The sequence below is a fragment of the Pongo pygmaeus genome, chromosome 6 (assembly GCF_028885625.2).
Source record: "Pongo pygmaeus isolate AG05252 chromosome 6, NHGRI_mPonPyg2-v2.0_pri, whole genome shotgun sequence".
In the NCBI taxonomy this organism is placed as follows: domain Eukaryota; kingdom Metazoa; phylum Chordata; class Mammalia; order Primates; family Hominidae; genus Pongo; species Pongo pygmaeus.
In genome coordinates, this window is record NC_072379.2 from 120,760,637 (window position 1) to 121,048,994 (window position 288,358).

Consider the following 288,358-nt stretch of genomic DNA (forward strand, 5'->3'; position numbering starts at 1 on the left):
GGTCGGGAGTTTGAGACCAGCCTGGCCAACATGGTGAAACCCCGTCTCTACTAAAAATGTAAAAATTAGCTGGGCATGGTGGCATGCACCTGTAATGCCAGCTACTCGGGAGGCTGAGGCAGGAGAATTGCTTAAACCCAGAAGGCGGAGATTGCAGTGAGCCGAGATCATGCCATAGCATTCCAGCCTGGGCAACAGGGTGAGATTCCATCTTGAAAATAAATAAATAGGCCGGGAGCGGTGGCTCACGCCTGTAATCCCAGCACTTTGGGAGGCCAAGGCGGGTGGATCACAAGGTCAGGAGATGGAGACCATCCTGGCTAACACAGTGAAACCCCATCGCTACTAAAAGTACAACAAATTAGCCGGGCATGGTGGCGGGTGCCTGTAGTCCCAGCTACTTGGGAGGCTGAGGCAGGAGAATGGGGTGAACCTGGGAGGCGGAGCTTTGTGAGCCAAGGTGTGCCACTGCACTCCAGCCTGGGTGACAGAGCGAGACTCCGCCTCAAAAATAAATAAATAAATAAATACATAAATAGAGAAAAGAAAAGAAAGAACTGATGGACTATTGCCTCCAGAAGAGTCAGGGAGTTCAGATCAAGCTTGGAAGAATTAGAATTTAGCAAGAGAAAAAAATTACAACATCTGGAATTAGAAGGAAAGTTCTCTTTACAAATAGAGGGGAAAGATTTATTCTAGGTCCCTAAAGTTAAATGGATGTCAGGAATAGAGAGAAAAATACTTTGGCTAAATATAAATGTGAATGGTTTTTAATATGGTCAAAACTATAATGGATCATCTAGGGTGATTGTGAATTATTTTTGCTTGGAGATAGGCCAAAAAACAAAAACAAAAAACAAAACAGCAAAATGACCATTTATCAGAAATGTCTGTAAATCTGAAATAGAGCAACTCATTCCAGTGACCCCATCCAGTGCTGATTCTTTAATTTATAGATCTTGATTTATACATTTGCTTTCTAATCTAAAATATCCTGGACATTTTTCAAAGGCCTAGTGAGCAGGCGGATATTGATGTTTAAATTAAGCTTGTAGAAAGACTTTAAATCTCATGTTTGTCTCTGATATAATAGGCAGAAGGGTGGTTTTTTTAATCTTTAAATGGCAAATAAATGAAATTAGCAATAAACCTATATTTGGTCATATGGATCTTTGTAATTTCATACAAATTTGAGGACACATTGCCTTGCAAGTTATTTCAATAATGAAGTTAAGATCACGGGTGTTCGGAGAGAAGAAAAATATGATTCTTCCATCATGATCTGTAATAAAGGTACTGGTGGGGCAAAGAGAAGGGAGCAAGTTGTGCCCGTGTTGAAATATCATTACTAGCTCAGGACCAGCATAATGTAGAAGAGGAATCACCTCTCCTATTCTAAAATACACAATTCTATCAGTACGATGAATACTTATCTTAACACAACCAATAATGAATAATATAGAACACTGCTGACTTACATAATCTCCTCAAATAAAAGCTCCCACTATAGAATCAGATTAATTCTCCTTGGGTAATACTTTTGGATCTTTGGAAACAATCACTAATGCTGGTCCCTATTTACTGGTGTATACTCCATATTAGATATTCATTTTATAAAGATTACTCTGGTATTGAGCATGGACTAAAACATAAAAAGACTAATGGCAGCACATTCAGTAGGAAGGCAGGTGCAAAGTTTTATCCAAGAGGGACACAGCCAGAAACAAGATGAATGGGAGTTGGAAGAAAGGGATTTGTACCTGAGAATAAACATCTTCAAGATTAAGAGCAACTTTTCTAAGGAAGCAACATGACTCTAGTAAGGCTTATGCTTAAATAACCCAAGATGGTTCCTAATGATAATTAATTCCTCTTCTAAGTGATTATAAATTGGGTTTTCAATAAACATTCTAGAATCAACAAAAGCTTCTTTGATAAGATCAAGAAGCCACCGAAGAACAACAGACGGAGGAGTGGTTGGTGAAAAAGGTCAAATGAATCCAATTACTTTGCCAAGAAGGTCTTTTAAGTTTATAGCTATAGATATAGATGGATGGATGGATAGACGGATGGATGGATAGATAGGTAGATAGATAGATAGATAGATAGATAGATAGATAGATAGATAGATAGATAGATAGATATGTGGTTAGAGAGATAGATATAGGTATAGACATACAGAATGAAGAAAGAACAGAGTAGAGAGAATAATAAAGGTAAAATATTAATTGGAGAGTATGGATAAAGGGTATACAGAATTTCTTTGTGCTAGTTCTACAACTTTTCAGTAAGTCTGAAATTATTTCAAAATGAAAAGTTAAAAAAAAAAAACCCAAAATATAAAACCCGATTTTAAAATGGGCAAAAAGCCTGAACAGACAACTCACTAAAGAAGACATACAGATGGCAAATAAGCATATGTAAAGATGCTTGAGATCATAATTCGTTAGCAAACTGCAAATCAAAACAATAATGAGATACTACTACAACATATCTATTAAAAGAGTCAAAATCCAAAACACTGACAATACCAAATACTGATGAAGATGTGGAGCAACAACAACCTTCGTTCATTGCTGGTGGGAATGCAAAATGGTGTGGCCACTTAAAAAAAATGGCAGTTTCTTATAATACTAAACAGATTCTTATCATATGATCCAGCAATCAAGCTCCTTGGTATTTCCCCAATGAGCTGAAAATTTATGCTCACACAAAAACCTGAATACAGATGTTTATAACAGTTTAATTCATCACAGCCAAAATTAGAAGCAACCAACATGTCCTTCAGTAGGTGAATAGACAAACTGTACTACATCTAGACAATGGAATATTATTCAGCATTGAAAAGAAATGAATTATCAAGCCATAAAAAGACATGGAGGAACCATAAATGCTTATTAAGAAAGAAGTTGATTTTAGCCGGGGGCGGTGGCTCACGCCTGTAATCGCAGCACTTTGGGAGGCCAAGGTGGGCAGATCACGAAGTCAGGAGATCGAGACTATCCTGGCTAAGGCGGTGAAACCCCATCTCTACTAAAAATACAAAAAATTAACCGGGCGTGGTGGCAGGCGCCTGTAGTCCTAGCTACTTGGGAGGCTGAGGCAGGAGAATGGTGTGAAGCCGGGAGGCGGGGCTTGCAGTGAGCCTAGACTGCACCACTGCACTCCAGCCTGGGTGACAGAGCAAGACTCCGTCTCAAAAAAAAAAAAAAAGAAGCTGATTTTAAAGGGCTGTATATTGTATGATTCTGACTAACATTCTGGAAAAGGCAAAACTAGGAAGATGGTAAGAAGATCAGTGGTTGTCAGGTAGGAGGGCAGGATGAATAGGCAAAGCAGAGAGGATTTTTAGGACACTATTCTGTGATAATGTAGTGATGGATACATGTCATGTACTTTTGTTAAAACTCATAGAATGCACAACACCAAGGTTGAATCCTAATGTGAACTATACATTTGGGGTAAGAATGATGTGTCCACGTAGCTTCATCGATGGTAAGAAATGTACCACTTTGATGTGGGATATTGATGATGGGGGAGGCCATGCATGTTATGCATGTCTTGGGGCAGGAGGTAACAGGAACTGTCTGTACTTTCCACTCAATTTTGCTGTGAACCAAAAACTCCTCTAAAAAATAAGTCTATTGAAAAGAATCAAAATATTTAAAAATGAGTCAATCAATTAAACAGTTTAGTTCAATATAGAGCCTCAAAAAGACCTTAATATCCTTAATTTTAAGAAATACACAAATGAGCTTATCCATACAACAAATGAAAATTTTCAACTCAAGATAGCATTTTAACAACTCCTGTGTTTGGGAGGGCTTCTACAGGCTGAATATTTGTCCTTCCTCCAAAATTCATATGTTGAAACCTAATCCCCATTGCAGTGGTATTTGGAAGTGGGCCCTTTGGGAGATAATTACGTCATAAGGGTGGGGCCCTCATGAATAGGGTTAATGTCTCATAGAAGGGGCTCCAGAAAACTGCCTTGCCCCTTGAACACGTGAGATTCTTGCAAGAAGATGGCCATCTATGATCCAGGAATTGGGCCCTCATCAGACACCAAATCTAACAATTCCTTGATCTTGTACTTCTCAGCCTCCAGAACAGTGAGAAATAGATTCCTAATTATAAGCCACTCAGACTAGTATTTTGTTTTAGCTGCCGGAATGAACTTAGAATAGACCCAGGATCCTTTCCATGATGATGTGTTTTCTTTTTAAGGGAGAAAAAACTGAAATCTAAGTAATATTCATCCAGAAGTAATTTTCAAAGTTTATGATTATCTTTTATAACCACTGTTTCATTGAAAATATACAAAATACAGAATAATATTATTCTACTGATACAATGAGAAAGAATTATCTTGAATCTCGTACTGTACCAAATATTCCTGAAATGGAAAAAGTGATTCCTACCTTTTTATGTTTTTTAATATAATGTTCTCACTGAATTATTGAATATAACAGGTTTAAATTACTTTACAGTCAATCCTGACAAGATACTAAAAGGCTAAGAATGTAACATGCTGTGGTTTTCCTCTCAAACACAATTCTGCCTCCTTCAGATGGACTCAGGGTGCCACATCACTCTTAGCTCTGGAGCGATCAGTGAGGACCCTCCTACTTGTTTCATGCCTGATACTGGAAAAATGCAATAACAGGCCATCTGGGCCACTAGGAACAAAGATGCAAAGCTCAGGCAGGTAGGAATGAACTGCTTTTTAAGCAGAAAGTTCTAGTAGGACAAATCCAAATAAAAGATTTGTCTATGCTACAGGAAGTAAAATTAGTCTGTAATGTTTTCAGAAATTTCACATTACAAGAATACTAAGTAGATGTCATTGTGCCAATCAGATGTGAACAAAATTTTTAAGGTGTAAAACACAAGATAAATCTAGCCTCATAGTCTAAAATACATTGTTCCATGTAAAATGAGATCTACTTCTGACAAACACCTTATAATTACCAAAATTGTATTTTACTTCATAAGAAATAACTGACTTTCTCAGTTTGTAAACATTTGATTCAATTCAGTGACTTCTGTTCATATTTAACATCTGTTCAAATAGATTTTTCAATGACAATGGATAAAAATGAGCAAAAATGTATGTGAGCCTAACATAAACAATTTATTGTTATAAGAAAAACAGATATTTCACTTCCCATTTAATTTCATAGTTTATTCAGTGACTATACAATATTCTATAGTCACTGTGTTATAACATGGAAGTGTTGTAAGAAGCACTTCCACCAAATTTAAAAGTCAAACAGGTTCTGCAAAGTAAACATCTCCTTTTCCCCATTTCCATCTACCTATATTTATGTTAGGGACACTTTGGAAATAATTTGTGGAGTAAGGAAACTTATGGAAAACTATGGACATTTTATAATCACAAGTGACCAACCCTGATATTAGAAAATTCTCAGACACAACAAAATAGATTGCCAGATTTTGCTAATAAAAATACAGAGCACCTAGTTAAACTTGGGTTGCAGATAAACATTAATTTTTTTAAATATAAGAATGTCCCAAATATTGCATGAGAGTACATAAAAATTATTTATTGTGTATCTGAAATTCAAATTTCGCTGGGCATCCTCTCTTTTATCAGGCAATACTATGCAGAGACATTTTAGTAGTGATGCCTTTCTCTCCTATTAGAATGTGAGTCCCTTTATGGCAGAGATGAAATAATTCATTATGTATCAGTGTGTGATACATAATGAACACACACAACAGAATTGTATTAAATGAAAAACTGAATGTAAAGGACAAATTTTAAAGATCCTCAAATTTGTTCTGTCTTAGAAAACTCTTGAGTTTTGAAATTTTTGTCAAATCTTCCATTATGCAACCATTATCTACCTCCAGAAATATTCCTTTTCCTTGTAGGTTCAACTAATATAATCTCTTCTCATCTCTTTGTTTAAACTGTTCATATTAAATAGTATATTATATTTATTGAGAGTGATAAGACTCCCAGAGCTTTGGCTTATACACGAGTTTGGATTTACAAAATGCTCCAGGATGGTACGTAGGTGAGGATAAAATGGATCTAGTTCACCAAGCTAATGTTTTAGATATAGGTTCTGTTTGTCTCTGTCTCTGCCTCTTTCTGTTCTGTCTCTGTTTTTCTACGTAGATTCTCTCTGAATACATGCATACATAAATTTATATATATGTATACTCTGAATGAAGGTGTGTGGTTTTGCAAGTTTATAACTTCAACTCACAATGGCTAATGCAAATTAATCAGGTACCATGTCTCAGAAATGACTATGACCCCAGTAACACTGTGAACTGTGAGATGCAGTACATTTTTGATGTTCCTGCTCTGCTGATGCCTTCTCTTCTCCCATGCCTTGGCTGTTACAGTGACCTATATTCCAAGGACCTCAACCTCCTACTCCATCATCCCTCCCAGGGATCATCAAAACCACATTCACTGGTCCTCCAGTCAGTTTCCCACAGCTGTCATTCAGTCTCACAGAATTGGCCTCTATCCTGAATCCCATACAAACCTCAATAGCAACGACTACTCCCTCAAGGTGGCTTTTGTGCCTTCCCAGGGAATGACAGTAATATTAACTATGAGAACAAAATTAGCAGAAATCACATATTCCCCTTCCCTTTTTACTAGGGAAACTTATTTCAACAGTGTTGTTGTTTGGTGATCTAATTCAAAAGATTGACAAGTGATGTGATTTTTTTGTCCAGTAAGAGAAAAGTCAGGGTTATGGTGGTTGTTGGATTATTCTTGCAGGCTAGTGGGGTATCCTTGATAATTGGAACCTACTGGAACACCATAATTCCCCTAAGCAAACCAAGCTTCCCCTAAATAGTGGAAGTTCTTAGGAGTTTCTTTTGTGGTCCCTCCTGTGTGGTATTTCATATATAAGCTGCTCCACTGGGAAATTAATGTTTGTCACAGTCTGACCCCACTCAATCTGCTCAAATGTAATTCACACTGTTTTTTTAATAGCATATGACATCTGCTTCTTTCCTTCCTGTCCTCACTGCCTTTGACATGATTTTTTTCCTGCTAGTCCTTCTTGTTTAACTACACATCTCTAGGAAACCTTTCCAGCCTACTCCAGTCAATATTAAATAAAACTTTCCCTGAACTCTCAGTGCACAGTCAGTTTATACATCTGCATACTTCTTGTAATGCTAACAAAAAAAATGGCCCAAAATTTTCTTCCTATATGGAAACTCATATGAGCAGCCATCAATCCCCATCATAATTCTTGTAAAAGTTGTAGCATTTCTGTTTCTGTTCATGGGAAGCATAAGATCAAGGATCAACTTCTTAATATTGATATGTGTTTCTGAATAAACACTAAATGGTTTCAAAATCTGTTATTACATGACTATAATCTATTCCTGAAGCAACGGCAAACTGCCATTAGCTTGCACATTTAGCCAAGTGTTCACAGGCTGGGATATTAGCAAGAACTCGTAGTAACACTTGAAATACATTCAGAACCCAATTTTATGTGCAGTAAGTTTTCTTTAAAATTTTTAAAGCTAGAATACTATTTTTGAGACAAGAACAAGACACAAGAGTACACACTGTACAGATACCTACTTGAAATTGTTACTAAGAATACATGGGATAATTCCACAACTTGGCTTTCTGTGCCTTAGATGGGACTCCTAAAAGGCTCTAAAGTGGGTCTCATATACGAAAAACATGTACTAATAGTTAAAGGATATCATATAAATGAAAATCTCATAAATTTTCAGTGTAGAGACTACCACCAATTACCTTCTCATTGTTTCCTTTTGGCTTCAAATTAATTCAACAAACATTCAGGGAACACCTATTGATTTTTTTTTAAGGCCATTTTGCTAGGATCTGGGGTTATAGTAATAAAGGCAAACTCCCTGCCATCAAGGCGCTCACAGTCTAGTTCCGAACACCACCAAAGAAAAGAGCACATGAGGGTGACATTTCCAGCTCTAAGGCAGCAGAAGGTATGTATTATACATTTTTTGCATACCCTTCAATCAAGCAATAAAAAATCTTCCCGTTCGACCCTGTGGGAGGAGGCACTTGTGTGGTTCGGTCTGGCAGGACCACCACCGTGTTGAAAGTTCTCCCAAACAGCTGTGCCCAGCACGGCAGTTTCGTTGGGGTCTAGGGAAAGGGCAGGGTCAGACTGGTCACAATCAGGGCTGGAGATTTTTTGGAGTCAACTCTCCCAAAGGCAATGGGGTCTACTACTTTATTAGGAAAATGGAAAGAAAAAAGGGAGGGAAACAATGTACCCAGGCGCCCCCACCACATTCTGATTGGACCCACTTAAGCATCTGCAGAAAACAATAAAATGAAAAAAACTCTTAGAGGTGAAACTCAAAGGTCAACCTCTGGCTGTGCGGGACAATGGGTGTCCGGCCTTCCCTTCCCTTCCCTTCCGAAGTGATGAAGGAGTTCCAATGTTCTGCGAACATTGGAAACCCCAGCGGATCCCTCTAACTCCAGGGCAGCGAAACCACTGGCAGCGGACAGGGGGAGGATTGTCGGTGTGTGAATTGCTACTCTGGGATCCGGACCCAGAGCGGCAGCCGCGCCCCTCCGCCCCCCGCGCGACCCCTGGTCCGCTGCACGCTCCCAGCGGCGCGGTCCTGCGCCCCCGCCCCCTCCAGAAGCCGCGGCGCGCACAGCCCGGCCAGAGCGCGCACCCGGCACTCAGGCTTCGCTGCGCTCGGAGCGCTCAGACCGCGGCCGCCGCAGCCGGCGAAAGAGGCAAAGTCCCGCACGCCGGAGGACATGCGCCTCGGCTAGCGGCCCCGGGCCCCACCACCGTGCGTCTTTCTCCAGATTATTCCTCTCTCGCTGTCTCTGGCTTTCTCTGTCTGTCTCTGTCTCTCTCTCTCTCTCTCTCTCTCACACACACACACACACACACACACACACACGCACGCACGATCTCACTTCGATCTATACACTGGAGGATTAAAAAAACAAAACAAAACAAAAAAACAACATTTCCTTCGCGCCCCTTCCCTCTCCACTCTGAGAAGCAGAGGAGCCACACGGCGAGGGGCTGCAGACCGTCTGGAAATGCGAATCCTAAAGCGTTTCCTCGCTTGCATTCAGCTCCTCTGTGTTTGCCGCCTGGGTGAGTGAGAAGAGCTCGGTGGGGTTTCAGCTCCGGGATCGGTGGGATGAGGGTGGGAGCATTTCAGCGTGTCCGCGACTTGCCGCCGCCGCCATCTAGCCAGGAGGAAAAAGGGACAGCCAACTGGGCTCCCACGGAGCGGGCGGCCGCGCGGTGCGGGCAGCTGCGTGGGATTTGCGCGCCCCCTCCCGCCCCGCGCCCTCGCCCTCGCGCCTTCCATGGACCCGCCGGCATTCGTTCCCCGAGCCCCAGGAGACCGAGCTGGGGCTACTCGGATCCCTGCCGCCACCGTTCTTCTCTCCTCTTTTGCAAAGTGTAGAAATCGCCTTTTAGATATACATAGGAAGATAAATAAATGACCAGAAATACAGCTGTGATGCGGGGCTGCGTACTGTACTGTCTTTTTTGCTGTTCATTTTTATGCTACAGGTATGATGGGCTTAAATGGAAAGTACACGTGTCTGATGTGAATTGCAGACACACAAACACACCTGAAAGGTAGTAACAGGCACAAGCACCAACCTGACTTTTCAGGGTTTTTTTTATTACTTTAAATTTAGTCATATTCAAGTCTGGGCAATTACTTACAAAAAAAAAAAAAGTTCAGTCAAAATCTCTAGGTTTTGCCAGTGCTGCCAAAATCGGAGGAGAGCTGCAGGTTGATATACTTATTGATAGATTTCATTTTTCATCCACACCCTCCAGGTTGCATTTAAAACCGAAATTGCATTCTGAAATAGCCAGTTTAAGCATTCCCTTTACCTGCGATACAGACTCAAGTTTTCCAGTCATTTTCGAAAAGTGCAAGATTGGACTTTTGCGTTTTATTAAAGAAATGCTTTTTTTTCCTTCATGATTTTCCATCGCTATAAAATATAATGGGTTTACGCATTAACCTAAAAGTTACAAAGTGTTGTACTTCGCTTTCTGAGTACACATATTTAATTCTTTTCAGAGGCTCCCAATTTTTAAATTTTAGATGGTTCATAATAGAGTAGATATTAAGTGTACATTTTCATCCAATAGATGGTGCTGCTCTTGGCACAGTAACCTTTACAAACAGAAATTATTTTTAAGTTCTAATAAATGAGAATTACATTGCAAATATGGTGATAATTGCCCATAGACCTCCACACACGGACATAATTTAAATTTCAAAGGCTTTATGAAAGTGCTCAGGGGTGGTGTGATGCACAGTTGACACATAAGACATGCAGGAGAATCTCTGGTCTCCATTGATTCTAAAACCTTACAGTCAGTTCTGGAGAGGGGAAGACATTTTTTAAAAGTACATGGTCATCAAACACACACCTGTTGAATTCACATTTCTATTATAGATCTATTTTAACAATGAAGTCAGGTCCTCTTAGTAATTGAATTATTTAAATAAATATCACAGTAGCAAGGAAATAAACCAGAGAGTATTGCTTTGTATGTCTTCAAAACCACATGCCCAGAGCATGTTGTGGATCCTTTTGAAAAAAAAAATAAATAAAATTCACACATTATACAATTCATCTTTTTAAAGTGGTCCAGTGGTTTTTAGTATATTCGTGAAGTTGTGCAGCTATCACCACTATCTAATTCCAGAATGTTTTAATAACCCCAAAAAGAAATCCCATGTTCCTTAGCAGCCATTCCCCATTCTCCATGACCCCAGCTCCTAGCAACCACTAATCTACGTTCTGTCTCTATAAATTTGCCTATCCTGGACATTTCATATAAATAGAATCATGCAACTTGTGGCCTTTTCTGTCTGTCTTTGTTCACTTGGCATAATGTTTTCAGTTTCATCCGTGTTATAGTACGTATAAGTACTTCATTCCTTTTTGTGGCTGAGTAATATTCCATTATGTCAGTATACTAAATATACCACATTTGCAAAGGTTTTTCTCTGTAAAGCATTATTTGTAGCCTATTTTTGGTTGTATAGTTTTCAGTTTGTTGGACATTTTCTTTAAGTCTTTGGTGATATAAAGTTTAAGTGTAAAGAATTTAATTAACTTTTAAAGACTATCACAAGCTTATGTAATGCTACTGAATGTAAGCTTGCATTGGAACTCCAAATAAGTTTTGTTGAGACTGGAAGGTGACTGCTTTTGTATTCCTCACCATTTTAACAAAGTTGGCCTTTTACACAGTTGCCAACAGGCTGACCTGGAGGCATTGGCAACATCAAGTAACATAAATATCTTGATCTTGGGGCAGCATGTTTTGAAAAAGTGAGGCACATTATCTTCAAATGGAAAAGTTAGGCTCCATTTCAATTATTTTTCACTCAGCAACTACTCCAGTGTTTGTGGATGCACTTACCCCTCATCTTCAGTGTTCTTAGAGCCAATGAGGTAGCCTGACATATGTAATAAGTGCTCAGTAAGAGTCTGTCAACTGACTAAGGCTTGCTGTACAGGAGAACAGCTCAATACAATTTGAGCATTAGGCTGTCGTTCTTACCATTATCCAAGAACAAGTTGTAGAGTTCACTAAGATGTTGATTATTGGCAATTAAGAATGTCTTAGTGATCAGATCATATCATTTTGTATCTAAAATGTCCTGATGTTTTGAACTGGACATAATAGACCAACTGCTTCTTTCAAATCACTTTCCAGACAAAAAATTTATCAGAATACATGAACCAAAACAAATTTTTCTTGACCCACTGAACAGGTATATCTTATGGGAAAAACTGAAGTGGCTTTCCTGTAAGGAGGCTTAACTATGAGTCATAGGGGAGAGGTAGATATTTTAAGAGCTTTTAAGGAATAATTTCTTCCAATTAATGGGAGAATTCAGGATCTTTGAATTAAGTGAATTATAGTGCTGAAAGGTACACTAAGTTCAAATGTATAAGTATTATTATTAAATATGTAATGAATCAGATTCTGAACTTTTCAGTCACGTCTTACTGCTTTAAGAGCCTCATTAACAATAAATTCTACCCAACTCCACTGCAAGAATTAACTTCTTAATTTATGCTGGTTATAAAGTCTGTGAAATTCAATATGTTGTGACTCTCAGTTTGGTCTATTTATCCTCTGAAAACAAATTGTAACCACATATAAAAAATATTCATGCCTTTTTCCCAAATAATAACTAGCCTCTATTCAGAAAATTAATTCCTTTTGATTGCAGAGTTGCAATTTTCTTTAATTCATTTCTCTCTCCTGTTTACATATACTGTGGTTGCTTCCAGTCAGGGAAGTTTGCCAGGAGAAATCATTTCACTGATGAATTCATTTCTACTCTCATGTCTGCACTAGAGATTCAAGATCTTGCTTAAAATTTTATGTTGTGGGAATTTTGCTTCTGGCAAAAATTCAGGTTTTTCTGGAAGCATAAACTGCGTTTTCTCATTCCCTTTAACTCCGAAAAGATTTGAGTACTGTCTAAAGTGAGAGATTTGCTTGACCACCCATTTGCTGACCGTTCAGACTGTTGCATGGAAATGGAACCCCCTCAGTCAGGACGAGAAGATCTCAAAGGAAGGCATAATTAAGAAGATGAGCCTGTGTTTCATTTTCAGTTACCATCTACTCAAGTGTCTACTAGGTGCAGTTTCAGCACTGAGCATTTTATGTTCATTTTCTCATTTCATTCTCCTCAAAACCCTTTGATATTGGTGTTTTCATCTTACACCTTTTACAAATGAGGGAACCCAGCACAGAGAACTCAGATAACTTGCCTAACATCACACATCCTGATTCAGCCTGTGTATTCCTTCCCGCTCCAGAGCCTGAGGCTTTTCCTCTTTTCATTCCCAGTATCAATTTGCTGTTTGGCATTCACTAGCTTGCTTACATGTGACGTGATGGTACATTTCACAGTCCCATTTGCTTTTCTGAGAATCCCTTTCATGATTTTGCCCATGTACTCTTGTATTACTTTTTTATCCTTTTTTGAAAATTAAGGCATAATTTACATTTTTACCATCTTGAAAGTTTTCACAGATGCATATGGTCATGTAGCAATCACTGTAATCCAGATACAGAATCGTTCCAGCTATGCTACTTTAACTACTCATTCACTAGATATTCACTAAGTGCCCGACATCTGCAAGGCACCATGCTAGGCGCTAATAATTCAGCCATGCATCAACATAGACTTAAAACTCATGATGCTCACAACCCAGCTAATCTGATTCAATCCCACAATGAAAACTGTCTTTAAGTCTTGTTTTAAAGATACCTTTTCTGTTCACAACTAGTTGAAAATAAGTCTTTTCCAAATATCTCTTAATGTGTTGAATATGTTAACTCTCAAATATTTTAAAATGCTTCCTACTCCATTAAGAATTCCAATGGTAAAAGTCAGAGCCAATTTAAATAAGAGAGAGATATGTGTGTGTATACATATATAAATGTATATATATGCATATACATAAAAGTGTATATATATATTTATGTGTTTGTGTGTGTGTATATATATATATATATATAAAATTGTATTTCAACTTTTAATGTCTGATTGAGATTAATTCCTAGAAGTAACTTCAGGTTACAAAAGGAAACCAATTTTTCTCTGTGTTTGCAATTTGTCAGAGACATGTATAGCATAATGTATAGAAATTAAAGAAAGAAAAAGTATCATATAGCACAATCTTAAAACACTTATATTTTAGAAATGTCCTGTTTAATACCATAGCCACTAGGCAGATGTAGCTATGTAATTTAAAATTTATTAAAATAAAACAATTCAGTTCCCTAATCACACTATCCACATTTCAAGTGCTCAGTAGTCTGTGTGGCTAGTGGCAACCACATGGGACAGTGCAGACATGGAACATCTCCATCTGGGCAGTGTTGTTTTGGAAAAACAACAAAAAACGCTAGTAAAATAATGATTGATAGAACTCATGAGGAGTCATCAACTCAACTAGAAAAATTTCTAAAGTCCTTGAAATTGTTTGAAGTGTTCATGCTTGTGAGTTAGTTATGGTTTGTATTGTGTTAGCCTGCAAACATTCTAGAAACACGATGGGGCCTTTGGTAGAGCAGCAATAGGTGAAAAGAGTTCAATGGCCACTTTGTAGCCTTTATGGACTGAAGTTGAACAGAAGAGATTAACCGCTGGTTCGGGAGTGAGTGCTCTGCTCCCATAGTACATTTTCCATAATTTGTTCTGTTATCCACTGTATTGTTTTTCAATTTATCTGTCTCCTCGACTCGACTACATTATTTGAGGGTAAAGAATCCATTCTTACATTCTTCATTCATTCATTGTTAAATTCATTCATTGAAGAATTCAATGAAAAGTTCAATCAACATTGCATTCTTGAACTTAGCACTTACTGTAGGTGCCAATAAATCTTTAATGTATAAGGTTATAGAAAGATTGTACAATGAAGCTTCTTAGAAAAAAAATAGTTTGTTGTTGAGACTGGCCAATTTTCACTGGTCTTTCCCTCTTTTGATTATGATCTCAGTCTGGGAGTAAGGTCAGCATTCACCTTGACCTATCCATCTTTAATGTCACTTCTGGTACGCAAACTTCAATTTCATTGATTCTCCCAGAAATACACATAAGCATATAAGCATCCTCTATGAGGCTGGAGCTGTCATGAATGTGATTAATGCCTGTACAAGCATCACATAGATCCAGACACTATCTGTACATGGAAAATAAAGCTCCTGTGATTGATACTGAATGTGTACTTACAGAAGCAGTCTTGAGCGAGCTTTTAATTCTAGATGAGTTGGCACCAATGAGTTTTGGATACATCCCAGGGGGCTGGAACATCAAGTCAGCTAGTGTGCCACTTTGTATGTGTACAAGTGCATGTGCCTGTGCTGCTTTGCTGTTGGGGAGGCGAGGGCAATGGGAGATGCAGGATGGTCAGTAATGAGTAAATAAAGTATCTTGAGCCCATGAACACTGTATTTTCAGTCAGCCAAAAGCTATCATATTGGTTTAAGTCTTCTCTAGCCAAGAAGGCCATAAGAGATAGTGGCACAAAACAGTTTTGAAAACCAGGCAAATGATGGGAAGTGCAGTTTCATCATGTGGATGTACGTGCTTTTGGAGTTTGTCAGTAGTTTTATCATTAATCCTAGAGAGGATGTGCTACACAAGTTTAACTCTGCACGTAGCAAATATTTAAACTGAGTTGAATTCAAATGGAATGGGGCATGGGATCAGTTAAAAATCTTCATAGGAGTCAAAAGCAGAAAAAAAGGAGGTGATCTTTTGTTAGGATATTTGCTTTATTTTCTTCTGACCTACCTTCCTCCCTTCCTTTTTTCTTTCCTTCCTTCCTTCTATTTTTCCTTCCTTCCCCTTTCCTCCCTTCTTCCCTCCCTTCCTCTTTTATCCTTCATTCCTTTAATACCTCCTTCTTTTCTTTTTCTTTTTTTGTTGCTATTTCCTCTTCAGCTTCATTTTAGCATGAGTTTAAGATAATTAAATAAACTTAAGTTTGCTCAGCACCTTGATGAAAAGTTTGGTAGGGAAGAGATTAATGCTATTTGAAATCATTAGTTAAAAATATTTTTACTGTGTTAATATCATTTGGGGGTCTTTGTAGTTAACATAATTTTTAAAGTATGAGTTGACAGATGTTTCTGCCTAAATATACCAGTGTGGTAAAATGGGCTGATTGTCTTTGTTTTCCCCTTCTGATATTTGCCCACAGATATTAAAGTAAACTCAGTTATGTTGGATACTGATTAATGTGAAGTTTTTGGCCTTATTCAATAAGTACAAGTCAATTTATGTGCACGCTAACAGGGGATAGTTTTTTTACAAGTTTCCTTGGAAATGTAGTACTTGGGTATTTGGAAATAATTTATTCATTAGTAAGAAAGAAGGATTTTCTGTTAGAATATCCGTAACTATGATGAGAATACAGATATCTTCCTGCTCTTGGAGAAACGTTCTACCCTTTCCCTCTGCCTTCCCCTTTAGCACTTACTGTATAAATTTTCTACTTTTTCACTGTCACTGACTGAACTGCCTATTTCTTGAATCTAAAGCTCTAATGTATTTACGTAAGGATGGGTCTCACTATGAGCTCTTTTCTCTGAACTGATTAACTCAGTACCTTCAGTAGGAATAAAAAAAAAACTTGATTTTTAAAATGACCCCTTTAAGCAGAGATCATAGTAATAACCAGAGTCTTGATTACATGCTTAGAACATGCTGGCCATATATAAGGAAGTTTTTAGATGTTCTAATGGTTTTTATTCATATTGTCATCAGATTAAAAATGATTTCTATTATTAAATTTTTACCCACTTGCATTCTGACACATTTTCTTGAATAGGATATGTCAAGGTGGTGTTGTCTCAGCTGCCACACAGAGTTGTGCAAAATCATGATCTGCCCAAAGGAGCATAAAAATATCCTTGAGGAGCATGTGGGATATTATTGTCATGTGTGTTTTAGTGCACAAAAACGCTGACAACCATTTATCTAGGTCGATAATTCTCAATCCTGGCTGCATTTTGAACTTACTTGGTGTTATGGACTGAATGTTTGTGTCCTCTCCAAAATTCATGTTGAAGGCCTAACCTGCCGTTATGATTGTATTTGGGGATAGGGCCTTTGCAGGGTAATTAGGTCATGAGGGTGAAGCTGTCATTGATGGGTTTAGTGTCTGTATAAGAAGAGAAAGAGACCAGAATCCTCTCTCTATTCACCATGTAAAGACACAGCAAGAAGGCAGCCATCTGCAATCCAGAAAGAGAGCCCTCACCAGTAATCAAATCTGCTGGCCTTTTGATCTTAAACTTCCCAGCCTCCAGATCTGTGAGAAATAAATGTCTGTTATGTTAGCCACCCAGTAAATGGTATTTTGTTATAGTAGCCCAAGCTGACTATGCACCTGGGAGACTTTTAAATCATACTGATGCCTGGGCATCAAATCAAGTACTTCATAATGTATGGGTGCTGAGCCCAGACGTGGACATTTTCTTAAAACTCTCCAGGTGATCATAGAGCACAGCCTGGGATTAAAACCACAGATCTAGGCCAACTTCATGACACTACTAATCTTAGTTCATTTTTCTTAAGGTGGAGATATTGGCAGGTTTTATGCTGTCCTAAAACAAAGCTAGTGCCCCAAGACAAATGTCCTGGAAATTTTCCCGTCTCTCTCTCTTCTTAAGGCAGTTTCAGTTTCAGAGTAACCCTAGAAGGAGGAGTATGCTCTATGGTGGTTGACCTCATAGTCTTTGAAAGCCAGGGAAACTTCAGGCCAGGCAGTCTTGGAGTGGGTCCAAAGATTCAAGTCTATCAGCTGGTAGGAGGATAAATGAACCAGCTTCTGAGATGGGGACTCCAAGTGACATTTATCCAGACACAGGCACATAGTATCATTCATTTCATCAATGATACATATTCTTGTTCTCTATTATTTATTTTCTTTCTCCATGCATAGTTTGTTAGAACTTGGCTTTTTGTTTACTGTTATGAAACAGATATTAAGATTTAGCTATTGCTTTTTCATTTTAGCAATTTGTGTTTTTTGTGAAATTATTAATCGGGTATAGTCTATTTCTTTTTACTGTATTTGAAAAGCACCAATAGCTCCATTTAAAAATTAACAATGAACTTTTCTAGGTGTTTCAAATAACTCCTTTAATATACTTATTAGTGACGATGCAAGTACAAATTAATTTAATGAATTGTTTTCGAGCATCTTCTTTGGGATAAATATTCCTCCAGAGAGACTATTCTTCTCATGGCCAGCTGAACTTTTACAAGATAGAAAGATGCATACATAAGTAGGTCTCATGCATGATGGAGTTTCTGGTGAATGAGAGTGTGAGCTGTGTGGAGATATATTTAGTCTTAAATTCACCTCTTGGAAGGTTTCTAGTAGGAGATGGGATTGGATATAGACCATTCAGGATAAATGGATAGAGCTTCAGGGGTCACCATGGGAGCAAAAGGCATCAGAGGCATTAAGGTTGGCATGCAGAGAAACATGGACTGAAAGTGAGAACATGGTAATTGGAGGGAGGGGACAGTGGGGAGAGGAGTATAACAGAAAAAGGTCTCAAATGGTAGGTAGGATTTACAATGGCCAGTCGAAGAGTTTTGAGTTTGAAATCTATTCATTGTACTATGGGAAATTACTAAAGGGTTTTGAGCAGTGAAATGGCTGGAATAGATCTCTTTATTTTAGGAAGATAACTCAGGTATCGGAGCATAGGATGGATTGAAGCCGAGGGAGACAGGGAATCAGGAAGCTTGGTTAAAAGCCTCTTACATGGTGGCAGTCACAGTGGAAATTTATAGATCATTTGGGATATAATAATGTCATCCTCTTTATAGAATTCTTTAATGTTTAACAAGCACTTTCAGATACATTATCTCACTTGATATGAATGTAATTGGTATAATTGGTAGGACATTGTGCCATTCTCTGGAGTGAGTCACTGGTGATCCCTAAGGGAGTGTCTTCTCTGGGAAGGTGAAGATGTAGCATGGAACACATGGAATCAGAGAAATATCCAGGAAGGAAACGAGAAGGTAGCAAATACATACAAGTCCACAGAAGTTGATAACTTGGAGGGAAGAAAGAAGAGAGAGAAATAGAGGATGGTTGCTTGAAACCTGATTATTTGTTGAATGGTGAAACTCTTAAATGGGTTAAGACAAGGCAGTAAATGACTCTAGACATTTTCTCTGAACGGATTAACTCAGTGCCTTGAGTAGAAAGAAGAGGAAATAGTGCTGCTAAAAATGATTATTTTTTTTAGAGATTAGAGTCACAACTTAACTAAAACAAGCAAACTTTTTTAAAGGATGGATTTTAGCATATTTATAGTTTTAGGTTAATCTTATCAAATGCCAGTCTGAAACTGCTTACTTCATTCACCTTTCAAACCCTTGTATTTGTCCTTTTTACAGTGAACACATGTACTATTGTGACATTTCAGCCAGCATTCTGCCAGTACACAGGCTTTCTTAACCACAAGTTCAGATTACTTGAAGGCCATCATATTTATGTCCATAAACTAGCATCTTTGTAAATTGCTTACAACTTGTATTTTATATAAAAATAGTGTAATGGAAAATAATGCGTAGAGTAGGCTTCTCAGAATTTGTTTAAAAATTGACTTTGGCAGTTTTCGTTGTTGCTGTTTCTGAGACGGAGTTTCACTCTTGTTGCCCAGGCTGGAGTGCAATGGCGCAATCTCGGCTCACTGCAACCTCCACCTCCCGGGTTCAAGTGATTCTCCTGCCTCAGCCTCCCAAGTATCTGGGATTACAGGCATGCGCCACCATGCCCAGCTAATTTTGTATTTTTAGTAGAGATGGGGTTTCTCCATATTGGTCAGGGTGGCCTCTAACTCCGAACCTCAGGTGGTCCACCCTCCTCGGCCTCCCAAAGTGCTGGGATTACAGGTGTGAGCCACTGTGCCTGGCCAGTTTTTTCTTTAATTCATGAAAAATACATAGGATTGTTTACTCTATGTCTCTTAAGATACATTAAGATACATGAATTGGTAAATTAATCAATCATTAAGTTCAGGAAAGAGAGAAGGCGGCAGCTGTCAAGACTGAAATGTAAGCATATTTTTTCCTTATGTAATGAAAAAATATAGACATGTTGTGCTATATATGAGTTGAATGCCAAACTTTTGTCTATTTTAAAAGTATGACTGAATCGATTTTCAATAGAAGTATTTGGTTACTGTAAAGTTTCCTTTGATGGCTTTCAGATGGGGAAATGACATGTAATGGTTTATATATATAAATACATTTATATAAGTATGTTATATGGAAACATATGTATATGTGCATATATGCATCTATATACACACCTAAATAAGGACACATATAAATGCATATATGTCAGTGCATATATATACACAAATGCACGTGTATATTTCATATATATGCATTTTTTTCCTGCTGCTAAAAACTGATACTGCTTTATTTTGAATGTTAAAAGATTACATCCTTTGGAAACATCATTATGTTTAATTGTAGCATATATCCTGGATATTTTGAGCCTGACATTTTCCTGCCTCCAACATAAAGGACAGAAAGAATGCTGCTTCTTCCTGTGACCTGAATACACTGTCGGCCCTCTCCAAAGGGTTTGGGCCCAGTTAGAGCAGTGAAACTCGGTTCAGCACATGGTTGTTGAATGTTTACTGTGTGCTCCGCACTCTCCTTGGTCTTTTTAAATAAATTCTTTTTGTCTTTGAAGAGTTAATCTGGTTACAGATATGAATTGTACCCTGGTGGGAGCATACCAGAAAAGAGAATAATAATGTAAATGCTAGACTATTTGGATGAGATTTTAAGTCTGTGGAAATTCAGAAAAAGGAAAGACAAAGATATGAATTCATTTTTTTTTAAAAAGTCTCTGAGCATGTGAGCAGCACTTCTTCCTTTTGAACATGGATGGACCATTTGCAGTTGCATTCAGTATTATGATCCTCCTTTGTGCCTCTCCCCGTCGTTTTTGCTACATTCAAGAAACATAACAATAAATAACAATAAGCCTGTATTACTCACTTTAGGTTATTTGCTTAAGGAGATGCTTGAATATGGAAGTTTGTTGGTTTTTGTCTCCAAAATGCATTTAGGGTTCCCCAGCATTCCACTTTATCACATTCAAAATAATTGGGTAAGTAGGAAAAGATATAAGCAAAATGTGTATGTTAAAACACTCTTCTTATATGTTCTGTTCAACACCTACCACTAGAAAAATGTCACATAATTTCCACAGTTAAGTCTATCCCGACTTGAGCCTTAATTTTTGGTGGTAGCAGCTGCTATTTTGCGACAAAGGTAAACTCTTGGTGCCAAAATTTCCAAGAATGATTTAGGATGCATATGATTTTTGGCCACTCTGGAGAATTTTGAACGTAGATGGCAATGCTGTCTGAAAAATGGATCCCTGTGAAAGATGCACAGAGAGTGAAATCACATTTAATTAGCCAAGAGTGGCTAGTGTATGTTGCCATTAAATCCTTTAAATTACAACACATCTGGACACCGTCCATTCCACAAGAAAGTATCCAATGATGCTTCTGTCTTATCTGTGAGTCCAGCTTATTTTCTCCTAACTTCTCATTACTTTTTAACTATTCAGCATTCTTGGCATAAGAAATCAAGAAAACACAAGATGCTTCCATGTTTCTCAATAAATTATTCAAAATGTTATACCAACCCCTCCCCACCCCCAAAATGGCAAAATGCCCATAAGAAAGTATTTCAATTCCCTATTTGGAAGGAGCTTTTCAAGACATCCTCTTTTACTTCACATTTTAAAATTAGAATTCTATAGCATCTGTCAATTTGGAGAGGGGAAAAAACACTTATAATTTTTACAAACATGACAAGAGTCTAAGTTGTATTAGACTTGATGGCATTCAGGCAAGCAAAGATCAAATATTCAGCCGAATAGTCTCTCTGCTAATGATAATGACATATAAACCCTTTTATGGTGACATGGGTTGGGTCTTCTACTGGCAGAGAAAGTGTATCTTTATGCGATGAGTTCTCACTCTTAAATACAAGGGGAGTGCTGGTTTTTAAAACGTGAGGCTTTGAGACTGTAGTACACAGTTTGCTGGAGATGTGTTTGGGTGATTGAGCTACTGGGGAAAACGCACTGAAAATAGGTCATCAAGAAAAGATTGATATAGACTTTTTTGTGTGGAAGTAATTATGCTTGATTATTGCAGTCTGTTACTATCTAATATGCCAGACTATGAAGTTTCAGTGAGAAAATATTAACATGTGCACATATAATCCTACCTAGGATCTGTAGACTGGAGTTTAAGTTCCTACTGATTAATCCTCACAGGGTCTTTATCTGGTATTCAGTAATAAAGAATGGAAAGTTTTTTGTATATCATATATGTTCTTGTTCATTCACTTAAAAATCCCAAACACATACGTTAGTTCATCAAAAACACAGCTGAAACATTCCACTCTATTAAATTTAACACACACACACACACACACACACACACACACACACATAGCCATAAAAATAACAACAAACTCATCTACTATCAAAGTAGGAAATCTTCACCAGCCTACTTTCTTGCCAAGATGTATACTGTTCAATAAACACTTTATAATTATTACTTATTTGACATAAATTATTGCCTAAGGCCAATGTTAAGAGACTTTTTGCAAGTTTGTAGCAATGACTATTGAAATGATTTAAGGAATCGGATTATTAGGACTTTCTTTTTACATAATGTGTTTCCGTAATTCTCAGAAAGCAATTCTACAACTGACTTTAATAACAAAACACAATACAGGTATGCCAGGGTCCCCATCCATGGAAACCTTTGAGAAAATAACGAACGAAATTTTGTGTTTTTTCTCCTCATCAGGGGAAAGGACCTATAGGTTCTTTTGAGTTTTGATGTCATGTGATACTCTTACCAGGGCATGCAAAGTGCTTCAAGACCTGAACTCAAGCTACCTGTCCAGCTTTACTTGAATCTCCACATGTGTGCTCCTTCCCTTTGGCTCAATCTTTTCCTTGTCTTGGGGCGGATTTGGGCCCCATGCATTCCTGTTGTCTTTTATTTTGTCTGTGAAACTTTCTCTAACACATCATTGTCCCCTTCCACAGGAAGGGAAACATCATCTCACCCATGATGGTACAGCACTCACATTGCGTGTCTGTTGTTTCCATGACTGTATCTTCGAGGAGTCTGGTCTCCTCATGGGATATAGCCACTCCTCATGGGATATAGCCATGGGATAGAGCTCATGGGATATGAGCTCTAAAGACTTCTTGCTCATGTAGTAGGTGCTCAGTAAATATTTGTGGTATAAATGAGTGAGTGAAATTACTTCAAAAGCGATCACTTGAAAAATAGAAAATACAATAATTTCTGCCCAGTCAAATGTTAAACGTTGCTACCGCCTCAACTAATTCTGTACCCCCATTTGGCAGAGTAAGCAAGTTGAGATCACATTTGCAGCATTTGGAATTAGAATTCAATTCACCCTCAAATTCACTCAATCCCTCTTAATTTTTTTATTTTAAAAAAAGGTAAATAGAAAGTAGGTCAATCAAATCACATTCTCATTTTAACAGGTCCAAGAGTCTATATAGATTTTGAACTGAATTGGCACACAATCATGGACAACTTCCTAAGGGCTTTTACTCATGGCATTCAGAGTTTTAAGAAAGAAAATTAAGTGATTGGAATAGAGTACAATAGTGAATGCAGAAGAAGGGAAGAAAGATGACTGTAGCCAGAAACACGAGAGAAAGAGAACTATAAGTTTCTTTATTCTAAGTAGTGGTGGGAGAATCTACTTTTTGGCCTGCACAGCGGATGCACCATTTCTATGGGTAAGTTTTCCCTATGTTTCCTGTCAAGCCAGGGTTTTAATGAAACAAAAAGATACCGGATCCCTCTCACTAACACCTCTTCATCCCTCCAACACCCCAGCCAGTGCCAGCCAAGGGCATTTCTCTCAGTTCCTTTTATCCCTTTCTACCAAGAACAAGATCTGAGATATGTGAGATCCTGTTTGATTCAAGCTTGGAGAAAGCACTGTATATTTTACAGCCATTGGTTACCTGTTGCTGTCAATAGCTGTATTGTCAACAATTTATCATGGATTGAATGCTTTAAAATTTTTGAGCAGCATAAAAGATTTGTAGAGGAAAAGCTATTTTCCTTAGAAACGAGAGACAGTGTTTTTTGATGCTTCAAAGTCTTAAAAAATGTAGGAATATTAGAGTTATGCCTTGCCCTGCTTGGTGGGTTTTGAGTGATATTCTGAGACCATACATTTTGTGTCAAGAATCAGTTTCTCTTCTTTGGGCTGCTGATATTGTTTAGAGTATAGATGAAGACTCCCCAGTAAGACATGTAAAACAGTAAGGGACTGTGAAAAAAATAGATCTTGAAAAATAAGTCTATCAAGATGGGGCAAACGTTTAGGGGAATACTATCAAAGGTAGTGTTATGTTCAATAAAAGATGGCTGAAATAGTTATGAGACTAATAGACAAATGGAAATTATTTACACAAACTTCTGTAACTGCCCAGTTCTGTGAAAAACAAGAGGAAAATCCAATTCAGAAAACACTCATACCTATCAGAATTAGAATTAGGATAATGGATCCACCAAAATATGTGATCACTTACACTGAAAGAATAGCCATTACTTTTAACTTAGGGTGAATTTGACTAATATTGAATAATAGGTGATTTAAGAAATTATTTTGAAATGTTTGTTTTAATATGCCAGGACAAAATGTAATTGTTATAATTTAAGAAATACATAATTAAGAGAAAACAACACATCTGAGGGAAGTAATTATAGTGCTTAGACATTAGTTAAGAGACACTAAAAAACAGACTACTTGTTGAAATAGTGACGTTTGATAGAATATTAGCTATGTTATTAAAAGTTTAAAATCCATTATTTTATTACATAATAGCTAAAAGCAGCAATATTTGGTCTAATGAAGAATTGGCAAATAGCTATAAGCAATGATTAAGGCTTCTGAGGGACTTAATTTGGATAAATCAGGTTTTAAAACACAATTATATAGGGAATGAATTAAATTATTGAAGTTTTAAAATTATGAGCACAGAAAGGAATTATATAAGTTTAAAATTAATTTTTAAGAATGAATACTTTCATCCCACTTTCAAAAGGCTTTGTTTTTTTTTAAAAAAAAGTATTTAAAATGAGGCCTGAGTCAAACATTTCAGTATGAGAAGCCTTGCACAAAATTTAGCTATTGTAGTTATGGTCCTTTGGAAGCAGTATTAGTCATAAAACTATGTTTAGTCTTTGTATTAGGATAAATTTACTTCGGCTTCTGAAGTTTTTGATAAGGATATATCTTCTTTGCAAAAGCAGAAAGGGCTGTAAAATACTAGAGAATGTAGAAAAAGGTACCATAAATTACTTTGGAAGGACTTCCTGCCATCCTGAAGCAAGGTTTTGTGTGAATGTTTACAGCTGACTGTCACATCTTTAGTTACAAAATTCAATTTTTTTGCATTATATCCATTCATAATTGAAACATTGGTGTTTTATTTCAAATTACTAGCTTAGCATATGATAAGCTAATCAGCAAATGTGGTTAAAATAATGGGTGTTTCTTAACATGCTATTATTTCTACCATTAGAGAAAAATAAAACAAAACAAAAACTCCTCTCTTGAGTTCTGCCACATTTCTCCCCTTCCATTGCCTGCTAAACTTTTGGGAAGAGTTTTCTATAGTCACTATCTATTTTCTGTCCTGTCCTTTGCTCCTGAACTCAGTTTAAACAGGGTTCTGCTCCCACCATTCCAAAAAAAAAAAAAACAAACAAAAAAAACCTTATCAGTCCCACCAGTGCCTTTGACGTTGGTGCATCCAATATTCAGTGTTCTTGGTCCTCACTTTATGGACCTACCAAGAGCTTTCGATTGTTATCATTGTGTCATTCTGGAGATGCTTTGTTCACCTGACTTCCAGGATGCCATACTTATCTGGCTTTCCTGCCATCTCACTAGCCACATACATTGTACTCCACTGTCTTCCTCAATCTCTTTTTCTAGTTCCTTCTCATCCCCCCAACTTCTAAACATTGTAGTCCTTAGAGTTCTTCCTTGGGCTACTTCTGTTTTGCGTCTACACTATTTGCATGGCTATCTCATCCCTGTATTCTCTACATTGGTAACTCCCAAATTTGTCTTTCTAGACCAGAAGTTGTACCTGAACCCCAGTGTCATAGATTCAACTATCCATTTAGATATGTAACATAGTTCTAAACTTGACATGTTCAAACTTGATCTCCTGATCTTCCTCCCGTCCCAACTCCTACTTCCGCTGTCTTCTTTATCCCAATAAATAACAACTGCACTCAGTTGTTTAGGACAAAAACCTTGGAGCCACTTTTAATTCTTCCATCTTACAGCCTACACATAATCTTCCATTGCAAATGTCAGTATTGCTCCTGGGTTACATTTTCTCATGGTCTCCATCCATTGCTACCTCCTATCCACACTTGCATCGTGTCTTCTTGGGTTATTTCACTGGCTTCCCAGCTGGTCTCCCTACTTTACCATACAAATCAGCCAGGGTGATTTTGTTCAAATGTAAGTCAGATTATGTCACTCTCCAATTTCTTGTTTAACTCAGAATAAAAGCCAAAATCTCTACTCATGAAGTGTCCATCAAGCCCCAAATGCTCTGGCCTCCTATTATTTCTCTTTTTATTTTTTTTTAAATTACTTTATTATTATTTAGAGACAGGTCTCCCTCTGTCACCCAGGCTGGAGTGCAGTGGTATGATCAGAGCTCACTGTAGCCCTGACCTTCTAAGCTGAAGCAATCCTCCTACCTCAGCCTCCTGAGTAACTGGGACTACAGACATGTGCTACCATGCCTGGCTTTTTTTTTTTTTTTTTCAAATTTATTGTAGAGACAGAATTTATCTATGTTGCCTGGGCTAGTCTTGACTTCCTGGACTCAAGTGAACCTCCTGCCTCAGCCTCCCAAAGTTTTGGGATTAAAAACTTGAGCCACCATGCTTAGCTCTCCTGTTACTTCTTCAGTGACCTCCTACTCCACTCTCCCCTCACTCCCCTCTTCTGGCCTCACTGTCCTCCTAGCCATTCTGAATCACCAAGGCACATTCTCTTCAAGGCCTTTGTTGTTGCTATTCTCTCCATTTGGAATGCCTTTCTTTCATAATTAATTATGATCCACTTCCTCACCTCCTTTAGTTTTTGTTCAATGATACTTTTTCATTGAGGACTTCCCTGGACACACTGCAGTGATATTGCAACCACCTCTCTTCTCAAATGTCCTCTGTCTTCCCCTCTTTATTTTTTTCCTTAGCTCTTATCACTCATGCATTTTTCTAAATTATTTTATTCTCTATCTCTTCCCATTGGAATGTAAGCCCCATGAAGGTTTTTGTGTTCGTTCACCATGGAGCCCCAGACCCTAGCATAATGCCTGGTGTATGCTGGGTGCTTAGTAAATATTTGTTGAATAAAATAACCTCTTTTTTTTTTTTTAGTTTGATTTTGCTTGAATCCTATTTTGGCTGATATCACTGCTTCTTTTTTTAGCTTGTGTTGCCATATATAACTTGCATTGTCATTTTATTTTTGACAGTTTATGTAACTTTTTATTAACGTTAAATGAACCTTGCAAACATCCTATAATTACATTTTTTGACCTTGTCTGAAATCTTAGTATACTTTTTCAACATTCTTTCTTCATCTTGTTTGATTTTTCATATTTATCCATACTAATTGTGTTACATACTCTCTAGTTTTTGCTTTTTGCACTGTCTAGTCTTTGCATTTATCATTTCTAGGTCACATTTTTAATTATTCTAGACATTAACTAGTAAAATGCCTTAAGTTTTTTTTCTGTCATTGTCAAAAGCGAAACTGTTTTCTGAGTCCTGCACTACAGCAGAGAAGAAATGCATTACCACCCACCACCAGCAGCCTTCTTCCAGCTCCCTCTAACTTCTCTGTCACTGTCATTTAGTATTGTAAATACAAATTTGTTATTTTAAATACAGAATGTTCTTAAGTTTTTTTGTTCTTTACATTTTCTTTGGATAGTCATACAGCAGCCAGCCTAACAAAAATTATTTGTATTTTTTATGTCTTAGAGCTTGTTGTTGGTTGCTTTATACCATAATTTTAGCATTTGGGGTTGGGCTGTTCCTTGAAGTAATTGTTTAAAGTGTTGTTAGATAACTTGTTTTCTGTGTAAGACATATATGTTATGTCTTTTTTCTCTTCACATGTGCAAGACAACCTGGATGCAAATAAAATTATTTGGTTACAACCTTTTTTCTTACAAAACATATGGTCCCTGCTTTTTTATGTTATGGCATTTAGTGTTACTGAGAAAAGAACGGAAAGTTCCACCTCAAGGTCACTTCTTTTATGCAAGATTTGGCATACTTAATGGCTGCAAGAGGAGGTGGGGTGGTGGGATAGGAAATCTTCAAAACTTAGTACCTGCCTGGTAAAAGGAAGAGACACAGAACTCTGATTAGTTGAGGTATTAGACCATAAGAGTATTTTAATTTTCTCTCCATCAACAAAATAATTAAATATATTAAAAATTATGTATTTGAATCTTTAATATTTAACAAGATTATTCACAAGTATTAAATTTGGCTTTTCAATTTCACCATTTAAAGGGCAAAGTCATTCCTGCCTGATATATCTTAGAGTTCTTCAAGCATCTCAGATATATATATATATATATATATATGTAATGTTTATATAAATGTCTTGCAGTGACTCTTAAGAAAATAATCAATTCTCCATAATAAGGCAGTTGGGATTTACCTGAAAATAAAGATAATATATCAAGACTTAGCAATATGCTAGCTTTTCAGCCATATATATCATTTTCTGCATGGTAGTGGGTATCTTTGTTTTTTTGAAAAATATTTTCATGATTAGAAAATTATACACAATCATTGCAAATATTCAGAAATAACATAAAATATATAAAAATAAAATTTATCCACAATTCCATCAGAGATACAAATTTTTAACATTTTATTTAACTTCTTTCCTGGCATTTTTCTACATGCACATACATACACACAGAGAGGCAGGAAGGAGAGAGGGGGAGAAAGAGGAAGAGAAAGGTGTACATTTTTAACAATGATTGCCCTATACAAATGGCTTGGTGATTTGCCTTTTGAATCTAAAATATACTGAAACTTTGTCATGTCGTTAAACATCATTTTTAGTCACTGTGTCAGTTAGAATATAGTTTGATTGCATGCCCAAAAAAACCCCAAATGGCTGTGTGGTTCAAACAAGAATAGGTTTGTTTCTTTTTTCTTTTCCTTGTCAGTCCAGACTGGTGGGCCTCTCTTTTACAAAGTCAGTCAAGATGGTTTGCACCGTGGTGTCGACATCCAAGCTTCTTTTATCTTGCTCCACTGTCTTGGAAGTATTACTCTCTTCCATATTTCCTGGTTAGTTCACAATCCTGTCAGTATTCTGTCAAATGAAATGGAGAAATGGGGAAATGGCAAAGCCTGCATATTCCCTTTACAGATACAATGCAGAAATTGCACTCTTCAGTTTGCCAGAACTTAGCCGCAAGTCCACAAAGAAGACCGGAAAATTTAGCATTTATTCTGGGTGGCCAGGTGCTCAGCTAAACAATTTGTGACTGTAGAAAAAGGGGGAAATGGTTATTGGGGAGCAATTAGCAATCACTGTCAAACTAGTATTTCATTAAAATATGTTTTGACATTTTTTTTCTGTTATTCACAATGCATTCATGAATATTCTTACATTTGGTTCCCCTGTAACAACAACTTCTTAATGATAGCCAAGGATTCCTAAGTATTTATAGGGTTCCAGATAGTATTTTAATTATCTTGTATATATTTTTTCAGCTGAATATAATAATATTATTAGGTAGCTACACTTCTTTATCCTCCTTCAGGGATATGACTGAGGAAGTCTAGACTTATAATAGGTTAAATGAGAAAGTGTTGAACAACCTGATCGTGTGCACAGGGCTAGTAAATGGTTGATTGACATGAGACTCAGATCTATGTCTGAATTCCAAGTCCTTAACTCCTACTATCTAATCATTTTTTAGAAAAAATTTTTAGAAGGAAAAGTTCTGCCACAAAGTTAGGCATATTTCTAAGACTGTTGATTCACATTGTCAAACTGCACTCTGAAAAGCAGGTGCCAGTTGGTGCTCCTGTCAGCAGTATATGGAAGGATTCCTTTGCCAAAACCCTTCCCAGCATTAAATGCTTAACATACCAAAAGAACAGAAACACCACTCTAATACACCACTAATACATTAGTTGACATTTATTTGATGAATAATATGGTTAAACATTTACATTGATATTTATTATTGTTTCCATTTCTTTTGTGAATTGCTTTTTGTATAAATCTTTTATTTAAATTGCTTTTTTTTTATTATTTGAGAAGGGATCTGCCTCTGTCACTCAGGCTGGAGTGCAGTGGCATAATCTTGGCTCACCACAACCTCCACCTCCCAGGCTCAAGTGATCCTCCCACCTCAGCCTCCCGTATAGCTGGGACTGCAGGCACGCACCTCCACACCTGGCTAATTTTTGTATTTTTTGTAGAGACATGATTTTGTTATGTTGCTTAGGCTCATCTCAAACTCTTGAGATCAAGCAATCTGCCCACTTGGGCCTCCCAAAATGTTGGCATTGCAGATGTGAGCCACCACACCTGGTCCTGAATTGCCTTTTATCCCATTCAATCATTGCTCTTTTGCTTATAGATTATTAGAATTCTTTGTCTTAAGGATATGTAGTTTGGATTCCCCCTGACCATTTCCTTGGATTTTGATAGACTTTATTGGGTTTGGGGGAAGGTGTATTATGTTCATTGTCTTTGTCATATATAACTTTTTAGGTAATTTTGGGATTTATAACTATGGAAGTGGATAGATTTTAAAAGTGAAAGATACGCTAAATGTCATCATAGTTAGTTCTTGCTTGAGAGTATCACCTTAATTTTAAAAATGATAATCCCTCTCTTAGTATAGAAGACAGAAGGAAAATGTGTCCTCTGAAGGCTTTTATTTGCATAAATTGTTTATATCTTTTATTCAACAATCTTTAGCTATTTTGATATCCAAATGCTTTAAAAGGGTGTATTATTTCTTTCTCTTCTAAAACAGAGGATGTACCCCTGGTTTTTGGAGCCCATAAAAATAGGCATTGACCTGAAAGTCTGGCTGTGACCCTAATGAGAAAAATAGCTATGACCTGTCTCTCCTGTCTGTTCTCTTCTAGTACTGTTTCCCCTACCCTCTTTAAGTCTTGCAGGTGTAGGATAATCATACTTATTTCTCTTTTTTGAGAGATAGATTACTGAATTGCAGGCTTTTAAGAAATAAGGGGACTTCCAGGAAGTTGATAGTGTTGGGTAGAATTGATCTCATAAGCTAATTAGAATTTTTGCAGACCATTTGCAACAAAAATAGCAATGCCCTTTTTCTTAGATTTTTATTGAGAGAGATGTAAAACAATATTTTAAAGGAAATGTGAACTACAGGAGAAAGTAAAGATTTTGTTTATTACAAGTTGTAAAGGCTTAGTTTATAAATTATTTTATTGTAAACATTGGTACAATTTTATGAATCTTCTAGTGTTACACACTAGAAATAAAGATATCTCGTTCTTAAAGGATCATTTGAGAGTCTTCAAGATGACTCAGATTGGCCTTATGTGGAAAGGATATAAAAGGCTTTGGCAGCCTACAGTCTGTACACTAAACAGGTTAAGAAAATAATTGTCAGTGAAATGCAAAAGACCAGATCCTTCAGATATTAGGCAGATCTCAAAGAAATAAAAGTTTGGCTTAGCATCTTTCCCCTTCCTTGATGTATTCTTCTCCTATCCTCCCCAGATACATATTATTTTGTTGCACTTGGAAGGTTAGAATCCCCCTTTCTGCCCCTTGTCTGGGTCCTCCTTCGTGCCAAGTGTTACCAGGCTCCCTAGTCAGTCATTCTGCCTATTTTCCCAATCAAATATCCATTTCTTTGAGTATCCATGTATATATATATTCACTGATTATCTGATCAACGTAATTTATACTGGACTTTGAATTTCCAACCTTAATAAGGACATATGTACATTTTTAAAAAGGAACACATTAACAGCAATGATTCTGTAATTGATATAGAGTAGATGTTTTAAAATTTTATTGTGATAAAAACACATAACTTGAAATCTACCTTCTTAAATTTTTGAGTGTACAGTATAGAATTGTTATATGCACATTGTACAGGATCTAACTAGAATGTCTTAATCTTGTATGACTGAAACTCTGTATCCATTGAACAACTTCTCATTTTTCCCTCTCCACCAGCCTTGGAAACTACCATTCTATTTTCTGTGTCTAAGAGTTTGCCTACTTTAGACACTACAGCATTATTCACAATAGCTGAGAGATGGAAACAACCTAAATATCCATTAATGGATGAATGGACACAGAAAATGTGATATATGTATCAATGAAATATTAATCACCCTTGAAAAAAGGAAGAAAACCTGTCATATGCTACAACATTAGATGAACCTTAAGAACAGTATGCACATCCTGGCTAACATGGTGAAACCCCGTCTCTACTAAAAATACAAAAAATTAGCCGGGCGTGGTGGTGGGTGCCTGTAGTCCCAGCTACTGGGGAGGCTGAGGCAGGAGAATGGCGTGAACCCAGGAGGCGGAGCTTGCAATAAGCCAAGATCGTGCCACTGCACTCTAGCCTGGGTGACAGAGTGAGACTCTGTCTCAAATAAAAAAAAAAAAAAAAAGAAAAGAAACAAGAACATTATGCTAAGTAAAATAAGCCAGTCACAGAAAAATAAATACTGTATGATTCCACTTATATAGATTAGATATTTTTGAGGGCTTGGGGTGAGATATTTCTGGGGTGAGATATTTTTCATTGCTCCATGCTTATGGCTTTAATCTATTTTTCCCTCAATTGGCAATTTACCTTAATCTCTAAATTGTCAGTGGGTTTATTTGATAATCAACATTTCTTGTATAAAGAAAGAGACTAGCTTGGTTTGTATTGTCCTTATTAATAATAACCATTTCTCAAGACAATCACAGTAACAGACACTTTGTATTTGTGTTCTCGTATAATCTTTATAATGCAATGATAGACACTATTGTTGTTTTTCTTGTTATTATTGGTCTTTTAGCTTCCTTAAAGTCATAAATGGAAGGTAGCAGAACTTGGATTTGAACCCAGGTCTGCTGATAGCAAAGCCTCTGTTTTTATCCTCATACCCTTCAGTGATAATGGGCTTTACTCATGATAATGGTGGAGATACAGTTTGAAATAGGTTTGACATAGATTTAGCATACACATTCCTAAGAACTAGTCTCTATGGAAAAAAAAAAATGTAACATGACTTCTTCAAAGCCAGAATCTCAAGTTTTTTACATTGATACTGTGGGTTCGAGGCTTTCTGCTGCCACGGTGCTTTCAGAGTATGGACATTTGTTCTTGTTTTTCTACCTTGTTTTATGCATTCCTGTATCCCCAAAGCCCATCAATGCATGATGCTATCTCGTTGGTTAGTCTGCACTCTCTGTCACTGCCCATCTTAATATACATATTTCACCAAAATCCCTCCATCTGCTAGCTAGAAGATCTTGTTCACTTTCTCCACTAAGAGGGAAACCTGACCCGTGGTCTTCCTGCCAGTCTCACAGCATCACTCTACCCAAAACTATGCACAGCAGCTTTCTCTGTCTCCTTTCCAAAGTTGCATGTAGTGAATATGTTTACGGCTCCATGGGCAGAGTGAGTGGTCAAGAAACACTAAGTGATTGTGGTGGCCAGAAATGCAGAGGACATCATGGTATATATAAGGCAAAATTATCCATTGATGACTTCATTACTTATTTGGCCATTCAACTAGAGTTTTTAAGCACTGATTCTTTTCCCTAAAACCTTATTATATCATAATGGATCCGTTAGATAATCTAGTTTAAATTAAAAGAAGGAAAAAAGAACTTTGCCCTCAGGAAGGAGGAAAATAACATCCTACCAAATGTAGAGTGTACCACTTCGGTGGTACATTTAAATACTACAGTAGCAGAAAATGATACCTGATAATGTATATAGAGCGTTATCAGTCCTCTCAGCACAAAAACAAAACAGTAAACCATGTAAGTACTTAGAGACATTCAGGAATATGTGCAGCTCTCATAAGTTTCATCCTACTCACTGAATTCACTTCAGAGAAGATTTCTTTTAATTGTAGAATAATGTGATGGGTTTTTTTTTTTCATGTTCTATGCATGATTCTATGCTGTGGAACAGCCTTCAATGAAGAAATTCAGAAGAAGCAGGATGTGATGTTTTCACAATCCAAAAATGCTGTTGTTGCATACACTCCAGAAAGTGGCTCTGTTGTTAAAGGAATTTCTTGGAAATCTTTTAGCTGCTGTTTTGAATGGCTGTAATATAAATGTAATAGATATTGTCTCCATTGTATTCAAATTGTATTTTCTAGAGAATGAGAAGATGGAGTCTGATGTCAGCCTTCATTTTTTTTAATATACTATTTTTCTTCCCTACCAGAATAATGCCAACTTCATGTATGTTGTCCACACTTCCTTCAGGTAGATGAGGGAATTATCTTGAATATGTTTCTTTTGAGGAAATGGAGAAGTCTGCTCAGGGAGTACTGCTGAATGCTTTGCTTGCTAACCTATACATCAGAACAAGGTGGTATATCTGCTGCTCTAAGAATAAGTACATTTTGCTACAAAGAGACGTATTTCATATACTTACTTAAAATCTACCAAAAAGTTCAGGGAAGCTCTTAGTAAGTAGTTGAGGTTACTTAGCTTCAGGGGAAAAAAGCTAAAACAGAGTGTGTGTTCAAGAAGTAAAATAGGGCATGGAATCACTAATGGTGGCAGTGCATGAGGAATTGATATGAGATGAGACTACAGAAATAACTCAGCAAGTCCAGTGTAAAATTTATTTATTCATATATAAAGCCTGATATTATTGCTATAATTTAAAGTATCTTAGATAAAATTTTTCCATCACTGCTTTCTTTTCCATCTCTCAGCTGGTCTTAATATTCAAGTCCCAGGACAGTAAATATTTTGTAGCTTCAAAAGCCCTTCAGTACTATTGGATTTTTTTTTAAACTAGTTGTTTTCAATGAAACTATGGTTAGGAGAACATATCTCTATTTTCTTCCTTTTGGCAAATTCCACTAGGCATTAAAGCTTATCACCCAGTTCAAATCGATTATATTTATTTTCAGTCATGACTCACAATGTTTCTACCTTCTAATACTTGGAAATATATTCATATGTGATTTCAAGATCTCTCAAGTATATTTTCTGTATCTTTCTTGCTTTGTCATATTTGTAATATTTTATATGTAACATAAAATATATGGAAGATAAATTCTGCTAACTGTACTAGTTCATATTTTTTTTAAGTTATCGGAAGTTTTGTTCTATCTATCGTTGAAGTTACTGAAAGCTCAGATTTCATTTGAACAGAATGGTAATGTAGGGACATTATCTAGTTTCTTTCAGGCTATTTCTCTCCTGAGAAAGCTTGAGTCCTGGAGCTCTTTGGAATTATGACTGAGCACAGAGAAGATGGGGACTTGGGACAGGTGAATACCCATGCCCTAGAGCTGGGGAAAGGACCGGATCTGATTGGAAGACCCTAGAGCTCTGTGCAAGTCAGACTGGGGCTATGGAGCAGCCTTCAATTGGAGGTTGACAAATCCCTTGAGAGAGTATTACATGGTGTTCATGTATTGAGAGTTCCTTTTATGGACTATTGGAGCCCAAGCTTGAGGCCTTGGACAAGAGAGAGTTTTTAAAGTACAGGGAAACTCTAGCAATAGTATTTGTGCTTAGGAACTAGTTCTCTAATAGCAGTGACCACTGTTCCCAGTGGCTAAACGTAGGGGCCTGCAAAGCTGTTGGAACAGACACAGATCAGTTTTCTGAAGAAAATTCTGGCCCAGTCAATAGATACTCTTATGGCCGAAGCCTGAGCAGATGTGAGAGGGTCAATTACTGAGACAGAACGGGGCATGAGAATAGGTTTTGAAACCTGAGAGACAGGTCGAGAGCCTGTATTTGGATTTCAGAGTGCAGAGGTCAAGTTTGGGAGCTGGAAGAAGGAAGAAACATGACCAGGGAGAAAGTAAGCAGAAGGGGTGAACTGAAACTAGATGCTGAAGACACGAGGTCATAAACGTGAACAAGGATCAAAGCCCTGGCAACTCAAGAAAACTGCTCAACCCGGGAGAGGCCACCACCCTTCACAACAGAATACAAACTTTGCCTCATCTCTGATACCTTTCTGTCTGTCCCAGGAAGGTCACTCCTTCTGTGAAATCACGCTGTTTTGATGTGCCTCTTTTATTTATTGGATTGGGTCCCATTGATGGTTTAGATCCCGTTATATGGTAATTGTTTATACATTTCTCTTCCCATTCTACTCCATGAAGTCCTCACCAGAGACTAACCTACCGCATGACATGTAAATGATGTGCAATTGGCAAAGAGATCTTGAGAGTCTCTGTATCTGTTTCTAGGGGGAACCCACCAACAAACAGCTTTGATATAGTGATTCACCTCTAGGATATAGATAAGGGTAAGTCATGCTGCCCAATTTATTCAGATGCCTCTTCCTGCCTGGCTCTAAATCTTTGCATTGGGAGGATGACATAGGACCATAAGGACGTACCTGAAGCCAGAATATGTTTATGTATTCTTTTAATAGGCACTGTATAAGGCACTGTGATCAGTGTTTGGGATGCAAAATGAAACAATGAAATCTCTACCTTCAAAGTCTAATAATAAGTATGATGACCACTGTTTCTTGTACGTGAACGATGTGCCAATCACTGCTGTTTGCCCTTTATCATGTAATTCAACATAACAACCCTGTAAGACTTATTATATCCATTTTACAAATGAAATAAGGCATAGAGAGGTCATATAACTTGTTCAAAATCATGTAGCTGCTAAGTAGGTGAGCTTGGATTAGTGTGTCTGAACTCAAAGAAAAAGAATTTTAGTAGTATGTGTCCTGATCTGTGTACCCCGTTTTCTCTTTCTGATATTTAACACCATGAATGCCCTTAGACTCTGAGTGATTCTTTGTTGAGAATGAAAGTAGTAACAGAGAGCAATGTTATAAAAAGCCCCTTCCATAATTCAAGCAAAAACATTATGCATGCCAGTAATTTCATTTTCGTCTTCACAACCTACTCAAAGTGAGAAAACAGAGCTAAAAATAGGGATGAGGCAATGTTATGTAAAGTTCAGGAAAAATGTAATAAAAGCCAAATTTAGGTAAATATTATTGCAGAAAAGATGTATTTTGTTAAAATGGCCTTAAAATCTTTTCTGTATGTTTGTTTCAGGATATAAAATATAGATCACTTTTTAAAGAAATTATTCAATGAATATTACACAATTACAGAGTTACCAAAAATGTCTTCACTGTTAGTATATTCTAAAATTTGATGAAGTAAGTATTGCACAAGTCAAATCAGAGTTTATTTATAATTAATCTCTTGATATTTTATTACAGATTAGTGTTTTTAGAACGTAACAATTACTTGGCTTTTGATGCTATTTACTGAAATAATTTTTCTAAGAGTTATTTCATAAATGCCTATCAGAGTGTAGAAGATTATTTTATTATCCTGAATAAAGTTTTATTTTGTTTTTAAATGACACATAACAATTGTACATATTTATGGGCTACAATATGATGTTTCAGTACGTATATACATTGTATAATGATCATATCAGGGTACTTAGCCTACCTACCACCTCAAACACTTGTCATTCCTTTGTGGCAAAAACATTAAAAATTCCCTATTCCAGCTAATTTGAAGAATACAATACATTATTGTTGGCTATAGTCACCCTACTGTGCAGTAGAACACCAGGTTTTATTTGTCCTATCTGACTGTAACTTTGTACTGTTGGCCAATCCCTCTCCATTCCTGACTGTCCCTGCTATTCTCACCAGCGTGTAGTCAATCTTCTACTCTCTACTTCTACGAGATCAATGTTTTTAGGTTCCAACATGTAAGTGAGATCATGTGGTATTTGTCTTTCTGTGCCTGGCTTATTTCACTTAACATAATATCCTCTAGGTTTATCTATGTTGTCACAATCACAGTATTTCATTCTTTTATGGCTGATGTTCTATGATGTATATATACCACATTTTAAAATTCATTTATCCATTGATGGACACTTAGATTGATTCCATATCTAGGCAACTGTGAATAGTGCTGCAATAATGGGAGTGCAGATATATCTTTGACATATTGATTACATTTCCTTTGGATTACATTTCCTTTGGATATATACCCAGCAGTGCGATGGTTGACACATATGGTAGTTCTAATTTTAATTTTTTGAGGAACATCATGCTTTCTTCCAAAATGGCTATACTAGTTTACATTCCCATTGATAGGGAATAAGAGTTCTCCTTTCTTTATATCCTCACCAGCATTTGTTATTTTTTGTGTTTTCGATAATAGCCATCCTAACTGAGATGAAATGAAATCTCATTGTGGTTTTGATTTGTATTTCTCTGATAATTAGTCATGTTAGCATTTTTTTCACATACCTATCTGCCGTTTGTATGTCTTCTTTTGAGAAATATCTATTCAGACCTTTTGCCTATTTTTTAATCAAATGATTACTATTACTATTATTTTTACTGCTGATTTGAGTTCCTGAACTTTCTTTTACCTATTATAATCCAGTGTCAAGAAGATAGTGTATTAATTTCTTTATTTAGTTTATTGATCAATGTTTATTGATAATATCTGCCTTCATGCCCACAATGAAGCAAAACCTTATAATACTGCTTTCTGTATTTCTTCAAGATTCCATAGCCATGCAGTGTAATGTTGAAAAATCAGCAGATATACTTTATGATGTAGGAGAAAGAAAAAAAATAATAAACAGAGATAACAGCTGTCTACCACAAATTTCCTATTTTGAAAGTTCTATGTATTTGTTTAATATGGAACATTTATGTGTCATGCACTGGGCTGACTGCTGGGAATATAGAGGAGAACAAGACTGTCCAGTCCCTTGCTTGCATAGAATACTGCTGTTGCACTTAGTACTAGAGCAATACCAATTATGATAGCATCACTTAATTAAGGTTGGGCAACTGTGTTATTATAGTTAGGTATCATGTAACATTGTGATTTTTAAAATGAATTTATCTCATTTGATAAAAATGCATATTTTTTTCTGGCAGGTATGAATTTGCTAGAAATTCTCTAGTTAGACTGTATCAACTACAATATCATTTATTCACTTAAAAAGCTGTTGTCATGTTCATTATTTGTACAATGAAAAAATGGGAGAGATGCATTTTATTACAGGCTGCTACTGTTGTTAAATCACTAGATTTTTCCACTTTGAATTGTTCAAAATTATTAGTTTATCAAACAAATTGAAAGAAAAGCCAGGGTTCTGTTGCTAACTTTTGAATGAAATTTTAAGCATTAAGGCACATCAAATCAATGGAATATAAATGTGAAGATTTTTATTTTTTACCCAGCCATTGTATCCAACCAGGCTAGGGTGAATTCTACTTTTCTATCCTGCAATGGCATTCTTTGTGCTTTCGGCTCACTTTGGTTTTTAAAAGTCCATTTCTTTCTAAAAGATTAATCTCCAGGTCAATTCAAACTTCTTCTTTTACTCATCCCTTAGCTCGAGTCCTAAAGCAAGAAGAAGAGAGTTAATCCTAGTAAGCCTTTTATTGTTGCTCATTCTTTGGTTGAGAAATGAAGAAAGATATGGCACATAGTATATATTCTCTAAATATCAACTGAAAGCGTGAATGAACAAAATAGCAGAATAAATTAAATTCGGTGATTTGCTAAAAGTTAATCTGAAATGTATGCAGGATTCTGTTCCAGTCTTTAAATCACACACACACACACACACACACACACACACTTAGACACACACACACAATAGTAGGTGTTTAGACTATAATAAAATTTGAACAAAAAGCTCAAATTACAGTGTAAGACTGCCTTTGAATATAAATTACTTTTTTCCGTGTTAGTCTGTGAAATAAGTAAGTATTGAAACCTTCACTGATAGATCTCCAAATAATTTCCCATTCTGGTTGGTTGGACCTGTGCTTAGCAAGAGTGCATGTACCTCCAATTCCTCCAAGTAGGGGAAAAGAGAATGGAGAGACAAGAGAGATTGAGCCATTTTTCAACTATCTCACTCAGGAGGCTGGCTGCCAATGGAGGACACCCCAGGAGGAAGACAGTGAAGGGCACATCACTGGTGAGGAGGACTAAGATGGATCGCAGATGGCAGCCTGGAACCAGGTCTCCCATATCAGGGAGCTGTGCAGTGGGGGTGCTCACAGCCTCACGCAAAGAAAGCAGACATAGGCCCCCAAAGATATTCACCTTGTGGACCTGAATCTTCCTGTTCTGGTTTCATGTTCTTAAATGATCATAATTACTATAACAATTATTTTGAGTTTTTAATTTTTGATCTTTTTTGTTTCAACACAGTAATAATCTCAACATTTTTTGCCATATTCATGAAGCAGGAAATGTACTTTAATTCCTTATTTATAAAAATGTTATGGGCCTTATAATCAGAAGAGACTCAGATGGTTTTATTTAGTAAGATTTGAAAGGATAGATTCCGGGGTTTCTAGAATTTAAATAATAACTTCTGTTGTTACTTCTGTAGTTTCCAGAGTTTTATTGTTTGGTTCCAAAAAATAAGGAGAACTTGACTTAGCATAGAAAACATAACCTTTCATGTCAGCGCTACTTTAATAAATGCAAGCACAATTTTGTTCAGCTACCTAGAAAAATAATGATATTAGGTAATCTACAATCTTTTAGCTTTTACATGAACCTAAGAATTCAAGCTGGGTCTTTAACTTGAGTTTGGTAGATTTAAAGTAATTACATTTTTGCTGTCTACGAAAGTTGTTTAGTTAAAGATACTGTAAATGAACTATAATTATGTAGATTTATGTCTGCTTTTAAAACACTTGTGCTCTTTTACTGATTTGAACCTTCGGCTATGCTTTCATATTTATTTTGCCAAAGAAACTATAGATAATTTGATTCCATAGCAGGATGTTGAGGAAGACTTTTTCTCTTGACTTGGAATCACTGCTATTGGTCCTTGGGAGAACACAATGGTGTCTAAGAATTCCATGTTTTATAGCAAACCACCAACCATAGTGAAAGGCAGCACCTTTTCCAGGTCTTACTAAAAGAACAGATCCTACTACTGTCAACTTTTACCCCAGCATCCCTCACACCTCTCCCTAGGCCTTATGAGAAGAGTTGTGGACAAAGGAGACGAGGAGAGTCATCAAGGACAGCTGCCTCACACAATGCTTTGGTAAAGGGTCTTGTCCCCAGTTTTCCACTTCAGCTCCAACAAGGCCATGCAGATATGAAATTGGAGCATGAGCACAAGAATCATTCAGAAAGATCTAAAATATCTGCAACAAGTGGAAATTGACATCTATAGGGAGATTCAAATCTAAGATTTTGCTGAAAGTTAATCTGAAGTACATGTAACACTTAACAGTGATTTCTGCACCTGGCCGATTTCTGGGTTCTATTCTTTACACACATACATACACACACACACAAGCATACACACCACACACACACACACACACACACAAATGGTGGGCATCCGTGCTTTAAAGGTGAAAGAAAAAGAAGGATCTGTGATATAAATTCAAATTTAGACCTGCTGTAAAAATACAGTATATTTTCTGTATGGTTGGGCCGCAAGTAAATCTGGAAGCATTTTTTTGATAGATCACCCAGTCATTTTACCACTTGCTCTTTCTTTTACAGTTTTGCTGAATCACCCTGTTGGTACCCCTTTCCTGGGTTTTTGGCATAATTTACAAGAGGTACTGATGTTAGTGAGTACAAGTAGGTTTATTTCTATTTCAACTGCCTCCACTACACAAAGGGCAAAAAAACCTTGACTGCGTGAGAGATTGCTTCTCAAATAAAAGCTGTGGTTTTCTGTGTATATGGTAATACTCTTACCTTCCCTGTAATGTTTCAGTGGTACTTTTTTTCTAGGAAACTGGAGAACTTAATTTTATACAGGAATCTCTGGTGTTAGAACTTAGCCTAGTGGTAACAGTTTTAAAAGGTCTCTACCTCCATTTAAAGGAAGCAATTATTCCAAAAGCACAGGATCTCTGGTTGACTAAAGACTGTATCAAGGATGAAAGATTATGTCTGGAATATTTCCTGCCTTATGAACTTTTGTGTTCAAAATATAAATTTTAGATTTAAGGAGGCATGTGGGTGTGTATTGCTCACTCTCTGATATACAACGTGGTTATTTTACTTTTATGTTTGGTAGTAGTTGTTAAAATAAAACTATATTAATTCTCTTCTTACTAATGTACTAAAGGCTAAATGAAAGAAATTTTTCATCAAATGTTATACATTTTGTTTGATTGTATCAATTTGAGATATGGTTCAGTATTTTAGAACCAATGTCATAAGGTAGGCTTCCATAGTTCCAATTAAGCTTCATAAGAAATATAATTAAGTGGAAGCCTGGCATTGTTTGGTGGGTGCCTGGCTGGCACCAAGTTTTCCAAAAATAAGATTTGTTTGAAGGGGCTTGGGTTTTTCCCTTAATTTCAAGGTTATGTCTTGGATGGGGCTTGGGAAAGGGCAGTGGGTTCTGACTACACGTCAAAGATGTTAAAGACATTCACTGGCTTGACGTCATGTGGACAGTGGCTTGCTTATTCTTCGTTTCCTAGTATCAATTAAAATAATAAATGGTCAGGTTTTGCTCACACTATTTTTAAAATGAAGTTTATGATCCATAATTTTGTAAAATAAACTTGAGTTGTATTCAGTACACATATGGAATAGTAAGTGATTACATTTTAAAGATGACAATGATGTAATGGTATACTTATATATTATGTTTGCAGATAGATTTTTCACAGAACAAGATTCCTCGGTTTTAATTCTACGATGTGATATTGGAATTAAAAACAAGTCTCTTATGTGTGAATATTTTATCTCTATTTGTTATTATCAAAATAAACACTATTCATAGGGTTCAATTTCATCAATAATTAATATTGTGACTAATGCATGATAAAAAAGAATAAGTTAAATTATGTTTTTTGCTCACAAATATCACATTAATTGAATAACTGGAGTAATATTATGTTGCTTTTATTAAATATGTAGTGACAAGTCTAGAAAATAACTTTAAACTGATTGGCACATTTGTTAAAATCCATGTTAGTTTTCCTGAAGAACTACATACCCTAATAAATAACTTACTTATGTTCAAAATGAATTAAATGTGGCAAATAATTCCAAGACATTTATTTTACCTAATTATATGTGGTTGAACAACTAGGAACAAATATTTTATAAGTGAAAACCATAAGACACATTTTTTTAGGACATATGTATATACTAATACTTTTTACCATTTATTATTTGCTGATAGCCCAGGACCATATATTAAAGAGTGATTTCAGTATCCATCTAAATTTTCACATGGTTTCATTTAATCATAGGATTAAGAGAATATTTTAAATGATTAGAAAATATCCTCGATTTTTATTGAGTATTTATATTTATACGTTAAAATCTTTGGAAAGGCCTAAACTCAGGGCGTTTTGAAATTATGTAAATTAATATATTTAGGATCTAATTTATTTTATGTCTACATTAGCTTTTCAATGTATAAGTTTCACAAATAAATAAACTTCACAAATAAAATTAATAAAAGCTAATTAAATATCAAACACCTTTCTTTTTCAAATATGTAATTTAATGAGGTTCTGAATTACCTTGATCATTTCTAAAAGTTACTGTTTTTTCAAATGAAAATAAAACTGAGCCACCATTTGAAGGCTATATGCTCTTGGCTTAAACTGATACACTTGCAAGTATAGCTATCCAACTGCAAAATAATAATCAAATTTAGATATTCAGACTTTGAGTAGAGAATGGAAGAAGTTATTTGGCTAATGTGAAAATTGAACCAATGATTTTAATCTTGAACATACTAAGCTCTAACCAAATGTGTCAAGTGTTGCCAAATAAATATAGAGGAAGAGGATACCATGTTTTATATTAAGAAGGGTTAATCATTTGTCTGTAGAATAATTTCTCTTCAAGGTGCCAGTGAAATGTATTAGTGATGGTTAGTTAACTATAACCCGACCACATAGTTACCTTATATGGTCAGGTTATACAACAGGTCACCTGTTGTCAACTTCATATCTTTCTAGTTCCACCACTCCTGTAGCAGCTATATGCATTGTAAGTAGCAGATTTTATAAAATGTGTAGATCAATCCCTTTGGAAAAGAATATCAACTATACATCATCTGTATTTCTTAATTTTATCCTATTTTTTCTCTCTTTTAAGAATACTAACGTATCCAACTTTTATATTCCTTTTTGTTTGTGTTATATTTTAGTTTCTGCATAAGATTTATTTTTTACCTAGCCTTTCTAATAGGGTTTCAGTTGTTCATACTCCAGTCTTACAGGTCCTCTCCTCTGGAATGGTATCTTTTGCGTCTGTAATGTTCTCTTTATTTCCATTACCCTTTAATTACAAGTAACCATACTTCAAGTAAGCAGCTTTTAAAAATTAAAAACTTGAATAAATTGCTATTTCAAAATGGGTTATTGAATAATTTTAAATCTAAAAATGTTTTCAATAAGTACATTTCAGGCTAGAATAACATTACTAATGACACTTTATTAATAGTGCTACTCATCTTTCTGGGATAAATGTGAGATACTCTTGGATAAGGATTGGGAAAGTCCAAATATAGTTTTGTATATGGAAATATATATAAAATATATAGTGTGGAATTTTTTATTGAATATTCATTAGTGCCTGAATATCTCATGGGAATTCATTTAGGATTTGCAGAATATTTAGCAGACATGTTAGACTTTAGTATTGTCACATTTTGGATTATTTCTGATTATTCGATGTATTAGATATATGTGCTAATGTAATTTTGGAATCAGTTTGCTTGCTCTCTTCTACCTTTAAATTAAACTTAAACTTAGAGTATAATGGCACAACACAATACATGCCTTAAAAAACTGGAGGACAAAGTTATTTTTAGCCTAGAATTGTGAAGATAGAACAAGACAATCTAAAAATTTTATCTTGTGACTCTTTTTTCAGAAGCTGCTGGAGTATATGCTCCAGTGCTCACCAAAATAAGGGAATAAACCAATAAAGGGGATTCATGAGATTCAGGAAACCAGAGTTGCAGCCAGTGAAACAGCCATCAGAATGACCTGAGCACACAAGCTAGGCAGCAGGCTCTGCTGCCCTCAGTCCAACTTGGAACGAGAGGATTTCAGGGAGGAAAGTGGAAATTCTATATTACTTATTCATCGACTGCATCAGACAATATATTGATCCATATGTGTTTTGAAAATCTAGAAGTGTTTTACAGCTTTGGAGAAAATTAGCAATTGGTCCTGAGAAAATAATCAAATTTAAAAGGCCTTAATTAACTGCAAGAAAAAGTTGAATAGAAAGTATAATCATAATACACTACTCTGCTCAACAGTCATGAATATTTACATAATGATAATGTTGAATACCTCTAAAATATGATATTTATACTCTAGGTTTGGAGAGAATAGAACTATTTCAGTTAGAGCATAAATACTTATCCAAGAAAGTAAAAAGGTAATATATAGTATCTAAAATTTAGGAGTCAAGAAATTGCAGTAAGAGTATGTTATCTGAAAATATGGAGTTAAATTACAGAAGAGATAGCTGAAAGAATTGAAAATGTGACCTGTGGGACACTGGACTAGAGAGGTGGAGTGAAATGAAGCAGGGTACAGCTGCTTTCCGTTATGAGTCTTGCAGTAGTCCTTGAAGTTTTAAACTACATGCATGCCTAACAAAAAAGTAAATATTTTTAAAAGGGCAAAAAATACTGTGATAACTCTTGACAGTTTGCAATGTAGAAAAGAATGGAAGAGGCTGTCTTCATCTTTTGAAGCTCATTTCCTGGTAATCTCCCCTGCCTGCTCTCAGCTTCAGCCCTTCTGGCCTCTTTGCTGTTTTTCCAACACATGGGGCTTGGTCTTGTCTTAGGAATTCTGCGCCTGTGCCAGCACTGCTCTTCCCTCAGGTGTCTGCAGACTTCTTCGCTGATCTCTTTCAAGGCTTTGCTTGAATGTCACTTCTCAGCAAGGTTCCCCTTGACCACTCAGTCTAAAATTGCACCTGCTCATGCATCTGCCTTATTCCGCTCTAATGCTTTTCTCCATAGTGTTTATCATCTTCTTAAATACTGCATGATTAAGTCATTTATTATGGTTTTTGTTAACTTTCTATCTCCCCTTACTACAATGTGAACAACACAAGGACAATATGTTTGTGGTATGGATGGCTGGGGGGTCCACCAGTGCACCTCAAGTGCCTATATATATGAAACATATATATGGAACACTTTTTATTTTAATGAGCTATTCAGTATTTCAGTAAGCTATTAAATGGTGCTTGGCATACAGTATGTAATCAGTATATATTAGTTGAAGGTATCAATTAACTAAATGAAGAAAGAAAAGACTAAAGAAAGGAAGGGAAGAAAAAAGAGAAGGTAGGACAGAACAAGGACACCAGTTAGGAGGCAAATGCATTATTTCATAAGATGGTGGTGGTTTGAGTTTGGGTAGAGGCACGATAAATGGAGAGAAGTGAATGAATTTGAAATAGGCTTGAACATAAAGTTGGCATTATAATGAAAAATATGATTATTTCTAAAACCAATATTTCATCTGTTTTATAAGCAGGAAATACCTGAAAATAAGGAATGTCAAGATTCTAGTATATGTTATTAGAAGTGAATGGCATTCATAGTTATGGAAAATAAAAAATTATTAAATGCTATTTAAACTCGCAGAAGTTCTAGACATGGAATAAAAATAAGAATGATACAATAACTTAGCTAATGACAACAATAAAAGCTTTTGTAGAGTTTTCCTACAAGTTTTACAGTTTAGCTTGCCTGTAAGTTACAAATATGAGGATTTTTGTGCTTTAAACTATAAAAGCTCATACCTAAGACTAATGAAAGGTTTAATAATGTACTTATTTAATAGTGTTTTCTTCTATTAAAAACATAGTATTCTATTCTTATTTATAATTTTATGGAAACCAATTTCACTAACATTTATAAAGTTTGATTTGAAAAGAAATTACATTTCTTAATAATTATATGCACAGTTATGACCTGCATGGATTTAGGCTTTCACATAATTTAAAAATCCATATCTTCATTTTGACTGTATATTTGAAAATACTGATGACAGAGTAATCTGATTGCACTGTAACTGGCCATTTTTGTGAAATAAAGTCCTTTTTTTCTTGTCTCAATAGTCATAACTAGTTACGCGTATATTGTGGTTTTCTTCCATATAAATGTTTCTAGATTGCATACATTTAAAATAACTTTTCACGTCTAATTCTGATGCACATCTTTAGCAAATATGAACAGCAACCTTGCCACTGTCTCTGATTCTTAACTTCTTCCTTTTCTTATCCTTTCCTTATCTTACCTTCTTTCCTTTTCTTATCCTTTCAGAGCCTCTTCCTTTTCTGAAACTTAGATGGGAGATAGGAAGGTATGGTTGTAAAAGCATTACATCTGTCATATAATCTATCACATATCATATAAGAAAATGCATTATATATTGGAAACTTTTTAATTTTATACACATATATATGAAATATGTTCATATGAAATACATTTCACTTTAATAAGCTATTCAATATCTCAATAAGCTATTCAATATTACAGGCACCTAGATAACTAAAAGGTCAGTCATTACATTTATTTCAGTGTAAGAACTTAATGGGGAAAAATTTAAGTTCTGTTAATGAGTTTCTAATAAAAGTAGACCTATTTTGAAAACAGAAGTGTCTGTTTCCATATTACATTTGAAATAAAAAATTATGATGAAGTATTTTCCAGTGTATGAAACTAAGATTCTTTTATCCATAAGGGGCTAATGTGTAGTTGACGATGTCCATAATTGAACAGCAGGAAGTATTAGATAAATTCAAGAAAGCCCAGTAAATCCTAGAGGGAATTAGAAATAAATTTCATGTATTTATTGTTAACTGCAACCATTTTATATGAAAATTATAACAAGGCAAAGTTTACATTTCATTATCAATATAGTGTCCCTATCCACTGTTCTTTGATAGCAGCCAAGTATGGGAAACACAATATAAGAGATGGTTATGAAGTTGATAATGTGTTTAGCCCTGCTTTGCACTCATTCTGTATCCAGGAATCTCTTTTTATTCATTGTGTTAAATATTCATGAGCACTTATTCTGTGCCTGATACTATGATATAGAGGATCTAAGGGTGTACTAGTTTCTGCTCTTAAAGTAATCCATAGACAGAAGAGAGACATACAGGTGTATGTTCATTGAAATATGACAGCTGCCATTTGAAAAATGTATGGAAATACAGATGCTTAGTTCATTTGGTAAAGAAGGGGGTGAGACTAAGGGAAGGGGAATTTTTAGGGTAGCAGTGCTTAAGTATGTTACAGGGGCTTAAAAGAACAGTTCAGTGAAGAAGGAGAGATTGAAGTCCAGAAAATCCTGGAGAAGGTAGGAGGATGGGAAAAGAGTGGTGGCATCTGTCTCTATGAGATGCAATGAGAAAGACGGTGATGAAAATAGAAGTTAGTTAAAAGGTGAAGAGGAGGGAACTTGCAAAATTTCCCGTTTTCTGTTTTCTTGGTGAGAACAGAATGTTCAGTCTGCTCCTGATCATAAAAGGAAGGATTTAGCAGTCACTGATCTGAAAAAGGTTGGGGAACAGAGACGGGTAAATGAATTATGGGTGGCAGGGAACATTCCTCTGAGATCATAAATCCTAAATTTGTCGTTTATTCATGTAATGAATATTTACAGAGCACGTTTGCCTAGGTTAGGTGTTGAATATGCAGCAGGGAGCAAGATAGGCACATTTTGAATTCTCAAGCAGTTCATGCCTTCATGACACAGTAAACAAATATAAAAAAAGTATTACTCAATTATAATTGTGAGAAAGACCGTAAAAGTTAAAGAAATGGTATTAAGATACCATATGATGCATGAGAAGTCTTGCGATTGAGTGAGGAGGCAGAGAAAGGAGAAAGTAGAGATACCCAGTTGGAGAAATGGCTGAGCAAAGGCCCTGAGACCAGGTGCTTGAGGGTGGCAAGGCTTCCCACACAGTGTGCTATGGTGCCAGTCGTGAATTACATGTGTGCCAAATATTCATCCGCTCAGCTCTTATGTGTTATTCCAAGGCACAAAAAACATTATCACTTTCTAATTGAGACATGATATGAAATAGTTTGAGAAGCTTTGCATTAGGGGAACTGACCTCAGAAAGTTTTCATCTGTAGCACCAGCAAGGTGCATGGAATAAATAAGGTATCCGGATGTTTTATTAATTTGGCCCTTCTTGTGTGTTTACAGTCATTGAATTAATTGGTTTATTCAGCAAATAGGTAGTTGATAAAATGACGCTGCATTTAACCTGTGCTAGTTTTATAAATATTACAAATTGACACAGAGACGGTCCACAATATGGAAGTTTATCTTGGGGTTTCTTATGAAAAGATTTAAAAAATTATCTTACCTTAGGAGGTATGGGAGAAAGTTTTCTCTCATTTCTTTTCCATTGAGTATTGACAGTAAAATAGAATAAGACTGAGTGAAATTTCAAATTATTATACAACCAAAAGAATTCTCAATTTATTCACACATATGTATTAAATAAAGAATTCAGAAAATCATTAATACAGTTCAGACAAAAACTGTCCAACTTAATTCCAGGAAAAAACTGGAACTGTAGCCTAGAATTATCCAGCTACACAGTCTGTATTCATTTTTTAATTGCATACCTTATCCTTTTTACCTCTGTGTATAGCACCTATTTAAAAGAAACAGAAACCTGGCCTGGAGTGGTGGCTCACGCCTCTGATCTGAGCACTTTTGGAAACCGAGGCGAGCGGATCCCTTGAACCCAGGAGTTCAAGAGCAGCCTGGGCAACATGGTGAAACCCTGTCTCTAAATAAATACATAAAAGAAAGAAACAGAAACCAGACATTTCTCTTTTTAGCTGTGGGTTGCTACACCTCTGTGAAATTATAGGTGTTTACCACTGTCTTAAATCACTGGTTTATGATTACTTGATATTTTCTGGATTTTTAAAACATTACTTCTTTTTTTAATTGGTGTGGAAGTAATGTTTTAGCCTACTATAAATTTCTGGTACTAATTTGTATTACAAAGGTGCATATTGTTTAAGGTCCCAAGTAAGCTTTATGTATAGAAAAGATTCCTCTGCTCTTTCTTTTTGTCCTGAAACATAAACTTCTGGAGACCTGGAGAGAATGAAAGGCGTCCGAGTGTGTGTCCATGGCAATCGCTAGCTGTGTGGAGGAAGTTACAGTGGCATTAAGCCATGAAAAGGATCAATTGTTTTTGTGAAAAATCCTTGGGACGTGCCTTGAATTTAAAGAATCAAGTTCATTAAAATCATAAATCATCTATTAATCTTATTTTGTTGAAATATCCTTGGTGGTCCATGGTATTTTAAAGACCAAAATTGTAAAAAATGTAGTTAAAGTAACATCATAATGGGATTGTTGAAGACCGTGAAATAATATCCTCAATGCCTTTTCTTCTTGAGGGTTTTTACTGGATACTTGCTCTACCTATACCTCTCCTAACTACAGAACTGAACATGATGTAAGATGTGTAACTTTCATTTATTCACTCATGTGCCAGGCACCATGCTGACATTACATGTGAAAAGTTTCCAAGGTTTTCTTGTTACGTCTACAATTACTGTTAAGTTTCCCGTAAGTAATTTGGGGGACTGGAAACGAGGGCAAAATTACATGAAGGGCTTAGAAAACTGCTTCAATTCTTTTTGGATGTGTCAGGGAGATGGGGGTAGTCTTTCTCCCTGATAATCAAGACCCACTAGAGCACCGCCATATACTGCACACATACTTCTGAATGACAGGAGCTTTGTGTGAGATGAGAAAGCTGTGTCAGGCTGATGGTATTATCATGATTCCTTGGAATGGATCGCCATCCCAAATCACCAGACACTCCCTGATCAGGAGGGAGCAGCACATTCTCCACCCACTGTATTACTTGGGAGGTTCAGGTAGGAAATGAGTGCATAGCCTCAAGGGGTCTGGTGGAGGTCCTCTTGGGAAATGCAGAACTTCTTTGCCTACTAATGCCCCTTGCTCTGAGACCGGAGAGGCTTCTGGGAATTTTATCCTCACAAGAAACATTCATTTCATTTAAATAGTATGTGAAGCAAGACATTTAAGTTAGTTAGAGGTGCATATCATTTAAAATGGTAGGAGTTGGCAGTTTCTGTAAGCCATTTCTGAAGTTAAAAAACAAAGTAGTTTAAAATAAATTGTATTTCAGCCATCACTATTTTCTTAATTTGCCAATGAACTTGAATGACGTATTAAAGAACTTTAGGCATTATACTCTAGTTTGTGATCCGCTTGAACACAAAATGCATATTATGTGATCTTATTTCCAAGGTTAAATCAGTGTATCCTTGGCTAGAGCTATAATAGCTTACCTGATAAACATCTGCTGTCAAAATAATATTTGCCATTAATGAAATTAATGGCAGAACTATAAACTTCAGAAAGGTATGATCACTTAGATGCTAAAAAATCTATTAAGGAAAACATAGGTTACATTTCAATATCTTTGTCTTTGTGTTATATGATATGTAAATTCCAAGGTGTAAATCCTTTCATAAAAACACTTTTTTCTTTTTCCTAAACTTAGAGAGAAACACTGACTTGCCCACAGAGCTAGCTCCTTTGATGTGCAATGATGCTACCTGTGGTCTGTTTTAAGATGCTCTTTTTTGGCCGGGCGCAGTGGCTCATGCCTGTAATCCCAGCACTTTGGGAGGCCGAGGCGGGCAGATCATGAAGTCAAGAGATCGAGACCATCCTGGCCAACATGGTAAAACCCCGTCTCTACTAAAAATACAAAAATTAACTGGGCGTCATGGTGTGCGCCTATAGTCCCAGCTACTTGGAAGTCCGAGGCAGGAGAATCACTTGAACCTGGGAGGCGGAGGTTGCAGTGAGCCGAGATCGCGCCACTGCACTCCAGCCTGGCAACAGAGTGAGACTCCATCTCAAAAAAAAAAAAATGTTCATTTTTATTTAACCGTTACCATTATCACATTAGACAGTACAGGAGTATGTTAATTATCTCTAGGTGTCCCAGTGGCCTAGTAAGTCCGGGGCAAAATGCCAGCAGAGTCCTGGCCAAAAACACTACATTAACTTGTTCAGTCTCTTGACATCCTCACAAACAGAACAGTAAACCTGGAGAGAAAACATGTTTGTTCCAAATGAGTTAACTATTCCAAAATAAATAATATCTGACCCCTGGCCAACAATTTGTAATTGTGTATAAAAAGTAACTAATGGGATGTATTCTCCAAGACTATTAATTATGTACTGAACAGGAATGCTTTTTAAATGTTGTTCCTCTGAGTGCAATAAACCTTTGTAATCTAGGCAACCTAATGAGCATCTTTGAGCATCTGCCACTGCAGAGTGCATTCAAATTTCAGGCAAAATTTGGGAAATGCTGTTGCAGCAGTGGGCCAGTAAGACCCAGTGCTGTCATTGGCCAACATAGGTCACCAATTACAAGACTTGAAGATAAGCATGTTGTGATTGGTGGTTGAAGTGAATCCCCTCTCCTTAAGGCCTGACTTTGGGGATTCACAGAATGGGCATTGTGGAGACACCAAGTTCCATGGAGAATACAACTATTAAAGTGAGAAAGAAAAGGAAGTACAAGTGAGATGTTAGGCAAAGAGTAGAGGCATGAGATGGGGACTAAAAGTATCCAGCAGAGGAATGTGAAGCCAATAAAATGATTCTGCTAGCCAGCTAGACCGTACTTAAGCTGTACTAATTGAGACAATGGGATTTGCACAGTTTCCGCTCACTTCAAATAAACTTTGCAATATAAGGAAATAAAATGATAACTAGTAATTATCACTTCATAGTCTACTGGCAATGAAAGATTTTTATGTACCGATAAAGCAGTAGATGTAATCTTTTTTGTACAGTTATGAGCAAAATCAGTGATGAATATAGCTAGGTGCTCATTAACAATTAAAAGCCTACTAATTAGAGATGTCATCAAAGTGTTTAATTTTTTTAAACTGCTAGTGGAGAAAGTGGTTCTAAAATGAAGAACTCTTCAAAATGTAAACAATGTAAGCTTTTAAATAAATAGTGATCTTAAGCTGCCTTAAGTCTTTTCTGAAACAAGGAAAGTATTCTGAAAAATTTTGCTTTAAAAAATGTATTCAATTTACAATACAGGCCGGGTGCAGTGGATCACTCCTGTAATCCCAGCACTTTGGGAAACTGAGGTGGGTGGATCACTTGAGGTCGCTTGAGGTCAGCCTGGCCAACATGGTGAAACGCCATCTCTACTAAAAATACAAAACTTAGACAGACTTGGTGGTGGGTGCCTGTAATCCCAGGTACTTGGGAGGCTGAGGCAGGATAATTGCTTGAACCAGGGTGGTAGAGGTTGCAGTGAGCGAAGATGGATCGCACCACTGCATTCCAGCCTAGGCGACAGAGCAAGACTTTGCCTCTGTACAATACAAAGACATAATTAGATTACATAAGGGTAGTTCCTTAAGTTTGATTTAAATTAAATATTTTGTTTTTCAGTGTTCACATTGTTCTCTAGGGAAACGGTTCACCCTCGAATATCAGGATTTGTATTTTCAATGCGCAGTGTGTCCATACTTACCCTTAAAACTAAAGAGCACTTCAGACTAAGAATCAGATAGCATCAGAAAACAAGTGAATAATTTATGACAACAAAAACATGCCATGCACATTGGATGAGATTAGATAAATGTCACATTGCTGTTGCATTTAAAACAAAATTGCTTCCCTATTGAAAGAAAAAACCCAAATGCCTGAAAAATAAAATTCAGGAAATGGTAAGTGTAGTTATAAGCACATTTTTTACAGAGTTCAAAATGGTTTTACACATGCCCTATCTCTTGTTACAGTATCATTGTAAGTAAACAGGAGATATATACCCCTATTTTTAAGTTGTGGAAATACAAGCAAAGAGATGTGACTTGTCCAAGGTCATCACTTAAAGAGATATATACCCCTATTTTTAAATTGTGGAAACACAAGCAAAGAGATGTGACTTGACCAAGGTCATCACTTAAAGAGATATATACCCCTATTTTTAAATTGTGGAAACACAAGCAAAGAGATGTGACTTGACCAAGGTCATCACTTAAAGAGATATATACCCCTATTTTTAAATTGTGGAAACACAAGCAAAGAGATGTGACTTGTCCAAGGTCATCACTTAAAGGCAGAATGTAAGATTCCGATCTTAAGAATAAAGTGAAAAGAGGCATAAAAAAATATGTGTTTATAATTAAGATTAGTCAGATCTCCCTTGCTCATCCTGATTTCTTTTTGCAATATTGCCCAAGCTTAAGTAGTTTTAATGAGCAATAGCAAGTGGCTTATAAAAGATACTGGCAAATTGGAAATGTCTTAAATCATTAAAGATCCATTGAAAAATTATCAATTTATTATAGTAAATATGCTTCTTGGGAATAAAGGTTTCTTATTTCTAGACCAGTTAAAAAAAAAAAAAAAGGAATTCATGCCAAAAATGAATTTTCAGTCAATACAGTGGGAAAGGAGTCAAGAAACTCTGCCTTGTCCAGACATAACCACACAGTGAATCAGTCAGCATCCTGGCAGCAACTTTAACATGACCCACACCTATTTCAGAACAGGTTGTTAACACATAAAGCTGCCAGATTGTCCTGCTTAATGGATAGACAGTGACATTTGGGTTTAATTTTATCTAAGCAAAATGTGCTGTTTTACAAATAAGATAAAAATTAAAATAAGACTATTTCAAGGTTTACCCACAAAATGCAGCAGACCCAGTGCATCTGATCATCATGGCCAATAAGATGATCTGTGAGTTTGTTCCATTTCCTGTTTTGCTGTGGTTCTTGTTTTTCATTATCTTGGTAGCTGAAGTACTTAACTTGCCTACTATGTGTCAACTTGGCTATTATTTCATAAGCTTAACTTTAAAATGCTGTTAATGCTGTCTCTATCATGCAGTCTCTTGGAAGAAGATTTTAAAATGGATTTCAAATGTTTTATTACAGCCTTAAAGCATATTTACATATTTATCTTTAATTTATCTAGTTATAGAATCAGAGACATTCTTTCAGACATTCTTTAAAGTGCATAGACACTTTAAATTATATTTTTTAAATATTTAACAAAAACTCATCAAATATTTGGAAAACATAAGAACATATGAAAAATAAAAATCACTCCCAATGGCACCACATAAATAAATTTACATTTCTGTATATATTACTATTTATAAAATCGTATCATAAGTGGTGATGTTTTATATCATGTATATTTAAAAAAATCAATAAATATGTTTGAAAATATAATGGCTTTGTGTCATTTCATATTAGGAACCTTATATAATTTATTTAAACTTCCCCCACTTTTTGTATATTAAAATATTTTATAATTATTTACCATTATTTTCAATGTTGTAAACATCTTGGTACATCATGTTAATCTCTGTTAATCTTTTAAAATATGTTCTTTGGAATAGAATTATTGTGTCCAAGATATGAAGAGTTTTAAGGATCTTGATAACCCTTGTCAACTCACTTCCCAGAAAGTTTATAGTAGTTCATTCTTCTACCTGTATATAAAGAAACATCTCAAGATTTCTGGATCATCACTGAATATTTAAAAAGTAATAATAAACCTTTGACAACTGGTTAGCTGGAAAACTGCTGTCTTCATGTTATTTTAGTTTCTGTTTCTTTGATACCAGTAAAGTCTCACAGTTCTTTATAAATGTATTAAATGTATTTGCATTCTTAAAACTTCTGTGCTCATATTTTGCCCTTATTGATTTGTAATAATTTTGTATGTGTGGAATATATTGTAATATTTGTTTAATGTATTTTAACATTTATCAATAGCTTAATTTTACAATTTGTATTTCATTATACATTTCTCTATACAAGTTTTAAATGCTATATAATCAAAGCTATAAATGTTTCTTCATAATATCATTTTCCTCATACATAGAAATGCATCCCCCATCTTATGATTAATTTAATGTTGACTTTGTAAATAGTTTTTATGCATCTTTTTAAAAACATTCTTTATTCCACTTGTAATTTATTTTTATGTATGTGTCAAGTACAATTTAATTTTTTTCACAAATAGTGTTCCCAACCTTTGAACCTTCATACTTTTCCTTATCTAATTGTGATGTTTCCTTTATCATATATTAAATTTGCATCTATAGTAGGTTCTATGTTAGTGCTGTTTGCTTTTTTCTATTGATCTGCCTATCAATTCATTTTTTTTGGTAATTGATTAACCAAGCCTTTATTAATTCACACTTTTTCTAAATGTTCTAGTCAATTATTACTCTCCATTTATTATTCTATATAAATTTTCAAAAAATTTCTCCAGTTAGAAACATCCTAGTGAGATTTGACCTATTTATTAATATGGAAAAAAAAAATCACAACTTCCCCAAATTCACTGTTTCCATTGAGGAATGTAGTAGATCTCTTCATTTATTCACATTTTCTTTTATATTAAAAATAGTTCATATTTTTGTTCCTTTATGAACTCACTTGGTGTTTTGTGCTTTTCATGGTTAATGTGAATGGAATCCCATTGTATCCTCTAATTGGTTATTTGAGTGTGCCAGTTGTCCAGAACTTCCTGAGCGACCCCAATCAGAAAGGGGCACGGCAGATGTTCTTGCTCTGCGTCAGATTTCAGTGAAAGTACGTGGGCATAAGATTTCAAAACAGCAATCTTATCACTGCTAAATAATACTATTATGATAAGATAATAGCATATAATAGCAATGCATAAATATAATAACACATTATTTTTGTCATTTGATGAGTTGTGTTTTCTACTCCCTTTTATATACTTTTTCTTACACAGATTGAGTTCTCATCTCACTTTTAATACTATTTTTAGCTCGTTCCTTTAATTGTTATTTGTACATAGGTTGATATTTCTGTCTCTGTTCCCATTATCACTGAGCAGTCAACATTGAGTTTTTCTCTTATGGTGGAGCAAATTCACTGTTAGTTATAGACATAAAACTAGGTAACTATAATGATTGTAGTACAGTAACAATGAGTTTGTGCTTAGTGTTTTGTTGATATTATAGAAGGTTGACAGGAAAAAAATGTGGTACTTCATCCACAGATTTTATTTTATACCCGAAGCTCAAGCAAAGCTAGTTTAATAGAAGCTATCCTCATGCATATCACTTAAGCTCAAGAAATAAATCTTCTGACATTGTCAACTTTTAATTTTAGTATCCAAAAAGTAGAGAATGCTTTAAGTGAACTGTTATGATGCTGTAAAATAATATTTATTAAATTGAGAATATGTCAGTGATTCATTATCATGTAAAGAAATAGGTTACCAGATAGTGTCATTGAATTTAAGTAAAGTCCAAATTTATTATATATAAATATATAACATCTAGAGAAACATACGTACATGTGCAAAACTGTTAATAGCAGTTATTTATAGGACATAGGATTACAAGTGATTTTTAAAGTATTTTTGCCTACCTGTATTTTTTCTAATTTATTTGAAATAGGCATGCATTATTATGTCATAAAGATCAAAATTATTAATATGTTTTAACAAAAATAACTCAACTTTAGAAATATAGATAAATTACATTAGCTTAAATGCATCTAAGTATAGGAAGATATACTAACTACTTATCAAGATTAGCCTGTGAATATTTTGAGCTTTCATTGAAAAGTTTGAATAGTAAACAAATTACCAACATAGAAATTCTCTCTCTGAAAGCATGTCCAGTGTCTAAGAAACAATAAAATCTAATTGCTCACCTTTGAGCCTCTCCTTGGTCCTGTGAGACATATGCATTTAATTGGATGTCTCACTACCAAAATAAGCATATGTAAGAAATGACTCCCTTTGTTCTTTTCCATTATCCTTATGTTCAAACTTTCCATCTCCTTTAATGATTTTACCATTTTGGTTATATAGTGCCTCAGGCATCTACTTTTTATCTCTTTAAACTTATTCTTAAATAAAGAGGTTACCTGGACTCTTATAACTCATGTTTTTCCAGAATTACCTCTTTTTAATGATATAAATTAAAATATCCTCTTATTTTGCATAAAGTTGCTATTTAAGTTTTGAGACATTCAAAAGTACTTTTATTTTGAAGCTTTTGAAGAGAGGAGGAAACCAAAACTGCTTCCTAACACTGGAAGGTAGTTGAAATTGGAAAACAAATGGCTTGATATATATACTATAAAAAGTGGTATTTTTTAGGTCTTTTGGTTACACCTGAAGTGGTTAACAGTAAGTGCAATGTTTGAACTGGTACTATAGCCTAAACAAACCATACTATCTGAATTACCATAATTAGCTAAATTAGGTTGCATAAATGTCGTTGCATGTATACTGAATAAAAGTTTAAATTCCAGATGGATAAAGATAGGCTGTATGATAATTTAACTTCACAGCAAGCCAATCCTTAACATTGAATGACAGGAAGATCCACAGAGAAAATTTGTCATGTATAATTTGGTAGACTCTGTACTCGTGGGCAAATTTAATTTTACTTGGAAAGTTTATCTTAGCAAATCAAGGTTTTGGGTTAGATCATTTGGGTCATAAACTCAGCTTTCTTATCAAATGGAGAAAGACAACAATAATAGAACATCTGAAGATACAAAGTATTTAATAACCAGGTGATGTGTTCATAGGTGTTCTTTAATCAAAAGTTGATTCTGGCTGGGCACGGTGGCTCATGCTTGTAATCCCAACATTTTGGGATGCCAAGGCGGGCAGATCACTTGAGGTCAGATGTTCGAGACCAGCCTGGCCAACATGGTGAAACCCTGTCTCTAATAAAAATAAAAAAATTAGCTGGGCATGGTAGTGCATGCCTGTAATCCCAGCTACTCGGGAGGCTGAGGCAGAAGAATTACTTGAACCCAGGGCGTAGGCGTGGGGTGAGGTACAGAGGTTGCAGTAAGCCAAGATCATGCCGCTGCACTCCAGCCTGGGTGACAGAGCGGGACTCCGCCTCAAAAAAAAAAAGTTGATTCTTTTCTTAAAGGATTCCTATTTTTTATTTTATTCTCAGAGAAAAGACTTATTTTGTTTCCAGTGACAGATGATTGTGACTGCTGTCACTATCAACCGTTTTTTATCAATGCCACTTCAGTCTTAAGCATGTCTTGCTTCAGATTCTTTAGTGGATGATAACCACTCTGATGACAGTGTACAATCTCCAGAAGGTTCTAAGTCCTTCAAGCCTTCACAAACCACCTATCTTTCTTCACAAGCACACATCCAACCCTTTCATTTCAGTTAAAACATTTTTTGGATTATTTCTTACTCTTCTTTGAAATATTTCCTCAAAATATATGCAACATATGAAATACATTCAATGCCATTCAGTCAACTCAGTAGACTACCTCCTCACTTTTAAAAGAAATCTAGGTAAGAAGAGAGAGTAGGATGAAAGTTAAAAGTGTGAAGATGGATTGTGATCTGTCAACAAAAATAAGTTCCTAGTGATCTATGAAGATCCTACATGAGCGCTCCCTGACCTCTCAAATCTTGAGTTCTGTGATTTCTCACTTCTTGATCCTCATGCCTTTTCTTCTACCTGGAACATTCAGTCCCTTTTCTCAGGTCTCTTCTTTGTCAGTCTTCTTCAAGGTCTTTAATGGTTCATCTCTAATTCTATCATTTCTTTGCCACATTTCTAGACTTCTGCTACCAACTGATCTCCTTTTTATGTCCTCGGAAATTCTTTAGTAACTTCTTTAAAGGATGTGAAATATGCAAGAAGTATCATCTACCTTGGACAAATTCACTTTAAGAGATATGAAATCCTAGAATTCAAACTTAGGTCTGTGATTATTTTCTATCTGAAAGTTATTTTTCTTAGAAGCACTGTATTTCTCCCTATTATAGTAATATTTTGGCCACTTATGGCAATAACGTGTATATGTGTTTGTGTGTGTATTTTGTCAGAGCACTGCTGACATTGTCAGCATTCTAGCGCTAATGCTGACGTCAGCATTAGCAGCACTGCTGCTGGAATTTTTAGTAGAATGCAGTTGATAAATTGTTAATCAACATGAAACAGATTTTCTTTAGGGTAAGGCCACAATCAGAAGCATTCTTAGAATTCAAAATATTTATAATGTTTTTTTTTTAGTAGAAAATGAGCACCCTGATTTTAACTTGGTGGGGGAGGTTAAAAATTTTGAGAAAAAATGGTTTCCTTGACAGAGAGTTATCAAGGAAAACAAAACTTTGATTTCTTTTACATAAGTGTAAACAGAAATGAAGAAATATGTCTTTATAATACATATACTAAATAAATATATGTATTTTTATATATGCTTGTGTATATACCTGTTTGCATATATGTAAGTGCTCAAGGTAAGTTCAAGGTGGAATGGGTTGAAAGGAGAATGTTTAGGTTATCTGAAATAATATAAACCAAATTTCTCTCAATTTTGTTAGGAGGTTAGAAAGCTACTTCATGAAGAATATTTTTAGGACAAATTTTAAGATAACCTTAAAAAAGATTTGCTAATACGTATTTTCTTGTATATCACGTGAACAATCACTTGCTGAAATTTCTTAGTTTTATCACTACAAAAGTCACACCATAACAGCCTTGTCAAAGATTTTAAATGGAAAGAAACAAAATATAAAAACTAAAAAGAAACTGAAATCCACAGAAACAGAAAAAAAAAATTGTATATTTCATTATTTTAATGGATCTTAAAATGCGTAAGCACTTTAATAGATTCTTTTTTATGTAGGATTTCCTGGTTTTCAAAGTATATAATGCAACAAAAAAGTGAACCCAGCTTCTTTTTTTCTTGTTCATTGGAGCTATCACATCTCATCTATCAGACCTCTAAGTAGAATTTTTAAAGTGGGGTACTCTCTCACGCCCAAGCACTATGTAATTAGCATATGAATGTGTAACGGATTGTTTGAAGTAACAATTAAGGGAACAATACATAAAGGAACTGAAGAGAGCTACCAACACCTGGGAATCTTGTATTGAAAAAGCTTTCTTAATGTAAGTAATTAAAAACCAAGGATAAATGTTCATTGTGTAGGGATAAAACTCTACAAGGAAAGCTAAAATTCTGCTGATGTTTTGCTGTTATCCTTTAGAAGGAATCATTAAAACAAGAGCTTACTGTTTTATTTCTTTCAATAAAATGCTTGTTAAATACAGGTTTTGCATGGTATCTGATCTCCTGAAGTCACCACAATGCGTAACAAAAATGTCTTACATTTCTAAAATATTTATATTTAAAATATATATAAAATGTCAAGGAATCTTTTTCCTATGGCCAGTGCAGTTTCAGAGAAAATTTCAATTGATTGCCAGGTTAAATCACATATATAGTCAATTCTTTATAATTTATTTGTCCAAGTAATTCCTGCTAATGAACCTGTAGCCTGCTGTATTGTTTTGCACTATTTTGTGTCTCTTGAAGGCAAGCATGCTATAGAGGCTCCTGCTGAGGCGGAGCACCTTAGGAGAGTAACCAGTAGCTCAGGATTCTTAGGAATCCTTGTTATTGAGGGAGGATAAATGAAGTGGAAGGCAGGGACCCCGCATTATGGTTTCCATTTTTTATCACTTGCTGCCTGTACAAACCACTTACATTTTTTGGCATAAATCTTCTTATCTCTAAAATAGGAATTACTTTTTTCTAGACTGTTAAAAGTCTCAGTCAGTAACCTTTTATGGCCCTTTCTAATATCTAGTTGTATATATTCATTTGTAATAAAGAAACTCTTGACCCTGGAATTTAACTTAAATCAGTTTAGTCTTAAATAAGTAGCATTTTATGGAACAACCCTATTTGAAAAATAAATTGTGAGCCTAAGATTTCATTTGTAAGTAGAAAGTGAAACAAAATTATGTATGAATATTCATAACAGCATTATTCATAATAGCCAAAAATTAGAAACAACACAAGTGTCTATTACTTGATGAATGGATGAATAAAATATGGTATATTCAATTGTCAAAACAAAAATTGCACCAAAGTTAAACAGGAAGGTAATACTTTATTCAAGGCTGTTGCAGTAGGGGAGAGAAGCTAGATCCGAGTCTGAACTCAACACACATGAAGCAAACTGGGTCAGGTTTTTAAGTGCTGGAGTGAGCTTGTGGAAAAGAACTGCAGGACATTCAGGGCCGTAAGCTATCTGTATTTGCTGATTGGCTTTATCTAAACTACCTCTTGTCATAAAGATAGGAGTTTATCTAAATAAATTTATCTAAATAAATCTAAATAAATTCATATATTTATGAAAAGAAGTAGCTTTTACAACTTGGAGCAAGGTGCCCCACTGAAGTTAGGCTCCTACCCTCCCACCTAAACTGGAAGATAAAGGTGCTGTCTCTCTTGTTGATTACTTTTCAAAGAGGTGGTTCCCAGGTCCTTGAGAGGTACATTTCTGGATTATAAAGTTACCAAGTGGCTATTAAAAAGATTTACGTCTCACAGGAATAGAGAAAGAATTACAAGCTGGGCACAGTGGCTCACACCTGTAATCCCAGCACTTTGGGAGGCCAAGGCAGGTGGATCACGAGGTCTGGAGTTCGAGACCAGCCTGACCAACATAGTGAAACCCTGTCTCTACTAAAAATTCAAAAAAAGTAGTCAGGCGTGGTGGCGTGCGCCTGTAATCGCAGTTACTCAGGAGGCTGAGGCAGAAGAATCACTTGAACCCGAGAGGTGGAGGTTGCAGTGAGCTGAGATCACACCATTGCACTCCAGCCTGGGCTACAGAGCGAGATTCTGTCAAAAAAAAAAAAAAAAGGATTACAATTACAATATTCCTCAAGTAAATTCTGTAATAAAGGGAAATCAAGGGCCTATGGTCAGGAACAACCCTTTCTAAAGTTTAGTCAAACCAAGGGGAACTTTCAGGCTGTCCTGTTCACCGTATGATAGAATATTCTTGGACAGTGAAGGAGGATGATGTATTGATACATGCTGTGCCCTGTATAAACCCCGAAAACATTATGTGACATGAAAGAAGGTGGTCGCAAAAGGCCATGTATTGTATCATTCTGTTTATATGGAAATGTCTAGAATAGTCAAATCTATATAGACAAAAATATTAGTGTTTTCCTAGGGCTGCGGGATGGGCGTGGGTGTGGGGTGGCAGCTAAGGGTATGGAATTTCTTTTTAGAGTGATGAAAATGTTCTAAAATTGTTTGCAGGAATGGTTACAAAACTTCATAAATATTCTAAAAGCCATTGACTTGTACACTTTAATGGATGAATTGTGTGATATGTAGATTATATTTTAATAAAACTATTGTAAAAAATAGATTTATGTTGAAATGTGTTATATAGCCAATAGAATATTTACTTAATATATAGATTTTTAAAAATTTAAACACAACCAAAACCTTTATTTTTCCAAAGTAGGTTTTGGCTTTGGATAACCCATGAATTTTAAGTGTGCATTTCTGATAGCTGGTCTGCCTTTTAGTTTTTATAAAATACTAATTTATTACCATGTTGTAATAATCAGATAGTATATAACATGGAAGAAAGAAAAATAAATTCTGAAATGTCCTTGAGATATTTGCATCCAATAGAGAAAACAAATGTATAAAAAGAATAAGAAGTAATTTCATACTATATAAACAGAGTGCTAATGTATGAATGAATAATGTTCTACAAGTACATTTGTAAACTAGCTATTTGTAGCTTTCTCTACAGAAACAGTTCTGCCATCCATAATCAGGTTCCAAACCTATCCTGCAAAGATGTATTTTACCCACAATGTAGCTGAAATGAAGTATGAATGTTAGTACAGTCAGGGATTAAGGGACAGTCGTACAGGAAGGAGGAGAATGAATCTGAACACTCCCATTTATTGGATGCAGGCATGGCTCCTGGCAAAATTTTGAATTATGGAGAGCAAGACTGGTTTTCACCCATCTTCTTTTGTCTATCCCTTGCCCCATGTTCTAGATCTAGAGACTCTCTCTCTGGGTCATGGGGCATTGACTATCTTTATGGCCGTAAGTTTCCCATTGTATTACCTAACTCAAGCATCTCTGTTCCTCCAAATGACAAATTCACTCACGCTATCTGACATAACATTTTTCCCAAACAACATATGCACATTTAAATTCTACTTTCTGACAGCAGCTAATTTTGTTTTGCATTAGGAAGGAAGCAAATTTTGAAAGCATGATAAACTCTGGGTACACTAGAAGCATTTTCAGATAAAACTTGGATTGTAAATGTAAAGGTATCTTTAATCAATAGGATTTCAGCCATTAGACTTACGGAATGGTAACAAAAATTTTGAGGCATGACAAGCTGTCCCTTCTGACTCCAGTCCCTCTTTGGGGCTGAACCCCTCTAAGCTGCTCTTTCATTACCTAAATATATACTTTGTTTCTGCCTGAATGTCAGCATCCTTTAAACACACCCTCTGAAATTTACACTAGCTACCAGAACAAGGGCATTGGAGTGTATAATATAATGGTGGTGGTTGAGGTTGAGAGAACACATTGAGAAGATGACATGGAAAGGAGTAATCAAGAACTATTTATGGTATGAATAATTTGGGCATCTTTTATTTTTGGACATATATTTTTCTGCATACTGATTACTTGGTTTTTCTTTTTTATAGATTGGGCTAATGGATACTACAGACAACAGAGAAAACTTGTTGAAGAGATTGGCTGGTCCTATACAGGTAAACATATTACTTATATAAGGAGATTTAGCAGAAACTTTTATTGTTTTGTATCTATTTTTATATATAAAAGGAAGCTTTGTAGCACAACACATCATGTCAACTTAGCTAAATGGATAGTTAGATTAATTAATAGATATATAAAATACAAAATGATATCTTATAGGCTTTCCATAAACAAATTTGGTAGTGTAGGGCTCATTGACATCCACCCAAACTGTATTTGAAGCTCAGGCCCAAGCTGTCTATATACCTTCAAGAAATAGCATAACCTGGGGCTCTGTTTTTTTCAATGGTGAAATGGGGGACTGTTCTGAGCATTAAATGAGATAAATAAAGCGTGAAGCACTTGTCACAGAGCCTGCTTCTAAACAGAAAGCTGTCAATAAACGTTAGCTGCTGGAGTTGTTATGATCATGCTAACGATTATTTTTGTTCATTTAACAAATATTGATGGGATTCTTGCTCTCAGAAGGGGCATTCTTCTGAATTACTGTTGTTAATTTATTGGTGTTAGAGTATAAAATGATTTTGTCACATTACTAGACTTTGCTTAGAACCTTATGAACATCTGAAGTTGGCTTGAAATAGTTACAACCAAAAATCATTATCAGAAACTCTGGGAGAGAAAGTTCTAGCCCTGAGTGGAAGAATATGAGTGGAATTTGGGTGAACCATGACATGCCTAGTAAACACGTGGGATGGAGTTGAGCATTAGAGTTGGGTACTCATTAGCAATAAACTTGGGGAGATAAGATAAAATCAGATTACAAGGGCTTTACCATGAGCCTGGCCAATGTACTTAATAGATGAAGTGCAGAAGCATGCTGAATTTTGTAGATAAGGATGTATTTTCTTTCTTCTTTTTAATTGCTATTTTAAAAGTAGTAAATGTTCATTGTAGAAAATTTAGAAATAGGTTCAAGTACAAAGAAGAACATAAAAATCATTATTTTATTTCCCTCAGGAATAGCCACTTAAAAAACTGCTATAATCCTTTTAGGACAGTTTTCATTATCCAAAATTTATATATTTTATTTATAGAGTTATGCATCCAGTTTACTCTTAAAATTATATTTATTTCCTCATTTTAATACCCCTGCTGATCATGATAGTTAATCTGCTTACTAATCCATTGAATAATTTTTTATTATTATGTAACCACTTCCTATTTTTGTATATTTAAGCTTCTATAAGCAATGGCAGATAGATGAATTGACAGATAGATATGTTTTTATTTTTATTACTTCCGTGCTATAGAATTATTGATATGCAATTACTGAGTAGGAAAAAAAAAACCTTTCAAGCCGGGTGTGGTGGCTCAAGCCTGTAATCCCAGCACTTTGGGAGGCTGAGGTGGATGGATCACGGGTCAGGAGTTCGAGATCAGCCTGGCCAACATGGTGAAAACCCATCTCTACTAAAAATACAAAAAAATTAGCCAGGCATGTTGGCGCATGCTTCTAATCCAAGCTACTTAGGAGGCTGAGGCAGGAGAATTGCTTGTACCCGGGAGGCGGAGGTTGCAGTGAGCCGAGATCACACCACAGCACTCCAGCCTGGGTGACAGAGCAAGACTCCGTCTCAAAAAAAAAAATATATATATATATAAATAAATGAATAAATAAATAAATAAATTTGTGATACACACTGCCTAAATGCTTCCTAGACGGGTTACACTCATGTGTCATATAAATGACTACCCCACTGTATACTACCCAAGATTGATGATTGTCATATTGAAAATCTTTATGAATTCAACAGATTTTAAAAACTCATGTTTTGTTACTTTAATTTGCTTTTTTTTTATTACCACTGAAGTCATGATTTTAATTTTTTATTAGCCATTTGCACTATACCTCTTCAGTGCAATAAGTTAAATTAGAACCTGGAAAATAATCAAGATGTCTGTCAGAGCAGGAAGAGTGAACAAATTAAGGCACATCTTGACTGTGGAGTACTCTGCAGATGGGTATGAGGTAGTCCTCTGTAATATTGTACAGAAAGACCTGCTATTAATTTACTCATTTACAATAAGGAGCCATACATCTATAAAATACTACTTTTGATGTTTTAAATCCTAAAAAATACACAAAAGCAAAAATTATTCATAATATGACCCCATTTTGAATTATTTACATGGAATTATTTTCTTTTTTATTTTGCTATGTAAACAAATTATACCCAATTTAATAAACATCAGCAAACTCTATTTACTTGAGGAATTTCTTTTTTCAGAAAACATGAAGTTTAATCAAAAGGGTTGTTGGACCAAAGGGCCTACCTATTTATAATATTAACAGATATGTTCAAATTAATTTCAGAAAATTGTGTTAAAATTATCTATTTCCCCACATTTTCACTAACACTAACTCTAAAAATCTAGTCAATTTGATTAATCAAAAATGGAATCTAACTTTTAATTTGTATTTCCCTGATTACCTACAAATTTTTCTATTATATTTTTGTATGTACTACCAATTTGGTATATGTTTATTAACTAATGTAGTATTGTCTTTTAAAAAACTTTATAATTTTATATACTTTATAAATTTACATCTGACAATTGTAACTCATTTTGTCTTTCTTTTCCTATGAAAGAGAAATCCTAGTATTTTATAAAAATCACGACTGTTTTTTAATGCCCCTAATAATTGTGAGAAACATGTTAGGAGGGACTAAGAATGCTTAGAGTGCATCTCTAACCATGGAAGATGACATTACAAGGGGAATCCTTAGTTTTCCTGGAAAATATCTGCCAGTGTCACCATCTGGGCAATATTTAATGCAGGACATCTTTTTAAATGATTCATTTAAATATTGCTAGTTGTGATTTGGGAATGCGACTTCCAGGATAAGCTTTTCCCCAAGAAGTTCTTCATGAGTATTAAAGCTCTACATGTTTGGGCCTTTTATGTTTATATTTTTATTTTTAATTCCTAAGAATATCACAAGCCATCTTTTAAAAATTCACTACTCTATTGTTTTTAAGATAATGTTTGCTCCATTAAGAGTAATATATAACTGTTTTTAAAACATGATACATAGAGATATTATCACAGAATAAAAGTCAGCCTGGTTTAGTTTTGTTAACAGCTTACTTTCTAGTTTCAGAAGCGAAACTAGAAGGAAGTTATTTTCCTCTAACCAATCAATTTTCAAACAGAGAACTCAGATATTTATCAAGTATGTATGAGTAAAATGAAAAACAAACTTTAATGCACCCTCCACTCTCCCTAAACCCAGAGTTAGAAAACGGAGGACCTACTGCCTAGGGAAAAAGAAAATTATAGTTCTCAGGCTCCAAGCAAGGGTGGATGTATGTTGACTAATGGAGTGATGGTGGTGTGTGTTTCCCAGCAGCCCAGGGACCCTATGCATCTTGGGTGTGCCTCATAAGGTGAGGAGAAGACAACAGTTTTACCAGGGTTTTAGCAGCTATGATAGCAACAGCACATACCATTGTGCAATATCTTATTATCTTAGGTGGCAACCACAGAGCTGCTCCTTTTAATGGGCTGAGTATAGACACGGCACCTATAGAGTGGCTAGGCTTTGACAGATGGGTCTTTGCAGAAACAATGTGTAGTTCTTTGCTTTAAAATCAAGTTGAATCATCTCGCTCATAACCTAAGGCCTATTGGCTTTAGCTTCTTTCAGGAAAGTCTAGTGATCAAAGGGATAGACTCATTAAAATGTGGAATTTGTTGTAGGGGGTGGGGTGGCAGATCTCAAAAAGGGATGTTCCAGAGTCAGGGTGAGGATGGAAGCTTACCAAAGTTTTTTAAAGAGTGAATTGCTTTATTTACATTAGTGCTTCCCATTGGTTTGGAAAAATATTCTCAGAATATTTGAGGATCCTAGGAAGAAACTAAAGATGAGTACATCTTACAGCTCTTTGTTTAGCTCAAAACTGAGATGACGTAATTATTTTGTCTGAATTACTAGACTATCAAAGAGAAAACAAATAAATGAAATTCTTTATCCAAATGAATGTATTTCACCCAAGCAAATTACATTAAAACCAAACCTTTAGCATGGATTATTCACTATAAAGTGAATTATCACTTTTTATTTTTAATACAAATATTTAAAGTTTGGTAGTAGTATTTAATTTCTATGCTATTATTCATTTAGAAAATAAACGATTATGCTAACTGCTTAAAATAACTATATGAAAATAATGAAATGTTAGTCTTATCATTCTTAAATGTAACTAATTTTGTGAATGGCTTGAGGAAATTGGACTTGACCACATTCAGTTGTAGTTTCATCTTAACAGTTTATCTTGTCGAGCTGTATGTTTGTGTTCCTTCCCATATTGTCTCATCATTTAAATTTATCAAATTAGTGGCAATCATGGAAGAAATGACTTGCCCTTGAGTGTCTGAAAATATAGGATTCTATTAATAAAAATTACTAAGTACATTATAAGGCTTGTCTGTAAAAGAACTAATAAGCCATTTAGAAATATTACATTACACATGAAACATTATTTAAATGGAATCACTTGAGCTAAAGTAGTTATGAAAAAAATTACACAATTATGATATATGAAGCAACAATGTAAATCCCCGCTGGCTACCAGATGGGTGGAGAAAGGGAGGAGAGGTAATACTCTTTTAGTTGTGTTTTATGCCTATGTTAAGAACAACTTTCCATTCAGGATGTATGCTACAATTATGCTAAGAAATGACAGGGTTGGTAAATACAGTTGACAGTCCCATTTTTAAAAGTTAATATAGGAGATTGAGCAAGGCTTGCTTGTCACTTTGTGATGAAAGAGTGAATTGTAAATCTGGGAATGTCAGCACTAAGAATCTGACTCTTTCTGTAACAACTTCATTTCATTTAAGAGTTTCAGAAAATAAATGTCACTCTTCCTAGTAACCTTAAATTTTCTATGACAATTCCTAAACAAAGACAGTTCAGTGAAAAAAAAAAAAAGATAAAGTGAAGTCATTTTATTTTTTTTTTAATCTCGTGAACACATAGCCCAAGATTATCCTAGGAGATGTTAAAAATCTTCTCTTCGAGTTGTTAGATCTTTGATTACAACCTCAAGCAATGATAAGATCATCAGAAATGGGAGTACTTTAACTGCTTTATTCTTAGAAGTAGTACCACAGAAATATAATCTTTATTTTCTGGACTTTAAAAATATTATATATTTTTTTTCACCAATCTTTAAAGCAACTTGAAATTGAAAATTTTATATTGATATATTCTCAGGTATTCTTAAAACCTAAACACCTTTAAAATTTTAGTTAAAGAATGCGTTCAATTCAAATAAGAAAGTGTGACTGTTCTGGCCACACACAAGTCTGTTAGACCTCGCTGGATACCCTAGAATGAGGGAGTCTTTAAATACCGAATTGATTCTATTTCTGTAAATAGAATGCCCTGTCTAAATAGTCTTTCCATTTTGATAACTGTATATAGAAAATGCTACTTATAGAAAACAAAAAGGCCATAATTTAAGGTTGCGTATAGTATAGTTTGGTGTTTGGCTTTTATTTTTGGTTTAGTGTTTTATTTCTTTTGACCCAGGAGAAAGTAAGCCAAATTTAACTCAGAAAGAAAATTTGAATCCATGTAGAATAACGACGGATTTTTGGCCTTTCTTTAACTTCTATAATCTGGAATATCCTTTTCACATATTATATTTTCCTCTTTGATTCACCACTTCTTATATAAACAGACTGTTCTTTTCTAATTTCCAATTGAGCAGTAGAAAAGAGAGTTCCAGGACTCTAACTATAGAATTATCTCATTTCTGTTAAAAAATATGTATTTATATGGACATAGATGAAAGACTGGAATGATATACTCTAACCTGTTGACCATGGTTACCCCTGGAGAGTGAGTCTCTAGATGTGGATGAAACCATAGGAGGCAGGAGCCTCACTTCTTACTGTATACTGTTTATACTGGGGGAAAAAATAATTTTTGACAAATATGTTGACACAAAATATTTTCAACTTAACGTGAATTAATTTTAGCAAGAAGGGCAAAAGTAGTTGGACAAGAATCACAGCTTTGTGTATTCACCTGTCAAAATGTAGGGCCTCTGCTTGGCTGAATCTCAGTGAGAGGCTATCACAGACCCTAATAAGAGCATGGACAGTGCTCAGTGCAGGTTTTCTGATCATCATTAACCTGCAGACTGACTAGGCTGATTAAGAGCTCTGCAGGTCAATTTTCCCGTTTGTAAAATACTTCTTAATAATGCCCAACTTAATTGTGTGCAGATCAAATAGATGCTTCACATTGTTGCAGGAGAGCTCTTTGAGCAAGTACATTATGAATCCAAGTAATTATTATTGAACAGTGTCTTAACTTGATCCCAAACAGATTGAACAAGCCTGGGCCTGTCTGATAATCTCACAAGAGGATTTAGAAGGGGTTGATTTGCTTGAATGGATATTATGGACAGATATTTCCTATCATCTGTAGATTTTTTTTTTAAAGTTTAGCTAAGATTTATATTCTGGTCAAACTTTTTCTATGCTAGATAATGATGACTAAAGCAAACCTTGTTGTGGAGGCTGAACAGGGTTCAGTTAAGTGATCTAAAACTCAGAACCTGTGTGTATTGACTCTATTCATGAAAATTGCTAAGAGTAGATTTTAGGTGTTCTCACCACACACACACAAAATGGATAAGGATGTGAGGTAACGTATATTTGAATTAGCTCAATTTAGTCATTCTACCATGTATCCATATTTCACAACCACATGTGTATACAATAAATATATACAATGTATATTTGTTGATTAAAGGATAAATAAATAAATATGCTTAACAGTTTTATTTGGTCGCAACTCTCATGTAGTATAGACTTGAAAAAATTAAGATGTGGCTGCAGAATAGCATCACAATTAGATAATCATTGTTTATTTTCTCTGCTAGTAAAACTAAATACTAATGTGTCTCCCCTATTAAAAAAAAAAAGTTAAAATTGCATAGATTCTTTATTGAGTCCAGCTTCACAAGTATCATTGCTGGTAGCATCTAGTAAAAGCTTCAATGGGATGAGCAAGTCTTAGCAGCTCAGAATGAGGAAACTTGGCCCCTTCTTCTTCTGTCTGAGCTGGAACTGTCTGGGCTTTGTGTAGGATGCATTGTGCTTCTTCCCCTTGCTGGGCCTCCTTTACTTCAGTCTCTGTGGGTTTTTTTTGTTTGTTTGTTTTTGTTTTTGTTTTGAGAAGGAGTCTCACTCAGTCACCCAGGCTGGAGTGCAGTGGCGCAATCTCAGCTTGCTGCTGTAATCTCCGCCTCTCAGGTTCAAGTGATTCTCCTGCCTCAGCCTCCGGAGTAGCTGGGACTACAGGCGCCCGCCACCACATACCGGCTAATTTTTTGTGTTTTTAGTAGAGATGGGGTTTCACCGTGTTAGCCAGGATGGTCTCAATCTCCTGACCTCGTGATCCGCCCACCTCAGCCTCCCAAAGTGCTGGGATTACAGGCGTGAGCCACCTTGCAGAGCCCACTCTCTGTATTCTTTACTCAGTAGGGCTCTAGTTCGTGAAATAGACACATTTCATAAAAGAAAAAGGGAAGAGAAAATTACATGGCTAATTAAAAGAAATCTAAGTCTAGGCTGCAGTTTGTATTGTCACACAAAATTCACTTAAATGTGTTACACTTTTAGGCAAAATGCCATTATAATAATTTTATGTTGACCTGTGTTGCCCTCCAATTTTATGCATCAGTACGGACCTAGTGGAAGGCTTATTTAGTTTCAATTTCCTTTGTTTTCTGTATGGTAGTTCTGACTCTTTAAACCAAGAATTTTCAAGGAGCAAAAAGATAAAAAATCATTATCAAGGAGCAAAAAGATAGAAAAATCATTTCTATTATTCAGACAAATTTTTATTAAGTGAAGCATATTTTAATGACTGAGGCACAGAATCACAAAAATTATTTTGAAATATAGTGAGACACATTTTGGACTTAGGGATTTTATTTCCTTTATCCCTTAGGAGGAATGTGTATATGGCTGTTTATCCTGTTATCTATGAATAGATAACATGTGACATGTGACAACTAAAGAATAAAAATATCAAACTTTTAAAGAATTAAAGTTAGTTTTATTCCGAAGCCTGACTGAGGACTATAGACTGAGGCCTATAGCCGGGAGCACTGCTGCTGCACACTGTTGCAGCCACGGCTTTCACACAGGTTGTGGAGGTTCAGTATGTGCAAAATCACATCAGATTCACTCAAAAGTTACGTTAAAGTAGAAACACTTCGAGGTTTGGGTGTGAGAGTCCATCTAACTACAGATTACTAAAGTACATTGGTTATAGATTATAGAAGCATAAACACTAACCCCATCAGATGTTATCTTATGTGTAAGAAAAGGCAAAGATTGGGGTCATTTGTCTTCTAGGGAATACAGTGACTTAGGCAAGAGACATGGGGGCTTTGTGCTGTATCTTTTATCTTCAAAGCATCCCTCCAGAGAGCTGCACATTGTCACAGAGTCAGGAGCTTGTGAAATTATGGTGGCAAACAGAAACGAGCAAACATGCCTTCCTACATTTACCACTTTGTCTCATACCTTTTTCTGCTTAAGCCACATAGTGTTTTGTTCAGATGAGATAACCCTTTGACTGGACCAGAGCTAGGCCTTCTCTTGGCTGGATGCAGAGGATCTTAGAGATCCTCTGTGGCCCTTAACCACCAGCATCCAAACTGTTATAGACTGTTATAGAGCTTCTAACTATCACAGAATATTCTGGTATGCTTACAACAGCTGCACGTATTCATTCTTCAATTGCACAAGCCTAAAGTTTCTTTGGAAGAGAGGGAAACTTGAACCCTATTGAGAGGTAGGGTCAAGACCAGAAGAGCCATGTTTGATAACCTCAGGACAGTGGGCCTGATGGAAGCCAGAATCAAGGGAGAGGCAAGGAGGAGCCCCTGAGAGACAGGAGACAGTTGGGGGACTGAGGAAGAAATATGGCAGCAGAGACTGAGTGCAGAGTGGAGCCTGGCACAGGAGGAGCAGGTTCCCAGTTCATTGTGATGCACCTGGCAGCTCTCCTGGGGCCTTCCCCACCCAGAGTGTTCCTCTTTCTCAAATGCCTACATGCTTTGTCCTGGAAACAACGGAGCCCCAGCAACTCCATAGTGGGGCTCCTCCTGAAAGAGGCAGAAATGAGAAGAGGAAGATGCTGGGGGTTCAGCAGCCGAGGTGCGTGTGGTGCAGGCATTCAGTCCAATTAAACAGGCACCCAGAGTCAGGGTGGAGACTGATGGTCTGGAGGAAGAAGCAGCAACCTTCAACAAAATCAGATTCTGGTCCATGCAAGCTAAACTTCATTCCCTTAGGGGATGCTATTCAGCTCCCTAATTTAGTAGAATAACTTCCGATGACCAATAAAAAGGAGCCTATATACACACAGGCTGAGGAGACTTAGTGTGATAAGATGGTAGATGCCTTCTGATCGGATTCCATTAATGCCGAGATCTGTAAAGTGTAGAGATCTGAGCCATTATCTTCACGAGTATTGTAAGTGCCAATCTGATATTTTTTTCCCCACAAGGAAAACACTTTTTTATTTATCATTATAAAAGCGTGTTCATCTGAGAAAATCATGTATGTATCATATATTTCATATTTAATATGTTTATATATATTTATCTACCTATCTATTAATATCTATCTATTTATCTATGTAATTTCACCTTCCAGAGATAACTACTCTTAATGTCTTCTGTTGGGGAAATATAATTAAAAACAAAATCTTCTCCCACCTCAGAAATCCTCTCCATAAATGTAATAACAACAACAAAAAAAGCAGTTTTATCAAACAAGCATTAAACCAGAATGTAATACACATCATAGGCAATCACTGAAAGATTGCCAAGATAGGAAGAAATCTCACCCCCTCATATAGCCAAACAGGTACAACCCATTACATGTTTTCAAGATAAACAATAACTTGTCTTTAAGTAGAAGGACTTGGCAGCAACTTTGTCACACATGGTTCAGCTAAACTTTAGTAATTGGAGTGACTATTTGTGTTACCCTATTGGCTTCATCCAGAGGGAAAATAAACTTCATATTTTTGAGACAAGAGATAGCTCTACAAGTTGGAGCCAGAAGCTCATGGAAGTTAAGCTCCTGCCTTCCCATAGAAATTGGGAGAGTGGGGCACTATCTTCCTTGATGTTTGCATTTCACAAGGATGGCCCCCGGGTCCTTGAGAAAAGCATCCTGGATCATAAAGCTGACAAAGGGCCTATCTAGCTTTCGAAAGGATTGATATACATTGCAAAACAAGGAGAAAATACTTACAACGATCTCTTTTCTAAAGTAAATGCTCTTTAAAAAAGGACAGGGTGGGGGTGGAGAGAAAAGTGTCTTCCTGGTTTTCAATGGGGAGAATTAAGCCTCTTAGTTTTAATTTTTATTTGTCCTTACACTTCCTAATTATGCATCCTGAATTCTGATGGCCTCTTACTGGATGTACTGCTTTGTAACCTGCTTTTATCTCAATAGTAGTTTGTGAATATCTTTCTAAGTAAATGTATTGTAACTAAATCAGTGTGAGGGCAACAGAAAAAATAAGCTACCAGGGCAAAACTTTGACTATCCCTGTGCCTGAAGCAGAGACTCACACATAGTAAGAGCCCAATATATATTTCATGGTTGTTACTTTATTTCCAGTCTCATGGGGGAACAGAAATAATTTTGCCTAAGAGGAATTGTGACTAGTAATAACATAATTTCAGGGGATCATCCCAAATACTTCTTGCAACAAATAGATTATAGAAAAAATAAATACTGTGGAGTGAGTTCAGAGCAAGGCTTAGCATATAAGAGGTAGCTAAAAATCTTAATGAATTGGAAAACAGGGAAGACTGCATTTTATAGCGCTTTGCTACCTGCAAATTGAAACAAAGGCAGAGCCACCTAGAACCAGTGCCCAAGCAAATCCAAAACTTGGCATATGCCAAAATATATTACCTCTAAACTCTGTAGTTTCCATTCTTTCATACTTCATGAGCATATCTAGGAAGTAAGATCTACTTGCAGCACTTTAAAAAAAATAAATAAATGACATATAGTTTTTCTTTTCCAAGACCCTAAAAGTTTGTTCTTGAAGATCAGTTGTATTTATGCATATAACGTACTCATATATCATTCAGATTTTTACGTTCAGTCAACTTGTGTTAGAATATGAAGGAGTAAACTTCTTACCACCTCCCTGGCTTGCCTTCTACCTTAATGATATTATAAACTTACTGACAAAGGAAAATTTAAAGTGTGGATATTATTAGTTTAATCAATACTCATTAGATTGTATAGCATAAGCCAGACACTGTGCTAGGCATCAGAGATGCAGTGATGAGTGTAAGCAATCACAAGTATGCAAACAATAGTGATCAAGTGTGATTTTTTTTTTTTTTTAAGCATGGTAAATACCTCATGGAGATTGTGTTAATGTAAGGTAGAGAACCCTAATTGGCCTAAGAGGTTCAGGGAAGGCTTGCCAGAGAAAGCAACTTTAGATTCAGATAAAGCATAAATAGGAGTTAAGTCAACATGGGTGAAAAATTGTGCCAGGCAAAGGGAGTGGCTATCTTAAGATCTGTAGGTGAAGGAGAAATCACTGTGCTCCAGCCTCTACCGCATTCTTCCTGCTTTTGGACAGAAAATTAGGAATGTGATGAGACAAGCTTCTTGGGGCCCACTGAATTAATTCTGGTACCCTTACCCTATTGAAAATTCTGGATAACAAGATTTATGCCATAGTTTGATTGGCAATGGCTTACATTTTAGCTGTTGACTTCTTTGCATTTAAGAGATGTTAGGCATGATTTTACATCAGCACACTAGTCAGGAAATGAAAGGGAAAGGAACTAGTAAAAGAGTCCAAAAGAGAGGGGTATGAGAAAAGGAGCTTTACATACTCCAAGAGGGGTACAGCTTCAAGAAGATAGGATTAATCAACATTGTCACACAGTTCTGGGAGTTCATAGTGAGATAAAGACTATGGACTTGGACGTATTTTAATGAAGCAGGTTGTAGTGGGGATTCTTTTGTTAGTTTGTCTGATGGGAATACAAGCTCCAGAGACAGTCCTACTCCTTCCTTCTAATCTGGACTCCATCTTACATGTCATCTTTTTTTGTCCCAAAGTTTTTCACCTGTAAAGAGAAGTAATGTTAGTACCAAGCTCAGCAGGTGCTGCAATGATTACATGTGTAAGTATATACAAAGCAGTTAGAATAGTGTCTGATGCATATAAAGTGCTCAATAAAATTATTATTTAAAGTCAGATAAATCTTCTGTCATATTCAGGACTTCTGACAGGTTTATGTCCATCATGCAATTATCTTTCAATAGTACAGATATAATTATATGATTCTCCCCATCACCTGCAAAATGAAAAAAAAAATGGGCTCTTTAGCTTGGCATATAATGGCTTTAATGAGCTGGCTCACCTATCCTGTTTCATTCCTCATCATTACCTTCCCCCTGCCTGCTTCTATACTAGCCTTTTCAAAAGCAGGTCTCTCTGATTCTTTTTATAATCCTGCCTGAATAGCAGACTATGCACCTTCTTCAAGTGAAGCCTTCTTTCTTTTTTTTTTTTCTTTTATTATTATTATTATTATTATTATTATACTTTAGGTTTTATGGTACATGTGCGCAATGTGCAGGTAAGTTACATATGTATACATGTGCCATGCTGGTGCGCTGCACCCACCAACTCGTCATCTAGCATTAGGTATATCTCTCAATGCTATCCCTACCCCCTCCCCCCACCCCACAACAGTCCCCGAAGTGTGATGTTCCCCTTCCTGTGTCCATGTGTTCCCATTGTTCAATTCCCACCTATGAGTGAGAATATGCAGTGTTTGGTTTTTTGTTCTTCTTTCTTGACTCTTCTTTTCTGCAGGCCAGGGCACAACCCTTGCTTTCATACACTGTCCCTGTCCCTCTCTCTTTGTTGCAGTGCAGTGACGTAACAGGTTGCATGTCTCAATCATCCTCCCTTGTTCAGAATGTAGTACCTCATGTGTGCTCAGGAAGTGTGTATGGCATGAATGGACAAAGCTACGTGGATTGAACTTTTGTTTTACAAATGGAGAAATAAAGAGATGTAGTCATTTGCCTAGAGTCACAAAGTAAGCGGAAGACTGGAAACTTGGACCTGGGTTTTGACTCTTAGGGCCCTGGCTTGAGAATTTCTGTGGCCACATCTGATTTTTTTGTTTGTTTGTTTTTGTTTTGTTTAAGTGATGCGGGAAATAATGTAAGATATAAAGCTGTTAGGCTTTGAGTTCTTGTGTAAATGTAAAAACTTCTGGTTCCAAAGCCTTGTGTATGGTCTTCTTAGCCTTTACGCATGTCTTCTTAGGAAATTTGTAAGAGCAGTCATTTCTGGAAAGTGGAATTGCGAGCGCCCTTTATTTTCATCTGTTTGCTTGTCCAACATCTTCTAGTTTTTCTAGACTAAACATATATTTGTTTTATAATCAGGTGTGGGAAAAGGGAGCTTAAATGTCTAAATTAATTTTTATACCAGGATGATTAAGAGATTGTTTTTGCATCATGGAATGTCTTCCGCCTTTTGATATTTCCTCATTTTATAATGGTCCTTTTATGTATCTGAGGGGCCTGTGTCTGGGCCTATTTCTACTTCACTGTACCAGGTGAACTTCTTTACCAAGCAATAAAGTCAGAAATGGTATATTAATCATCTGTATCCTTAAGGAGTGATAATAAATAGTAATTAGTGTGAAAATATATTATCTTAGGAAAATGGTCATATTATACATTTGCATTTTATCTGGACTTGATCTAGCCAGAATTCCACTGAGGGCACTTAAAGGATCACACAACTTGATTTTCTTCTCTGCTGTGACACAATAGCCTCACTTTGCATTCGTTTCACAATCTGGGATCATTATCCAAGCTCAGTGAGAATCAATTTCTCATAGATGATTGCCTGAATCACTGCCAGCTCAGCCACATTTTTTACATCATTTACCAGGAAGTATAGTTTTTAAAAAGTCAGAACAATTATGCAGGTAACCCATAACCCGAATATGCCCTCAAAATATTCTTCAGAGTGTTCACCCACCCCTGAAACTCAAAGTCTTCTGCAAATTGATTGACAGTGTTACTGACCTGTAAATCAAAGGATTCCCCATTTCAATTCACCATTTTCTAAGTGAGTCTCTATTGACATGAAAGAGTTCATTCTCTTTTGAAAGAACAGTTCATCTTTAGAGAGCAACCTCAATTGTTTGCTTTTTAGCAGAATAATTACATCTTTAATTTCTATGGAGATAATGAAGAAAGCCAGTTTAGGATATATTTATGAGGTTTCAGAGTATATTTGGGGAGAAAATGCTATAACTTTTAAATATGATTCTTTAGCTTCAAAATGTACATGTTTAGGTAAATTACAATAACTGTTTTACTTTGATTTATGGTGATTGCTTGTTCATGCTTAAGCACAAGAGAGAAAGCTTGATTTAAAACCTAAGTCTCATTGATGAGTTTTTATGCCACCATCATTTTTAAAAGTAAATTTAGTAGAAAGCTAATTTTGGCATATAATGCAAATTCCTCTAATTTACCTGGCCTTCGTTTAATAATTTTGGAGTTATCACTGCAAGATGTTTATATAGATTAGATACCACAGAGATCTAAGGAACTATATTTATTTGATCCTAATTAATATTTGGCCTTAAATAGATAGTCACACCACTTTCCAATTTCCTAATTTTAAGCAATTAAACAGCTAGCAGCTGTTGGCCAGATAAACATTAAACTTTGCCAAGTAAATATATGCAAGTTTTTTTAACCACATTTGGACTATCTTAGAATAGATTACAAAATGTGTTGACATCATATACTTTAGAAGATTGTATGTTACAGGTTCTTACTGAACAATTATTTATTATCTGTTTGGTATTGTTAAAACTCATGCTAAAATATCATGGCTAGTTGTATACTATCTATGCATGCCAGCTCATAGTATGTGAAGACACATCAAATAAAAACTCCTGTGACTATCTTTACAAGCGTGCTTTGTATTTAAATTACATTAAAGGTAATTAAATATTGTGTTAGTGAGGAATTTTATTTCCTTATTTGGAATATTCTTAAACTTTTACAGTATGTTCTTTTTTTGACAATGAAATTGTCAAATGAGCAATCACAATGATAAAGAATGAAACCATAAGTAGTGTAGAATTTATTTATGTTTTTTTTTTTTTTTTTTTTTTGAGACGGAGTCTCTCTCTGTCACCCAGGCTGGAGTGCAGTGGCACAATCTCGGCTCACTGCAAGCTCCACCTCCTGGGTTCATGCCATTCTCCTGCCTCAGCCTCCCAAGTAGCTGGGACTACAGGTGCCCACCACCACACCTGGCTAATTTTTTTTTTTTTGTATTTTTAGTAGAGATGGGGCTTCACTGTGTTAGCCAGGATGGTCTCGATCTCCTGACCTCGTGATCCGCCCACCTCGGCCTCCCAAAGTGCTGGGATTACAGGCGTGAGCCACCGCGCCCGGACAATAGTGTAGAATTTAAAGCAGTGGTTCCTAAATTTTAGAGACCATCAGAATTACCTGAAGGGCTTACTGAGAAAAGATTACTGGTCCTGATTTTCGGAGTTTCTGATTCAGTAAATCTGAGATAGAAGCCACAAATTTAATGTCTAACAAATTCTCAGGTGCTCCTGATACTGCAGATCTGAGGAGCCAAACATTGCAGTGTCTAGACTCTAGATCAATCTCAGCTAATGTTGTCTTAATTTGGGGAATGAATGAATGATGGAGTGAAAAAGAGAAAGCACATGCATGAATATATTTATTTGTGTAAAAGTGCTTCAGCTCTCTGGATGAGGTATATTGACATTTAAAAAGTAGCAGTATCGCCTCAATGTAACATGTAATAACATTGAAAATGCTATTTTCAAAACCTGCTATCTGCATCAATAGAGATGAGTTAAGTTTGCTATTTTCAAAACCTGCTATCTGCATCAATAGAGATGAGTCAAGTTTTTGGACAATTTTTAATGCAACTTGCGTTAATTTCCCCATCTGAATGGGGCCTCTTTACCTACATAGGGAAATTCCTGGCCTAGGTGGATCCAGCGAATCCTACATTAGTGAATCTGGCTGCAAGTTATCTTTACCTTACACTACTCTTGACACATTTATCCCTAGCAATTTCCAAGGAAATTTCTTTTTTTATAATCTTTTTATTTACCTGACTCCAAAAGATCCTGGGTCCCGAAAATATTAAGATTGTGTTTTTCATTCTTATATATATATTTTTAAGTTTTTAAAGCCTGGTAGTAGAGTCCTTTTAAATTGTGTTGTTAATAATCCTAATAATAATAATTTCCTTCTAATATTTTTGGCTATTGGTAATGTAATTTATGGGTACATCCAAAATTTTAAAAATAGGATCTAAATATTTCTGGATTTCTATTCAGTAAAGGTTGTTATTCATTCTTTGCTTCAGTAGCTGCTTGGAGTTAAACAACTCATGTAATTGTCACTTTTCAAGTCAATAATGTAAACCCCACAGGACAAATTATTTTAGTGCCATACATACAGATTACATTTTTTTTTTTAAGACAGTCTTGTCTTGCTCTGTCTCCCAGGCTGGAGTGCAGTGGGGTGATCTCAGCTCACTGCAACCTCTGCCTTCCAGGTTCAAGCGATTCTCCTGCCTCAGCCTCCTGAGTAGCTGGGACTACAGGCAGGCACCACCATGTCCAGCTAATTTTTATATTTTTAGTAGAGACGGGGTTTCACCGTGTTGGCCAGACTGGTTTCTCACTCCTGATCTCAGGTAATCCACCTGACTCGGCCTCCTTTAGCGCTGGAATTACAAGCGCAAGCCACCACACCCAGCCCAGATTACATTTTTTGTCATTGTGCTCCATTTTTCTTGAAATTTAGTCTGTAACCCTGGGGGTATGTTTGAATGTTTTAATAGTTGTCCAAAAAATGTTATCTGTCAGTTCCCATTACTCTAGCGGAGGATTTATTTGAAAATCTCATAATGAATGGTAGAGCCTGCATTTGTTGTGTAATAATTTCATTCACTTATTCATATATTCAACACATCTTAATTAAGCACTCCTATCTGCCAGCAGAAAATAAAAAAGACTAAGTGCCCCAGATGGAGCTTGAATTCTAAAATAACAGAGAACAAATATCTATAGGTAAAGGAAATGACTCACAGTGACACGTTAAACTCTACTGCGTAAGATGCAGTCTCATTCATGAATATAGAGTACAGTCATTTTAGACTATTATCCTCTGGAGATATTCTAGAATTATAGGGATTAAAATCATTGATACATGTAGATCAACAACTACTAAATTTTGAAGATCATGCCATTGCCTTTTTTTAAGTAGGTAATTTTTTTGGTACATTTTCAAAGTTACAAGTTTTGCAAATTCTTTTTTTTTTTTCATTTCCTCAGACTCAATATTCCCCCTTGGCTTAGGAGGATTCACAGTATACCTCCAGGTTACATGAGTAGCTCCAATCAAGCCATGCCTAATAATGAGCTAGTTTATGTGGGGAACTCCTGAAAAATGACTGAGCTCATCCCAGTTCTCACTAATATTTGCAACCAGTCATACCTACTTCTCCTTTAAATTCTGTACCTCTTCTCATACACACCCTAGAGACAGTGTGCCAAGCATAACATCTTAGTCTATACCCAATGCAAGAAGGAATTCTCTCTCTTTTTAAAGCCATGGAATAGTACTCGTAGTTTAAAGACAGCCTCTTCTCCACCTCCCTAGGAAGAATGTTAGACTTAGTGAAGGGGTAATTTTCTCAAAGGTTTGTAAAAAAGCAGCTTGTCATTTTGGTCATATTATTACCATTAAGTATAGGAAGTTACCTTCAGAGTAGAATTCAGTAGGCACCATTCCCTAAGTGTAAATCTCCTTCACTCATTAAAAGTTCTGCACCACACCCACACTGTATATAGTATTGGAAGTTGCTCAGGAGTCTTGGCTGCTAGTAAGAGAGAAGCCTGAGAAGTACTCATGCTCTGATCTGAGTGGGAAACAGTTGTTCAGTGCTCTTGAAATTGAAACAAGAATTTTCTTTCAACCAGAGAAATAGGAAAGGATTTCGTGATTGCCTACAAAAACCTAAGGAACTGTTCAACTATATAGAGCCACTGTTTGGCCGCATGGAGGATCTTAACACATCCCTAGGTTTTCCTGTATGTGGTAATAACCACAAACATGGGAACAGCTTTTGAATCCTAAGACCTGTACCCCAGTGAATATAATGAGAGAGGTTATAAGTCAGAGAAGGAATTCAAATTGTTCCTCTGGGAGCCTGAGAAATGTAAAAAAACTGGTTTACTTCCTACACTAATCCTAAAAACAGTTGTCATCGCTCTTAAGTCATTTCTTGGAAAAGAGACAACTGATAACAAAGTAGCAAGAAGGTCCCATAGAGCTCCAATAAATAGTGGTAGTAATATTTTGTATCCTGTTGAACAAAATAGGAAACCTTGAGTTCAAATTAATATAAATTGAGAATTGAAAAAAATAAATTTAATAAAGAATGAGATATTGGTATAACTTCAAAATACCTCCCCTCAAAATACTTTCTAATTACAAGACAAAGAGAATAATATTGCAGTGGAAAGCCTAACAGACACTTTAATCAAGTGATCAAAGTAAACATCAGCAAAAATTATCTTTATAGAGATCCTGTACCACTGACTAAGATACAATGAGAAGAAAAGAGCATATTTTTTGTGACGTTTCTAATAAAAATGCATAACCTGAAGAAACATCAGACAAACTCAAATTGAGGGACATTCTATAAAATAACTGTAGTCTTCAAAAGGATTGAGATCATGAAAGTCAAGAAGAGATGGAGGAACTGTGTCAGATTGAACGAGAGAGGACAAGTAAAGGCAACATGTGTTACTGAATGGAAACTTATTCCCTAAATGTTATTATATTGGCAATATCTGAATGAAGCATAAAGACTCCATGATACTAATGTTATCAATGTTAATTTCCTTATTTTGAAGAGTATATTGTGATTATATAGGAAAATATTCCTGTCCTTAAGAAGCTCAGGCTGAAGTACTCAGTGTCAGTGGGATGTTGGCACTATTCACTCCAGTGGTTCAAGAAAAAAAAGTCTTTGTTCTGTACTTGAACCTTTTCTCTAAGTTTAAAATTATAAAAAAAAAAGATATACAACAATTACTTAGTAGGACTTGCGTTTTAAAAGAGAAGTACAAGTTGGAGAAGATTAAAATGAAGTCTTTTAATATTTTCCTCCATAGTCCTATGTGTTGCTCTGCTATGTTGACAATGCATGAAAATTTTAATTGCTTAATAAGAAAGAAAGGGAAAGATAATATCATAGAGCTCACAAATATGAGCCTACCAAAGCAGAAATTAGATTATACTAGTTTCAACTATTGAATTACCCTGTAGTTTAAATTGAAAAACAAAGATAATTCAATTAGTAATTCTATATCCAGTTTAATGATTTTTCCATAAAAATTATTTGGCTTATAAAACAATACAAAAGTCTAAGAAATATATCATTTAATATGGGCTTCCCTTTATTCATGTTTGCCAGAGGTTCTAACTAAAATAAATGGAAGCAGGATGTTGCACTGAGGATTTGCTTTGTCACTCTACCAGTTTATTAGCCTCTATTTGAAGAATTTTTTTTTATGAGGCCAAATCCAGACTAAATTTAATAGATCTGGCATGGTAACATATCATTTTGGGTTCTAAATAAGTGATTCCTTTTAATGTGCATACGGAAATTTTCTCATATGACAAACTGGGACACATGAAATGGAATTTCACGCACTATTGAACTGAATTTTCGGTAGCTGCTGTGAAATGTTTGGGCAGTTTTAGTGGATTTATCCATTTTAGTGACCATATTTCCCCTCACATTTGTGAAATGCATTTTGCTGTTATTTTGGTTATTCTGAAAATGTGAATTCATTTACCTGCCTGTTCAGAGAACAGGCATGAGAGCTAAGGGAAATGATGATAAGCACAATAACAACAACAAATACAGGTGATATTCACTAATTTATTCATTCAATACTAACTACAGGGACTAATATTGAATGAATAAATTGTTGAGTATCACCTATCTGTTAACAGAACAGGTAAGTAAGTACCTGCTCTAATTAAGCTTACATTCTATTAGAAAGAAAAAAACCAAAAAAAAGCAAATAAATAAATAACTGCAGAGTATGATAGCTATCGTGAAAAGAATAAACCTGGCCAAACATGGTGGCTTATGCCTGTTATCCTAGCACTCTGGGAGGCTGAGGCAGTGGGATCTCTTGAGCCCAGGAATTCTAGACTAGACTGGGCAATGCAGTGAGACCCCGTGTCTATTTTAGAAATATAAATAAATAAGAATAAACATGTTGATATGGTAGACAATAGCTTGGCAAAGGTGGGGAGGACCTTTCCAAATGGGAGACATTTCATCTGAGGTATGAAGAAAGAAAAGTAGCCATCTGGTGACAAGTAGAGGATGAATGTTTCAGGCAAGGGCAAGGAAAGTGCAAAGGCACTGAGATAAGAAAAGAGTGGCTGCTTATGGAAGAGAAAGCAGAGTGTGGTAAAATGGAGAGTCTAGCAGCCATTATTTTGTTATTTAAACCTCACAGTGATGCTGTGAGGTTGGTCCTCATACAATCCATTTTTTTTTTTTTTTAGGTAATATTACTGAGGAATAGAGAAATGAAGAGACTTACTCAAGGTTATTAGCTGATAAATGGTAGAGACTGTTTTCACTCAGAAAGTGTGACTTCAGAACCCATGCATTCTAAACATTATATAGTGTTACTTCCTGTGAACCCTAAAAATGTGAGACAGGTCTCAGTTAATTTAAAAAGTTTATCTTGCCAGGGTTGAGGATGCAAGCCCATGACACAGCCTCAGGAGGTCCTGATGTGCCCAAGGTGGTCAGAGCACAGTTTGGCTTTATACATTCTAGGGAGACATGGGACATCAATCAACACACACAAGATGAACATTGGTTCTGTCTGGAAACGCGGGACAACTCGAAGCAAAAGTGGGAAGACTGGAAGCAAGGAGGGGGCTTCTAGGTCACAGGTAGAAAAGAGACAAATGGCTGCATTATTTTGAGTTTCTGATTAGCCTCCCCAAAGGAGACAATCAGATATGCATTTATCTCAGTGAGCAGAGGGGTGACTTTAATTAGAATGGGAGGTAGGTTGGCCCTAAGCAGTTCCCAGCTTGACTTTTCCCTTTAGTTTGTGGTTTGGGGGCCCCAAGTTTTTTTTTTTCCTTTCACACTTCCCAAAGAAAGTACCATGCACATATGAATTACTGTTGTTATAATGATAAAGTTGAAGGCATGTTTTACAGCCTAGAAAACTCATCTATATTATCATATTTTGCTCCATTCAAAATATTGTGCCCAACTCTAGGTGCTAAACTTTAAAAAGATTATGGACAAATCGGAGAGTATTTGGTAGAAGGCCCCTTGATTGGTAGAGTCTTGATATATGAGGAGCAGTTTTGACTATATCATGAAAAAGATAAGGCTCAGGAAACTACAAGGTGGTCAGAGTACAGTTTGGCTTTATACATTCTAGGGAGACATGGGACATCAATGCCAGTATTGATATATTTATGGGGCCTTCATATGGAAAAATAACTAAGTATTTTGGATGGCCCCCAGTAGGTACAATTTGGAGAGAAATATAAAAGCTACAGAAACCTACTTTGATAGAAGAAATAATTTTTTTCACATTGAAAAATCCAAAATTGGAATAAAGTATTCTGGAGAGATAGACACTCCAATATCAAAGGTATTTAAATATAGGTAGAAAAACCTGTTATTGAGAGTGTCCTATAGAGAATTCAAGCAATAATGGGTAATTGAACTGTATTAGCCCATTTTCATGCTGCTGATAAAGACATACCCGAGACTAAGCAATTTACAAAAGAAAGAGGTTTAATTGGACTTACAGTTCCACATGGCTGGGGAAGCCTCACAATTATGGCAGAAGGAAAGGAGGAGCAAGTCACATCTTACATGGATGGTGGCAGGCAAAAAATGAGAGAGCTTGTGCAGGAGAATGCCTGCTTTTAAAACCATCAGGTCTCATGAGACTTATTCACTATCACTAGAACAGCATAGGAAAGACTTGCCCCCATGATTAAATTACCTCCCACCAGGTCTTTTCCACAACACATGGGAATTCAAGATGAGACTTGGGTGGGGACACAGATAAACCATATCATGAACTAATGTGGTTTTTCCCAATCCTGAAATTCTATGATGGACAAGTTATCATCAGAAGACAGACAGGATAATCAGAATTCAACATACTTGATTTGACAAAGCATGGAATAGAAACCTGATGCCAGATAGTGATAAAGAAGCAAAGTAAAATCCAAGATAGTAGGCTTGCAATGAGATACAGAAACTGCCCTGTCTTCTCTAGTTATCAAGTTGACTGGTGATCTGGCTCAGACTAGAAAGCAGGAGTAGCCCTGCCCTGCCTTAGTAAGTATGTATGCAAATTTCTACACTGAATGTTATCTCCTCTTCAAAACCTATTCTGAGACCCCAGGGAAGTGATCATGTGCACAATCCTTATTAGATTACCTGTAATTCTTGTTGCATTGATTTGTTTATCTGTATGTCGTCTTCTTCTAGCCCTTGGTCTCACTGAAAGAAAATTCATATTTGTATTTTCAGACTTAGGAGTATTACCAGAAAATATGTAATAACTAATACAACAAGTAGCAGACTGTTGAATATCCAGGGAATAAGAGAAGGTCAAACAAAGTCAAATTTAGAAACAGAACATATTTGTGGCCATAATTTATTTTCTAATTACCCATCAAAGTTATAGATATGTATGCTTTGAATATGGTGTCAGAAGACTAATTCATAAAATATAATTTTGATTTAGAAGATTATAAGATCCAAATGAGTCAATACAAGGCATGAGGAATTATGATCAAATTAGATTTTAGATCTGGAAGATGTCTTCCATTTTATGTTCTAGAGTTCTACCAGGTGAAATCACAATGAATTAATTGAGAATAAATGTTTTATTCCAAATCAGTTTGTCAGTTTTTATAGAGATATGATCTAGGATCAACTTATTTGAAACTTCCAAAATTTTAGTTCAATTCCTTAAACAAACGATACTGCTGTCTTCTTGGAGCTGAGAGAGGTACAACCTCATTGCTAGTAGCATTACCTTTACCACAGAAGAAAAAATACTTTGTAATAATTTTTGATATTACTAGTATCACTTTTAAAAGTTTTGAGTAGTGAAAAAGAGTGATTTATTTGAAGAAATGTCCTAATATGACTCTGATGTCAACACCTTTCAGAAGTGTGGTATTTATTATTTGGTAGTGGCAAATGTGAAAACATAGGCATTGCATTCACTAAACTATAGCAAACAGAGAATTTGCTGACCTGTAAGAGCATTGTTGACTTTTACCTTGTCCTTGACTTCGACCCTTCCTCAGTATTAATTAGTTAAAAATGTCTCAAACAGGTGTCAGCTGGGGTTCTCAACCTTTCAAAGATGTGAGTTATGCTCAAAAGCCATCCTGCCTCTTCATCTCCTCAAATTCCACTGCCTGTGGAAGTCCTAAGCCCTCCTTAGAATTTCTGTGACTTCTCGGGGGTTTTCGCTTCTCAGTGCCTGCTTCACTTCCTTTGCCCCAGCTTCCTGATAAACCTTCTCTGTCCAGTTATACAAAGGCAAGGAACCTGCTCATCCAAAAAGAGAAACTACTTAAATATATTGTTACTGAATAGACTGTTAGAGAATCTTCCCCTGGGCTGAAAAAGTAGACCCAAGTTTAGATACCTTTAAATCCATGAGAGTGTTTTTTTTTTTTTTTTTTTTTTTTTGAGATGGAGTCTCGCTCTGTCGCCCAGGCTGGAGTGCAGTGACGCGATCTCGGCTCACTGCAAGTTCCGCCTCCCGAGTTCACGCCACTCTCCTGCCTCAGCCTCCCGAGTATTTTTTGTATTTTTAGTAGAGACGGGGTTTCACCGTATTAGCGACCATGGTCTGTATCTCCTGACCTCGTAATCGGCCCGCCTTGGCCTCCCAAAGTGCTGAGATTACAGGCGTGAGCCACCGCGCCCGGTGAGTGTATTTTTTTTTTTTAAATTATAATAAAGATTTGAAGGTATCTGGCACCTGTAATTCCAGTGCTTTGGGAGACCAAGACAGGAAGATTGCTTGAGGCCAGGAGTAGAAGACCATTCTGGGCAACGTAGAGAGTCTCTATATCTACAAAAGAATTTTAAAAATTAGCTAGGCGTGGTGGCACATGCCTATAGTCTCAGCTACTTGGGAGACTGAGGCAGTAGAATCACTTGAGCCCAGGAGTTCAAGGCTTCAGTGAGCTACAGTCACTCCACTGCATTCCAGCCTGGGTGACAGAATGAGCACTGTCTCAAAAAAAAAAAAAAAAAAGAAAAAGAAAAGTTTTGAAGAATCAATTTATTAAAAATCAAATATAGTTGGCTTTCATAATGAGTTTAATAATTTACTTTGAGATTAATAATCCCTTGGCGATGACTCCTAACATTTTAGTTTAAAGCTTTTCTCTCAGCCTTTTTGTGTATACACTTAAAGAGCAGAGGCACATGCTAATATAATTAACTATTGCAATGAGTCTATTTGCAATGTAAGCTGATGATCAGCTTGTTTTAGATGATTTATAAATTGTCATGTACCAGAATTACTTATATTAAACACATAATTTAAACATCATCCTTAAGAAATGAGATAGAAAAAAGGAAAAGGGTCAGTATTCAGGCTTCTGCTCAGCTTATAAGAGTCTCTTGATTGACACTAATTAAAAAAAAAATAAGTGGAAATTCAGGAAAGAGGTTAGAGGCAGCAATAGGCAAGCTGTTTAATGTCACATTTGAAAAAATTATCTCTAATTCTTGAAGTCACTTTTAAGATTTTAAAAAGTCAAGCCGTAAATTTGCTATCTTTAAATAGGAGTTTGGTTTAATTATCACTTAAGCACTTTTTTACTTTCTCATTTTAAGTCTTTAATTTGGGTATTAATTTGTCATCTATTTTATGTTTCACAGGTTGTAGTGCTCTCATTGGACTGTTTGTTACAAATTGCTTGTGAAGAAATAAATTTTAGGTGTCATAATTTTCCTCAAATGATATCTATATGAATGTCTATCAAACTTTCACTTGGTTTGAAAAGAAGACAATGATGCAATAGTCAGACTGGGAAAAGGTAGATGAATGGAAAAGGCAAACAGGTCTTTATAAAAAACAATGCAGATGATCTCTGGTGTCACATAATGGTTATTGTTATTCAGCTATGTACATACTTGAAAAGATCCATTGTCATTAGATTATTTTTTATGTCAGCCTTTATTGTCACTTTGCAATACAAAGAAAGCAAGGTGAAGACTAACTTTTCTCTTGTACAGAATCATCAGGCTAAATTTTTGGCATTATTTCAGTCCCCGGAGACCTCTGAGAGATTCTAGGATGCCAGTGGTGCCTCTCTGGCCACACTGACAACAAATAATTGACCTAAGGAATAATTCACTTCAGCTATTTTTTGCTACTCATTGGTTGTCAGGGCCATTGAGGAGAGCTCAGTGTAGATCGAAGAAAACGATGTAGATCGAAGAAAACGGTGATTCGGTGATTCTTCCCCTTCTTCACAGCCACCCACCACCTGAACCTAATGCATCATTGTACAATGGCCATAAAGGATGACAAGGGACTCCGCAACCAGTTCCTGGAGGAATTGATGCTGTGGCTTTTGGCTGGTGGCACCATCATCCTCAGTCATCAGAGTCATCAAAGTGATCATTCACCCATTCACTCCCTCCTGTGTCTCCACCCCACAGCTAATCAACTAACGAGTTCTGAATTTTTTCTCAAATATTAAATCTTAATTTTTAAATCTTTCTCAAATCTATCTCTTTCTTCTTATCTCTGCCCTAGTTTAGATCCGTAATTATCTTCACCTTACCAATTGCTAGAACCTTCTAACTGACCTATCTCCTTCAGTTTTGTCTTCCTTAACTCTATAACCACAGTTACTTCCATAAAATTTAAATATGACCATGACACTTGCATCTTAAACACCTTCAGTAGCTTACTGGAAAAATTTTAAAGCCCTTGTTCTGGCATGCAAAGCCCCCAAATTTTTCCATTTATTCTTACAGCCCCTCCACTCACTGCCTTGCATTCCATGTCTGAGCACATAGAACCTCCTACTGTTCTTCCCAAACAGCCATGCACTCTGTCTTCCTAGATGCCTTCAGCCACGAATTTCTTCCTTACCTTCAGTTGGATACATGTTTATTGAGACTTATTTCAAGTGCCTTTTTTATCTAGAAAGCCTTACTTGTCTCATATCCCATCTGGGTTAGGTACCTCTCTTTGGTGTCCCTGGAATACCCTGTGCATATTTCTGCTATTATATTCATTATATTATATTATAATTGACAGTTTTTATATCTTTGGTCCTCACTAGAACATGAGTTCTTTGATGATGGCACTTTTATTCATCTTTGAATCTTTTGTACCAGGTATATGTTCTGTCTCACACTAGACACATCATAAATATTTGATAAATTAGTAAACAAATGAACAAATAAAAGCTGCAATCAGCAGCATTAAGTTTTGATGGGATCTGTGGATAATATAAAATACAGAATTCCTAGCTGTGGCAGCAGATTTATTGCTATCATAATGGATCCACAGCTTCTTTCTTGTTCCTTGAATGTGACCAGTAACAATGCACCTGGGAGATCTGATGAAAGAGTATTCTGTGATAAGTGTATACAGAAAGGAGGAACCAATGACTCAAATATGAATCAAGCCGGAAGCTTCTGCCATATGGGCAGCATGGACTTCAACCAAAACAATGAAACAGTGCTGTGGTTTAGTAGAGGTCCTACCATGAATAGAAGGATACCAGGTTGCCACTGTGTCTCAGACTTCAACTCTGTGTCGTTGACCGTTTTACCAAAGGTAGGAAACAGAGCCGTAGTCATGCCCCATATCTATAATAAGTATGTGGATAATAAGCATCGAGTACAGCCCTGATGGTAGTGTCACTGTCAGAGACTTGTTTTGTTTTCCATTGCACTGCTATTTCTGTGCTGTGAGAACTTAGCTCATCAGTTATCGAAGAAGGGGAAAGTTAATGACCACAAGAGGGCTTACGATGACCCTAAGGCAACTTTCAGAGCTATTCTGCAAGAAGAGATTTTTATTTCCCAAACCAAGGGGCAATTTCCACCAGGGCTTTTTTGTTTGTTTGTTTTTTGTTTTTTGTTCTGCATTTGCCATCTCATTGGTAATAACAAGACTGCAGCAACAAAGGAAATAAATCTCACTCTATTTCTCTCATAATTCCATAAATAGTTTGCCTGCCTTTCATTGAGGGCAGTTAGTTAACATTGAGGGCAGCTAGTTAACAGCAAGAGCTACAGAAAAGTCCTATAATTAATCAATCTTCATTGCCTTCAGTCTGAATCTGAGTATTAAAATTCAGTAGGTGCAATTAGACAGAATCAGGCAAATATAAAGGTCATAACATTAGTCACAGTGTCACCTTATTTCTGAGCCTTTTCTTTCTTCTGAAGTGGTGTCTTGTCAGTGGGGGGATAGAGCAGCAAGAACTCTCTTGTTCTGGGAGTTTGTTAAATTTTATCTGCGATTTTTCCAATTTTAATTAAATACTTGATACCAGGCTGCAGCAACAGAAACAATGCAGTATTGGGTTTCAGCACTATCACTCTATCATCTTATCATTTAAAGTGAAAGATAGGAGGACTTTGGGGTTCTGACGGTTTAATAGCTTTTTAAAAATTACCTTTCTTTCCCCATACCAGATTAGAGATGGGGGTGGTGGGGAGAGAGCTTCAGCATCGTCTCGCCAGAACTTCCAGTTCTCTAGCTTTTTATACATCCTACTCACACTCATCCTACTGATTTCCACTTAGGACTGCAACTACCCGTCCTCTCTGCTTGTCCATCAGGAATATTGACTTTCCCAAACATTGCTTAAAAATTGAAAAGTTAAACCAAAAATACACACTTTTATTTTCTTATTTTAATTTTTTCTAAGCCAAACTGTATCCAGCTTTATTAAAGACACTTTCCATAAACAATCCTGGAATTTCAGTCAGGACATGGGCAGACAATTATTAACAGTATACAACAACTTTCAAAAATCCTTCTCTAATGGACTACCAAAAATCAGAAAGCCACTATAAAACTCAATAAAGTCTTCATCTGATGCACTGAGCAGGGAAAGTTTTGAGTGAGGGTTGACGTTTCACATTTAGCATGTTTTTAACAACTTTTCACAACCGACCCTGACTTTCAGAAATGAAATGAAAATGGCAGAATTTGTTTGAAGATTCACAATCTAGAAACATAACCACTGCTCTTTTGAGGCACGCCATCTCAGTGGCACCACTGGAAAGTCCAGATTGCCTGACGCATTGTAACCAATTAATGGGGGTCAGGTCCCAACAGATGTCTGGGTTTAAGGGAGTTAAGTCTATGCTGGAAGGTGGAAAGGGAGAAGAAGACATAAGAACTAATTTGTTTTCCATACCACAAGACTTTTGCGCCAAGGTGGCCATGTGTGTCAAAGTCAGGAAATCTTTCCTCCTGGGCACCAAAAGGAAGTCTCTCAAAACTAGAAGGGAAAGGTGTTTCACACATCAATCCAGATTTGAAGACATTCATTAGTGACATACGCTCCTTCCCCCCAAAAAAAACAATAATGAAATGTTGTGTTCTAACAACATAGCTTAAAAAAAAAAGTAAAACAAAATTCTGCATTTTTATAAAACTTGATAAAAATATTTCAAACTGTACAGTCACCAGTACACAGTTATCAAAAATGCACATACTTCGCTTGGCATTTCCAGCACCTTCAGCTTTCTGTGTCTGGTCTCCGTTTCTGCAGGGTTATTCCCCTCCTTGCCAGTATCACCTTTTCCCTTTTTCCCTCTGGGTACCTTCTGTCCCTTCTTTGCAGGGCCTTTTTAGGCCTGGGCTCTGACTTTGGAGGAGCAGGTTTAGCAGACAATCTCGCAGATCTTCTCTGCAGTTCATCCTTCACTTTGGCTGTATCTCCTTTCGCATCTGCTTCAGCCTTTCTCTTGGGCATGGTGGCGGCAATGGTGGCAGGACGTAGGTGCTAGGTGTGGGATGTGGCTGGGCACGGGATGCAGTGTTGCATGAGCTTTGGTCTGTCCAGGGATCGTTCTCGCCACTGCTTCTTCCAATACACACTTTTAAATGGTACCTCTATGGTCTCCCACATCAGGAGAGCCCTCAGTGCTTTCCGTCAGCCTAAAAGTCCACGATTTTATTCTTCACTATTTTCTCAAGCCTATTCTCACACCTGCTCCTCCCTTGCAGTGAATGATACTGATTCCAGTTTTTCTGAGAAAATAGGGAAAGGGGTTGAAAAGATTTGTACTGTCTGCCTGCCCATTTACAAATATTATCTGATTTAATTTGCACAGTCTGAGATGTGGAGATTATTCTTTCTTTTACAGATAAGGTAACTGAGGCTCAGGTAAGTGGTGGTGCTGAGACTGAGCTCATGTTAGTTCAACTGCCAAACTTCTCCTCCCATGTGATGGGATGCAGCTGTAAAACAGAAATACTAGGGCATGAACATCAGATTTCTCACTTCCCTATTCTAAATATAGCTAAATCCATATGAATACATATTCCATGACTTTCTTGTGCTTCTTTCCTCCGTTAGGCTAGTAATAGTCTATTCATGCTTTGTATTTTCTCTTTTGGGATATTTGATTATCAACTTTCCATAACTTCAAACTCTTTCTTTTAATAATTCTTTCCTCCTAATATATACACATACTTATATTTCCCTCTGTCTTAAAAAAATCCATTTCTCATCCTTGCATCTGTCTCTGTGCGCCACCTTATCATCCTTCTTTCGTTCACAGCAAACTTATTTTTAAAAGTGCTTTAATTCTACGGGTTCCCTCTAATTCACTCTGTAGTCTGAATTGCAAGTCCATCATTTCATGGAAATTGATTTATTCTATAAATGTGGGGTTTGGAGTTGGGAAATAACCAAATCCAAACTCACTCTTCACTCATGACGCTTGGGCGATCTCTGCTGTGTATGACACCCACTTTGGGATACTCATTGTTGAAACCATGTTTCTATGACTTTCATGATACCATTTTCTCCTGGGTTTGCAATTCCTTTTCGGGCCACTCATTCTTAAGTCCATTTGGTGCCACTGCTCCCCTTTATGCTTCCTAAATGTTAATACTCTCCACCATCTTATCATTGATCCTCTTCTTGCTTGTCAACTTTGATTGAAGTATTTCACCTGTATCTGTGGTTATAAATGTATGCTATCTGTACACTGATGTTCCCCAGACCAGTGCCTCCCAGACCCATATTTTCTGTTGTTTAATGAACTTCCATTGAAATTTCCAAGTCTGTAGGTTCAAAACGAAATTCAAAGTCTTTCTATTCATACTCTCTACCAACATGACTAGTACCATGATACACTCAGGTATGTCCCCGTCGGGATTTTAGAAGTCATCCTTTGCCCTCCTCCCTTCCTAACTCCCAAATAAGAATCCTCTGAAACATTCCTAACCTTCAAAATGACATCTTTTGTTGTTGTTGTTGTCGTTGTTTTTGAGACAAAGTCTCACTCTGTTGCCCAGGCTGGAGTGCAGTGGCACAATCTCAGCTCATTGCAACCTCCGCCTACCAGGTTCAAGCGATTCTCCTGTTTCAGCCTTCCGAGTAGCTGGGATTAGAGGCACGCACCACCATGCCCGGCTAATTTTTGTATTTTTAGTAGATACAGGGTTTCGCTATGTTGACCAAGCTGGTCTTGAACTCCTGACCTCAGGTGATCCACTGGTCTCAGCCTCCCAAAGTGTTGAGATTACAGGTGTGAGCCATCGTGCCCAGCCAACATTTTATTTGTTGTCCTCAAATCTATCGTATTTATTTGTACTTCCATAATTTCTTGCTTTAACTAAAATTTTCTTTATTTTTCTGTAAGATTTGTTTCATTTTCTGATTAAAGCAATAAGTTAATTATGAACCATTATGAATATTATATTTGTTCTGTTTATGGGTTTAATTTATGCCCACCACAGATTATAAGGTCTTGATTACTTATCCTCAACGTAATAGTATTTTACTACATCAGTGTCCTTTGATGTTTTTTTCATCTTGTGTTTTTTATTTTTTCCCACTGTGGTCTGCAAAAAAAACCTTTCAGTTTATTGCATTATAGAGCAGTAGTGTTTGTTGTTATGTTTTGTAGGGTTTTTGTTTGTTTTAGATTTTTTTTTCAACTTGCAAAGGCCCTAAAACTTTAAACAGGAACTTTGCAAAAGGTTTCTGGTCTATTTTTCTGACTATTTGTGCTGGACTTTAGTTAATGATTTTCCTTTTTTTTTTTTTTTTTTTTTTTTGCGATGGAGTCTCGCTCTGTCGCCCAGGCTGGAGTGCAGTGGCGCGATCTCGGCTCACTGCAAGCTCTGCCTCCCAGGTTCACGCCATTCTCCTGCCTCAGCCTCCTGGGTAGCTGGGACTACAGGCGCCCACCACCACGCCCGGCTAATTTTTTGTATTTTTAGTGGAGATGAGGTTTCACCGTGTTACCCAGGATGGTCTCGATCTACTGACCTCGTGATCCGCCCGTCTCGGCCTCCCAAAGTGCTGGGATTACAGGCGTGAGCCACCACGCCCCGCCCCTAGTTAATGATTTTCTTAAATATCATAATGCTAAAAGGAATTTGTGCTAGAATTTTCCTAAATAAATTGATAACTACCTTCTCTGACATGTAACCCCCTGCCAATTGCATATATCAGCGAGACTTGAAAAGATTTTTTGCTGTCCTGATGTGATTGTCCCATTAGTACAGAAAACAAAGGAAAATGTAGTTTGATGAAACAGGTTCTCATTCTGAAATTGTTTGCATTTGATCTGCCTTTATTTCAGGTTTAATAGCAGCTATAATCAACATTGGGCAACTGCTTTGCTCTTTCTAGCTGCAGAAACCTCTGGCCAAAAACACAAAGAGGCACACTGATTTGTGCATGGAAACACATCCTCATTCTTATTTTCAACATGAGAAGTTGTCACAGACATCCCTCTTCTTTTGCTTTGAGTCAGTTTATGTGATGGCATTTATCATTAAGACATATAATCTCTTAGTGATTGTTATTCAGTAACTTTTGGTTTTAGTTTCTTATCTTTGAGGAAGCCCCTTTTTTCAAGCAGCTAACTCTTGCATCTAAAAAGTGTCTTCTTAGGTATATCATCTTTCCATTTTGCTGGAATTCTAAATTTTATGCTACTTATCATTGAAAAAATACTGAATTACTTCATTTTTGTATTTTATTAAACTAAAATTTGAATCTGAGTCACTCACCATTGATAGCTTTATACTGTTTAAATGACTTTTTAATTTTGGTGTTTGGGTGTGTTTGTTAGCATGTAGAAAGCAAGCCCAAGGTAATTTATAAAACTATGACTTACAGTGTATGGAACACTAAGCAGAGTTTATTCAAGGCAACTGGTGCTAGATGCTATGAAGATTACTCTAGTCTTCAATATTACACTTATTTTGCCTTTTCATAATATTTTTATATGTGAATATGTGGAGACACAAACTCTTTTTTGAGACGTTGTCTTGCTCTGTCACCCAGGCTGGGGTACAGTGGCATGATCTTGGCTTATTGCAACCTCTGCCTCCCAGGTTCCAGGGATTCTCCTGCCTCAGCCTCCCGATTAGCTGTTATTATGGGCATGCGCCAACACGCCTGGCTAATTTTTTTGTACTTTTAGTACAGATGGGGTTTCACTATGTTGGCCAGGCTGGTCTTGAACTCCTGACCTCAGGTGATCTGCCCATCTTGGCCTCCCAAAGTGCTGGGATTACAGGTGTGAGCCACCCACGCCCGGCCGAGACACAAACATTTTCTTACCTCAAAACCTGGACTACACAAGAAATTCATTAAGAATGAAAGTAATATATATTTTTTCTTAACAATATCTTGATCTTTAAAGAATCAGTTCTATGTATACTGTTATTAAAATCTTATTAAATAATAGCAATTTATAGGAATCTAAAAGAAATCAATATTGAGATTTTTATTATATATCTATTAATTTTCAGTGGATCTCTGCTGAATACCTTACAAAAAATTATAATTATTTTTCCATTAATCTGATATTTGAAGGTAAGACTCAACAAGAACAATGTAAAAATGAGAGAAAATAAGAGGGAAACATTAATTTTTTTCTTTGACTTTTATTTCATCTGCATAATTTAATCAGTTTTTCCTTCAAATATTCAAAAACCTGCATTGGTATTTTTTTCTGACACATTTCCCCTGTTAGACTTTAGTTTTTCTTAGTTCATATTCTTGTGTTAATGGCTGGTGGAGTAACGTTTCCTCACACACAATGTTTTTTAAGGTGTGTTTCTATCTAGAACACTAATTGGTCAAATATGTATAGCACATGAACATTAAAGGGTGCTAACTACGGTTATCTCACTGAAGCATTTTATTTTTATTTTTATTTTATTTTTTTTGTCGTTCAGCAAATGTTGATTTAATTCTTAAGTGCCAGGCTCTAAGAAAGGTACTGAAACATTTTCTTCCATTAAAGAAACATAAATAACAGATAGACATATTGTAGTTTAAATAAGTACAGTGATGCTGTAAAAATCAAATTAAGACAAATAGGAGATGTCTATGAAAATGGTCATTACGCAGCCTCTCCCTTCCTGGCTATCCTGCATTCCTACCTGCTTAGTTTCTCTGATGAGACGTCTATGAGCTTCTTCCTCTTCCAAAGCCTCCCTGCCTCTCACTGGTCTCCCCAGGCACATTGATCATAATCTGCCTTTCCGTCTCCCTCTGTAGAATACCACTGCTATTCACTCTGCTCATTGGACTAAGCTGGCCTGCCCACTGCTATCAGCATTGCCTGAACTTTTCTGCCACCATGAGTTTGCTCAGGCTTATCATTCAGCAAGATACGTTCTTGGTTTCTCCTCTGCCTGTCATAATTCTGTCCATCCTTCAAGGCCTGCATTAGTGTGCTTTTGTTACCCATGTTTACTTTCCTTCATTGCATCTACTCCTTTTAAGCATTTGGCTATTTATTTAACAGACCCCCACCCTTCTGGAATGTAATAATAAACACACAGGCAAGCTAACAAACTTGAACTCATGCATATCCCCTGCGGAGCCTAGAATTGCTTTCCATTCCGCTTGGAATGGAGGATGCATACGTATGTATGCAAATATTGAATACATTCATTTGATGCACAAAGGCTATTTCACAAGCATTTAATTTCTTTCTAGCATATGCCAGACTCAGAGTTTGGCAATGGCATAGAGATGAAATAGGCAAGTTAACAGACAAAATACAGTATGTTAAGTGCTTCAATGGAGGTAAGCATGGGAAACTTATAGGAGTGTTACTAATTCAGGTAAGTGAATGAATGGATGAAAGCATGGATAAGTTCTTTCTTAAACCAAGAAGAAAGAAAGTGTCTTGAGCCCGCAATGTACTAAGTACATGTACTAAGTACTATTGTTGACAGCTGAATACTAAATAGGAGCTCCAGAGAATTAACCTAAGTTATTCATTTACGTATTTATCCTAATCAAGGAAGTGACTCTCTCTTCATATTCATAAGTCCTGCTCATGCCCAATTGGAGGGAATTGTACAGGATGATTACACCACAGGGTGGAAATTTCGGGAGCCAAGTCATAATTCCACTTACTACATAAGTGGTACTACTACAGAATTGTGGAAGGAGCAAGGGAAGATTCAAAAAACCAGATAGAAGGCACTAGTGGAGTCTAAGCCAGTGTTTCCCCAAGTTTAATGTGTACATCAATATCCTAGGCATTTTGTTAAAATTAGATTCAGACTTCATAAGGCTATAGTAGCGGCCTGAATCTCCCAACAATCTCCCAGGTGATGGCAATATTGCTTGCAGGGTAGCAAGGTACAGGCAAATGATGACAGTGACTTGGGTTAGGGTGGTAATAGTAGAGATAAGAAGTGGTCTGATTAGGGAAATATTTTGAAGGCAGGCCCTAAAGGGCTTGCTGAAGGAGAAACAAAGGCATCAGGATAACTTCTCACTTCAGGGGATGTCAAAGACTGTGTCGAAGGAGCTTATTTCAGAGCAGAAAAGAGTTCAGTTTGTGATATGCTAAGTATAAGATGCCTTTTAGGTTCCCAGTAGAGAGAATCACAAAATGCAATGGAAAGTAGCAGGTGTATACATTATATTCAGTGTTATTGAAGATTTAAAATTTTATGTTTCTGTGCACCACAACTATGTAACTCTTTCTAAGTGTGCTTAGAATTTATTATATTGTATTAAAAATGTGAGCAATGAAGAGGACCTAATTGATTTGTGATGCAGTTTCTCTTTCATTCTCTTGCATTGACATTAGTAAAATAAGCAGTGTTTTCTTGTCCCTATGCCAGAGTTCCTTACAGTGAAATAAACATCATTACTCAAATCATTAAAACTGTTCCTAGAATCCAAAATACACATCACTGTGCATATTTAAAACACAATGTATTCAAACACTCTCTAGGTATAGACCTAGACTTTAAGATGATTTTCAGTACCTATTGATTCTGGTAGATGCCTCGCTATGAGATGTATTACCAGATTTTCCATGACTGTATAGATGGCTTCATGGTGTGACTAATTATTATTTATTTTCAGGGCAAAATTATGCAATGTTATTTTCATCACATTGTGAGAGGTGGCCATTAGATAGAGCTTGCATAAAAGTTAGTTCTCACTGACTCACTTATCACAAAAGAAGACAGTGTAGACTAGGATTGTATCAAAGATAAATTTACTTATAATCCCCTAAACCTCAATCATGTAAAATCTTGGCCTTACGCATTCTCATTTTCAGGAAAAAAAGCATTCAGAAGAATATAAACTGAAAACTACACTGCCACTCCTTTCCTCCTTGTGATGGCCATGGAAATGCTAGCGTTTAACCAGAGATTTGGACTCTCAACATTTCAAATATTTTAAAGAACTTTAAGTAGAACATACCTGTGCTTAGCACTGCTTCGGTGCTAAGTTAACATGCAGTGAAATAAGATTACGGGAGGTGGTTCATGGTTTCAGGTAGGGGTGAAATAAAGGCAACAAAGGGCAGTTTGGATTTAGAGGACACTTCATACTGTGGAACATGTGAAAATTCAGTTTATTGTAAGCAAAAATATTTATAGAAATCCATGCTTTGCTTTTCTTATTGTTAAACAATAAAATGTGCTAGGCTTTATGACCAGAGAAAAATGGGAAGGAGATATTGCAAGGATAACCTGATGATTATGTTTTTATAAATAAGATCCCAAACAGATGGAAATTAAACCAAATCATTCAATAACAGAGGGTGACAGTAGGTCTGAAGGCAACTACTTTTATGGAGAGTGTTGAGGAAGTCAGAACTTTACTCCTATATCTGGACTCCTTTCAATCTGGAACCCTGGGCTAGGACTAACTACCTTACAGGACAATTAGGCTTTCCGTTGATTTGAAAGAATTGTGATGACTGGACAAAGCCGTTGTTGAACCCTGAACTTGTCACATTATGAGAGGTGGCCATTAGATCAAGCTTGCATAAAAGTTAGTTCTTATTGACTCCTTTATCACAAAAAGAAGATGTTGTAGACTAAAGTTGTATCAAACCTTGGTTGTTTTTCTGCAGACTTGTTTTTTTATAGTGGCATGGTTGTTCTGTAGACCTTTTATAGTTTTTCATATGGAAATCCAGAATCTAAGTATAGGCATAATTATTTCATGCATTAGTTCAAAGATGTCAAATATTTTTCTACTATTGTATCTATTTTTATATAATGTATTAACTATAATATAAAGTTTGACTTTTGCATGATAATTTAAGAAACTAAATTTCTTACTCTTTCGTTTCCCTAGGTGCACTGAATCAAAAAAATTGGGGAAAGAAATATCCAACATGTAATAGCCCAAAACAGTCTCCTATCAATATTGATGAAGATCTTACACAAGTAAATGTGAATCTTAAGAAACTTAAATTTCAGGGTTGGGATAAAACATCATTGGAAAACACATTCATTCATAATACTGGGAAAACAGGTAAAATATTTGCATTCTCTTTGCCTTTAATGTATTTTTCAGACCTGGAGTATGTTTAGTTTCATCTCATTTTCCTTTGAATAGTGTACTGTGAACTAGATAGAAGTTATATGTAGAAGAAACCAAATGGAGCAGAGAAAATGGGAAATTTAGACAATATTTTGACAATTTATACAAAAAAAAAAAAGACCAGTGTCATCATGTCATGTTTTCCTACAATGTAACAATAATGATGCTGCCTTTAGAAGATGTGATAATGTGATTTACAGCTAATATAATTTAGTCAATTACTTAATCAATCAGGATTTCTTTTTCTTGAGCACTAGAGTTTGATCTTTTCTGCCTAGCCTCATGTTATAGTCAGTATTTGGATATGAAAAAAGCAATTGACTGTAATTTAAAATTTAAGAAAATAAATTCCTAGCTCTTCTATATAGAAGGTTTAAAGTTGTATCCCATCATTAGGAAACCCTCTCTAAGTGCCTTTTTATTGAGACTATCTTTTTTTTTAAAAAAAAAAAGCAAAATATAATAAATTAAAATTTAAATACAAATTCTAATAAGTTATACATAGATAAATAATTTCCAAAAAGTGACACCTTTTCTTTTTTGATATTCTAGTTTTTTAAAAAATTGTATTTTGGGAAATTATGTAAAGGCAAATATACATGTAAGACAAAGATTAGAAAAATATTCAAAATTGTAATAGCTCTATGGGGGTAAGCTTTATCATTAGTGAATTTTTTTATATTTTCTGTATTTAGGTAATGTAATTATTTGAATGTAATAATTTAATTTCAAAACTCAAGAGAGTAGTAGTCAGGCATTGTGGCTCACGCCTGTGATCCCAGCACTTTGGGAGGCCAAAGCGGCCAGATCACTTGAGGTCAAGAGTTCCAGACTAGCCTGGCCAATATGGCGAAAACCCATCTCTACTAAAAATACAAAAATCAGCTGGGTGTGGTGGCACACTTCTGTAATTCCAGATACTCAGGAGGCTGAGACACAAGAATCACTTGAACTCAAGAGTTGGAGGCTGCAGTGAGCCAAGATCATGCCACTGCACTCCAGCCTGGGCAACATAGTGAGATCCTATCCAAAAAATCAAAACAAAACAAACAAACAAACAAAAAAAACAACTCATGCCAGGCACAGTGGCTCACGCCTGTAATCCCAGCATTTTGGGAGCCCGAGGTGGGTGGATCACCTGAGGTCAGGAGTTCAAGACCAGCTTGGTCAACATGGCAAAACCCCATCTCTACTAAAAATAAAAAAATTAGCCAGGCATGTTGGTGCATGCCTGTAATCCCAGCTACTCGGGAGGCTGAGGCAGGAGAATTGATTGAACCCAGGAGTTGGAGGTTGAGTGAGCTGAGATTGCGCCATTGCACTCCAGCCTGGGCAGCAAGAGCGAAACTCTGTCTCAAAAAAAAAAAAAACAAAAAACAAACTCATGAAAGTAGAGATTTTTCTACATCAGTGCCTGATATGTAATAAACACTAAGTATTTCTTGAATGAATAATTTTTAAAATTATTATGCTACATGTGATAATTACCTAAAAGTATATTGTCCCAAATCTCAACATTTTTATTTTCAGTTTTGAAGGGTGTTACAAAGCAGTAGGGCATGGAACCTCTGCTTTTGTTTTTTTGTTTTTATTCTTTTTATTTATTTATTTATTTATTTATTTATTTATTTTATATATATTTTTATTATACTTTAAGTTCTAGGGTACATGTGTACAGCGTGCAGGTTAGTTACATATGTATACATGTGCCATGTTGGTGTGCTGCACCCATTAACTCGTCATTTACATTAGGTATATCTCCTAATGCTATCCCTCCCCCCTCCCCCCACCCCACAACAGGCCCCAGTGTGTGATGTTCCCCTTCCTGTGTCCAAGTGTTCTCATTTTTCAGTTCCCACCTATGAATGAGAACATGCAGTGTTTGGTTTTTTGTCCTTGCGATAGTTTGCTGAGAGTGATGGTTTCCAGCTTCATCCATGTCCCTACAAAGGACATGAACTCATCATTTTTTATGCCTGCATAGTATTCTATGGTGTATAGGTGCCACATTTTCTTAATCCAGTCTATCATTGTTGGACATTTGGCTTGGTTCCAAGTCTTTGCTATTGTGAGTAGTGCCACAATAAACATACATGTGCATGTATCTTTATAGCAGCATGATTTATATTCCTTTGGTTATATACCCAGTAATGGGATTGCTGGGTTAAATGGTATTTCTAGTTCTAGATCCCTGAGGAATCACCACACTGTCTTCCACAATGGTTGAACTAGTTTACAGTCCCACCAACAGTGTAAAAGTGTTTCTATTTCTCCACATCCTCTCCAGCACCTGTTGTTTCCCGACTTTTTAATGATCACCATTCTAACTGGTGTGAGATGATAACTCATTGTGGTTTTGATTTGCATTTCTCTGATGGCCAGTGATGATGAGCATTTTTTCATGTGTCTGTTGCTGCATAAATGTCTTCTTTTGAGAAGTGTCTGTTCATATCCTTTGCCCACTTTTTGATGGGGTTGTTTGTTCTTTTCTTGTAAATTTGTTTGAGTTCTGGATATTAGTCCTTTGTCAGATGAGTAGATTGCAAACATTTTCTTCCATTCTGTAGGTTGCCTGTTCACTCTGATGATGGTTTCTTTTGCTGTGCCGAAGCTCTTTAATTTAATTATATCCCATTTGTCAATTTTGGCTTTTGTTGCCATTGCTTTTGGTGTTTTAGACATGAAGTCCTTGCCCATGCCTATGTCCTGAATGGTATTGCCTAGGTTTTCTTCTAGAGTTTTTATGGTTTTAGGTCTAACATTTAAATCTTTAATCCATCTTGAATTAATTTTTGCATAAGGTGTAAGATAGGGATCCAGTTTCAGCTTTCTACATATGGCTAGCCAGTTTTCCCAGCACCATTTGTTAAATAGGGAATGCTTTCCCCATTTCTTGTTTTTGTCAGGTTTGCCAAAGATCAGATAGTTGTAGATGTGTGGTATTATTTCTGAGGGCTCTGTTCTGTTCATTGGTCTATATCTCTGTTTTGGTACCAGTACCATACTGTTTTGGGAACTTCTGCTTTATTATATATTGTAAGCAAAAATCTTTATAGAAATCCCTGTTTTGCTTTTCTTATTGTTAAACAATAAAATGTGCTAGGCTTTATGACCAGAGAAAAATGGGAAGGAGATATTTCAAGGATAGCCTGATGATTATGTTTTTATAAATAAGATCCCAAACAGATGGAAATTAAACCAAATCATTCAATGACAGAGGGTGACAGTAGGTCTGAAGGCGGCTATTTTTATGGAGAGTGTTGAGGGTTTTATTTTTCTTAGGGGAGAGTGGTTATTAGATCATTGAGCTAATAGAGCTATATTACTTGGGTTCACCACTGGCTCTTAAAATGACAGTGGGGAACCTTTGAGCAACCTACTTAGCTTTTCTGTGACTCAATTTCCTTATCTGTAAAATAAGGATTATATAATATCTACTTCCCAAGGTTGTGCAAAGATCCAATGGATAATACATGTAAAGTAACTGGTATAGTTCATGATACATCATAACTAATATGTAAATGTTGGCTGTCATTGTTATCGTGCTTGATATTATTATTATTAGTTGGAATTTGTATCCCTAGCTGGCTGGCCAATATGTTGTATTCAGTCCCTGATGCCAACAGTGATTTCTCCCTAATGGAACAGAGACTATTTAAACTTTATTGAGAGACATAAAAATCTTTCACTGGGCTCTCAAGAGAACTCTCCAGAAGACTCTTAAAATATAGTCAGATAATATCTGCTGTGGAACTCATACAGGGGAGTTTAAGCTTTTGCCACTCAGGGTTCAAATATGAGATGGCCAAAACTCCTCCATAAGAATGAGTTTCCTGCCTTTCCTGCCACAGCCAGGGACCCAGGTTCTGGACCTTGCTGATGAAGCCTGGGAGATACATGGAGGGATAAGCAGCAGCCTGATAAGGAGTAGAAATGGGCTGAAAATAGGAAGCTGAGAGCACTCCGAGGAGAAGACTTTTTTTTGTCTTTTAACCCTTCTGTTCCTTCCCCCTTTGCTCTGCCTTCTTATTACCATCTGACATCTTCGGGAAGCAGAGCTTTCAAGTAACAGCTATCTTAGGACACCAAACAGAGCAGGTGGACTGGCTGTCTTCTGCTCTTGAAGTCATACACTAGTCAATATCTTCAGCTTAGTTTGCATTTGTGGCAATAAGATATAAGTATATTGTGCAGACCTACAAAGTGTGGCTTCCAAAATGGCGACTTCATATTTTGTAAATTTATCAAATAAATGATTTTTCTTAATGTACTTTAAGTAGATGGAAATTTAGTTGAAATTTAAAATTTTGATTTTCAGAAGCTTAGGTGCAATTGTATTTCTTTTTTTAGTGGAAATTAATCTCACTAATGACTACCGTGTCAGTGGAGGAGTTTCAGAAATGGTGTTTAAAGCAAGCAAGATAACTTTTCACTGGGGAAAATGCAATATGTCATCTGATGGATCAGAGCATAGTTTAGAAGGACAAAAATTTCCACTTGAGGTAAGTCAGGAGATCCGCTGTTTACTGTTTTATTTTCTAAATAATTGTTGTTTCTCTTTAGCATATAATTTGATTAATTTTAAAATCAAATATTATAATTTATAAAGTGGTATTTTGATTACTTGATTAATATACTAGATTAAGCTAAATGAATATAAGACTTAAATCTTTGATTTGCCACTTCCTGGTAACAACCCAAAGTGCCATGTAATAGGTAACCAATAAATGCTGATGAATTAATGAATGAAGCAAGGAAAAGGGAGACAATTTCATTAACATACTGGAGAATCCTTTGATTTAAATCTTTTGATTAAAATGAGAAAAATTTTCAGCTTTAAAATTGGCAAAGTAAATAATTATAAAAAAATGAGTGTGTAGTAAAATGTTTTCTTACATGTCTGGAGAAAGTCTAAATTGGTAGACTTTCTGGGAGGCAGTTTGCTTGTTTTTATTAAGAATTTTAAATGATTTACATGCAATACCCAACATTTAAATTTAAAGCCATTTAGTCTAAAAATAAAAAAATTGCAAAAATTTATTTATAATATAATATTGAAACAAAAGGCAATGATTATTTAAATACATTATGACAGATATTACAGATTTCACAAAAATCATGTTTTTGAATGATATATTTACACAAAAAAAGTTCATCATAAGATATTAATGGTTTTAAAAAGAAACATGTTAAATGGTATAACCAGTATAATTTTTGCAATTTTTTAATACATGAAAATTAATTAAATATTGACTGAGAGTGGAGTCTGAGTCAAATGGGCTAGGTTTGAATCTTGGCTCCACCATTTGGTTATTGGTTCCATGACATAACAATGTATACATTATTTAACTTACCAATGCTTCCATTTTTCTTCTGTGAAATTGACATAGTAGCTGCACCTGCCTTATAACATTACTATGGAAATTAAATGAGGGATTTACTTATTACTCATAAAAGTAATTGAGGGGCCAGGCGCGGTGGCTCACGCCTGTAATCCCAGCACTTCGGGAGGCCGAGATGGGCAGATCACTAGAGGTCAGGAGTTCCAGACCAGCCTGGCCAACATGGTGAAATGCCACCTCTACTAAAACTACAAAAATTAGTTGGTCGTGGTAGCACTCACCTGTAATTTCACCTACTCAGGAGGCTGAGGCATGGGAATCACTTGAACTTAGGAGGTGGAGGTTGCAGTGAGCCAAGATCACACCACTGCACTCCAGACTGGGTAATGGAGTGAGAAGCTGTCTCAAAAAAAAAAAAAAAAAAAAAAACAATTGTTGGAATTGAAGAAAATGCTAATAATGATTTTCTCTGGGGGATGGCATTATAGGTGCCTCTTATTTTCTCCTTTAAAGTTCCCATGTTTTCTAAAATACCTAAAATGAGACTATTCATTTTATAATTCAAAACAGTTATTAATAATAAAAATAAGATAGGGTGAATTACCTCTTAAAAGAGTAAAAAGCTTTTTTTAAAAGGTGGATATCCACATTCACATTTACAGCTTATAATATGGATTTGTTCTTTATTCAATATTTTTAAAGAAAAGCACATTTATCAAATTTGATTTGTCAAAGTAATCAAAGTCAATTCATTAAGCAACATATCACTTCTGAGAGTTTAGCTTACTCACAATATTACCTATTTAGAACAAAGATGAAGTTCAAGAAAAATTCTGTCAACAAGAGCCCTGAGCAATCAAAATACATGGTACAGAATCCATGCACTAAACCTAATATAATTATTTTAATGCAAAAGCCTCTCAAATTGTCTCTCAGTGGTATTGGGGTTTTTGTTGTTGTTGTTGTTGTTGTTTTGAGACAGAGTCTTGCCCTGTCGCCCAGGCTGGAGTGCAATGGCGTGATCTCGGCTCACTGAAACCTCCACTTCCTGTGTTCAAGCAATTCTCCTGCCTCAGCCTCTTGAGTAGCTGGGATTACAGGCGCATGCCACCATGCCCAGCTAATTTTTTCTATCTTTAAGTAGAGATGGAGTTTCACTATGTTGGCCAGGCTGGTCTTGAACTCCTGACCTCGTGATCCACCCACCTCAGTCTCCCAAAGTGCTGGGATTACAGGCGTCAGCCACCGCACCCAGTCTTGTTTGTTGTTTTAAAACACTCTCTATGTAATTGTGTAAGCAGGAAACCCAAGGATCATCCCTGGCTTGCTCCTTATTTTTTATTTCTTATATCTCACAATCAAGTCTTCTCAATTCACCAGGCATGGTGGCTCAAACCTGTCATCCCAGCACTTTAGGAGGCTGAGGCTGGAGGATCACTTAAGCCCAGGAGTTTGAGACTACTCTGGGCAACACAGTGAGATCCCATTTCTACAAAAAATAAGAGAAAATAGCTGAACACGGTGGCATGCATCTGTTGTCCCAACTACTCCAGAGGCTGAGGTAGGAGGATCACTTGAGCCCACGAGGTCAACACTGCAATGAGCCATGATCATGCCACTGCATTCCAGCCTGAGTGACAGAGTGAGAACCCCTCTCAAAACAAACAAACAAAAGCCTTATCAATTCTTCTCCTAAATACCATATGGGAGGTCAGAAAAAAGTTTGCTTACTTGGATTATTAAATTAATAATTATTAAGTTTTAAATTGTATTTCTTTCGATTTCCCATGCTTGTCATACTGTCTTGCCTAATAGGCCTTTCCCAGGTGGTACTTCTGACTTGAACACACGCCCTTCTCTTCTGCCTTTCACCTGGCTAAAAGCTGCTCATTCTTGAAGGGTCAGTTTAGAAATCCTGTCTCTGAAAAGGTTTTGGCGACTCACCCAAAGCAGGAGCCACTGCCATCCTCTGTTGCACACCCTCTATTTCTCCCATCAGAGCACTCACTATGCTTTACGCTCTCAGAGGCTTCCTACTCTTACCTTAAGTCTACTTCTATCTAGCCTGAGACACCTGATTTCCAAACCCAGACAGGAGAAGCACCAAATTATATAGAGGCTGTTACAGAGAGATACATATATGGACTGAAGCAGAAATTAACAAGGGATAGACTCACAGCTGGAGAGGAGAATCAAAATATGAAACTTAAAACTCTTTTGGTATTTTTTAGGTAGAAGCTGAGAGTACTTGAGAGTTTCAATATTAATAGATCACAATATGGTAATATCAAAGAATGGTAACTCTGGACTCTCAAGAAAGGCATGCATGCTTGAAAAAGAGAGAAACTTATATTTAAAATAATTCCATAAAGCAGTTAAAGTAATATATGATTATTTATTTCATGTAATTGTTCTAATAAATTTTACTGCACAGTCCCCTGGTAATCTCAAAATGGTCATTTTGGTTTTAGATATGTCTAACTTTCCATTCCCTTCTTTATTGAAGGATGGTAAATGATAGTAAATGTAGTTGTATACATGTAACTTATAAAAAATTTTGGAAATACTTCGAATGTAGAATTACACAATTTATAGAATTTTTCAAATAGAACTTACTGAATTGCTTGTTTTATTAAGTCTCTTTGCTGATTTTTATGAAGTCTTTGTGTATCATAAACTATCATTGTTATGTTTATAGATGCAAATCTACTGCTTTGATGCAGACCGATTTTCAAGTTTTGAGGAAGCAGTTAAAGGAAAAGGGAAGTTAAGAGCTTTATCCGTTTTGTTTGAGGTAATAATTATATATACACTTTACACTAGTGTAATTCCTTTTTAAGTCACATTAAATATTGATGTGAAATATCAAGACATAGTTTCTAACAAAGAGAGGCGCTCACAAGTAAAATTAAAACTGGTGGTCATTTTCAAAAAAAGATGACCCTTGCCTGGTATTTTTAAAAGGAGACTCTTGTGTTTGTTAATTGGGTGAATCTTTTCTAGCTGGGGCAAAGTGTTCTATAAGTACACAGATTTGCTTATTTGTACATACAAAGCATTATATTAATAATTATGTATTATTATCAGTAACTATGAATAATAAAATTTTAAAATTTACTTTTCTTAGTGAAATATGTAAGTTATCTGGTTTTTGTTTGCTTTATTTGTTTTCACCTAGCTATAAAAAAAAGTGTTTTTGGAACTTACTGTTTTTTAATGCACATATTTAAAATGGAATTCATTAATCTTCACATTTTTATTGAATAGTTATCCAAATGTTTTATTCTATTTTTAGAATGTGATTCTTCTTTAACAGGTTGGGACAGAAGAAAATTTGGATTTCAAAGCGATTATTGATGGAGTCGAGAGTGTTAGTCGTTTTGGTAAGCTACTTGGGGAAATATCTTTCTTCAAGATTCTGCTTTGGATGGATATGAATGTTGACAATACGACAAAAATCACTTGTTCCAAAAGGTGGAAAGTACTACATTTTTAAAGAGGAGCAATCTCTCACTTTCCACACTTGATAATTTATACATTTCTCACCAAATAAATAACAATTTATCAGAAAATTTTGTTACATCAAAAGCATGAAACATTAGTGTATATAGGAAATAGTTTTTAAAATTTATTCTTGAAAATAATCTAATTATATCATGCAATTAAAGCCTATTTATCTATTATGTCTCTGCATTATACATCCCTTAAAAACTAATTCCTAATCTGAAAACAGCTAATTTTATAAATATCATATTTTAAAGTAGAAAAGGAATTGTTACTCAAGTTAAAATTTATTCCCTGGTGGTTTCCTTGATAAATCCTTTGCTTTATCAACATGAGGAGATGAGATTTTTGGAAGAAGGTCAACACTTTCATAGAAGAAGATGCGATATGCTTTGACATTGTTCTGCCTGCTATCTCATGGATCTTGTAATTTGTCACAACAAATGCTTTTAACAATATGGGCAGTGGAGTGTAAGCCTGTTAATATTACTATTTTATTTTTATTAAGCACTCACACACAGGATCTTAATGCTGCCCCGAGTTACCAATAAAATGAGGATTATTCCTCTCTGGGAAGCTGCAAAATTTGAAATCAGAAGCAAAACTCATGTAGATCCTTTTCTTGAAAGCAGAAGCCTGGCCTAGGATTGATTTATCATTGTCAATTACATGTGAGGATCTGAATTGACCCAACTTTTCAGAAATCAGGAATATGTTAACTCCTGCAGTGTAGCTTTTATTTTTATTTTTTAAAGACACAATCAAATGCAAGATGAAGCTGTTATCTCCCTCAATCGACCCAGATTGCAAAATTCAACATTGAATGCCATAGTCACATTTAATTTTTCCCTTCTTGAGTCACAAAGTGGAATCTATCCAGACTGAAATAAAGCAACTTGTTTGAATTCCTGTACTTAAAAAAATGTATAAGATATGAATTCTGAATGTTCCAGACCTTTCACCAGCCTGTGGGGACAATGAAGGAGATGTTAACACTGGGTTGTTAACCCTGACTTGTGTAACTATGGGACCTTTGAGACTTTCTCTTAAGGCCTCTTAACTTTCCCAGGGTACTTTGCTTTTTGGGGGTGCCTTGGAAGGCATTCATATGAACTTGAGAATAAACTTGCTCGTGTTCTTTAAAATTTCCTTTCTAATATCTACTGTCTGAAAGCCATTCAGGAAGATACTTTGTCAGATACACTGTGACTACATATTCTCTCCCTTTCTGAGAATATGGATTCCCTAACAGCATTATTCTGCCTATATTCTGGCTCTTAATTTGAAAGCAGAGCAGTTCTTGGATTAGCTGAGGACAGATTCTAGTCCTTTACCCCCCCCCCCACCTCACTTGTATTAGTCCATTTTCGCACTGAGAGTAAGTGATTTGTAAAAGAAAGAGATTGAATCGACTCACAGTTCTGCATGGGTGGAGAGGCCTCAGGAATCTTACAATCATGGTGGAAAGCAAAGGGTAAGCAAGGCATGTATTACATGGCAGCATGAGAGAGAGAATGAGAGTGTGAACAAAGGAGAAACTGCGAAACACTTATAAAGCCATCAAATCTCGTGAGAACTCACTCACTATCATGAGAACAGCATGGGAGAAACTGCCCCCATGATCCAATCACCTCCCACTTGGTCCCTCTTCAACACATGGGGATTACAATTTGGATTACAATTCAAGATGAGATTTGGGCAGGGACACAGAGCTAAACCATATCACCACTATTTGTGCACCAACTTCCTCATTTACCAAAAACCAAAATCCTTCATGCCTATCCACTCATTCATCTGGATACTTAGTATTTCAATATACTAAGCAAGGACAACTACCCAAACCAAATAAGTTAAGTCTTTCTAAAGTCAAACGTTTCCATTTTGAGAGTTCTTGAATTAAATCCAGTCTATTTCTGACTCTAGAAAATCCCCTACTGCCCAATAAACTGAAGGCTTCCCCATATTGGCCATCAGACATTGCTGCTGGCAACCTTGAGGATCAAAGGTGGGCACTTGTCTTTAGGCAGTGATTCTGGAACCACAGCTAAACCCCCAAATTTGGCTCTGTATTCACCATATAATGTAAGTTATTAAAAAAAAAAAAACACCTTTTCAACCATTATTCGGATTATAAGATCTGTCTTATTATGCTGTGGGCTGGTTGCTCATTTCCTGTTTCCTCAATAAAGGACAAAGCCCATTTCTCATTCCTCCCCTCAACCCCTCTTTCTTTCTTTCCCTCCCATCCACCATACCTACTCTATGTGAGGCATTATCCTATCCATGGAGTGGAGAGAGAGAGAGCATGATGTTGCAGCAATACTGAGATAATGCATTAATATTTTCCAAGCAGAGCCCACAAAAGACGTTAGTTGCAATCTTTCGAGTTGCAGGGAAGAGACACATCCCAGGTAACATCATCAGTGATTATCTGATGGGAATTCTCATCAGAATGATTTATAGTGCTTTCTTAATCACAATTTTAGCCCAGAAATTTCTGTACTGAAAAGTCCTCATAGGCGTTGGTGTGGCCCCATGCTAAATATCATTGTCCTAAGTAATAGGAGCTGGTTTTATGTAGTTACCAGCCTTTCTCCAGTGCTTGGCCCTATTGTGGTTTCTTCATCTTTGTTCCTCCCCATCTTTTTTTCTTCCACTGTTAGCCTTCTCATGGAAGGATCTGATTAGTTGCTTGGTTGATCATCATTATATGTTCAAGCAAATAATGATTGCATAAATGAATGACTAACCCCAAATAGAGCAGCACTGGCTCTGGTGTGCTTCTCTCGTGTGTTAACAATAGTGAGGTTACTTGGATGAAGCAGGTGTTTTTTTCTCAAGCCAACAAAACAAAATGAAAACCACAAACACAAACAAAGGAAAAACACTGTAGTGAAATTTTGTTAGAAGAAAATGTAACTGAAAAGCACTTCTGTAATTTAAAAATCTTGTGATATCTAGTTACCACATCCGTAAGAGAGACCAGGTGACTGCTACTGAGGTCCACAGGCAGAAAGAATAGATTCCACACTGGAGATAGGGAGAGGAAAATCTTTTAAAAAAACTTCTGATTCTTTTGCTTCTTTTTAACTTTTTTCCCCTTTAATTTCTTTCCCAATAATAGGAAAATTCTCTATCTCACTCTCCTTACTCAGGTCTCACCTCTGCTTTCCCTTCCGGGACCCTGGCTCTCCTGGGGTCAATTCATTTCCACCTAACTTAGCAGTGAGTCAATTTCTGTCTCCTTACCTAATTAGTATTCTCAACACACACATTTTTCATGAAATATTTGTAAGATAAATTTAGTCTTCAGTGGGAAAAAGAACAATTACAGTCCACTTGTCAGTTAAGGAGGTAATTTAACTACAACAATTTTCTAGTACTGAAAACATAAATCTAAAAACATTCACAGATTAAAAATAAATATTCTTCTTAGTTCCTAAGAACTTGAATCTAATCTGAATTCTGATCATGTTATCTTGGCATTGGAGAAGAGGAGGACATACTTTTAGAAGTTACTAATGAATCCATTAAATCAAACAAAGCTTGAACTTTCTAATGGATTAAAACTACCTGTAGGCCATATTGACATGACTATCAATTCAGTTAAGAAAAGGTTTTTATTTCTAAGATTCAGTTGTTAATTCAGACTGAAGCAGTTATCTCTAACTTTAGTTAGTAACAGTACTCCTTTTCCCTTCAGAAGTTTCTGTGTTACAGAGAAGTTAACATTTACTAATTTAACTTTTAAATAACTTATTTTTCTTTGAGGCTTTCTGAATATGTTTAGTCTTCATAGAGTTTAGAGCTGGAATAGACTTTTAAGATCAGATAGTCTAGTCATTTCGTGTTCTAATGTGGTAAGTGTGGGTAAGAAAGACTAGGCCGGGTGCGGTGGCTCATGCCTGTAATCCCAGCACTTTGGGAGGCCGAGGCGGGCGGATCACGAGGTCAGATCGAAACCATCCTGGCTAATAGGGTGAAACCCCGTCTATACTAAAAATACAAAAAATTAGCCGGGCGAGGTGGCAGGCGCCTGTAGTCCCAGCTACTCGGGAGGCTGAGGCAGGAGAATGGCGTGAACCCCGGGGGCGGAGCCTGCAGTGAGCCGAGATCGCGCCACTGCACTCCAGCCTGGGCGGCAGTGAGACTCCGTCTCAAAAAAAAAACAAAAAAGGAAAAGAAAAGAAAGACTAAAACCTTGAAAAGGCTTCACTTTACTTGGGATTTTCTACACTAGCCTACTAGCCTGCATGTTTGCATCACCTGGGGATGCTTTTTAAAAATCTAGATGCCCAGGCCTGACCACTAGAGATCTTAATTCAAATGGTCTAGAGTGGGGCCTGAGGCATTGGTATTTTTCTAAAACTCCCTGGATTATTCACATAAGGATTAACACCACTGCTCTACACTGTGCCACCTCACTTAGACAACACTGATTGGCTTCAGGGACTATTTCTTAATGGCCTTAATCTCATAGAGAGGGCAGAGGACTTGCACTGGGCTGGGTAGTTCAGGAGATAGGAAAACAAATTAGACACAGATCTCACTGGTAAGTAGATTGCTGCCTAATGAGTGAGGGCTGGTTCACAAATAGCTAAATGACCAAGGTATTGCTATTGGTAAGTGCTATTGGACAGATACAAATGAGACTATTCAAGGAGACAGATATATTTGGATTGTTTCAGGGTTTGAAGGCCAGATGGCCCACCTAAGAAAACTCTACCAGTTTTTGGATAGAAATTCTATAATCTGTATACAAGTTTATATATAAGAATAAATCCATATTCATTGGTGTGTGTGTGTGTGTGTGCACACACAAACACATATGTGTATATTGTATCAAAAATATTTTTTTCCACTCTTTGTCTTTCCTTTTAACTCTCTTAATGACTATTGATGAATAGATCTTGTCATATACTAAATTTTATTATTTTTCCTTTTATGAGTAATATTTTTTGTGTGCCATTTCAGAAACCTCAACCTACCATTAGGTTATGATGATACTTTTTTAATGTTTTCATTTAAAAGCATTATGAATATGTTCATTTAAATCTGCAATCAGTTTAGAACTGATTTGTGCTTATGATGTGAAGTAGGGAATCAAGATTCACTTTTTTCCATGAGGATATTCAATTGATATAGCACTGTTTATTGAAAAGACCATCCATTCCACATTCCATAATAATTTTTCTATCATAGATCAAATGATCATATTTTTCTTTTATTTTCTCTTCCATTGTTCTCTTCATCGATCTTTGCACAAATACCTCACTATCATAATTTCTACAGCTTTATATATAACAGTATGACAGCTCTTCCTATCTGGTAGTGAAAGTTTTCCAGCTTTATTATTTTTCAAGATTGTCTTAACTTTTCTTTGGATTTTTATTGAAATTTTAGAATCAATATGTCAATTACACACTCAACCTTCTGGGATTTTGATTAGGATTTAATTGAATCTATGAATCAATTTAGGGAGAATCAACACCTTCACAATACTGACTCTTCCAACCCATGAACATAGTCTTTCTGCCATTTTAATATTTATTTAATTCTCTCAAGAATGTTTTGTAATTTTCAGTGTAGATATTCTACACATTGTTAGATTTATTTGTATTTGATAATGTTTTGCTATTTTAAATCATATTGCTTTAAATTTTATTTTCTGTTGTTTGATGCTGGTACACAGAAATACAATTGATTTTTATATATTGATCTATGTGCAGTGACTTTGCTAATTTCACTTATTATTTCTCATACTCTGTAGATGATTTTCTTTCTTTCTTTTTTCTTTGAGATAGAGTCTCGCTCTGTCACCCAGGCTGGAGTGCGGTGGTGCGATCTTGGCTCACTGCAACCTCCGCCTCCCAGGTTCAAGCGGCTCTCCTGCCTCAGACTCTTGAGTAGCTGGAACTACAGGCACGTGCCACCATGCCCAGCTAATTTTTTGTATTTTTAGTAGAGATGGGGTTTCACTGTGTTAGCCAGGATGGTCTCGAACTCCTGACTTCGTGATCCACCTTGGCCTTTTTACAGGCGTGAGCCACCACGCCCAGCCTGTAAATAATTTTCAATGTTTTACATGCACAATCATGTTATTTGCACATTGTGATGGTATTATTTTTTCCTATAAAATCTTAAGATTTTCGTTCCTTTTTTCTTTATTGCACTGGCTCAGTCTTCCAATTCAATGTTAAATAGAAGTGGTGATGGCAGGAAATCCTGGTGTTATTCTTGATCTCTAGGGGAAACACTTTCAATAAGTCGTTCTTAAATATGATGACTAGTACAGGCTTTGATGATCATCTTCACCAGAATAAGGTTTTGTTTTTATTTTCCATGAACTGGTATTGAGTCTTATGAAATGATATAACTGTATCTATTGAGATGATCATATGATTTCTGAGTATTTTTATATGTGAAATATTCTGTTCACCATCTTGATGTAAAGATAAGGCATCTAACACTGTATAGTGACATGTGTAATACAATTTGGGGCATGCCAGCTTTATTACCATTTAAAAATATATCTAAAATGTTTCAAAATCTCAGTTTTGATTAAATACATAACAAAGCATGTGTCTCTGTTTCATAGAAGCTTTGAACAGCTAAGTTCCAGTGTTGAGATTCCAGCTGAGATGTATATTATTCCTTTTTAGGGAAGCAGGCTGCCTTAGATCCATTCATACTGTTGAACCTTCTGCCAAACTCAACTGACAAGTATTACATTTACAATGGCTCATTGACATCTCCTCCCTGCACAGACACAGTTGACTGGATTGTTTTTAAAGATACAGTTAGCATCTCTGAAAGCCAGGTAATCTTAGAAATTCAAACAAATCAAGTAATTCAAAGCCATTTAAAAAACATTATGTTCTAACTTTGCTATAAAATATCCATTTTAAAATATTTACCAATGCCTTTGAAGCAGATATGTTAAATTATTTGATCTTTTTTTCAGTTGGCTGTTTTTTGTGAAGTTCTTACAATGCAACAGTCTGGTTATGTCATGCTGATGGACTACTTACAAAACAATTTTCGAGAGCAACAGTACAAGTTCTCTAGACAGGTGTTTTCCTCATACACTGGAAAGGAAGAGATTCATGAAGCAGGTATGTATTTAAATATAATCTTCTACAACTGTCATAGATGCAATGTTATAGGAGGTAATTTTAGTAAAATGACAAATATAGAGGACTTGGAGCTTTAGAAATGTTTTAATTATTAATTTTGTAGCTTTAGGTAAGCTATCTAATTTTCTGAATATCAGATACCACATCTATAAAATGGCAACTAAAAAATCTATTCTTCCCATAAGAATAACCCCATTTTATAGATGAGAAAAACTGAGATTTAATAAGGAAAATCATTTTTCCAGAATACACGGTAATAAGTAGCAAAGCAGAGTACACACCTCCAAGTTCACTTTCTGGTATTTGCCCGGGCTGAGAGGTATGAGAAAGGACTGAATAAGAGGCTGAGGTGTTCAGAGCTTGGGAGATCATTTCTGGCTGGGATGATCAGGAAACCTTCATGACAGAACCGCCTTTGAACTGAGTCTTGACACAGTATTTGGGTTTTAAAGTGCTCGTCTTTGTGTTGGCAGTCCCCAAGAAGGAGCCTAGCACCTAATCGGTACTGAAAATAAATGCACTGAGTTATTAATGAATAAGAAGTGAATCTTCTTCCCAGTTTCCTTCTTGGAGGAAAAGAAATTTGCTCTTGTTAGGTACAGCCAAGGGAAATGACACCAGAGGGGTGTCTCTGGAATGCCGTCTGTTTTTTGAAGCTGACACGGTAGTTAAAAGCATTTTTAAATGTCCAGAGAACACAATCAGATACATCTGCTGACTTGTCCTTTTCAGTTTTTACTGAGGTTGTCACTTGTTCATTAAAGAAGTCATTGAAATGACCTTTGCACTGGGGACTTCTAAGCTTTCCAAGTAGATGGACCTCTTTGATATCAGTCCTACAATGAATTCAATGATTTTTTTTGCCATGTATAATATTAATTTAATAATCATCTGCTTTTGAAGATTAGGCATTAAAACAACAAGTTTTTGTTGTTTTAATGTGATATTTCCAAGAATCGTTTATCCTTTAACAAAAAGATAGAATTCAAGACAACAGTGATGAATAGCTATATTTACTGTGACACTAAATTTTAAATTAAATTGCCCCAAAGTGAGGAAATTTAATTATATTTCTGTTGGTAGTACTAAATACCATAGCATACTGTCCAGTAAATAATAGACAATCAATTAGAATAAAGAAAGTGGATTTAACCATCCCCTCTTCTTAAATATAATAGACCAAATTACAAATTAAATAAATATGATTTTTTTGGTCACACAGTTTTATCAATTCTGTTTTATTAAAACCCTTCAGTGGTTCTGCATCACTTTTGGAATAAAATTCAAACTGCTTGTTATTGCATGGTAGGCTCTGTGTAGGTTTACTAGTCTTAGTGCTTAAGCCTCCCCAACTAGCATCCTTCCCTTACATTGAACTCCATGAAGTCCCTTGAAGATGCAAGACCACATTCTTCCAGGTTGCATTTATACATTTGGCTTCCCCATTGATGGCATGTTCCTCTCCACTGTCTTCATTTCCCTGCCTTCTCATTCTTCAAGACTCAAGTTGAGCATTGCATCCACTGGGAGGCCATCTCTGACTCTACTTCTGTCCTCCTAACTCTGGCCCTGGCAATGGCCACAGGACTGCACACTCAAGGAGACACCATACCCATAGATGGTAAATGGTGTTCCTCTGGAGGTTGTACGACGTGCTCAGCTTCTCCAGACTTCATAGCAGTTGCTGTATTATGGTAATTGTCTATTTACTTATTTGTCTCTGCCAGCAATCTCTGAGCTCCATAGTGGAAGTAAATAAGTCTTTTATCTCTTTATCTCCATGGCCAAACTAAAGTAAAGCTCTCATTCACTAAATATTCACTGCATGGCTGAAAGACTCCATTTCCACATAATAAAAACGTAGCAAGTTACACTTAATAGGTGCTTCCTGCACTGTTTAATGTGTAAACCTTTATATAATTCTGATTTAATGCAGAACATTGCTTTCACAGTTAAGTGTTAAAGGCCCAAAGTAATAATCCATAATAACAAAAACAGTAATAGCTACTGTGCATTGTGTGACTCTACCAGGCATTGGAGCCAGACAATATTTGACTTAGACCTCACTTCACTCTTATGAAGTTGGCCTCATTGTCTTCATTTTACAGTTTGGGAAGCTGATATTAAATGGCTTGCCCAAGTTTACACAACTAGAAAGGAAGGGAGTCAGTATTTGAACCCAAGTCTCCCTGAATCTAAAGCTTTGCAAAGTTCTGTCCACTGTACTTGACATTTATACAGGAACATAATTTCTGCTTACATAAAAAACTGATGACTTTAAAGACATGAAACTTCAAAAAAGTAGTAATGGATTTTGAGTGTTTTGTTTATCCTAAGGTCAAACATGGAAACAACACTTTCTAAACTACTTGGTGTTTTGGGTTCTAGAAATATATGATAGGACCTATAAAGTAAGGAAAATAATTTTCTTGAATGGAGCTTGTAGGAATCGATTTTATTCCCTTAGACCATGTGTGTATATTATCACAGAATTTCACATCCCTGCTGCAATACTAATATGACTGCCATAGTAATAGTAATTTATTTATCACCTATTTGTCTGTGGTTTGGTTCCAAAATAAATGACAGAACTAACTAGAAAAACAGCAACTCAAAATAGACTCACTCATTTAAATTGAAGGGACTTAAATATGCAATACTTAAGGAAAAACTAGAAAGCTTTACAATAAAAATGCATATTTACAGGCTGTTTTTGTTGTCTACTTATCCTATATGTGTGCCTTCCCCAGCTTCCTCAAGAAAATCCAGTCACACCAACTACTTTATGTTTGTATTTTTAACTAAATATTTATGGAGTGATGGGGAGAGGCTACAAAACTCAGCATCTCATCAAAATATCTGCCTACAGCTTAGACAATATTGCTTATATAGTATTATCCACTTATATTGTATATCCTTAGGATAAATAAAAGTGCTCAAAAGACAATCCTAGTTTTTATTAGTGTTTTGTATCTTTATGGCCATCAGTTTTTATTCTAAAATTATGTTAGCAGAAACACGTCTCTTCTGCAGTCTCCCTTGCTGGGCCTTAGAGTCTTTGCCTTCAGATTGTTTGACCCTCCTCTTTGGTCAGTTCCCCTCACAGAGTTTCAGCTGCTACCCTCATCCCACCCAAGTCTTCATGTCTTCCTAAGGCAGGAAAATTAGCTTTGTCCCAGGTCCTTCAAACTTGCCTACCCGTGCTCATCCTAATGAACTCAGCAATCAAAAAAGGCCCTTTTTGGTAGAATGATTTATTTTCTTTTGGGTGTATACCCAGTAATGGGATTGCTGGGTCAAACGGTAGCTCTGTTTTAAGTTCTTTGAGAAATCTCCAGATTGCTTTCCACAATGGGTGAACTAATGTATATTCCCACCAACAGTGTATAAGCGTTCCCTTTTCTCTGCAGCCTCACTAGATGCAATATTTGTTGGCTTTTTAATAATAGCCATTCTGAATGGTGTGAGATAGTATCTCATTTTAGTTTTGATTTGTATTTCTTCGATGATTAGTGATGGTGAGTATTTTTTCATATGTTTCTTAGCAGTTGTATGCCTTCTTCTAAGAAGTGACATATGCATTTATATGTTAATTGCTGTGCTAGTCACAATAGCAAAGATATGGAATCAACCCATGTGCTCAGTGGTAGATTAAAAAAAATGTAGTACATATACACCATGGAATACTACACAGTCATAAAAAATGAAATCATGTTTTTTTGCAGCAAGATGGATGGAGCTGGAGGTCATAATCCTAAGTGAACTAATGCAGGGACAGAAAACCAAGTACCTCATGTTCTCACTTATAAGTGGGAGCTAAACATTAATCAGACATAGACATAAACATGGGAACAGTAGACACTGTGGTGTACGAGAGAGTGGAGAGGTGGGTGAGTTAAAAAGTCTACCTATCAAATGTAATGCTCACTACCTGGGTGATGGGATTTGTACTCTAAACCTCAGCATCTTTTAGTATTCTCATGTAACAAACCTACATATGTGCCCCTCTATCTAAAATAAACGTTGAAGTAAAAATAAATAAATACATAAATATTTTTTAAAAGGGGCCTTTCATTTGCCAAAACATATCCCCTTCTAGGGGGGATCAGAGATGATATAGAACTTTTTTTTTCTACTTACATAGACTAATATGCACATTTATGATTTTAAAGTTTCAATCATTGTCAAAATATATCATTTTGAGATAGCAATGAAATAGAAAAGTCAGGTCATGTTAGTTGGATGAGTCTCATCCACACAGTTACATATTCAGTCAATTCTTTTTTGGATTTAATACGAACCACTGTCAAATAATTAATATGCCCTTATGCAGTATAGGGCCTTCCTGATTACCCAAAACTGAATGTAATTCCTCTTTCTTCTGAACCATCATAATCCCTGACCTGCAGCTGTGGCACTTTGCCTTTCTTGCCTTGCTTCAGGGATGTTTATGTGCATGTCTTAGTTTCTTAGTAGATCCCTGTCTAATTGATCTCAGTATTACCTGTAACATCTGATAAAGTACCTGGCAGGTAGTAAGAGCTCTCTGATTCCTTGATGAATGGTGAATAAGTGAATGAATTAAAACATTGGCCAAAGCTTACTCATGTCTAAGCCTCTGGGGTTAAAAACAGCATATGTGTTATTGGCAACAAACACAGAAGGAATGACTGGCTTTAGATTTCCAGACAGGTTGGAGCCAAGTTCTTCTTGCTGAACATCCTTTAAATAATTAAAAATTTGCAAAGCCTTCAGAAGAATACAGTACAGTAGTATTAGCATGTGTGTACAGTTCATGTTCAAAATTAAAGATCATTTCAGGAAAAGAAAGATTCTAATTTTAAAAAGATAGTATCAGTATTATGACAGAATTGTTAAGAAAGAGCTTCCTCTGTGACTGAAAAAAATAGCTAAATAATTTACATTCTTCATTTTGACTCTGTTAATCCTCTGTAAGATTATTGTACTTAACAATAATGAACACCTAGCATATCAAGACTTATTATGTAATAATTTTTATAGATGCCTGTTGTATAACAGTCTGCATTTACTGAAATCATTATAAAGAAGTGAGCTACTTGCTTTTATTTTTGCAGTTAAAAAAAGAGGAGAAATGAATCTGATTAGACCCACAGAAATTAGTTGTTTCTTTCTTCACAAACTAGGACTTGCTTTTTCCATCATGAGTCTTTACACTCAATGAGCATTTATTATTATTTGTCCTGTGCATAGAAATACTGTTTTCTTATGAAGGTTTTTTTTTTGTTTGTTTGTTTTTGTTTTTTTGGTTTTTTTGAGTTGGAGTTTCGCTCTTGTTGTCCAGGTTGAAGTGCAATAGCATGATCTCGGCTCACTGCAACCTCCCCCTCCTGGGTTCAAGTGATTCTCCTGCCTCAGCCTCTCGAGTAGCTGGGATTACAGGCATGCACCACCACACCCAACTAATTTTGTATTTTTAGTGGAGACGGGGTTTCACCATGTTAGTCACGCTGGTCTCGAACTCCCGACCTCAGGTGATCTGCCCACCTCAGCCTCCCAAAGTGCTGGGACTACAGGCGTGAGCCACCACGCTCCGCCAAAAATTTTTTTCTTAATGGATATACTATCTCCTTTGGAACTGAATTTGAGAATAAGAATTGAAGATTGTATTTATATTCAGTTTTGATCTTTATTAAACTCAATCTGAAAATTTTTATTACGTGAACTTATAAAACATAGAAACTATAGATAAGCACAGATAAGAAAATAAAAATTACCCTGTAATTACACTGCCCAGAGATAACTATTATGAAGATTTTGGTAAATATCCATCCAGATCTTTCTGTGAAATTTTTAAAAAATGTTATTATATTTCACAAAAAATGAGACTCTACCACATGTCTGTTTACTGATTTTTTACTTCATATTATACCTTTAATACATCATTCTTAATTTTTATGTCGTATTCCATCATATAATTATAACTGCATATTAAACCTTAACCAGTTCTTCAATTTTGGACATTCAGTTCATATATTTTTTGCCATTATAAATATCTAACATCCTCATTTTGACCAAGAGGAGAAGTAAAAGCTAGCACAAAAATTGTCAAAATCTTGCTCTCAATAAATGCATTGTAGGAAAATGTATTTTTAGAAATACATTATAAATAATCGCAAAAACCACGTGAGATTTGTATATTCATATAAACTCTGTAAGGTTAGAGACCAGGCCTTATTCATTTTTTGCATTCACAGCAGGCGCTCAATAGATTATTTGTGAATTAATGCATATCTTATCAGAACTTCAAACCTCTGTATTTCCATTTGTATGGAGAGCGCCATTTATTAGGAAGGCATTTCTTTTCGGCATCATGGAATGGACACTGGCTCTTCTAAGGATCACAGACTTTAATAGAACCATCTGGTCTTGAAAGAGTTACTGAAAACTGTCTTTTTTTTTTTTTTTGACAGAGTCTCTCTTTGTCACCCAGGCTTGAGCACATTGTCTCGATTTCTGCTTACTGCAGCCTCTACCTCCTGGGTTCAAGCTATTCTCCTGCCTCAGCCTCCCTAGTAGCTGGGACTGCAGGTGTGTGCTACCACACCTGACTAATTTTTGTATTTTTAGCAGAGATGGAGTTTTACCATGTTGGCCAGACTGGTTTCAAACTCCTGACCTCAGGCGATCCGCCTGCCTCCACCTCCCAAAGTACTGAGATTACAGGCGTGAGCCATCGTGCTTGGCCAATAAAAACTGTTTGCTTGTTTGTTAAATAATGAGTACTATGTGTGAATAATAGTACAAACATAGCAAAAGTATGAAGTAGATTAAGTTCAACTGTATCCACGCCTTCCAGGCATCAGATGCTTTCATGCTGCCTTCTTATCACCTTACAAGGTTTTTCTGCTAAGAAGCAGGGACCTGCTGAAGCACAGGGGAGGGGGAAACAGCCTTTAAAGTTCAGTAGACTTGATTTTAAACTCCAGCACCAATACTTAATAGTTGTATAAAAATTGTCAACTTACTTAACCTCCCGAAGCCTCAGTTTCTTCACCTATAGAATAGAAAAGTTAAAAATGATCACCTTATAGGGTTGTGGTGAGGTTTAAATGACCTAAAATTTGTAAAGCAGTACAGTCCCTTGAATGTAATGTGCTACTGACTCATAACTAATATCACTGTCACGTGTATATATGGACAAAGAGCCAAGATTTCACAATGAGTATGGTATACTATTCAAGTTTTTCATGTTTAAGGTATTTTTAGATAATTGTTGAATAGAATTATGGATGCACTTCAAATCTCATTTGCTAGCACTGTAATATATTTAATACAAACTTAAAAAAACCAAAACAATAAAAGATAAAATAGTTGTCAAGGCAGAGTAGCATAAAGGGAGTGTCTTTGTAGCATAATATTTTGACCTATGAGAAATGTTGTACAATTTCCTGAAAAACGTCATGATGAATTATACATTAGTAGACTTACCTTCTTGAAGGTCAGTGGGTTGTCACTAGCATTTGTTAAGGTCACATGTATATAAACACTGTACTGCAACTATATTTTAAAAAGTGAAATGAATATTATTTACTTCTTGGAAGATTATATACTAAAAACTGAACGTTGATGAAGTCACTCTGGGTCCCTAAAGACTGAGTGAAAGAGGTAGAATTAGAAAGACTTCTTTTGGCTATTAATCTAAAGTGAATATGTAATCATTCAGAAGTACAAAACAGGGATAGATGTTTTTCAATTACATTCAACATTTATGTCAATGTTTACATTAGTTGTATTAGGATCTGCTACTGCCTGAGGAGAAGTCACAACCTCATTGGTTACCTTCTGGGTCTCTAAGTCATTCAGCTTTTCTCTCAGCAGTCATTGTCTTACTACTTTTAAAAATGAGGCTCATAAACTTCAAATAAGGAAGTGGTGGACTTATTAGCATGTATTTATGAAGCACTTTTGGCATGAGCTGTGTTATACTGTACAGAACTTCAAATTAGTGGGAAATAACTGAGTGAGACCTAGTGTAATCTCAGGTAATTATGACATTTTCTTCGCCACTCCCTAAGAATCACCTCCCTGCCATTTCGTATCAATCCACATTTTTCTCAGAATACCTGAAGCTAAGACTGCGCCTTCTCCCTCAGGGCAGATTGTGCTTCTTCCAAGGCAGGCTAGAGAGCAACAGAAGTGGAAAGAATCTCCTATCTCCCCTTGGTCATCTGCATCAACTTTCTTGATTAACAAAGATTTGTCACAGCCAAGGAATGCATTTGCATTTCTCTGTCTCTTTTCTTTTCTTTTTTTTCTTCATCACTCAGTGCTATGCTTATTAATATTTTGGCACTGGTTCCACAGATCACGTCCATTCCTACGTACTAGGTGTTCACTCTTCATTTAAGTAATGAGAGGATGAATGATAAAGCACAGGACTTTGTGTCAGCTAAAAGTTTAAGAAGCTTATACCATTTTTAGTAGGAAATGTGTATAAATTTGAAAAGAATTTGGCCTAAATGGCAGAATTTTTCATAAGTTTTTTATACATTCCTGTATCAATGGAGTGCAGAATTTAGAATCTAAAACCACTCGTTACATCTGAGAGCTTACTAAATCTAAGTGTTTGAAAGCTATCACAGGAATGAGCATCCTAAAGGCTGAGACACTATCTTCTTCTTCTGTATGTCTAGAGTGCCTAGAACTAAGCAGATGAGAGTAGAATGCTAAAAATAAGTTTTTAAAGCAAGAACATGTATAGTTCCCTGATAAAGGAGACTACATTCTCATTCTTTATAGTGAGGATTCTTTGGTCACTGTTCATGTATGGTGCAGTGCCATTTACTTGTACTCTACATGACTTGGCATGAGCCCCAGACTCACAGCCAGAAGCCTGCACTAACCAGTAATTAGGTTCTCCTTCTTAGCCAGTGTCCCCTGAAGAATCAGTAACTATGACCCAGATCACATGTAGATGTGGAAAGGAATCAGTATGTGAGATGTAATCCTGAGGGAGGGAATGAAGTGTCAACAGTTTCGAACTCCTCATGATCAGGAAAATTATATTTTTGTTACTATTTTACTTTATAGCAGCTCGTAGTTGATGTCTGAGTACATATTGATCTGGAAAAATGGTATTGATTTTCAATCCAGAAAACATACTTTACAGAGTACGTATGCTTCTAATAAGATAATTGGGCAGGTCGGGTGCAGTGGCTCATGCCTGTAATCCCAGCACTTTGGGAGGCCGAGGTGAGAGGATCACAAGGGCAGGAGATCGAGACCATCCTGGCTAACACGGTGACCATCCTGGCTAACACGGTGAAACCCCGTCTCTACTAAAAGTACAAAAAAAAAATAGCCGAGCGTGGTGGTGGGTGCCTGTAATCCCAGCTGCTTGGGAGGCTGAGGCAGGAGAATGGTGTGAATCCGGGAGGCGGGGCTTGCGGTAAGCCGAGATTGTGCCACTGCACTCCAACCTGGATGACAGAGCGAGACTGTCTCAAAAAAAAAAAAAAAAAAAAAAAACACACACACAAAGATAATTGGGCTGATTTCAATAGGAAATATATGCAAAACCTGGGAAATTTAGTGTCTATTAATCACTTCTTCTATGGTCATTCCATGGTTTGAACACCAAATAGTGTGTATGGAATTAACTAAGTTGTTATTTAAAAGATTCAGCTCTATCTTATAGAAAGGAAACCCTTTGGCAAGATCATAAACTACATATAGAAATATAGGCTTTTCTGTTAATAACATTCTAAAGCATGTATTTTTTTTCACCATAAGAGCCTGTGTCTCCACATCTAAAATAAAAGATTTACCTGAAGCTTGATAGCATACAACTATATTGTTGATAGCATACAACAATCAACACAAGTATTTAAAAAATAAATTTCTAATTAAAATATAAATTCAAACTATTAAACAAATGACTAACAAACTCTTACAGATTTACAAGGAGGAGAACAAAGAAGTGAAAACTTATGGGCAAGAAAATATAACTTTCTTTTTGGAGCTCTACTTTATATTGATGTTGATTCATAAATTTTGACACATCTACTGATTGCTACTACTAAGGCGAGACAAACATAGACATCCAACCAAAGTCGTTTCTGCTACTTAGGCAGTAGTCCTTTGGATGTTTTGCAACGAATCCTTTTATTTTTTTCTCAAGAGATTGTTATGCTTTGTATGTATGCATAAAATTAATGCATTTCTTTTTTTTTTTTTTTTTTTTTGAGACGGAGTCTCGCTCTGTCACCCAGGCTGGAGTGCAGTGGCGCGATCTGGGCTCACTGCAAGCTCCGCCTCCCGGGTTCACGCCATTCTCCTGCCTCAGCCTCCCGAGTAGCTGGGATTACAGGCGCCCGCCACCACGCCCGGCTAATTTTTTGTATTTTTAGTAGAGACGGGGTTCCACTGTGTTAGCCAAAATTAATGCATTTCAAAACAGTTTCATCTTGAAGTGTATAGTTCACTTTAAATCATTCCCATTCTGTAAAAAGTGGAATTGATTTTTAGAGGACGAAATCTACAAATGATATTGTCCAGAGTCACCTCCAACTTTTCTAAAAGTGAACTTGGGATTCATTAGAAGCAAGAACGTGCTTGTTGCTCCAATGGTAGAAACGTGAATAGCTCACTTGAGACAATTTGAAGGTCTTCTGCCATCTGGTGGACATCAGTAGAAGTCTCACTCAGTAGAGTAACATCATGTAGTATACACCTAAATTAAAATATATTTTCTTATTCTGAATTCATGTTTTTTGATAATGAAATAATTTTTCTTTTATTTCTAAAGGAACACCCCAACCTAAGCCCTCCCTAAACAAAAAATAACATCAAAGGTTTGAAGTGAAAAATAATTTCTAACTGATATAAAGCTATACATGTATTTATTTGTAAAAGGTATATATGTATATTCATATTTCCTAAATCATTTCTGTACCACTGCTAGCATACTGTACATATGCTATACCATTGCTAGCATATTGTACATATGCTAAACTTGTGACTACTAAATATTATATGTAAAATTTGTTTCCATTTGTAAGACTAATTGTTAGTTGTGGGTGCCCTCCTGTGTTCATGAGGTGAACTGCAAACTAGCAGAGACAAGTCGTTTTGGTCACAATCGGCGGCAGTTGTTAACATATTTTTGAGTCCTTGTAATTGTTGTATCAGTGATAACTGATTTACCTAAGTCTACTGCATGCTCGCATTGAGTGGCTTTGTAACTTCAGGTGTCACCTGAAAACAAGTAAGTATATTAATTAATATTCAGCCTGAGAGATCTTTCTTTCCCTCTGCTTTGCACATCTGTCTGGCCCATGAAGAGATATTTATTACTGTGCTTTGTTAGTAAAATATCATAAAATGTTATAGTTTTTCTTCTCCAAATTAGTCCAAACTATCACATTATAAGTGCATTTTGGAATGTACCAGGGCACTCTCTGATGGGACTAAATTTGGGGCATGATTCCCAGCATGGGCCTGAATTCATTTTAAGAAGTCTCTGAATGATTTTTCATAATACTACTTTTTCAGATGAGACAAACAAGTCTCTTAATTCCCTAAAATTATTTTCTTAATTTACTTATGTAAAAAAATGGGATTTTTGTCAGCACGTCTGAAAAATACTGAAATGGCAATTTTAGGTTTTCTTTGGTTTTCTCTGGTTGGGAATTTTAAATTAGTTCAAGGATTCCCTAATAACAAAATGTTCCAATAATAGTATGTCTTTCATAATTGAAATTATCCTCATCCTGAACTGAATATATTTTCAGGTACCAAACAAGAGAAATTAAGTCACCATAAGCTTGCAGATATTCTTTGTTCATTTATTTCTAAAAATGAATCTGTATGTCAAATATATTCAAAACAATGTTCTAGGCAATATAGAACTACAGAGCTATGGTTCTTATGTTTATAATCCACTAGAGGAGTCAAGATTCACTCAGGAAAAATATAATACGAAAGTATGTAAATAATGCAGTAATAATGATAAAATAGACGATTCACAATGACAGAGATCACTTCAGTGGAGATTAATGTGCGTAATGAAGGAGGTAGCATTTGACCAAGACCTTTCCAGAATGGAAAGCTGGGATTTGAACAGATAGAGTTAAGAGGGGAGGAAAGTGTATTTTAGATATAGGAAATGGAATAAGCAAAAGCTCCACAGTGGGAAAGTGTAACTTTTTACTTTATATTGAAATAAAACACAATTTTTATAGAATATGTTTTATTTATTCAAGTCCTCAAGGCAAAGTTCTATCAACAACTGTACTTTTTTTCTCTCTGAAGTTTGTAGTTCAGAACCAGAAAATGTTCAGGCTGACCCAGAGAATTATACCAGCCTTCTTGTTACATGGGAAAGACCTCGAGTCGTTTATGATACCATGATTGAGAAGTTTGCAGTTTTGTACCAGCAGTTGGACGGAGAGGACCAAACCAAGCATGAATTTTTGACAGATGGCTATCAAGACTTGGTAACTATATGATCAGTTATTTTACATATGGTAACATTGTAATTTAATTTCCAAGGTAAGAACTTACAAATGGTTATATATTATTTTCCTCCGTTACTTTTAGACTTTATGTGAAGGTGGGGTGGGCTGAGTATTTTTAAATTAAAAAAAAATTTTAAATTAGAAGCTATACTAAATTATGTCAAAAGTTACATTTAATTAAATGGATATCATAACTTTACCAACAATAACTTTATAGAGTAGATACATATGACTTATGAACTGAAGATCATTTTAGTGTGGCTTTTCTTAAGATTTCAGTTGTAGAATAGGACCAGAATCTCAGTGCCCTGTTACATTTTATATTGTGTCTTCCATTACGCTATATCAGCACAGGAAAAGTAGAGTAGGGGACATACAAGCCCTCTTTGTTGCACCAAAAAGTTTTCAGATAACAGCTGGGAAGTCATGATTGGGTCAGAACTTTAGGGATGTAAGACAAAATTTCTTACAAAAAGATCCACCCCTGCCTCCCTCCACCAGCGCATGTGAATAAAGTACAGATTCCTTTTGTGGCCTGAGCATGTCAGTATTAAACTTTGCTCTGGTAGGGAAGTGTTGGCCATAGATTAGGGTGTAGTTGACAAACCTTCATCTGGATGTAGGTCCAGAAAGTCCCCACTGCAGGTTAAAGGACACTCGACTCTGCACTCAGGCACCTAGAGTCCTGCAAGTCCTGGGAACCTGCATTTAAATAAAAACTCACTGTTAATTATGTTTCATATCATGTGGACAAAATGGATAAAATTTTAGTAACCTTTTAATTCAGTTGCCTAGAATATGGAGACACAATGATCTGGGAAAATTGTGAAATACATAGTAATAAATATGTTTATTTCATAATTATGTGAAGAAGATAATTCTATTACGTTCTTGCATATATATTGTCAAGAAAAAGAGATGTTAGTTGTTCACTTTTTCACATTGCTCCTTGTTTGCAAATGCCCCCCATTTATTTGTCTAAAATATTAATTTTTAGTTTGTAGTACTAATTTATGAATTTGATGAGTTCTGGCTAAAAATGAAACTTCCTGAAACTAAATCTGATTTTTAAAAAGCAAAAAAAAAAAAAAAAAAAAAAAAGCCTAGTTTTCCAGTTCTTCATAATTCACAAATACCACAAGTTTAACTAAGCAACATTGCATAAACTTTTCCTTCGGTTAATAAAATAGAAGTATTTTCCATGGACCAGGGAGAAAAAGTTTTCTAGGGAAGATACCTAGTGTGTTGGTAGTCCTGTGAGAATAACATTTGTATAATTACTAACATCTTTCTTTTAGGGTGCTATTCTCAATAATTTGCTACCCAATATGAGTTATGTTCTTCAAATAGTAGCCATATGCACTAATGGCTTATATGGAAAATACAGCGACCAACTGATTGTTGACATGCCTACTGATAATCCTGGTATGTGCCCCCAGATACATCTATATATTAACTCAATAAATGAGGTTAGTTTAATTACTGTATGCATTGATGCTTTCTTTCTAACTTTATATTCTTTTGGCCAAAAGGCAAAGTGATTTTCTCTTAAGTCTGGATTGCCAGGTAATTTTCTGGGGCATGGGTCCCATTTCTCATTCAGCAGGTCTGGTGCCAGACAATAAGTAAATTTATCCTTAATATTGGAGTTTATCATTTGTAAAACAAGAGCGACTAAACATATTTATAATATTGTAATGATCATTAAATGAAAATTGCTATGTAAATGTTGAGACTGTTATTTTGGATAATTAAGAGTTGGTTTAATTTGTATTTCCTTTTTTCAGCCCCCAAAGCATTATGTAGTAAGTATATACATGATCCTAAGACCATGTGAGATACTTTCAAATATCTATACAAAGCATCTCAAGAGTTTGTCTTAGATCTATTTTTCCACTTGTTATAATTTGGTTATGGGGAGTGGGGTGTTTTCCTCTTGGTTGATTGCCCTTACTCTTTCTCAAAAACAAGACAAATGAAAGTTGTTTCTACTTATGTTTTATTTGCATGCACCTTCTCTAAATATATGGGAAAATCTTTTGATCTTAGAGCATATGCAATAACTGAATCAAATGCTGACCACCATAATTTGACAATTTACAAGTCTACATAATTAAGTTAGTTTCCCTCTTGTTAGTGCAAGCAGTTTTAAATAATAGAATAGACATGTATATATGTATATATACATATGTATAATCACATACATCTGCATAAATACATACGTAAATATATATATTCTTTGGTCATCCATATTAGGAGCCTACTCATTGAAATTTTTACAAATTTTAATGTAAGTGAGTGGTTACAAATTATATTAATTATAGCGTATTTCGGTTTTACCTATGGCAGGAAAACTGATGTGCATGGTTTGCATTGTTGTCTAAATGCTGTAGCAGGGACTTTAGTCCAACATGAGCTTAAAGTACTTGCTCATTGATCACCTTACTATAGCTGTTCTTACTAGTTGACTTTTTAAGTTAAAGACTATATGTGAGAGCATCAGATATTACAGTATGCATCATTCCAAACTACGGGCTACCAAACTTGCCAAGGTATCTCCCAACTTGATATTAACAACTAATGAATATTACTATACGATGATGGCAATATCATTATTTAATATTTCTTATGACCTGCCTCATGGCCTGGGTATTACCATCTTTCTTATTGCCTTTATTTAGGATTGTTTTTCAAAATCAGGTTATTTTTTAATGGAATGTGAGCTCTAAGTCTTATGGAAAGGTGAGTATCAAAGTAACTGACCATGATTTTAACTATGCCATATCACGCTACACCATTGCATGGCAACCGTCACCAAAGTTCTTCACAATGAGCTACCCAGAAAATGACACCTTTAGCCATACAACATTGATCATGTTGGCCAACACCATATGTGAATTGATTGAAATACGACATATAAAAAATCTCCTCTACCTTTATTTATGCATTTGAGTATGAAGTATATTGAACACATTCACTTAATTTTGTTACCTTGGTTTAATTATGCTACTCTATTTTCGTACCTAAAACAATTTCTCAGGAGTTTGCAAAAAATTATTACTTTTACCCATTTATTTTTATACTGCTTCCTATTTTATTCGCTGTGCCAAAGCTTTAAACTTTCTGAATTTTTTTTGTTCTTTTTTATTTTGGAGAAACTTATTGCATATGAAAGAAACAGATTAAATATGTATTTTCTCCATAAGTGATTTCTGAGTGATCCTGTTAGACTGACTCTATATTGGCACAAAGTATAATATTCTTCTATCATTTGTTGTATTTTCACATTTGTACTAAATAATAAATATTATTAAAACTTAAAATTTCTATTTATTTAAAGGACCGGGACACTATTGAACATTGTAATAATGAGATGCTTGTTTGGATACACCATTAAATCTCCATGGATGCCTCAGTCTCTTAAGGCATTTTGTATAGTAATGATGTGTTAGTAAAAGATGGTATTTGATTTGATGTTTTGATATGCTATGCCTCTTAAAAGCTAAGGGTTACAAACTTAGATAGATTATTCCCTATTATTTCTACCAAAAAGTCCTGCATCAAAAGCCTGTTCCTCCAAAGTTTGGGATTATCCTATTTTTTATAAAGAAAAGATTGGTTCTCTTAGGAGTTATTCTTTCTGGTCTGAAAGGCTGCAATGGCATTTTTATCCACATATTTACAATTTAGTATTGAAATTACATTGTCTTAAATATTGTTTCTTTGGTAAATATATCCCAATGAAAGTCTTGACAGTAATACTATCTTGTGGCTTGGTAAAACAGATTTGGTGCCTACAAGATTTGTGAATTTTATTATTTGTATGACTAATATAGATGTAAGTGGCTTTTGAGTTCGCTGCTTATTTCATGGTTTTTATTAATACCACTTCATTCTGTTAATCGTGTTATTTTATTAGCTTGGTAACTGTAATGTAGCGTATTTAATAATTCTATTATTATTTAGGATAAACTGTTTACTAAATATTGTACTGTTTTTTGCTTTTGTTAAAAAGAAATGAAAAAAAATTTATAATTGCTGTCATTCTTTGATAGACTTCATATATATATATATATGAGGTGGAGTCTTACTCTGTCACCCAGGCTGGAATGCAGTGGTGCCATCTTGGCTTGCTGCACCCTCCACCTCCCGGGTTCAAGCGATTCTCCTGCCTCAGACTTCTGAGTAGCTGAGATTACAGGCATGAGCCACCACACCCAGCTAATTTTGTATTTTTAGAAGAGATGGGGGTTTCACCTTGTGGGCCAGGCTGGTCTTGAACTCCTGACCTCGTGATCCACCCGCCTCGGCCTCCCAAAGTGCTGGGATTACAGGTGTGAGCCACAGCGCCTGGCCAGATTTCAAATATTTAAATCAGTTTCCCTGAAGAAAAACTCAGTCTTCCAAATAGTGCCTTTAACTTCCTAAATGTGATAAAACTATGCATTTAAATTAATAATTTGCTTACATTATTCTTTGTACCTTTTAATTACACTTGTGTACAAAAGTATCACCATAAACTAATGCTCATTAAGTATTATTTCAAATTGTCGTTTAAAAAAATGTGTAAGTTTGCATTCAGAAATTAATTTAAATTTATCAAGGAGCCTTTTTAATGTTAAAAAGGAATGTATATTCTTTTAAAAGACTTCTTAGATAATTATATTTATGAATAAATAATTTCATAAATATATTTATCTTATTGTTACTAAGATAATTATGTTTATTTCTCATATAGAAGATAAAGCTAATTAACATACAGCTATAGAGGGATTATTTAAGTTCATGTTTTAGGGCCTTGATAATTATATGTGTTAGATTTAAATGCATGATGAATTAAATCAACAGTTTTCTTGTTACTGTGTGCTTTCAGTTGTATAACAATTGTCTTGTTAAGTCACCATACATCTGTCCTTACTCTACCTGTACCATCCTTCCTATTAGTGTTATTACATTATTATATGCAGAATTATAGTTTGAAGCAGTTGCGGTCTACATTGCTTTTATTTCGTGCACTGTGAAACTTGGGTTATCTTCAAACAATTAAATAAGCCTTGCTTGCTCACCTACATCAGTGTTGCTTTTTTGTGTTATAGAAAATTAATGTGTTCCTAATGTGTTTTTTTTTAATCTAACATTACATGTGTCCCAAAACAAAACCAGAATGAGTCAACAGTTTTTGTTCAGTTATTACAAAAATGTGAATTTTAAGTGTTCACTCAAAACAAAAATTACTGATAGTTCTTCACTATCAGACTTTTTTCTAGCCTTTATGGAGTCTATTTTGATGAAGGGAGATGATTCTACAAACCAGTATAATTTTTGAACTATTTAATATATTGGTAGTGCCTGACTCAAACCAATGGTTACTAAAGTATCAGTTATTACTCATGAGAAAGCAGCAGGTTTAGGGATACCCAATATGAGAGCTTGTGCCCATCAGCAGAGCTAAACCTTGAGGTCGGGGTGTTGAATTCACAGATCCAGAATTATGGCTTCAAAATCTTTAGGAAGATAGAAACAATCTTCCAAATTATTTTATTTCAAAATTGTTATGAAGAGACTCAGCAAAAGACTTCTGGATTCTAAGAAATAGAGGTATTGAAGTATTCCTGGGAATTTCAGTCAGTTCAAATGATCTCAGTCCAGTTGGAAATCAGAATAAGGAGCCTTCAAGGTGGGTTTATACGCAGCAATATGAATGTGCTAACACTTGGGGGTGCTCACCCATGAGAGCGCCAAGGAATGAAGGGAGGCTCAGAGACCTGCCTAGGCCCACACATGTTGCCCCAGAGCTAAGGAGGCCCAAAGAAAAAGTCTTGCTTTTATTACAGTAAACAGCAATCCAATTATAAGTCATTAATATTCTTTAGGGGATGTGATTGGATTAAAACCCTGTATTGTAATTTACTAGAATAGAAACCATAATCCCTATAGTTAGTTAATGCTCTGGTAAAATGATAAAAATAAGTCTAATGCAATACACACTAAAAATATTGAAGAAAAAGGGAAATAAATCCTCAATGTGATAGTTATACATACCCTTCCCCAACCATTATTACGATTAAATAAGAAAATTATATTTGCCCATTAAAAGTATGAAGTTAGGTGGAGTTAGACCATTTTTAAAAAATTTTAAACACCTTCTTAAGCATGTTGAAACAAATGGAAAATAGTTTTGATATTTTTTCCATAGCCTCTTAGCAGAGGAAAAACCTACAGTATGTGTACCACTAACAAGTATTTGATTATGATTCGCCATTATGAGCATTAAATATTTCAACAGTCTGTGAAAAAGAGTGGCTACGCTTCAAATTATTTTCAATAAAACTAGGTATTGTCTAATGGGCTTAATTTGAAGATTTTTTACATGCATGAAATTCTTTAGTCATAGCTTTTAGAAAATCATGTGAAAGGTCATTTGTCACGGTTTAGTTGCATCTCAATTTTAAATTCACATGTATTAATTTGCATGGCGATTACAAAGACACAAGTGTTTGAGATGATTGAAATCACTTTAGTTTGGAAACATAAAGAATAAAGAGCATGAAGAACAGGCGGTGACGAAAGGATTTCATAGGAAGAAAAATAGAAGAAGGAGACCACTAATGATCGAAATAAAATTTCCAAAGTCCTTCATGGTTAGTTTTAACAAGAAAAAAAGTGAGAATTAAAAGTAAGATTGTGATTGTTTCTAGTGAGTACTTTCCTTTTTAAATTACAGGAGTTGTTTAGGGTAAGTAATTTTGAAACAGCTAAGTTGTCAAGGGTATGAACTTTATCCGAATCTTCTTGGGAGCTAGGCATGCTTAACAGATTTTACATGAATTCTCATTTTATGGTTTTCAATATATTAATACCCAGGAGTCTTGGTAAAAATAAACTCAAGAAACTTTGTATTGGAAAACAGACTTGGGTATGATAAACATTTAATGTTGGTTCAGTTATACCTTGAAATTTCTATAGAGTATACATTTCCTTTGAGGATACAAAACATAGAACATAAGCAGCATTAGGATGGTGCAGAGCATAAATTTTGGTGATAGCCTGAGATTCCATAAAGGCATGGGAGTGTGAAGAACATCATTATAATAATGCTCAAACCTCACAGTTACTTTGTCTACAATCTTCTTAATGACCCAGGCAGCTCAGACCAGGACTAAAGATTCTTCTCTGGCCCCTCGGTAACGTGGTAGAGTGGCTAGATTCCTTCTTAGGAGAGAAAGAACCAGCTTAGTCTTTCCTGACATTCCCTGACAGGTCCTGTTTTAGAACTGAGATATATGTTGATTCTGATTTGTTGGGACAAACAGACTTGAACGATCCTGGTCATCAGATTCTTTAAGTAGACAGCATTAGCTGAGTTTCCCTGGGGAGAATGCACAAGATTCACTGTTAGTTCTTGCTGACAGCAAGGCTGGAACCTGCTGGTTTTACCTGGTGCAGCACCCAGTATAGAAATAGGTATGAGGCCAGATATGAGGAGTAAAAATAATTATTTGTCCCTCAGTCAAAATAGAAACTTAAGGAAGAGGTAGCTAAATAAAAAAATAAATTCTACCAATTCTCCAGAAAATCCGTGGCATTTCCCCAACCATGCTTTTATCAGCCCTGCTAAGGATGAAATAACTCTGTACTGATTAAAAATTATTTGCGTTCCTTTACACCCAGTTTTATCAGTTTCACCGACCTCCTCTCTGTTCTTAGCTTCAATCAGACTAAGGGGCAGGGGGAATGGGGAAGGGAGTGGAGTGGGAGGTAGAGATCAAGATTTGGGTAGATTACATATAAGCTCATGTAGTGTTGTGTTGTAGTGTTCAGTAATGTTGAAAACTAAAATTTGGAGTTTTTATTGTGAGAAAGTCTATATTTTCAAAGCTGACATTAACTTTTTTATTCTTTTTAATTTTTTCTCTTTCACCCAAAGGTAAATCTACAAAGGCTGAAATAGTTGAATAAAAACTTTAATAATTTTGTTTTTAATTTTGTAGAACTTGATCTTTTCCCTGAATTAATTGGAACTGAAGAAATAATCAAGGTATCATAGTCATTTTTATATTCAAATGTTTTAATATTAAGTGGTCTATTTTGAATTGTTGCTTAGGTGTTAGGTATTGCCACATGAATAAAACGTGTGTATGATTCATTGTTTGTGGGGTTAGTTGCTAAGCTTTATATATAGATAGTCACATAATTTATATACATGATTCTCTTATGAAGAAGTTGAAAGATGTTTTGATTGGTATAGTACTAAAAAACAAGAAATATAAATGGTGATTAAAAAAACAGTGAATTTTAAAAATAATTATAGCTATGCACTACAGCTATAAACTGGAATTTTTTTAGTCTCCAAATTTTTCTGAAAAACTAAAATTATGTATACCTAATGCTAGATGATGAGTTAGTGGGTGCAGCACACCAGCATGGCACATGTATACATATGTAACTTACCTGCACATTGTGCACATGTACCATAAAACCTAAAGTAAAATAATAATAATAATAAAAATAAATAAATAAATAAATAAATAAACTAAAATTATATTTAACCAGTTCTTAACATTTTACAGTTTATATATAAATAACCAAAGATTGATAGACTAATGATAAATATGGCCCAAAATATAAATTGTATATATATATATTTTCCCATTTAAATTGTTTATTATTTAAGTTGATAAATATTCATTTACTCGAAGAACATTGTGCTGACAATAGACACCTATACTACGAATAGTCTATACTTTTTATAGATAAAATTTATTGGTATTTGAGACTATCTATAAATTTTAACATTTTTTTAAATAGAAAACGATTGTTTAATATCTTTTATATTTCGTCATATGCCTTAATGTGCTGTTCATCATAACTGAAATTATGTATTCAGTTCAGGTGTTACTGTTGATGATAATACGAATGTGTACATGTGTATTGATTGTGTAGGAGCTGATAAAAGTGTGATAACTAGTGCTGTTATCTAGCAATAAATAACCATTAGGTCTTTCATAGGTATAAACTATCTTGATATTTTATGTATCTTATGGCTAGTCTCTCTTACAAGGGACTATTTTACCAAAATGACCAGTCTACCTTTTAACAGGGGTTTACAGATTTCAGCCAAGAATATCTTTATTTGTATATGTACATACATGTTCACATGCATATGGAGATATGTATATATATATATATATATATATCTACAAGTAATCAACAGAATTAAGTCAAAAAAGAAATTATATTTGTGCTGAGTTGTTAATTCAAATAATTGGTCTCACATACTGATGTAAGCCCTTTTTTCAGTAATTGGTGCCATGTACTAAATGATATTCTGTTTAAGTTCCATCTCATATAACATGTATTACACATCACAAACTTTTTAGAAAGGACCAAGGAATGATCAATTATTTTTCATAGTAATTCCCATTACCATGATTCATGATCCATGCTTAGTTACTTTAGTTACAAGATCCACGTTTAGTTATTTTTCTTCTCTATTGCCATTAACCCTAAGGCAACTTTTACCATAAGCCTACAAAAGTTATTTAAAATCTTCCAATGTTAATTACTAGTAAATTTTGACATAAAACTATAATAGTATTTAGTATAATATTTAGCTGTGTGAATAGGCTACACATGTGACTTACATACATTTTTAAATATTTTCCATTTTTTAATGGACATATTATACTTCTATATATTTATGAGGTATATAGTGATCAAATCAGGGTAGTTTGCATATCCATTATCTCAAACATTTACCATTTTTCTGTGTTGGAAACATTTGAGATCCTTTTTTCTACCTATCTGAAAATATATATTATTGCTAACTATAGTCATCCTACAGTGCTATCAAACACTAGAACTTATTCTTCCTATCTAGCTGTAATTTTGTATCCTTTAACCAATCTCTGCCTGTCGCCCCCTCCCCACTACATTTCTCAGCCTCTAATAACCACTATTCTACACTCTACTTCTATTAGATCAACTTTTTTAGCTTCCACATAGGAGTGAGACCATGCAGTGTTTATCTTTCTGTTCCTGGCTTATTCCACTTACATAATGGAGGTATATTTTTATTTTTGTCATACACTCTACAATAGAGATCCCTAAAGCTATGCCTGTCATGGTGCCTCTGGTCTCACCACTTACATATATGACATTAGGCTTATTTGGTTTGTGGGGCTTTACCCATGGTGGTAGTGCCCAAAGAAACAGCAGCTCTAATTCTTTGAGCTGGAAGAATCCTTGGCACTGCCAAGGGGCAGGGAGGCAGCTATCACCACACAGATGGGGATTTAAAATAAAGGATACAGCAGCAGTGATTGGTAAGCTTGGCTTGGCAAATTGGTCGTAGTTCTTGCTATTGAAATCAACTATTGTATTAATAATATATTGTCAAATCGAAAGAGACCCATGTCATAATTTGTCTTCCTGTAGCATGATTATGAGATGGGATGAAAACACTGCTTAACCAATCTACTATTCACTTCCTTTGCTTCATGCAGGAATGAATGACAGGCTGGAAAATGCATGGAATATATTCGTAATGACTTTTAATCCCTGAATATAGAAATAAAGAGTGTGAAGGATATTTCTTAGATCCTCTCCAAACAGAAATGTATGACTTTGCAAGACAAAGTATCTGTAGCATGATCATGGCTTTACACTAACTTTTTAAAATGAAGTTGTGAAGGATAACATATGACACAGATCGAAACTATAGTGGAAGAAAGAGTCACAATAACTCCATAAAGAAATTGTAGGAAAGAGTATTTGTTAAAATACTTGTAGTCAGATATGAATAAAGTAATCACAGGGCATGAATGATATGTTCTTCTTAAAATGTTGACCCAGCCAATGTGACCTTACAGAGATCAACAAGATATGGTAGGGTAGGATTAATGAAGGTCTAATCACCCTCACTGGGTACTGAGGGGTTCTGAACCTCATAAAGTTTATAGAACGCATCTGTATCTGATGTGTGCATAGTTTTTTCCCAAATATGTAACAAGAAGAGGTGTGTGGCATTATGTTATAATAAAAATTTTATGAAAATTTACATTGCTTGGAGGATATGATAAAGGATGTTTATGTGGAAATATAAGCAAAGAGAAAGAAATGTAATATTATTGTGGAAGTCAATAGACATTGTTAGATAATATAGAGAAAATGGATGACATATCTTTGGGGAGCTTTTGCTGTGAAGGAGAGACGAGAAGTAGAATGACAACTAGAAGGGGAATTAGAGGTTTTCCTTTGTGTTCTCTTTAAATAGGAGAGATCGGAGTTAATTTAAGCTGATGAGAATGATCTGTTAGAGAATTTGAGAAAACAAATCAGAAACACAAAATAGACTGAACTACTCAATTATGTTCAATTCCCAGGTTCATGATAGGGACTAGATCTAAAACACAGAAGTGCGAATTAGCTTTAGAAAGGAAGGAAAACAACTCTTTAGTTACAACAGGACAGGAGGGGCAGAGGTAACTTGGTTGGTCCCTGTTTTTAATGTTGAGAAGAAGCGTGTCTTTGTCTGGTGGCTTCTATTTTCCCTGAAAACAGGAAGGCCATCTGCTGAGAATGGGAGGAAAGGATAGGAAAATGAAGGTTTGAACAGAGTTTTGGTAGAGAGAAGGAGTGTGGAGTGACACCAGAAAACTAGGCAAATATATAGGTTTGCAAAAACAAGGAAGAGTTTAGAAACTCCACACTGCCAAGCTTAACATTGATCCCCAGCAAAACTCTGGATCAAATTATAAAACAAATATTTATGAGAACTTCTAAGGAAAGAAGAAATAATTGGCACCAACCAATTTTCCCTAAAAAAGCAAGTCAAGGCAAATTATTCTCATTTCCTTTTGCATTAAGTTTTTAGGTTTGTAGATTATGGGAATATTTTATTTAGGAAATTATTTGGCAAAATCTCTCAGGTGGTCCTTGTGAACAAGGTATCACACAGAATGTAAAACTTCATAGAGAATACTGACTTCTTGTAAGGAAATTTGTCAAGGGAATCTGAGAGAGTAGCCATTTTTAGCACTCAATATAATTCAGATCAAGTGCACTAACTTCCTAAAGTTTTCACATTTGCTTCAGAAAATACAACTAGCCAAATAATTAAGCTGTAAATAATGAGGCCGCCATTAAGCTTGGAATCGTGTGTTTCGTACAGTGCAGATTTCCATGTGTATGACACATGCTCATGAGCACACATGGCTTAAGATTCAGATTCTTTCTACTGATATTGGTCAAGTTCTCAATGGCTGTACTCAGTAATTTTTTTCTTCTTTTAAGGAACATGGCCTTAAAACATCTAATAGATGATCAAATAAATGACAATTCTAACAAGCTGTTGAGTACAAAAATACTGACAAAATCATGTCCCGCATGAACTAAAAAAAAAAAAAAACTTGATAACTTTGGCAATTGAGTTTTCTAAGTATATAATTAGATATAATATGCCCAGTTTTATGTATATATACACATATGTATATATACGTATATATATACGTATATATACATATATATGTGGGGAAGATATAATAAGGGGAAGATTTAGAACTAAAAGAGGTGTTTGGTTTTCTTTTCCTTTTGTTTTTTAATATTTTCCACTTAAGACTTAGGCAGATATTTCAAAGGCAACTTGTCAAAATATGATTCTACTCCTAGTTTTTTAATTTGTGTTTCCCTTAGAATCACCATTCAGGAGGTTGAATCTTCCATGCAATGAAGATTATGCTTAAAGCATAGGTCTTGGTTAACTTCTAGCCAGAAGACTAGAAGTCTCCTCCTGGGTCATTGCATGGAAGATTCAGCCTCCTGAATGGTGATTCCAAGTGAAACACAAAATTAAAAATCTAGGAGTAGAATCATATTTTGACAAGTTGCCTTTGAAATATCTGCCTAAGTCTTAAGTGGAAAATATTAAAAAACAAAAGGAAAAGAAAACCAAACACCTCTTTTAGTTCTAAATCTTCCCCTTATTATGACCTTAAAATTATGATTTGCTCTAAATAGATATAATTAAATATTCTGAATGTTCAACTACTTTGGTCTTTAAAATAGTTTCATCGCCAATTCTTATTACAATAAGCTAATGGCTATTTACATTGATGCCTGATGAACAAAGAAATATAAAAATAATAAAATAAATGCCATGTTAAATAACACTGTCAATAAATAACTACAGTGTGCCTTCCTTTTAAATATGTGGTATCTATTCATTTAACCACTTCTTTCTATAGCATTAAAATAAAGGCAGCCATAAATTAGGTGTTTTCATTACATTTAATTACTCCCATGGAGAGCGGATGGTAAAGGTTGTAGGTTACAGGTATGCATTGTACAGAATGGTGTTCTGTGAGGATAAGAAGTTCCCAAGATACCACAAGTGATGATTGGCAGTGTAAGATATGAAGATTTTCTTTTTCTCTTATTTCCTTATGACTCATTAAATCTTGTTTGCTTTTCAAAGGAGGAGGAAGAGGGAAAAGACATTGAAGAAGGCGCTGTCGTGAATCCTGGTAGAGACAGTGCTACAAACCAAATCAGGAAAAAGGAACCCCAGATTTCTACCACAACACACTACAATCGCATAGGGATGAAATACAATGAAGCCAAGACTAACCGATCCCCAACAAGAGGAAGTGAATTCTCTGGAAAGGGTGATGTTCCCAACACATCTTTAAATTCCACTTCCCAACCAGTCACTAAATTAGCCACAGAAAAAGATATTTCCTTGACTTCTCAGACTGTGACTGAACTGCCATCTCACACTGTGGAAGGTACTTCAGCCTCTTTAAATGATGACTCTAAAACTGTTCTTAGATCTCCACATATGAACTTGTCGGGGACTGCAGAATCCTTAAATACAGTTTCTATAACAGAATATGAGGAGGAGAGTTTACTGACCAGTTTCAAGCTTGATACTGGAGCTGAAGATTCTTCAGGCTCCAGTCCCGCAACTTCTGCTATCCCATTCATCTCTGAGAACATATCCCAAGGGTATATATTTTCCTCCGAAAACCCAGAGACAATCACATATGATGTCCTTATACCGGAATCTGCTAGAAATGCTTCCGAAGATTCAACTTCATCAGGTTCAGAAGAATCACTAAAGGATCCTTCTGTGGAGGGAAATGTGTGGTTTCCTAGCTCTACAGATGTAACAGCACAGCCCGATGTTGGATCAGGCAGAGAGAGCTTTCTTCAGACTAATTACACTGAGATACGTGTTGATGAATCTGAGAAGACAACCAAGTCCTTTTCTGCAGGCCCGGTGATGTCACAGGGTCTCTCAGTTACAGATCTGGAAATGCCACATTATTCTACCTTTGCCTACTTCCCAACTGAGGTAACACCTCATGCTTCTACCCCATCCTCCAGACAACAGGATTTGGTCTCCACGGTCAACGTGGTACACTCGCAGACAACCCAACCGATATACAATGGTGAGACACCTCTTCAACCTTCCTACAGTAGTGAAGTCTTTCCTCTAGTCACCCCTTTGTTGCTTGACAATCAGATCCTCAACACTACCCCTGCTGCTTCAAGTAGTGATTCGGCCTTGCATGCTACGCCTGTATTTCCCAGTGTCGATGTGTCATTTGAATCCATCCTGTCCTCCTATGATGGTGCACCTTTGCTTCCATTTTCCTCTGCTTCCTTCAGTAGTGAATTGTTTCGCCATCTGCATACAGTTTCTCAAATCCTTCCACAAGTTACTTCAGCTACTGAGAGTGATAAGGTGCCCTTGCATGCTTCTCTGCCAGTGGCTGGGGGTGATTTGCTGTTAGAGCCCAGCCTTGCTCAGTATTCTGATGTGCTGTCCACTACTCACGCTGCTTCAGAGACACTGGAATTTGGTAGTGAATCTGGTGTTTTTTATAAAACGCTTATGTTTTCTCAAGTTGAACCACCCAGCAGTGATGCCATGATGCATGCACGTTCTTCAGGGCCTGAACCTTCTTATGCCTTGTCTGATAACGAGGGCTCCCAACACATCTTCACTGTTTCTTACAGTTCTGCAATACCTGTGCATGATTCTGTGGGTGTAACTTATCAGGGTTCCTTATTTAGCGGCCCTAGCCATATACCAATACCTAAGTCTTCGTTAATAACCCCAACTGCATCATTACTGCAGCCTACTCATGCCCTCTCTGGTGATGGGGAATGGTCTGGAGCCTCTTCTGATAGTGAATTTCTTTTACCTGACACAGATGGGCTGACAGCCCTTAACATTTCTTCACCTGTTTCTGTAGCTGAATTTACATATACAACATCTGTGTTTGGTGATGATAATAAGGCGCTTTCTAAAAGTGAAATAATATATGGAAATGAGACTGAACTGCAAATTCCTTCTTTCAATGAGATGGTTTACCCTTCTGAAATTACAGTCATGCCCAACATGTATGATAATGTAAATAAGTTGAATGCATCTTTACAAGAAACCTCTGTTTCCATTTCTAGCACCAAGGGCATGTTTCCAGGGTCCCTTGCTCATACAACCACTAAGGTTTTTGATCACGAGATTAGTCAAGTTCCAGAAAATAACTTTCCAGTTCAACCTACACATACTGTCTCTCAAGCATCTGGTGACACTTCACTTAAACCTGTGCTTAGTGCAAACTCAGAGCCAGCATCCTCTGACCCTGCTTCTAGTGAAATGTTATCTCCTTCAACTCAGCTCTTATTTTATGAGACCTCAGCTTCTTTTAGTACTGAAGTATTGCTACAACCTTCCTTTCAGGCTTCTGACGTTGACACCTTGCTTAAAACTGTTCTTCCAGCTGTGCCTAGTGATCCAATATTGGTTGAAACCCCCAAAGTTGATAAAATTAGTTCTACAATGTTGCATCTCATTGTATCAAATTCTGCTTCAAGTGAAAACATGCTGCACTCTACATCTGTACCAGTTTTTGATGTGTCACCTACTTCTCATATGCACTCTGCTTCACTTCAAGGTTTGACCATTTCCTATGCAAGTGAGAAATATGAACCAGTTTTGTTTAAAAGTGAAAGTTCCCACCAAGTGGTACCTTCTTTGTACAGTAATGATGAGTTGTTCCAAACGGCCAATTTGGAGATTAACCAGGCCCATCCCCCAAAAGGAAGGCATGCATTTGCTACACCTGTTTTATCAATTGATGAACCATTAAATACACTAATAAATAAGTTTATACATTCCGATGAAATTTTAACCTCCACCAAAAGTTCTGTTACTGATAAGGTATTTGCTGGTATTCCAACAGTTGCTTCTGATACATTTGTATCTACCGATCATTCTGTTCCTATAGGAAATGGGCATGTTGCCATTACAGCTGTTTCTCCCAACAGAGATGGTTCTGTAACCTCAACCAAGTTGCTGTTTCCTTCTAAGGCAACTTCTGAGCTGAGTCATAGTGCCAAATCTGAGGCCGATTTAGTGGGTGGTGGTGAAGATGGTGACACTGATGATGATGATGGTGATGATGATGATGATGATGACAGAGATAGTGATGGCTTATCCATACATAAGTGTATGTCATGCTCATCCTATAGAGAATCGCAGGAAAAGGTAATGAATGATTCAGACACCCACGAAAACAGGCTTATGGATGAGAATAATCCAATCTCATATTCACTATCTGAGAATTCTGAAGAAGATAATAGAGTCACAAGTGTAAACTCAGACAGTCAAACTGGTATGGACAGAAGTCCTGGTAAATCACCATCAGCAAATGGGCTATCCCAAAAGCCGAGTGATGGAAAAGAGGAAAATGACATTCAGACTGGTAGTGCTCTGCTTCCTCTCAGCCCTGAATCTAAAGCATGGGCAGTTCTGACAAGTGATGAAGAAAGTGGATCAGGGCAAGGTACCTCAGATAGCCTTAATGAGAATGAGACTTCCACAGATTTCAGTTTTGCAGACACTAATGAAAAAGATGCTGATGGGATCCTGGCAGCAGGTGACTCAGAAATATCTCCTGGATTCCCACAGTCCCCAACACCATCTGTTACTAGCGAGAACTCAGAAGTGTTCCACGTTTCAGAGGCAGGTTAGTTATGGATCAGAAGGACAGATTGAGGTGTGGTGGTTTGCTTGCTCTAAAAGTAAAACAAAAATTATAGAAAGATAGAAATTTGGTAAAATGGTACATCATCATTTTTAAAATCAAAACATTCAACAAATCAGTCTCCAGTTTCTGAAGTATAATTTTATTTATTATTTCAAACAATTATTTAACACATTTTGGTTTTTAATTTAATTCTCTCCAAAATAGACAAAACAATTTTTATTTATTGTCAATATTTCATACTCTACAGGATGCCTTTTATGGGTGGGGGCAATTCTGTTTGCATAATACATTTTTAGTACACTGCTTTTAAAATAAGATCAGAGTATGCTATTTTAGATGATTTTAATTTTCATACTTTTATTCTACAATAAGTTGTAAACTAATTCTATTTAATTATAAAATGAATTATTAAATCTGAGAGTAATGTGACATAAGCACTTCTCTCTGACACACCCCCATGGAAAGGAATTAGTTACTTTCCACATTCATGTCAGCTTGGGGAGCTTTATTTATTATTTATTTATTTATTTATTTATTTATTTATTTATTTATTTTGAGACAGAGTCTCGCTCTGTCACCCAGGCTGGAGTGCAGTGGCGCAATCTCGGCTTACTACAAGCTCCGCCTCCTGGGTTCACGCCATTCTCCTGCCTCGGCCTCCCGAGTAGCTGAGACTACAGGTGCTCGTCACCACGCTAGGCTAATTTTTTGTATTTTTAGTAGAGACGGGGTTTCACCGTGTTAGCCAGGATGGTCTTGATCTCCTGACCTCGTGATCCACCTGCCTCAGCCTCCCGAAGTGTTGGGATTACAGGCGTCAGCCACTGCACCAGGCCGGGGAGGCTTTTTTTTTTTTTTTAAGTTTTATTACTAAGTTTTGAGAGTTAATAATGAAGTTAAAAAAATTTTATTTTTTTTTGTCTTTCTTTATCTTAATGTTGCCTAAAGAGGGCAGTGTAAACCATCAAAATACATTTTACTTTATGCCTGCTGTTACACACTTTTTTAAGTTAAATAATGGGCATTAATATGTACAGTATGTATAGGTATTGTATGAGAAGATGTAAAACACTAAACATTTTTCTGTAGAAATGAATTTCATTTGTGAATGTATTTTATGCAAATTAGATTACTGACCAGATGTTTCTTAGAGCAGATTATGTGCAGTGTTTATAATATAGATGTCTGCTTTAAATGCCAGTGGAAAGAAGAGGGAAGTTCAATTCTGTTAAGTATAGAAAAGTAATACTTTCACTGAATTGGTCATAAGAATTTTATAATTTGCTTTTATTAAATGTGAAGGTATTTTGAAGTTTAATAATGAAACTATTTAAATCTTAACATTAAGTTAAATGATAGGCTAATGTAACAAAATGCACTCATTGTATAAAAGTGAATATTTGTAATCCAGAACATAGACATCAGTCTCATTAGGATATTTTTCTCTTTGCTATTTCATCTTTTTAATTAGTTGTATATTTTTTCTTCAGTGCAGCAGCAATTAAAAGTTTGTACATTTTGATAGAAAACTTTTTCTGTATTCTGAATTGATACCTATTTAACATTGCATTTTAAACACTTAAATGCCGATATGTGAGAATTAATAATGAATCCATAGGTCACTATAGTCATTAGTGCTGTCATATATATGAACTGTTATCTGTTCTCAATTATAGTAGTTGCTTTTTAGTTTTCATTAGATTTATGTTAAAAGAAAATATCAGGAATCCATCTATCTATCTTACCAGGTGGTGACATTGATACGTTCTTGCTAGACTATACTATTATAGAAGGATATATATAATGAGATGCTAAACCTAAAATTATTGACTAAAGCTTAGCAAGTTTCTCTTCAGCGCACTAATTCGTTTTATTTAATTATCAAGAGTATGTTCTCCCACTAATTAGGATAAAACAACATGAATATGACATCCAACATTATCAAGTAACATAATTAGTGAAGTAAATAAGATCAAACAAGATTAGGGGAAAATTCTGGCCTATTTTTAAAACTGTATCTGTAAAATCATATGTAATCTGTCTTATCCAATAATTGAATGTATCCCTTTATCAAATGCATGAAGACTAGCTCTGAAACTTAAAATTTTATGGTGTATTTCTAGAATGCAGAACAATTTTCAGGATATGTTCTTCAAAATACTATAGATAAGGCAAATATTAGCATCCACAATTTATAAATGAGTACACTGACACCCAAAGATACTAGATTATTTGATCCAGGTCACATGAGTAAATACAAAACTGAGCCTGGAAATGTCTATCTCTTAAAGACTATGCTTTCATGTTAGGGGCCAATTAAATAAATGTAATGCTTAAATTGTAATACCAAAATTATACTATCTTATTCTCAAAACATCTTTTAAAATGTTAATCTTAGTTTTTTATTTCTTAATTACCTATTAATTAAATCTTTTAATTTCATTAACTCATATATACTACTGACCCATATCAAACAGATATTTTAGTCTCAAATAAATAAAAATAAAATCAGTACAATTAGTTCCTCATTATAGTACACAAAGCAACCAACTGATTGTGCTTTCATATGATAACCTATCTTGCGTAAAAGAGCTAGGTTTCATGCCATAGTTTGATCATTCTGACTTCTTAATTAAAGGATTTAAGATCAAATATCCCAGAGCACTTTTGAGAAAAGTTTATACACAAAACTATATGTGTGTGCATGTGTGTATACAGTGCCTGTATATAAATATGTGTATATGGTATATTTACATATATAATGCATTATATGTCTTATATATCACATATATGATAGGACATATCTCATATATATGTATGCTATACATATATAAATGAAATATGTAATTTTATATATATATATATCCATATACATGTTGCTTTGAAAATTTGTGGCCATTGAAGACCTGCATAATTATATAAGCTTACTTCATGCATATATTAATCTACGTCACTGGTTCTCAAACTTTAACATAGATCAAAATCAACTGGAGGACTTGTCAAAACACAAATTGCTGACCCTTACACAGAGAGTTTCTGGTTCAGAAGATTTGGTGTGTGAAGCCTAAAATTTGCATTTCTAAGTTATGGTGATGTTGATGCTGCTATTCTGGGGATCACACATCAAGAAAAACTGATATAGATAATAATATTAACCACCATTTGTACTAAATGAGGTACCAAGGACTTTGCTAAGTGAATGTTTTCATTTATTACTGACACACTTACTTTCCATCTAGGTAACAATAGTTACAATAGAAAAAACTGTGAAGACAACCATGTATAAAATAAGATGTTTTTCTAAATTTTATAAGGAAATGCTCATTGCATTCACCATCAGGTTATTTAGGTGACTAGATGATTCTAGATGAGTCTCCACAAAATAATGGCCAGAGCTTAGGATTAACATTTTTAAAAATGGAGGCTTGGGCTTTTCTCACAAGAATATTAGCTACAACTCAGGGCTGAGTTGGCTTAGAACATTTTCACTTTTTATACAGTTTTATGATTTTTAATCACACCTTTGAATTCCATTTTTCCTAGTAAATGCATTTATAGTTATAAGACCAAACATCTTGAGAAGTGTGTGTGCCATTTATATTCCTGTGATACATTACATTTATTTATTTATTTATTTATTTATTTATTTATTTATTTATTTTGAGATAGAGTCTTACTCTGTTGCCTAGGCTGTAGTGCAGTGGCGTGATCTCGGCTCACTGCAACCTCTACTTCCCGGGTTCAGGCAATTCTCCTGATTCAGCTTCCCAAGTAGCTGGGACTACAAGTGTGCACCACCATGCCTGGCTAATTTTTGTATTTTTTATTTTTTTTAGTAGAGATGGGGTTTCACCATGTTGGCCAGGCTGGTCTTGAACTCCTGACCTCAAGTGATCCGCCTGCCTCAGCCTCCCAAAGTGCTGGGATTACAGGCATGAGCCACCACGCCCAGCCTGATACATTTCCTTTATTAGTGGATTAAATTCCTGGCCCTTTCTGCTATCTTCCTTGATCAACAGAAGAAAGCTATTATTTTAAATCTTAAGTTCTCTCCAATTAGATATATTTTAATGCTATGTATGTGCACTTATATTAGTCTCAATTTTCTTAAATACATATTTAAGTTAAGTGAAGTTTCTCTGTCTCCTATTACTTAAGCATCAGAAATGCCAAGTGCATAAGAAGGCATGTAGATTTTGATGGGAAACTCAAATGTGGTTCTTTCAGAATGTCTGCAGGTAGATAAGGGCTTTTTGTAGCACTGTCAGCATGCTGTAATGTTAGAAACCGTTCTCATGCTTAATCATCTTGGTTTCCCACTGAACACACCTCAAAGCAAAGAGGAAGGATTGTTATTGGCCACACTCACTGTTCTGAAACTCTTTTTTAACAACTTGGAAGGTAATCTCTAGTTAAAGTGATTTTCAAAGTGCTAGTACAATAATGTACCTGACTGGCCTCCAAAATAATCATGTGTCATCTTTTAAAATTAACTCAAGGACCAAATTCGGACTTTTAATTATTTACACTTGCATATTTCAGAAGAATTTCTTAGATCTACATATTCCTCCAATTCACCTGAAATTGCATTTTTTTTTTGTAGAATAAAACAACAGATAAGAAGAGCATTCAAAATAACATTTGAAACCAATCTATATTTAAAACTGAAATAGATTACTGGATTGAAAGGTTATCCTAGTATAAGAAGAGTTATCCCAAGATTTTTTTCTTCATGGAATTATTAATTGCTTCTAACTATTTACCTAATGCAGGGTTAAAAATAATCCTATTTAAATTTATTTTAGAAAATTAATATATATGGTGATTCAGTAAGTAGCACTGTTTTTCCTGACCATTCTATTTTAAAACAGTAGTGTTTTTTAAATTTCACTACTTTGATTTTTCTTATTTAGCAAGGCTTTTCAAGGCAGTATTATGCTTACCTGTTGCCAAGGCACCCCTATCTGGGTGCCAATCTCTGCTGGGATGTTGTAGTTCTTCTTGTCTAATAGCCTGCCTTACATTTTAAACTTTGTTTTAATTAAATTAGCTTATAATTGTAGACATTCTTTGCATCAAAGAGTCAAAATTTTAAAGGTAAGTAACAGCAATGAAGGTTGCAATTAATCAGTTGAAAAATGCTGTGACTTTTCCTTCACGTTAAATATCAATTCTCTCAATTTTCTCCGACTACAGAGGCCAGTAATAGTAGCCATGAGTCTCGTATTGGTCTAGCTGAGGGGTTGGAATCCGAGAAGAAGGCAGTTATACCCCTTGTGATCGTGTCAGCCCTGACTTTTATCTGTCTAGTGGTTCTTGTGGGTATTCTCATCTACTGGAGGTAAGTTGAGTATTTGTTTTGGAAAATTTAATTCATAAAACTCAGATTTTGCCCACATTTCATCTGAAAGGTCTTCAAAGCATATTCAAAATGTATTTTACTTGAGAGCTGCCATGAATTTATTCAAGGTAAATTTGTGAATCCAAAGGCACAATAATGAAAGAGTTAATTGTTCTTCATACATCAATTAAAGGTAAAATGGAGGAACTCTTACCTGTTACTATTTAACACAGTATTTTGACAGTTGTACTTTCATGTTAATCTAATTAATAGATATCATCATAGCATTTAACATAAGTCTAAGCTTCTCATTAGTTTTTATAATTCCAAAAATTAAGAAAACATTTTTTATATAGTAACAAATATTGTTTTTCAGTGACAGGAGAGTTTGTACAAGATGTGTATTAACTGTACATATTGATAAAAATGATAACCTGTGCATAAAAATAAAATCAAGCAATCAAACTATAAATATAATTAGAGAATACAGCTAATGACTATCTTAAGATGCACAGGCATTTAAGATACATTATAATTTGCTTTGGGGATGAAATATATCTTCGCTCTCAATAATCTATTAAGTCCCTTAAAGGACAAGAATAATTGTACCCATCATAAACTTTCCATCCTGTGGAAAGCAGAACACACAGCAAATTAGTGTATTTATTAGGAACATAGGTCAGTGTAACTGTGTCTGTTAGAAAACAAAGACTTTATGATGATATAAGGAATCACATGTGTAAATCAAGAAAGGGCATAGCATAGTACTTTTATAAGGCATAGCATACTTTTATTTTAAAAAAGAACTTTGTTCAGAAGGTACATAATAATTTTTTTTGTTTAGCAACATCATTCTATAACTTTATATCAGCACTCTTTATGTGTTCTCTCAAAATGTATTGCAGTGGTTTATTCTGAAATATTTACCAATTTTATTGACTATTTCCCACGTACCTAGTACTGTGTTAACCATCAGGAAATATCAAAAATGAACAAATGAGTGAAAAAACAGTCAGTGATTTGAAGAAATCTATGCTTATTGAGGGGGAAGAATTTGTTATAAAAATGTATAAAATATTATACAAAAGTGTATGCATAGCAGTTGAAATCTAGTGCTAAAAGTAGTCAGAGAACAAAGAAGCTTGGTAGGCCAGAATGCTCAGGGTAAGTGTAAACTAAAATATAGGACTCAAGCTCTGTGGGAGTCAGAAAGGAAAGGAAAAGAGCATTCCAGGCAGGGACACAGCAGGTGCAAAGATCGGGAAGTAGAAATGAGCTGTCTTTTGAGTAAAAGCTATTAGATGTTTCAGACACAGTGAGGCCTGGAGCATGTATTAATAGTTGCATGTAGTTGGACATTGGTTGGCTAGGGAAGAATGTCTTCATGATCAACTGTATTTCATATCTGACTTCCTTTACTAGAACATAGTAGACTGCACACTATGGAGAACAGATCATGCTTTTGTTACCCCACATGGGTCAGGAGTCTATTTTGTTCATAACAAGAAACAAACAAACCTGGTTTCTTTAGTCTGTATCCCGGTGATTCCAATAATTGCCAAACTTTTTTTTTTTTTTTTTTTGCTAAAGGTTTCATGCTTAGCAGAGTGCTTTGAACATAATCCATAATCCATAAATGTGTGTTCAACAAAAATAAATATTGCTTTTCTCCCCATTCCCCACTGAACTTGTTGACCAAATTTTTTACCACATTGATATGTGTATTCAGATTACAGGTTTCTATCTAATCTGATTTTCACTAGCAAACTACCTTTTTAATTAATGGGAATCAGTGTTAAAAATTGAAAATAAGATGGAGAATATGACCAATTCTGCTTCATAGTAAATAGTGCTAGTATAAAGTTCCAATAAAGATGTCAGATGGTTTATAATTATAAGATTGAAATTAGTTTCTTAATCTCTGTTACTTAATATTTCAAGTATATTTTCTGAAAATTTGGAAATCAGTATCTTATTTAATACAATTTGATAGTTCATGGAAAATTAAAATTTGGAGAGGTTTCTATCTTCTATTAATAATGGGTCATTTCATCTGCATTATATGGGGAAAAGATAAAATTACCAGTCAAAAATATATTAATTTGACCTTCAATAAGATATTTCTTTTTTCTTCACAAATAACACTTTATGTACCTTGAATGCAGAGTGTAATTGTGTAAAATATATATGAGTATTTTGGCCAGGCACAGTGGCTCACACCTGTAATCCCAGCAATTTGCAAAGGTGAAGTAAGTAGATCACTTGAGGCCATGAGTTTGAGACCAGCCCAGGCAACATAGTGAGACCTCCATCTCTACAAAAAAAAATAAAAATAAACAATTTACCTGGGCATGGTAGGGCATGCCATACTCCTAGCTTCCCAGGAGGCTGAGGCTGGAGGATCACTTGAGCCCAGGAGTCAAGGTTACAGTGAGCTATGATTATGCCACTGCACTGCAGCCTGGGCAACAAAGTAAGACACTGTCTCAAAAAAAAATCACTTTGATGGTTTTATGCATATGTTTTATATCTATTAAATGTTCTGATAAAAATTGTCAATCTTAACTATTTTGAAATGTTAAGTAGTGTTAGATATCTGACCTACTAACATCTGTTTGAAGTTAATTCACGAAAAAATATAAATTTTTATATCATCATATGCTAGGGGTATAATGTGCTGAATCACAAGATGATAGTTTTAGTTCATTCTTCAAGGTTTGTGTGAATTATTCAAATTCCAGTGAAGCTACATTTGTAAACAATATGATTTCACTAGCCAATATATAAACATTTTAGACCTTTGTAAAAGCTACAGCCTGAGAAAAGGTTTAAAAATCTAATGTCGTACCAATAACAGTCCTAATAGTAATGAAGTCCTTAAGAATTTTTCCAAGTTTATATATTTAAACTTTTTGGAACAGCTCAATTAGGTAATATTAAAATATCATAAAACTCACCTTTTTAAAGTGTATGATTCAATGGTTTTTAAAGTGTTCTACTATTTCCATAATGACTAAATGATGTTAAGTGTTTTTCATGTGCTTGTTGGATAGTTGTATATCTTTTTTGGATAAATGTGTATTCAAATCCTTTGCTGCCTATTTTTTAATTGGGTTATTTGTCTTTCTGTTATTGAGTTGTGGTTTTGTTTGTTTGTTTTGTTTTAAGGAGCAGAGAGTTTAATAGGTAAGAAAGATGGGAGAAGGCAGAAGGAAGAAGCTCCCTGTACAGAGACGGAGGGAGGGGGCCTCCAAAGCTGAAAGAGGAGAACCCGAGTTGTGTGTTTTTATATATTCTAGATACAAGTCCCTTATCAGATATCTGATTTGCAATTATTTTCTCCCATTCCGTGAGTTATCTTCTCACTTTCATGATGATATCTTTTTTAGAGTAGAAAAGTTTTTAATTTTGATGAAGCCAAATTCATCTATTTTTTTCTCTTATTGCTTGCACTTTCAGTATCATATCTAAGAAGGCATTGCCTAACCCAGCACCACATTGATTTACTCCTAGATTTTTGTCTAAGAATTTAACAAAATTAAAGGACTCATGCTTCCCAGTTACAAAACTTTAATGAAAAGCTACAGGAATCAAGAGAGTCTAGTACTGCCATAAGAATAGACATATAGATCAATGGAATCGAACTGAGAACCCAGAAATCTTATGTTTACGATCAATGGATTTTAGACAAGGATCCAAAGACTTTTCAATGGGCAAAGAATAGTCCTTCCAACAGATGGTGCTAGGACAATTGAATATTCACATACAAAAAGTCAAATTGAACCTTTTTCTAACACTATACACAAAAATGAACTCATAAGGGACCATAGACATCAGTGTAAGAACTATAAAATTCTTAGAAGAAAATATTTAAGTATGTTTCTAACCTATTTTAATGAGAAATTAATCTCAAAGTTTTATAATAATTCTATTTCACCTAATTTACCTAACTCAAGATATTCCCCTTATTTTTTATATAAACTTTCAGAGGAAGCAGATTTTAGCCAAAAGACAGAACAAATTCAAAGTGAGAAAATCCAGATCTCTTTCCTAGTTCTGCCCGGCATTTGCTATATGGCCTTGGGCATGTCAGTTACCCACCTAGGACTTGGTTTCTCCTGTTTACCATTTGGGTAGGTTCACTAGATCATCTTTAAGATTGTAGCCAGCCAGGCACGGTGGCTCATGCCTGTAATCCCAGAACTTTGGGATTTTTATATATATATATATATAATTTTATATATAATTATATATATATATAATTTTATATATTATATATAATATATATATTATATATATAATATATATTATATATAATATATATATTATATATTATATATATAATTTTATATATAATATATATATTATATATATAATATATATAATATATATTATATATATATTATATATAATATATAATTTTATATATAATTATATATATTATATATATAATTTTATATATAATATATATATTATATATAATTTTATATATAATATATATATAATTATATAATTATATTAATTTTATATATAATTATATATATTATATATAATTTTATATATAATATATATAATTTTATATATAATATATATAATTTTATATATATTATATATTATATAATTTTATATATAATATATAATATATATAAAATTATATATATTATATATAATATATATAATTTTATATATATTATATATATAATTTTATATATAATATATATTATATACATAATTTTATATATATTATAGATATAATTTTATATATATTATAGATATAATTTTATATATAATTATGTATATAATATATAATTTTATATATAATTATATATAATATATAATTTTATATATAATTATATATAATATATAATTATATATAATTATATATATTATATAATTTTATATATAATTATATATATTATATAATTTTATATATAATTATATATATTATATAATTTTATATATAATTATATATATTATATAATTTTATATATTATTATATATTATATACAATTTTATATATTATTATATATATTATATATAATTTTATATATAATTATATGTATAATATATATAATTTTATATATAATTATGTATTATATATAATTTTATATATAATTATGTATATTATATATATAATTAGCTGGGCGTGGTGTTGCATGCCTGTAATCTGAGCTACTTGGGAGGCTGAGGCAGGAGAATCACTTGAACCTGGGAGGTGGAGGTTGTGGTGAGCCGAGATCACGCCATTGCACTCCAGCCTGGGCAACAGGAGCGAAACTCTGTCTCGGAAAAAAAAGAAAAAAAAAAGATTGTAGCCAGACCCAGGAATGGAATAATACACATTTCTAGGTTTTCATTATAAATACTGTGATGAAAAGGCATAAATCAAATAATCAGATTACCATTGATTGATAGGACCTATGTCTACAAGTTTAAAACAGTCATCACTTTTTTCATCATGCCTGATGGATAATTAGCAAGTGACGTAGTTATCAACACTTAGCACATAGACGTGAAGACATTCACTGCTTATACAGAACAGATGGACTACAGATACTGAATCTTGTCATACATTAAATAATATGCCTTGAAATCATTTTCCAGATGTTTTATGGCATAATTTACATGAGCCATACCATAAGTTTCTAAGATGCAAAAATGACTTCAACAGGGAAGATTTTCAAAAGTTTTTTTTTTTTTAAGGCAAATTTTTGAAAGCTTTTTTAAGAGTTGGAACCTAAGAAGTACCAAAGGTATACCCAACCAAATGGCACACTATCAAAAGCAATATAGAAAAGGACTTCACATAAACACAATTGTTTTGGCTGGGGGTAGGGAGAAGAAAAGCAATATGAATTCTCTCTTGATCTTAAACTCAAATTTGTGGGTCATTGAAGATGGCTACTAACCCAGAATGGAGGTCCTCTGGTACCAGATTGCCTTTTAAGTGTAGTGTCACATGCTATATAAAACTGCACTACAAAGTATACCTAACCAATATGCAAATGACCTTCATCCATAATTTAGCCTATACTATTTTAATTTTTTTTTTTTTTACTTACAAGCTTTTTGGTATTATTTATAAGATCCTTTAGGGAAATTAATGCCAAGTAGTGTTATTGGGCTACTTATTTTCTAGAACCAACAAAGATTTGATTACAGATTTGTTTATTTGTTTGTGACAAGAGTAGAATTGGTGTTTACCCACACTACAGTGAACACTAGCAACATATTCAACCTCAATGCCAACATGTTTTAATTTACCATTTTATATTCTATGAGATGCTGCCTTCTTCCCATTCAGTCAGAGTTATTGGTACATTCTCTATCGATCCGTCTGCCCATCCAGCCACCCATTCATCCATCCTTCTCTACCTATATATCTTATCTCTCCTTCCAAAATGTTTTGAGATTTCAAGTTATCCCAATTGAGGCTAAGGTAGGTAAGGAAATCCAGGATGCAGCTGAACAACATATGATTGGTGGGATTTACTTGCTACTAGAAATCCATCTAATCATTCAACAAATATTGAACACCTATTCTACTCCTGGCACAGTATTAAGAGTTGGGTTTACATAAAATCAAGAGATATGGCCCCATCTTTTAAAAATTTAATAAAGATATAAGCACAAAACAGATATAATACAAAATAATTACACTAACCACCTATTAAGAAAAATACTTAAATAATGTAGAATAATGTCCAGGAAATGAAGATTACTCTTAGATTGATTAGGTGTATTTTTCAAAACAGTCTTTTCTTTTCTTTTTCTTTTTTTTTTTTTTTTTTTTTGAGACAGAGTTTCACTGCTGTTGCCCAGGCTGGAGTGCAATGGTGCGATCTCAGCTCACCGCAACCTCCACCTCCCTGGTTCAAGCAATTCTTCTGCCTCAGCCTCTTGAGTAGCTGGGATTACAGGCATGTGCCACCACGCCCAGCTAATTTTTTGTATTTTTAGTAGAGACAGGATTTCTCCATGTTGGTCAGACTGGTCTTGAACTCCCGACCTCTGGTGATCTGCCTGCCTCGGCCTCCCAAAGTGCTGGGATTACAGGCGTGAGCCACCACATCCAGCCAAAGCAGTCTTTATGTAGGCTTTTGTGAATAGAAATTTGGGTTAGGTGGAGTGGAAAAGGAGAAGCTGTGGTGCTAAAGGCTGCTTAGGAAATGAAAGGCCGTTTCACAGAGAAGATACCTCTGAGCTGTCTTGAAAGAAGACAGTGTTTGCCTGGCATATTGGCCAGTGAGATATTTTGGTTAGAAGTAGAGGAATGTTTAAAGCAGAATAGATAAATACTGAGTCAGGAGAGAAAAGGCAGGTTTATTTATCTACAGTGTGATTATATTGTTAGAGTATAAACTTCAATAAGAAAAGTCTAACAGGGTGTGAACCACAGACAGGTAGGGTTTAAGTATTGAAAAGCCTTGGATATTATAATCTAAATATCTGTAAAATATATAACTAGAATATATGGGCAAAAGTAAAAGGGAGATAGATATGAACCCGTTAGAGCTGTTAACAGTGGATCAAGAAGACCTGTTCTTTGAGTACCATTTGTAAATACTTAGAAGGGAATGAATTTTGAGTTAGTAGAAGAAAAAATAAAATCTAGGAAATAAGGAGGATTCAAAAGGAGTGATCTCCTTCTCATTGAAGGCATTCAAACTGGACCTTCTTAACCATAGGTTAGAGATGCTGTTGAAGGGATTCTTGTATCACCTGTGATACTGCACTATCTTTTTAAAGGCATTTTACTATGTTAAGATTTGTTGAAATATTTTTTAAAACATTTCACCAGCTTGCATAACTATATATTGGAGAAATCAAAGGGATTTTAATTCTGCAATCTTAAAAGCAAGTATCAAGTCCAGTGTTTCCATATCAATATGTCAGAACATGCTCCATTCATAGTTGCACAGATAAGCCAAACTTTCTGTATAGTTTCTGCCACAATCTGGTTTCAATTCTGCTCATGTGGGCCTTCTGTAGGATAGTTTCTGTGGCCCTCATGTCTCTCATTCCTCATCAGTCTGCCATAGTCTCCATTTTCCAGGATATTAACCTAGTTAGGAGGGTCCCTTTGACACTTGCTTCTGTATCCACTCACCTTTCTCTTATTCGACCTGCTCTCTCTTGAAGATATTTCTGTGTTCTCTCAATATATCTTCTCTCAGGTGTGATTATCAAAGGCTTATACTACCACAGTAGATGGCTAATTTTGCTATGTACATCATTGCTTTATTTTTGTTTATTTGCTTGTGACATTAAGGTTATAAGTAAACTATATAATTTTACACCACTCCTACTTATAGAAGTTCATTCATCAGAGAAATGCTTCGGGGTTACCTCCAACATGACACACATGCTCCCGAGCACTAAAGACTAACACTGCAGTGATTGAGACAAAGTAGTTTGCCTTGTGGAGCTTACATTCTGATAAGAAGAGACCAATTATAAACATGTAAAACAAATAAAAACATAATAGTATTTCAAATAGTGATGTGCCACAGAGCAAACAAAAAGGCAAAGAGTAGTGACTTAGTGAGATAGCCTGACACTTAGCTGTCATGATCAGGGGAGAACTCAGAGGGAGCGACATTTGGGCCAATGCAAAAGTGATGGGAAGGAGGCAGGAAGCCAGGGGGAATGGCAAGAGTTAAGGCCCTGAAAAGCTACTGACAGGGCTTCTTCAGAGGTGAAGGAGAGGACCAGTGTGGGCTGGATCCTGGTGGGTGAGGGAGAGAGTTGCAGGAAAGGAAGCTACTGAAGTAGGCTGGGGGCAAGGTCAGGGTTTAAAAAGGTCTTAAAGCCCTTGCTAACATAACTGAATGTAATTCTAATTGCAGTGATAAGCCATTCAAGAATTTTATCTAAAGGAACTAATTTACTAGAAAAAAATAAAGATTTAGGTGTGTCACTATATAAGAACAAATGTTACATTAAAACTTATTAGGATAAATGCCTTGTAGCTTGAAGGTTTAGATGGAAAGTGAGATTGTCGTTTTCAGTCAAACAGAACTCAAGTGTTTCAATTTAACCACTCATGAATATTGCTCCAAATAAATTTAATGACCTACATCAAAGAGTGTCATTAGCAGTTTTAATTATCCAGTTTTTAAAATTAAAGATGGTTGGCTTTACTTTATAGCAGTAGTTGGTTCTTTGCTCTTGTCGATAGTTTGTGGTGTGCTCTTACCAGATGTTACTCTTATTATCTGAATGAAAATAGATTCAGGTGACATTGTAGATCATAGTTGTCACTGAATCTGAATATATTCATTCTCGAAACCCTCATCAACAAGGCTAGCATCTGTTGGGGAGAAAATCACTCCTATTTTTGGTTGTATGCTCATTATTTTCTCATTTAAGTTCTGTCACTCCTGCATTATTACAGCATGAAGCTACTTTCTTTTTTCATCAAAATGTTACCACTGTGTAGTTTCATTTCTACATAGTTCATAGTTCATTTCTGTGTACTATGGACTGTGTAGTTAATTTCTACATAGTTCATTTCTACATAGCTTGCTGCTTTTTGCTAGCAGCTGTATATGCTCAGAAGAACATGGTCATTTAAATGTTGAGTGAAAATAGCTTTGGACATTATTTCTTTTCTTCTCTGGCTCTATCCAAGATAGCAGGACATTTTGGGTATTATAGCCACAATGGAAGAATATGTAGGGCATTGAGGTTTCCTATATTAACAAAGTATCACTTTGAACCCAGCTACAACTTCAAACACTGTCTGTGCTTTTAGCATGCCTGATACCTGCTTGCTCTTCTGCATCTGCTACAGGTAAAACTGAGATAAATTTTATAATTTAATATCTTGTGACTTGTTAAAATGGATGTAGATCCAGCAATCCCTCTTCTGGGTATATACCTGCTTTTGTTTTAATTCTGGAGATTTCTATCAAAATTTTCAAGCAGCTCAGAAATTGTCTTATTATCCATAGCAACTAGTAGTATAAATTGTTTTCTTTTATTTCCAGGAAATGCTTCCAGACTGCACACTTTTACTTAGAGGACAGTACATCCCCTAGAGTTATATCCACACCTCCAACACCTATCTTTCCAATTTCAGGTAATGGCTTAAAGTGTGACCATGAGTAGCTGGTAGATGTTGAACAAAAAGCACAATGTTGAAAGGTTTGTTTTTATTGGGACACTATGCAAATTGCTATAATGTAGATTAGTAAATTTTTGTGTTGCCCCAAATATTTATTACATCATGTTTCAGGTACTCAGGTTTATATTCTGTCCTCATTAATTTTAAACGTTCTTAATCATACAGATGATATTGCAAAAATAATTTATAATTGTTCAGGTGTATTATGTTAAAAACATAAACATTTATAGCAATAAAATATTAGTTAAGAATAATGGTGACTTTTACTTATTCCTATTATGTTAATGGAAACCCAAGCAACAAAAGTCAGATTAAGTCAATGCAGAAAATGTGGATGGGAAAAAAATGACAAAAATAAGGATAAAGTATTGTTCCTTTCTGATTACTTGAGTTTATGTGATAAAAGGTTTTTTTTTAACCTACATTAGAAGGAAAGATCTATAAAATTGTGGTGGTAATAGCAGGAAAAGCCATGAACACAAACAATATATGGTTGCTTGAAATAATCTCTCAAAATGTTGAACAGTTGAATATTTGGGAAGACTTTAGCTATTTTTATCATAATTTATCTGAATAACAGTATTCAAAGGTAGCCAGGGTCATTTTGATAGAGACATCCATTAATCCTAGAGTTTACACTATAAGTAAAATCATAACCACTCATTTTTAATACAAATTCAAGGGGTGCATGTGCAGGTTTGCTACATGGACATGTTGCATATTCAAGCCACTTATTTAATTAACATTTTATAGCATCTTGGATTGAAAAGTGGCAACAAAAAATAGTGGTCTGGAATTGTGTGATCTGGAAAATAGAGGACAATAAAAGGAAAGAGAAGTTAAGAAACTAGGGATACAAAAGGAGAAATTCATCTATGGGATCATTTCACAGATGGCACTTTTTAAATTCTCTGACTGATGCTCCATATTCCATTGCTAGAGGCTCAAGTTCTACAGGATATTATCTTCTGAAATCTCATGACTTAAAAAAAATAGAAAAAAAGACAAACATTTTATTTATATTTTACATTTATATGTTGATGTTTGTTATATGTTTATGTCATATATTATATATATTATTTATATATATTTAACTATGATATTTTCTTTTTGTGCCTTATAAACTTAGAAATTGTAAGTGTTTGCTATTTTTCCTCTTTTATCAAGTCTGTGTCTTTAAGCACCACTGTTTTATTTGTTTTTCTAGTTTACATTAAAATACTATTATTTTAGTACCACAGTGTCTCATTACCATATTTAGAAGTTTTAGACCAACAGCTCTCGGTTATCTGTTACATTTTGATTCCTTTCACTTCCAAACATGTCTCTTCCACGTACCCCATCAGCATGGGTATGCAAATTAACTAAAATTTTATCCAAAGTCCAACATGGTTTATTTTTAACAAATAAAATAATACAAAATCAGAACCTAGTCCAGGAGATCCAAACTCCCCTGTTTTGAGTGTCAAAAGAGTGGTGATCCAAGGGCATCTCCTTATTTCACTTGTTCAGTTCTCAAAGATTCCCTCTTGATCACCTGAATATGCATGTTTTCATGTAAAAATCAGAAAGCAAAATGAGTGTTAGTCTCACTTTCTTGCAGACCAATTAATAGAAGAAATTACCAAAATACCTGACTGTCAATAAAAGGTAGTAGTCTACTTATGAAAGGAGGTTGGCTGTGCAGGATAACATCAAGGGTTTGAAGGACATTTACTAGAACTAATGACTTACATGTGACAAATCATTTCTGTTTTCTTCTCTAATTATAAAAGCTTCTTCTAAGCAAGATCCGTCTATAAGTATGAAGGTAGAATTACACCTTTGTCTAGTGTTTCTTAAGCTTGACTGACTAATTCAATTTTAGTATTCAGATCCACTCATCTAAGAGAGAGAACAGATGGATTCCAATTTTTTTTATCAGCAAATTCTTGGTAACTGAAGCTTTAAAATATTAGATGGCCTAAATGCTGAACATCTGTTGATATAAATAACTGTTTCTAGTGAAATGTGTTTGATGTTTCCTTGTCAGAGAAATCACTTGTAAAATTGCATACTGTGAACTAGTAATATGTTCAGTCTAAGAAAGTCTTTCCAGGAAAAGAAAAAAAAATCAGAACCGGTTAAAATAATTTGGCCCCTTCACAATTAATTAACAGATCCAATGACTTTGTTTACATAGCATATTTTCAAGTTAGAATTCTTGAAATTTTACAGATTAAAAGTTCCAAAGGCTTTTGACATTATCCTTAACGAAATTCTCCATATAAATGTTTTCTATTATTTATAGAGAGAAGGAAAAAATGTTTTCAAATGTAAACATCTGACTATTTGACTGTAAGGCATTAAAATGTACAGTTTTATAAAACTGAAATTGCACTATCTATTATGCTTGGTCCACAGGAAAATTGAAACTATATTATTTCTGCATTTTTTCTCAGAATTTACATGCAACATCCAGGCATGTTAAAGAAAGTTGTCCATCAAAAGATGCAGTCCACTGATAAGGAGTGGGGCTATGGTGGTATTTATAAATAAACATTGAAAATAAATGATTTTATCTTTAGGTATAGACGGAAAAGAGATTGCTGAACAAATCAGATTTCTGAAATACAGGTTTTGATTGATAATAAATGTAGAGAAAATTAGTAATTGTTGCTTAATAATTGAATGCTGAGATTTAGTTAGAATTATACAAATAATTGAACTTTGAAGTTGTTTTAGAAGCTACTTATAAATGATAGGTACGTTTGTTTCTGTTAAATTGTGCTCTCTAACACAATTTTTTTATTCACGTAGATGATGTTGGAGCAATTCCAATAAAGCACTTTCCAAAGCATGTTGCAGACTTACATGCAAGTAGTGGGTTTACTGAAGAATTTGAGGTATGATTTTAATATGTGTATTTTAAATAATATAGAAAATAGTGAAATTTAAAAGATTCAGCAATAGGCTATTTCTTGACCTAAAGACAGTGAAACCATTTGTACTTCTAGTAAAAATATGAGTTCCATAATTACATATGTGTTTAGGAGATGTGTTATAGTTACCACATAATTTAGAAAATTGGTTTTCTATTTTAAAAGCCAAGTTGTACTGGTGGAAACATAAAAAACATTGTTCATTTTCTTCCATAAAGTACAAATCTTTAATATTCTTTTTAAAAATCTGAATTAATAACTGATTCTTTTTAATTTTCTAAATTATATAAATTATACTAAACTACTAAATTTCATGATTTCCAGCCAAATTACATAAAAATTCTTAACTGTGGTTTGTATACCAGTATTAATGCAAAAACACTTAGATAACACATTATACCAGGTAAAAATGTATCTTCTTTTCAAGAAAATGTGCATTTCTAAAAAAACATTTGAACTTCAAAATCAGTAAATTTTTCCAATGATATTCTGTTAAAATACTCTTAGACAGAAGGACAGAGAAATTTACTGCCAATTTATCGTGGCTCACTGAACTATCAGCTAAGCAGATTTTTCAAAATAGAGAGCTATAAGCACAAAGGTAACAATAAAAACCACAAAAAATAAAAGCTACCCTTTGTGAACACCTTCTTATATGTCACTGGACTACGTGCTTTCACATTCAACTTTCACCCATCCCTGGGAATTACTTATTATTATTTCTATTCATATTATTGATGAAATCAAACTTCATAGAATTTAATTAACAACTGATAAATAACAGAGTTGCATTCAAACCTAAGTCTGTGATTTAAAAACTCATGTCCTTTCCACTGTAGCTGTAAGCAGGAAAGCGGTCTTCAGCCTCCACTCTGGGCATTCCTCACTAGAGAGCTTCATATTACATTTTTGTTTCCCTTTCCCCTAACCCCAGTGGCTCTGCGGGCCTCCCTCTTTGAAGTACTTTGAGCTGTGAGCCTAATCACAAAATCCACTCTCTCTTGATTTTCTTTCCCCACTGCACCCAGCAATTGCTTCCCAGGACTCACACCCGTCATTATTTATTTAGGGAGGCAAAATGTTATAGATTAGAAAGCTTTAAGAAATCAAAAGAAAGAGACGTATGATATGTTTTTACTAATTTAAAAATAATAGGAGCCAATTTATTTAATTCTAAAAGAAATCTAAATCATAGCTACATTGAATAAGAAAGCAGTGTGAGGCAGTACTAAGTAGGGTGGAATAATATAAAGAGTTACATGTCTAAAACATCAAATTATTATTTATTATTTTGACAGGCTAGAGGTTACACATGCTATAGTGGTAACTCAGTGTTAATTTCAGTGTTAACTGATAGAAATTATCAGGCTAACATCCAACAAAATAAGAAAAAATAGACAATTTATAATATAAATTACTGAGAACATACGCAAATTCATGGTTTTCATAACTATAAAATCATTTTGAATATTAAGTAGTCCAAAATAATTAAATTAATAAAATAACCTCATGTTTTCACTTTTAAAGTTTTTTCTTAATTCTATCTCTTTTAACTCACTGCCTGATTCAAGAAAATTTTACACTAACTGAATAATTAGCTTAGTAACTAATAGTGTTATACCTTTTAAGTGGTTCACACATCAAATTGCTTTTAATTGTTCGAATGACTTGCTGCAAAAGAAGCCTTAAAAGGTTATGTGGAGCGAGATTGGGCCATTCGCTGATGAATCAGATTTTTATTTTGGTTATCTACTTTCTCAGAAATTATAAGGCTTTTATTTTATTATATAATACTAAATAATTATAAATTCTAAACATATATTTAGTTAGAAAATATTTCTGAAAGCATATTAACTCATTTTTAATAAAAAAATGGGCAGGAACAAATTTTCTGTACTTACTGAAGTTTAAACAAAAAGAAGTCTACTAATTAAATATTTAGAGTGTTATGCTATCTAAATTTTGTTTCAAAATGATGTAGTGTGTGTGATTTTTAAAATTTTTAGGAAATGATTAATGTTTTGATAGCCTTAAATCTGTTACAAACCACCTAATAGGAAGCTGTTTACTTTTTAAAGTAACCCCCCAAAAAATAAAAACAAAAAAGCATATCACTAATTCAGAGTTTCAAATAGTGCTACTATGGTCAAATAAAATAAAATTTGGATATTAGCCAATCTGACTAATATGACAAAATGTATCATGGAATATGTGGTTCCTCTCATCTGCATTTTTAAAATCATCATATTATGACATCACTATCTCCTTTTAAAAGTGTTATGTTTTCTTTTACATAATTTTAAAGTTCCAAATTATTAGACATTTTGATTTGCATGCAACTGTTTGAAACATTCTGTTGTGTTAGTATTTGACAAATGTATTTATTGCATGATCACAGTTTTCCATTGTAAACCTAATATGAACGCTTTTTTTTCTCATTTGTCGTGTGCTGTGGAATTTGATTTCTTTACTTTTTTGGCATTCATTCCCTCATTAGACACTGAAAGAGTTTTACCAGGTAAGGCATTATTTCACTGCATTTTCTTTTAGCCAAGAAGTAGTTGTAACATTTAAAAAATTTCATTTGATAGATTATTTTGTTTGTTTTGTCTTCGTTATTATATTTTAAGGCACGTTGTTTGAAAGAATGTGTGTTAAAATGATTTACATATTATTTTTTACAGGAAGTGCAGAGCTGTACTGTTGACTTAGGTATTACAGCAGACAGCTCCAACCACCCAGACAACAAGCACAAGAATCGATACATAAATATCGTTGCCTGTAAGTATATTCTTAAATCAGCTCTGACTTCAATATCATTGCCATTTTGGTGCCTTTTAAAAGTGTCCTGAAGTCATCTGAGAGCTGACCTTAGTGTGGCTTTTGGGGCCTTTTTATCAGGGAATAATAAGACTTGTGTTAGATAATATGTAGCATTGTATCACTCTGACTTAAATACCTTCTGCAATTAATAACATCTGTTTCATTTAAACAAAACAAACTTAGAATTTTAATCCAATCCTTTCTTTTGTTCTTTCTTTCATGGACTGTACATCTCCCTTTGTGTTTTTTGTCCTATTTTCACCTAGGATTTGCTTACTCTTATGTGAATTTACCAACCGAATGACATTTTCTTTAAACTTTTTCTTTTTTCTTCTACCTTTACCTGTTTCCTCCCTTTCTTGGCATTCTTCCTGGGGTCTTATAAAGAATTAGTTGGATTCTTTCTTTTAATTCTTTCTTTCTCTTTGTTTTCTTAGCCGTTCTCTCTCCCTTTCTCCTTAATGAGCAGCTATCTGGCTTTTTTCATTAGTGCAATTTTACCTAATATCTCTCTATGAAATTATTATCTTTCTTCTGTCTTCTTACAGCACTTCTGGTTGCATTTGTTCCCTTTTATTTTTGTTTATATTCCCCTTCATCTCCTAAAATTCATCTTCATGTTCCCTCCCCACTCCAAAAACAAACAAACAAACAAATAAACATTCTACTTATACCCTTTCTATATATTCAGTGGCGTGGCCCTTCCTGGCTTCATAGGAGCATGGTATTACCAACGAGGTTATTTAAATTCTGGTTTCATTCTAGTTCTGAAAGCCAATGGAGCTGCACTCTTCTCCCTGTTATTATCATGGTCTCTTACATAGTTTGTATAGATGTTGCCTTTCTTTCCACAGAGTTTACACTAGTTTTTATTTTTTAGTAGAGGGCTTTATGTTTGTCTTCCTGGACTGCATCTATCCTGGCTACACATAAAACTCACTTGCTTCTTGAGATAAAATTATTAGACTTTCCTCTACAAGCTAAATAGAACATACCCATAAGGTAATTAAGGAGGAGACAGAGATTAACATTTGATGAACACCTACTATGTGGCTGGCACTGTAAATAGGTTATTTCATTTAATCCCTGAAACAACCAGGCAAAATAGGAAATTGTCCAATTTTAGAGATAGAGAAAAACAATCCAGAAATTCTAAAACTATTAAAACCAAACTACAAAAATAGGTCACCGTGACATTGAGACCCATCTGTCAGTTGCCATATGTCTATTTGCACATACATTCCTGTATCAATGTGACCTGTTACCATCACAGAAGTATTCATATCCCAGAGTATCTCTTTAACTTGTTTTGGTTTGGTCTGTATTCACTTCTTCATCCTTGAGAAGAATAATCTTCCCAGTGAAACTCCCATGTTTCCTTCAAGTAATACTTTATTTCTCATATGTATCTTCTCCAAATAAATAGTTTTTCTGTAGAACTGAATTTAATCTCAAACTCCTGTAATCATACTTTGAATTACCATAGTTATACCTTATATCATTTACCAGATTTTGCATCCATCCTGTTTTCACTGGCAGTGTGCTCTCTACCTCCTCTGTGCTTGAGCAGCTGTTCTCCTTTCTCCTTTTGAAGAAGTTTCTCTTTGAGGCTCTTCCTGAAAGAGCTGTTTGCTGTAACCATTCACAGAAACTTGCTAGGGAAACTTTGGCTTTCTTCTGTATCTCTTCTTCCTTCATCAGCCTTCTGTTCATCCTTCCCTAGCTTTGTGAGCCCCCCCACCCATCACGTTTTCATCTCTTTGAGAAGCTCTCCACTGTTCACAGCCCTTGTAACCAACCTTAAAATTCCATTTAAAAGACCAACTTCAGATGTCAACCTCTATAGAAACTTTTATCTCAAACCAAAACAATTTCTGTTTTCATATCCCTCTACTACATTGCACCTCTCACTTGACACCTGTGTATATACCCTAGTTTCACCTATTACCTTAGAAATGTTCCTGAGGGTGGAGATTCTTTTTATATTTGTCTTTGTTATCTTTGTTGTCTCTGTATCCCCAAAAAGCCTATTAAAGTAAATGATTGCTTGTGTTGATTTTAATTGTATGAAATAAATTATTATGCAAATATGAATTATCTTTATGCTGAAAAGTAGTCTGTGCTACAATGAAATATATTCTCTTTATATTACAGATGATCATAGCAGGGTTAAGCTTGCACAGCTTGCTGAAAAAGATGGCAAACTGACTGATTATATCAATGCCAATTATGTTGATGTAAGCATGTTTTAATTGAAAATTTTATAGAAATCACATTAGACTGAATTATACCATAATGCCATACATGCATACATATACTAGTGCTTAATGTCATGTTATTTGATAGAGAATAAAAATGGTAAAGTAACAGTAAATAATTTTTAAGAGAGCCTATGACTAAAAATTTTCATGTTAAATGACACTCAAGCTATTTTGCTTGGTTTATCTCCTGAGTGAGGAAAGGAATTCCTGATGGGAGTGTACCTTCAGGATAGAATAGGTAGATTCAGATAGGTTTCTAACTCTTTAGATGTGAAGGGCAGGGCCGGGCTTGGTGGCTCACGCCTGTAATCCCAGAACTTTGGGAGTCCAAAGCAGGCGGATCACGAGGTCAGGAGATCGAGACCATCCTAGCTAACATGGTGAAACCCCGTCTCTACTAAAAATACAAAAAAAAAATTAGCCGGGCGTTGTGGCGGGCGCCTGTAGTCCCAGCTACTCAGGAGGCTGAGGCAGGAGAATGGTGTGAACCTGGGAGGCGGAGCTTGCAGTGAGCCGAGATCGCGCCACTGCACTCCAGCCTGGGCGACAGAGCAAGACTCCCTCTCAAAAAAAAAAAATGTGAAGGGCAGGGCCAATGCTTATTTTAAGTTTCCCATAGCTCCTGGCACAAGGATGTGCATTTAGCAGATGAACAAAAAATGTCCATAGTAGTACTGATTAAAAGGCAAACATGATTATTAATCCAGTTATCAACCTTTATAATTTTGGGTATTCCTCAGGATACCCAGCTTTGTGGAACTTACTGGGACTCTCCAGAGACTGTAGACCGCTCACTAAGTTGGTTTTTCACTGTGATCACCTGAATGTCAGCAGAACTCAATTACTTCCCTAAGATGCACCTCTCAGCCTAGCTGGCTTCAGGTTAATACTGTGTGGAACACTGAATTCAAATAAATGAGTACATAAGTATAAAGTGGGTTTGTTACAGGCAACCGTTTCATGCTTCCTGAGGAGGAAATATGCATGTCAGAATGAACATGAGATCTGGAGTTAGAACTGATTTTGAATCCCATCTCTGCCACTGGCTAGCTGTGGGACTTTGGAAAGCCACTTAACTCCTCTGAGCTTTAGGTTCCTCATCTCCACATCAGGATTGATGCTTCCATTTTGCATAGATGAAAGATTAAGGTTCACGTTCTGTATTAGTCTATGAAGGACACTGCTATGAAGGAATACCCAAGACTGGGTAATTTATAAAGAAAAGAGGTTTAATTGACTCATAGTTCTGCATGGCTAGGGAGGTCTCAGGAGACTTACAGTTATGGTGAAAGGTACCTCTTCACAGAGTGGCAGGAGTGAGAATGAGTGCCCAGTAAGGAGGAAAGCCCGTTTTAAAATCATCAGATCTCATGAGAACTCACTCACTCTCACGAGAACAGCGTCGGGGGAAATCACCCTCATGATTCAATTATTTCCACCTGGTTCCTCCCACAACACACAGGAATTACAGAAACTACAATTTAAGATGAGATTTGGGTGGGAAAACAGCCAATGCATATTATGCTCATAAAACATCTTGTACAAAATGGGACACAGTGACGAATTGCTAATAATGATTAGCACTTCTCAGCACCTTGAAGTAGAGTAAGGAGGTTACACTCCAGATGCTTTTTTTGCTGTTGTAGACATCTGAGCCCATTGCCTAAAATACATTTCAAAGCAGTGCTATTAAAGACTTGATTTTAAGCATAGCAAGTAGACTGCAAATGGATTAAATACACTTGGAATACAGATGCACAGAATTATAGTTGTGTCAAAGCAAAGAGAACGATTCTTTTTTTGTTTTTTTGTTTTTTGTACAAAAATGATAGGGATCCTTCTGCTTCCTAACCAAGAGTATTTTCTAACCAAGAGTAGCTATCTTAGTTAGTACCATCAAATTTCTCCAACTTTGCAAGTTTATTTTTTTATGGTTTTCTTTTATGAAAAAGTATGCTGACCTTAAAACTTAGGTATTGTACAGTTGAAGATGACATATAAATCAGGTAGTAGGAAATATTTGTCATTTAATTCTTCAGGGCTACAACAGACCAAAAGCTTATATTGCTGCCCAAGGCCCACTGAAATCCACAGCTGAAGATTTCTGGAGAATGATATGGGAACATAACGTGGAAGTAATTGTCATGATAACAAACCTTGTGGAGAAAGGAAGGGTATGTAGATAATCTGTTATGTCATCCCCAGAAAAGTAATTAGAGGTACTTTAAATTAGTTTTAATAGAGTCAGCATTAGGAAGGAGCCAAAGTTTTGAGAGTTAGTTGGGATTCTTTTTTAGTAAATATGACAGCTAAAGGGAAACTGTTAATACTGTTAGTCAAAAAGTTTCGTTATGAATCATGCTTATCTGCCTTTTAAATGCATTCTTCATACTGTGAGAGAAGTAAATGGGACTCATTGAAAAGCAATGTAGAGTGAAATCGATTTTAATTCACAGGACATGGATTTTAGTCTTGGCTCTGTAACCTGAATCTTCTGACTCACTTGCCTTATCTGAAAGGGGAAAATTTAGGCTACCTCATCTCAGTCTCGTTCAGCTCTCAGATTCTATTCCAAGCCTCCTTCACAACTAATTTCAGTCACTTATAAAGAAAATAAAACATTTAGAAGAGTGAGGGAGTCCATTCCTGTCACCATCTCAGACCTTTACTGATTTCAGGGAATGACTTTTACATGGAGCATTTGAAATACGGAAGTAACATCTACATTTTCTTTTGCAGAGAAAATGTGATCAGTACTGGCCTGCCGATGGGAGTGAGGAGTACGGAAACTTTCTGGTCACTCAGAAGAGTGTGCAAGTGCTTGCCTATTATACTGTGAGGAATTTTACTCTAAGAAACACAAAAATAAAAAAGGTGAATCAACAAATGATGGACATAATCAAGTGAACAATGCATTTAATGCATTTGGTCATTTTTTAAGTGAATAAGCGATAGAACCAAGAAAGGGTAAAAAGTATATAACTAAAGGCATTAAAAATTCTTATAACAGGCCAGGTGCATGGCTTACGCCTGTAATCCCAGAACACTGGGAGGCCAAGGTGGGTGAATTACTTGAAGTCAGGAGGTCGAGACTAGCCTGGCCAACATGGCGAAACCCCATCTCTACTAAAAATGCAAAAATTTGCTGAGTGTGGTGGTGCACACTTGGGAGGCTGAAGCACAGGAATCGCGTGTACCCAGGAGGCAGAGGTTGCAGTGAGCTGAGATCATGCCACTGCACTCCAGCCTGGGCAACAGAGTGAGACTCTGTCAAAAAAAAAAAAGCTTATCACCACTGCTGTCAGCCCTAAAGGTTTCTTTCAAGTCTCTAGATGCCTGCTGTGGCTTTGGAGCCAGACTGGTTTTGTTGCTGATGTTTAAAGTGAATGAGATGCATGAACAGAAATTCCTACCTTGTGTGGCAACTGCATAGGATGGCCCTGAAACAATCCCAGCATTCAACTAAAAAGAGTGGAGAGTGAAACAAGAAAAAGAAAGAAAACACGAAGAATAATGTATTACTCAGGTTCTTCAAAGAAACAGAACCAACAGAATAGAGAGATAGAGAGATTTATATTTTTAAGAATTGACTCACATGATCATGGGCATTAGCAAATCTTAAATCTGTAGGACAGGCTGACAGCCTAGAAATTCTGGTAGGATCTTTACGTTGCACTGTTAAGAAGAATTCTTTCTTCTTCAGGTAACCTATCCTATCAGTCTTTGTTCTTACAGCCTTCAAGTGGTTGAATGGAGCTCACCCACATTATGGACTATGATTTGCTTTACTCAAAGTCTACTGACTTACATGTTAATCACATCTAAAACAAATACCTTTACAGCAACATTTTGTGTGATTAGTGTTGACCAAACAATGGGCCACCATAGTATAGCCAAGTGGACACAAAATTAACCATCACAAATGACACTCTACTTTTTTTCATTCATTATGGACCCTCAACATCAAATCAAGCTATGACTCCTGACTTGCTGTTTGAGGACCCCGTGTGTGTGTGTGTGTGTGTGTGTTTGACTGTTATTAACTGCCTGAACTTTTCCAGGGCTCCCAGAAAGGAAGATCCAGTGGACGTATGGTCACACAGTATCACTACACGCAGTGGCCTGACATGGGAGTACCAGAGTACTCCCTGCCGGTGCTGACCTTTGTGAGAAAGGCAGCCTATGCCAAGCGCCATGCAGTGGGGCCTGTTGTCGTCCACTGCAGGTGAGTCTCAGAGGTGTGCCTCTAAACCCATAGAATTTCTTATACTTGCAAAAAGGAAATCAATGGAACAAAGCTTTTGCCAAAATGGTAATGATTTCTTGAAGTGAGGGTGATGAAATTATATGTTCATTTTCATAAGTATTGATCACTAGGAAATGAACATGCCAGACTCAGAATTGGATTGCTGAATATTTCTAAGCACCACATATTTTTTGATGTTGATTATTTTATTTGATTGTTCAACTGCATTTCAGCTTATTAACTATTTGAGGCAGGTGGAACAATGTTTTTGTTGTTAAACAAATATTTACCTTAACATATAACACCATGGGATAAAAATGGTTGAGCTACAACCCCTGCCCCTAGGAGTTAAAATTCTGTTTTAGAATTATTATGCCAGGCTTGCATCACAGAAGCCAAAGCACACAGATTGTGAGAAATTTGGCAAAATATATTTAAGTTGTTTTTAAACATTTTGGGACCAGAATCCCTTTTTCATTTTCTTGAGTTTTAATACATTACATTGAATGTATTGTCAATTCATTGTTGCCAAGATTTTTTAATTTCCAAGACTAGGTTGATAAATAGAAATAATGATGTTTCAATGAAAGAGAAAAATATGTTAAACATCCTTATTTAATGTTTTTAGTTAAAATAATAATAGCAGTTAATATTTATTGAGTGCTGACTGTGTGCCAAGTCTTATGATCACAAAAATCAAATTTGTTTCTATGTGAAGAATTGTTATCAAAGCGGTGTGTTTTTAGAGAAGCAAGTGTTTGCCTTTTATATATAGCTTATCTAACACATTCTAATTACCATCTCAGGAGTTAAATTTGAGAGACCCATCTTGAGGTTTTTTAATCTGTTAGCCTGATTATAAACTGAGGAAAACAGGAAGATGCAAGAAAAATAGTGCTGAAGGTCAGGGATTGTTTCCTAGCAAACAGAGAAGGACCAGGCAATTGTGCAGAGCAGGTGCTAATTTTCCACTCTAGCACTTCCTACTTGTCGCAACATTTGAAAAGAATCCCTGTGCGTGAATTCTGTCCCTCTGCTAGAGGCTTTGAAGAAGTCGATAGATAATGGCCCTTTAGAAATAACTGAAGTCATGCTTTATTCCTCACAATCTCACTGAAATGATATTTTCAGCAGAAAGCTTTATCAAATTCTTTTTCCCATTAACGCGGAAACCTTTACAAACATGTGTACCTGGAAACATAGACCTAGGGACCTTTTCTTTTCAGAATTTGGTGAAGCTAAAGCTTTCATTTTTGTCAGATTAAATGTCTATTTGCCACACTCTGATACATAATATTTTCATTGTACAATATACAATGAATAATAAATATGGTTTTTGAAAGTTTTAAAATCTCCAACAGAAATAGTGAGGTTGTTTTGCAATTAGACACATGACAAAACATTAGAAAGGGTACTTCTAAATTTGTTGTGTAAAGCATTACGCTTAACTACTAAACTGTTTACAACATTGAATTGCCAAATTTATTGTGTGGCTCACTTGCTTAAAGAAGGAAGTTATTTTAATCAACATGACAACCAGTAGTGATCTATTTTTCAAATTTATTTTATGCTTAACATTGAAATATTTATTTCTTCGTCTTCTCTTCAGTGCTGGAGTTGGAAGAACAGGCACATATATTGTGCTAGACAGTATGTTGCAGCAGATTCAACACGAAGGAACTGTCAACATATTTGGCTTCTTAAAACACATCCGTTCACAAAGAAATTATTTGGTGCAAACTGAGGTATGATTTTTAAAAGGATGACTTTATTCATCTAAGGTATGGAAATGTCACTAAAATGTAGGTGTATTCATCTCCTAGGACTGCAAAACAAAGTAATACAAACTGGGTGGGTTAGAACAACAGAAGTTTATTGTCTCATAGTTCTGATGTCTGCAGGCCCATGCCCTTCCAGAAGCCTCTAGAAGATTCTTCCTTGCCTCTTTCATCTCCTGGTAGGCCCATGCATTGCGTGGCTTGTGGCAGCACAACTCCAGTCTCAGTCTTCACTTGGCTGTTTCCCTCTGTGTCTATGTCTGTATCCAAATTTTCCTCTTATAAGCATACCAGTTATCCTCCTCCTCCAGTTGATCTCATCTTAACTGATTACATCTGTAAAAAACTTTTCTGCAAATAAAATCACACTCTGAGTTATCAGGCGGTTAGAGCTTTAATATATCTTTGTGGGGGGACACCATTCAACCCATGACACCAGTAACTGCAGCTATGTCATGAATGAGCCGATAAATTTTATCCGTTTTGTGACCTCAAATAGGGAATATCCTTTAAAATGACACTGGTCACAGAGAAGATACAGCAAAAGTCTAAGTAGAGTGGTCCACACACATCCTTGTTAGCAAAAATCTCAAGTTCTTCATATACGTAGTGGATGAATGGATTCATTTTTTTAAAAAAATATAAATTATGCTTAAATTATATCCATTTTAAGCCCATATAGTTTACCCGTAAGTGACAGAACAGCGTCAGCAAATCTGCATTTTATCTTCACTGTTTCTAAATAAAAATGAACTTAAATGGAAACCTATGAATGGCAGCTTGAAAGCAATCGGAAACACATGGCTGAGTGGGCTTCAAAACGAAACCACACCAAACTTCCTTCCATCCATTATCCTGAGCAAACTTACACACGAACAGAAAACCAAATACCACATATTCTCACTTATAAGTGGGAGCTAAATGATGAGAACACACGGAGACATAGAGGGGAACAACACACACTGGGGCCTTTCAGAGGGTGGAGGATGGGAGGAGGGAGAGAATCAGGAAAAATAACTAATGGACTAATGGGTATGAGCCTTAATACCTGGGTGATGAAATAATCTGTACAACAAACCCCCATGACACAAGTTGACCTGTGTAACAAACCTGCACATGTACCCCTGAACTTAAAATAAACATTAAAAAATAACATTCTGGTCATATAAGACCAAGGAAGAGTCCCATATGTGAAATATCAGAGAACTATTAACAACTATATATAAAATTCAGTTAAATTGTATACGACAAGTGAAAAGGAGAGTTGGCGTTGCCAGAAGGGGTAGGCCCACCAGAAGTGTAGAAGTCAAGAAAGCCCTGTCACGAAGTATAGAGGTGTCAAGTTTGAAGGATAGGCAGAGAGGACATTCCTTTGCCTTGCCAACTCTTCCTGCCTCCTACCCTATTGTGTATTGCCAACAATACATAATAAATGAAGAGCTAAGGAATGAAAAGAGGTTCTTTCTTCTGTGACCACTTCCTTTCCTCTGTCTGACTTCCTTCCAGGTTTAGTAAGCAATCTTTTGTGGGTCTTCCCCCATTCTGTAAAACTCTCCTTGTCTGTCAATGGAAGGTACTATGTTTGTAGGTAGATACATATGAGGAAAACTTAAAGTAATGTTGCTTATTGTCATTGTTTTGCCAGGAGCAATATGTCTTCATTCATGATACATTGGTTGAGGCCATACTTAGTAAAGAAACTGAGGTGCTGGACAATCATATTCATGCCTATGTTAATGCACTCCTCATTCCTGGACCAGCAGGCAAAACAAAGCTAGAGAGACAATTCCAGGTGAGTCCTCTTGGAAGCCTCTTGGATGTCACTACAGAACTGAATGTCCCTGCATCTTCTCATTTGAGTTGACAGGGTCATGTTGAGTGGGCAGTGTGGGTACAATGACTTTGTATTTGAGCCATCGTTGTTCCTTACTGTGGGCTACAGTGCCACATGGTAAATTTCAAGGAGAAACATAATTCTGAGTAGCAAGAGGAAAAGTTCTCAGAAACCTTAAACTAACTTTTATAAATGCAAACTTGGTTGAGAAAAGAAGGTCACAGAGCATAACAGAATGAACAGAAAGAACTTGTAAAACAGACTATATAAGTGCTCTTTTTACTTTGAAAAAAAAACAGACCACTTAAACATGAGTGCAGTGGCTCAGGCTGTTCCTGATACTCTTTGGAAAAAATCTGTGTCTCACTTAAAACCCCTGGACCAAAGTAGTACACACTGGAATAATAGCTTCTTCAACCCCAGTTTCTCCCCCTCACCCTGTCTCAAGGCCATAAGCCAGAGACAAGAGCATGTTTTGTCCATATTGTACTTCCCACAATACCAGCTCTCTGACTTTCAGAAATCAGTAGGCAAAGAATTCAAAAAGCAGGTGTTACTGGACCTGCCAGCTGAGACCAAAGCATTTGCAGAATCGTAGCTTTCCACAGGAATAGGGGCTATATTATTTTGCTCCACATTGTTCCTGTGCTATCCGCTTACTTCTCAGAGTTCCTGGAGAATTAGGGCCAAATTTTGAAGAATGAATATCTAGGAAGAATTTGGAAGACCTTAGAAAAACCCAGGAGAGTTAACAAATGTTGAGATTTCACTTATTTCTCCTGCTTTGCTCCCCAGTCTACAGCATAGGATGTTAGCCACCATGAATTCCTTTGGGCTGTTTGCCTTTTAAATTACTGCACGGTGTGCCTTTGGAGGTTTAAGAGAAAGATTGGGGTCAATACTGAGTTTAGAACCTGTTGTCAGAAAGTCATACATGTTTTACTCAGCCAAGCTTATCTCAGTCATAAAGGAATGCCTTAGAGGGGAAAAGAGTATGCAGTTGGGTTTCAGATAATAAAGAAATGTTAAAATATAATTAAGTTGTAAAGATATCTTTTCCCTAAATAAATTAAACACGCACACACACACACACACACACACACAATATTACCCGTTTCAACAAAACTCTCATTTAAATATGATTTTCCCCTGTGTAGTTGCATAAAAAAATTGATATGGTAAGCTAAATAATCCAGGATCAAAATGAAAATATTAACTATAAGGTCAGAATTCAATTGAAAAGAGAGATATTTTACTCTCTTTCCTGTTAACATCATACATAGGAAAATGTATTTGTGTGTATGTGTGTGTACCATCCCATAAAAAAGATATCTATTCAAGTTTGTCCGTAGAAAATTTCTTTGAAATAAGTTGAATAGCTGTTTATTCAACAAGTACTTATCAGACACCTGGCAGATGCCAGGCTTTTGTGTTATTAGAATGCAAACATGAATTTGTGAAATAAATAAATAAAGCACACCCAGCTCCTAGTCTTATGGTGCCTGCAGTCTAATAGAAGATACAGGTAAGAAAACACAAACAGGCCAGGTGCAGTGGCTCACACCTGTAATTCCTCTGTTTTGGGAGACCATGGTCAAGAACTTGAGACCAACTTGGTCAACAGAGCAAGACCCTGTCTCTATAAAAAAATTAGCTGGGTGAGTGACATGAGCCTGTAGTCCTAGCTACTCCAGAGGCTGAGGTGAGAGAATTGCTTGAGCTCAGAAGTTCAAGATTACAGTGAGCTATGATTGTGCCACTGCACTCCAGTCTGGGAGATAGAGTGAGACCTTGCCTCTAAAAAACTAAAAAAGAAACAGATAAACAAAATAGTGTGAAAAATGCCATTATAGAGGTAAAACAGGATGCTGTAGGAGTACAGGTAAGGATGCAACTTACCAGAGGAGAATTGCGTAAGATATATTTAAGAGTTGAACACCGGATTTGGTGATTCATTGGACATTTGCAGAGAGAAAGGAGAGAAAAGACACAAGCATAACTACTCAGATTCTGCTTGGGCACTGGGAAAGTAGTGATGTCATTCACCGTGATTGAGAATTCAGGAAGTGGAGGTGGTACATGCTTGAGAGGTGTGGCGAGGGAGAAGACAGTGAGATATTTCCAAATCTACCTTATTTTTAGGTTCTTGGGAGATGTCCCAATAAACATGTATATTTGGCAATTGGATACTGGGTCTGAAGCATAAGAGAGGTCTGGCCTGAAGAAATGGATTTGGGAGTGATCAGCTTAGAGATGGTTCCTTGAAGCCTTGGAATGGGATAAGATAGCCAATTAAAAATGAAATGTCTAAGAAAGGTTAGAAAGGATTACTCAAGAAAACATTTTAATTAACCTATGAATGGCCAGCCCACAAAGGAAAGGGGGGAAACTGACATCAGAAGGTAGGAGAAAATTTGGGACAGTGGAATATACTAGGATCCAAAGTAAATAATGTTTCTTGAAAGAGGAAGTGAACAGAGATGGCAAGTGCTAATGACAAATCAAGTATGTTGGGAATGGAGGAGGCCATTGGATTTAGACATAAGTTATTGATGACCTTTGTCTAAGAGCTATTTGGAAAGTATAGCATTGACGCCAGATTACAGGGAGTTAAGGAGTAAATGGATTTGAGGAATTAATGACAATTATATAACTCTTAAAACTTTTTTACTCTGGACAGAATGATTAAGATAACTATAAGAAAACTTTGAGTTAGTAAGATTTGGGGGGTGTTTATTTGGGGTTTCTTTGCTTATGTTTTAATATAAGACATGAGAGCTTCTTTAAAAACTAATGGGAAGGGAGATAATTGGAGGGTACAGAGACCCTGAGTGGTATAAAGAGGCAGCATTCAGGACACAGGTAAAGGAATTAGTGTTCAAAATCAGTAAAACCTATGTGCATGTTTACAGTAGTACACATATAGGCTCTAAGGCTGGAGGCTGAGGAAGTACTCTATGGTTTCTATTCTCTGTGAAGAGAAGGTGAGTGTGTGTGAGTGTGTGTGTGTGTGTGTGTGTGGTGTGTTGTACATATATTCCTTTTTTTTTTTTTTTTTCTCTGAGACAGGGTCTCACTCTGTCACCCAGGCTGGAGTGCAGAGGCACAATCTCGGCTCACTGCAACCTTCCTCTCCCTGGCTTAAGTGATCCTCCTACCTCAGCTTCCCAAGCAGCTAGGACTATAGCAAGTGTACACAACCACGCCTGGCTAATTTTTTAAATGTTTTTTGTAGAGATGGGTTTTCGCCATGTTGCCCAGATTGTTTCGAACTCCTGAGCTCAAGCGATCTGCCTGCTGTGGCCTCACAAAGTGCTGGAATTACAGCCATGAGCCACTGTGCCTGGCCCATTGCACACATACTCTAAAATAAAACTGTTAATAGATGCAGAGGGAAAAGGGAGATAATTTTAAGAAATCTATATCATATCAGTCATTTTCTCAGAATGTAATACAGTAAAAATTGGAAATTTACAATGAAAAGTTTCCATAAAAATTTTGATATTTGGGCATTAAAAATACCCTTTTAAATAATATACATATTTAAGAGGAAATTATAAAATCTTTAGAATTAATGGTCAAAAGAAGCACTGCATAACATTTTAAAGGTTTTAAAAATTAAATAGAAAATTAAAAATGATTAAATGAAGATTTAACAAAACCTAATGCAGGTTCTGTCAAAAGACTATTAAAATAGACAAACCTGTGTCCAGATTGATGAAGGGAGGAAAGAATGTGAGTAAATAATATTGAGATAAAAAAATAGAGATATAATTTAGAAACATTTTTAAACACAAAAGCATACTTTGAACATATTTGTGACAATACATTTGAAAACCTATATGAAATGAATAATTTATTGTATGTTCTAAAATAACTAAAAGCATATCATTGGATTGTTTGTAACACAGAGAAAGGTTAAATGCTTGAGGTGATGGATGCCCCATTTACCCTCCTGTGATTATTATGCATTGTATGCCTGTACCAGATAGCTCGTGTTTTCCATAAATATTACACCTTTTATGTACCCAAAGAAATGAAAAGTAAAAAGAATTTTTAAAGGAAAAATATAATGAAAATACACTAAAAATATATGGAAAATTTAACTAGGCCAATAGCCATTAAGGAAATCAAATCAGCTGCCTAAAATCCCACCTTCAAAATACAACCAGGCCCAAAAGAATTTAATGTCACATTTTACCAATTTTTAAGGAACAGAAAATTCCAAATGTTAGCATAAAAAATCCAGGTGGAAAACTAACCCAGCTATTTTATTGGACAAATGTAACTTCGATACCAAAACTGAACAAAGACAGAATAAGACACTTATAGGCCAGTATCAATAATCTTATTTGAAATATCAGCAACTCAAATCCAGCAGTGTATTTCTTTAATATCATGAGCAAGTAGAGTTTATAGAGTTTATTCCAAAAATGAAATGATGGTTTAACACTGGAAAATATGAATAGATTTACATACAGGAACATTATGACCCTGTCAATTAATACGGGAAAAGTAGTCAATCAAATTCTATATTGTTCATTTAAAAAAAAAAAACTCTTAATAAACCAGAAATAGAAGAAAGCTTTCTTAGCCTTCTAGAAAGTATCTATCATAAAACTACAATAAACATCATACATAAAAATTAAAATTGGAAATGCTCATAGTAGATTCAAGAAAAGATAAGGAATGTCAATTATTGGCACAACTATTCAACGTTATTCTGGAAATAGAATTAAACTAGATAGATGTATAAGGTAGAAAAGGATTTGCAGATAGATAATATAACTACCTGTAAAGAATATCAAGAGAAACAAAAGAGAAAATAATTATCTTTAATTAGAGTTTAATGAACATACATAAAAATCAACAGCATTGTTATTTGTTAGCTTTGAGTGATTAGAAAACGTATTAGAACAAAAAAGAACCCAATCATTAACAAAAACAATAACAAAACAGTAGCAAAAACTTCATCATCTCAAAAAAGACACTTAACAAAACGTGTAGTAAATATATAGAGAAATTTATAAAAGTGAATCGAAGAGCATAAAATTAGGCCCAAATAAAATATAATGTTGATACATGGAAATATTAAGATATTGCTTCTCCTTACATTGACTATAGAAGTCGATGCAGTATCAATCGAATTTACAGCAGGGTTTTTCATGGAAAATGTAGAATAGATTTTAATTTAGCATGGAAAATTAAAAAGCTGAAATATCTCACCCATACTGAAAAGGAAACAATAATAGAAGAATTCTGTTGTACTGTATATGGAAGACTTATGATGTGATATGATAGTATTGGAAAATGCAGGAATCTAGCAGAGGAATGATGCATTTGAGGAAATCTGTTATGTGGTAGAGATAACATTACATATCAGTGAAGAAACAGCAGACTAGTCTATAAATAACATTGGGAAAATTTTTATGTCAAAAAAAGTAACATTGTATCTCTACCACTCCTCAAACACTAAAATGTATTCAAGATGGATTAACTACCTAAAGGTGAAAGTAAACCTTTATAACTATTGTGAGTTCATTTTAGAAAAGAAAATATTGGGTTGGGCACAGTAGCTCACACCTGTAATCCCAATACTTTGGGAGGCCAAGGCAGGCGGATTGCTTGAGCCCAGGAGTTTGAGACCAGCCTGGGTAATATGGTGAAACCCCTTCTCTACAAAAAATACCAAAATTAGCCAGGTGTGGTGGTGCATGCCAGTAGTGCCAGCCACTCGGGAGGCTGAGGCAGAAGCTCATGAGCACAGGAGGTCGAAGATGCATGCACTTCAGCCTGGGTGACAGAGTGGAGACCTGCCTCAAAAAAGAAGAGAAGAGGAGAGGAGGGGAGGGGAGGGAAGGAGAGGGGAGGGGAGGGGAGGGAAGGGGAGGGGATGGGAAAGGAGAGGAGGGAAGGGGAGGAAAATGCATGGTAGGGCATATGTTGGAAAGTATTTCTTAATAACGTCAGGATAGAGAAGGACTTCTTACATAAAATGATAATTTGCAGAAAACAATTAAAGAAGAAAAATAAATTGGCTGTAAATCTCTGTGTGATTAAAGAAACTAAAGATGTTTCCAACTTTTTACACACTATAGGTTTACATTCAAGACAGCAAGAACCCCCTACAAATTAATAAGTGGCAATGAAGTAAAAATATGAAAACGCAATCATCAAAGAAGATATCTTAATGACTAATGAGCACCAAAATTCACCATTTCACAGAAATTAAGACAATGCAAATCAAAACCTTGATATATTATTTTTCATTTATCTGATGTCAAAAATTAAACACTGAATAACTGAATACTCCTAATGCTCTATGGAAACCGTCACACATGTGCATATTAAGAGACATACAGGAGATGCTCATAGCTATAAAGCTGTACAATTGCAAAACACTGCAAATACCCAAACATTCACTAGTTGAGGAGTAGATAAACAGAATGTAGATTATTCATGTAATGGAGTAGTAACAGAAGGAATAAATAAAACTGAATTATATACATATATATGTATATACACACACACGATGTAATTTACCTCCAAACGTCTGTGTGAGATTTAAATAGAGGAAATGGAGGTTGCACATCTATAGTGGAAGCCATGAGGAAGATTCTCTCAATGCTAAAAGAATTACTAGAGATTTCTTTGCTTCTTATAACTCCCCTGGTGTAAAACATAGCAGCTCCAGGAAGTTCACTAAAACAAGGTTAAATTCAAGGAATTATTGGAAAACATTTCATATATATTTTTAGTCAGTATCTTATCTTGATTGGTGTATGTGTGTGTGTGTGTGTGTGTATTTGGGGGACTTAAATGAAATCACCTATATATTTTTTTACTTTCTTACCCAGCTCCTGAGTCAGTCAAATATACAGCAGAGTGACTATTCTACAGCCCTAAAGCAATGCAACAGGGAAAAGAATCGAACTTCATCTATCATCCCTGGTAAGTTGTGTTGATCCTTGAAGAAACAACTTTTTTAAAATAATAAAAGCCTTGTAGGAAATTTGGCAATATTTGTATACCTTTGGAGCAAATGGAGCACATTCAGATATTTTTAATTTTGTCCAATATGTAACTGTTCCAAAGGACTCATAAATCCTTGAAGTCTTATCTAAATATGCAAAATGTATAGAAAAATTAGCTTACAGATCAGAGACACTTCAACTTGAAAAATGCAGCTATATTTTACATCTGGCATGGGGAAAAGATGGTACAGTGCTGTGAGCATGAGTTTTTTTGTTTTGTTTTGTTTTACAATGAATGTTCTGTGTTCCAGTGGAAAGATCAAGGGTTGGCATTTCATCCCTGAATGGAGAAGGCACAGACTACATCAATGCCTCCTATATCATGGTAAGTCAGAGAAGTCACTGAGGAGACTCCCAGCTTGTGTTACAGGGATCAAAACCAGAATGGGCTGCCAGAAGGAAAGACTACAGGCATGGGCAAATGAGTGGTAAATTTAACTTAAATCTGTTGACTGCAAGCCCACAGTCCACAGCAACAGTTGTAATAACAGCATGCTTTTATGTGTGCTGGGACTGAAGAAACCTCAAGCAAGACCAATTAGTAGATGCGGGAACACAAACTCACCATTCAGGGCTGATGAGTAGGTATAAAACTTATACCTGCTTATCTAAAAGGCTTTATTTCCTTCACTAAGGCAGAACCCCTGAGCAAACCCAGGATTCACCGGCTTCAGCAAAGTCTAACCTCACTGACTTCACTACTCCAGGTTTGCAGCATGATTCTTAGCCTGCAAACTGGGCTCATTTTAGGACCTGGATTTCTAAAGATACAATGCTTTTCTTCTGCATTTACATCTTTTGTGTGAGGGATGAGTGTTTTAGTAGCTGTTGTGTGACCTTCATTAACATTTAAGGTCAATCAATCATGGAGCTTGGCTTCTGATGAAAAGCTCCTAATTCTTATTCCAAAACCTCTGTTCTATTTATCCAGCAAAGAAAATATTAAGGAATATCTATGCAGGAAACACAGGGATGTGTGGTAGTGGCATCTAAATACATTCACATTTCAAATGAGCCACTGGGTGATAGGAACGGGATCTGAAACAGAAGGGGCTAGAAGAGCCAGGACTTTAGTAACAGTATAAATATCACAGTTAACCCAATAGCTCTAGCTTCTAGGTATCTGTAGCAAAATATGCAAGGTGTCTCCCTGGTTCCTCCCTTGTAGAGGCACCGAGGTGTCTGGACACCAAAGTGGGAAATGTAAACTCTCCTGTAGATTTCCCACTCTCTGTGGAGTAAGAGACAGTATCCACAAAGCAGTTTGGTAAGTCTACAGCTAGAGGTGTGTTTTTAATGAAACTGTTCCAGTTTCTCTATCAGCTTAGCTGATAGCTACCATCCTCAGTGACCACCAGAGGCCCACACGAAAGAGCACCAATATGGGATTCACCTGCATGGATTCCGTTGAGCAGTCTCACCTAAAGTCTTCAATGACAAAAGCACAGTGTGAAAGTTCAGAGTTTTTGGAATTTATGGACCCTGAGGAGTTCATGGCACTGGAGGCCACACGCATAGAGCTTAGGCAGAGCAAGCAGGGAAAGAGAGAAAAGGACCCATGAACCAATGCCTTTATCGGGTCCAGGGCATTATCCAAGCAGGTTTTCCACGGGGAGTTTTACTTGATGGGTTTAAAGCAAGCAGGCACAAGTCCCAGGAGGTCACGTAATGACTGAGAGGTATTTACTATGGCATATCTGCAAAGTCCATGTAGGTGTGAGGGTCAGCAAGGCCAACCAATCAGACTGTTCCGTAGTGAAATGGTCACTATGGAGCAGTTTTGCAAGTGAAATACCCGGATCGATCACTTTAAGGAACTGGTGGATGGGACGATGTAGAACTGGAAACTGTATCAAGGGTGACTGAACCCTGCTTCTGGCATGACAAAGTCCAACTTACATTTAAAAGGAGTACCAAGGCAACATAAAAATCATAAACATTCACTACAAGATGATAGGTAACCTTGAATACTACATCTGACTTCTTAAGGCAAACTTGGACACAACGCTTAATTTCTAAAGCTTCAGTTTAATCATCTGTAAAATGGGGATCATAATTCCTATCTCACAGTACTGCTGTGAGGAACAAACGATTTAAAAGAAAAAAAAAAAAAAAACATGTAGTGTCACACCTAACACAGGAAGTGCCCAGTAAGCATTGGCTATAATAATCATATTACTACATACAGACACAATCTGCAATTCAAAAGACTATTTTGACTTAAGGTCCATTGATATATAAATGTTTATCTGAATGTTTAAAGGCATACGCCAGTGCTGTTTTTGTCTTCTCTTTGGTTTTGTAGGGCTATTACCAGAGCAATGAATTCATCATTACCCAGCACCCTCTCCTCCATACCATCAAGGATTTCTGGAAGATGATATGGGACCATAATGCCCAACTGGTGGTTATGATTCCTGATGGCCAAAACATGGTAAGTCCCTTAGACCACTTTTGGGACTTTCTTTACAGAGGAATGTCAGGTTACAAATAGCAAAAAGTCCAGCATACAAACAAGCAATTTTGTTTTCAACTAATAAACTAATGTCATTGAAGGCATACTCTTCTACTGTTGGGCTTGGTTTCATTATACAATCTACTAGGCCAAAGTGATGAATAAAAGTTTTAAATGAAAGTAGATATAAATGAACTTAAATGTATGTGTTTTGTGACATTGCTTAAGAAAATTAGAATCACAGCCATGAAAGAAATCAGTCTATATGCTTCTATTTACATTTTTAAAATAAAATGTGTTAGAATATTTAGAGATTCCCTGTGTTTAAGGAGGTCTCTAATTTTTTCTTTAAAAAAAGACCTAGTTAGAATTAAGCGAGTTCCTAGTATAGGAAGGACTTTTTTAGTATAAGAAAAGCAGGGATATCCCATCCCCTTCTTTATATGTGTTTGGAGAACCCAACGAGTAAAATAAAGTAAATATTTCATTTAGGCTTTACATGTTTACTTAGCTTTGATATTCAGTTCTTGTCTATAAAGTTATTGTGTGACCATTACACATGAGGCTGGAAATTTCTGAGCTCTTAAGATCACTTGAATCTTCTCTACTCAGTTGTCAATTACAGAAGCAATAAGCTTATCATTGTTGTTGATAGCTAAGAGCATAAAATAATAAAGCAATAATTTGGGTTCCTAAGTATGGTATTTTATTCAGCACATCAATCTAGTTGAAGGCACTAGGAAGATTTTAAGAGTAAATATTCAGATTCAAAGAAAAATTGGAGTTGAAATTTCTGTGCCAACCAATTAACTTTATTTCACAATCTGACTTATTGGGCATTTTATTAAAATCTAAACTCTTCTTTCATTTGCAATTCTCCAGGCAGAAGATGAATTTGTTTACTGGCCAAATAAAGATGAGCCTATAAATTGTGAGAGCTTTAAGGTCACTCTTATGGCTGAAGAACACAAATGTCTATCTAATGAGGAAAAACTTATAATTCAGGACTTTATCTTAGAAGCTACACAGGTAAGGATATAAGTTAAATGACAAACTTTTTATCTTAAACACATGTTAAACGTATTCTGACCTAAGGATCTTTCCTAGAAATGAAAAGCATGATTCTGATTTTTTCCCAATTGAGACAATTACACAAATAATCAAATTACTTTGTCACTTTCATTTTCAAAATGGTATAGAATCATTAAACAATTAGTCATCACTACATCATTCCTGAATTTTACACACACAGAAAATCAAAGCTCATGTACTCTAGATTAGTGGTTGACAGAACTTAGGTGGAAAATAAACACAGTAAAAGAATAAATGTATTAATTCTAATTCTCATGTTTTAATGTAAGCCCTTACCTTGTAGTCTCCTAAGTAAAATGGGAAAAATACTACCTGACGAAACTTACTATTCTCTACAAATGTAGAAAGTTGATGAGTGATAGTGATGTAATAAGTTGATAAGTGAAGTGCTTTGAAAACATGCAGTACAACAAACTAGGAATATTTTACTAAAGTCTTGGTTATCTATTACACAAGATACTGTTGTTATCTACAAGATAATACATTATTTTACTAAACTCTTAATTATATGCAAATATCTATTATTGAATTATTTGTCAATAATTATTTACATAGAGCTATAGTAAAATACTAAAAGATACTAATAATGATGTCTAAGAAATATGAGATTCAGAGTACCTTCTCAATCTGACAAAGATTAAATCATGTTCCACAATGAGAACCCCTGGACACAGGAAGGGGAATATCACACTCCGGGGCCTGTTGTGGGGTGGGGGGAGTGGGGAGGGATAGCATTAGGAGATATACCTAATGTAAATGATGAGTTAATGGGTGCAGCATACCAACATGGCACATGTATACATATGTAACAAACCTGCACGTTGTCCACATGTACCCTAGAACTTAAAGTATAATTTTAAAAAAATGCATTCAAAAAAAAAAGAAAGAAAAAGAAAATCATGTTCCAAATAATTTGAATGTTGCACTTTTCTCAATAATTTGAATGTTGCAGTTTTCAGTTCTGAAAACTGGTACATATATGGTATACAAGAAGATTCTCTATTTATTCTCTAGAATATTTAAATGACCAATACATATAAACTTGATAATACAAGTAACTAATAGTGTAAACAGCATAGCAGTGGAATAGTATCCTATCTCATTAAAATAAAAAAGACTTAGGTCTTTATTTGTAAAATGAGGGGCAGGAACTAGAAGGCGCCTAAGGTCCCTGAGAGCTCTTAATATTCCATGCTAAGTTCTACCTCTGATTATTCCCTGATCACTTCAGTAGCATCCATCTAGATCTGCCATCTCTCATGCCTTCTTCTCATTATTCCTAGTTAGTAAGAAAGCCTATTACAAGAGTAATAATCATTAGATACCTATTATCTTGTCACACTCATTATCCTGATCACTGATCATGTTTAATATCTTGCTCGGCACTGGGAAATTAGCACTGTTTTTCTCCTAGTATTACGCAGAAAATAAACTAGATAACACAGGTTCCTGATTGATCCCAATTCAGTATGTCTTTTCTATGTAAATCAGCTATTATGGACAGCTTGATGATCCAGGAGCCCAACTCAGGGATCAACAATATTTCTATAACAAAGATCAAAAAAGAAGGAAAGACTAAAGTGGACAGTTTCATTAACTTCAGACATTTTTAAAAACTTTACCCAAATATCACAACATTTGAGGTTAGTAGACAAGTGAAGGTCTATGCTACTGAGCTCAAAAGCTAGGGGTCTTTTATTTATGTATTTGTTATGAGGACTATTTTTAAGAATTTATTAAATATTGAATATATTTAAGATATTATATGTTCAAGGTTTAACAATTATGTTAAGTTACTTTTACCCACTATTGACTTTAAGAAATAGAACATGGCCTTGACCATCAAGTCTTCCATGTGCTCCCTATCCCCTTCATCCTCTCCTCACTTCAGAAGTAGCCTCTTCCTGAATTACTGTTTATTGCGCTCTCATCTTATTTTATCATTTAACCCTTGTCTTTGTTTTCCTTCACACGTGTGCTGCTTACTTTTAAATATCTGTGAACTTTATATAAATTATGTGTATTATGCTACTGAGATTTATCCATGTATTTCGGTATAGTTCAAATTCATTTACTGCTGCTGCTTAGCATTCCAGATAATACATATCTTGTTTTGTATTTTACATGCAAATTATTACTTGTTTGTTGTGTTTTGTCTTGGTTTGGTGTTGCTATTACAAACAGTGCTGATATGAATATTTTTAGTCACATGCAAAATTTCCTCATGGGGATATCCTGGGAATTCCCCTGCTGTGTTATCATGTTGGATCATCTTCAACTTTTAACTTTACTAAATGAAGTCAATTGTTTTCCAAAGTCGTCCTACAAAGGTATCCTCTCATCAGGAATGTATGAGTGCGCTACATCCTCATCAGTGCTTGTGCTGGGAATGAAACGGCATCTCTTGTTGGTTTTAATTTACATTTCTCTTGTTGAAAATGAAGCTTTCAACATAACTTTATATTTTTACATAATTATTTACATAAATAATATTTTTACTTAAAAATATGTTTTATAAATAATATTTTTACATAAACATATTTTTATATAAATTAATTGACCATTCAGATTTTATCTTTTGTACTGTGTCTGTTCATTATTTTTGCCCGTTTTTCTGTTAGGTTATTTATCACTTACTGATTTATCGGAGGTCTCGTATTGTGGATACTAATCCTTTGTCAGCTGCATATATTGCAAATACTTTCTCCCAGTTTGGGATTTGAATTTTTTACTTTCTTTGTGATTCTTTTCTTTTCTTTGTCTTTTTTGTTGTGAAAGAAAAGTTTTGAAGTTTAATCTATATGAATGTATTGATCTTTTTATTCCTGGCCTTTAAAAGGAAACCATCATTTAGTATCTTAAAAAATTACTATTTACCCTGAAATCATGAAGATGCTCTCTTACACTGTTTTCCAAACGTACCACCTGAAATTGACTTTTTGTATTATATTTTGTGAGACAAGGGTTCGGTTTCATTATTTTCCATGTGATACCCATTGTCCCACCATTATTTATGAATTGGCAATATCAGTTCAGTCATTCATATACATATAGTTTATATATATATGTGCTTGTTCTAGGACATTTATTTTATTCCATTGGTCACTTCGTTCATCCCTCAGCCACAATGGCAGTGTTTTACTTCTTATAGCTTAGAGTAATTCTTGATATCTGATGAGTTAATTTCCTCTATTGTTTTTCTTATTTACCAGTATCTTGGCTATTTTGACCTTTTGCACTTTTATGTAAAATTTAGGTTCTGCTACTTGTTTTTAAATGTATCATTTTTTTAAAAAAGTACACCTTTGGAAACTGGAGGTGAGAAGTTTAAGGGATTTATCAAGTCACAGTCTTTTTAGTCACTTAAGTAAGAATCAGAATTGGGATCCGAGTTGAACCTAGATCTCTACCTCCTTGTCGGTGTTTTCTCCACTGTGTCATGCAATCTCCTTTTACTTAAGCCTGAGGATTACTGATAGGTGAAGGAAGTGTATGCTATTTTCAAAACAAATTTTAACACCAATGATTTCCTTTTATAAATTTGAATTTAGCAGTGCAAATACATCTTTGGTACATAGTTTCATGGTTTGTAAGCATTGTCATATTTCACCCACAGATAGAGTTTATTTTTAGAATAAAAAAAGAAATTATGTTTTTTTGATTCTATTAGTAAATCTATGCATGGTAAATGTAGCATCACAACTGTTTCTTCCTTCCACCATGAAGAATGTGCTGCAACTACTGCTGCTCACTCATGCCTGCCATTGGGTTTTATTACCTTACTGTAATTCCTGATTTTCCTTAATGATTCCACTCCTGGTAAACTGTCACTAACTAACATTACTTTGTTTTTTCTTGTTATAGGATGATTATGTACTCGAAGTGAGGCACTTTCAGTGTCCTAAATGGCCAAATCCAGATAGCCCCATTAGTAAAACTTTTGAACTTATAAGTGTTATAAAAGAAGAAGCTGCCAATAGGGATGGGCCTATGATTGTTCATGATGAGTAAGTTCCGTATGTTAGATTGTTTCACACCTGCACATTCTCTAGGCATATGTATATTTCTGTTGTCTTCAGACAAACCTAATGCTTTGGACCCACTGTGATGATTCAGCCATGGTGGATTATCTTCATCTTATCAGTAAAGTTAACACAGAACATTTTTTTTTTTTTACTTCACTTGAAGTCCCTGTTGAAGACAGAGAATGGGGTCATGATCACAAGTATCTTCTCTTGCATTTGATGCTGAGAACACTTTGTATACTAAGTCAGTGTTTTAGCAGTGAAATTTTACAGGAGCCAACCAGAGAGGCATTTTCAGTCATTGATTTCCTGGCATAGCAGTGAAATTGATACGATTGTTATTTTTCAGGAACAAGAAACTTCATCCAATAAATCTTCCTAGGATTCCATCATAAACAAATAAAAAATGCATATGCTGAACTTATGTTATAAATATATAAAATACAGTTTGTTATATATGCATTTATACATTTATATGTGTATTATACATGTCTTTATATGATACTCTCAGGTTATTTTTTATTATTGCCAACTCCTTTCATAGTATACAAATAATAAACCATAAGCAAATACTAAACTTCTGTAAAGTATTCCACTATTAATATCATGAACGCTTGGCAATATTTCAGATTAAATCATAGTTCTTTGTGCAAAAAGTGAAGAGAGACAATTCATTAAAAGTTTCAGTGTTTTCATTGCAAAGTTGTCAAGGCTATATGCTTTGTGAGTTCTAAATTTGAGTGGTGCATCTCAATGGAATCTTTGTTTCTTTTCTTTTTTTTTACAAGGCATGGAGGAGTGACGGCAGGAACTTTCTGTGCTCTGACAACCCTTATGCACCAACTAGAAAAAGAAAATTCTGTGGATGTTTACCAGGTAGCCAAGATGATCAATCTGATGAGGCCAGGAGTCTTTGCTGACATTGTAAGTAACAAGGCAGTGAACCAAATTTTTCACTGATAGAGTACTACTAACTTCCTAGAGGCTGCTGAAATCTTATCATGTATCAAGAAAGATCTTATTAACTGATAACATTAGTATGTAGTTTTCAAGCTGAATTACAAGTCCACAATCCATAGAACAATAGACATTTAAAATTTATACTTCAGAAAATTTATGGATAAAAACTTTTAAATCTCATGTTTGCCTTTGTGCACAATAGTAAACAATGCAAATAAGCTTAGGTGAATGTAGAATTCGTAGGCTCATCTTCAGCTCTTCGGTCTATTTAAGGGCCTTATAAAGGGACCTTCTTCAAAGCTCCAGCCCAGACCAGTTGGCAGGAGGTCAAGGTTATCTTCGTGCACATGCACTGCAGAGGAGCCCCTAATAAGTCTCATTCAGGGCCGCTGAGTTGTGTCAAGCTTGTGCTGCATAAAACTCCTTTCTGGAGATGCACAGTTCGCAAAAGCATTTAATTATGCACTGCTTCACATGTGCGCCTCATGGTTTTCAGCTATGGTGCTGCTCACTGGTTCAGGTTCTCTGCAGCTACCTCTCCCCAAACTGCCTGAGATGGCATTTGTAAGAGAAAAACTGTTTCATTCTTCTATGTGCCACTACTCTGAGACTACAGCAGAGCAGGTGCTTACCTTTGCTCATAGCAGGGCATAGGACCAGTCAGGCTGATAGAATGTGAAATTCTTCTTATTGGTGAACAGTGAAGGATTGCATTCTATATGGGTCCCTGGGCTAACAGTACAGTCATTCCTGAGATCTTTCCATAAAGAGACAGACTCAGTGGATTTTCTAACAAGTAGAGAAAGAAGAAGAAACTTGTTTCTGAGTGAGTTACAGGTGTCCAGTGCCAAACAGTTTCCCCCACAAGTTAACAGAACCCTGTCTCATCACCTTCTGATTTCATGAATAAGAATTAAGTACTTATTGGCAAATGTATGTAGGTTAATTTTCTAGGTCAGTGAATAGTCTGCCAATTGCAACATTAATTTAATCAGAAGAGACATCAGTATAGGTTATGTACATCTGCTGAGTATAACAGTGCCCTTAACACATTGTCCTTTCATGAACAGTGCTGAAATGTGTCTAAAAATATTTCTTCTTTTTACAAATGTATGTCTTCACTGAGCTTAAAAACCTCCCATCTTCTGTTCTCTAGGAGCAGTATCAGTTTCTCTACAAAGTGATCCTCAGCCTTGTAAGCACAAGGCAGGAAGAGAATCCATCCACCTCTCTGGATAGTAATGGTGCAGCATTGCCTGATGGAAATATAGCTGAGAGCTTAGAGTCTTTAGTTTAACACTGAAAGGGGTGGGGGAACTCACATCTGAGCATTGTTTTCCTCTTCCTAAAATTAGGCAGGAAAATCAGTCTAGTTCTGTTATCTGTTGATTTCCCATCACCTGACAGTAACTTTCATGACATAGGATTCTGCTGCCAAATTTATATCATTAACAATGTGTGCCTTTTTGCAAGACTTGTAATTTACTTATTATGTTTGAACTAAAATGGTTGAATTTTACAGTATTTCTAAGGATGGAATTGTGGTATTTTTTTCTGTATTGATTTTAACAGAAAATTTCAATTTATAGAGATTAGGAATTCCAAACTACAGAAAATGTTTGTTTTTAGTGTCAAATTTTTAGCTGTATTTGTAGCAATTATCAGGTTTGCTAGAAATATAACTTTTAATACAGTAGACTGTAAATGAAACACTCTTGCCTATGATATTCAACATTTTACAACTGCAGTATTCACCTAAAGTAGAAATAATCTGTTACTTATTGTAAATACTGCCCTAGTGTCTCCATGGACCAAATTTATATTTATAATTGTAGATTTTTATATTTTACTACTGAGTCAAGTTTTCTAGTTCTGTGTAATTGTTTAGTTTAATGACGTAGTTCATTATCTGGTCTTACTCTACCAGTTTTCTGACACTGTATTGTGTTATCTAAGTCATTAACTTTGTTTCAGCATGTAATTTTAACTTTCGTGGAAAATAGAAATACCTTTGTTTTGAAAGAAGTTTTTATGAGAATAACACCTTACCAAACATTGTTCAAATGGTTTTTATCCAAGGAATTGCAAAAATAAATATAAATATTGCCATTAATTTGTGTTTGCTTGTGGAGCATTGTGCTGAAACCTGTGTGGCAGAAAATTGTGGATGTGGGTCCCCCTATGATGATGGCACAAAAAAAAAAAACGGCTAGTAGGATGGGACAGGATTTAGAGTGGTGGGTCCCAAACTGTGCATTGAAATACACAGGGAAGTCACAAAACTTTCCACTTGTGAGGAAAACACAGCAACATGTGCAGACACTGCACAAACTTTTACTATTAAATTATTTGAACTTTACTACTTAATGAACAGAACAATTATGTATTTCTTTTGGCTTGGGGAGTGCTATGATCTGAATGTTTATGTCTCCTGACAATTTATCCCCTCACCCTCAAGGTGATAATATTAGGAAGTAGGACCTTTGGGAGGTGATTAGGTCATGACGGCAGAGCTCTCATAAATGAGATTAGTGTCATAAAAGAGGCCTGAGCGAGACCCTTCACCCCTTTCGCTGTGTGAAATTATGATGAGAAGGCAGCAAGAAAGCAAGCCTTCACCAGGCATCGAATCTGCGGGCACCTTGATCTCGGAACTTCCCAGCCTCCAGAAGTGTGAGAAATAAATCTATGTTTGTTTATAAGCCACCACATTTATGGTATTTTGTTACAGCAGTCTGAATGGACCAAGACACAGAATTCTGAAAATGTTACTGATGAATTAAGAGCATCATGTACCAAGAAATGTTGGGAACTTCCGGTTTAGAAACTAGCTGGAAGTTAGAAGTAGGCAGATTTGCTAGTCAGAGACTCCAATATAAGCAAAGGTTAAGGAGGGGATTGGAAAAGGCATAGACAGACAAGGACTAGGAGGTAAAAAAAAATCCAGAATGGAAAAAGAGAAGAGGTCCCATGTTGAGCAAATCATCAAGATCCAAGAGCCACGTGGAACTGAAATGCAGGAAAATGGAATCATTAGTATCAGGCAGACTTTGATGCTTGCAGCAGTCCCCTGCCTCTGCCAGGAGTGTTTTATAATACTACCTACAAAGGAGCTCACTGTTCCCTAAGAATGCTCAGCTCAGGGCCCAGAACAGGAAGCCAGAGAAGTTTTGTTTAAACCAGTGGCTCTCAAAATATGATTCCCAGATTTGTAGCATGGACAAAATCAGGGAACTTGTTAGAAATGGAATTCTCAGACTCCCATCTGTCAGAAACTCTGGGGGCTAGGGCCCAACAATCTAATGAATGCTAAAGTTTCAGAACCATTGCTCTATAGCAACAACACTTCAGGGAGCCTCCAGCTACCTCAAGCAATATCAAGAAATTTTCACGATGTCTTTAAAATAGAGCTAAAATTAATTAGCTTTCCTTTTTATGCGAGTTTTCTTTTAAAGCAATAGTCATGGGAGATATGAAATAGAAATAGGCACACAAAAAAAGTCTCATAAATAGTAGTGTGACAAATCCCCAAATGGTGATAAGCACCACTCTGCAAGGTACAAAAAGAATTAATGTACTTCTTAATTCTCCTCCCAGGGAGGAAGGACACAAGGTTAATTCTGAATTCCTTTGTTGCTTTTCTAACCTTATCTCCTTGTCCTCTTGTTTTACAGTTTTATCACCACCCACAATGTCTAATCATGAGCTGATCTGAATCAGTAATACATGTCACCTCAATTATTTTGTCTATTTTTCCCTTAGCCTTTGTCCCAGGAACAAGCAGCCTTTGAGGAGATACAGAATTTTTTACCCTTTAAGGTTATTTATTTAGTAATGTGACTTACAGAGTCTTGTCCAACAGAAAATAATTATGCAGTAACATGTATATCATATCAATTATGCATTCTTATATAAATGTTAATAAATATATTCTGAAACAGATTAAAAAGAAAATTCCTGTCAGATACAGCAACATTTTCTCTTTCCTTGATCCTTAACTCTGAGGCAATAATCAGCTATGAGACAAATGAAAATAAATGAAGCCAAATAAGTCAGTCAGGTAAATATCACTCGATTTTTCCATCCAACACCAAAATTTCATTCCTTGTGTTTAACACATTCACAGCTTTTTTCCATATATTGTTTTATTTTTATAATTGTGGTCTCATTGTGAATATGTTTTTATGCTTCTTTTTATAGTGATATAGGCATTTTTTATTACACATAATCTATAAGCCTACCTTTACCAAGGCTATATAATATTTCATTCAGTATAGTGGTTTCAAAGAAGGGGACATTTGACACTGTCTGGCAATGTCTGGAGATATTTTTGATGATTACAACTAGCCAGAGGGTGAGGGGTGCTACTAGCAACTACTGGGTAGAAGCCAGAGATGCCACCAAACATTCAACAATGCATAGGACAGTCCTCACAACAAAGAATCACCCAGAACACAACGTCGATAGTGCCAAGACAGAGAAACCCTGTTCTTACACTATGGATCTTGTAATAATTCTCCTAATATTGTTTTTTTTTGTTGTTTGTTTTTTGTTGTTGTTTTTTGTTTTGTTTTTTTTGTTTTGTTTTTTCTTTTTTTTTTTTTTTGGAGACAGAGTGTCACTCTGTTGCCAGGCTGGAGTGCAGTTGCGCGATCTCAGCTCACTGCAACCTCCGCCTCCTGGGTTCATGCCATTCTCCTGCCTCAGCCTCCCGAGTAGCTGGGACAACAGGTGCGCAGGCCACCATGCCCGGCTAATTTTTGTATTTTTAGTAGAGATGGGGTTTCACCATGTTGGCCAGGATGGTCTTGATCTCTTGATATCGTGATCTGCCCGCCTCAGCCTCCCAAAGTGCTGGGATTACAGGCATGAGCCACCGCACCCAGCCCCTAATATTGGCTCTTTGAAATCCTTCCTATTACAATACAATGATAAACATTTATTTGTGTAGAAAAGCTTTTCACCAGGTTTAGGATTATTCCTCAGGACCAATTGTTGTGTTATTTGGGGGAGCAGATGGTATGAACATTTTTACCTTAGTACTCTTTCACTTTCCAAAAGAGTTAGGCTGTTGAGACCTCCACTGGCAGGGTATTAGAGTCCTATTGTTCCACTCATGGGTTCAGGTCTCTGCTCAAATATCATCTCCTCAGAGAAGCATTCTCTGATCAGCCTGTCTGAAGTGGCATTCCCTCCTCTCAAGAAGGAGATTCAAAATATTTAGCAGTAACCATCAGAAGAGACTGAGTCATCCACACCAGCAGAATGTCAGCCTGTCTCTCTGCCACTCCCACCAGGCCCTCTTTGTCTCTTTATCATGCTTTATTTTTATCCATAACGCTCCTTGTTTTCTGACATTATATTTGTTTTTTATTTTTCCCTTTCATTCGTATATAAACTCTATGAGAAGAGGAGTCTTGATTCTTTTGTTAACCTCATATCCCCACATGTAGAACGGTGCCTGGCACACTAACAGCAGTCACAGTATTTTAGATGAATGAAAAAAAAAGCATTGATTTTTACCTAAAATGAAAATACTCTCTTTAATAGTCCTTTCCTTGTAAACCTGACACTCTATAGGCAATGTTACTTAACATAATAAATTTACTAGTTTTGGCAAAATATCTGTTCTTAGTTTGTTTTTTTCTTTGGTAACACCTTTGTAAATTACTCCAGTTGAAAAAGGAAGTTCTAATGCATCTCCAGTTTTAAATCATGGAGAGGAGTTTTGAAACCTCAGAAGTAGTATTAATCAGGAGCATAATCCATCCCTTTAGCTACCTCCATAAGGATTACAGAGTCCATCATAGTTCCAATATGATACTTCTTGAGATACTATGACAGCAGCTTCTTCATATAAAATCAATGCAAACATTTAACAGATGCATGTTCTGCTCAAATTATACAGGGAAAATCTTACTGAATTTTAGTATTTCTTATCTGAAAGCCTCAAATCTCTTAGTACCTATTATGACAGGCTATTTCTCTAATACACAAAACTTGGAAACTATAATCTCTTTACTAGCAGATAAATTTTAAAATGTGATATTAGAATTGAATTCTGCTTACAAATAGCGCATTAGAAATATTAAGCATTTATTGAATTGAATTTAACTCTTTAGGGAAAATGGAAAATCTGCACATTTGTCAAGATAAACAAAACATGCTTTTTAATATTATAAACCATGATTGATTATTATCATTCATTTGCTAATTGCAACATATTCTGGTACATTAGAGATCTCTTCCTCATTAGTATGATATGGGTGTTTTAGGGTGGCATTAAATGTTAAGACATATAAATGTAAGACACTGCACCAGTTTTAAGAATCTAAACATCCTTGACATTAAATTGTAGTTACCAAGGTTTTTTTTTTTTTTTTAAGAAAAATATTTTTAAAAAAATAAGATTTGGAAGTGGGAGTAAGAAAAACTGTAGGTGTTAAATTGAAACTTCTTGTTACATACAAAAAATTATCATCAGTCCATCAGCTGTGACACATTCTAAGCAGGCCACAAGAAGCACAGACTGACCTTAGAGAACTGCTCCAAATACGCTAATTTGAAATATTTTACTTTTGCATGAGCCATTCCCAGTATCTCTCAGATTTCTATTATCTTGCTTCAATCCTAGGAGAGTTGCTTTAGTTCTGAATTATCCATACAAAGAAATGAACTGATGCAAGTAATTGTTATCCTCATTGCTAATTTATTTAATAAAGCCTTGTAGTGAAAACTATCAGCATTAAAGTTCTTTATGAAAAATATAAAAATAGCAAAGTCTGTTATAGCACCTTCAAGGAAGTAACTTAAGAGACAGGAAGTTAAAACTGTATGTTTTCTGGGCTTTTTAGAGAATGTTAAATGAAAAAAGTTTCACATTTTGTCTACATGGCATTCTAGTTTTATGTCCAAGGGGATACATGAAAAGATTCAATAAAACACCTAGAAAAGAAAATGAACTCTTAAAAAAGTTATTAAGGCTGTTGAGGAAATATTGACAAGGCCAGTGAGAAAGATTGACAACTAGGGTAATCTCTGTGTATTCACAGCCACTCACCCTCTAGGGAACCTTTCTGCAGCAAATTATATTTTCCAAAAACAGCCGGACAGTATCTTCTGTCCTGTATGTGACTCTTTGAAACTCATCTCATTGAGAAGCAGGGTCTATGGTCCCTCCTCTTGGATCTATGGTGAAAGTGATGCTATGTGACTTCCAAGCCCAAGTCATAAAAGAATCAGCTTCTGCCTGATTCTCTTGGAATGTTCGCTCCTGGAGCAGCCCCACCATGCTGTGTCAAAGCTGCATAGCCATGGAAAGACCTACGACAAAGAAACCAAGGCCCTGGCCCACGGCTCCAGATGAGCTTCCAGGCAGAACCATTTTGTCAGCTATGTAGGCAAGCTGTCATGAAATGGATTCTCCAACTTTGCATCAACACATCGCAAGTGACACTACATGGACCAGAGACCAGCTGTTTGCACTGAGCCATGCCCAAATTATAGGTTGATGAGCAAAATAAGTGACTACTGTTTTAAGACACTACATTTTGGGGTAGTGTGTTACACAGCAATAGTAACTAGAACACTTCCTACACTTCAAAGCCTAAAATGCTAGCAACTGTATTTCCCAGACTGCTTCGCAGCTAGGGTCCTGGATGAAGTATGTTCCACCACATACAGGGAGTCACAGGTCTGGAAACACAATGTTATTTTACCATGTATTATAATGTAATATTAAATGATTTATCATATATTTACTCATTCCTTCTGACTTGCTGGCTACCCTGTAAATGCCCTTACACAGATTTAGAAGACAGAAATTCACAGAAGCCCTCTTCCTGCCCTCTTGGACCCTGCTGGTAAGAAGATTGTAAAGATATAATTTTTCTGCAACAGGGTTCTAGTACCTAATTTTGGAACCATGGCAGCAAGGGCAGTAGCTTCTGATTCTAGCTTCCCAATCCTGGGACCCTAGCTACATGTATACACTCTTGGTCTTCGTGCCTTGTATGATTTTTCTTTAAAATACCTAGAGTGGTTTCTGCTCCCTGCTCCAAATTCAGCAAACTGGAAAAGAATGGTCTAAATGATGCTATGACCATCCAATCATTTTTTCAAGTATCTTTTCTTCTGATACTGCAGTAGCCTCAGAATATGTCTTCTTCTGGCCCTTTCCCCTTTCCCTGATTCATTCTCAACACTCAGTCTAATAAATCTTTTAGAAGCGTAAAGCTGATCCTATCAGCCCCCTGTAATGTCAACCATGAAATGACCTAAACCTATGGTTACACAATGATGTTGATAGTCAGGGTTGGCTCAGACTCATACTGATGCTCTTTACCCACCCTCATGTTTTGGGGAAATTTTCACATAAACTCCAAGAAGGAAAAAAATGATAGAGAAGAATGTGTCTCTTTAGCATTACTATCCAATGTTCAAACATAACCTAAAGCTGCATTACATACAAGCCAAGCCTGTAACAACTTTCCCTTATCTCCACCTCAACCTTCAACACATCTTCGTACCATGGCTTTTAAATGTGTCAATACTATTCTGCAATATTTGTATATGCCAGAATTAAATAATTATACCATATATATGGCCATAATTGTTTGTTTTTATGTATAATTGTAATTGTATATGGTTATACATAAATTGACATCTCTGTTCAGAAATTATATATAATTATTTATATATGTAAAACAAGCAATTATATTATATATGGTATAATTATATACAATTAAAATTATATATATAGCAAATTTATACAGTATTACATATATTTATGTATATATAATTTCTGCTATGTGCTAGGCACCATGACAGGTGTTGAGGATACATTGGAGTCTAGTGGAATCTTAGTTTGGATTGCTATAGAAGCAGAACCTGTGACAAGAATTCAATGCCGGTCAGGAGGAAAATGAGTCAGGGAAGGAAAGACAGCTGATAATGGATGTAGTATCAGTCAAGTTCCTCAAGTGGATAACTGGAATATAATCCCATTGTAGAATTCTGGGAGCCAGTAGAAGACATCCACATCCAAATTATCCCATCCAAAAATCTAACGAGCCAGCCTATTGATATATTAGCTCCTATGGGTCATTGGTTGGCTGAAGAGAATGGAAGTGAGAGGGGTCACAATTCCTGGCATTTCTGGGCTGCTGTGATTATGAGCAAAGACAGCTTTCACTGTCAAACAAAGCCTTCAGGCAAAGAGAGGCTGACAGCTGGAAGTCCAAAGGTGTGCAGTGTGATGGTAAGGCCAAGATGTGAATGCAACTGGAGTGCTAGAAATAGTTTTGTCTATATGGTGTATGACTCAGCGGGGATTTATTTATTTATTTATTTATTGACCTTGGAAAGGGAAATCAAAGACTGCTTTTACTGATGCACAAATAGACCCACCCATGATTTGAAAGGGATGATAATATTAACATACTCATTATCATCAAAGCAAATTAAAATGCAAAGATATCTGAAATGGCTTTACAGTTATATGATGCCTTAATAAATTAAGGAAACTGATTGCTCCGAGTGGCTTCTTTCAGTGGGGATTTATTGTTTTTCACCTTCACCTACCAGATGTCAGCAACACCCTGCCCCAAGTCTGTAATAACAAAAAATCTTCCACATATTTTCAAAAGCCTCCAGTCAATGAGATCACAGAGTAATTTGTGTTATGAAAAAAATAGTATAGGGTCCTTTAGAAATACCTAACTCACACTTGTGAATCCTCAAGAAAGTAACTTCTAAGCTACAACCTAAAAAGAGGACTAGGAGTTAACCAGGTAAAAGGTTAGGGGGAGATGAATATCTAGGGTAAAAAAAAAAACACAACCAGAAAAGGCTCAAAAACAAGAAAGGGCAAGCCTATTCAATGAGGTGAAGGAAGTTCAGGAATTGGATAATATTTTGTAAGGAGGTGGGCAATGATGAGATGAGACTATAAAGACATACAGGGGGACATTTATGCTGAGCCCTGGAGGCTATAACAGGTCTGAACTTTATCCTGGGAGGAATGGGGAGACAGCTGAGAGTAAGAACATGACCATATTTGCAGTTTTGAAAGATTAATGTGTCTATTGTGAGGACAATGGTCATTAGGGGAGTAATTCCCGAGAGAGGGAGGCCAGGTGAAAGACTGTCACAATGATCCATAGAAAATATAATAGCAGCCTGACCAAGACAAGTTGTATGTGGGTAGAAAGACTTGGAGCCAATACGTTTAATAGAGAAGAGAAAGTCCTGATTTGGTGAATGTGGAAGTGAGAGAAAAGAGACCACCAAGGATTATATAGAGAGCGACTAGGATGATAGTGGTTGCCAGTTCCTGAAATGAGTAATCACGTGAAGGATCCATTTAGCAGACCTAGACTGGCCCCATTGAGAAACACTCATTTATAGTATAAATTTTTAAATTTACATTGAGTTTAAGAAGTCTGGGAAATATCTGAACAGGGATGTCAAGTAGCTAGTAGTACAGATAATCTGAAGCTCAGGCGAGAAAATTGGGATTGATTTAAGACATAGGTGGCATTCAATGCCATGGGTAGGATACATGCCCCCAGAAAGAACACACAGAGAGAGAGAGAAAAAAAAAAAGGCAGGGAAGAAATCCGAAAAACATCAATAATTACCATATGGACAGATAAGAGGATGCAAAGTGTCACCATCTTTATTAAGCATCTTACATGATGAACCATTTGCACAATTTTCACCAGATTCATAGTCCAGAACTAAATAGAACCACTGTGCCAGCCAAATATTTTCTAACATTGCAAAAGTATTAACAATCCATGCCCCTGGGAGTTGCTATTCGCTCATCTTTTCTGTTGGTCTTCCCCAGGTTTTACAGCACCTATTTCAGTTTCTTTCCCAGCTCCCATTTGACTTCTACCTCCTTTTAATTATTTCTCTCAAGGAGAATAAATCTTTTATCAATAGTTTGCTATTAAGGCAAGCATGATTTTTTTCTTTGTCAAGGTTATGAGGTTTCTATGGCGGTTTGTTTTACCCTGTGCCAGCTTCACTGTGAATCAGGCTCAGATTTATTGGAGCCAAGGGTCTGGTTAGTTGTGCCTGGCAACAGCCCAGAATCGTCTCCAAAGTAACAAAGAGGAGCGCAGTATCAATTCAGCTTCATGAGCTCTCAGGCTGGGAATGGGATTCCCAGGGTTTATGAATTTGTTAGCTGGTGATATAGCACACACTGTCAATTAACATGAAACTAGAAGGTACTAGAAACCTTCGATTTTACTACACTGACAACTTAAACTGGGAGGATGTAACCTCTTAATCTAAGAAGTTAGGACTGTGTTTTGTAATTCTTGCTAATTAATGAAAATTAAGAATGGGTATTAGGACTAAAACAAGACTGGAAAAAGGAAGTTATTAGATTAATTGTCAGTAACTAACAAGTATCACTCCAGAACAGCCAGCTTTTCTCACTGGATTCCTTCCACTGGAATTCAGATCTGGCAGATGTAGTTCCACTGCAAACAATCAGCAAACGTAAGCCACTAACACTATACAAAACATAAAGATAAGATTAACTACTTTGCACAGATGTGTAAATTATGCATTGCATCTAAGGGAGAACTAATCATATCATAGACATTAAAGATTTCTGTATTCACTATGGCAATTTTCCATTAGAGGGTAGTAAAGTGTTTAACTCTAATACATTGTATATTTAGGAACAATTTTTTGACCAGTAGAAGTGTCTAATTTTCAAAAAGACACCATATGGGCTAGTGGTGGGCCCTAAGTTATCCATCCTAGAAGATGTTTTAAAAATCAGGGTGCTCCCAAAGTGTTTCAAGTATTTTGAGTGTCTCCAAATGATGATCAAATTTCAAGGTTAAGTCTTATCACCTGAGGCAAGTCGTTTAACTTTATGAGGCACATTTTCTCTTCTGTGAAGTCAGAGGCTTGGTCAAATGATTGTTGTGGTCTTTTTCATCTCTTTAACCACTTTATGTAGCAGATAAATCTATGGCTTGTTCAAGCAGCATGGATCTTTGAGGAGTCTTCCAAAGGTATCCAGGAAATTGAAAAAATAGATCAAAGTTAAGATCGTACTAACTAAACATAAACTTCAGGCAAAAACTGTATTGTGAAAGAGAGAACAACCCACTTATGTTTTTTAACATCTACTAAGTGGCAAGCATTTCTCTCTCATTATCTCATTAATTTTTATAATCATCCTGGGAGTCACTGTTATCCTCGTTTCATAAAGAAGAGAAAAGCTAGTATGTTGTAGAGCCATTCACATTGTGTAGTATGATCTAGTGTCTCACTGACCTAGAACAACAAAAAATGGATAATACAAATATTGGTGTTATCTGAAAAAGAACAAAAGAGGCAGAAAGATCTGAAAGATGTGAGCATTAAGTCTACCAGAATGGTTAGACCAAGGGTCCACAAACTGGCTCGAGGGTCATGTCTGCCTATCACTTGTTCTTGCAAATAAGGTTTTATTGCAACACAGCCATGCCCATTCATTTATGTACTGTTTATGGCTGCTTTCATAATATATAGGCAGAAATAAACAGTTGTGATATCTTTGGTCAGCAAAGCCTAAAATGTTTATATCTGACTTTCACAGAAAAATAATTGTGGACTCCTGGTGAAGCTATATGTTGATACGCCTATAACCATAACCTGCTCATTCATTCCCAAATCCTATCACCACCACATTTATTATTATTATTATTTTATACTTTAAATTCTAGGGTACATGTGCACAACGTGTAGGTTTGTTACATATGTGTACATGTGCCATGTTGGTGTGCTGCACCCATTAACTCGTCATTTACATTAGGTGTATCTCCTAATGCTATCCCTCCCCCCTTCCCCCACCCCACGACAGGCCCTGGTGTGTGATGTTCCTCTTCCTGTGTCCAAGTGTTCTCATTGTTCAATTCCTACCTATGAGTGAGAACATGTGCACCACCACCTTTATTATTAAAGGTACTGCAGGAAAATTTGTTATTGAGGGATAATGTAGTGTTTAATTACATATAGCTGTATTCAAGCTTACTGACATTGCCTTTTCTATTACCACGTTTAACACTAACATTAAATCAGCTCTTCAAATCAAATCCCCTTTAATTCTCATTGTCATCATAAAGCACAAACCATTTAACTACACTGAGAGCTCAACTGGATCCCAGTTCTTACACAAAGTGCTAGTTTCTCAGTTCCCAATTAATCTGGGCGCCGTTTTAGATGGTGAAATCAATATGACACGAGTTGTATTTCCTAATCAATTGGGTCGAAATGAATGTCATGGTAAGAAAAATTCCACAACAAAATGTTTGTACTTATTAATAGATTATTGATCTCCATATATTATCTGTGACAGGTGGGACCAGGCCTTAATCAATTTTGATTGTTTTCAAATAGCAGGAGATGTTTTCTCAACTGTCATATACCTCACAGGTAGTACCTGCTTCTTTCAAGGGCAGAATTAGTTTCACTTGCCAGGATATGAGCACAATTTGTGAAGGTTAAACAGGTGCTTACTTTGTATCTCTAAAGGCAAGAGATTTTTCCCCAAGAAGCAAATAAACAAATTGTATTTGTAATTTAATTTTTTATAACAACTTGAGATAAAATCTACGTACCACACAGTTCAAACATTCAAAGTATACAATTCAGTGGTTTTTAGTATATTCAGAGTTGTGCCACCATTACCACAATCAACTTTACAACATTTACATCACCCCAAAAAAGAAACCCCATACTAATTAGCAGTCACCCCTTTGTCCTCCCCAACCCCTCAGCCTAAGCAACCATTAATCTGCCTTCTCTCGATATATACTCACCTGTTCTGGACATTTCGTATAAATGAAATCATATAATATGTGGCCTTTCATGTCTGGCATTCTTCACTTGATATGTTTTCAAGGTTTTTCCATGTTGTGGTGCATATCAGTACTTCATCTCTTTTTTTATTGCTGAATAATATTCCTTGTATAGTTATGCCACATTTTGTTTATTCACTTGTTAGTTGATAGAAATTAGGGCTGTTTCAATTTTGGGCTATTATAAATAATGCCGCAAAGAATATCTGTGCACAAGTTTTTGTGCAGACATTTGTTTCTATATCTCGTGGGTATCCACCAACAGTGCATGAGGGTTCCAATTTCTCTGCATCCTCACCAACACTTGATATTATCACTTTGATTACATATCTATTCCAGTGAGTGTAAAGTGATATCTCATTGTAGATCTCATTTGCATTTCCCTGATGGCTAATGATGTTGAGAACTTTTTCATGTGCTTATTGGCCTTTTGTGTGTCTTCTTTGTAGAACTGTTAATTCAGATCTCTTGTTGATTTTTAAAAATTGAATTATATGCCTTTTAATTATTGTTGTAACAGTTCTTTATATATTCTAAATACAAATTCCTCCCTTAACTAATACATGATTTTAAAAAAATTATCTCATTCTGTGGGTTGTATTTTTGCTTTCTTGATATTGTCCTTGGAAACACAAATGGTTTTAATTTTAATTTACCTATTTTCTTCTTTTGTTGCTTGTGTTTTTAGTGTCATTTATTTAAGAAATCATTGCCTAATTCAAAGTCAGAAAGATTTATGCCATGTTTTCTTCGAAGATACTTATAATATCAGCTCTTACATTTAGATCTTAGGTCCACTTTGAGTTAATTTTTATATGCGATATGAGGTAGGAGTCCAATTTCATTATTTTGCATGTGGATATCCATGTTTCCAAGCACCATTTAATGAAAAAGACTATTTTTCCCCCATTGAATTGTCTTAGCACCATTTTCAAAAGTCAGTTGACCATAAATGTGATCAATATTTCTGGACCCTCAATTATATTAGTATTTTACTCTTTCTGATGCTGTCAATTGTTTTTTTTTTTTTTTTTTTTTTTTTTTTTGAGTCAGGGTCTAACTCTGTCATCCAGGCTGGATTGCAGTGACCCAGTTATAGCTCATTGCAGCTTCGAACTTTGGGGTTCAAGCCATCCTTACACCTCAGCCTCTGAGTAGCTGAGACCACAGATGTGTGTCATCACATTCAGCTGTTTTTTGTTTGCTTGTTGTTTTTTGTTTGTTTGTTTGTTTTTGTAGAGATGCGATCTCACTGTTTCCCAGGCTGGTCTCCTGGCCTCTAGCAGCCTTCTGCCTCAGACTCCCAAAGTGTTGGGATTACAGGCACCAGCCACCAAGCTTGACCACTGTTGAAAATTGAATTATTTTCTTAATACCATTTTTGATTTATTCATTGATACTATATTGAAAGATAACCAATTTCTGCATATTTAATCCTGTATCCTGTAACTTTGCTGAATTTATTTATTAGTAGATCATGTCTTTGGATTTTCTATAGTTTTCCTTTGGATTACTATGCATAAAACCACCATATTGTCTCCCATCTCTATTTAGTTATACTTCTTCCTTTCCAACCTAGATGACTTTTATTTTATTTTCTTGCCTAATTGCCCTTTCTTGACTGTCCAGTACAAGTTGAATAGAAATGGCCAAAGCAGACATCCTTGTCTTGTTTCTGATCTCAGGGGGAAATAATCCAGTCTTTCACCATTAAGTATGATGCTAACCGTGGGTTCTTCATAGATGCCCTTTATCAGGTTGAGGAAGTTTCCTTCTATTCCTAGTTTATTGAGGGTTTTTTATTTTTTATTGTAAAAGGGTGTTGAGTTTTGTTAAATACTTTTCCTGTGCCTAATGAAGTGATCTTGTAAATTGTAATTTAATCTTATCTATTCTCATTTCCAAACACTCAAGAGAAAACTATAAGGAATTACATTTACAAAATAAATCATAACTTTACAAAAAGAGCATAAAACAGCATTTTGGCAAAAACTTACAGATAGGTAATCTAAAGGTACCTAACTGTATCAATTTTAAAAATATAAAAATATAGCTTTATGAGGAAATTTTTTCTGACTAAAAAAGTAAAACTTCATCTGCTGGTTATAAGACAATACGTTCATTTAAGAAAAAAGTGGCACAATAAATTAACAAATAGCACGATCATCACTTTCACATACATATTTATAAAATACAGGGTAGAATTATTAAAGTTCTCTGTTAGTGGCTGGCATCTCCTGTTCCAAACATTTCCACATTAAAATGAAGATTTATAGTTCAAAAAGTACATTGTGTTAACCAAAACATATTATGCTTTATACTTTAAAACAGCACATTAGCAAACCCACTTATCACACACATGTTCAGAGGTGTATTGCCTGGGAAGAAAAAAACAAAATATAATTCTCAATTATGGTTTAATTGTACTCCGTGTAGTATATATAATGCCTTCTGCTTTAATTCGCTCCAATATTGGTCCATAGATCTCCTTTGAAAAGGGCCCCATTAGGCCTTTGGCTCCAATTTCACCTGGAAGAAAATAAACGTGTAATTACCATTTTAAAGATTGTGTCAGAGGTTAATTTCCCCATCAAGGGTCTCCACAAAGAAGCAAACTCAGAGTCAATGAATTCTTGGAGGCCTAGGCATTTTCTAAGTAGCTGCTTAAAAATGTCCCTTAGTAAATTATTACATAGTCAACACTTTGTAAGGAAAAGGAGTTGATTTTAGATTGAAAGCACAGCCAGACCTAGGGATATTGTCAGAACTTGTACACTTAACTGCATTAATTACTGCCAGGACAATCAGAGAATAAAGTAAAGTAAGAAGTAAAGTAAATCTGACTGGTCGGCTTAACTTGCTAATGTCATTTTTTTTAAAAGTCAAGACACCAACAGAATGAGTCGTAACAAGTTTGATTATATGGGCACAGGCACCTGTTAGTATGACTGAAACATAGAACCTGGGCACTCTCACTAGAGGCCACAATGACCCCAACTTTTGTCACTTACTTCTTCATTGATTCCTCAATAACTAAGTTGGTCATTTAATTGACATTAGCTGATATGCTACTATACATTTTTTTTCATTATTTCACATTTATATGCTTTGATATTTTCTACTCTCCTCATTCTTTCTTGAGGGTCAAACAGAGGCAATGCTTATTGAATGTCTATGTGATCTTCTAGGGAGAGTGGAAGATTGAAATTTGTATTCATTTAGTCTAAAATATTTATTGAGTACTAATAATATGTGGAGATATGAAGACTAATAAAACTTAACCTATATCCTTGAGAATTTGGAGTGAATATCTTTTCCTATTTTAGAGTTATCACTCCCAACATGGCAAAAACTAAAGAAAGGAAGGAAATTACCTTTCCCTGGGGACCCTTCTATGTGGTAGCAGCTTTATGTATTGTATCAGATAGTGTCACAACAACTCTGTGAAACAGGGATGGCAATACCCACTTTAAATATGAGGAAACTCTTGCTCAGAGGTGCTGAGTAACTTGCAGCCCATCACTCAGCCACCTTGTAATTGAGCTGGAGCAGAAATCAGGTTTATCTCCAAAGCCCACATGCTTTACTCACCAAAAGGGGACCTCCCAGGCAGTCTGCGCTTCGATCTTCTAAGATGGTTCACTTTTAGCAAATGCCTGTGTCATGCTCAAGAGCAATTACTTGACATCCAGGCACCAAATGGCTTGGAGGTGATAAGGAAACAGGCTTACGCCTCAAATGAACAGACTTACCATCAAGCAACATTTTGGCTGCCATGGCGGTGGGTAACCCCACGGTTTTAGCCATGGCTGAAAAGCCATTGATGTCCCCATATGCCACAAGATCAATCGTTTTATGTTCTAAGTGTCCAGAAGGATGCCTGATTCCAAAGCTGTCTCTCATCACAATCATATCTTTTTCTTCAGGACCTTAAAACAAATAAAGCTAAGTAAAAATGCCACTCATTACAACTCAAATATTGTCTGTCATCTACTCCTCCTGCCCTTCTGGTCTTAAAAGTTTTCCCTCCTTTCATATATGATCACTAGACAATTATTTACACAGCTTTTTAGCCCAAAGTCAAAGTGAAAACCTCAAGGAAATTAGAACTCTAATCTCATTCCTTTATCCGGGTTCGTGTCACTATATCCTGTTTACAGACACAAAGGCACTGCTGTAGAGGCCTTTTAGTTTGCTCCAAAAATGCTGCCTAATGCATTAAAAAAAAAAAAAAAAAAAAGTAATGTCGGGCGCAGTGGCTCATGCCTGTAATCCCAGCACTTTGGGAGTCTGAGGTGGGCAGATCACGAGGTCAGGAGATGAAGACCATCCTGACCAACATGGTGAAACCTTGTCTCTACTAAAAATACAAAAATCAGCTGGGCATGGTGACAGGTGCCTGTAGTCCCAGCCACTCAGGAGGCTGAGGCAGGAGAATCTCTTGAACCTGGGAGGCAGAGGCGCAGTGAGCCGAAATCACGCCATTGCACTCCAGCCTGGTGACAGTGCGAGACACCATCTCAAAAAATAAATAAGTAAATAAATAAATAAATAGTAAAACTATTTTTTCCTTTTCCATAATAACTAAGTTTATTTTTACCTAATAATTCTCACATTCCTCCCCCTGGAAAAATAGTCCAATTGCCCTTTTCATCATATCACATCTTCCCATTCCTGCTGCTTGGCGCCAACCCTCCAATACGATTATCTGCACTGACTCTATCTTATGATTCTTCTTCAGGTATATTTAGCTAATACTTCATGGCCTACCATAGGAAAGCTTCATGACCAAATGCTTGGAGAGGGCATCCAGAATGGATTCTGCCTGAGGGACTTGTTCATCCCCAAGTAAGCCCAACCTGAAAAGCACAGGAGATGGCTGCATTAGTTCAAGTCCTATACATGTTCTCATTTGGGAAGCAAAAGGGAGCCCCTTGAATTTAATCTTGAAGGGGCAGAATTACAAGATGGTAACTCAAGTTGTAGGATTCTCCTAAAGTGTAAAATAACAATAACAATAGCAATGTTTTAACCTTCAGAATCATCTCCAGACTCACCCAGGCACTGCTCCCTGGAGCAGGGCAGAGATGATGGATGGTAATCCCATGTCCTTACAAAACTCTTTATGAGACTAGTTTATAGGTTAGTTCTCCAACATTAAGTATACCAGCAGGATGCCACAGCAGTCATATGAAAGAATGTTTTAATGTAATATTCTCTGACTACTCAGAATCTCCTACAGGAAAGCAAAAATACCCCACTATGCTTGGGAACTGAGTGGTAAAGTGTTTCCAGATAAGCATTTCTCAAATTATAATTGCCATTGAGCTCCTCTCTTTATCTACTCTTTATGCCTACATGAACATGGCACATGGTAATCTCTCTACCCACATTAGAGCAACAAATTAATCAAAGACAAATGTAAAATATTTAACTTTTTTTGAGTAGAAATTAGCAATCATTGAGCCAGTATATTTTGCTCTAAGTTGAGTGGTGGGTGCCTACCATTCAGCAGCCTCCAACTGGGCATTGTCTCCTCCTAGTTTCTTAAGAACAGCTTCCTTCAACACATCGTGCTCAGAGGAAGGTGAAATCCCAACTAGGTCACAGAGGAGTTGTTTCTGGTTAGAAAAATAAAGACAATATTTCTAAGTCCCTAACAAATTTTTTTTTAATTAACTGAAAAATTATCCTACTAAAACACTGAACTTCAAACACACCTCAAATTTCAAAATTAAAAATAATTGGAAATAGGAAATTGCAACACATACACATACATACACACATCTGCATACCTACACGTCAATAAATAGCTACTATTCCAAAATGATATTTCACCAATAAAAATGGGTTCTAAGATCAACTCAATATAAAACAGATGGTGCAGTTCTTACCAGCACATTCCTTGTCTTTGTATATCGTCTCTATCACTACGTTTTTACCCATTCTCCCCCTAACCTCCAGTAGTCCATTTTGACCAGGATAAAGTGGAAAAGGCTTACTGCAGTGGTTGTCAGTAGCAACCCAGGTTCTTTTGTAGGTCCAAGAGATGAGAAAGTCCTTGCAGGTAATAAAATCTCAAAGGAAGAACACTTAAACAGTAGCCATAGTTTTTTCTACTTTCAAAACAAGACTTTTTCTAGGCTCCCAAAGGAAAAGCTATGCTCTAGATCAGGAGTCAACAAACTGGCTCACAGACCAAATTTGGCTCACTGTCTGTTTTATTAAATAAAAATTTTATTGAAACACAGTCATGCTCATTGGTTTATGTATCGCCTATCGGAGAACTGAGTGGTATTGACAGAGACCGTGTGGCCCATAAAGTCTAAAACCTTTATAATCTGGTCCTTTACAAAAAAGACCATCCCTAAGAATGTCTGCACCAACCTTCCCAAGCCAGCTGCCTCAACCCCAGGTTCTCTCTGCAGATGTTTATTCACTCCTACCCAACAATAAATTTATGAAAGGTAAAACTTAAGATTGGAAAGGTTCACAAATGTGCACAAAAAAAATGAATGTGAAAGCAACTGGCTAACACAAAGATAGGATGAATGCTTGAGGTGGTAGATACCCCATTTACCCAGATGGGGTTATTACATATTGCATGCCTATTTCAAAATATATCACGTCCTCCATAAATATATGCACCTACTATGTATGCATAAAAAATTTAAAAATAATTTTTTTAAAGAAACTAGCTAGCAAGAATACCAAAACTTTTTTTTGGGATTTAATGGAATTAGCAACATTGGTCCTTTTCTCCTTGTGATACATTTCTGACATTTCTATTGGAATACGGGCACACTAGTTTAAGTTGAACAACCAGCTGGTAATGAGTTAATTCTGAGCAGTCAGTAGAAGCTCTACTTCACATTCAGTTCCAAGCCTCCAAAGTTCATTCCAACTCTGAGGCCTTAAAATTTTGGTACAACAACAGATAGACGCATAAGCTCGGTAACTGAAAATCAAATCACTCATGGTTATAAGTAGCCAAATGAGAGTACTGACAAGATTTGGAGGTTGGGAATCCAGTTCTGTAATACACTATTAACTCTCCTGGATTCTCACTTTCAGGAAGCCCAAGTGACTCCCATCACTGGGTCACCACTTAGACAAGTGGAAGAGCTCAGAGCTTAATGCAGAGAGCAAATGCATCTCTTATGACAGCTCAAGGAGCAGTCAAATGGTATAAGTTGCTGCAGGAAACAGTCCTGATATGTGTCAGCCCCACACCCTCTCCATTCTTCCACAACAGTGAAGGGAAAGGGGGCTTTGGAGTTAGGATTTATCTTCCTGCTCATAAGCTAAAAAATGGGTTCTTTTGCTGATCCAAAGCAGAGTTCACCCCCGACCATTTCAGAAGGTATTCCTGAAGAGGAGCAGATAGAACGTAATTCCGGAGTCACTCACCCAGGTGAGAGGGTTGCCCTCAGGTCTAAAGGCAGGAAGTGCTTCTCTGTTTATTAGACCTAATTTTACAAATCCATTCAAAGCTTTCATATATCCCTGAAACAAGAATTAATAAGCAGTATATAAAATTTTTCTCTTCCAATGAAAAAATATAAAATATTTTTGAAAAGAGGGATCTATCTTTGCAACTAATTTAGAAAATTGTTTATATTGATGATATGAGTACTACAGCTCTTTTAGAATTTGCCTAGCAGGTTTTCCTGTCTTTACTAGAAACCCCTCCCCACAACCCACCAAAAAAGTATTGAGGATATAGATACAACCAATTTCAAGCTCAAACTGAGATCAATAGTGTCATAACAATACTACTGGTTTACATAAAAGACCTTGCAAAACTTAGGTCTTTACTTCTGTTTCTGGGTAACGTGAATGGAATTTTCTGGCAGCATAAGGGCAAATTTTCTTATGTGTTATATGCTGTCAGCTCAGCAGAATATTATTTAATAGAAGAGTCAGTTGAGCTCTTTCTTATAATGGAAGGAGGAACTTGTAAGAATATCCTCCTCAAAAGCAGATAATCCAATCTACTGATTAGAGCCACTACTCCCAAGATATATGGAGAGCAGAAAAAGAGGTAGGAATCAGAGAGATTTTTCTAAGATATGGTGATATCACCACTCTGATAAAAATTCCTCATATGTCTTTCATTGTCTACAAAGCAAACCTGAGGTCCTTGGTATATTATGTAAAACCCATCACAATATGCTCATCTACCCTAACTCACAGATCTCCACTTTCACTTTTCCCCGAATGTGCTGTGTTCTTCCAGAAACCAGGGCCTCTGTACATGCAGCTCCTGTAACTGGAATGTTTTGGCCACACTTCTTCATTTATGAAATGTTTTCTCCTCCCTTCAGACCCAGTTTAGCACCTCTTGTGAGTCCCATAGGTGAGTGGGCACTCCCTTCTTGTAGCATTTTGTATATACCTTTATCATGGCAATTAATACAGCTCGTAATTAATTGTCTATTCAGGTGCTGTACTGTAGGTATTGAAAGCAGGGAAATTATATCTTTATATTATATTATGTTATATTACATTATATTTGTGTGCATATTCTTCATCCCAATGCCTACTTCGGGGCAGATAAGTCAAGCAAATAATGCCTAGTCCATGGTGAGCAAAAATCCATCACCACTGATGACTAAACTATAGTAGAGTATTATATTAATAGGTGCTAGGTTAGAGGAAAACATAGCTGTGGGAGCACAAAAGAAGGGGAACTCACATAGATGGGGCTGGGTGGTTCAAGGGGAAGGAGTTAGGGAGGATACCATAGGAAGGTATTCAACATTATTCAACATTCCAATCCATTATTCAGCATTCCAATCCCTAAAAGAGAACAAATGGCTGGATAAATAGATTCTGAGTAATAGATGAAGTGAAGAAAGACCATAATGGTTTATTCCCCAGTGTGCAAATGGGAAGCAGGGTGAGAGGGCTAAGATAAGAAATTTATCTTATCTGCAATTACTGCTCAAGCAGAGAGAGAGAGAAGAAAAGAGAGAGAGGGAAATAATTCTAGGGAGCAACAGAGGTTTTAAAATATAAAATAGTTTCTGTAACCATCAGATATTTCACTACTGAATGTCTGGCCAACTAGCAATTTTCCCATTTCTAAAGGTTATATTGTTCAAACTGTTCAAAGGTTACTAAAAAAAGAATTCTCACTTGCTCTAATTCAAATGCAAATATACTTCAAAGAGGAGAAACAGAAAAGTAATATCACTAGCTTGTTTAGCTCGCTTCTGGGACCTGATAGGTGCTAGAGATCCCTTTATCCAACATCTAAAATACTGATTTCTGAGCTATTTATTAATCTCAGAAATATATTTTTATGCTGACCCCTAGAAATGAATTTATTTTATGTATTCATTCATCAATAAGCATTTAGCAAACTGCTGCCATGTCAGACTTGTGCTAGGGACTGAGGCCACAGAGATGAAAAAATTGCAGTCTCATCCATGCAGAAACTGCAGTCAACAGAAGGGTTAGATAAGTCAAGCAAATAATGCCTAGTCCATGGTGAACAAAAATGTATCAGCACTGATGACTAAATTGTAGTAGAGTATTATATCAATAGATGCTAGATTGGAGGAAAATATAGCTGTGGAAGCACAAAAGAAGGGGAACTCACATAGATGGGTGTGGGTGGTTCAAGGCGAAGGAGTTAGGGATGATACCACATGAAGGTGCTATTAAGCTGCGTCTAGAAGGACAAGCAGGTGACAGGCAGGCAGAGAAAGAGAGTAGTCAAGGCCTCTCTGTCATATGTGAATGATGGTATCTCATCTCCAATACTGGAAAGAATGTTAGGGTTACCAGTGGGTTGCTGGCATTGCCCATGATGGTGGCCCTCGTGATTATGAAAATTGTGACATCTTCCATCCTCAGGGAATCTGTGGGGATGGCTCCCACTCGCACACCTTGTTGAGACCTTTATTCAATGTTTAAATCTATTAAAATCCTTCATTCCTGGATCTATATGTTTGTCAAAAGACTATACTGAAAGTTATATATCCTAACTGCTGGCCAAAAAAAAAGTTACTACTCATATTCTTTGAACAAATTGAAGAAAATAGATCAAGAAATCTGCCAGACCTGGGGATAGTATGCATGAGTTCAGACTAGAATTTCTACTGTGCCTAAAGGCTGGTAGAAGAGCCACAGCTCCTAGATCTCAGTAGGACATTATCACTGATGTCTCATTTGATTCCTGGGCAATGAAAAAATCATATTCATGGAGTACAAGCACCTGCTCTCTAGGAGCTTACAATCTCTTTTGGGAGATAAGAAAAATATACATAAAATTATAACTTAAAATGCTGAAAAGTAAATGCTAAGTGCCCATAAATGTAACAGAAGCTCTCAAGAGTAAGAAATATAGTGGTTGTTTTCTTTTTAAGAATAGATAGGCAGGTGAACCTGGAAGACATTATGTTAAGTGGAATAAGTGAGACACAAAAAGTAAAATATTGCATGATCTCACTTACATGCAGAATTTTTTTTTAAGAAAGTAAAACATGCAGAGATAGAGAATAAAATCATGGTTACCAGGGGCAGGGTTGCAGAGAAGAAAAGAACAAGGCTCGAAGGAGGATGATACAAATACCTGGAGGAAAAGTTCCAGGCAAAAGGAACAGCCAGCAAAAAAAGATAAGAGAGCAACAGAAAAGCAGGCACAAGATTGAAGGGTCATCACTGACAGGTCCATGTGCCTTACCTCTTCCAGATAAAAAGATAATTAGAGAATACTAGATAACACACATGAGACAAATCCCCTCTCTGGCCTTAGTCAGGAAATCTCACAAGACAGACAGATTTGCAGTCAGGTCTCTGATCCTGAGAGATGCATGTATTTTAGGTATGCTGGTTACATTAGGTTGAGTTTAGTGCCCCGTCACCAAATTCATGGGCATCCACAGCCTCAGAATTTGGCCTCACTTGAATGTTTGCAGATGGAATTAATTAAGGACCTCAATATGAAATCAACCTGGATTTAGGGTGAACCCTAAGTCTAATGACTAGTGCCCTAATAAGAGGAGGCAACACAGTGAGACACACAGAAGAAGGTGATATGAAACTGAGGCACAAATTGGATGGATGTATCTCAAAGTCAAGCCTCCAAAAGGCACCAACCCTACTCACACACATCTTGATTTCAGACTTCTGGCCTCCTGAATGGTGAGAGAATAAACCCCTATTGTTTCAAGCTACCCAATTTGTGATATTATGCTAGAAAACTATTACACCAGTTGTCTTGATTTGGTCACACTTGTAACTGCTTTTTTTGTGATCAATAAATGTGTAGTGGACATTTGCATTTATGCTCCTAGAATGTACTCCCCATTTTGTGGTTTAAAAACATTTTGGATTTGCTCTGGGGAAGCCCCTTTCATCCCGTCTGTTTCCTCCCACCCCAGTCCATGTTTTTTTAATGACATTGACTCCATCTCCAGTTCTAGGACATATAACATAGGCCAAAGTAGACGGGCACATTTTATCCCACTGACCTTAGGGAGCTAATGAGACAAAAATCGTATTTTTGGCTATTAGAATGGTATCATTTTTTATTCCCACTGAATTTGACCCTGAGAGGCTGGGGTGCTGCCACCACTCTGCCATCGCACAGCATTTGAAACTCCTGTGAATACTGGAAAGAAGAGCTGAGATGTTACGAGAAATCAGGTCCCGGGGAAGTCACTTGACCTCCAACTCTCACTAAGCCTGAAGCCCTGCCTGTCCCCAACTCCTAATGAGTCAATTAATTATCTTTTTATTTTGAGGTGAGTCTCCTAAAATATTCAATCAATTATAAGATTCCTGAAAAAATAGACTCCAACTTGGTTTATCATCTTAATTATTTTGACTACTAAGAAAAATTAAGTGTACACATCACTTAACATCAAAACTGGCAACATGTTGAATCTAAAGTCCAGCTGCTTACCTTATATCTCAGTGTCCCCCGCAACAAAGTGTGAGCAGAAGAAATGCCATAAATCTCAGCATATTTTGTACTGTCTCTGTTAGGATAGCCTTCCAAATTTAATCCTGGGAAAAAATCCATGCACGTAACGGCATCAAGAAAGGAGATGCCTCCTGCAACATTCACAACCTGAGGAACATTAAGAAGGCACACATGGGGTTACAGCTATTCCTTTCTTTTAGGGCTTATCTGCATTATACAAACAAAGAAAGCAACAGAAATTTGAAAAAAAAAATAATGAAACCACCATAATCATCATCCCATACTTAAGCTGTTCTACTAATATCATAATTCACAAAGCAATTCTTCTCTCAAGCTTTAAAATTTGACTTTAAAACATTTAGTTTTTCTAAACATAAGGTCTTATTTTCAATTTTTTTCCTTCCCCTGGATAAAAGGGCACTAAATTATTTCCCACTAGAGTTTGCCTTTTTTAAAAATATAAACATTTAGAAAAAAAAATTTTAAATAATCGTTTTAATTTTTAAAAAATTTATTTTCTAAATGTTTATTTAAAAATAAAAAATGTTTAAAAAATAAACACAAAATTATTTTATATAAAAATGTTTAAAAAATAAACTTAAATAAGCTAAAAGCAACAGATAATTATTTAAATGGCTTCTATGCTCAAACAACAATCAATATTCTCATTCTTTTCTTTTACTTTCATGAGCCTTCTAAATGCCACATTAGGCATCAGTCACATACATTTCATTCATACAGCTAAATGTATTGAGCAGTTACTATCTATGCGTTGAAGATCACACAAATTGTGAAGGGAATAACATGAGTGATGAAATAAAAATCTTTTGATATCTCAGTACTTCTCTTTCCCATACCCCTACCCCCATCACACATACTCAAAATGCAATGAAGGATTTCTTTGTCTCTAATTTTAATTAAAGGACTAAATTTTCTTCTAGTTTATTGGCTTATTATTATCATTGAGATAATGGAAAGCATTCTGGAGTGATAAAATTAGGTCTGAGAATTCTGTTTGGTGCTGCTGGTGGAACTGAATTTTATCCTTATTGTACCACTGGAAACAATTTCTGACCAATTTCTCTAAAGCTGCACAAAATAACACTGTACCAGGGAGCTGCCAATGTACTTTAAGGTGGATTCACAGGATTTGCCTGAAGAGGCCTTTGGCTAAACTTAATGATTCTCATGTCTTATTAGTAGATGGGTTCTGAACGTGCCTTTGTATGAGAGAGAAAATGGAAACTCATTTATATGTGGATGAAGCCCCAGAAAGAAAAGGGCTATGCTGACTGCAATGTCAGGACCACTGGAGTCTTTTCAGTTCAGAGGCTCACTTTGGAGAGTGCCAAGCACCATTTAAAATTTCAAAAGTGAAAATTTGAATGAAGGATGTGAGGAATGCCTTTCATTTAATTTTCTTGTGAACCCTACTAGATTGCAGAGTAAACATTTCCAAAGGGGGGATGATTTCTGAACTACTTCTTTAAAACCAGTTTATTTAATAGAATTCTAAATTTTTGAAAAAATCTAAGGAAGCAAATGTTGGGCATGATGGTGCCCACCTGTAATCCCAGCTACTTGGCTCAGGAGGCTGAGGCAGGAGGATGGCCTGAGCTCAGGAGTTTCAGAATAGCCTGAGCAACACAGCAAGACACCATCTCTTAAAAAACAAAAAAAAAGCAAATGTTGACCTTTAGGGTCTTCACACCCATCTCATTTCTATAATCTATGACAATTCTTAAGTTTCATTTGCTTGTTTGAAGTTCAGGAAAATTTCTGAAAGAAAAATTCAATAATGACCACAATATTCTAGCTTACCAATCATAAATAAAACAGCAAGTTCATAAGTCTATCATGAAATCCTTACAAAGAAGATGAAGAAATGTCAGCTGAATGGCAATGATTCATTTAGTGAGAATGGCAGTTGGCTAAGCAACCTGACCCAAAAATTACTGGGTAATCATTGTCATTTGATATTCATTCATAGTTGTATTTCTAGTGGTATATAATGTAGTTCAACAATAAGTTATTTCTTGTTTATTATTTTATTAATAATTTGAATGACAACAGAAACATATTTGTCTGTTTTGCAGAGAATATGCATTTCTTTCTGCTCTGACAATGCTCAGGCTCATTATTCACTGCTGTTGCAAGCTTCTCTAGGTCCAACTCTTTCACATACACACACAGACAAACACAAATACACATCTCCCAACTAGACAGAATCACTGTTATATTTGAATAAATGTATCATATATATTCAAATAATCACAGTAAGCTTGATCACTAAACTAATAAGGAAATATACAATCATTTTTTCAGGGCCTACTACGTGCCCAGTGCCTTGTACTGTGCATTATCTTTAATCCAAGAAATAACTCATTTTTCAGAGGTGAAAAGTGAGGCTGAGTCACCCAAAGGCAAATCTGAACCCAGTTCTATTTGACTGCAATGTCTGTGTTCCTTCTACTACACTGTCCCCTTAATCATGCTTATTTCTGGATCAGTATTTTGAAAGGGATATTGACAAAGTACAGCATTCTAGATTATGCCACCTGGGATGCACTGAAAGTTGCATAAAGAATTGGTACAGGCAAAGGAAGATAGTGGTAGCTCTTGATTTCCAAGGGGTTGGGTGCTGCAGTCAAGGTGGTGGCAGGCAATGGATAGAGGGCTAGAAAACTTATCTTAAAGCGATGTTTGCAGAGCAAGCACACTTCTCACTTAGACTACATGTTTTGCCAGGTTAGACTGGGAAACACTGCAGAAGATGATGGCAAAGCTCCGCCATGTCACTCCCAAATGCCACCAATGTAAAAAAGTACACCACCACTGTGAGGGGAATGAAACTAAGAGAAGATGAAATCACTGTCTCCGAATATGTGGAAGAAAATCAGAATTGTTAGGAATCAAATTAGAAGTTAGAAATAGTACAAGTGGCTAGAAATTACTGCAAAGATGTAAGACAATGAGATATGTTCAAATTCATAGGCCACTGCCCAATTTCTGGAGAAGTTTAAGTCTTCAAATTTAAGTAGAAGTCAGAGAGGTGACTTGGTTTCCCGTTATGATTCTGTGAATTATTTAAGACCCGCTCCATGGTGGAGGGTGGTGATGGCAGAGGGAGTGAAGGGCAAGAATACAAGAGAGGTTTTAAGTTGTTCAACAATCTGGCTTGGGAAACAGACTAATACATTTGAATTACTGACTGAATAATGCAGCACCTAGAAAATTCTTAGACACAGACAAACAAAGTGCCTGATTCTTTGATTCAGTTCATACAAAATAATAGTGAACAGATGCTGGAGTGGTCACAAAAAGCTTCATCCACAAGAGGAAATGCAAGTGGGACCTTGAAAAAAGTATCATTTCAGCAAAGAAAAGAAAAGTGTCATGTTTTCTCTTGGTATCCTCCACAGTGTCAGAGAGATGCAAAAAGCACTCATTTTTACAAAAGACGTTTAGGATGAAAGAGGAGAACTTCAAATTCAACAAATACAACTTCTGCAACCTGAAAATAACCTCTTGTTTTTCTTAAGCTCTCACAACCACTAATTTCCTTATGTAGCTAATATTTGCTAGATTGATTAGATGCCTGACAATCTGCTGTTAGGCAGATTGCAATCTATGTGACCTCACTGACTAAGAACCCTGGAAGGCTGGCATGATTGTCTTTATCTTCAGAGGAGGAACCCAAAGCTCACAACCAGTAATGGCAGAGCTAGAGCACAAAGCCAGGCCCACAGATACCAAGTTCCTTGCTCTTTCTTTTACATGGTTGCACTCTGCTGACCCTTTCATTGTTAACATCTTTAGCATTTATAAGGCCTCCTAAAAATAAGTGTTTTACTCAACTGAGGCAAGAATTTGTCCTGCCTTCACATGTTAATTTACCAAACATAGGCCAGTCTCTTAAGATTGCAGAAGGTAAAAGGAGCTGTTGGAATGCAATAGGAGATAGGCTGTAGCATGTAAAAGGATGTGTGCTTGGTAAAACATCAGACTAAAATTCTGGTCCAAACCTTCATGATTCATAGAATTAAAGAATTGGATGGAACATCAGTGCTCACGTTACACATCAGGAAACTGACATCCAATGGATCTTTTCAACTGCCTGGTCTTTGGCTAGGTTATGAGGGATGCCAGGAATTAGACCAGAACTCATTGATCCTGTTTATTATCCTGAAACATGTCACACATCATTCTGGCATCAAGCTAAAGTGTCCTGCTTGTTTAGTACTATTTTAAGTGCAGCTGTGATTCTCTGATCATTAAATGAGTTGTTCTCAAATTCAGCTGCATATTAGAATCACTAGGAAGATTTTAAAAATCCCCAAACCCAGGCAAATCAGAATCTTTGGGGATGAGGCGCTGGTACTTTTTAAACTCCCCTTGTAATTCCAAGCCAAGTATGAGTTATGCTCTATATCACAGGCACAAAACACCATGGCTAATAACAGCATTCACCTTGTTGCTTAAGAAATTCTTTCTCTCTACTCCTGAAATACATTTTGATTCACAAATACATTGACAATGTAAAATATTGATGCTAGAATAATCTTTTTAAGACACATCTATCTGATCATATTACTCATCACTCCCTGCAGGGCCAGGATTAGGGCAAGGTGAGTGAGGTGCCTACAACACACAATTCAAAGAGGCACTCTGAGTCTCGTTTCATTTTTCTCCAAACTATGAGCTTAAACTATGAAGTCAGATAGACGTGATTTGGATACTGGCTCTGTCACTTGCCATCTCTTTAAGTGTAGCTGTTATCTTAACTCCCTAAACCTGATTCTTCCCCTTATAAAACTGTCATACCATGAGTGCTAACATCCCTGCCTAGCTGGCACCTTCATATCCTTCAAGGCCAAGCACATCCTCTTCTCCACTAGTTTTCCTTTTCCCCATCCTCCTTCCCCCAACCCCTTCACCAAGGCCAATTAAACTGTTCTCCCGTCTGTACCTCTGAGCCACTTTAACATACTTTGGAAATTTCCCTATTAAATTATAATTACTTATTCCCAGGTCTGTCTTTCCAGCCATTAGGCAATCCGGCAAAAGGAGAAAAAAAGCCTTAAGAGTTAGTTAGACCTGGGTTTGAATCTCAGCCAAATGACCTTGGACATGCTCTCTGAGCCATAGCTTTCTTATTGTAAAATAATGAAAATAATATTAAACTTGGAGAGTTCTTATGTTCTGTTACATGGCAGCTGGGGAAGAAATTGTAGTTTCTTTCCCCAGCACACCAAACCCTCCATTCCAAGAGCCCCATCCCCAATCCAGCTGTGAGCTTTCTGAGGTCATGAATTTCATTCTCTGTGACAGTCCTGGGTAACTTGCCCAAAGTCCAGCACATAGTAGGCACTCAGAAAATGTTTGTCATGCTGAAATAAATCAAGAGATAACCAGTGTTTACATATATAGAGAAGTGAATTTTTGAATGGCAGAAACAACTTGCAAGAAGGTCTAGGGAAGAGAATAGGCACAGGCTTTTCTGGGAACAGCAAGGAGACCATGCTAAATAGAACAGAAAATATATACTGGGAAATACCACAGGAGGAGATAATGGAGACAGGCAGCATCACCATTATTAAAGGGTTTGGGATCAGGGAGTATTTAGACTGTCTCAAGCCATTATTGCAGGTTGATATCACTATGCTTGGATGAGATTCCTCACCTTTCCATCGAGCAGATAGGTAGCAGACTGCATTACGTTCATCAAAACTCCCACCGGACTCCAGCTAAATTTATATCTCAATGGATTGTTTGAATGTTCAGGGGCTGGAAGCCCACCACAGTAGGAAATATATGATTCAATCTATAAATTAAAGAATCAATAAATAAGGAAGAATTCACAGCTTAGAGAATGTCTAACTAATTAATTGAAGACAATGATATGAATGGAGTAAACTTGCTACAGTTTTTCATTCTTAAAGTTACTAAGGCATTCGAAAATACATCTTCAAAGCATGTACCATTTGATTAAATAACAGTTAATTTTATATATATATATTTTTTAAAAAACTGTAAAAATAGTGACTAACATTTTGTTCAGTTAAAAATCCAACTCTTAGCTCAATTCTGCTTAGTCAGTTCCTACTAACTTTTGTATTCAAATTATATATTTACATATATATAATTTTAATACATATATATACACACACATTCAAAAAACCTAAAACAATCTGAATCATCACATTTACACCCAATAGTATCTTGTCAAAGGTACTGTTTCATAAAAGATATTTCATATCAACAGATTGCTGATACCCAAATATTCTTCTCACTTTTAAAAGTCAAACCTTATTACAGAATCTTCAAGGTAGTCTAAAATTTGTATTAAGCCAAAATTTTATAGTAGCATCTATTTCTCCAAAAATTGGTTGCTACCTAAGACTTGGACATTGTTTTCCTGTATGGATATTTTTGCAGTTATAAGATATTATTTAAAATTTCTAGGAGGCCGAGGGGGGCGGATCACCTGAGGTCAGGAGTTCGAGACTGGCCTGACCAACATGGAGAAACCCCATCTCTACTAAAAATACAAAATTAGCCGGGCATGGTGGTGCGTGCCTGTAATCCCAGCTACTTGGGAGGCTGAAGCAGGAGTATTGCTTAAACCTGGGAGATGGAGGTTGCAGTGAGCTGAGATCGTGCCATTGCACTCCAGCCTGGGCAACAAGAGCAAAATTCAGTCTCAAAAAAAAAAAAAAAAATCATTAACTTTGATTAAAGGTGTTGCTATATTATAACTCATACTTTGATTCTGTACACAACAAGTTAGACATTTTAATGTTCCCTTTGGGTATAAATTGGGCTCACCGTGGCTCCCACTTCCTTGGCTTTATCTATTGTTTCCATTGCTAACATGTGATCCAGACCAGGGTCCAATCCCAATTCACCAATGATTGTGATGCCAGCATCTTCCACACTGCAGCAGGTGGAAAGAGGAAAAAGGAAAACTTGGATGTAAAATAAAAACAATGCCATGGATCCACTCAGTTTGTTTAAAATGATTAAAACTTACCTCTTTTCCAGTTCTTTTAGTGCTGGTGTGATGTAGCTTGCAGTGACCATGTTAACTTTGTTTGTGATGCAGGCCTTGGCCACAAGAGGGTGCAATACATAAGGCAACAAGCTTGAAAACAGGAAGAAACTAATCAGAAACTCCCTTTTTCAACCCTACTTTCTAAGGTACTCGAACTGTATTAAAGCTGCATCTTAAGGTACTGTTCTGATTAAATTATTCTCTCAGAAAAGGGAACACTTATACACTATTGGTGGGAATGTAAATTAGTTCAGCTGCTACAGAGGACAGTTCAGAGACTTCTCAAAGAGCTAAAGGTTGAACTATCATTCGACCTAGCAATCGCATTACTGGGTATCTATCCAAAGGAAAATAGATTGTTCTACCAAAAAGACACAGGCACTCACATATCCATCACAGCACTATTCGCAATAACAAAGACATGGAATCAATTGACATGCCCATCAATAATGGATTGTGGCCAGGTGCTGTGGCTCATGCCTGTAATCCCAGCACTTTGGGAGGCCAAAGACAGGTGGGTCGCTTGCACCCAGGAGTCGAGACCAGCTTGGACAACATGGTGAAACATCATCTCTACAACAAATACAAAAATTATCCCAGCATGTTGACGCATGCCTGTAGTCCCAGCTACTCCAGAGACTGAAGTGGGAGGATCACTTGAACTCAGGAGGTCAAGGCTGCAGTGAGTCAAGATCACAGCACTGCACAACAGCCTGGGCAATAGAGTGAGACCCTGTCTCAATAAAACAAAACAAAATGAAACAAAAATAAAAAAAGAAAAACAGTGAATTGGATTAAAAAATGTAGTACATATACAACATTGAATACTACACAGCCATAAAAAAGAATGAAATACTGTTCTTTGCAGCAACATGGACGCAACTGGAAACTATTATCCTATGCGACCTAACACAGAAACAGAAAACCAAATACCGCAGGCTCTCACTTACAAGTAAGTGGGAGCTGAACACTGGGTACACATGGAATTAAAGATGGAAACAAGAGACACTGAGGACTACAAGAGGGAAGAGATAAGAAGTGGAGCAGGGGCTGAAAAACAACCTACTGGGTACTACGCTTGCTACTTGGTGGCAGATTCATTGATACTCCAGACCTCAGAATCACACAATATACCTATGTAATAAACCTGCACATGTAACCCCTGATTGCAAAATAAAAGTTGAAAGTAAAATAAATAAATATTCCCTTGGACATGATCAATGACTCCCTGTGGGCCAGAGAATAAATTCACCCTGTTATCACATCTAAATAGCAATACTCTATTCTATTGACCTGATGAGGAATAAAGGACTGAGAAGTGGTTTTATTGTTTATTTTGTTTTTTTATGAACTAAAGAAAATCTGAAGTATGCAGAATTAATTTGACAAGTACAATGATGTAGTATGATATTGTTTATGTTGGTTTTTATTTTTTTGTTGGTACTGTAGACAGCTTTACCAAATAGTCAATAAAAAACAACTTAAATATTGTCATGTAATTGACAGGGTGTTTTATTATTCCTACAATAGACTATGGATATACTCATTTATGAGTATAACACTCATATTTATGAAAATTTGATTTCTTGTGATTATGCAGTCCCAGCACCAAATTATAATCCCAAAGCCAAAATTGTTGAAAACCCAATCAAAGTTGAGCTTTGAGTACAGCATCATCTGTTGTTCACCATGTGGATTTTTAGCTATTTTGATAGCCTTTACACCGATCAACACCATTAAAGCCTATCTCCTCCTTGGGCCCTTCCTGGAGTCTACTCAATAATGTAATACATGGGCCATCTTGACCTAGTTTGACACTTCCTGATAGTCATTTGGAAAATGTGAAGGTAAAAAGAACAGCAGCCCTATTTTAGTGGAAAACCCACGACAGAAAACCCCAATCCAAATTATACCTGCCCCTTTAAGAAATTTCCAAAGAGTTATTTTCCTCCACAAAGCTTTCCCAGATTTCCCCAAAGCCAGATATCCTTCCTCTGCAGGCATCCAGTTATATCTTTATAACATTTAATGGAATTTGTTCCATTCATCCCTATATTTCTACAGCTAATGTATTACATTATTGAGTAGACTCCAGGAAGGGTCCAAGGAGGAGATAGGCTTTAACGGTGTTGATCAGTGTAAAGGCTATCAAAATGGCTAAAAATCCACATGGTGAACAATGGATGATGCTGTACTCAAAGCTCAACTTTGATTCGGTTTTCAACAAATTTGGCTGTGGTGTAATTTGGCTCTGGGACTGCATAACCAAAAGAAATTAAATTTTCATAAATATGAGTGTTATAAAAATGAGTACATCCATATTCTATTCTAGGAATAATAAAATACCCTGTTAATTACACGACAATATTTAAGTTGTTTTTTAATGCCTGTTTGGTAAAGCTGTCTACAGTACCAACAAAAAAAAAATAAAAACCAGCGTAAACAATATCACACTATATCATTGTACTTATCAAATTCATTCTGCATAGTTCAGATTTTCTCTACTTCATAAAAAATAAACAATAAAACCACTTTTCTGGCATTTATTCCTCCCCAGGTCAATAGAATATTGCTATTTAAATTTATTATAATGCAGAATAAAATTGTGTATGTCTTTTATCAGTATCAAAAGCTCCTGGTCTCTGTGTTTTTGTTCTTTAAACCAAAAATAATTACTGCTAACAAATTTGGTAGACTTTTGGAAGCCACTGAGCAAAATACTTGCAAAACTATTAGAACCAAATATTAATAGAAAATGTGCAATGTCATCATCTTAAAGGTTAAACAGAAATTTTTAAATCACATTCTCCATATTAAACTTGCCCAACCAAAATTTTACTAAGATCTAATAATATTTTAAAACTTTGGCCTTGTAATAGGCTGAGAAGTAGAATGATAGGACTTTGCCTGGTGGTACTTTTTTAGATGAAGGGATTAGAGTTCATAATTCATCTCGAATATGATATAGTACGCACTCAGTGGGACATACTCTTAAATTATTTAAGTTGACTCCAACCCAATTACTCCAAAAGGTCGAAAATGTCACTTGTGAAAAATACACACAAAATACATGTGGAATTTTCAAAGAAACATTGAAATCAATTACTACTTTGTACTAAATTAAAAACTAAATTTGAAAAATTGTAGCTATGAGAATTGTACATATTGCTAAACATTTTTTGCGAAACATATTCTTTATTCATTTTTTTGTAGTCCCTATCACTGTGGTTATATCAAAACATTCTTTCCCCAACTTAAAAAACAAAACAATTAGCCAGGCATGGTGGCTTATGCCTGTAATCCTAGCACTTTGAGGGGCTGAGGCAAGTAGATTGCTTGAGGAGTTCAAGACCAGCCTGAGCAACATGGTGATATCCCATTTCTACTAAAAATACAAACTTTAGCTAGGCCTAGTGGCATGTGCCTGTAGTCCCAGCTACTTGGGTGGTTGAAGTGGGAGGATCACTTGAGTCTGGGAGGCGAAGGTTGCAGTGAGCCAAGATTGTGCCACTGCATTCCAGCCTGGGTGACAAAATGAGACTGTCTCAAAAAAAAAGAAAAAAAATTTTAAGGAATGCTATAGGATAACACTGTTTAATGTCATTACCATTATTCAGCATAGAAAATACACCAAATAAGAAAACATTAAATATAAAACAGATTTTGCTAATGCTAAATCTTATTGAAGGCCACTTGTTTGCTAAATTTTAAAATTTGGACATATTAAGAGATTGATGTCTTTGTCCATTATCTTGTCACATTTTATTTCAGATTCTGTTTCAAATGGATTTTATCGTGTTATTTTACTTTTAATTAAAAATGATACATTTAGGTACCTCTGTGTGGCAAAATAAATTATTGTTCTCCTCAGAAGGCTAGATCATTCTATTTTGAATCAGGATTTCTTTTCATGGTAATATCAGAGAGGTTCAGTTGGTCATTAGTCAATTTTTTCTAAATAAAAATTAGTGCTCATAACATTTGTGTAAATTGAGTAACATTTTAAGTGCTGAAGTTAGCCTATATTTAAAGATATCAAGAGAAATGTAAAAATGCCAGCCTACAGAACTACCTTTCATTATATGTTTTCCAAGCCGTTTTTTTTTTTTTTTTAAAGCAGAACATCACACAACTTCCTCCAAAGATACAATTTGAATCTGATCTGTGAAAGTGACTAGGTAATCACTATGAGGGAACAGATAACTTTCTTCCTCTCATCTTGGGAAAATTCTAAGAATGAATGACTATTCTCATCACTTTGACATTTCAAAACCAAATTAATTAATTAATTTATTAATTAATTTATTTATTTATTACTTTTATTTTAGGTTCAGGGGTACATGTGCAGGTTTCTTATACAGGTAAATTGTATGTCATGGGGGTATGGTGTACAGATTATTTCATTATCTAGGTAATAAGCATAGTACCCAATAGCTAGTTTTCGATCCTCACCCTCCTCCCACCCTTTACCCTCAAGCAGGTCCTGATGTCTGTTGTTCCTTTCTTTGTGTACATATGTACTCAAATATCAAAACCAAATTTAGTTATAAACTAAATCTCATGTAACTCTGTGTCTAGATGTTATATCTGCATTTTTGTTATTTAGTAATACTCTATTTCAAGATCTGTTGCTATGATGAGACTTAAAATGGTCATAAGGCTAAATAATCTACTTATTTCATTTAAGCTTTATAACTCCAAAGGATAAAATAGACACTAAAGTATATAAAACATTAATACCTTATGACCTGCAGTCCCACTTCTAAGTATATACCCAACAGAAATGTATAATTACTGTTTTGGTGAAATGGTCACTAAAAGACAAATACTGAAATGTGTATAGCAGTGTGACTTATAATAGCCAAAATCCAGAAACAACCTAAATATCTATAGTAGTCAAATAAATAATAATGGTATATTCACATAATGAAATACTATACAGCAATGAGAATGAATAAATTATCATTTCAGACAATAGCACAAGTGACTCTCATAATCACAACATTGAATGGAAGAAGACAGTCACAAATGAGGATATATTGAATGATTCCAATTATATGAAGTTTGAAAGCAGGCAGAAACTAAATGTCAGAAGCCAGGATAGTGTTTACCCTTAGAGGACAGGGTAAGTGAATAGAAAGAGGCACCAGGAGGGCTTCTGGGGAATTATTGATACTCTTGTTTTCTGACATAAATAATTGTCACAGAATGTGTTCACTTTGTGAAAATGCATTAAGCTATATACTTATGATTTGTGCACCTTCTGGACCCATATTTCAATTAAAAACTTTACTCCAAAAGAGTATGAACAGAGGAGAAGTGAAAAAGAAAAACAAGAGAAAAGAAATAACAACAAAAATATGAAACTCATTTCTTGCCAGATACTGACCTGATTACAAGATCCTGTTTTGCCACCAAGAAGCCCAGCTTCTCTTCTTGTTTACAAATGTCCATGCTAACAGGATTAATATTATATTTCTTGCCTAACTGTTCAATTTGATTCTTCATGTTAGAGCCTATTTCAGTAATTAAAAGTCACATTTTTAGATATGTCAGAGTAAAATATATTTTAACATCTCCAAAAATAAATTTTCAAATTTCAGAAACAAAGTAGTCTTTTAAAATGTAGAAGTCAACATGCTATAAAATACATTTTTCTTCTTCAAAAATTAGGGCTTATTTACCTACTGTTATTTCTATATTGCCATCTCTTGATAAATATTCTAATACAGGCTCAGATACGTAGCCAGATCCAAGAACCAAAACCTTTCTCCTGGTGCCCATTGAAAGTGACTGAGCACGTTCCCTATTTAAAAAAAAAAAAAAGGGGGGGGAAGGGGCTAATTAAAAATTTTTTTTTTTTAAATAACAGAATCTTGCTGTCCACAAATCCTATTAAAACTTAAATAATGAAGCAACATTTTCTCTTCACATTACTTAAAATAAGAATTTCAACATGAATGAGTTCCATATATCAACATATTTCTTTAATTATTTTACATTTTGTGCAATGAAGAGCAATAGACCTGACATCTCTGAGATATATATCTATAGATGTATGATGTATTTCATGAATTCCCAGTATTACTAGTGGGGTGCAGATGCTGGACCTTTTCTTGGCTTACTTGTGATTGAGTAACTTGGTCTCACATTTTATCCTTCCAGAAGATGTGGTTCAAAATCATGCAAGGGGTTTTACCTTGGAAACCTTATTTATTCCTCACAACAATCCCAGAAGACAACAATTTGAGGAAGAGAATATTATTATCCATATTAGAAATTGTTTTGTCATATATCTTTAGAGTCACTTGAAAATAGCAAAACCATGACTTTGAGTCACACATGCCATGGGTTAAATGTAGAAACCGAAGACTAGTGTTAGGCATTATTTTAATTCTTGAACAGTCTATTCTGCTGGAATTTATATTAATACCTTCCAGGCAGATGACTTTCTGTCTTTCCCACAAACTATGACCTCCAAGGCAGCATCTAAGACTTACCCATCTTTACAAACCCATTAATGCTCAGCACATTTTGTCTTAAATATGGAATTTACTCATTAAATATTTTTTGAATCAAATTCCCTGTTATCAACATGAAACCATAGAAATGGCCTAGTGCCAGGGACTGAAGCAGGCTCTGTTATTTAGAATCTTTAGGCCATAATGTCTCTTGAACATTAACCCAAAAAACTTTTCATTAATTTTTAACAAATAAAAATAAATGTAAGTATAAAAAATTCCTGTCCTTCTGTACCCCAACACACATATTACTGATGTGAAGAGGTCTCATTTAACTACTACCGTCTCCCATTTCACCTTCCAGAGAGAACCACTATTATTTGGTTATTATATTTTCTGTCTAACAATATTTTCTATAGTTTGTATAATTAAAACATTCCAAATACCAAATGCTCAAAACAGAAACTCACTCCTAGATTCTAATACTGTCCAGCCCATCAGTACCCCCCAAACCCCAGACTCCAGGTTAATAATCACGTGCTAAGTGATTACAAGAACAGAAGAATAAGGCAGGGTTCAATATAAAGTAAATTTCCTTTCAAAATGCAACCTTTGTTATCAGTATCTTGGCATAAGTTTCCATCAGGAAAGAGGGCAGCAAGTTCTAGCAATTGGAGCCAAGTAAACCTGCCGCTTCATGAAATACGACACATAAGAGAGAAGCTATCATCATGACCAGTCATGTTAGACATGTCACTAGTATCAGTAGTGTAAAAGACCATCGTATGATGAGAACCAAAACATAGAGCTATGAAAAACAAACAGATGTGAGGTTTTACCTGTAAGAAACTCTCCTATAGGGTTATAGAGCTAGCTTCTCTTATTCACAAAGAAAAAAAAGTAAATACTTAGTGGCTTATGCCAGTATATTTCACTGACACATTGAAAAGTAACTATAATCAAACCAGCACATATGGAAAAGGCCTAACTATAGTACGCTTGATCTGGGCAGATCTCTTTGTTTACTGCTTGTAGGTAGAACCACTGAAAAAGAAGATAAACAGTTGTGCTGTGTTGTTTTGTTTTCCAACTCTGGTTTCTCCTGAGACTTCAGTACACGGGTTCCTTTTTTAATGTGAAAAGACCAGCAGAGTAGATACAAACACAGATCAAGGGCAATCGGCTGGAGGAAACCAGAATATTCCAAAAAAATAAAATTAACGTTTTCAAACTTTAAGTAGTAAAATCAATTAAGGAAACGAGGGCCTTAGCTAAAGACCTTTCTAAAGTAACTATTCTCTTGAGTAGATTTGCTACATTACTTTTGGCACCTTCCCCCTAATAAGAATCCCTGGAGAAAACTACCTTTATTTTCATCAATTGTTTACTCACAACTCTCTTCATTTGTAACCACAAATTCACTTCCATGAACATTATTCTAAACAAAAGAGAGTCCAAATCCTCAACTAAAATCCAAACTGAAAGCATCACAGAAAGGCTAGTGCGCTCATTTTCCTTTGAGAAAATAACCGAGGCATGATCAAGTATCAAAAGCTAGAGAAAAACAAGAAGTTACCTGAAGGACAATCCTTTTGGATTTTTGCTTGCTTACCCATACATCTATACAGGCTATTAGAAAGCCAAAATGTACTACTGTTAAGTGGGAAACAATCACAGTGGTTTTAGCCAGCCACTTAGTTTGGATTTCCTACATTTTCAAACATTATCAAAATTTATATATTGTACAAACCTAATATTAAGAACTCCCATTGAAGCATTAAAAAATACTCATGAATTCCAAGATAAGAATAAATGTATAAAACAAGAGGATTTGAACAATACTTACCTGCTCTCCCGGAGTGTCTGGATATATTTATATTTATCAGGTAATGTACCGTTGGATGTAATCACTGCCTAAATGTATATGACACAAGACATTTCTTTAGTATCCACATTTTAGTCCTACAAACAAGGTCTCATGACTGATAGAGAAGAGACAGAATGACAAAGATGGAGAGAGAGAGAAACAGAGAGAAGAGAGCAAAAATGGTAGTAGAAAAAATACATTTATGAAAAAATATTCTTCTCATAACTTACATCTCTCACCACAGGAGAAAAATTCTGACTTTCAAGAGGCTGTGTCGCGTCTGATAATATCTGAAAGGAAAATGAGATTTGTAAGAGATAAGTGACACTGCAAAGAAGGCCTCTTGGTGTTTGTATCCATATTAAAATATTAATCAAGGGAAAAAAAGAATTTAAGAAACAGTTTTCTGAGGATCACCGAGTATAAGTGATTGCTAATAGAAGTCTTCTACAAGCAATCAACTCTGCCCACAAGACTATGGTGTTTCAGCACAAGTCCCAATTTTAAAACTAAAATTGGATTATAATCATCTTTGCTTGCTGTGAACACCAAAAAGCTTATCCTTTCCAACCAATTAAATGTATCATATTAAGCATGTTGTCAAATATCTTCACAAGCTTTATAGCTATAGTCCTCCCTTCAAGGGCCTCTACTCCATTCCAAAAGTTCAAGCTGTTCTATTAGGAGTAGAGAATGAGGTTTTCCACTCAGCAAGGCCACCAATCCTGCAGTAAGCGGTCTCCCTCAGATCAGTATCAGTATTAGTAGTTATATGTATAGGTACATCAGCATTTCAAAGGTGGTAGCAAAAGTGACTTGACCGAGTAGACCTAGAAAATCATTCACACCCTCTTCCCATTATCTTGCAAAATTGAGTCAGCGACAACAAAAAAAGTAAGATGTCTCATATTAACATTTCAGCAACCTTCTAGTCCTCCTCTTTTCTCCCGAGGAACCCAACTCTTGAATATACTGCCAAGAAGTTATGGGTATGTAAGTTAGTCCCTCTCAAAGAAGCCGATTCTTGAATATACTGCCAAGAAGTAATGGCATATAAGTTAGCATTGCTGTTTCTGGTGAACAGGGAAGGGCCAATGAGACAATCTTTCCTCCCTAACTACAGGTTAAGATCTAGCTCACTCACCCAACTGAGAACAAGAAACATGTTCCTAGAAGGTGCTGGTAACAGAGAATTTATTTACTGTATTAAAATGAATAGAAAATGGTTTTCATGTATCTAAAATAAATGGTAATTTGAAAAAGGTCAGTTCTCCAAAGGACTGAAACCTAGATTTAAATTACTTCATCCTAACTGAATTTAGGTGAATTTCTCCTAACCTTTATCCTTGTCTATCCCACTGCCCAAAACAAAGAATATATTATCTGGAGGAAAATCACACAACATCCAGAGCCTCGAGTCATATCTAAAATTTTGAATATGCAATGTCTAGCATTCAACCAAAAATAAACAAATATATTGAAAGGTAGGAATTTACTGAAAACCATAAAAACCAAGGAAAAAAACAGGGAACATAAATAGAACCAAGAAGTGTAATGGAATTAACAAAAATAATTCTAAATTGTGATTAATATGTTCAAAAAATAAAAGGACAATATAGATAACTTTTTAAAAAAATGTAAAACTTTAAAATTAATGAATAGAAATTTTTGATAAATGAAAAATAACATGTTTCAAGCCTTGGAAGACAGATGAACATCCAAATATATGAAGCTCAACAATCTCCAAATAGAGTTAACCCGAAGAGGTCCCTTTATAATTACTGTCAAAAACCAAAGACAAATGATATTAAAAGCAGCAAGATAAAAATATCATGTTACATATAAGGGAATCTCCATTAGACTATCAGCAGATTTCTCAGTAGAAATCCTGCAGGCCAGGAGAGAATGGGATGATATATTCAAGGTGCTGATGCACAGAAAACTGCCAGCCAAAAATGCTATACCCAGCAAAGCTGTCCTTCAGAAAAAAAGAAGAAATAAAGTCTTTCCCAGACAAGCAAAAGTTTAGGGAATTCTTCACTACTAGAGCTGCTCTATAAGAAATGCTTAAGGGAGTTTTTCAAGTAGAAAAAAAGAACATTACTAACATGAAAACATATAAAAGTAAAAAATTCACTGGTAAAGGTAGATATACAATCAAATCCAGAATACCCCGATACAACTATGGCACTCTGCAAAACATAGGTATATATAACTCTAGGATGAAAGTTAAAATTCAAAACAGTCAAAAATAATGATAGCTACAATAAAGTATTAAGAAATACGTAAGCTAAAAAGATGTAAATTGTGACGTCAAAAAATATTAACTGGTTGCACCCAACTCAGAAAGGTAAAAAAGAAATATGAATATATATACACACACACACACACACACACACACACACACACACACACACTGGTGGGAGGGTAGAAGTCTAGAGTTTTTGTATGCAACTGAATTTAAGTTATTAGTATAAAATAGTCTATTATAATTATAAGATGTTTTATGTAAGCCTTGTGGTAACCACAATGCAAAATACTAAAGCAGATATACAAATGATAAAGATAAAAGAATACAAATTTAGCACTAAAGGAAATCACTAAATCACAAAGATAAACAGAAGGAGAGGAAAAAAAGAACAAATAAGCTATAAAGCATCAGAAAACAATTAACAAAATGGCAGTAGTAAGTCCTTGGCATATCAATAATTACACTGAATGTAAACAGATTAAATTGTTCAATTAAAACACAGAGTGGCTGAATGGATTAAAAAAACAAAGCTCTACTATTCACAATAGCAAAGATATGGAACCAATCTAGATATCCATCAGTGGTGAATTGGATAAAGAAAATGTGGTATATATACACCATGGAATACTATGCAGCCATAAAAAAGAATGAAATTGGCCAGGCACAGTGGCTCACACCAGTAATCCCAGGACTTTGAGAGGCCAAGGTGGGCAGATCACCTGATGTCAGAAGTTCAAGACCAGCCTGGCCAACATAGTGAAACCCTGTATCTAATAAAAATACAAACATTAGCCAGGCTTGGTGGTGGGCACCTGTAATCCCATCTACTAGGGAAGCTGAGGCAGGAGAATTGCTTGAACCCAGGAGGCAGAGGTTTGTGAAATGAGATGGTGCCACTACACCAGCCTGGGTGACAGAGCAAGACTGCCTCAAAAACAAACAAACAATGAAACTATGTCCTTTGCAGCAATCTGGATGCAGCTGAAGGCCATTATCCTAAGCAAATTAATGTAGGAACAGAAAACCAAATACCACATGTTCTCAGTTATAAGTGGGAGCTAAACACTGAGTACACATGGACACAAAGAAGGGAACAATAGAAACGAGGGTATACTTGAGGGTGGAGGATGGGAGGAGGGTGAAGACTGAAAAACTACCTATCAGGTACTATGCTCACTACTTTAGTGATGAATTCATTTGTGCCCCAAATCCCAGTGACATGCAATTTATGCATGTAATAAAACTTCACATGTACCCCCTGAACCTAAAATAAAAGTTGCAAGGAGGAAAAAAAAAATAAGCTCTCACTATATGCTGCCCACAAGAGACACACTTTCACCTTAAGAATGCACATAGGCTTTCCTCCCTCAAAGGGGATGAAAGAAGATATTCCATGCAAATAATACCAACAGAGGACAGGGACAATACCTACTCTAGACAGAAAAAACTTAACACAAAAACTTTCACAAGAGACAAAGAAAGTCATTGTTAAAGAGCTCAAGTCATTAAGAAGTCATAGCAATTGTAAATACATGTGCACTCAACATTGGAACACCTAAATATATAAAGCAAATATTAATTAATCAACATGAAGGTAAAAAATAGATACCAAACAATAATAGTAGGAGACTTCAATACCCCTCTTTCAAAAATGGAAAGATCAACCAGAAAGAAATTAATAAGAAAATACTGGAATTGATCTGTGCTTTAGACAAAATGGACCTAATAGATAAATATAGAACTTTTTATCCAGTAGCACCAGTGTACGCATTCTTCTCCAGTACATATAGAACACTCTCCAGAATAGACCATATGGTAGGCCACAAAATATGTCTTAACAAATTCAAAAAAATTGAAATCATATCAAGTATTGTTTCTGATCACAACGGTATGAAGCTAGAAACCAATAACGAGAGAAACTTTGGAAACTACAAACACATGCAAATTAAACAACATACTCCCCATTAATCAAGGAGTCAACAGAGAAACTAAAAGGGAAATTTAAAAATTTCTAGAGACAAATGAAAATGAAAACACAAACTACCAAAACCTATGGGATACAGCAAAAGCAGTACTCAGAAGGAAGTTTATAGCAATTTTGAAATGCCTATTTCATAAAAGAACAAAGATCTCAGATAACCCAATGTTGCACCTAAAGGACCAAGAAAAAAAGGAAAAAACTGAACCCAAAATTAGTAGACGCAAAGAAATAATGATGGTTAGAGAAGACATAAACAAAATAGAGACTTAAAAAAAATACAAAAGATCAATGAAACAAAGAGTTTGTTTGAAAAGGTAAACAAAATCAACAAACCCCGAGTCTGCCTAAGGAGAAAAGACTCAAATAAATAAAATTTTATATGACTGTTGTTGGCGTATTGAAATGCTAGTGATTTTTGTATGTTGATTTTGTATCCTGAAACTTTGCTGAAATTCTTTATCAGCTTAATTTTTGGGCTAAGGCTATGGGGTTGTCTAGATATAGAATCATGTCATCTGCAAAAAGGGATAATTTGACTGCCTCTCTTCCTGTTTGAATGCTTTTTATTTCTTTCTCTTGCCTGATTGCTCTGGCCAGGACTTCCAATACTATGTTGGATACAAGTGGTGAAAGAGGGCATCCTTGTTGCCAGTTTTCAAGGGGAATCAATGTCATTAAAATGGCCATACTGCCCAAAGCAATTTATAGATTCAATGCTATTCTTATCAAATTACCCATGACATGCTTCATAGAACTAGAAAGAAACTATTTTAAAATTCATATGGAACCAAAAAGAAGCTGAATAGCCAAGGCAATCCTAAGCAAAAAAAACAGAGCTGGAGGTATCATGCTACCTGACTTCAAACTATATTACAGGGCTACAGTAACCAAAACAGCATAAGACTGGTACAAAACCAGACACAAAGACCAATAAAACAGAATAGAGAGCTCAAAAATAAGGCCACACGTCTTCAACCATCTGATCTTCAACAAAGCTGACAAAAACAAACAATAAGGAAAGGACTCCCTGTTTAATAAATGGTGCTGGAAAACTGGCTAGCTATATGCAGAAGATTAAAACTGGATCACTTCCTTATAGCATATAAAATGGTGTAAATCAACTCAAAGTGGATTAAAGAATGAAATGTAAAACCCAAAATTATAAAAGCCCTGGAAGATGATCTAGGCAAAATCATTCTGGACATGGGAATTGGCAAAGATTTCATGATGAAGACACCAAAAACAATTGCAACAAATGGGATCTAATTAAACTAAAGAGCTTTTGCAAGCAAAAGAAATTATCAACAGAGTAAACAATCTACAGAATGGGAGAAAATATTTGCAAACTATGCATCTGACAAAAGTCTAATATCTAGCTTCTATAAAAACTTAAATTTACAAGAAAAAACAAACAACCCCATTAAAAACTGGGCAAAGGACATGAACAGACACTTTTCAAATGAAGACATACATGCAGTCAACAAGCATATGAAAACAAATTCAACATCACTGATCATTAGAGAAATGCAAATCAAAACCACAATGAGATACCATCTCACACTAGTCAGAATGGATATTACTAAAAAGTCAAAATATAACAGATGCTGGTGAGGTTGTGGAGAAAAAGGAATGCTTATACACTGTTGGTGGGAGTAAAAATCAGTTCAACCATTGTGCAAAGCAGTGTGGCAATTCCTCAAAGAGCTAAAAACAGAACTACTCTTCAACCCAGAAATCCCATTACTGGGTATATACCCAAAGGAATATAAAATGTTCTATCATAAGGACACATACACATACACATGCTGTTGTAAAGAGTGGTCATTGGAGTGCTATTGTAATAGCAGAGACATGGACTCAACCTAAATGCCTATAAATGATAGACTGGATAAAGAACATGTGGTACACCATGGAATACTATGAAGCCATAAAAAAGAATGAGATCATGTCCTTTGCAGGAACATGGATAGAGCTAGAAGCCATTATCCTTAGCAAATTAATGCAGGAACAGAAAACCAAATACTGCATGCTCTCCCTTATAAGCAGGAGCTAAATGATGAGGACATATGGACACATAGAGGGGAACAACACACATTGGGGCCTTCCTGAGGGTGAAGGGAGAGGAGCAGAAAAAGTAACTATTGGGTAGTAGGCTTTATACCCTGGTGATGAAATAATCTGTACATCCACCCCACATGACACAAGTTTACCTATATAACAAACCTGCACATGTACCCCTGAACCTAACAGTTTTTTTAAGTATGTATTAGCTTCTGCAACAATATTGCATAACAAATCACCCACAACTCAAAAAAAAAAAAAACCTCCGATGAAAAAGGAGACATTACAACTGATACCACAGAAATACAAAGGATCATAAGAGAGCATTATGAACAATGATATGCCAAAAAATTGGAAAACCTAGAAGAAACAAACAAATTCCTGGACACATACAACCTACCAAGATTGAACCACAAAAAAATAAACAATCTGAATAGGCAAATCAATAACAAGCAGCAAGATTGAATCAGTAATAAAAAGTCTCCCATCAAAGAAAAGTCCAGGACCTGACGGTTTCACTACTGAACTCTACCAAACATTTAAAGAAGATTTAATACCAATTCTTCTCAAACTATTCCAGAATATCAAGGAGGAGGAAATTCTTCCAAACTAATTCTATAAGGTCAGTGTTAATATGATACCAAAATCAGACAAGGATGTAACAAAAAAAGTAAACTCCAGGCCAATATCCTTGAAGAACATAGATACAAAAATTTTCAACGAAATCCTAGAAAACCAAATTTAACAGCATATTTACAAGAGCACTCACCATAATAAATGGGATTCATTCCAGGGGTGCAAGAATGGTTCAACATATGCAAATTAATAAACATAATTTATCACATTGACAGAATGAAGGACAAAAACCATATGATTATTCCAACAGAAACAGAAAAAAGTATTTGACAAATTCAACATCACCTTATGATAAAAACTTTAATCAAATTCGGCATAGAGGGTACATACCTCAACATAATAAAAGCCATATTTGACAGACCCACAGCTAACATCATACTGGTCATGGAAAATTGAAAGCTTTTTCTCTAAGATATGGAACAAGAAAAGGATGCTACTATTCAACATAGTACTGGATGTTCTAGTCAGTGTAACTAGGCAAAAAAAAGAAAACAAAGGCACCCAAATTGGAAAGCAGGAAGTCAAATTGTCCTTGTTTGCAGATGATGAAATCTTATATATAGAAAACCCTAAGGACTCCATCAAAACACTGTTAGAACTGATAAATTTAGTAAAATTGCAGAATGCAAAATCAACATACAAAATTTAGTAGCATTTCTATATGCCAAGAGTGAACAATCTGAAAAAAAAAATCCCGTTTCCAATAGCCACAACAAAAATAACATGCATAAGAATAAACTTAACCAAGGAAATGAAAGATCTCTATACTAAAAACTGTAAAACATTGGTGAGACATTGAAGAAAACAAAAACAAGTGTAAAGATATTCCCATGTTCATGGATTGGAAGAATTTATATTGTTAAAATGCCCATACTACCCAAAGCAATCTACCAATTCAGGGCAATCCTTACCAAAAACCAACAAACAAACAAACAAACAAAAAACAATGATAATCTTCACAGAAATAGAAAAGACAATCCTAAAACTAGTATGAAATCACAAAAGACCCCAAATCATCACACAATCTTTAGCAAAAAGAACGAAGCTGGAGGCATCACACTACCTGACTTCAAAATATACTACAAAGCTATAGTAACCAAAACAGCATGGTACTGGCATAACAGCAGACACACAAACCAATGGAACAGAAAAGCAAGCCCAGAAAGAAATCCATACATCTATATCCACCAGTTTTGGAGAAAAGTGTCAAGAACAAACATTAAGGGAAGAAGAGTCTCTTCAATAAATGGTGCTGGGAAAATTGGATATCTACATTCAGAAGAATAAAACTAGACCCCCTATTTCTCATCATATAAAAAAATCAACTCAAAATGGATTAAACACTTAAATGGAAGACCTAAAACTATGAAACTACTAGAAGAAAAAAAAAACATAGGGGAAATGCTTCATGACATTGACCTGGTTAAGAATTTTTTGGATAAGAACTTAAAAGCACAAGCACAAAACCCAAAAATAGACAAATGGAATTACATCAAACTAAATAGCTTCTGCACAGCAAAACAAACAAACAAACAAAAAATCAATTGAGTGAAGAAACAACAGAATGGGAGAAAGTATTTGCAAACTATATGTCTCACAAGGAAGTAATACCCAGAATATACAAGAAAGTCAAAGAACAAAACAACAAATAATACAATAAAAAATGGGCTGTACTCAAAGTAAATCTAATGGTTTTAAAATGCACATATTGCTAAAGAGAAACACAGGAAAATAATTACCTAAGCACCTATTGCAAGAAGTAATGAAAAGAAAGGTTAACTAATCTCTCAATAAAGTAAAATAAAGAATATAGTATAGGTAAGATCATAAATTAAGAAAACAGAAAATGATATAAAATAGAGATGATCACCAAAGTTGAACTGATTTTTTGAGATGACTAATAAAATTGATCAATTCCAGGTAAAACAGATTAAGAAAAAACAGAAGGCATACCCAACCAACATCAGGAAAAAGAGAAATCACTACAGAATCTATTTAAGAGTTAATAAGGTTATTACTAAAAAAAATTATGACAATAAAGTTTACAACTTAGATGAAATATAAATTCCTAGAAAACAAGCATAGCAAAATTGACAAAGAAAAATAAAAATCTGAACATTCTTAAGTTTTTAAATAAAATGTAATCTATAATTTTAAAACTTACCCTTAAAACTAAAAAAAGAAACAAACAAAAATGCTACCAACCCAAATCGTTTTGCTAATGAATTGTATCAAGTAGAACTAACACTAATCTCATGTAAAATGTTTCTGAGACCAAAAATAAGGAAATACTCTCTAACTTGTTTTCAAGTCAACATAAACTTAATATCCAAACCTGACAAAGACCTTATAATAAAATAAAGTTATAGATTAAGTTCTCTAATGAACATAGATGTTAACAATCCTAAACAAGATAAATCTATGTACAAACTCAACAAAATAAAGTGGAGATATATATATCTCTCTACAACCCCAAATGTCTACCAATGGTAAAATAGACTAATAAATTTTGGTATATTCCTTAGCAACCTGAACTTAGTCATAAATAAAAGGTTAACATACAACCAAGTTGGATTTATCCTAAGAATGTGAAGTTAGTTTGACATTTGAAAACCAATTGACAAAATTCACATATTAACAGAGAAAAGGAAAAAATGATCTTCTCAATGAATACAGAAAATGCATTTGATAAGTGTACATAATATCCACATCATCCAGGCCATAATCCAGAATTATTCAGTCTATGAAAACCAGAAGACTATGACCAATTCTCAAGGGAAAAGACAATCAATAAAGTTCAACCACAAATTGACCCAGAAAGTTGGAAGTATGAGATGAACATTGTAAAGTGGTTTTTATAACTATGTTCCATGCAATAACGAAAAATACACTCATAATTAATGAAAAGATAGAAACTCTCTGCAGAGAAAGAGAAAATACCAAAACAAAATTTTTAAAAAAGAACCCAACGGAAATTCTAGAACTGAAAATAGAACATCGGAAATTAAAAATGCACAGAAATATCTGATTAGCAGAATAGAGAATATGAAGACATTTTCAGATAAAGGACAACTAAGAGAATCTGTCATCAGCAAACCTGTACTGTAAGAAGTGATAAATTAAGTTATTCAGTCTGCAGGGAAATGATGCCAAAGGGAAATGAATGAAGAACATCAAAAATGGTAAACATCTTGGCAAATATATTATTGTATTTTTAATATACATAGTTTGGCCACTTAAACATTTACCATTATAAAATTTTAGAAGTAGAGAAACTGTTAAGATTATGCATTCATGGCTGGGCATGGTGGCTCACGCCTGTAATACCAGCACTTTGGGAGGCCGAGGCAGGTGGATCACGAGGTCAGGAGTTCAAGACCAGCCTGGCCAACATGGTGAAACCCCATCTCTACTAAAAACTACAAAAATTAGCCAGGCGTGGTGGCACACACTTGTGGTCCTGGCTACTCAGGAGGCTGAGGCAGGAAGAATCGCTTGAACCTGGGAGGTGGAGGTCGCAGTGAGCCGCGATTGCGTCACTGTACTCCAGCCTGGGCAACAGGGCAAGACTCTGTCTCAAAAAAATAAAATGAAATAAAATAAAATAAAATAAGATTATGTACTCATTACAACCACCTCATGTTACAGGTGAAATATCTGAGGCTCAGAAAGGAAGCGAGTGCCCTGCTCAAGGTCATAAAGCAAGTTGATGTCTCTAGCAAAGCCTGGCATTTGTACTCTCCTTCTCCTGCTTCTTTAATCCCTCAGCACCAACTCCAGACACATTGCAGATCCAGCACTGATTGTATCAGCACCACATCCTTAACTTCTCTGTATTTGTTTTCTAATGTGTAAAATGGATTTAATGACGGTACTTACCTAATATGGTTCTCATGAGTACTTAAAATTAAAATATATTTAGTACTTTGAACACTTCCTGCACCTAGTAGGTGCAATATCATGTCTAACCATGATAGTGCCTGCTGCCTGCATTTTCTCAAGCCTGCTACATCTCCCTGTTGACATATTCCAATAGGAAAAAGAAAGGGTCAAAATGGAATACTATTTGAAAGAAAAGAAGATCACAGACTGGAAATTTCATTTATTCTTGCCCCACTAACTATTGTTCTATTTTAGTGTAAGAGCATATGAGGGAAGATATAGATGAAAAGAGCAAGAGCCATTCTTTATATTGGAATCATTGGCAGAGGCAGACAGTCTGAAATAAAAATAAAGCAGGAAGGCTATGAATGCTTAGGATAAAAACTGAAATAAGAAAAATTTTCTTTGATAAAGAAAATGGAATTTAGATAACATGGTATTTCATTAGCTAATCAATGATCACAGAAGAAAAATACATGACCTCAACATAAGCTGTCACTTAACTATTAGTGACCAGAAACCAATAAAAATGTTCTATATTTCTAATTTTTCAGATCTGGTTATTATGGCACAATAAGAGTGCCCCAATATGAACTGACATAGATGGCAAAGAATTAAAAATAAAGCATGTTTTATCTCACACGTGGTGAACATTCTTAATAAAAGACCTATAATGGGAAACAGATGTAATTGTAATTAAGCATGAAGGCAGTGATATCATCATATACCCCAAGAGACAAGTAAGCAGAATATGTCAAATAAAATAGTATGAGTAAGTATTTCAGGGAAGGGCTGGCATTTCATTTTACAACAGATTTCTTAGATACAGAAGACCAGAACATTCACAGAATTACTCCATTATTCAATTTAAAGCCACAGAGTTGTTACTGATATTACCAGTCTGCTTACCATTTCTTCAACATAAGGGTAAAGCATGTCTCCAAAGCATTCTGTAGCTTCAATTGGGAGCTGTGCCGGCAAATTGTCAATGGAACACATCAGGATCCCTGAGCCTTCAACACTAAGAGAAGCAATGTGGTTTATTCAGCACAAAATATTATTTGTAACTTCTGACTTTTCCAGATGTCTACTCCATTATATTTGCTTCATTATCATTTATAATTTTGTATAAAAGTATACGTGAAAATAAACAAAACTTTTCAAACAAAACGTTTTCCTTCTTCAGCAACCCGTCTCACATTTAAATATATTTGTGTGTGTATGTGTGTGTGTTCAAATGTGCATGGATTTTTTTTACCAAATTTTAGTATGTTTGAGTATATCTCTCCAAATTTTCATAACTTCATAAAGATGTAAAATACTGAGCATTTTAGAGTAGTATATCAATGTAACTAAGTGAGAAATATCATCTAACAACTTTAGCAAACTCACCTGTCATGAATAATGTGCTGGTCTGCATCATACATGCAAAAGGGACGCTCTATTGTTGTACACTCAGTCATAAACTCTATAGACCCTCCTGTGTCAGCTGAAATGTCACATATTGCTACAAGTCTGAAAATAACATCAATACTTAGATGAGAGGATGAAATTCTGAAGTCTCCAACAAGACTAAAAAAAAGGAGTTTGGAACAATTTTCAACGTAGATCCCAAATATTTTCCAGGCTTTTGGGGTCTTTTTCCTATAGCTCATTCTTCAGGACTCTGCACTGTTCTGTGATACAGAGAATCTTCCCAGTATGAATTTTAGTCTCCAAAAAAAAAAAAAAAGAAAGAAAAGAAAGAAAAGAAAAAAGGAAACAAAAGCAGAAAATTGCTTTCCTAGAGAAATCATTAACAGACTAAAGTTAACATAGTTATCTCTAAATAACTCAGAAAGATTCAATTATGCTACCTCCACCCTGCTTAGTACTGTATACTGTATAGTTTTACATGTGGTTACACAGAAATCCCTAGAATTATGAACAAAAGTCTCAGTCCAGCATTCAAAAAGTTGACTACAATTTTTCTGCCCAATCTCCAATTACCACTTGCATACATGAACCAATGTAGAGCTAGACTGATACATTCAGCACCCTAAATATGCTTTGGTAGCTCCATATTTATTAAGCACCAATCCTTTCACTTGGAATTCTTGTTCTCCTCATTCCTCCCTTTAAGGTTTGCTGTGCCCAATGCTTCTGCTTTCTTCTAAACCCCGGCGACGTTGTCGCTCCTAGCATTCCCTTGGCATTTACTTGATGCCAGTTACATGCCTAGAAAAGCAAACATATCTTTTACTCTTCCACAAATATTAATTAATTCAATATTTAATAATTATTTCAATGCCTATTATATATCAGGCAACGTACTAGGTGCTTATGGCCAAGAGAAACAGAACCCATATCCTTAAGGAGATTAAGTTCTAGGAAGAGGGAGAAAAATCATAAACATGAGAAAATAAATGAGGAATTTCAAAACAAAAAACAGAGTAACAGACTAGAGATAGAGATGGGAATGGAGAAACAAGAGAAGACTTCTCTGAGGAAATAGTTTCAGAGCCTCATGGGGCATCACAGAAGACAAAAGAAGAATGTTTCAAGAAGTAGAGGTGGGCTGGGCATGGTGGCTCATGCCTATAATCCCAGTACCTTGGGAGGCCAAGGCAGGAGGTCTGCTTGGGGTCCAGAGATTTAGACCAGCCTGGGAAACATAACAAGACCCCATCTCTAAAGATAAATACATACAATAAAATTAAAAAAAAAAAAAAAAAAAAAGGAGGGATGGTTAACAGTGTTGAGTACTGCCAAGAGGTCAAGAAAGATAAGGCAGAGACGTAGTCATTAGAAATCAAGTCCTGTGATATGTGATATTTGATCTTCTAATAATGGAAGCAGCTGGTCAAAACTATTATCGTTGCTGAAGTAGAATCCTTACTTGTGTGGTAATGCAGGGCAGCCTTCCACACCAGCAGCTGAGAACTTGCCTGGAGCCAGGAGACTCTGAGCATCTTGGCGGGTTAGGAGGCGAGGAGTGTTTTGTTCCCAGTAGATTCCATTAATTAAGCAAGTTGTATAGGGTGCAATCTGTAATGCAAGTTCCAGGTTCAAGAAAATAGCCTATTTTAATACAGTATACTGAAAGAGAGCTATCAGTAAATTCTATGAGAAATAATTAAATGTAACTTCTAATTGATTTTCTTATTGTCCATGTCAGTGTCCATCTTTTGAGGCAAAGATATTAAATAGCCACCCAGATTTCAGTGTAGAATTACCCCATGACAGAGAAATATATGACTATAAATACATTAATATGTTCATTCTATAATGTATTGCATGCCGAAGAAAAATAAAAGGACAAAAACCAAACAAACAAAAAGCAGTGGACCTAAAATTATATTTCCAGCTCTAATACCAGTAGGGTATGACCTAAATCATGCTACCTCAACTTCCCTGGGCTCTATTTTTCTTACCTGACAGATGGGGATAATACACACCCCATTCCTCAAAGGAATGCTGTGAAGATTAAATCGGATAACACCTGTAAGCTCTATGGAGCAATGTGCTACATACATGCATACATGGCAATTAGGTCAGTATCAGTTTTAGGATGCATCCAATCACCAATACGTCTGTGATTGGGGAAATGAGAAAGAATAAAGATTTCTTAGATTCAAAATTTTTCAGTTTGAAACTGTGTTCATAATTTTTCTTCTTCAAACATCTCAAGCTGAAGGTAAGAGTTTTTTTCCCTAACATGCCCTGCATGATATAAGGGCTAAACTTCATACCAGAATCTGAAAATGCTATGTTGGTCAAACATATTTAAAATTATTTAAAGCATTCTTTTTCACAATAAATGCATGCATTTTTTGTTTTATCTATTTTTTGGTTTGTTGGTTTATCTGAGGGAAGATTGTTGCATGGCCAGTGACTATAGAACACACAAATATATTTTATTTCTTATAAGATACAGCCAGTGTGTCGCATCGAAGGATTTGATTTGTAAGTATAATAGCTTTTTCATACAGTGGAGATGGTCTGCACTTATATAGGCACACTATTTAACCCTCACCCTGATAATCAATGGCATGCATTTCAAGATTGCTGGCGAGATTATGGTTGCAATTTGTGGCCATGTTGAGACCAAACATCATAGGCATTATGCTCTGCCCACAGTGCTAACTAGTCCAGGATAAATACAGAAAACAATAACGCACAGGAAATGGCTTAGAGCTATTGGGCACAGGTAGACCTGAAGCAGAAATGGAGACAGTGAAACAAAGAGTGTATCCACAGAAACCACCAAAAGCACTAAGCAAGACTACTCCAAATACCCTAAAAGATGATAGCTCCAAAGGCCAACTCATGATACCCAAAGAACTCACAACAGGAAAACTGAAAGCCAATGTACAATTCATAATTTCTCTCCTTGAAAATAGCCTACCTACACTGTGTCATAAGCAACCAACTTAAAAGGTGAATACGATACTCACATCAGTATTAAAACGACTTATGTAGCGCTCAGGATGTTTGTCATACTCTGCAGGATCATACACACCATCTGTCTTCCTGACAAGATGATGATGACGACTTAGCACTGTCCCATACACTTTTCTGAGGTCTTGCAAAGGAGAAAGAAATTAGTAAAGTGGGTGACAAATAATAAAAATTTATGGTGATAAAATATTATAACATAGACTGTTAAAAACATTAAAAGTTAGTCATCTCCTGTCCCTTACCTCCAGTTTGGGAAACTTCTTTTAATTCATGGGGCTCCACATATTCACAAGGTAGCTCATTAAAGATTGCTTGGGCTCCCTACAAATAACAATGAGTAAAAATCCAAAAATCAACAGAAAAAGAACCAACATGGTTTTCTGCAAAGATCTGATCATTTTCCCAACAATTACATAGCTCCACTTGCCTTCCCTACAACTAGGACTGCAACACAGAAATACAGATGAGTTGCTTACAACCAGCCTGCTAGCTAGCTTTTATCCTGTTTGAACAGCACACTTAGAAGGACCTTTAATTTTTTTCTTTTTTACTTAAGTTACTCAGAGTATCAATAAGAGTGTTTAGAAATGAGGGAAAAAAATATTTCCATTTATTTTAGATCCATTGCAGAAATTATTTCAAATGGGGAAATTATATTTCCTACAAAAGAAATAATCGGATGCTTACCTCACAATATAATAAGAATGATATCCTATTTGTAAAATATTTTCTTTGAAGAAGGAATTATTTTACAATTACAAGTTTCTATAGGAGATTACAAACACATTCTTAAAACCACCAGAGAAGGAAGAAATCATGAATTCCAGTCTTAAATGAATCTTCCTAACATCTTGTTTGCAAAACTCCAAGTAGTCTTAAAAAATGGACATCGTGAGGTCACTTTCAAACTCGTGGACATTTTGGTGATGGAGGTGAAACAGATCACCCTCAGAACAGACCTTTACACTGTTAACAGTGAATTATCTTATTTATTTATCTATTTATTTATTTATTTTATTTATTTTGAGACAGAGTCTTGCTCTGTCACCCAGGCTGGAGTGCAGTGGTTCAATCTCAGCTTACTGGAACCTTTGCCTCCCGGGTTCAAGCGATTCTCCTGCCTCAGTCTCCTTAGTAGCTGGGATTATGTATGTGCGCCACCATGTCTGGCTAACTTTTGTATTTTTGGTATAGGTGGTGTTTTACCATATTGGCCAGGTTGGCCTCGAACTCCTGACCTCAGGCGATTCGCCTGCCTCGGTCTCCCAAAGTACTGGGATTATAGGCGTGAGCCACCATACCCGGCCGAATTATCTCATTTGAAAAAAGAAAAAGAAATGAAGAAAAAGTATTCCAAGACTCAGCTAGCAATAAACTAAAAGCTATATGTGTGTATGTGTGTGTATAGATATACACACACATATACACTTACACATACACACACACACATATATATACACATACATACATACACACATACACACACATATTTAGATCATTACTACTTTTCACTATGAGAAAAATATGTTGGTAAGAAAAGTGCTTAAAATAGAATCTTCAGTCCATTTGAAATACCCACAAAATGCCTGCCCACATCATTTGGGTTAGTTTCAAAGTTTTGGATTGTTTTACAAAAGGAAGTCAGGTAAAATTTACCTTAGAAACATTACCAGTTCCTGTGAACACAAATGTTAAGGGTCCTATTGACTTAGGCATCAAACCCAAAGATATTTCATAGCCAGCATCACGGACAGCTTGCACAGCCTGACTGCTATTCCTGTAGTTATGAGCCATGCCAATGTGCTGAAAACAAACATACACAACTCAAGTTAGTTCACCAGCTCAGCATTTTTTTATTATTAAGGTGTGAGATGTGTTTTCAAAAAAATAAGCAAAATAAACACCTCTCACCATAAAAGGTGTGTGATGTCCCAAAGCAAGGAGCCTTAAACCCATTCCATGTAAAATGTTGATCATTCCTGTTACAGAATCAGACCAATAGAAAGACTATTAGTTGGGAAGAATTTAAGCTGTTCTCTCTGCTCGTTCTCCAATCTGCATGGTGCCCTGCAGAAGCACAGATCACGCGTCTCAGATTTAGAAGAGGCCTCCGTAGATTTTATCCATCCTCTCAACTTTCTGCCATCAAATGCGCTAACCCAAATGCATCCCCACCTATTCCTTCTACCTTCAATCCTGATAAAATAGGAAGAAAGTTCCTCTTCTTATCTAAGGCTAATCTCTCCACCTTGGCTCCAGATCCCACCCCCTCCTGTCACCCAGGGAATTTATTACTGAGTTACTCCCTTCACTATCCTTCCCTATTGCTTCATTCTTATCAGCATTTAAACATGCTCTCATGCCTCCCAGAACAAAAACAAATGAACAAACAAAAACAAAGTCACCATTAACCCTAGGGCTCCCATCACTATTTAGTGACCTAAATAGCTAAACTCAGTGGACACATTGTAGATCAGATCAGAAGTACTTGGCAATGCAGACCTCTTCCTTGTTGAAATGAAGAGTGCCCCTCAGCATCCCAACTTGAAATTTTTAATCCTACCTTTCTGTAGGATCCTCTTCCTGTGGCAATTCCTTTTATATTATTCACCCTCAGGATTATGTCCTGGGCTCTATTTTCTTCCATATCTACATTTTTCCCTTAGGTAATCTCATCTAGTCCTAAATTTCAAGTACTGTCTATATGCAGATGACTTCAAGTCTCTCTTGAAAACAGATCTTTCTTTTGATTTCAAAACTTAGCCAGCCACCTTTTTATCTCTGTCTCAATTTGGATGTTCTTCAGAAAGCTAAAATTCAGCATCCCTGCAGCAAAGACCTGAGCATCCATTCTTTCCTTATTCTTTTTAGGAAAGAACTTTCCATGCTCCTCCATTCCCCGTCCTCACCCCCAACACACATCCCTACCAAATTTTCTTTTGTCGTTTTTCTAAAGTCAACTTATAAAGAAATAGTTTATATACAACATAATGCACCCATTTAAAATGTATAGTTTGGTAACTGTAAACAAATATACACATCTGTGTTATTACTGCCATGATCAAGATACAGAGTATTTCACCAACTCCTGGTCTCCACAACTACTGATCTTTCTCTCTATATAGATTAAGTTCTTCTAAAGTTACATATAAATGAAATTTTAAGCAGTCGTCTCTCAGTATATGCAGGGGGTTCGTTCTAAGACCCCTGCATATGTTAAAATCTGGGCATACTCAAGTCCCACAGTCAGTCCTGTGACACCTGCCTGTATGAAAAGGTGGCCCCCCATAAAGGTGGATTTTGCATCCCATGAATATAAGCGGACTCATGCAGTTCAAACTCGTGTTGTTCAAGGGTCAATTGTACTCTTTTACAATGTGTCAGCTTTTACTCAGCATCATGTTTTTGAGATTCATACATATTTTGTGTATATCAGTATAGTCTTTTTTTGCTGAAGAGTTTCCCATTTCCATTTCAGTTGATTTCTCTGCTCATCCTTTGGGTTGTTTCCAGGCTATTATAAATGAAGTTGCTATAAAAAATTATTTGTATAAAATATTGTATTTCTCTTAATAAATGCCTATTAGTGGAATTTAGTTTGTACCTTGATACTTAAGTTTTCAATTTCTTCTTGAGCTGATTTTGGTAATTTGTACATTTTGAAAATTTATCTAGTTCATCAGAGTTGCCAAATTCAGTGACCTATTCATAATATTCCTTTATCCTTTTAATATTTATAAGATATAGTGATGGCTCCCTAGTATTCCTTCTTAGTAAATATTGTCTTCTCTCTTTTTCTATCAGTCTACCTAGATGTTAATCAATTTTATTGATATTTTTCAGAGAACCAGGTTTTGGTTTCATTGATTTTCTCTATTCTTTTCCTGTTTTAGTTTCATTAATTTTCTCTGTATCTTTATTATTTATTTCTTTCTACTTGCTTTTGATTTAATTTCTCTTTGATTTTCTAGGTTCTTATAGTGGAAGCACAAATTATTAATTTAAAAACTGTCTTCTCTAATAAAAGAATTAAATGCTGTAAATTTCTTTCTAATTGCTACTTTATACCCCACACATTTTGATAAGCTATACTTTAAATTTTTATTCTCTTAAAAAATCTTCTAATTTTCCTGTGATTTCTTCTTAATCCATCAGTTATTCAAAATTACATTGAATATCTCCCAAATATTTGGAAAATTTCCAAATATCTTTCTATAAAAACTTCTAGGTCAATTCTATTACAGTCATAATACATACTGTATGATTTCAGACTTTTAAATTTATCAAAAATTGTTCTGTGACTCATTCTATAGCCTATCTGGGAGTTTTTAGGCCATTAATGTAACTATTGATATAGCTAAATTTAAAGCTACCATGTTGCTGTTTGTGTTCTTATTTCATTTGTACTTTGTTTTTTTTATGTCCTTTTTCTTGTATTTTTGCTTGAACTGTGTATTTCTTAGTATGAATTTTACATCCATTATTGACTTATTCGCTTTAGAGCTTTGTTTTATTTTTAGTGATTGTTCTAGGTTACCATATACATCTTTATCTTATTATAGTCAACTATCAAGTAATATTATACTACTTCTGGTATAATAAAATAACCTAGTTACAGAAGTATGGTTCTATTCCTTTTCACCTGTCCATCATTATTGGTGGCATAAGTTTTATTTCTACCTGTGTTATGAATATCACAATACATTGTTTCATTTGAAACGATCAATTATCTTTTAAAGAATTTTTTTTGTTTTTTGAGACAGTTAACTCACTTTGTCACCCAGGCTGGAGTGTAGTGGCATGAACACAGTTCACTGCAGCCTCAACCTCCCAGACTCAAGCAATCCTCCCACCTCAGCCTCCCAAGCAGCTGGGATGACAGGCACGCACCACCAAGCCCAGCTACTCTTGCATTTTTTTGTAGAGATGGGACTTCACCATGTGCCTAGTCTGTTCTCAAACTCCTGAGCTCAAGCAATCAGCCTGCCTTGGACTCCCAAGTGAGCGATGGTGTCCAGCCCTAAAGAAAAGTTTTAAAATAAGATATGATGTTTTTTATGTTTGTTTACATTCTACCATTTGTAGTGTTCTTTATTCCTTTAATTTAATCCATGTTTTCAACTGACTTCATTTCCTTCTGCTTGAGAAATTTTTTAAATACTTCTATGTCAGTGAGTTTTATCAGCTTTCATTTGACCAGAAAATCCGTGTTTAATCTTCATTTCCTAGAAAGATGTCCAGAAAGATATTAAAAAGATATTGTCTTTGGAAATATATTGTACTATGCATAAAATTATAAGTTGGTTTGTTTTCTTTCAGCACTTTAAAGATGTTGCTCCATTTTCTGCTAGCTTAAACTGTTTCTGATTAGAAGTTTGATGTTTATCTTAGTTATTCTATGTATATGGTTCCTTTTTCCCATTATTTTTAATGTTTTTATCATTGTTTTTTAGCAAGACAATTATGATGGTTCTACTGTCATTTTCTTTGTGATTTTTTATTTCTATTTTTGACTTGGGGTTTATTGAATGTCACTTATCTGTGTATTTATAATTTTTATCAAGATATGGGAATGTTCTGGTCATTATTTCTTTCCTTTCTTCCTTCCTCATTGCAGTAGAAATTAAACAAAATGAAGCATAAAAAGAGAAAAAGACTGAGGAAAAAAACAGAATTTAAGTGACAGGTGGTGATCAAATGGTCTAATATGTGTGTATTTGGAGTTCCAGAAGGAAGAGAGGGAAGTGAAAAGAAAACAAGCCTTAAGAGAATCAATGTAATCCACAAACAATTGCCTATTAGAACAAAGCCCAATGCTCCTAAAAGGAAAACAACAAAATCTATTAACAATGAAAAATGAACAATGTCTGGCGTTCAGTAAAAAAATTATGAGTCTTGCAGTGGAACATTAACCTGGAGATAATCAACAACAGAAACAATCCCAGAAACAAGAAATGACAGAGATGCTGGTCAATGTGCTCAAGGATTAAATGAAAACACAAACAAAATGAGGAGTAGAGGAAATCAATCTATCTACCATGTATTTACCAATCAATAGACACTACAGAAGAAAATCTATATATGTTCTCTAATCCTCTGCTTATGTATAGATTTTCCTCCATGGTATCTATTGATTGATAGGTAGATGGACTGATTTCCTCTATTTCTCTCCTCATTTTGTTTATGTTTCCATTTAAAACGTGAATATACTGAACATTTATTATAGCCGTTTTAGTCTACTTGTGTGCTAATTGCATCTCTCTCAAATTAGACATTAAGCTCATTTTTAAGCTTTTATAGGAATGAATGTAGAGTAGGCTTTATTAAGAGCTGGTTTAGCCACACACTTCAGGACTTCCCTGAAAGCCTTATATATTCAGTTAAGTCTCTCCACTCAGCTGATGGGACAAATTCTGAGAACACTTTTCCATAGAGTTCCCTGGCAATTGTTCTTTTCCACAAATTATTCCTAAGCCAGTCTCACAAATTTTCATCCTCCACTTAGCAAGACCCCTAAGCATATTTCTGGAACACCATTTCTGCATAGCTCCCCACTGCTTGGTACTATGGGTTGTCAATTCCAGCCAGCTCAGGCTCCCCAACTCCTATCTCCTCAGCTTAGTGAGTTCACCAGGCTTTGCATCACATTTCCATATTCATACCATCTGATAATTTCTCCAGACAGAAAGCCAGGGTGAACATAGAGCACACCTCATCTATTTTCCATCTATCAAGGACCACAAATCTGTACTGCCTGTTGTCCAATGTCTGATAACATTGTTTTCTATATCGCATTCAATTTTTCTAGTTGGTTAATGACAGGATATTAAGTCTGAACTCAGTTAATCTTTCACAGATGGAGAGCACATGGTTTTTGCAGCAGACATAGTTGCCCAGTTATAGATTACATTTCTCAGTCAATTTTGAACAATGGGTATGAGCAGAAATAATATGTTCAGATTCTGGGTCACATCCTTAGAAAGGAAGCTACTTGCCTCCACTTCCTTTCTCCCCTTTCCACTGACTGGAAAATAGCAATCTGAAGGGTCACCTTAGAAATGAAAGCCAAGCATTGACAATAGCAAAGGCTTCCTCTCATTCCACCATTCCTAGGCTTCTCACTCCTGGACTTCTAGCTTATGTAAGCTCTGTTTTGTGGAGTCTCCATTATAGCAACTTAGTATGTAATCTACTAATATATTGTCCTATACAGAACACATTTACTCTCTTCCCCCAAATTCTTCCTCCATTCCTGTGGGTACTGAAAGAACTGAATCGCTGTCCAAGTCGGTAACCTGCATGTCATCTTTAAAGTGTCCCCCTCACCCCTACATCCAATCAGTCACAACATCCTGTGAATTCCACCTTCTAAATACTTATAAGAACCACATATAGTTCTTTCCATATACACTCTAATTATACTGAACTTATTTCTATTCCTCAAAACTATTATTTTTCCTCTCTTCACTTTGAACTTTGCACACTTGTACTGTCCTCTCCTACTTCCTTGAATAGTTTTTAATCATTCTTCAGATCTCACCTTCAAAGGCACTTTTTAAAAGAAAGCTTTTGCAACAGTCAAGTTCAAATACCTTTCGTTTTGTTTGTTTGTTTTTTGAGATGGAGTCTTACTCTGTCTCCCAGGCTGGAGTGCAATGGCATGATCTCGGCTGCCTGCACCTCTGCCTCTCAGGTTCAAGCGATTCTCCTGCCTCAGCCTCCCAAGTAGCTGGGATTATAGGCACCCACCATCACGCCCGGCTAATTTTTGTATTTTTAGTAGAGACAGGGTTTCACCATGTTGGCCAGGCTGGTCTTGAACTCTGGACCTCAGGTGACCTGCCCTCTTCGGCCTCCCGAAGTGCTGGGATTACAGGTGTGAGCCACTGCACCCAGCCTCAAATACCTTTCTTATAGCAATTAGCACTAGCATTGTATTTGTGTTTACTTGCCTGAATGCTTCTCTAAGAACATGAACCACATCTTATTCATGGATGTGGTCCTACTTCTGAATATGGTGACTTCTAAATAAATCAACTTAATTCCAATGTATTAATTCTGTCTAGGTAAATAAAACCCTCATCTGGATGAGTCGTGAAAGGCCCTAGGAATCATAGTCATCAGAGATCTCTCTACTACTGCTTTTATACTAAGAAATTTAATTTTCCGTTAGTTTAATAGAGCTGATTTGGGTGTTGGGTGAGGAAAGGTATGAGGTGAGTGAATAAAAACAATGAATTTGTTTGTTTGTTTGTTTTTAAAGACAGAGTGTTGCTCTGTCGCGCAAACTGGAGTGCAGTGGCGTGATCTCGGCTCACTGCAAACTCTGCCTCCTGGGTTCAAGCAATTCTCATGTCTCAACCTCCCGAGTAGCTGGGATTATAGACATGCACCACCAATGGCTAATTTTTGTATTTTTAGTAGAGATGGGGTTTCACCATATTGGTCAGGCTGGTCTCAAACTCCTGACCTCAAACGATCCGCCCACCTTAGTCTCCCAAAGTGCTAGGATTACAGGCATGAGCCACCATGCCCTGCCTGAATTGGTTTTAAGTAAAAGAATTTTTTGAATTTCACATTTTTGCTTAGATTTCTTTATTATTTAAAAAGCAGGTGGATTCAAGTATAATATTAATAATAAGCAGAATGACATAAGCCATAATAAGTGTTTGAAATGCTTGTTCCCTGGTGCCATAAAGAAACAGCACATGAACATAAATTTAATTTATTTAGTAAGGCCATTTTCACTTCCTGCAGAAATGGTACACTTGCCAGCAGTTTTGCCACGAGAGTACACCAAAGAGACAGGGTCATTTATAACCTGACTCATCCACCCTACTGCTGTGTCCGGTTTCCATTGGCTGGAACGAGACCTCACATTCTGTATTTGTTCCGATTGGCTAGCAACTTAGAACTTTTTAAAAGAGGCAAAGGTAGAGGAGAACAAAGGAAGGAGGAAGTAACCTGTGGAATGCTGAGAAAGGTAAAAACATTTTTAAATAAGGAAGAGGAACAGGCTATGACTTAATGCTTGCTTGGACCAGTATAAGCCTGCCGGGGCAAATATTTAGAAGCACGGGTCTGAATAAATTTTGCTTCTAAGAGAAGTTACTATTTATTCCTAATTAAATAGGGAGGAAAGTCTTTGAAGAGGAACCTCTACTTTTACTTTTTACATAAGGAATCTTCTACTTTTATATAGCAAGGTCAAACAAATAATGCCAAAGTCATGACCTTCCTTATTAGACCTGTAAGTACTCTGATCTGAAACAGAGCTGTAACATATTGTGGTGTTTCTTAACCAAACAAGGTTCAAAGAATTAACTGGACAAAATTCCTGCCCCTGGACCTTTTTTCCCTTTCTATTTCTCCCTATCTTCTAATTCTCAATGTCTCATTACCAAACAGGTATCTCCTTCTAGCCTTTCGAAAGGAACTACCTAAAAACCAGAGCTTGTTTGTAGTTGTTACCCTTCTCCCTGCTTTTTCCTTTGAATTTTTGCAATAAAATATTTTTAACCATTTATCTTCATACTTTATTCCACTTGTATTCATTATCCTTCAGCATACCTTCATTTTAATTTTTTCCATGGAAATAAACACTCCTATCCCCTTGCCACAGAAAAGAGAAAACTCATAGTTATTCCCCAAGCCAATTTAGAAAGTGGGTGATGTAAGCCCTGGCATACTTACCTGCCACACCAGCCCACTGTCCAAATGCCACTACCCGTACTCCTCTATGATCCACCATCTTCTCATAATCAATAAGGCGAATTTCCTGAAAAGGGGATAAAAAAAATCTCAAATGGACCCATTAAGCTTAATTTTAACAAGTAAAGACATATATGAGCAAGTAAATATTTCACATTTTTTCTTCTGAAATACACCTTAACTTGCTAACAGAAGTTACCATCAGGTATACCATGAAATATTTACAAAATGCAGGTAGCAAACCAATGGTAGGCTTGAAATTAGAAATGAAAAAATGTTTGTAGCAGGTGCTATACCCCCCTTGATGGTAAGCAATGAAATAATAAAGGTAGAATTTCCTTTACCTTTTTGCCCCCACCCACCCAGCACTATCTATAAACATATCTAAAGCCCCTCTCATCGTTACATCCTTCCTTCTGGTCAAAGAAAACAGATCCCTTTTGAGAGGAATCTCTGTGACCTAGATCCCAGCTTCTCTCATGTCCTCCAAGACCACTCTTCTTGAACTATTACCTCTTTCTTGCATCATCCCTCTTTACATTGTTTCTCAACCATTCTAAGTAAACTCAGGTCTCTTCTACCTGGAAAATAACAACTCTCTCTCAACCTGGAAAATAACACTCTCTCTCAAGTCCAAGCACAGATATTTTTCTCTCTCCTCCTCCTTCTCCTCTCTTTTTCTTCTTCCCTCTCCTTCCTTTTACAGGTAACCTTCCTATTAAAAGTAGTACACGATTCCTTCAAATAGCTCAGGACAAAACCTGGAGTGATTCCTGACTCCTCTCCTTTTCTCATATTCCACCTTTATGTCATTTCTCTTCCTTGCCTTCACTAAAAACATATTCTTCCTCTTTCCTTGAAAACCTTTCCACTCTCAGGAAAGCATTAGTAATTCATGCTTAAAACATATTAGTGTATTGTAATTATACACTATTTTAAACAGTAATTTTATTTCCTCAAAGATCATATAATTTTTATCATGTTCATGAATTTAAGAATGTTCATCATTCTTCCAACTCCAAGTAATTGGTTACAAAATGCTGCCCAAAAGCAGCCCTGTTAGGTCAGTTTTTGTTAATTTTCTTATAATGAACAAAAGTTAAAATAACAAAAAAAGTTCCTAAAGTAATTTATAAATACTTTATTTGCTTAAAGTGGAACATTCTTCCCATAGTATTATTTCCATTAAGTTACTTGAACTTATTCTTTAGAAACACTACAAATTAACTGTCACCCTGGTCTACTGTATTTGGAATCAATTGGAAGTATTTTACACTCCTATATAATAGGTATTTTCCATTGCTTTTACTGTTTATGAACCCTCCAATCCTCTGCCCTAATCTCAGATTCTAGCTCTAACATCTTGAAGATGTGGACCTTAGACTTCTTTTTCTATACTCCCTTCCTAGGCTCATCCAGTCTCGTGGCTCTAGACACCACCTGGTCTCTCACAACTACAAAATGCATGTCAGGAGAAGCTGCCCTCCTGAGCTTCAGACTCATTTCCAACAGCCCTCTTAGATTATCCCTTTAAATGTCTAATAGAATATTAAACTCGGCAGACCCTAAACTCAACCCTTGATTTGCCCACCCAAGCCGTTTTCTCTTGTAGTGGCATCATGTCATTCCATGGCAATTGCTTCAAGTAGCTCAGGCCAAAACCTGAAGTCATTCCTGACTGCTCTCCTTTTTTCATATTCCACCTTTATGTCATCAGTGAATCCTGTAGGATCCACCTCTAAAACATATCCAAGATTTGTCCACATTTCACAACTTTCTCTTCCACCATTTCTTCCAGGTGCAGGCCACCACCACTTGTGACTTGCAGTCTAGACCAGCCCAGGTTAGCAGCCTTCTTAGTAATGGTGTTCTCCTCTCCCACCTCCAACCATTGTTGACACAAGAGACAAAATAAGCATTTTTGAACATGGTCTATTCTAACCTCACACTCAGAAAGACCTTCAGGCCTTTGCATTACTATTCTGTCTGCTTAAAAGACTCATCTCAGATGTATTGGTTCGGTCCTTCACCTCCTTCAGATTGTTGCTCAACGCTACTTTCACAATGGGGTCCTCCCTGACCATCCTACTTAAAATAGCATCATCACCTCCTAGTGCCCAGGACTCCTTTTCTCCTTCAATATTATATTTATCTTCATCACACATATTCCCAAGTGGATCTTAGATGTCTTATTCATTGATTATCTGTCTCCTCCCACTAGAATGTAAGCTTTGTGAAAATAAAGATACTTTACTTTTTTGCTCTTTCATTGGAACAAACAGTGTCAGACACAGCATCAGCACTGAATAAATATTTGTTAAATGAATATCCTGTGTTTTAAACAGCTGCTAGTTTTTTTCATAGTATTTATATCTCAAAAATGCATTTTCCCTTATGAATGTGAATAAATGTAAAAATTGTCTCGGCCAGGCACGGTAGCTCATGCCTTTAATCCCAGCACTTTGGAAGGCTGAGGTGGGCGGATCACGAGGTCAGGAGATTGAGACAATCCTGGCTAACACAGTGAAACCCCACCTCTACTAAAAATACAAAAAATTAGCGGGGCGTGTTGGCTGGCGCCTGTAGTCCCAGCTCCTCAGGAGGCTGAGGCAGGAGAATCACCTGAACCTGGGAGGCGGAGGTTGCAGTGAGCCGAGATTGTGCCAGTGCACTCCAGCCTAGATGACAGAGCAAGACTCCATCTCAAAAAAAATCCCATCTGAAAAATAAGGTAGTAGATTATATGATCCCTGAGGTTATTTTCAGCTCTAAAATTCTGTTTGGTAGTATATGGCCAATTGACCTTATAAATTGGTAAATTGTTTAGGGAAAAAGCTTTTATCATTCTTTCCATTTCAGGATATAAAAGGAATGCAATGTTTCTCTTAAACTAAAGAAGAAAAGAAGACTAAAACTCCATTTGGGGGTTAAAAGTAAAAAATATTATTTTTCTACATTAATATTTATAAATATTAATCACTAATTACCTGTTTTAGAATCTCATCCAACAAGCCCATATTGGCCTCCTGAGCTTTTATTGTGTGGGAGAAAAATGCATAAGTCTTCCTGGACATTAATTTTTCCTCTGGAGGTCTTTTAACTCCTAAAATTAGACAAGCTTCAGAAATATCCTCCTGAAGAATGCCACCAGCTTTGACATAGTCCTGAAATTGTAATTATGATTAAAGGTTATTATCCTGATTTGTAATATCCATGTTTTCTTGAGCAAAATGTATAGCAAAGGCACAACAAATCTTTTGAAGGAATAAAATCTGTATGAATTAGAACAAATAATAGAACAACTACTTGTAATGTTTGTACTTGTTGGCTAAAGATAAATCTATCATGTCAACTCTCACAGCATTAAACAATTAGAAAACTTGGCATATATATATATATTTAAGAAGAGTTTATAATTTGGTCATATGCACTAGCACATGTGACTTAAGCATACTTGTGAAATGTATATTTTGTACCAACAGTACACTGAAATATTAAATGCCAAATTGTGATTTATTAGTTGTATTTTTAAAAGATAAGACATCATTATAACATTTATTTTTCAGTGTTGTCCCAGTTAGTATTTATTACTGTCCTTACTGTACATTAGTCTGTGCTAGAGATGAGATGCTAAGATACAAGGAAAGATTGTCAAGATCCCTTCTATAAAGGAGCTCACAAAATATAGTAAAAAGTACTCTGGATTGGAGTAAATGAAAAATACAAAACATGATCAGCAGTACCTAAGTGATATGCTACTTTAACTGATACTGAGATAATTCCTAAGTAGGATGACCAAAAAAATGAAAATTAAATTAATCTGAAAGGTAGGATACCGAAGAAATATGAGAATTTAAATTAATCTGAAAGGCTACCTGAAATTTAGAGAAATGAAGATGGGAAACACAAGATGGTAACATCAGTAAGAGGCATGAAGGCATATATAAAAATACAAAGAGAGAGAAGTAAAGAGACATTTACAACATACGAGTAAATCGATTTGGAAATGTAGGTTGAATGTCATCATGGCTAATATGAGCTTTATTGGGTAATAAGTAACAATCATTGATGGGTATTAATAAATTACATATACTTTGCTAAGCTCTTTGCATGAATTATCTCATTTAAATTTCATACAACTCTCATGAGGTAAGTACAATTATAATCCTCATTCAATCAATGGGAAACCGGAGGCTTACAAACTTAATTGAGATTGCATAACTAGTACATGGAAGCAACAGACAGACATATCTGATTTTTAAATAAAGAGGTATAACCCAAGCAGAATTAAAAGAGCAATTGAACAAAAGATAAGTTTAGTTATGAATCTACTTCAAAGGAAAGTAGAGATGAATAACAGAGATAGTTAAAGAATGAATATACAATTTCTCCCTGGTTTCTTCAAAAACAGTCCATTTTCTCATTTGTAGTAGATTGGTAAAGAAACCATGGTAAATCTGTACAATGGAGTACTTACCACACAGCCATGAAATGAAATGAAATCTCTCTAAGAACTTACATAGAGCAATGTTCAAGATATGTTGTTACTAAAGAAAGAAAGCAAGGTTAAAAGAGTGTATATAGTAGACAGCCTTCTTTATAAGAACAAAAGGGAAATAAATACTTAAATACACACACAGGTGTTTATTTTTGCAGAAAAAAAAAAGAAAAAAAAATGATAGATCAGAAACAAGAGTAACCTCTTTGGGGTAGGTGAGAATTGGATGTAGGGGATTAAAATGAAAACATGACTTCATTTCTGGAATTTGTAAATGTTCTACTTTGAAAAACAAAATTAAATCAAAAATGGGAAAGCAAACATTAAAACTCAATAGAAACAATAATATATAAATCCAGATGGATATTAGATTGATGATGAAACCACACCAAAAAAATAATTCAAATAAGTTTTTTAATACAACACTCTGAATATTCATTGTCAGATATATTCTAAAGGCAAAAAAAAAAATCAAAGAAATAGTAAACTTCATTTAGTGGGCTTACTATTAGTTGTAATAATAGTATTGTGATCCTGACACTATTTATACATATCATAGGATAAAGCAAACAATATGCATTAATATTAAAAAATTAAGATTTTTACTGTTGGAGAAAACAGATGCAAACATAAAATTTTAAAGGTAAAAAGTTGTGCAATGTTAAATTTTAATTTTCCTGGACATTAATTTTTCCTCTGGAGGTCTTTTAGTATCAGTATTAACTCATGATTAAATAATATATATATATATATATATATATATATATATGGGCATCTGTTTGTGTTTATTTCTAAACTCTGTACACTAATAGAGCCTAAGAGCAACAGTATCTCAGCAACAATAAACATGCTTAACATCAGATACCAGATCTTGGTCTCTATATAATAAAAGAAATCAAGTCTTCTTGGTGAAATTATTAATTTCCTCATGTGGGGCAGGAAAGGTACAAGGTGAGACTAGGACAATTTGTTATTCTAAGAAACAAGAAAGCTCAAAGATAAATGGATTCACGTCGAAAGGACAGAGAAGCCCCCTTGGAAGGACCCACACTAACCAATTTTGGGATAATTCAGATATTAAAAAGAGTAATGGTAAATGGATTGAATGAAAAAGGTCCATGCTTCCAAAATATACTTAAAAAAGCAAAAATTAAAGAAGCATAATGCAATAGTAAATTTGAGTTCACACTTTGATAAACAATTCAGTTCACTGTAATAAAACAGTTCACAACTCATCTTTTAAGCAACATCCTAAGATTCATCTTGTCAACATGAAGATGTATATATAAACTCCTCATAACAAGGCTTTAAATGCAATGGTAAGAAAGTTTTTTTAAGAAATTGTTTAAACACCGAATTACAGAATTCACAGTTTGGTAAACAGTTCAATGCACTGTAATAAAACAGTTCACAACTCAAAAAAGTGGAGGAGTGGAAGAGAAAGAAAAGAAAACCTCTTTTCTAAAGAAGAATGTCAGAAACAAACTTAGGGGAGTAATAAAATTAGAAAAGCATCACTTCACATGTCTCCATGTAAAAACTGATTCAGGCAAAGATTATCAATGGAGGCTAACATGATTAGTTGTAAAGTTATTGAGGAATAGGAACATCACAGATCTTAAAATACCATACCACAGATGACTCAGTAATTGCAAAGGGTGAAATTGACTTTAACAATGAAGAGCTCTCACTGTAACCACCTCAACCAAGTGACCACACATTGCCAACCATGGGACGACCTGATGTTTTGTGCCTTTGATGTGATGCCATGGGAAGAACATATATCACTTACGTTGTATTCATGCCAAACATTTTTGGCATGAATATAACATATAGAATATAATTAGAATATAATCTATTCACGAGAAAACAACCAGATTATTCGTGCCCAGTAGCAGGACACTCTGTAAATCTTGGGCTCTTTTAAAAAGAGTCCATGTCAATATCAATATAATTGAAACAAAATCAGAAAGGGATGTGCTGTTCTAGATTGAAAGAACTAAAGACATACAATAATAAAATGCAATAAAGCTTCATTAAGCCTCAATTAAAATAAAAGGCATTTGAGGCAATGGGGAATTTGAACATAGACGATATAAGATGATATTATGAATTATTAATTTCTTAGGTATGAAAATCATATTGTGGTTATATAGAAAACATGGTTTATTCTGAGGAGATGCATGTTGGAGCATTTAGTAGTAATGAATTATGATGTCTGTGATCTATTTTAAAATGGTTCAGGAAAGGAAAAGCATACATATATATGTATATTGCTAAAATGGGAATGAGAGTCATACCTATACCATAATATTATTTCGAAGAGCAAGTGGAATGATGAACACGACAGGCTTCTCTCAGAGTGGCAGGCAAGGTACATTCTCAAAGGAGCATTCTCTGGGTGCAAGAATGGAGTCTTATCCCCCTAGTCCTAGAACCAGTGCTATACATGAAGGACAGAATGATTGAAAAATAACATCTCCTAAAAGTAAGTTCTTTTATTCCTCAGCTGGGGTAAGCATAGGGTGAAAATAATACTTTTAATCAAAGTAAAGAAATCAAAGTGACACTAGCAAACATTTTATTTTCACTCAGATGCTCCTTAATTTTCACATGCAGGTTCGTTTTATTCTCACATAAAAACATTGGAAATACTCACCTTATCATGAATGGCCCGCCGATTCGAAGGCTGTATCAAGACCTTGTATCCCAGATTGGTGATGCCTTTGATGTGCTTGGGAGCTAGAGGGGCCCTTCTCTCCCAGGCGTTCACATCCTCCCTCCGGACGGCCAACACAGCTTTGTGGTGAAGACCCTTGGAGAGGCTGACCCCCAGCCTGCCCAGTCCAGTCCTATGTACTTGCAGCATCTTGACACCTGGTGACTGTAAAGACAATGTAAAGAGCAGAGCAACAAAAGGCAGCAGGGCTGGCAGATCAGTTCTGGTCTCCTGAGAAATCTGAGGTAAAATACAACCCGTTCTTATGAAAACAGACACAAGGTAGAGAAGAGGGAAGGGAAAACTGGGATGTCAAGTGTTCCTTTAAAGCCAAGTTTTCAAAAACAAGATTATTTAACTGCAAAATTTAAAAAGTATAGAGCAACACGTGTGACACTATCCAATAACTGCTAAGCTAAAATAGCTTTTTAAATACACATTTTATCAAACATCTATTCAGCACAAAAGTTTTAAACAAATTAATCTACAATGCAAATCCAGGAAGATAATAAAGAGCAAGACTTTCAGATTGGTCTAAATTTTGATGGCATAAAGTTTGAAATCCTTATAATGGTATACAAGGTTCTTCACAATTTGGTGCCAACCTCTTTCCAGTTCATCTCTGAACATTCCCAAAATAAGTCTTTCTCAATGTGCCCCACAACCTAGTGTCAGTGAACTGTTTTTAAAAAAAAAACAAAAAAACTGGTTCACAATTAGATGTGTACATAAATAGAAAGTAAGCATTTAGAAGCCTTAATATCACATGATCATATTTATTTATTTATTTTTAGAGATGAAGTCTCACTCTGTCAATGCTAAAATGCAGTGATGAGATCATTGCTTACTGCAGTCTGGGCTCAAGTGATCCTCCCTCCAGCCTCAGCCTCCCTAGTAGCTAGGACTACAGGTGCACAACCACCCACCTGGCTAAGTTCTTTTTTTAAATTTATAACAAATTACTGGAATTACAGGGGTGATCCACCATGTCAGGCCACAAGATCATTTTTTCTAGTAATTTATTGTTACCGGATTTTACAAAAGTATTGGTCCTCAACAGATTGGAAATTTAAGAAAATCAATCAACCTGTGTAAACTAGTTCAACCATTGTGGAAGACAATGTGGCGATTCCTCAAGGATCTAGAACTAGAAATACCATTTGATCCAGCAATCCCATTACTGGGTATATACCCAAAGGATTATAAATCATGCTGCTATAAAGACACATGCACAAGTATATTTATTGTGGCTCTATTCACAATAGCAAAGACTTGGAACCAACCCAAATGTCCATCAGTGATAGACTAGATTAAGAAAATGTGGCACATATACACCATGAAATACTATGCAGCCATAAAAAAGGATGAGTTCATGTCCTTTGTAGGGACATGGATGAAGCTGAAAACCATCATTCTGAGCAAACTATCACAAGGACAGAAAACCAAACACCGCATGTTCTCACTCATAGGTGGGAATTGAACAATGAGAACACTTGGACACAGGGTGGGGAACATCACACACTGGGGCCTGTCATGGGGTGCAGGGAGGGGTGAGGGATAGCATTAGGAGATACACCTAATGTAAATGACGAGTTAACGGGTGCAGCACACCGACATGGCACATGTATACCTCTGTAACAAACATGCACGTTGTGCACATGTACCCTAGAACTTAAAGTATTAAAAAAAAAAAAAAAAGAAAACCAATCAACTAAACAAACCTATTCTTTAACCAGAGGTGTTAGAAGATTAAGAAGCAGAGTTAAATCACTCTGCTTCTTAGAGTCCAGCTCACCTTTACTGTTCACCTTTGTTGCTCTAAACATGCCAGTTCCTCTTCCTGGGTTTTCTCTCCATACATGGCCGCCTGCTGTTGTATTAAACCCCGACCTGCCTCAACCAGTTTTCCAACTGCTATTCAAGTGAGAAGACTGTGTAATTCCACTCATTCAATCAATAAATAGTTACTAAAGACTGACTACGATGAATGTAACGGGCTTCTCTCAACGTGGCAGGCAAGGTATATTCTCATGAATAAACTCTACTCAAAGCAGCATTCTCTTGGTACAAGAAGTGTCTTGTCCCCCTAGTCCCAGAACCAGGGCTGCACATGAAGGAGAGAACGATTGAAAGATATCATCTACTAAAAGTAGTTCTTTTATCCCTCAGCTGGAGGAAGCATAGAATACGGTGGAAATAATACTTTAAACCAAATTAAAGATATTAAAGTGACACTAGCAAACATTTTATTTTCACCCAGATGCTCCTTAATTTTTATATACAGGTTCATTTATTCCTATGCAGAATAAATCTTATGTAAATTTTTAAAGCATAAATATCCAGGTTTAACAGTATTCTATCCAACTTCAATTGGATTCTATCCAACTTCAATTTTGTAGCCAAATGTCATTTCAGATGATGATTTGCCGGATCATTTGAATGCTAAAACTTAGTTTTCCATGTAAAGTTGGCAGCAAAATATAAGGATTCAATGATTTTTATACCTTTTAGAAATTTTCTACCCATCACCGCTAACAACATATAGAAAAGCTTGCATGAAAAACATTTCTTTTACATCAGACTGCAGTCTTGGAAGAGCACCAGCTTGATGGATGGGGAAGGCTTGACCAAACAATTAAGCATACAAGTACATTTCCTGGGGGCAAACAACTACTTGCTATCTAGACAGTAAATTTATAGGACACTTTACAAGAGAATCAGAGAACAGACCAAATAGCGAAGAGTCCAGCTAAGAAGGCTTTAGGAAGACGGCCAAGAAGAAAGAAAGCTGCACACAGCAAGAGAAATTGCTGATGATTAGGAGTTCAGGCTTTTATTCAGGGCAAAATATGCATGCAAAATAGATTATCAACATTTCAGTAAATGACTGTTATATACTGCATCTATTTTTTTGTTTATTCATGTGCTTTTGTTTTTTAAAATAGATTGCATTAAACTCAATCCCAAACCCATAACAGTCTTCTCGATGCCAAAAGAAAAACTAGAACCTGAATCCCTTAGTTTCTAATAAAACCAATTCCAAAGATAGTGATTCCTTTGAACATACACGAATGTCCAGAAACCGTCCCATCTTCCCAGCAGGGGCTGTGTTTCATGAATTCACAGGTGACTACATACCCCTGTAACTTTTATTATGAGTCGAAATTCTTGACTCCACCAGGAGGAACATGTGGAGATAATTTAATCCCTCCCCTCTAGCCCAAGCTTGAATGTTAACCTCACTCATCCCTCACTCAGTAATAATCCCTGCTCCTTCTCCCACCACCTTCTTTGTCTGGGATAGGGCGGGAAAGCAGTAGACACACACACAGACACAAACATAGACAGTCACTTGTAACATACACAAATATACTTGCAAAGGCCAACTACCTTGGAAGACTAGGGAAAAAGACAGAAGTGCCTGGGACTGAGCTTCAGTTTATTTGGGAAGCTACTTTCACTTTCACTTTTTGCATGGAAGGCTTAAATCATAATATCTGTAACTTTCATTATTTAAACAAATGTAACAGTAGTTACCATTGATTAAGCATCACATGCCAAGCTCTATGCTGAGCACTTTATGGACATCATCTTATTTCCTCTTTGTAAAAATCTTATTAAGTAGATATATATCCCCATTTTATAGATGAAGAAACTGAACTGGAATCATATAGGATCTGTTGCTTTTAAGCAGAAGCAGGATTCCTAGTTTAATGTTTAAGACCTGGAATTTTCTCTTCTTTGCCAAAGCCTACAGATTCACACCATATAGATCCACCACATGCTGTTAACTCCAGCCAACTCTTGTTTCAGAAAGAAATCAGATCCATATGGCTTTGCCTTCAACAGTTACGGTGAATTAGCAGTTCTCCCCGTAGCCTGCCGTGCCTCTCTTGACCCCTTTTCCTGCTTTATACTGAAAATCATTCCTAAGTACCTGCCAAGACAAATTCTAGATTTCTGGGGGCTTAGAAAAAAAAAGGTTTGATTATAGTGTAACTGCTAGTTACTGCTTGAACCTTAAAACTTGGTCTCAGCATAGAACTTTCAAGATCCACAGTTCATTTGCTTCTAAGGTCTTCAAGAAATAGGAAATAGTGAGAATTTCTGAATTGCACTGCTGGTGTCTAGTATTTCATGGAAATGCCAACGGGGACTGCTTTAGCTTTTTCTGTCCTGGATTTTGTGGTATTTTTGAAGAATATCAGGAAGTAAATTAAATGTATATTTCTGGAATGCCTTCAATGAAGGAAGGAGGGAAGATCGGAGTTTACTCACCACCAGCTCTAGTGAGGTTACCTGACAATCTCGGATGCTGATAACAGCTTGTAACACAAGCAAGAAGGATGTAGAAAAGCGGGAGGCAGAGAGGGGAAAAAAAGAGCTAGAAAGAACAAAGAGGAGGAAAACAGAGAAAGAGTGTCACACAGGCAAGGGTGGGGTACAAGACCCTTCCTCTGACAAATTGTAACAGTCTTCCCTGTTACATGAAGGTTAACATTTCAAATATAAAAATGAAACTTAAAAGATTTCTTCTCTGTTTTTGTAAAACAGAACACCACTAAGGTATACAATTTTATTTACCTAAAATTGATCAGGAACTTGAAATGTCTCTAAAAGTCATGGGAATATTATAGTGAATTGCAGCGAGATACAGTAGCCCCTGCTTATCTGTGGGTAATACATTCCAAGACCCCCAGTGGATGCTTGAAATCTCTGATAGTCCCAAACCCTATATATACTATGTTTTTTCCTATACATACATACCTATGATATAGTTTAATTTATAAATTAGGCACTGTAAGAGATTAGCAACAATAACTAATAAAATAGAATAATTATGACAATATACTGTAATAAAAGTTATGTAAATGTGGTCTCTCTCTCTCTCTCTCTTTCTCTCTCACAATATCTTAGTGTACTTTATTCACCTATTTTCAGACCAGATTGACAGTGTGTAACTGAAACCATGGAAAGCGAAAACTTGAATAAGAAGGAACTACTATGTACTGAGACAGGAAGATAATAGTGAAGGTTGCCCAGTAGCAATAAGAGAACATACTCCATGATACTGTCTTATCTTTCCATCTCTCAAGGGGGCAAGACTTAATCTTTTAATTTGCTAACTTTGCAACAAAAACATGAGAATCAGAAGAAAGAACATGCTTGCATGTTCTTTGTATTTTTTTATTATTTTCCAGAAAAGGGAAAGGAAAATGACAGAGATAGAGAGAGAAAGAGTAAAGGACACAGAGACAGAGCTTGGCACTCCATACATATCCCACCATTTTCTTTCAATGACCATGAGCTGTCCTATGGTCACTGAGTACACCATCATTCTAAATCACATGGAGTAACCAAAGCAAAGCAGATTCTGTAAAATGTATTTATAAAATATTATATTTAAGAAAAGCCACTCTCAGGACAGAGAATCTCATGTGTGGTTAGAAAGGTCCTTTCAGAGTGTGAGCAGAGTGGTCTTTTGTACAATTACATATATTAATATAAAAACAGCTAGTCATTTGCTTATAGCACGAATATTTTCTAATATTTAAATTATAATGAAATCCAGAAAGTCTCTTCATAGAGCTGTCAAAATAAAATCTTTTGTACATGGAATATGGGACAAATGCTTTTGATTCTTTTTAATTCAAAAAATATTTGGGGGCTACTTAAGATATGCACAGCATGATGTACTTGGTAAAGATATAAAGAAGCAGTAATCCAGTCCCTGCCCATGTTCAGGATTAGTTTTATCTAATTAAATGGTACTGATCAATGTCTGATAGTGAATTATTAATTATTGATTATATCCAAATATTAGAGTCAAAGTGGGCCTGATATAATGTAATCTAAAATCTAGTATTACAAATGAGAATAGTGAGGCCCATAGAAATAGGGGATTTTTTTCTGTTTTATAGAAAGCATTTTCCAAGCCACTATTATGTATTTTTATAATGACTTATCATAATGGATGTCACAGTAAGACAGTCTGTTGTTCTCGTTGGTATAACTTTTTAAATGTAACTCGATCAAGATTTTTCTCTCTGCTACTTTTCAGGCAGTATTTATGCCTTAAAATGATGTGTTTGGCCAGGCACAGTGGCTTATGCCTATAATGCCAGCACTTTGGGAGGCCAGGGTGGGGAGATCACCTGAGGAGTTAAAGACCAGCCTGGGCAACATGCAAAACCCCATCTCTACTAAAAATACAAAAATTAACTGGGCGTGGTGGTGCATGCTGGTAGTCCCAGCTACTCGGGAGGCTAAAGCATGAAAATCACTTGAGCCCAGGAGGCAAAGTTTGCAGTAAGTGAAGATCATGCCATTACACTCCCACCTGGACAACAAAGTGAGACTCTGTCTCAAAAAAACAAACAAACAAACAAAAAAAGATGTATTTAATTTTTGCAGTTTTTATAAGGGAACTGGGTAGATGAAGAGAGCTGAGATTTTCATAGAGCTTTTTACTCTTCCATCAAATACCTAAAATTCTTTAAGTCTGTTCAACCCTTCTATAGCACCAACCCACTCAGAATACTTTTTAAGCTTATAGATCACCTACCTAAGCAAAACAATGCACAAGCATTACAAGAACTTAAGAATGAACTAAGCGGCTGGCTGCGGTGGCTCACGCCTGTAATCCCAGCACTTTGGGAGGCCGAGGCAGGCGGATCATGAGGTCAGGAGATCGAGACCATGGTGAAACCCCGTCTCTACTAAAAATACAAAAAATTAGCCAGGGGCGGTGGTGGGTGCCTGTAGTCCCAGCTACTTGGGAGGCTGAGGCTGGAGAATGGCATGAACCCAGGAGGCGGAGCTTGCAGTGAGCTGAGTTCGCACCACTGCACTCCAGCCTGGGCAACAGAGCGGGACTCCATCTCAAAAAAAAAAAAAGGAATGAACTAAGCATTGCTCCTCTTAATTTCTGTCACTTCTTTTGGGATATGTATGAAGGATCACACATTCATTTTTGAAGAAATTAAGGCCAAATGTTCCCACTTTAATCCCCACAGTTAGGAACGTGCTCTTTGTCCATCTATTTTAGATCTTTAAAATAATTTCACTACAGCATAATTCAATGGCTCAAACCAAAACTATCAAATCACACGGGGGATTTCTGAATGACAAATTATTTGCAATAATCAGGCATATATTGTGATTAAATATCGGGAGACTAAGAATGAGGTAATGTAGTCTTTAGATGAAGAAAATAAGTTCATGGATGAACAGCGCTAATTATTTATATTCACCCTTCCAAGTAACTAAAAAAAAAAAAAATACAAGTATATATTAAAACCCATGGTTTCCCAAGAAGCCCTGGTGTCTGTAAATAAGTGTGGCAGCTCTATGGCTATGAGTCTTGGCCTACACTAGGTATCCAAACCATAATATTTTTTGGAGAGGTTCAAAAGAGTTCCAGAATTAACAGAGCACCAGGTGATGGCCTAGAACTAATCCAAATCCCTCCCCATTTCAAGGCTTGCTAGAACTAGGCTTGGGCTTGCATTAACACTGGTCATACTTTCACTTCCTGTGCGTGGGTACATTCTTCTAATGCTTCCATGTTAAACCCTCTATAAAATACTTTACTGGATTAGGAAAAAAATGGTAGACTTTGGGGGAGGAGGTCTATTAGTGTTAACTAATCTGGTCTGAGAATTTTCATATTTTCTCCAGCACATCACCTACTCAAAGTCATCCATAAACATGACACATATTTCTCCTGGTCTCTAGCTCATAATTTTAGCTTCATTGAAATGGAATACAAAGTTAGTTCTAAATCAGAGTCTAGTCCAAAATGCTTATCTGCTTACTTGTCTGTCCCTTTGCTAAACTGTAAATGTGTATGAGTTGTGTTTTACTCATCTCTATATTCCCAATGACTGGCACATGGGAAAACAGCAAGTGTTTTAAGAAAGAATGAATAAATGAAAAACAAATTCAATAAACATTATAAAGACCTATGCAGCAAGAAAACAAACAAACAAACAAAATAGACACATTAATAAGAAGAGACTCACATCCCCCTAACTCTGTAAAAAAAAAAAAAACTCAATTCTCTTCCAAGATCTCATAGATCAACAAATGTTGTGAAATATAGTACAGTATAGTGGGAAAACTTAGACATGGGAGCTGGGACACAGAACTAGATGTGGGGTTCCTCCTCTCGACTTCAGTTTCCTTACCCAGACTAAAATATAATACTAAAGTCCCTTTCGGACTCTGATGTTCTGATTCTATTAAGCATAGTAGTGACTGGACACTGAGAATTACAAAAACATTAGAAATGTAGAACATAAATAGGCACTCTAACGATGGCTCCATATTAATTCCCCACCCTTACATTACTTTGGAAAAAAAATAATTAGAGCCCAATAAGCCTTCTCTTCAACTTCAAATTTCAGGCATGGATGTTCAAGGTAAATAAATTACCATTTTAATGTTGTATTTCATCAAATTTAAGACAATTTTTTTACAGATTTTAGCATCTGTGAAATAGGGATACATCTTACAATAGATGGCACCTTAGATCAGATGAATGTGGTAATAATGTTTTGGGGTTATTTTCCATTCCAAATGTTTGTTTGCATGATTTCATGATTTGCATAGAATCTTTTGTAGCCTTCCCGAGAAAACTTACCACCGTTTGTAATGTTATTTCTATGAGAAAATTAATAAAAGAATATATGAAAAAAATGAAAATGTTTTGTTAAATGGTGGCTTCTTACACACCAAAGATCATTTCCAAAATTCCGAACCAAGGTCTGCTAAAGGACCAGTGAGAAAAAAAATTCAATGACAAATAAACCAAAGTTCTGATCACGCCATCATCAATAACAAGTGAAACTGATAACAAATATGATTATCTGAAGAGTGGGAAAATGATTCTGGTAAATTGGCTTCAATTTTTGTCCACCTAACTCATTTTGCAGAATGGCCACCAGGTTACACAGTCAAGTCATGTAGCCCTAGATTCACTCATCTTCATGGGAAAAAAAGAAGAGGGGAGTGCAAGGGACAAAATAGACAAACCCAGAAACACCAAAGTGCCATCAGTGTTTTGGGAGTTTTTAAATACAGTATTGGAAAGCCGCAGCTTCAGTCAAGGACCATTCCGTCCTGTGTGTAACTACATCTCACAGCTGCACCTTCCCCACTGATGACCCACAACATCAAAAAATGTTCATCCTTGTTCAAGTTACTGAACTAATTCATTCTCTCTCGCGCGCGAGCGCTCTTTCTCTCTCTCTCTTCGGCTCCTGCCACCCCCATTCCCCTGAAATCAATGTCTGAAAAGCACATTTCTTCTTCTGAAGCTGTCAGGATAGACAGACATTCAGCCCCATTCAACCGAGGAGGGTGGGTAAATTGCTTCTCCCCGCGCCCCCTCCCGCGCGAGCGCTCACAATGGCCCGCATAGTCCCACTGGGGCTCAAGAGTTCAGGAAACCCAGACTTGCAAGGCGCCCAACTTCCACCCATCTCCGATCCTTGCTGGAGAATGGATCTGTGTCTCGGAGAGTGGGCAGCCCAAGATGGACAAGGAGAGAAGTTTGTGATCAGTTTGGCTACGCTGGGTGTGGGGAGGGAAGGGGGAAAGAACCACCCCGAAATCTCCATCCACCGCCCCCTCAGCCAGCCGTCCCCTCTAAGCACGCGGTCCACAAATTAACAAGGCATTGTTTCCGCAGCTTCATCAGTTCTTTATTCCCCAGCCACAGCACCACCACTATCCGCCAAAAAAGAAAGAAAAGAAATTCGAATTGCAATCCCTCGCCTTTCTGCTTAGAAATGCTGGAGCTGCGCTGACCGCTCTCCCTCCCTTCCTCTCAGTGAAACGCTCTGCGTTTCCGCTCTCCCTCCATTCCTCGCAGGGAGGCCCGAATGCTCGCCGCCTTCTCCCTCTCTTGGCCCGGCCCGGGTCGCCTCGAGGCGCTGGGACTCGAAGGCCAGGCTCGCGGGCCCCTCCCAGCGACAGCCCGAGCCCGGCCTGCTATCTCCACCGCATCTCACAGGCTGAGCCCACCCGCGCGTCTGCTCAGCTCTCCGCGGGGACCTCTCCTCTCCTCACCTCGTCCGCTCTGGGGCGCCGACTTGTCCCCCGCCGCCTCGGATCTTCCGAGTCGCTGCAGGGGAGGTTCCGAATTCCTAGCAGAAATTGGGATGGAAGGCTGGGAAGTAGGAGGTGTTTGCTCAACTTCTGAGGACGTCACGCCTCTGCCTTCCGTAGCCAATCAGCAGCCGCTCTGCGGGAACAACCTTCTCCTCCGCCAATCGGCGGCGCTGCCAGTTGCTACGTCATGCCCGGCCCCTGCTCCTCCCCAAGATCCTTCTGTCTCTGTGATCTCTGACCCGCGTTCTTAGCTGGGACGTCGAGTTCTCCCAGGATAATTATCGACCAGGTTTGTAACTGTCCGCGGCAGAAGGCGGGCGGGGACGGAGAGCTACGAAAATAGTCTGGGCATTACGCACTAAGTAGAGGTGCACACCTCCTGGGGAAAAGTTTCGAGCGCCGGTACCTCACGTTTGTTTAGCGATAGGCGCTTTTCAAAGCATTTCACCGCCTTGTCACAACCCTGTGAAGCCAGATAACAGTTCTTACAACAGTTTTAGAAGCCAGCAAGCGGAGAATCTGAGAAATTAAAACTGAGTGTGTTCATGTGCATATGGCAATGTCCAATGTTATTGAAAAGTCCTAACTACCTAGGAGGCCTGGAGGGAGGGGAAAAACGTATTTCATAGACACTAGCCCCAGCACTAGGAACTGAAGAATTGTCTGAAGCCCAGCTGTGATCCCCCAAGGAGTCAATGGTCAGAAGTTAATCTTCCCTCCTGTTTTTACAACTTTCTCCACCACTTACTCTTCTTATACCTGCCATAGATGTATTTAGCTACCGAACTCCTATGTCAACAATCTATAGCCAGAACGTTCTTGAGACTCAACTCATATCTCTAATTGCAGAGAAAATTATTTATTTATTTATTTGTGGTAGAGATGGGGTCTCGCTGTGTTGACCAGGACACTGGTCTGGAACTCCTAGCCTCAAGCTATCCTCCCACCTCATCCTCCCAAAGCACTGGGATTACAGGTGTTAGCCACTGTGCCCAACCCCATATTAGAATTTTATCTGTAAGTAGAGTTGGAATTTTCTTCTGTATCTTTAGCTTCACATTTCCAAAATCGGATCCCTTATCATTCTTGGAAAGTCTTCCAAAGGCTGTGTAGTGGTTCACACCTGTAATCTCAGCACTTTGGGAGACTGAGGCCGGAGAATCACTTGAGCCCAGGAGTTTAAGACTAACCTGGGCAACGTAGCAAGACCTGTGTCTACTAAAAATAAAAATAATAAAAAATAAATAAAATTTTAAAAAGCCAGGTGTAGTGGCACATTCCTGTGGTCCCAACTACTCAGGAGGCTAAGGTGGAAGTATCACTTGAGCCGCAGGATGTTGAGGCTGCAGTGAGCCATGATCATGCCACTGCACTCTGGTCTGGGTAACAGAGTAAGACCCTGTCTCAAAAAATAAAATAAAATAAAATAAAATAAAATAAAGCCTTCCCTTTTGTGTTCACCAGCTTTGTTATTAATATCACTGCCTTCCTACTCACCACCTATCCAGACTTAAAAAGCCACGGTCACTTCAGTTCTTCCTCTGGCCCCTCGGCCATACCCTTGGTGTTGACGCTGTCCTTTAAAAACCCCCTACTATCACCCTACTTCAAACCCCTTTTTATATATAACGTAGATCATATTTTTTTAAGCATACAACTCCAATTGTCTCATTAGCCTAAGCAAAAAGCCTCAGAGACTACCCAGTACTTGTGGAACATTAGCCCAAAGTTCTTCACATAATGTTAGTTGCTTCAGATGTGGCCAAAATCAATGACCTTGGCTTTATTTATGCAGCAGAACCAGCCTGAAACCACCACTGAAACACAATTTATGCCTTGCTATCTTCCTAAGGATTAAGCATCTGGGTAAGAATGTAAGAATCCTTACTCTTCTCCTTCGAGTTGTAAATCCTGGGCAAGTTACTCAGTTTTCAATAAAAACCTGTGTTCCATTATCTGTTAATGGGTTAATAATAGCAACTACTTCATGGAGTCATGAGAACAAAATGAGATAATGGCCAAAGTGCTCTGTCAAGTGTCTCGCTGAAGAAACTGGAAATCATTATTTATTTTCTTCCAAATACCTCATGTTGTACATTTAAAAATATTCACCATTCTAAAACTAACCAGCCCTTTGGGGTTCAGCTCAAATGCCACTTAAATAATGAAAACTTTCCTGAATATTTCAACCAGATGTGATTTTTCCCCTTCTCCCTTGTGTATTGGCCTCTCTTATTGTACTTATCACTGTCTTCCTTTTATCATATTTATTCATACTTACATTATCCACATTGCTCAGCTCACCTGTCATCACCACCATAAAATAAGAATATGTATGTGGACTTCCTCTTTTCTTTTCCATTTTTTTTCATTGCTTCTAGTATGATGCTATGCGTGTAATAAGTCAGTTGGGGTCTTAGCAGGAAATAGGTGGCACAATCCAACTGGGTAAATTAGGAGACACAAAAGGACTGAGTGTATGCAGGGATAAAGGAAAGTGGCAGTATATGTGTCATGTAGTCCCTGGGACTAGCAACACTGACAATCACTCGTAGGCCTAAACAGGGCCAGGAAAAGAAATAGTTACCAGAACTCAGGGATAGTTCTACCTGTAGTGTAGCTGTAGCTGTAGAGAGTGCCATTCAACCAACAGTAGTGGTTTCTGGCAGGAATAAAACTGCCTAAAGATTAATCCTGCCGGCCGGGCACAGTGGTTCATGCCTGTAATCCCAGCACTTTGGGATGCCAAGGTGGGCAGATCACCTGAGGTCAGGAGTTTGAGACCAGCATGGCCAACATGGTGAAACCCTGTCTCTACTAAAAATACAAAAATTAGCCATGCATGGTGGCATGTGCCTGTAATTCCAGCTACTTGGGAGGCTGAGGCAGGAGAATCGCTTGAACCCGGGAGGAGGAGGTTGCAGTGAGCAGAGATCGCACCACTGCACTCCAGCCTGGGTGACAAGAGTGAGACTCCATCTCAAAAACAAACAAAAAAAAGATTAATCCTACCTGAAGAGGAACCTACCTAAGGCAGGGGTCAACAAACTTTTTTTCTGTAAAGTGCCAGAAAATAAATATTTTAGGCTTCACAGATCATACCATCTCTGTCATGTCATGACTACTCAACTCTGCTGGCTGGAGTGTAAAAGGCAGCTATAGGCCATATTTAAATGGATGTGAGTGGCTGTGTTTTGATAAAACTTAATTTACAAAAGTAGGCTGCAGGGCAGATAGGGCCTCTGGGCTATAGTTTGCAGACCCCTGTTCTTCCATAGGGAAGGAATAATCTTACTTCACTCTCCTCCTGCCCCTTCATCTCCTGCTGGTGGCTTCTACTAATTGGACATAAATAGAGCCAGATTGTTAGTGAAGTCCAAAAAAGGTCACCTCCCATTCTGGGGACAGAGCAGGTGCAGAAAGAGACAGAAATTCTAGAAGGTTCAAAAGAGAATATTCAACACAAAATGTTTTCAGCAAGTACTTGTTGAAATGAGTGAATCTTATGACTGGTCACTGTGAATCCCACTGCAAATGGTTGAACACTCACGGAAAAACTGCTGAAATTTAATTCCTAAATAGGAAAAGCTGGGAAAGGGCCCTGGACCATCATGACTCCAACGAGGACCTGAGGCTCGGTGTGCTTCTCTCTTGCTTTACTTTAGGAATTTTACAAAATATACACATGAGAAATACTGGTTCTCGAAATGAGGAATTTTGAACATTTTTCAGTGTAGTGACATTTGTTGTAATGAGTGTGACAGATCTCAGAAATTTCTTTATAATGAAAAGGGATAACAGATGAGAGACAAAAACAAACCTTGGATACCCCTCAAGTCAGCTCCTGCAGTCAACCCTTCAAACGTTTTTAATAAGGGAGACCTCTTCCATCCACATTGGGGGCTGAGTCCATGCTCCTGAAATTGGAAAGTTGATTCTAGCCACTCAGGCTGCCTCTCTTTCTCCCACCTACTTTGGCTTTCTCTCTTCCCCAGTCGTTCTCTTCTTTCGTCTGGTTCTTCCTGTGAGGTCCTGAAAGGTAGTAGTTTGGCACTTGAGCACCAGAGTGAATAGGACCTAGATTTAATCCCTTCTTTGCCTCTCACTAGCAAGTCACTTTGTCTCTTTAAGTCTCGCTTTCTCCCATCGGGACAGTGGAGAACATCATAGGGTTGTCAAGATTAAATGAGCCATGTTCTTAATATATGTGAGCTAATGTTAAAGCTTACTAGTTTTTCCTGTTTTATCACCCCCTCACCTTTCATTGCATTCGGAACCCATTCTCACTTTTAAATAAGTTTTTCTATAAAGATAAAACAAGTAGGTATTCGAGAGGAGAAGGAGGAAGAAATCCAGCATGCTCCTAAATGTGTTCCATTTATTTCTCAAAATTTTATACAGTAAGTCCTCACTTAACATCATCAACAGGTTCTTGGAAACTGTGACTTTAAGCAAAACAACATGCAGCAGGTCATTGAATAACGTAATTTTATTCAATATAGTTTTGTTATAACATTGATGAGAAAAAATGGTTTTGTTACATACATATATGTCATTTTGCTTAAAGTCATAGTTTCCAAGAACCTATGGATGACATCAAGTCAAGACTAATTGTATTTCTTAAATTAACAGCAATTTTTACAATATCGTCTATGATATGCCCACTCTAATAAATTATTCTACTTATTGTAAATAGAACTTTCTTATAGGCAGAAATTGCAAATTCAAAATAAGAAGTAATTTAGGAAAGAAAAGTTTTTAAATGACAATCACTATTGTTGCCTAACTCCCATATTATCTTGTAAATGACATACACCTTTTTTACCTGCAAAGAATTTAAAAATCAATTCAGGTAAAACAAGAGCAGGAACCACCCACAGGTAAATCTAAATCTCACTTCCTGCAACCAGGACTGTTCTCCCCCACGACCACCACCCTTAGATGAAAGAAGGAAAGAAAATGAATTCCTAGTTTATCTCCTCTGCCATTAGTCATTAGTCATATTTAGGGAATCCTTCTTGAAAAAATTTCAAGAAAATTCCAAGCCTCTTGGCATTTTAGGGCCAACTTTTATTGGCTTCTAATGTTTTAAAAAAACTTCCCAAGAGTCTGTGGCTTCTTTTGAGAGTTACACGTGCGGTACACCTCACTCAGCAGATTTGCTGCTCGTAACTGCCCGCTTAGTAACTGTTACAAGTCTATCAGGACTTTTGAATTTTCAGTTACACATCACTGTAATAAATGCATGACAGTTATATTTTATAATAATGTAAGCAAATTTGGGGAATACAAATTTCAGGATATATCTCACTGACACAATGGATCTAAGGTATGCAAATCCAGGAAGAAAATCCAGTGTTCCCTTCCCCATCCTCTTTTGAGCGAAAGTCTTAAAAGAAAAGATGTTTTAAAGAACTAAGAAAAGATTGGGAAAGAAGATGGGAAAAACTTAAAGCCCACAAATAAAACACACAAGTAATCTTTCTGGGGGTTGAGCTGGAGAGAGCTAACAGACCAGGTTTAGGAGTGTCGACCTAAAGGAAAAAACTAAGGCAAACTTAATATAAGTGAAGAGTTTATTTGGTTGAAGTTTGAGGACTAGAACCAGAGAGCATATATTCAACTTGCCCCAAATATACACTTCCATTAGCAGCAGGTACAAGTAAATTTTTAAAGAAAAGGAAAAGGCAGTTCCTAAGTTATTTACCAATAATTTACATTATTTCTATTGATTGGCCATACATTGTTCTTTTTATCACAAATCCCAGGAACATGGAGATAATGGACAAGGCAGCTAGTTAGGAAAAAAACTGCTTTAAATAATTGTCCTCCTCCACCACCATCACTATGGGTAAGTCCTATACTCATGACTCTCTGGGCCTGATAAATTTTGCACAACTCACATTCCTCAGACTGCTCTGAACTATTTTCCTTTTCTCAGGAAATAAAAGAGGAGTCAGGATTTTTCCTTCCAGTCTCAGTCTGGATCAACTGAATGAAAGCAACCTTTTACAGTAGTCATTTCACTATTGAGATGAGAAGGAAATAAAAAGAATATACATATATATATATGTATATATGGTATGTTCTCACTTGTAAGTGGAAGCTAAATGATGAGAACACAAGAACAGATGGGGGAACATATATATATATACACATATATATATATATACACACACACACACACATATATATATAGCCATGTAAGAAGTAGCAGCTAGGAAAAATAATCGAAGTATAGGCAAGGCCACAGCAAAAAAATGTAAAGTAAAATGGAGAAAGTATCCCCAACATTGGACTGACTCTCATGATAACTGCCATCTCTGTAGCTCCTCAGAAACAAACATAATAGAATTTAAAAGGGACAGAAAAAGAAAAGCAGAGGAGGATGCTCTCATTGGATGGTAAACTGTTGACACTACCCATGATAGAAACAGACGTTTTTGTCTTATTTACTATTATTGAACAACCCCAAGATTCTAAAACAAAACAACAATAAGCCACACACACACACACACAAAAGGCAAGAATTTAATAAACAGAGTGTTGTCTGCACCCATACACACAGGTTAATTCCAAAATATTTGTTAATTGTTCTGTAAACATAGTTAAGATAAGTATTCCTTCTATCCTAAGAAACTGAATGCCTAATATGCCAAAGATGTGTCAAGACAAGCACCACATTAATCACTAATGTTTTTACTTCTTCTTTTTTTTTTTGAGATGGAGTTTCACTTTTTTGCCCAGACTGGAGAGCAATGGCATGATCTCGGCTCACTGCAACCTCTGCCTCCCAGGTTCAAATGATTCGCCTTCCTCAGCCTCCCGAGTAGCTGGAATTACAGGTGCCCACCACCACATCCGGCTAGGTTTTTGTATTTTTAGTAGAGACGGGTTTCATTATGTTGGCCAGGCTGGTCTCAAACTCCTGACCTCGGGTGATCCACCTGCCTCAGCCTCCCAAAGTGCTGGGATTACAGGCCTGAGCCACTGCTCCCAGCCCTAATGTTTTTACTTCTAAAAGTCAGAGATTTGAGTTCTGTGTCTTTGAAATACACCAGGATCAACCAGCTGCCCTATACACAGTAGGGGTCTGAGGGATCTGTGCAGTTATGTGAAGAAGTAGATTTGGACCTGGAGAAAACAGAGAAATGAAAAAGGAACAAAATGAGGGAAGGTGGATAAAAATAAAGTGAGTGGAGGGTGAGGGGCTGACAATAGGATGATTGAGCCAAAGTTTACCTACTGCATAGGGAACCTTAAACCCCTTCCTCTCTTTGCTTCCAGAATCCCTGCAGCTAGGCCTTTGCCCTCCAGATAGAAAATTAAAAAAAAAAAATTTTATCTGTAAAACTTTCCCAGCCAACTTTCAGATGTGGAATTTGAAAGAAAGAGGAGTCAATAGTAGCACTAAGATTTTAGGCCTCAACAATTTAGAAGCAATAAGTTGCCTTTAACTAAAATGGGGAAGACACTTGAAGGACAGGGTAGGAGAAAGATCAGGAGTTTGGTTGCGAACAACTCAGGTTCGAGATTCTCATTATGTTAACCAGTAAATAATATCCAAGTTTCCAGTGGCTAATCCTTATGGGTCTCCAGCAACCTCAGTTCTTGCCTTCTCAGAAGAAATAATTCAACTGAGGGGCATAAGGAAGAAAAAGAGACTGAAGCAAGTTTCAGAGCAAGAGTAGAAGTTTATTTTAAAAGGCTTTAGAACCACATTTCCAGGAAAATGTAGTTTCCTGGAAGTCTAATGAAGAAATAAAATTTGATTTGCATTTCTCTAATGATCAGTGATGTTGAGCTTTTTTTCATATGCTTATTGGCTGCACATATGTCTTCTTTTGAAAAGTGGCTGCCCATGACCTTTGTCCATTTTTTTTTTTAACTTTTAAGTTCAGGGGTACAAGTGCAGGTTTGTTACATAGGTAAATTGTGTAATGGAGGTTTGTTGTAATATTATGTCATCACGTGGGTATTAATCTAGTACACATTAGTTATTTTCCCTGATCCTCTTTTTCCTCCCACCCTCGACCCTCCAAAAGACCACAGTGTGTCTTGTTCCCCCTATCTGTTCATGTGTTCTCATCATTTAGCTTCCACTTATAAGTGAGAACATGCCGTATTTGATATTCTGATCCTGTGTTAGTTTGCTAAGGATAATGGCCTCCAGCTCCATCCATGTCTCTGCAAAGGACATGATCTCATCGATTTTATGGCTGCATAGTATACCACGGTGTATATGTACCATATGTTCTTTATCCAGTCTGTTATTGATGCCTTACCCAGTTTTAAATGCGTTTTTTTTTCTTGTAAATTTGTTTAAGTTCCTTACAGATACTGGATATTAGAATTTTGTCAGATGCATCATTTGCAAAAATTTTCTCACATTCTGTAGTTGTCTGTTTACACTGTTGATAGTTTCTTTTGCTGTGCAGAATCTCTTTAGTTTAATTAAATCCCATTTGTTAATTTTTGCTTTTGTTGCAATTGCTTTTGATGTCTCCATCATAAAATCTTTGCCAGTTCCTATGTCTAGAATGGTATTGCCTAGGTCATCTTCCAGAGTTTTTCTAGTTTTTGATTTTATATTTAAGTCTTTAATCCATCTTGAGTTGATTTTTGTATATGGTGTAAGGAAGGGGTCCAGTTTCAATCTTCTACATTGGGCTAGCCAATTATCCCAGCACCATTTATTAACTAGGAAATCCTTTCCCCATTGCTTTTTGACAGCTTTGTCAAAGATCAGATGGTTGTAGGTGTGTGGCCTTATTTCTGGGCTCTCTATTCTGTTTTATTGGTCTATGAGTCTGTTTTTGTACCAGTACCATGTTGTTTTGGTTACTGTAGCCCTGTAGTATAGTTTGAAGTCAGGTAGTTGATGCCTCCAGTTTTGTTCTTTTTCTTTGGATTGCCTTGGGTATTCGGGCTCTTGTTTTGTTACATATGAATTTTAAAATCGTTTTTCCTAGTTCTGTCAAAAATGTCATTGGCAGTTGGGTAGGAATAGCATTGAATCTATAAATTGCTTTGGGGAGTGTATTAGTCCATTCTCATACTGCTGTAAATAACTGCCTGAGACTGGGTGATTTATAAAGGAAAGAGATTTAATTGACTCACAGTTCTGCATGGCTGGGGAGGTGATAGGAAACTTACAATCATGGTGAAAGGGGAAGCAGGCATGTCTTACATGGCAGCAGGTGAGAGAAGGGGAAACTGCCACTTATACAATCATCAGATCTCATGAGAATTCACTCACTCTCATGAGAACAGCATGGGGGACATTGCCCCCATGGTCCAATCACCTCCCACCAGTTTCCTGTCTTGACATGTGAGGATTATGGGGATTACAGTAGGAGATGAGATTTGGGTAGGGACACAGAGCCAAACCATATCAAGCAGTATGACCATTTTAACAATATTGATTCTTCCTATCCAAGAGCATGAAATGTTTTTCCATTTGTTCATGTCATCTCTGATTTCTTTGAGGAGCATTTTGTAATTCTGACTGTAGAGATCTTTCACTTTCATGGTTAGCTGTATTCCTAGGTATTTTATTTTTTGTGTGTGGCAATTGTGAATGGGATTGCATTCCTGATTTGGCTCTCAGCTTGACTGTTGTTGGAGTGTAGGACTGCTAGTAATTTTTGTATGTTTATTTTGTACCCTGAAATTTCACTGAAGTTTTTTTATCAGCTTAAGGAGCTTTTGGGCCAAGACTATTGGGTTTTCTAGATGTAGAATCATGTTACCTGTAAACAGTGATGTTTTGACTTTCTTTCTTCCTATTTGGATGCCCTTTATCTCTCTCTCTTGCCACATTGCTCTGGCCAGGACTCTCAATACTATGTCGAATAGGAGTAGTGAGAGAGGGCATCAGTCTTGTGCTGGTTTTCAAGGGGAATGCTTCCAGCTTTTGCCCATTCAGTATGAGTGGGTTTGGGTTTGTCGTAGATAGCTCTTATTGCTTTGAGGTGTGGAGTTGAGTAGTTTCAATCAACAGGCATGGAAATAGAACTTAAAGAAGTTTTAAAAAGAGATATAAAGAGAATTACATAGTAAATAGAGACATCCCTTCCATGGAGTATTTTAGTAAAGGGGGATAAACATAGTGGTTACTGCAGGAAGAAAAGTGAGATCAGGAAAAGTTATTCTCAATGATGATTAATATTATAGCATGTCTGTATGCTGATGGGAATGATTCAAGAGAGTGAAAAATTAATGGTATGCGACCTCATACACAAGTGGAGGGTTGGTCTTAAGTAGAAGCAAGGAAGAAGGTAAAGAATATGAGCTCAGATGTAAGAGTTGATACATCTAGTGATGGGAACTTGTGGAAATGCTCTTCTATTTAATAATCATTTTAAATTTCACAAAGTCATCAGCAGAGCCTTCAGCTGAGAGTTAGGTACAAAGAAAGTATTGGAGGTTTGAGGAAACAAGAAGATACAAAGTCATCCTTTAGG

General features: G+C 35.9%; 2 protein-coding genes and 1 non-coding gene across 7 annotated transcripts; 2 read left to right on the top strand and 1 right to left on the bottom strand.

Moving 5' to 3' along the window:
* The first annotated feature begins 8,703 nt into the window (after positions 1 to 8,703).
* PTPRZ1 (protein tyrosine phosphatase receptor type Z1) lies at positions 8,704 to 196,519 on the top strand. 4 transcript variants are annotated; one of them, XM_054496480.2, is made up of 30 exons: positions 8,704 to 9,131; positions 64,587 to 64,652; positions 101,720 to 101,899; positions 106,319 to 106,470; positions 110,009 to 110,104; positions 110,627 to 110,693; positions 117,477 to 117,634; positions 117,779 to 117,929; positions 130,245 to 130,429; positions 131,749 to 131,875; positions 138,442 to 138,488; positions 143,925 to 147,486; positions 152,704 to 152,848; positions 162,841 to 162,932; positions 165,777 to 165,862; positions 168,396 to 168,416; positions 168,583 to 168,679; positions 170,876 to 170,958; positions 173,022 to 173,156; positions 173,722 to 173,856; positions 175,044 to 175,207; positions 176,838 to 176,973; positions 178,652 to 178,798; positions 185,698 to 185,791; positions 186,126 to 186,199; positions 188,180 to 188,308; positions 189,212 to 189,358; positions 193,286 to 193,428; positions 194,235 to 194,370; positions 195,563 to 196,519. In XM_054496480.2, the coding sequence occupies exons 1-30, from the start codon at positions 9,074 to 9,076 to the stop codon at positions 195,701 to 195,703; spliced, it is 6,954 nt and encodes a 2,317-aa protein (XP_054352455.1). In that variant the 5' UTR covers positions 8,704 to 9,073; the 3' UTR covers positions 195,704 to 196,519. The 4 variants fall into 4 exon arrangements, with proteins under 4 accessions (XP_054352455.1, XP_054352456.1, XP_054352457.1 ...); XM_054496482.2 differs by having other exon boundaries at positions 8,708 to 9,131; positions 143,925 to 144,900; XM_054496481.2 differs by lacking the exon at positions 168,396 to 168,416.
* An 11,467-nt stretch (positions 196,520 to 207,986) lies between these two features.
* On the bottom strand, positions 207,987 to 277,989 carry AASS (aminoadipate-semialdehyde synthase). Of its 2 annotated transcripts, XM_054495340.2 has the most exons (24): positions 277,851 to 277,989; positions 267,717 to 267,941; positions 263,547 to 263,723; positions 260,542 to 260,626; positions 252,760 to 252,827; positions 252,505 to 252,651; positions 251,091 to 251,169; positions 250,845 to 250,972; positions 249,287 to 249,435; positions 247,801 to 247,923; positions 247,318 to 247,429; positions 235,828 to 235,887; positions 235,577 to 235,644; positions 232,954 to 233,075; positions 232,659 to 232,785; positions 227,249 to 227,359; positions 227,044 to 227,152; positions 225,899 to 226,039; positions 220,195 to 220,362; positions 215,688 to 215,783; positions 213,783 to 213,898; positions 213,048 to 213,136; positions 212,030 to 212,206; positions 207,987 to 210,806 (listed from the first exon to the last, which is right to left on the bottom strand). In XM_054495340.2, the coding sequence occupies exons 2-24, from the start codon at positions 267,924 to 267,926 to the stop codon at positions 210,688 to 210,690; spliced, it is 2,781 nt and encodes a 926-aa protein (XP_054351315.1). In that variant the 5' UTR covers positions 267,927 to 267,941; positions 277,851 to 277,989; the 3' UTR covers positions 207,987 to 210,687. The 2 variants fall into 2 exon arrangements, with proteins under 2 accessions (XP_054351315.1, XP_054351317.1); XM_054495342.2 differs by lacking the exons at positions 252,760 to 252,827; positions 263,547 to 263,723; positions 267,717 to 267,941; positions 277,851 to 277,989.
* Positions 215,908 to 215,969, top strand: LOC129041806 (U7 small nuclear RNA). The gene has a single exon (XR_008503948.1). It is a non-coding gene; the product is annotated as a U7 small nuclear RNA (small nuclear RNA).
* Positions 277,990 to 288,358: the final 10,369 nt, after the last annotated feature.

Bases quoted from the DNA above. Each gene is read 5' to 3' on its own strand.
- AASS (XM_054495340.2), bottom strand. From the start codon at position 267,926: ATGCTGCAAGTACATAGGACTGGACTGGGCAGGCTGGGGGTCAGCCTC. The intron at 227,153-227,248 runs GTAAGTTTTAAT...CACCTGCTGCAG, and splicing joins CTAAAAGAACTGGAAAAGAG to TGTGGAAGATGCTGGCATCA. The intron at 212,207-213,047 runs GTAGGCCATGAA...ATTTGTTTTAAG, and splicing joins GGTCATGAAGCTTTCCTATG to GTCCTGAAGAAAAAGATATG.
- PTPRZ1 (XM_054496480.2), top strand. From the start codon at position 9,074: ATGCGAATCCTAAAGCGTTTCCTCGCTTGCATTCAGCTCCTCTGTGTT. The intron at 165,863-168,395 runs GTATGATTTTAA...TTCCCTCATTAG, and splicing joins GGTTTACTGAAGAATTTGAG to ACACTGAAAGAGTTTTACCA. The intron at 168,680-170,875 runs GTAAGTATATTC...TTTATATTACAG, and splicing joins ATACATAAATATCGTTGCCT to ATGATCATAGCAGGGTTAAG.